At 39.7% G+C, this 288,358-nt stretch overlaps 8 protein-coding genes and 1 long non-coding RNA gene across 41 annotated transcripts; 3 read left to right on the top strand and 6 right to left on the bottom strand.

The window, feature by feature from the left end:
* Nucleotides 1–9,031: 9,031 nt before the first annotated feature.
* LOC115342209 lies at nucleotides 9,032–24,408 on the top strand. Of its 2 annotated transcripts, none has more exons than XR_003923677.1 (3): nucleotides 9,032–9,096; nucleotides 20,769–20,922; nucleotides 24,222–24,408. It is a non-coding gene; the product is annotated as an uncharacterized LOC115342209 (long non-coding RNA). The 2 variants fall into 2 exon arrangements; XR_003923678.1 differs by lacking the exon at nucleotides 9,032–9,096 and adding an exon at nucleotides 19,231–19,332.
* A 32,308-nt stretch (nucleotides 24,409–56,716) lies between these two features.
* RSL24D1 (ribosomal L24 domain containing 1) lies at nucleotides 56,717–65,245 on the bottom strand. The gene is made up of 6 exons (XM_030014376.1): nucleotides 65,087–65,245; nucleotides 62,613–62,726; nucleotides 60,141–60,213; nucleotides 59,338–59,401; nucleotides 58,733–58,818; nucleotides 56,717–57,123 (listed from the first exon to the last, which is right to left on the bottom strand). Exons 1-6 carry the CDS (start codon nucleotides 65,165–65,167, stop codon nucleotides 57,050–57,052), a joined length of 492 nt encoding a protein of 163 aa, XP_029870236.1. The 5' UTR covers nucleotides 65,168–65,245; the 3' UTR covers nucleotides 56,717–57,049.
* A 5,003-nt stretch (nucleotides 65,246–70,248) lies between these two features.
* Nucleotides 70,249–106,459, bottom strand: RAB27A (RAB27A, member RAS oncogene family). Of its 16 annotated transcripts, none has more exons than XM_041123733.1 (10): nucleotides 104,157–104,331; nucleotides 94,056–94,133; nucleotides 93,564–93,707; nucleotides 92,920–93,037; nucleotides 81,007–81,041; nucleotides 78,903–79,075; nucleotides 77,131–77,216; nucleotides 76,254–76,357; nucleotides 75,370–75,493; nucleotides 70,249–72,694 (listed from the first exon to the last, which is right to left on the bottom strand). In XM_041123733.1, the coding sequence occupies exons 6-10, from the start codon at nucleotides 79,053–79,055 to the stop codon at nucleotides 72,496–72,498; spliced, it is 666 nt and encodes a 221-aa protein (XP_040979667.1). In that variant the 5' UTR covers nucleotides 79,056–79,075; nucleotides 81,007–81,041; nucleotides 92,920–93,037; nucleotides 93,564–93,707; nucleotides 94,056–94,133; nucleotides 104,157–104,331; the 3' UTR covers nucleotides 70,249–72,495. The 16 variants fall into 16 exon arrangements, with proteins under 16 accessions (XP_040979667.1, XP_029870221.1, XP_029870228.1 ...); XM_030014361.2 differs by lacking the exon at nucleotides 104,157–104,331 and adding an exon at nucleotides 83,148–83,385 and having other exon boundaries at nucleotides 94,056–101,028; XM_030014368.2 differs by lacking the exons at nucleotides 93,564–93,707; nucleotides 94,056–94,133 and adding an exon at nucleotides 101,053–101,116.
* A 40-nt stretch (nucleotides 106,460–106,499) lies between these two features.
* Nucleotides 106,500–116,031, top strand: PIGB (phosphatidylinositol glycan anchor biosynthesis class B). Of its 4 annotated transcripts, none has more exons than XM_030014356.2 (12): nucleotides 106,507–106,697; nucleotides 106,851–106,912; nucleotides 107,208–107,321; nucleotides 107,939–108,043; nucleotides 108,210–108,340; nucleotides 108,954–109,094; nucleotides 109,518–109,569; nucleotides 109,988–110,199; nucleotides 111,430–111,494; nucleotides 113,811–114,021; nucleotides 114,778–114,958; nucleotides 115,536–116,031. In XM_030014356.2, exons 1-12 carry the CDS (start codon nucleotides 106,574–106,576, stop codon nucleotides 115,665–115,667), a joined length of 1,530 nt encoding a protein of 509 aa, XP_029870216.1. In that variant the 5' UTR covers nucleotides 106,507–106,573; the 3' UTR covers nucleotides 115,668–116,031. The 4 variants fall into 4 exon arrangements, with proteins under 4 accessions (XP_040979665.1, XP_029870216.1, XP_040979664.1 ...); XM_041123730.1 differs by having other exon boundaries at nucleotides 106,777–106,912; nucleotides 107,204–107,321; XM_030014358.1 differs by having other exon boundaries at nucleotides 106,645–106,697; nucleotides 107,204–107,321.
* CCPG1 (cell cycle progression 1) lies at nucleotides 110,181–142,858 on the bottom strand. Of its 12 annotated transcripts, none has more exons than XM_041123725.1 (12): nucleotides 139,347–139,365; nucleotides 137,842–137,913; nucleotides 131,185–131,299; nucleotides 130,138–130,217; nucleotides 129,739–129,946; nucleotides 128,675–128,770; nucleotides 125,337–125,591; nucleotides 124,474–124,485; nucleotides 121,692–121,813; nucleotides 118,728–120,133; nucleotides 116,669–116,757; nucleotides 110,181–110,265 (listed from the first exon to the last, which is right to left on the bottom strand). In XM_041123725.1, the coding sequence occupies exons 2-12, from the start codon at nucleotides 137,899–137,901 to the stop codon at nucleotides 110,255–110,257; spliced, it is 2,454 nt and encodes an 817-aa protein (XP_040979659.1). In that variant the 5' UTR covers nucleotides 137,902–137,913; nucleotides 139,347–139,365; the 3' UTR covers nucleotides 110,181–110,254. The 12 variants fall into 12 exon arrangements, with proteins under 12 accessions (XP_040979659.1, XP_040979660.1, XP_040979657.1 ...); XM_041123726.1 differs by lacking the exons at nucleotides 110,181–110,265; nucleotides 139,347–139,365 and adding exons at nucleotides 141,806–141,908; nucleotides 142,704–142,806 and having other exon boundaries at nucleotides 113,393–116,757; XM_041123723.1 differs by lacking the exons at nucleotides 110,181–110,265; nucleotides 139,347–139,365 and adding exons at nucleotides 139,983–140,064; nucleotides 142,704–142,801 and having other exon boundaries at nucleotides 113,393–116,757.
* A 56-nt stretch (nucleotides 142,859–142,914) lies between these two features.
* Nucleotides 142,915–144,872, top strand: C5H15orf65 (chromosome 5 C15orf65 homolog). Its single transcript, XM_030015078.1, has 3 exons — nucleotides 142,915–143,023; nucleotides 143,501–143,580; nucleotides 144,510–144,872. Exon 3 carries the CDS (start codon nucleotides 144,519–144,521, stop codon nucleotides 144,870–144,872), a length of 354 nt encoding a protein of 117 aa, XP_029870938.1. The 5' UTR covers nucleotides 142,915–143,023; nucleotides 143,501–143,580; nucleotides 144,510–144,518.
* A 2,045-nt stretch (nucleotides 144,873–146,917) lies between these two features.
* DNAAF4 (dynein axonemal assembly factor 4) lies at nucleotides 146,918–156,129 on the bottom strand. Of its 3 annotated transcripts, none has more exons than XM_030014985.2 (9): nucleotides 155,091–156,129; nucleotides 154,349–154,496; nucleotides 153,814–153,947; nucleotides 152,536–152,773; nucleotides 151,650–151,795; nucleotides 150,878–150,987; nucleotides 150,024–150,177; nucleotides 149,282–149,387; nucleotides 146,918–147,865 (listed from the first exon to the last, which is right to left on the bottom strand). In XM_030014985.2, the coding sequence occupies exons 1-9, from the start codon at nucleotides 155,211–155,213 to the stop codon at nucleotides 147,756–147,758; spliced, it is 1,269 nt and encodes a 422-aa protein (XP_029870845.1). In that variant the 5' UTR covers nucleotides 155,214–156,129; the 3' UTR covers nucleotides 146,918–147,755. The 3 variants fall into 3 exon arrangements, with proteins under 3 accessions (XP_029870845.1, XP_029870844.1, XP_029870846.1); XM_030014984.2 differs by having other exon boundaries at nucleotides 155,874–156,129; XM_030014986.2 differs by lacking the exon at nucleotides 155,091–156,129 and adding an exon at nucleotides 154,854–155,077.
* Nucleotides 156,130–159,166: 3,037 nt separating this feature from the next.
* PYGO1 (pygopus family PHD finger 1) lies at nucleotides 159,167–172,707 on the bottom strand. Its single transcript, XM_030014987.1, has 3 exons — nucleotides 172,553–172,707; nucleotides 167,941–168,026; nucleotides 159,167–166,182 (listed from the first exon to the last, which is right to left on the bottom strand). Exons 1-3 carry the CDS (start codon nucleotides 172,599–172,601, stop codon nucleotides 165,061–165,063), a joined length of 1,257 nt encoding a protein of 418 aa, XP_029870847.1. The 5' UTR covers nucleotides 172,602–172,707; the 3' UTR covers nucleotides 159,167–165,060.
* Nucleotides 172,708–190,583: 17,876 nt separating this feature from the next.
* PRTG (protogenin) lies at nucleotides 190,584–278,638 on the bottom strand. The gene is given in 20 exon segments (XM_030016074.1): nucleotides 190,584–191,539; nucleotides 192,652–192,756; nucleotides 193,709–193,874; nucleotides 194,796–194,916; nucleotides 196,104–196,286; nucleotides 200,496–200,666; nucleotides 201,465–201,592; nucleotides 203,772–203,958; nucleotides 204,507–204,602; nucleotides 229,302–229,490; nucleotides 230,694–230,999; nucleotides 232,021–232,185; nucleotides 236,673–236,920; nucleotides 237,565–237,724; nucleotides 238,337–238,495; nucleotides 239,656–239,793; nucleotides 240,125–240,258; nucleotides 241,234–241,378; nucleotides 277,339–277,641; nucleotides 278,551–278,638. Coding segments are annotated over 20 exon segments (3,582 nt in total). The 3' UTR covers nucleotides 190,584–191,149.
* Nucleotides 278,639–288,358: the final 9,720 nt, after the last annotated feature.

The raw sequence follows: 288,358 nt of genomic DNA, 5'->3' as shown, positions 1-288,358 counted from the left end.
AACGCTCCACATGCAGCTTCCAACTTATAGCTTATACATAAACCTACTGTACACAGCCTCATACAGTTCCTCCATCTTTGCTCTTTTTCCACCCTGCTACACTCTTAATATCCTATCTTTCTGAACCTGTTTTGTATGGCTAGAAAGAAACTCAAGACTCTCCGGTAATATTTTAAAATTTTCTATTCATTAATGGCTATTAGTGTATGCTGATTTGTTTAAAATGTCCCCTACTTTGTTTTCTAAGAAAAAAATATTTTAGAGTTAAACGTACAAGTGCGTAGAATGTGAAGTGCATAGAGAAATTAGTGAAAATCACTATCCCTCTAGCTCTTGCAAGAGGATCTTGAGTGAGAAAAAGACCTGGAAGCCATAGCTTGCAATTAGAATTGTACTACTTTAAAAAATTCAATACATATAAAGCCTTGAAATAAACCAACGTTTTCCACTGCAAGCACTGCCTGATCTGTTTTCTTCAGCACAATAAAAAGTAACAATGCAATATTCTTGAAAAAGAGCTTAAAAAGAGAGGAGTAAAGTTATTTGCAAATGTTTATACACAGAGCTATAAAGCGTAACTCTTGCAAACTTAACCATCAAAACACATCCCTACTATAAAACTATACTACACACAGTCATCTTTTTTAGTGGAAAGCTTATCTGACATTTGAAGCACGAAGGAGACATCAATTTCAAACCACTTAACATGTTTGGAACAGCGTATGGAAGCAGAAGTCAGAAATATGCACTGTAGATGACTCTGGGTGGAGAGAATTGATGTGAGGATGAAGCTTACAGGTTTAGCTTGAAAAAGTTGAGTGAGGATTTACTTACTGATTCCCTCCTTATTTTACAAATCTGCTAATGCTACACACACTCACACAAACAGCTGTTAAACATTCACTTCCATCCAACCAAGGATGGCATCTATCCAACAGAGGTTTGTGTAAACCTGAGGCTTTAATCTTGTAGTCTGTGGACCCCTTGCAGGGCCTTTGCAGTATTTATAAAAGGTCTGCAATATGTAACTAAGAGCAGAAAGCCCATTATCGGTAGGTTTAAACTTGCAATACAAGAAACCAAACTTTCACTTTAAAAACATAAGTGGTCCACAAGTGGAAAAAGGTTGGAAGTCACCAATACATCAGGCAAGACTCGTGATTTGGGTCACAATTCATCAAATATAACATTACACTTTTTCCATTAATATTATGACTGTAGTCTGCGAGGAGATGAAAGATCAGAATTTACCTATAAAATTGTCCTGGTTCTTTGTCAATATGTACTGAGCAGTTCAAATGACATCAACCACATTCTAACCTCTATTACTTTTATTTAAATGTATATGTGCTCTGCAGAGTGAATACATGAGGTAGTTACCATACTTGCCATGCTTGTTGGGGGGAAAAAAAAAGGTTACAGAAAGTAAGTAAGATCTGTAATATTTTCTTTTAAAGCTCTGGACAAAACTGTAGCTGACAGCTTAATCTTGACAGAAGTTACTGCAAATGTTTGAGATTTTCTATAGTTTAATTTTACATCTCCAAATCCCTGACCTAAATAAAAATCTATACACTCCAAAATTCTTTAAAGATTGCTTCTAGCATTCTTCAGAGAGCAAGTTTTTCCCCCTAGGACCATATAGGCTGATGGATGATGACCTTTTTTACAGTAAGACTGCCCTTCAACTCTATTGGTAGAAGATACAACAGGAAGTTCAGATTAGGCTTCTCTTCTCAGCTGATCAACAGATATAGCAGGATCACAGTTTGCAGACCCACATTCACTCTAGAGAACACCACAAGGATTTAAGCTTTATGCAAAACTGTTTTAAGGATACTTTATAATTAAGGTAACTCCTATATTCCTTCAATTTTGGAAGACTTTTAAATTCACATATGTTTCTTGTACAATTTTTTTAAATCTCTGATTTCAAGTCCTATAGTACTGAAATAATCTGAATGAGAGACCTGCCACAAAACCAGAGGTGTTACATGGGTTTATGCTAGTGATTCATAGAAAAGGTTCCTTTTATTAGGAGAGCAAACAGCCTCACAAGACCTCAGGGAATACATACAAGAGATGACATTCTGCCCAAAGAGTAAAGCCTGAGGCCTTGACATTTTCTCATCATTAAGATTTCATAGAGCCATTTGTAAAAGTCAGGGACACCAGTCCTTGCATGCTGGCCCAGCTCCAATTTTTGTAATTACTTCCCAACAGCTTAAATTCCCCTTTGACTTTGAAATATCTTCCTGTTCTTTGTACAAAATCCCTACCACTTTTTCTTTGCTTAGTATCTCTGCTTTTTGTGGAGGTTCAGACTTGAACACCTTGATTGCTTTGTACCCCTCTTACTACTGGAAAGGCCATAATGTCTGTTGATGCATAACCTGCTCTGGTTTCTCACTAAAGGATGGCCCATGCAGTCCTAGTGAAACTAAAAGATACTATCAGTCACACTCAAAGCAATGGGTTAAATTTACTCCTAATAGGTCAGTCCAGGGAATCAGGACTCTAAATTGCTGATGAAAGAAGTCATAAGGAAAACAAAGCCTCTGAAATCTTTGAAGCTTAATTCCCAGAGCAGGAAGGCATAGGAAGAAGGACTTGAGGAGCTGGGCTCCAAAGCAGAGGGAGAAAGGATTGAGCTTCAGTCCAGTCCCTGCCCATGATGCTTCCAATGGACTTGTAGGGAAGAAAATAATCTTTTAAGAAATGTTAATAGGTGAACTCAAATTACTAATAACAGTTTACTAATGTAACCTAAGCAAGCTCATTACAGGCTGTGAACTGCAAATACAGAGATATTTTTTCCTTGTTTTTTCTTCAAGCCTTATGCCTTCCTATCGCCATTTTGAGATTTGCATTTCCTCTGTCCATCTTTCCAGCCTCCTTCGTACAGTTGCTTTAAAAATCCATGAACAGAGACTGACCTCACTACTGGTACAGAGAGCTTTGGAATCAAAACTCCAAACTCTTCCAGACATAACTACAACAAAAATACACACAAGTTTGGACATAATTATATTTATCGCACTTGTGGTTTTGTTTGGTTTTAATACTAAATTTAATTACAATAATATTTGCCACACAAAATCCTGCAAGCAGGAAGAGAATTACCACGAAGTTCTCCTTTGCCCTTTGGCCGCACCACAGACAGGGCCTGGATAATCCCCATGTGCTGTTGGATTTCACTGTAAGATTTTAATTTGCAGGTAGTGAACTTGGAGTCGCTTAGATTTGATGCAAAACACGCTACTCCTGAAACACCTCAGCTGAGATCTGGAAGTCAGCTTCTTCACACAGCAGTTACCCACTTTGCTGTAACAACAGCCCTTACACTTATGAATATGAGATGTTTAGTTAATCTATAGTACCTCTGTGAAGGAAATAAATGTTTTGCAGAGAAAAATATGGTAAAAACATTAAAGATCACACTCTACTGCTTTGCACAGTATCTTGCAGTATGTAGAGTCTCCTCTGCAGTCATCAGAACTACCCCCAGCACAAGAAAGTCTAAGCTTGAGGAAGTCCTACATGGCTGGCCAAGGTCACACAGCACATCTGTGACCAAAACAGGCGGACAGTCCAAACCTCTTTCAACTCCTGCCTCCTATGCCTTAATTTTCAAACTATCCCTCCTCTCACTATGACATTCAAAGTCTTCAGAGCTCTTTAAAATATTGATACAGTACATTAATTTCTAAAATATTTGGGATAATGTATGTTCTACAACGGTATGCATACAAAATGAGTCATAAGAAGAAAGACAGAAAGGCCATTCATAGGAGGCACTGGAGTCAGAAGCAATAACACTGCTTAACAACAGGTAGCTCTGTGTCACAGTTATCTCAATCCCAGAGTGTTCTGGCAAGGCCCTTTGACCAAAGGAAGTGAACTCCAGAAGGACTGCACAGCATACAGCAGGGGTCCCTGCAGCCCTCCCAGAACCCTGGGAAACACACACACATTCACAGAGACAGTGTTTGCAATACACAATTCGGGAGTCTGTAGCCACGCACTGTTTTTAAGGTGTCCTCACTGATTTACGGTTTTCTCAGATGTATATAGTTACAAAGGGTTATAAAGAAAATCCTTAAATAATTATTTTTTATGCTCCTTCTTGAATACACGCTTTGGGACTATCTAATGCTAGAGATATACTAACTTGTTGCCCTTGAAAAGCCAGTCTGCATCCATTGCAGTCTGATGCTTTGGCTGGTGACCAGGACGCCTCTGCCAGCTGCATCCACTGTTTGCAGCTTAGCTTTTCACCTTTTAGCTTCAGTTCTTCCCCTGTACCAATAACCTCAAACAATGTTTTTCTATGATATCCGGTGCTGAAATAATCTTGGGATTTCTTGCAACTTCCTACCTGGGATAAATATGTCCCACAGCCCACCACCCTTGGTGCAACATCAAGTGAAGAACACTGCAGGCAGCATTGTAACAGCCCGGGTACCCACTTCTACCAACTGCAGGCAAGAGGAAAAGAGCTCACAAACGATGTGTGGCTGCTAAGCCAGAATTATTGTGCAAAATTTTTATTCCCATCGTTGAAAGATGAAGGATTCTGGACATTCTCTCTCAGAGAATATTAACAGCTAAAGAGCAACACTAAGAAACCTGTCAAAATAGCTGACTTAAACCATTTTTGCAGAGCAAGTCCCCCTTTTCACAGCTCCCTGTGTTGGTAGTGAGTGCAAAGAAGCTTTCACATTTCTGGCACCTGAAGTTGCTACACAGTAAAACACAAGGAACATTACTCAACATTTCTCTGTGGGCTGCCATACTGAAAGGGGCACAGCTGTTATCTTTCACTTGATTTCTAGTATCTACCTTCTTTAATAAGAGATTTGGGAGAGGTGAGGTCACCAAAAAGGAGCACCTGAGAGAATTAACCACCTGCTAGTAACCTCAGCTGTTCTGGGTGTGCTGCTCATGTGAGTTCATGTCCTGATCTCCCTGCCGACTCTACAAGCTGAACACAGTACCATCTGCCCCATTACCACACACCAGCACATAAGGCTTTTTTTGCATATTTTAAGGCAATCTCACTGAAGGACTATGTTGCCAGAAGCTATTTTCTTCTGCTGCTTTACACAGGTGACAAGTTTCTTTCAACTGAAATACTATTAAAAGGTACAGTCTGCCTCAGTCATCAGTTTGTTTCTGTTTCCAACATTGCATTCTGCCATGCAAACCAGAATAAAAGACAGTATTTCCATGGCACTGACCAGCAGTATTGACAGAGTGATGGGTAACTAAAAGAACATTGGTGTAGTCTTGTTAATTTGACTTATAAATAGAATTGCAACTAATCAATTACATAGTGAATTAGACACCTCCACAACCAGGCTCAGTGAAGGCCCCTTAATTATCTTTGGCATCTGCAGCAAACAGCTCCTGCACTACGTGTTCCTCATTCTCATCAGTGTAATTTTACATGCTTTTGGCTTTCATAAAACAAAAGTTATCATGTCAGCATCTCAGTGAAGCTGTGAACAACAAAGTGAGCTAGCCTGCAGCACCAGGAGTTAAAAGCAAATCTTCCTGGAGACAGTGTAAGCAGAGCTTACATCAGCCATGCAGCCAGCTCAACAGGGTGTCTCCCTTGATTAGAGCTGTTTTATTTCAGAAAATTGTCAATGGAGATAACTCTACCTCACTTGTCAAAAGAAAGGGTATCTAAAAAAAAAGCAAGCCATACACTTACCTAAGTATGAAACTAAAATAAACATACCTGTTTCAGCATTATTCAGAATACAAAAAGAATCAAAGGTTCATTAAATTAAAATTGAATCTGATTTCATTCTTTCATACAGAATAGCATGGGTTTTGGCTACGTTAAACACCATTATTCACTACATTAATTATTAATTTAATAAATTCAGAATAACAGTCTCAGAGCAGATAAAGGTCAGTAACTTAGCAACTAAATTTGAGTGAAAATTAAGCAAAGTAATAAAATGCCATAGTTCAGGCTAAAAGTATGACTCTCTTGCACTGAAGTAAACTGTACTCCCCAGGCTGCGCCAGATACTCTGCATTCTGAAAACTGCATTATATAACAATGCAGCTCACTCACCTGCCAGGCAAAAATTCACCAGAAGGAACCTTGGGGAAAATTCAGTCATGATGAATATACGCAATCACTAATTACATATTTTTTCTGTTGCATACTTCTAGACCTTTGGAACATGGCCACTGCTTTTGAACAGTCTGCAGTATGCCACAGCATATAAAAGCATTATAAGTTGAAGTAATTGTCCTCAGAAAATAGGGCTGTTTATATTACTTTCATTTTCTTTTTGAATATTTATAACTATACTACTAGTGCACTGTAGTGTGGATGAATGATCTGTATTTCATATTGATCTCAGGCAACTCGGCAAAGGCTTTCTTTAATTTATAATTAAAAATTAAAACCTATAGTGGAGCTATTCATCTGACAGTTTTCTTCCTGCTGCCCTCTGCCAATAATTAAGTTCTGCTAGCACTTTCAGTTTTTATAAGGATTTGGTTTATTATAATTTTCTTCAAACTTTTTGCCACAAAACACCAGAGATTCATGTGACAATGACAACTTCCATTTTAAAAAACCCTGCACAGTAATACTGATAATGTATTTAAAGCATTTGTTATTACCAAGCTGTAGTCTATGAAAATCTGTACTGCATATCCATCTGTCTTTACACTATACATATTATAGGTAAAAGCTACAGTTTGTAGAAAGAAGAATGTAGATTTCACCATTCTGAATTCCACTCTGTTAGTTTAAAACTGCCTGGTTTTACCTAGTAAATTCAATACACCTGACTGATAATAAGAAAGGATTGATACCACAAAACAACACCTAGTTATCACTTTGCAGTCAGAGACATGCGCTGATCAAGTCTCAATCTGTTTTGTGCAAGAGTATTGCTTGACTAATGCTGATCTTTGTATTAACCACAACACTTTCTACCCAAAGAGCTCAGAGCACTTCTCTAGGGCTAAGCATAATTATCACCATTTCCCAGGTGGGCCAGGCACTCCCATCAGACTAACCCAAGACCCAATTCTAAAGAAACAAATGTTTCTCTAGATTTTCACCAAACCTTTTCACATTAGACTAGTTAATATGCGGAAACACCATCAGCAAAACGCCTCAGTAATGTCAAACAAGCAGGGTATCAAACTCCCTTGCTGCCTAAAAAAAATTTGACTTTCATCTCTGCTTGCCAAATCAGAAACCATTAGTTTACAATAGAGAAATCTGGCACTTGGCACTTTCCTTATTAGAATGGGAGCTCAGGAGGAAAACATGGTAAGAACAGCTCTACAGCAGCACGCCCCTGTGATTAGGATAGTGGCATGCGGTGCTTGACACTGCAGGTCTTGCTAGAAGGAAAAACTACAAAGCAGCTACCAGCCTTCCCCAAACCTGTCATTAATTGTAGCCATAGGACTTTAAAAATTAATAGTAAAGATAGGATCTGAATAACCTCCTGCTGTGTTACACAGCTTCTCCAAAAGGTTCTCACTAGCAATCACTAGCCTGCAAAATGCTATAGGAGAGACAAAAAATATTTTAGATAAACAGCCAGGCAAACACAAAGGATCATAGCTAAAGCAAGCAAATCACTGTGCTGCTGCATTTCAGTGAGCATTTAGAATTTCAGCCCACACTAATTTTTTTTGTCAGTACAGATAAAGAAACATTAAATACTTTAGATTTTAGCCAGATTTAGAGTGTCAAACCCTGGAGCTAAAATGTTCCATGTCATCAACATTCTTCCCACTTTTATAACATTTATTCAAATACAAAGCAAAGCTAAAGGCTCTAACAAGCACTCAAGCAAATTAAAGTATTTTGAAGGTACTTGAAGGTATTTGAAGAAGTCATTGGCATGCCTTTTCATGCCATAACAAGAGGTTAAATATATGTCCATGGGTAACATAATTAGTCAAAACAATTCTGATATGAAGGAGACAAATTTATCTTTGGTCTTAACCAGAAGAACATGGAAGTTAATGTGTATTATCCAGGAGGGAAGGTTGTAAGTTTAAAATGTGGGTGCATGGAGGTAAAATTGAAGTATCTTGTGAATCTGATGCCAGCATTACTCCCAACAGTTACTTTGCTTATCAGTTCCAATTTAAAACCACACAGCTGTGAAGATAACTATTTTGAAAGACATTTTAATTTCTTATGAAATGAAATGGAATGAGAACACGAACACAAAACAGCCAAGTAATCTCAGCACAAACCCAAATCCTGTGACATTGACAATGCCCTGAGGGCCATAGCCTGAAAAAAATCATATATTCTCCACAAAGACAGTGCTTCTCTGTTTCAATTCCTACCCTTGCATATTTATGAAGCCCAAGAAGGGAGTGAGGAATATACTTTGTTGGAGGGTGTTATGGGTTTGTGTGGTGCGGTTGGTTTTTTTGGTAGCGGGGGAGTGAGACGCAGGGGCGACTCCTGTGAGAAGCTGCTAGAAGCTTCTGCGGCTCCAAGTCGGGCCCGCCGCCGACCAAGGCGGTCGCGCCTCTGGGAGAACGGATTTCCGAAGGGGAACCGGTAGTGAGCGGGGGGATTGGAACGTGAGAGGAACCCCTCTGCGGATCCCGAGGTCAGAGAAGAAGGAGGGGGAGGAGGGGCCCCTGAGGAGGTTGGTGCCCCCGCAGCCCGTGGTGAGAGGGCAGCTGTCCCCCCCAGCCCGTGGAGGGGAGCGGGGGAGCGGAGGCCCCCCACGATGGCCGGGACTCCATGGGAAAGCCCGCGCTGGAGCGGCGCGTGGCTGAAGATCGGCCCGCGGAAAGGACCCACGCCAGGGAAGTTTGTGAGGAACTGCAGCCCACAGAAAGGAGTCACGTTGGAGAAGTTCGTGGAGGACTGTCTCCCCTGGGAGGGACCCCACGGCGGAGCAGGGGACGAGTGAGGAGTGTCCCCCTGAGGAGGAAGGAGCGGCAGAGACAAGGTGTGGGGAGCTGACCCCAACCGCCATTCCCCGTCCCCCTGCGCCGCCGGGGGGAGGAGGTGGAGAGAACCGGGAGTGGAGTTGAGCCGGGAAGGAGGGAGGGCTGGGGGGAAGGTGTTCTAAGGTTTGGTTTTACTTCCCAATATCCTTGTTTTGATTTGATTTGTAGTAAATTAAATTGATTTTGTTTCTTCCCCAAGTTGAGCCTGTCTTTTGCCAGTGACCATAAGTGGGGAGTGATCCCTCCCAGTCCTCATCTCGACCCACGAGCCTGCCTTTATACTTTCTCCTCATCCCACTGTGGCCGGGGGAGGGGGGGAGTGAGTGAGCGGATGCGTGGTGCTTTGTTACCGGCTGGGCTTAAACCACGACAGAGCGGAACATGTAAACCAGATGCTGGGCCTGCTTATTTTACCTGGGATAGGAGGATTACAGGAAAACACTTCCATAATCTGACAGTCTGTGTTCACTGACTATCCCAATTATAGTGTTTAAACTTATTTAACTTTCAAAAAATAAAATTACATATGCCAAAGCTGTTTCTATGATTTTTCCCCTCTGAGATCTTTTGCATTTTGCTACTTATTATTTTTCTGAACTGAAGCAAGAAGACTGTCTTAGATTCTCCCACCAGCTTATGCCAGAAGAACAAAATTAGAAAGGTGTTAGATAATTTGGTTGTTTGAGTCTTTTTACCAGAGGCAGCTTTTCTTCTTTATGATTGCTTTTTTGAGTCAATTTCTAAATTACTGGATGTACTAGGATATATATTATTCTCCTCTGATTGCCATATATTGCAACACCTGAACTGGCCAGTAGCTCAGGGTAGAACTGCTTCACCACTTCAAAGCCAAAAGGGACCAAAGGCTTCCAATCTGCAAAGCCAGGTTTCATTAAAATGAAACATATGGAAAACTAGACCAAGGTAACCTTTTAAAGCAAGAAAACATAGACCTGCTGGGATGGACTGATTAAAATTAAATGACCTGAGAACAAACCTCTTTTTCCCTTCCTACCATGCCTTTGCACATTGCTTCTTTCCACTGCTCTTCACTTTCTAATACAGCAATTTTCAATTCTTCCTAATTTACAACAAACTCCTCAGGCCCATAAGTAGCCCATGTAAAGGTGTCCTCTCTCTCAGCCATAGGACTGGCTTTGGGCTGCTCTCCTGCTGCAGGTTTGCAGTGGGCTGTGCCTCTCACCGGGGCCACTTGCCCAACTGCCCTACGTAAACACAGCCTCCTCTCCCTCACAGCCCTGCTCACCCTTCAGCATCAGCACGGGGCGACGGTGGGGCTGACAGCTTGCCTTCCCCCCTCCACTTGGCTCAAGCTGCCTGAGCAGAACAAAGTACCACACTGTAAATGCAGCTCTGACATCCCTTGCACCTATAAAAAGATTATTTCTGGCTCTGTAGCCCTTTGTGAACCAGCATATTCCCAAGTCATCCAGTGAAGGAGCCCTCTCTCCCTCCTAACATGCTAGTAGAAATGCTAAACTTACTCTCTGCACCTCTCATAGCTGTAGCCCAGGGAAGAGACCAGCCCTGCATGGCCACATGAAAACATGCCACAGTCAAAAAGAAAGAGTGCAACACCCATTTCAGTACAGGCCACATGTTCACAGAGGAATTAACACAAGCTCTATAAAAGGCATTATTGCATGGAAAGCAATACAGGCCCCAGTCTCAATTACTACAAGCATTATTCTACTATACCAATTAACATTGCATTTACTCATGACATGCATGTTTCCATAACCAAAAATATTTTCATAGCACTGCAGCTAATGCTGCTTTATTTCACTATACCTGACCAAGCAGCTCTCATGGAGAAATTACACTGAAGCAGCAGAGGAGAGTGTGTGTGTTGACCTTGTGAATGGGAAGAACGTAAATCTCTGTGGTTTTAATTTTCTTCTACAGAACTTCTACATTCTGCTGCTTCAATGTCTCTGCATGACTCAATGATCCTTGATGCCAAAGGGACATAAAGTTTGGCAACTTTATTTTCTGTTGCTTCCTTGTTTTCTATTAGCTGTTAGTGTGAAGATATTGGATTTTTTCTTTGATCTGTCAGAAGAAAATCAATCTTTCTGAAGAAAAACAAGCAGAGAATTGTCTACTGACAATCACTGTTCATTTGGCTTTTTCCTACTATTTGGAAGGCAGCAAATGCCTCATTCTACTGTAACACTACTAGTATTAACACCAAGTATTCTCCAAGGTTTTCCCTTTTACTACTTAAGCTAGAAGATTTCCTTTTCTTTACTTCAGACTCTGCAGCAGTCACACCATATGTGAAAGCAAATATTGCAGATTTTCTGACCAGTGATTAAGACGTAACTAAGTTATAAATCAAACCTCAGATGGACTGGAGCAGAAAATCTTTATTAGAGAAAAGGTTTAAAAAACTATAAACTTCAGAGTTGCACCTCATGTCCAAACTCAGCCATTTGCATATCCCCCAGAATGGAATCTGACCCAGGAACCTGCTGTGAATATGTGGCACAGGTGATCTGTGCATGGGCAGTAAATCCAATGTTTCTGATACATACTGTGTTTGCTAGCTGGGCCCATATGGACAGGCAGGCCACTCTGGCATGGCAGTGGGTTGTAGAGCCTGTTGTGGTGTTTGGAGCACAAATGGTTGAGAAATGAGCAGAGGAGACTCTCCTAACATCCTAGCCTTCTCCTGCTTTGTCCAAGGCAAGTTTTCAAATCTTATTTTTCTGCCTGTTAGTTTGCTATCAGTTAGCAAGCATTACCAAATAAGTTAGAAAACATAGAAAAATATTTTCATCTGGTTAATAACCCAAATTTCAGTTAGGAAACTTGGAAAATTATCTGAGGGAAAGTAAACCATCACACATAAAATAATTTGCACTGGAAAATTTGCAGAAACCAATATATTGTCAGTAAGTTTCCTCACATGAATATACAAAGCTCTTATTATATTAAGGAGGTAGAGACAAACTCAACAACAAAGTATATGAAGATTAGTTATATTCAATCATCATGGTATATATTGTTCTTTTTTACCCGGGGGGGCAAACAGTAAAGTTCATTTAAAAATTCTGTTCATTTGCCTGTATTAAAAGTAATCATCAAAAAAACTTGATCTTCCTCAAATACAATCCCTTTTGGTAGTCTCTCTGAAGAGCAGAAGGGAAGGCATTCTAACTGACATGTCAACAATACTGTAAATGGCTTTTCCTACTTCAGAGGTGACAAGGATATAATCGAAATTCTGTGTTTAAAAGGCAAGGCAAAGGAAGCAAGACAGCTGCTATAACTAGATCTGCTAAAAATAAATAAATGAATTCATAAATAAATAGAAGCAACTTTTCTGAGAAATGGGATACAAGTCCCCCACAGGGCAAGAGGTGGCTTCATTAATGGTGGCAACAGTGTCACAGAGAGTAACAGTAGATACCATTCCTCTTGGGTTCTTGTAAAACAAAAACAAGGTGGGCATTTTTAGGGACCTTTCAATGTACACACTGCAGAAACCTCACAGGGTACTATTAGAGTGGAGTAATTTTTTTTTTTAATTCCTTAATATCTGCTCACTTAATTCAGGCATTTTCAGAGTGAAATCAGAAAATATGAGCTCAACAAAATGGACAAATAGACTAGTCTGTCTCTAGTCTAGTCTAGCTAAGAACTGAGTGAGAGTAGTTCTAGACTTTATAGTCAGGAAATGCTGTGACTACCCGTTTCCTGGAGTGGACTCCCAGGGTCTCAGTAGAGGGTACCAGGTGTCCTTTGGTGAGGAGTCCATGTCAGAGACCACCATGCTACCCCGTTGACGCAAACTGCCCTGTCCCTGCAACCCTACTCCAAGGAGCATGGAAAGCAAGGTGACAAATCCAGCCTGGCAGGGAAGGTGCTCTTTGTTCAAAAGCAGTACTGTTCTTCAACAGACATAGACAAAAATTTTCCATCAGAAAAATGCCAATTCAGCAAAATTCTGCAAGGACAAATCAGTTTAGTCAACTCTAATGACTGAAGCTTTCTGGCTTCCTGCCCACTCGCCTGCCTCCTTGCCATTCCATCTGTTCCAGCTCTTCATAGCATTTCCCCTGTTTCCTGCAATAAAACTGGCAGTCTGGAAGCACCACCCTGAGCTGAGATTCCCAGGGCATCATCCCTGCAAGGCTGCAAGGAGGGCAGGCATCAGGGGTCCCCATCTATTATTATTGTTGTTGTTATTATTTTAATAGAAAGATACATTTGGAAGAATCAATGAAGAGCATGCTGAGTATCTGGGTGTCTTCAGTAATGCTTCTATCTCCCATTATGTTAAAGCCCAGAGCTCTAATATAAGCAGCCAAAGGAAGGGGTCCTCTCAAGAATATAATGCGTTTCCTCACTACACACATGTTTACAATTAGAAGACATGTTTACAGCCTAATTAGCTACTGTCAGGGCTTCATTAACCACTGTCAAAAGCAACCAGAGAAAATCAGAAGTGCTGATGTTTTGTACAGCGATTTCTAAATATTTTCTTTCATGGAAAAGAGACACTTTTCCAGTAAGAAGAGAAGGAGAAACCCAACTGGGAGAAAAGAGGAAGGGGAAGGAGAGGGTTTAATTCAAAGAAAGAAATTAGAGCTTTTTCTCCCATAAGCAAGCATGTTTTATTATTTTCACAAGACTTGGGGCATGTTCTACTGCACATACAATGTGTATATTAACTTCAGTCTACTTTAAGTAAGATTTTCCCTAGCTATAGGAAATTAAGAATCTCACTGTGCCTCCTATAAGAGCAGGGAATCAGGATGCAATGCAACCAGAAGAGAGTGTTCAGGATGGCTGTGGCAACTTATAGAACTCCTAAATCATTTTCAAGGGTGATTGGCTGATTAAAAGAAGAGTATTTTAAATGTGTAACAGAAAAGATTTCCAAATGAATTTACTATTAGATAAGGTGCTGGCTTGACAGTGAGTCCCTGTTTCACCGGTTTCTGTTGTTACTTGGTTCATCACAGGCACAGATACTTGCTTTCACCCACTTCTTCAGGCTCAGTATATGCCTTTCCGCACTGATGAGATACACTGACAGCTGATATTCTGGCTTCCTGTACATCTTGCAAAAAAATCAAAACTGAAGAATATTTGAATACCTCCCTGCAAAATATAAGCCCTAATAATATTTAGTTCCTGTTAAATTCCACCAGGAAAAACTTCTGGGAATCTATGATTTTTTGTTATAGAAAAACATATTTTGGAAGGAAGCTCTATAGGTCTAGTTCACTTTCTTGCTTAAAGCAGGGCTAACATTAATGGTTTGGGTTTTTTTCCTGGTACACTAACTTATGTTAAATTACATAAGCACATGTAACAAGGATAAAGTCCCCAAAAATGCCAGAAATGGGGGAGGAGAGAATCAAACAAAACATACTTAAAGATCAGCTGTTCCAGCATGAACATCCATACTTTCATGCAAATTAAATGATCCTCGTTTGCATAACTTGCCCTTTGAATACTAAATTTGTTCCCCACCCACACAGCTATGAGTTGTTGCTTTCCCAAGAAGGATTTTTCCAGGAAAGGAGGGTCTTGCATTGGTATTCCTCCTGAAAAAAACTTGCACCATTTTATTAACTGTTCTTCCTCCAGTAGGTGGGTAATTAGGGAGATTAAAGGATGCTTTTATACCCAACCTAATTAGATAACTACATTAACTTAGCCACTTACTATCTCATTTATTTCTGAAGCTGCTAATGTTTATAGCACTTCAGTGATTGCACAAAATATATAAAGAGGACCTAAGGATATTCTAGTGCAACTATTTATTCGCCTTGCTACAGACTTTCCATGACTTTGGGATATTGATTTATGTTGAAAGGACTATTTTCATTGTAAGAACTGCAAACCTTTTGAGAGTAGCCAGGATGGTTGTTCTGTGAATGAAATGCTGACAGCCTCACCAACATCAGCACCAAGATTTTTCTAGGAGCGAGAGCAGAGCCTAAACGATTTAATCAAGAACAGTGCTATTATAATAGTGCAAGACAAACATTAATTTTAGTGATTTATAGAGCACCTATTCTGTCATCTTACCTCTCATGAAAGAGCCATCAATTACCCAATAGCAGTTTCATGAAAATAAGTCCTAGCTTAATTGCAAATACATGTTAAACATTCTCTGAATCCAGCCACTTGAAGCTTTACGGCATAAATTTTCACTTAGAGAGTTTTTCATCTGATGATGAGAAATCAGTTTACAAAGCTTAGTGTTTTCCCAATGCTTCTATAAGTTTGGTCTCATTATCATCTCAGAAACGCGCTACAAATTCATCAAAAACCTCAGAAGTAGCAACAGAAAGGACTGAGGTCTAACACAGATCACCTGATTAAACACCAGTTTATTTGCAAGCACTATTGCTTCAGCATAAAAGAAGGCTTTTCTATTTTATTATTAGGCTTCTTTCACTTGTAGTAATCAAATACAATTTAAATTCTGCTTTTTAATAGCTATTAAATTATTAAAAAATAACGAAAATAAGATTTACTGCATTTCTCTACTTTATATCTGAATCTGAATTTAAGCTCTTCATCTTCATGTTATCTAGATTGCAGAGTTTTATTTTTCATCTTCTCTCAGATAAGAAACAACCAAGAATTTATAGTAAAAATAAATGGCTAAATATAAAATATTCAGTGCAAATATTTAATTCAATCCTCAGCAGAAATGGAGGAAATCTCCATAAACATTCCAACACTTTTTAAACTTTGTTCAGTCACAGTTCTTTTCAGTTACATAATTTCAGAAGTACAACAAAAAAGCTTCAGTAGAAGATTAAAAGCTACTGTATGCTGCACAGACAGGGACAACTAAAATTTGTACAACATAGAGCTTAGCTCAGCAGATATGTATATACATATGTAAAACAAACCAAAAAAAAAAGACTCAAAAGAGGAAGTTCTGCAAGAGGTAGAGCCATGCAGTCCTCTGGATTTTTCCATCTGGATTTTATCTGTATCCTATTAAAAAGTAAAAGGTTTTTTCTCCCCATCTGGAATTGCACCAGACCACTCCATAACAGGCTTTTTGGACAAATGTGTCTCTCCTTGCCAAAATAAACTTAAAAAAAAGAAAAAAAAAAGTTAAGCAAGTTATTTGTTGTATTCCTGTGGTCTCAGTGAGAGGTATGGTCTCCTGGGCAGGAGCAGGGCCTGGTGGAGCACTCTGGAGGAAAGGGCAGACAGGACCCAGGGAGAAGCACAGTGATGTGTGGGGCAGGGGAAGGGGTCAGAGGCCCAAGCAGAAATACAGAAAGAAACAGGGAAGAAAAAGCCGCTCAGGGTAGAACTTCCCAGGGAGTAACGGGAAGTGAGCAGAGTTTGCTGGTGGCAAAATTTGTTTAGTTAGACAACACAAAGCTTTAGTACAGACTTGCCTATGAGGACAGTGGGCTTGAGAACCATGTATAAGCTCTAACTCCTGCTCCACCTTCTGTGGGCTTTCTGGATTTTTTTCGTCTGTTTGTTTTAAACCTTAAATCTTTGAGTTTAATTCAACAAAACATTTTAGAAGGGCATGGTTTAAAGCCTTTTGGGTGTTCTGGGCACCTCAGCAGACTGTCTAGGCAGGTCCATTTCAAAGCTCTGTCTGCCTTGGAGCCCCATCACATCAAAAATTAAATCAAGAAATTATCTTTGTTATCATTTGAATGTACATCTGTTAATCGATGTAAGCAAGGAATGTCAATTTTGTCAATATGTCAATTTTTAATTCTTATTTGTTCCTCACAAAGTCCTTTCTTCTTGACCCTCACTCTCCCAAAATATAGCCCTCTTAGAGTGGCCGTTAAAAAATGGTGAGAATAGTTTGCAGCCAGAAAACCAGTTAGATGGAAGATGACAGGCAGACCAATAGGGTACGCATAAAGGAATTGGCCTTGCTGCTGTAAGGTGATATTGATGGAAGTCAGAAAGCAAGGAAAATTCCTGAAGGAGAGCTCAGTGCTGCAGTAGGTCACAGAAAAGTATTGGATTTGTTTAAGTTAGCCTGGCCCAGAGCCACTCTGCTAATTGTTACTTGCTGTGAGCACCCACCCTTTCTCTTATTACTGCTGTTTGGGAGTAGACAACCAGGGCTGTGTGAACTGCAATCACAGCAGCTGCTCTGAGCATTCAGAAAATGACACTAAAATATTGACCGGGGATCTGTCACAAACACTGGCTTTTCCCTGAACAAGCTTTTATATTAGCTTACAACTGTCAGCACAGAATCTTTTTGTTTAGACAGGAATAATGTCAGATATTTAATATTTTAAAAAATTATTGCTTTCTGGAACCTTTCATTGAAAATCACCCCCCTGCCAAAGCTGAGTTTCGTCTTCCTTAAAGCACAAATCATACCACAATACACAGCATTAATACAGCCTGCATTATTTATAACTGTCACTAGCTACATTTTAGCCCTACTAGAGACAGTCATAAGCTTAAAAAATACTGTAGAATGTTGTTTCAGAATTTAAATTTGAAGTGTTTGGGGTAAGGAAAAAAGCTGTCTCTTGTCTGTCATTCAATTAATCCAAAACCAAAACATATATCATCTTCTTTGATTCTATTCACTTTCATCTTCTGCTTCACCAGAAAAATAATTTTAAATTCCTAACTGGTTTTATTTGTTTGGGTTATGAAGTCTCACAAGATTGCTTAAAGTCAGATTATTTGTAACTGAAGTAATTTGGCAAAATTGCAAACTAATAGGTGCAATTTGTATTGTGACTGAGCATTAGGAACTCCCTGGAGTGCAAACTAAGTAAAGAGTATTTGTGATACAATACCTTTTGTAGAGTAGAAAATTTATTTTCACTGGAGCTCAGAACAGCTACAGAATAAAGGACACCTCACCAAAATAATCTCTGTTTTTGAGGGAAATATAAAACTTCCTTGCCTTTGTAGCGTAAAGTTTCCTCTCTTTTGCAAAAGGGGGAAGGATGGAGAAGGAGAGGTCTAGAAAGAGCTCAAGGTTTAAGACTTCAGCATGTCACAACACACTGAAACTATGGAGAGACCAAAGGAAAAATTTTATAAACTGGTCTGAGTGTCTTTGTCTTCCCCCCCTTTAGTTATACTGCTGGACTGCCATAGCCATTTACATAGGAAGATACTATAATACACTGTTACTAACATAAAGTAAGTGCAAAATACTTCATCACTAAGGATCTTTATCTAACCAGACTGCTCTCACTTTCATGCATCCAATGCCCAGCTCGAGAAAAAGCACCTAAGAAAAATGAAGTATTAGTCAACACTTTGTTCCAGTGCTCCATCAGAAAATACTGATTCACTGATTGCCTGCCTTCCAGGCAGTATAAAACGTGTAGGTCTGCAGCTATTCAAAAGCTCGAGGAGATGTTATAACTACTGCACCTCTGGCCAAATCCCCATTTTTCACAGGCCAAATGAATTCCAGTGCCGGTTTGGGCTCTCTTCTGCCATGACTCATTACTTCAATCCATTACAGTACCAGTAGAATGAAGACATCTACTTGTAACCTTTGGTTACCTCTAAGTGGAGTATGGCATAAAATTGAGAGAAAACTTCAGCTGAGCTGAACATTGTTCCTAAAGATTGTTACACAGAGAGCAATTGTAGTTTACTGGGAAGTGAACAAAAAAGATTTATTTAGGTGTTTGGCATGCTGACTTTCTATGCTTATATTATATTTTAAGTGGAATTTTTCTCAAATGCACACTTTGAACAAGGTGAGAAAGAGCTTCCCAAGCACTGGGCTACAGAGAAATGCCAGACTGTAGAGAATTGCTGGTGTCTACTGAGAAATTATAGATTAGATGGTGTTAGCTTCCCTATTCTGATTATAAACTGAACTAAAAAGCAGATATTAGAAGAAGTATTGAAGTATTTTCTATGCATAGAATTGACAAAATAGAAGTACACCTGAGAAAATGTCAGGAACTTCTAAGCATATGTATCACAGCCTCTGAACTTGCTTTTAATATTATAACAGAAACACTGAAAAAAAAAATCTCAGAAGGTTACTTAGGCAGATCTCATTGTCAATAAAACTCTGGGGTTTAATATTTGCCCTAGTCACTCCCCATGATTTTTTATTTTTTAAATAAAATAGTGATACAAGCTTCATTCTCTTCAGATCAGAACTATATGGTTTCAGAAAGGCTTTCCTCCTGAATATGAAGCTCTGTTACGTTCTTTAATCTTTCCTGGAGGTAGAAAGATTACTGGAGATGCATTTGAATGTTGTCAGTTTTGAATCATTTCAGGCTTAGTGTGGAAACCCAAGTGATGAATACACAGACCTCAGAAACACCTTGAAACTTTTAAAATGCAGCCACAGAAAGGAAGGGGAGAAGGAAGGTAAGCAAACAGCCTAACATTTTGTGTCATTTGGAAAAGTTTTGAAATGAGTGAGTAGAAGTCTTTTCCTACACCTTACCAAGTCACAGGCTACAGTGAAAAGATTTCTTAACAGTATGAGCCAGCCTGGACCACATAGTAGCCAAAAAAGGTTTAGCTAATTTTCATTTGTTTAATGCACAACAGAAGTGCAAAAGCAAACTACAGCTCTGAATGCATTCCTTTATATTACAGTATAGAGCAAATTACTCATTAGCTAACTACTAATTAGCTAACTACTAATATAGCTGTAACGAATAAAGTGCCAGCTATTTTGTCTTCTCTAAAAAGCTGGCATCTCCCTAGCATAGGATTTGGGACAGCAGATATCAGTGAAGAAGCCCATTCTCGGTAGTTCATTTCTTACTGTTGTTTCCATCCTCAAATACCTCTTTATAAGGCTACTCTTGATACAGCTCCCACAATCACCACTGTAAATTCTTTTTTCAATGTGAATTTCAATGTAAGACAAAATTCTTTTCTGTCCAATGAAAAGACTTATAAACATCAGGAAATGTAATAATATTCATGATAAACTACACACAGGCTCTATTTATCCTGATAGAAAATGTTTTGCCCAAGGGATAGTAAAAGCTAAGTTACATATGCCACCATGGATTAAATGATGTTAGACAACTGAATATTTCAAAGACTCTGACACTGTCCAGCTGATTAGACTTACAATTCAGTCTCCTTCAGAATAAAAGACATTGAACACTAGAGAACACTGAAGGAAACTTTAGTATAATAGCATTAAGATTGGTATGAGAAAAAACTTGGAACTTGTATTGAGAGGAGATAGAAAACTATATGCAAAAGTATCTGCTGCTTTTCACCTCCTAAGGATTAAAAAAAGAAAAAAAATTAAACATAACACTGAAGCTTGAAGACTCTAAGACAGAGGTTTTTCTCTTCTACATTTTATGGATATAAAATCTTAAGGATGTCATACACTAGAAAATAGAATGTAGAGACTTCTCCACAGTAAAACATGTCAGATGCACCAGTAACCAGTGCTGCCCAGATTGTCACTGCTTTGTAAATGCAGCAATAACAATCCATGCTGGGCATTTGGAAATAGAAGTCTGAGAAGAGATCAAGTTGGCCAGACGTTTCTGCTGGATCTGGTTAGACCTTCAAAAAAGCAAAAAAGAAAAATAAAACCCTAGAAGACCCTTATACTAACAGGTGGAACTCAACTCGAAAGAGAAGACAGAGACAAGATTTGCAGACAAGACTGTTCCTGTCCCCTGTCCTGGCAAGTGGTCTTTGTTTCCAGGCTTGCCACTTCACTGGTTTCTGAGCTGCAGCAAACTGCCCAGTTCCCTTTAGTCCCCAGGCACATCTGTCCGTCCTTGTCCTAGACCTGACAGGTTGCTCCCTGCTCCTCCTTGCAGGTTCTTTGGACAAGATGCAGACACCCAGCTCCCTACCGTGCCTGCTTCACCTGCTCTGCAATCTCGAAAGCCACCTCTTCCCCTAGAGAAGGGCCAACAAGCCTCCACAGCCTCAAAGGTTATCTTATGTCAGCTTCGACAGAAATAAACAGAGGTGAGCAAAAACAAATCAAAGACACAGACTATTACAACAGAACTGTTTAAATAGTCATTTTCTGATATTCTTTGTCGACACATGCAAATGACTAAGCCACTTAAAACTAGAATATTTTCTTCCTTTAAGCCCCATTTACAACACATTGGTAATGTTTAAGTAGTATTCCTTGCGGGTTTCATTTATATATATAGTCCAAGATATTTATGCATCGTTGATCGGACTGTGTTGCAGTTTACAATGCAGCTGCAATGTAAATGGCTTAAAGTAGTTTTATTATTTCAGATGATTTGCAATCTTCAAACTGAGGCACTTTCCTCAAAAAATGAAAAGGAGTAATTGAAATTTCAATTATTGCAGTTATAAGGAAATTTATTCAAGTGTCTTGATTTCAAGACATGACTAGAACAAAAATCTTAATAAAATGCTTGGTTTAAAACAGTGACTAAAACTTCTGGAAAATTAAGTTCTTTTTGGTTCTATTTTTCTAGTTGAAAATGAAGTGCCACTTCCTCCTAGTTCTGTCTTGATGGTCATACCAGCATCAGCCTACACACAGTGTTTTATAAAGCATATCCCAAATCACAGAATCCATAGAAGGACTGAAAGGAAAGCTGTCATCATATCAACTTGAAACTATTCAGTAAAATAACTTGTGAATATTTTTGCTGAATCAGTCTTAACTGAACTATATGAAAATATTGGATAAATACAGTTTCTTTCTATACTCTCCAGATATGATTATCAGTCAAAGCATTTTGAGTAACAGAACAAGCAAACACACAAGGAGGGACGCAGAAGCGTGCATTTAAAGATAGAGATTTCTAATTTGTAATTATGGCCTCAAACAAGACTAAATAAGCCAAACCTCAGGGAGATAAAATATTTAAGGCAACATTGTAACAAGCTCAATATTTTTCCTATTCCTAGAAGAAAATGGGATCCCTGGTTACACACTCAGCTGGCTTAAGGGCAACCTGAGGAAGATGCAAACAGAACACAGAAAACTAGTCTTAAAGAATTTGGTTGCTCTGCATTTCTTTGTATGTCAGCTAGCCGAAAAGTAGTTGACAGACTACCACGTACACCTCTAATTTGGTACTATGCTATTGGTATTCCCAGCAGGTTTCTATACAGTTTGCTATTTCAAAGAGTCACATTATATTGTCACTAGGTGAAACTTACTATATTAAAAGCCTTTTCAGTGAAATAATAATGACTGTTTGCTGAGACAGTCTCCTACGTGAATCAGCACAGAAGAGACAAACATGTTCACCTTCCTCTAATCTGCTTTAAATTGCCATGTAGTCAGCCACATAAATCAATTCACCCAAACAGACAATAACTGTTTTTTACTTTAACATATACATAACCATGGATGCACAGTAGCCCTGTTCCTACTTCTTAGGAGCACTATTTGCAGTACTACAGTTATAAATGTCAGCTAGTTCAGTAGAGAAACCTATTTACAGAGGTTTATAGCTACACAACAGAAATTGTCTTCAGGCCACAACATAGCATAAAAAGTTTCAGATGTGGTATTTAGGGGCTTTAAAAAAAAGAGGAAGAGGAAACTAATCTTGCTTCATAATTCTCATATCAGATGCCAAACAGAAACAGCATGGGAACAGCTCAGAGTATTCTGACTTTATAGACTTTGGTGTCTCAGACAAGACCAGCAATCCAGAGTAGTCATGATCATTACAGATTCTGTGGCATGTTTTATTATGGTTAAGAGGTGTTCATGATAGTGACATGCCCTAGTTCTGATCAAAGAGATTATATCCTGATCATACAATCTTTCTGGACAGTTTCATTTGGACAGAGAGCTCATCCTTGCTGTAATCCAATCTATAGTATTGTGGACTTTATTAATAAGCCACTGTGGTGCACTCTAGAGACAGCTGCTCATTAGCAAGTTAAACTATTTTTATATGTGATCATTTTTAGAAAGACCTATGGCAAATGGCTCTGTCCTTTCCTGTTTCTACATTCAGATAAGAACACTGCACACAGAGACTGTCCATACCACATGGCAGCTGACTGCCATTCACCTGGAGCAAGACCTCAGGGAAGAGGTGGGCAGGCAGACTTGTGCTAAGGTTTACAGGAGTCCTCAAGTGCTGCTAGATCTGGGGCACTGGCATAGGCTACCTCTATCCCTGTTTATTTGGTGTAGGAAAGTTTAATTAGAAAGTTTGCAAAAGCAGTTTTAGAAGAAATGCAAGTACTTTCTTTTCAACTGAGTCTGATGATGCTGTTAAAACTTGACTGTGTCTCTCCTTTTTAACCACAGTGTGTATCCAGAATTCCCAGTTCAAGGGGAAGAATGTTCAAAAATAAATAGGAGCACACCTGAACCTTGACTTTAGAGGGCCAAGGGCAGTACAGAGTGTCCAGTTAATTTAATCTTTAATATCTGCGCTGTCTTTGTCTGCCAGGATAGCAAACCACAGCAACTGATAGATTTTTTTTTTTTCAACTCCCCACTCACCCTGGTATCAGGGTGACATGCTCTCCAGATTTTGCACAAGGCAAAACCAAATACACATTATTGCCATTCAGCTCTCAGAGAATAATTACTTTCAGGCAATAGTCAGTAGGGGCTTTCAAGCAAGACCTATTGAAAGCCCTGGGTCATCTTCTGAGTGATCTGAACAAATCTATCTTCTCCAAGTGCTGTAGTATTGCCTTGCCTTCTACGGGATGTGAATTAAATGTGCTCTTTTGTAGGGGAAATATAAAGCTGTGCAGAGTTCTTAGTCACCATTCTGCAAAGCTGCTAGTACCTTTCCCTCTCACAATACCTAGCAGGAACTTGGAGATGTAAGGCAAGCATCAAGGAGACAGGCTCCACAGGCAGGAACAAACAAATACAGGATATTTTGCATTTTCTCTGCTGTCATACCTGCTACTTGTACAATGCCAAAAGGACATTTGGGTACTGCCAGGACTTTTAGCCTTTTCCATGGCTTTACAGCTCACACTACTCTAACTTAATTCTACAGATCAAGACAAACAGATAGATAACATCATTTTGCATGACAGGCAAAAATTGATTTTTCAGTTTTTCAGCTCTGATTTTTGTGACAATTACCCCCTGTTCTGAGAGATCTAGCCATGCGGTATGAAGGAATCCACTAAAGTCCCAATACAGGTCCCAGTGGGCATGGAAGCAGACAACCAAACTACAGACTTGGTTTCCATTCTCCTTGTTGTTCAGTAAAAGCATTCAGACATAGGTGGCTCCCATATCTCTGCCATACAATGATTAACATGTTTTCTAATACAATTTTCAGGTGCCAACTTGCAGGTCCAAACTCCCCTTCACCAAGAAGTGCCAGCCCAATGAATCTTAGAAGACTTGAGCAGCAGCTATCCTCTGCCAAATAAATTTCCCTGACAGCTGAATAGTTCTACTTTATCAAGGAACAGGAAGCCATTCGCCTGTCTTGAGTCCCCTTGATGGAAATGCATAAGGACAGTAGTGTTCTTTAAATGCTGAGTTGCAGGAAGGTCTCATCACATGGTAAGTATTAGCTTTTCTCCTGCACACTAGGAGGGGTTGTCAGATTGGGGCTAAAAAGCAAAGGATGAAAGTTTGGCCACAAGCCTGAAAGGTGAAGATCATTTGTAACCCCTTCTAAAGCAAGATCTGAATCAAGATTACTTAGATCTTCTCAGTCTACGTGTTTGGTTTTTTTTTTCTGTGGGGCACTACCTTTGCCTGATTTTACAAGTAGAAAAACTGCTAAGCTGCAGTGGAAATACTAGGTGGCCAGATACAGAGCCTCTGGAATACCTATGTCACATTATCACACAATATCCCCCAATTACAGAACTAGAAGATAGGTCGTTCAAAATACAAAAAACTAGAAGACCCAAGATAAAAATCAAGGCAGATTATCATCTGTAGTTTTTTAGCTGAGCATGTCACAAGCTGTGGAAGTCTTTGTCATTGTTCACTGTTCTCTATAAAGCATCACTCTGTAATGAGGGCTGATCTTGAGGTCTGTTTTGTAGTTCAGCTCAAAACAAAAAAGAAATAAATTTAAAGCAACAAGCGCTTTTGTAAATGGTGTATGTGAAGGGACTAAAACCAGTTTGAGCATGAAATAATACCTAAAAGACATGACTGGATTTCAAACACAAATCTAAACACTAGTGAAAATGAAACTAGAAGACAAATTCTATTATAATTATCTGCAGAAGAAAAACAAGGCAGACTGTTGCAATGCTGGGGCACCAGCTGGCTCACAGAGAAACCCTTAATCTAAACAAAGCTGTCAAGAAGACTTGAAAAGATACGCAGTAACTTGTGGTCTGCATTTTAAAATCACTAAAACTTAACTTAAATCCACTTTGCAAGTACACAGTGGGACACAACATTTTGATCACTTTTCTATAACCATGAAAAATGTTTTGTCTGTATAAATGGAGTTGAGCAATTTTTAATCTCTGGAAGACCACAATCAACAGAAATTTCTATTCATGAATCACTTTCTACTGAAGAGCTGCATTGTACTATCCTCCTGATGGGGAGGGAGAGCTCATATCTGAAATCTGAGCCCTACTTTAGATGGATGGAAGTGAATTTTGCACACTTTGTGTTGGTGTTTTTCAGATCTCCTGTTCTGATGCATGGCACTTTCAGGATTTACTCTATGAAGTTACAACAGTAATTTCCCAAACACTTGCACATCTGTAATGTTCAGGCAATCATTGGTGAAGAAAGGAAGGTGAAGGCAAGAATTTTGTTGAAAACATGGCATGATATTTCTGGTGTATACCCTTTCGTCTCAAAGATATAAGAAACAGAGATTCTCATCCTTATGTCTACTCTGTAGCTCCATTTATCACTACATATATGAAAAAAAAAAAAAATCTGATTGTAATTTTACCAAAATGCAGAAACCTAGAAAATCCTACAGCCTCATTGAGTCTGAAGTCTTTCAAATTCATCTAAGACAATACAGTGCCCTCTGCAGGTTTTCCTCTTATATTACAACTCCAGGAAGTCGACGTCTCGGAGTATCTTCACAATGGAAAAATAAACTGAATTTTTATCATAAAATTCTGTCTGCTAATCTTTGAAATAACACTGTAAGTACTGTAAGCTAAAAGGAAGACATAAACTAAATACAAATAGTCTCTTTTAAAAGTAATAATAATGCTGTTAACTTATCTAAAAAACTTGGAATTATAATAGATGATAATATGCAGTTTTAAATGGTTCGCTACTTAGGTGATGGAATTGAAAGAAAGCATAGAAAATACGTAACTTCTACCTAAGTGTGTATTCTCAAGAAAAGTCTGCTAATAGTTTTTACAGGAATTCCACTTGGTTTAATTGTTATTACTTTTAGCAGGAACAACTACCATTACAAACTCAATTAACACTTACAAAGTCAGAAAGAAGATTAAATCCCATCATACCAATTTATACAAAGCTTTTTCTTCCCTAGCACCTGGATGGATACAAGCTAACCTCTTAAAGGCATAACCACTTTGGCCATAACATTTAAACACACAGCCATAAACTCAGAGGTGGTAACACATGAAGCAGTTCAGATACTGCATTACAAAACTTGTAGGCTCTGGGGAGACCTTATAGCGGCCTTCCAGTACTTAAAGGGGGCCTACAGGAAAGATGGGGAGGGACTCTTTAACAGGGAGTGTAGTGATAGGACGAGGGGTAACAGTTTTAAAACAAAAGAGGGTAGATTTAGATTAGGTATTAGGAAAAAATTCTTCACTGTGAGGGTGGTGAGGCACTGGAACAGGTTGCCCAGAGAAGCTGTGGATGCCCCATCCCTGGAAGTGTTCAAGGCCAGGTTGGATGGGGCTTTGAGCAACCTGGTCTAGTGGAAGGTGTCTCTGCCTGTGGCAGTGGGGCTTGGAACTAGATGATCTTTAAGGTCCCTTCCAACCCAAACCATTCTATGATCTGTTAGCTCATCAGATGTAACCACAAACAAAATAAGGACACTCTGACAAGCCACAGAGCAAAATGGAGTTATTAGCCCAAGTGGCAGTGCTCCAAAAGCAAACCTGGTAAAGCTGTTTATAACCTCCCAAGACTACCAGCAGACTCTGGCTTTACAGACAAGATTAAAGGAAATACTGTCCTTATTAATATGCAGCCTTTCAACAGTTTCAACACTAACAGGAGCAACATTCCATTAATATTTTAACCATCTAGATTTTTTTTTCCTAATATGCAATAGCATTTCCTCCTAAGACAAAACTACTGATTTTTCTACCTTTTCACAAAATGCTTAATGCCCCCAGCAATCCTGGGTCTTTAGCAATCAACAGTTTCTCTCCCTTGCCTTTGCTAACATGATGGGAAGAACAAGCAAGAAACCTTAAAGGCAAGAGACTGTTGTTATCCCAGCAGATGTCATCACCAGCTGGGTGCTGCGAACTGCTCTGAGCATAAAAGTCTAGAAGTTGTCAATGTCCCAAGACTCTGAGATACACCAGAAGGTTATCACTGATCACTAGTAGGGAAGCTGCAACCTGACTATTCGTTGTCTTTTGAGAGGACAGACAACCATGCAAGAGTGGGTTATGAGAACTGTAACAATTTTCTGACAGCTGTCCTCACATAGCCAGTGTCAGCATAAGAAGGGTAAGTCATGTCCATGACTGCCATCTCCCCTAAGACTAAATCAGAGGGGCAATAGCACTCTGCTGCACAAAGCCAGAAAAAAAAGATTTGTTGAGGAAAAGCAGAATCAGCCTCATTGTCCCACTGGATAAAATTATGTCAGGAAGCAAGGAATGAGAAGCAAATCGCTAGCTCATGTGAGAGGATACACTGCAGCACAGACTGGCTCCTTGACTGCAGCTCTAAGAAAATTCAGCTCCAGCAGCAAAATAAACACAGGTTACAGAGTGACAAATCTGCGATGTTGCTGATGAGGAGCAAGTTTACGCACTGCATTACGGTAGAAAAGTGAGTGATGTTTCACCCAAAACCTACTGTTATAAAATGGCATGTTTTGATTTCAAATATTCATTAAGCAGGAGGTTAGCCATTACATAAATGAAACACTGACACAGTTCAGCCTTCCGTCTGTGTTGCCATTGCTGCTTCCTGGCAATGGGAGCCTTCTCCAGGTTATTTCAGTGTAGTAGCTGTCTTCTGTGATTACAGTTTACTGCAGGGGTGATATCCTCCAGGGACTCTTGCCCTGTGACAAATAGTAAGATTCAAGAATTAAACAACTGCTCTGATGCTCAGGTTGATGTTTATAGGGAAGGCAGATTTTCCTGCTTTACTTCAAAGCAGGCTTTCATTATTTTGTTAGCACAGCATGTATTAAGCCATGTGGCCTCAGGTCCCTGGCTTTCACTTCATAATTTAATATTAAAGAAAACCCAATATCTTACCCTCTAGCTTTCAAAATCTGGACACAGCAATCCAGACATACCTCAGGGAACTGTACGATTATGTTCCCACAAGTGTGTGTCTATAATTAGGAGCAGAGCCTGTAATTTACCAAGTGAAGCGCTCAAAGTCAATTTCTCCACTGAAGCCAACTAATATTCCCAACAAAGTCCCTGGTCACAGGAGAAATTCCGAAATGGGTGATCAGGCAGCAGCCAAAAAATTACAATTAGGTGGGTTCCAAGCAGAGAAGTTCATCAGAAATTAGCCATGTGTTAGAAAACAGACCCAAATCCATTTGGAAATGAAATGCATACTTTCATTCCTGATCATCAGTGAAATATCCAGTATTCTGGTGGAACTGCAGGTTTAGATTTTTTTTTTAATATGCATCTTTGATGACATCTGCATTGTTACTTGAGCACAGAGATGCACAACCTCAGTGCAGCTGCTACAGATATGACAGAGATGTTACTGTTTCCTGTGGCCCACACTCTGTACACGGACCCTGGGTGAAGCCAGGTGAGCTGCAGAGCACCTTGGCCCATTTGTCACAGCACTGATTTTGAGGGCCTCTCCCAGTGTTGCCCTTCTCCCTTTTCCACTTCACAACAGAAAGAGCTGAACACTTTCTCAAAACAAGCAAGACCTGACAGAGGAACACAACAGCCAGCATTCACGCATAAATGTCACACATTTAACAGAAACTCTTATCACAGTAAGGCCAGTTTTCACTGAGGCATCCTGACGTACAAAAAAACCCACTTTTTTCTCCTTGAGAGCAAGATGAGTATTACCATTCCCATTTTACCAACAGGGAAAGAGAAGATGACTTTCCGCCAGCACTGAGCACCCAGAGCATGGCAGCATGCCAGGAAGAGATCCCAAGACTGCTCTACAGTTGCTGAAAACCTCATGGGCATGGTGACAAATGGTCCTGTCAATAATTCGGTCTGGGCATCACACACAACGCCACAATTCTGTTCAAAGCCTCCCTAGGGCTCTATTTGTTTCTTTGGATTGTTTTGGTTTTAACTTTTCTCTGTTCTACTTACCTTCCTCCACCCCCCCCGACTCTTAGCCAAATTGACACCAAATTTAAGCACACAGATTACATTGTTTTCCTTCAGAATTTAGGATGAAAAAAGTATTCATTAGAAAAGCTATATGGCCTGTTGACATCACTTCTGCAGTACCCATCAGCATTAAGTATACGATAAGTCATGCTGAGAATATGATCATACATTTAAGCCCAGCTTTCAAAGAGAATGAGCTGATCCATCATTGTGTGTAGATACACCTCATGAAACAAAATTTTTAAAAAATCAAAATAATGGAGACAGATTAAAAAAGGCTTCAGTTACAGCTGCTTGTATTCTCCTTACTGACTTTATAACTTAACCCAATTACATACCAGCCATTTGCTGGAAGTGTTTTGTTTAGGGCACCGTTCTTTGACTTTACAGGGATACAGACAGAATACAGCTGTGCATCATGAAAAACTTGTTGTTACCATGTACTAGACAGAGTTCAATTAATGTGTTATATAGGATTTGAGAAGCCAACCATTTAGTCTCCATACTAATGAGACCCACATATCTAACTCCCATATCCAAGGGTTTTTTTACTCCAGTGTTGCTGTAACTCAAGAAGCATCTGAAAGACTGAAAGGAAAAAATATTTCTCCTAGTTTTCACCTTGAAGCTTTGTGCAATAGCAAATATTTTCTATAAAGCCCATTTTATCTTTTACATGACATATTAGATCCTTTCCCCCAACACAACAACTTTTTAAGTAAAAAAAGAATATTATGAATATGAAAGTGTCACAAAACCAGAAAATATGCAAAGTACCTGGAAATAAAAGGCAATACTACACAGAATTTTGTAACTGATTTGAAACTATCTATTTCCTGATCCATTAGCTATCCTCTGAATACACATGAGGTCTCAGTGTAGAGCTCAGATGTTTGCCCAAATGGCCCTCACAAGAATAAGCCACCAGGCTTTAATCCTCACATAATCATAACAGCAAGGCTGCTTCAGTGGATAGTCTGCAGCCTTCACAGCTACAAGCATATTTTTACTTGGGCAAAAAGCCAATTTCAAACTTTTTTTTTAATATATACATGGTACAGAGATACAGAAAATGCAACTGACATAATTACAAATCAGAGTTTATCTAAGAGATGATTCTTGTCTAAGCAATATTCATGTTATGACAAACCCACCTACTTAAGGGCCCTGACTTTCCTCTGTCATCCCCAGCCCTCTCCAAATTATCCAACTAAATACACCAGCATAGTTTACAGTAAAAATAGAGGAAAGAAGAGGACTCTTGTAGTAAGCCAGCTAATCAGTGAAATTGGTATCAAGCTGGAAGGGAGCAAATATAGCAAGGTTGACTGGATAGAGTGAGGGCGATGCCTAGAATGGGAAGGGCAGAGGTAGCTATTACAAGGAGATAAAATCAAGAAGAGCAAAGGAAATTATGGTATCAGAGGAAAGGGGAGCATGGAGATTTTGATCTGGAGATTGTAGAAATGTAGGTAGGGAGAGCTAGAAGCTTCTTGCAATATGCTTGAGCACAGTGAGCTTTGGTGAGCAGCCTCTCCAAGGACTACAGTAGGGACACACAAAGTTCACTGCAGCTATTAAAATCCAGCAAACTAATGACCACAAAGCAATACAGCAGCAAAGGATGTCAGTTGCATCTTATTCACTAATGAATATGGACATTATTGAATATTAGTTAAGCTCAATATTTACAGGAATAATGATCCTAAAATCTACACTACTCTAAGGCAGAGCTGGATCTCAGTTCTACAATCTCCTGAGTGAAGGAAAATCCAGGCTGAAGTCTAGAACCTGTGAAATTTTTTTGTGTATATGGAGATATGCTGCCTCACATGTGCCTGCTAAATCTGGATGTGGATAGGGACAACCATAAAAAGCTGCTCTCTGACGTTACACTTTTGGTAAGTTGAATCACAGTTTCTTCTCTGTGTCAGAAAGCAACAGGCAGTCAGACAGCAGCTGACATGCAAATACAAAAAGCAAATCACAGTAACTCAGAAAAGCGAGATGAAATAAAAGAGAGCTTGCTTATGTCTACAGCTCTAAGGAGACAGAAAATAGATAACTCACTCCCAGAATCCTGTCCTGCCATTTTGGGCTCTCATGTACCACAATTATTTGTAACACTTCTGTGCCTTGAGGAGCCAAGAGCTGAATGTCTCCAGGCACTCAGTACTTGAAATACAGGAATCCCACAAATGCCAGCATAAAGCAATTGCTGCAGTTTCCAACCAAAACCAGTGGACTCTTCTTCAGAGTCTATGTTTATGCTTTCCTCTGGGTACACTAAATACTGGATTTTGAAGCCTGACTTGGCAGTTGGATGCTGACAGCATCTACTGACAGGAAAGCAAATACAAGTGCCCTCTTGAGACGCACCATTTTTGTAGTTACTGATGAAAATCTGTTTTGCCCTGGCACAAAGCAATATTTTGCATGTACTGTTCACCAGTAACCATCTCTGAGCCTAAATATGACTGATTATTCAGGCTAATGGCTTGTCCACAAAATGAGTCACACTATTCTGAAGTAAGTGTCATTATTTTTAAACTAAGTTAATTATTTCAGTATAGCAGGTTAAAAAGAGTTGAGTTTAATTCTGATGCAATTTGATTTCAGAAGTCAGTTAGGAATATGCTGATACTAAACTGAAAATGAGAGTATCGAACAAAGGAGTTTTAACCAAATGAAATAAATCAAAGCAAGTTTATATATAGGTAGGCCTATAACGGTGATACGTAGGGTGATAATTTACTCCTATTATTTTAGCAAATGCAGCAATTTCACACTAACTATAGTTTTAGAGATGCTTTAGAGGATCATGAATGGTTTATATTCAAGAGTTATTTATCCTATCCAAGGCCTGAAGGTCCGTAAAGTGACTTATGAGAAGCCTATTTAAGTATCTTTTTTTATATTTTCTCACATACAAAACTTCATTTAATCTAAAAAAATCAGATTTCCTTCCACAGCTTTAATTACAAATTAAACCCAAGTTGTAAGCAAAGGTAAATATATTTTTAAGGCTAAGATCACTAGCACACAGAAGAGCTACTAGCCTGTCTTCCCCAGGTGATTTAACACAATCTATACTCTGCTTGTGAAAAGTTGTTTCATAAACCCTCGATTTTCAGTGTAATGTGTAACAATTAACATAGTCTCCTGACTTAATGAGAACAGCAATTAGTTTAAATAAATCACTCTTTAGGGTGTTATCGTGGACAAAACTCTGCTGCAACACCAAAAAGAAAAAAGCAACAAAAACAGACCTCAGCCAGTATGCAGGCTCCTAGCTCTTTGAATGAGAAGACAGCCACAAAATCCAGATTTGAATACTTCTCAGATGAAAATACCTAGGTCTACATCAAGATTTACATCTAACTAAAAACATTTATTTTAATTTTTTTTCATTTAATTTTAAATGCCACAGCTAATCCTCAAGGTTTTTCAACAGATTAAAAAGTAGGTATCTCACCAGTCAGTGAAAAAGGGCTAATGAAAATTGCACATTCCCCTCCCACTGCCAAAAAAAAAAGATATTTTAATCAGGCAAATAATTCCCTCTGCAGATTTCTGGTGTACTAACTAGCAAGAAGGGATAGACATATATTAATTGCTAATGGCCTCCATACAACAGTAATGACTTCAAAATTTACATTTCACAAAATAGGAGAGCTTAAATCTTGAAGAGCTTAAGACTTGCATCATAATGTTGTCTCTTGTCGTGACAACAGTCAGCATCTGATGGGACTTTTGCATGCTTTATTCAGCTTGCAGTAGAAAATGGCTTTAGTTCCTGAGTTATTCCGGACACTTCAGTAGTTCCATTTGCAGTCATTTTCACAAGATATTAAAACTTATCAGAAATCAAAGGAAGCTTTAATTTCTGAATACCAGGTTAAAGCTTGATCTCTGGTATCCACTGAGCATTTAATAAACATCAGCAAGAAATTTGTAGGAGGAAAATAAACTGTTGATTTGACAAGGAAACAAGTGAGAAAATTAAATTTTTCAAGATAGAGACTTCATCAAATGACTAAAACCAGGAGTGACACAAGTGAGAAGAGTTAGGTGCTAGTACCATGGCAATGGTCTGCATGATTCTATTGTTTGGTCATGAGAAATAAAAGATTTTCCCATAGACAACTTACACAGTATCTATTTTTCTACCACTAATTCCAAGAATGCCACCAGCAGGCTGCTATAAAAGCAATCACAGCAAAATGTCTTCTCTCCTTGCCTGAGCAATTTTAGCTGCTGTGGCAACGGCATTTTAATGTTGCCTCTTTATTAAGAATGGTCATGACGGTGACACATTCCCAGGGGTCATAGGAGTACAGGCACCCCTTGGTTGGAGAAGGCTTTAGCCAGTCATGGTTTGCAGCATAACCAAACACCATCCAAAGATGAACTTTTTCTCAGCTGTCTGTGTTATGTTATTGCTCAGCTGTTCAGCCAGATCACCTGTATTTTCCAATACATTCTGCACAATCATCAGATAATTCAGATGATTTGAATAACTGACCTTCACACAGACTCACAAAGCATCACAAGTGCAGAACAGAAAATTGGAAGTGTTTCTATATGTTTTTAATTATATTCTAATTTTAAAGTTCATCTTTAAGAAGGTGTTTAATTATTCTCCCTGGATTTTTTTCTATATTCACTACATCACAAAGAAAAATCATTACACTAACGGTACAAATTGTTGTTTCATGGTTACTTGTTGCTACCTTCTCTCTCTACTATTACGTTTATCCAGTCTGAGCTCACAAAAATGACCCTGAATAGTTTGCGAATGAAATGCACAGGACTAAGGTGCTTCCTGATATGAACTCCAACACTTGCTACCATGCCCACTTCAGATAATCCTTTCTTAAACCAGAAGAGTTGCCCTTGAATTGCCCTTTTGCTTCTGCTATAGATACATTGTCCAAGAGTTTTATTCTTCTGAGAGTTAGGAACTTTACTTCCAATCCAAATTTATTCCCTGCCAGTTTATGCCCATTACTTGTGCCAACATTTATCTTGCAAAACTCTTTCCCTGGCATTTGTTCTTTAGGCATATTTATATAGTAACACATCCATTCTCAGGCTTTGCTTTCCTGAGCCAACCAAAGCTTCCTCACAATATATATTCTCTGTTCCCTGATGAGCCTTGCAATTCCTTCTGCACCTGCTCCAGCCTGCACCAAAAGGGCTGTACATACTTGCACTGTTAAGGGTTTACCAGGGCCTTGAGCTATGGCTCTCAGTGTCACTTGCCCTCACGCGGGGTGAGGGGAGAAGCAGCAACAGCAGTGTGATGCCAGCCTGTGGGATGCTTGGGCAGCACAAGAGAAGCAGGCAAATGTCCCACACCTGGGGCCCCACTAGCTCTGCAGACCTACCGTGGCACAGCCCCAGCATTCACATCAGCAGGGCCCTGCTGGCACTCCATGCTGTTAGAGCATCCCACCAATACTAATGCATCCATCCAGCACCGGCTGGGCGCTGAGCCATCCAGCAGGGCTGACACTGGGCATAAAACTAAATCACTCATATCTGACCAGTTCACATAGCTCACACCTGCCACAGGAGCTGTACAGCCAAATCCCGGCAATGCAGGGCCACAGCTGACAGATCTTGCCAGAGCCAAGCTGGATCCACGCAGTGCTAAGCCAGGTATCTCTGACAGTGTGACCCCATCCACCTGCAGCTGAGGTTACTCACCCATGAATAACAGAGGGTCAGCTGTATGCCCCTCCAGAAACATCTCTGTATACGTTTATGACTCCATCACACTGATGTCTCATACTCACCCTGGGCTGCTACAGTGCAGAAATCACAACCAGTTGTATTCTGTATTTCCTGTGGGACTTGGCCATTGGTTCAGTTCTTTGTCAGTTTATCAACCAAAAAAAATTGGTGTGGATTACGATCATAAATTCCTTTCTAATCAAGTATTGATTTTTCAAGATGGCTGTTTCTGGACAGTAGCCAGCCGCACAGGGCAGTAGCCAGACATGTTTGAGGTAGGTGCCAGCAGGCACATCTTCCATGTCCCCCCAACAATGGAAATGCAAGAGCAACACAGCCCATTGTCTGCCATTTACACTTCCACAAATACAGACGATACATTATACAAGCTGCAGTCTGCATGCCAGATTTTGAAATCCTTTAGCAGCTGTTTCAATTGACAATAATGCCATAATGCATCAGGGTGTTGAAACAGTGGTGTGTACCTATATGTCCCTCTGGCAACACCCATCTGGTATGACATTTGCCTGCTTTATCTTTCAGTCTAGGAGAAAAGCCATCCTCTCAGTCACACTGTGTTCAGTAAAAAGCTATGCTACAGGAACTAAACCATCAGAGGCAAAGGGAGAGACAGAAAGGAAGATGCTGAGACTAGCTACATGCCACATGTAGTTCCTGGACTTAACAAAAGCCACAAATAGTCTGCCACTCTGTAGGGACAGATCAGTAGAAGGTATCCTGGATAAAGGAAGAAGATAGCACTCTAGGGATGGAGGAGAGAAGAGAATAAATAGGGGAAGAATGCAGAAAGGAAACAGGAGAACTGGGACTCATACAAGTAACAATGGGGGAAAAAATGAGGGGAAGAAAGCAATAGAAGAGTAGCAAAGGAAAGAATATGGAAGACAAGGATGGGGACTTGAACAGAAAAGAAAGTGACTTTATAAACAAAGAGGATGAGTCAGAAAAGATTCCCGATTTCATTTGCAGACAGTTCATTTGCAGATTAATTGCTTACAAAGCTGGACTGGTTTTGGCAGCTGCATAGCTTGAGATCGCAGGCCTCACAGGTGGCAAAGGGAACAGGAAACTTTGCATGCTACTGAAACAAGCTGAGGGAGAATTGCAAAAAAGGAGCTGAGACTCCTTCATTCCACAGAGTTACACACACACTAATTTCCCTTGTTCCTGCGTGTAGTGGGGAAGAGATCCTTTGCAATGGCTGGACAACAAGGCAATTTTTTTGCAGGAAGAAAGTTGTATTTTAAGAGGTCTCAAAATTCAGAAAACAAAAAGGTTGTTCTGCAAAGACTAAGAGATTAGTTATCATTTTAAAAGGAACAAAAGGGAAGGTCCTATTATTGCGTAGGTGCTGTGCATGATTACATTTCTTTCAGTGGCAGCTCTAGCATAAGCAGCTCCTACCATCATTTCCATTCTGGCTGCTGCTCAACCCTATCCCAGGCTGCCTCTCCTAGTCTTTTGGGACAGCAGTCAGGGGGAGCCCTGTTGTGAAACAGGCCCAGAGAACAACCCTGGCCTCAAAATCATCACTGCTGTCAAAAGAAATGGACACATAGCTCTGAATTTTGTTCAAAACCCAAAATCATTCAAGAAATTTAAAACAAAATGTTACTATGAAAATTAAAAATTTGTTCCTTGATGCTGTGAGCAAATGGCTAAAACACAACTCAGTTCCGAGTTCTTCCAATGAATCCCCTGTGACCTTCTCATTCTCCTCTGTGCCTCAGTTCGTCATGTGCACATACAAGCTTTGCAAGAACCCATTCAAGATTGTTTGAGACATTCTTAATCTAATCACGACAGTCAGAGACAAGCACACCAAGTTTTCAAACAGAAAAAGGAAAAATTCTAGGAATGAAAAAATCCAACTGCCAAGCACACAGTCCACGGAGGCTTTTCATTTTGTTGGAGCAGGAAACCAAGAGTGTGATGAGGAAAGGGAGGAAAGAGAAGAAATAAGGCTGGATACATCAGAAGTGCTGAGTGTTCAACCATGGCAGGAGCCACCCTACAGAGGAGCAAGAGCTGCGCACTCTGCAAAAGCAGTGCACACATTTAGGAGCAAGTTTTTCCAGATCAGGACCCCCAGCTCTCTTACTGCAGTGTCAGCTGAGATAACAGACATGCAGGTGAAACAGCTAGTTGGATTAAGATACAATAATAAGGTGCAATAACAGAAAGGTTGCCAGTGTGGTAGATAATATAGGAAACACTAAAAGTCACTTTCAAAACAGAGGCTTCTATTTTCGCTCACAAGAAAAACAAGCAATTTTTTCTCCAAATCGCTGGCTACTAATAGCATATAATATGATCCAATTAACAGAAATAAAGTATTCTGTAAAATACAGTTTACATCTGCTGGGGAACTACAACAAAATCATTACAAGTCTAGAGATAATGGGACATATATATCCTTTCTGGTGTTGAGTAGTACAGTTTCCTATGCTTCAAATCCAGTTTACACCAGTTAACTCTTGCACGTGACACCACCAAACATGTTGTGCTAACAATAACACCAGATGTGATCCATCAAAGGCCCGATGACAGGCACACTAATCAATGAGAGCGACTTGTTCTAATAACTGCTGAGAACCTGAAAAACAGGGAAACACGGGGAACATTCATCTTGTAGAAGTCTACATGAGAAAGGTGGAATGGTATGAGTCTATAGGCATAGTTTAGAGACCGTGGAATTAAGTCTAGTGCATTTTTTCACTTCTGTTGAGGTGTCCGTGCAGGGCTAGAGTGCAAATCCTCGGGGGGATATCCAGGAACTGATCTATGAAGTACGATGTAGGTGCCTTACTGGAGATATCACCTGCCTGACTTTTTCTGTCACAAACGAGTTGGGTGCAGACAAGAGGCTGTCTCTTGGCATCAAGGCCAATCTTCCCATTTTTCCTTACTGCTGACATTTATCCTCTTGCTCTAATGAGATTTGCAAATCAGTAAAGGAATACTACTATAAATTATCTCAACTTTAACCCAGGGAAAAGCAAAACAAAAGCATGTGACAAAGTATGTATTTGCTTCAACAGAGCTACATCACTGCACAAAAGATGCAAACATCTTCCTAAATATATCACAATACTAAGTTCTGCTCTGCAACCAAACTCACTGTAAAACTGTGTTTCAGCTATACATGAAAGTAAGGCAGCTTGTACATGAAATTGCCCACAGAACTGCAGTTTCCATCACTTTCAAACCTTTCTCCATGAAAACGCTCATTCCTCTCTTTATATTCTTCTGGTTGTGCTTTTAATTTTACTCTTCCTTCAACAAAATTATTGGCACCTTTTTGTAAGGCAAGATAAATGAGAAGGACTGCTCTGTCCTAGAGAAGGTCCACCAGCAATTACACTATCTTTTTAATCAAAATCACCAGTCAACCAATGTGTGTTTCTAATGAAATTGCACATTTCTTTGATAAACATCTTTCTATTATTTTTATCAAGGTTTTCCCCGCAGCTGATTTTGACTGATATGCTTGTAATTGACAACTTGACACAAGTCAGTACCTTTTCTGAATATTAATCACACAGTCTACTCCCTAGTCCTTAGAAATGTAATGCTAAAAGCTAAACATATTATTTTTCACCTCTCAAAACTCAGAGACATGGTGACAAGATTTTTAGGCCTGATTTGCAGCCGCAGCAATATTAAAGCTAAAGGAGCTTTGTTAAGCCTCACCTTTAGGTAGGCAAATCACCCACTAATACAGTCATGAGGGGGTAACACTGGCTAGTTTTGGCCAGCAGGATCAAGCTCCCAAAGATTACTCACTCACGTTTTCCATATTTACCATCAATACTTTCTCTCAAGTTACATCAATATTTTCTCTCAAGACACAGGAAAATTTGCTTTTTTCTCTCTAGCTACTTGCCTCCTTGGTAGGTGAGATCACTCCTTATGTGACCAAAATTCCCAGGGTCAATGGAAGGTTTACAGAGTGTAGGAAACCAAGCATCACTAAAGACAAAATATCAGTATGAGTGGTATTTCTTTATTGCACATTCCCAGTTCCCATTTATCAGAGGACGGTTATCTCTTCTTATGCCCTAGCTGCAATACACTTTCAGCAGTGTATTGTAAACAACCAGCCAGGGCTTTTTTTGGCTGTGTAATTAGAAGCCATTGCTTCTCTGTCTATTTTCTCCTTCTGTAAGTTAGCTCCCAGTCATTACCAGATGGTTATTGTTACTCACATTACTGACCCTGCTGTCTAGATACCTACTTACACTTATTATCCATTCTTTTTTTTCCAAATAAGGACCTTAATGAGGACAAGCATAGTCATTATGTCTACAATAGTGTATTAAATATTTCAACTTTAAAATTCAGATTGTAAGCAGTGAGAGAGCATATGTTCAGAATTTTTTTTTTAAAAGACCTCCTTTATTACACTGTCAAATGATTCAATACTAATGATATTTTTGCAGTCACTAGAATGCTGATGGTTTATAACCTCTACCTTATTTATTGTACAAGGTTTATTTCCTTGAATTCGCTCCAAAATAGCTTTTGGCTGTTCAACAAATTAAAAAGATGTTGTTAAAAACAAACAAACAAAAAAAAAAAAAAAAAAAAAAAAAAAAAAAAAAAAAAAAAATCCTGGTTTAGCTCTAGAAATGTGTTCACATCTTAAGCTTTTTTTCTTAAAGGTTGTTATTCCCCTTGACTAATTATAATTAAAATTCTACACAAACTGTATTTTTCCTCTCCTACAAGCTCTTAATTATGAAGATTTCCTGATCTTCTTTCTGTCACTGTCATGGGGATGTAGAGGATCCCAAACAAAAAAATCACCTCATTACTTTCAGTGTCCATGACTTCCATCCAAGTCATCGCTGCTGTGTCAGCCAAAAGAAATGCATCATTTCTCCCCATCCACCAGCACCATCCATCAACGCCCTTTCTGCCACACTTGCTTTGTTTGCCTATCCCTTTGGTAAACTTTGCACTTCAGCATTTTAAGACCTGAAAGCAGCTCTGAAGAGCTTGGTACTGGGCAAACCTACCAGGCACCATGGCAGGAGGGCAGGTAAAAGCAACCCCTGCAGCACCCTGCTGGGGCTAGTCCCTGCACTGGGATGGCCCTGGGAGGCCAGCCCAGTAGCTACACACACACACACACACACACACACACACTGAACAGAGGCACCTGATCTTCCAGGAAAAAAACATTTTATGTAAGTGGATGATCTGCTTTTGTAGCACATTACTAGTAGTTGTGATTTAACAATGTGCCAACATGAGCTGTAATTCTGGGTGTATTCTTGAAGCTTGGGATACAAAGCTCAAGATTACATAGCAAGAATCAGTGAGGTTCACAAGGAGCATGCTCACAAAGATAGGCAAGTTTTAGTGATATATAAAAGCATATCATTAATATGTTCATAGCTTGGATGAGTATGCTGTGCCAGTAGTATTAACACTGGATACTAGAGAGGGGATTGAATATTTTTCTTCAATTTTTAAATCAGATAATCCTGGCAAAAAACATTCACCATATGCTGGCCTTTAAGATACAGGGACACATAACAGCAATCCATTAAAATAACCAAGTTGCATTTGTTACAGCTTTTAGTCAGCAAATACTAACGAGCACCATTTTCTGCTTTGCACACAGCCTTCCCTCAGTATTGGCCTGGGGAACTTAAGAGATAATTGAATTTATTGTCCAGCAGAGCCCACACTGAGAAGGTCATGAAGACGCAAATGTCTAAGCCCTAGTATCATCTTGTACAGGCCACTGTACAAAAGTGAAATCTCTTGAAGACAGCTCATTTGAAACATATTCACATTAGCAACACAGATGAAAGTACAGGCAAGACTGTCAGTGACACCTGGCATATTATCCCATTAAATTTATACTTCCCCACTTCTAGAAGTGCACCACTTATTTTGGCTACAAGTCACAATTCAACAGAACTACAAACAATTTGTACCATTCATTCTCATTCTTAACCTGGATGGCTTTTTGCTGACTCAGAAGCTTGCATTTGCAATCCCTTTCCAAGAGGTACCATGCTGAAAATATATGTCCTGCATCAAAACCCAAAAAGAGCCCCAAAACAATCAACCCCCCCAATTCTATTGAAATTTCTCCAACAAGCTACCCTTGGATCAGCCAAGAATGGTGCTTTCACCGACAATTAACAAGTAAATTCCTACCTCAGTAACATTGCAAAGATGTGATCAGCTACACACTAAACAATTCAGTAATGATCTGGGAATTTGAAGCATATGAAGCCTGGGGCTCTGACAACAGGGCTGTAATCAAGCAAGATTCGAGATCTGATGACTCAGCAAATTAATTTTTCATACAGTTTTTATTTCATTGACTGTATTTTCATCAACAGAAGAGAAAAATCTCAGAAGTCATAACATGGATTAGTGTAGTCTAATGAAGTGCACAGCAGAGGGGAAATCAAGTCAGTAATGTACCTTCTATTTCCCTTATTTTAACCAGTCATTTGATCAATCAGCAAGTCAATAGCATTCTTGGTAAAAAACTCCAGGATGAAGTATACCGCATTGGGTGCACATGCAGGAACTGCCATTGAGCAGGAAGCCCCACAACACAGAAGCCAATACGTGGGCAGCATACAAGCCCTTTACAGGTTTCACCGACAAATGCAGGGCATTGATCATGCTTTGGGACCGGCTCCTATCCCCACACCTCCAGCAGCTGTCTCAGTGTGTGAGAAACCAGGCTTCTCCCTCCTCTCTGGGGGAGGCCCAGGGCAGGCAGCACCCACCAGGCATACAGAGACCACCTGCAGCTATCCCACAGCCCCAGCAGCAAAGAAAGTTAATTTACAGCTTCATTCAGTACCAGAGGTGGCAGAAAGGCAGAACTGAGATGAAAGGGAAACACAAACTCAGACATTCTTGCCATTTTCTAAATTTCTTCCATGATGTTAGGGTACAAGTGCAAGTTCTTTAGAAGAAGACACCCCTGACTAAAAACACTCCAGTTAGGGGAGCCACGGCTGAAGTGAAAAACACTAGCCAGGACAGTTTAGGACTTGTGAAAGGCTCCAGCCCATAAATCTAATCTCTTGCTGTAATGTCAGCCCCAACTGAGTAATAGTCATGCTTCAAAAGCCAGAAGTAGAGCAATCCCTCTTCCCCAGCCGCAGTGTATGGTGGTGGGGTTGTATCACCTTCCTGCAATTTAAGGCCCCTGGTCCTGTCCCAGTCCTAGGGTCCTGAAAACACGCAGCATTAGCAGCACTCTCAGAGGACCCAGACCCAGCATGACTGCTTGCAAGCAGCCTTGTTGCCTAGAGATGGCATTCCCTCCTCCTTATATCCTAAATAAATTCATTCTATGCCCAGTTTGCCACAATCATTCTAAGGGAACAATAAGTCCCCCACAGTCCACCTCCAGACTAGCCTTTAATTATGCAGTCACAACCCCTGCAAACAGGCTGTGCTCTTTGATCTTCAGTTTAGTGCTGCCATAGGTGTTCTTAATCCCTTTTTCTTTCCAAGTACACTCGTAAAGGCACAGAAAGGAGAATAAAGCAGAACAAGTTCCTGTTAAAGCTCAGGGGATTTTTGTCCCAACAAAATAGCAGACCTGCTTTGAGCTGCTGGGGCCTCTTCCCTCCTGTCTCCTTTGATGAAATGGAGATCTGCATGTGGAGACTGGCTGAGTGAGCAGTCGGCAACTCGGTGGTGCAAAAATGGTCTGAAGATTGTATGCATCCAACAGGCAGGGGTTACATACACCTAATCTCTTCATTTTCAGTTCCAAAGTGGCCTATCCTGAATACTAATAAATGGAAAATAGAGGAAGCAATTATTTATATGGGCCTTCTCATTTATCAAAGCAAGAAGCTATAAGTTCAGCAAGCATTAGGTCAGAAGGCAGACTACAGAGAGTTTTCAGCTCCTTCCAGCTACCAAACTTGTAATTCAATTAATTCTGTGCCCACTTTTCCACACAGCTGGGCACCCATCAATCACAGCCCCCTGCCAGCAAGTCCACTTCCCTCAGCTTATCTCCAAGGAGCAGTTACGCATGTACAACATTAGCCACTTCTGGTAGACTGCATGCTGTTAGCAGGCTGTTTGAGAGACACAACCACTGTCCGAGCAATAATCACTCACTGTTCAGTACCCCACCACTCCCATCCTGTCTGCATAATTAAAAATCTGTTACCTTCTCTGACTTGGCTAGCAATTGGCAGCTCTCTCACAATAGTGCTCAGCAGACATAGGGCTTTAACAGATGGCAAGACAATGACACAGTTCAAAATCTAAATGTGATGCCACAAGAACAGACTGGTGTAGATTTGGTAAAAAAATGAAAAGCGTGACAACTCTGGGATCAATAAGACATAAATGAAAAAATTAAATTCATCTCATATAGTAGGAAGTGGGTGTAATTTGTTGAAGATAAAAATAACAAGCTTGCTTCTCTGGTATGTTGCAGTACCTGTAGAACCTCTGTATGTTTCCCATTTCCCTATTAATGATGCTGCAAAGCAATATTAACCAATAATACAGCTCTTCATACTAAACACCCAGGCACTGAGAATTAAAAGATGTAGTACATAGATTTCATTCAAGTAGTTAGGCTGTACATACCATAAGCTGTTTCTTATAGAAGTAATGTACCACAACTAAAACTGAGGACTGAAATTGTCTTAAACATGCTCTGATTTTGCACCTTGCTGCTTTGCTAAAAGTGAAAGCATGTATAAAAAGACTAAGTAATTGGATCTTCTGTTTTCATCTGTCACTATCAATGTTCAGAGAAGACAGGCTGAAACAGAGACTATGGAACATCTGAGAGAAAATCAGGATAACTCAAAAGAAATGCTCAAAAATGGATGTGAAAAACAATGTCAAGAATTTCTTCTCTTATTTATGAGTTTGTTAAATTTTAGTCAAAAGCATTTAAAATACCAGCATCTCACAAACACTGTGCTTCCTTCATAACAACCTACATGAAATTACGCCTTTGGTTCTTGAACTTTTTGATAAACAACCAGGATACCACATGATGGACAAGTACCTAAACACTATATGAAAGATTCCCATAAGAACACTAAAAATGCATTACATATTTCAGCACTTAAACCATGCATCAGGTCTCCCGTTTGTCTGGTATTAGAGACAAAGAGCACCATAGCAATTATTTCATATCTAGCTCTTGGGGCCTAATGTTTTCTGCTGCCGTCTGTCACCATCTGAGAGTGGCATTAAATCACCCAGATCATGCAACACAGTAAGAGAGTTATCATGTAGGATTTATTACCTATGCCCCCATAAAGACTTCTGGGCTGCTGACACGCGAGGTAACTGACTAAGACGGCAAACGCAGAGATACAGACAAGTAGAACACTGTGTCCTTGCCCCAAGGAAAAGCCACATCATGCCATTTTAGGTCATTTTAGTTCAATCAGGAAGTTAATATGCTTCCTTGGAACAAAAAATTCAGGTCAGGAATCACGGACTTGGGTTTCACTTGAACACTTTTTATATGGAGCTTTCAAAATGCAGCTGAAGTATTGATCATGTGTTACTATTTCCCAAGACTTGTTTATCATAACAGCACCTATGGACTAAGAAAGGATCAGACACTACCATGCAAGGAGACAGAGGAAAAGTACGGAGGCAGCTGTGGGGGAAGCTCTGAAGGACAATGGTGACTGGCTGGAGCAAACAGCTGCAGGGCAGCAAGATAGTAGAAGAGAAACTTCTTATTTATTGAAAGCTGTTGGTCTAGCTGTTACATAGCCTGCACAAAAGCTGCTGTAGAGTCAGCCTCCCTTGAATAAGGGATGACCTCAGATCCAGTTCCCTTCTTTCTAGCACAAGGCACAACACTTCCAAGACAGACTGGATGTTGTCCTTGCAGAATATTTAGCTTTAATTTTACATATAGAAAAGTAACAGCAGCAAGTAACCCCCATTGCACAGAAACCCTGCAGCTCTAGTGCTCAAGGTATCAAACAGTGCTTCCCCACTCTATGGCTCAGCCTCCACACAACCCCGCTGATTCCACCCAGATTACGACTGATCTTCATGATATTGAAATTAGTTTCTGAAAACTGATGGCGCCCCTGAGGTACTGGGATTAACCAGGCCACTCTGGCCACTCTGAAGGATTTGGGTAAATTACACTTTATCTTCCCTGATCTCCCTGCCCACACATGCACTGTGCTCCCAGGGCACTCAGACACCCAGATTCCCTCCATTCCCTTCCCAGGATAGCCAACCTTCTACAAAGGATCCTTCTAGAGTACTGTAAACTCAGTTAAACCGCAGCAAAACAAGTAATTGAAACAGATTCGGCACAGCATTCAAAAATCAATCCTTAATTACAAATTGGCAACCTCAAAAAGGTCAAAGACTGAGGTAGGTGAAACAGCCTCAGTGAAAAGCCATAAAAATGGATTTCAAAAGATTAGAGGAGGTTAAAAAAAAAAAAAAAAAAAAATGTTTAGGTCTGTTTTGACAGAACTTCTTCTACTTTCCCACTGCACAAAATCCAGGACAGTTGATGCTATAACTGTCTCAAGTTCATCAGATATTGATTTTTACTTTTTGGAGCTCTTCATCCCTACATCCACCCACACTATCTCCAGACTTAAAATTTGTTCTGTAAACTCTAAATCCATAGAACAAAAGCTTTTTCAGGCCATTATCCCCAATATATCATAAATGTGTTTTGTATCCTCTGCCCAGCAGAAGCTTTAGAATATTACAGAGGAAAAACTACAGCAAAAGATAAATGTGCATCTGACGAAAAAAGGAGTTCTTCGTTAACTCCCAAATTCAACAAAGGACCTAAATATGTGCCTAACTTCAGGGAGAATGAGGGACTGGAGTAGTGATTCCAAGTCTTTGCTGAACTGAGGTCATATACACAAAGATTTCTTCCTTTTCCCTTTCGGAACTTTAAGTAATTTTTCTGAAGTTACATGACCATCTTTAAATAAGTATTCAGAAGAAAAGATTTGGATCACAAGACAAGCTGAAATAGCATCAGTAAGTTCAAGCTTTTGATAATGTTTACCTCTATTTCATTTTCAAAGTAAACAGAATGCCAAATCCTGCTTGCTTTTCATGTGCAATTAATCCCACCAAAATCCTTTGGGACTATTTCTGAAAGTAAAACAAGCAGGATTTAGTTTATAATCCAACACCAACAGGAATGGAAAATATGATACAGTGTTTTACCCCAGCAAAGAACCCTGGCACTAAATCCTCACAAGTGAGTAAAGCGTCAGTGCATATTCTGCAGCTAATCTGGCAAAGGGGCAATTCCCTGTTTGTAATTTATATTTTTGCCCAAATGACTGTATAGAGACAGATGGTCACACCAAAGGAGAACAGTTCTGGAAAGAAATCTCCTTCCCTCAGGAATACTTCACAAGATCAGTCTGGGGACTGCCAAAGCACAATCTTTTGCCAGGCAGCTGAATCACAATACACTGAACGCCTCCTTCAGGTTCTGGCTTCTGTATCAAATTCTTACCATCTAATAAATATAACACTGAGGAAAGAAGAGCAAAAAGACATTTCTGTCACTGGATAGGGTTTTGAATGCTAATGACTGGATGTTGAGACTCATTTCAAGTTTTTATCGTCCAAGAAAGGAAAGCTTTTCTGACTGCATTTTCTGCATCCTTCGGAGTATGCCTTAGGTTACTGATTATCTGGGATCCCATCATCAAGTTTTCAAGAAAGATACTTGTTTCCTTCAGGCTGCAATGGCTCAAGTGGATCAAGTTTCTAAAAGACAGGCCATACAAATCTGATTTCAGCCAAGGGCTTTATTCTCTTTCATAATTTTCCACTGTTTTCTGACACCAATTAACGGGGCCGCCTTTGTTTTGTTTTAAAGAGAAAATGAGGAATTTTAAGAATTATCTATGAGAATACATTATATAGTTAATATAGCAACACATATATTCTTTATTTGAATGCTGAATTTGCCTTTCTCCAAATTTTCAATATGCCAGAAAGATTTTGATCAACAACAACTTCAGCTTAAAAACCTTCAGGGCTGTCAGGTAGTAAGAGTGATTTTTGGACAGTGAAATGAAATCAAATGCTGCTTTGGTCAACAAGCTGAAGAGTTGCCAGTTTTGATATTGACTAACCCAAGTTTCAGAATTAAAACTGCATTCAGAATAGTGAAAACCTCTCTCACCTTTTATCTATCCGTTTTGCTTGTCCGCAGATTGAATAAGACATCAATTCTTTACTGCATTCATACTTGGCGGAGATACTTTCTTCACAAGCTTGAGGGCTAAGGAAAAAAGTTTTAAATTACATTTTTAAATACTGGATTGTATTTCATGCTATAAATTATAAAATCTGCAACCCTGGAATCACAAAATACATCTGATTATATCCTCAGTGAATAGTTTAGAAATATTTCAGCTCTTTTGTACTGTCTCCCTAGTGATAATAAATATAGAGATTTCAGTGCTAAATTTGGTTGCTTACTAGACTTACACTGGTCTCAGGATTTCAAATTACAGAAGCAGAGAGTTTCTGAAACATGGCTTAAAGGAAAAATCATACAGAATGCAAAGTGTTCCTAGATAGAAGAACTACTAGAATTGCCAATTATTTCACTTCAGCAGAAGAAGCAGAAATAAGTAAGATGTCCCACACCCTAGGCATTCAGCTAGTAAAACAACAGTCAACTTCTTGTTTGCATGGGAGCTTCTTTATTCCCAGTCAGATGTTTGGAGTCCAACCAACAGAGTCATTAATGAATGGCACCGTGTCTGATTTGCATTATACTGATTTCTATCAGGCACACACATTAACAGTCCCATCTAATTTCCACAGCAACCAGTAAAACTGTCTCATGACTGAACCTCGCCTTAGAGGCCCCAGTCGGTGACACAAACCTATCAAAAAAAAGATGGAAAGGATGAATGAAAAGAACTCTGTTTCACAGCTGGGAAAGTAAGATTGAAATGACATTAAAAATGTCCTGTAGGCTTCTAAGATAAAATTAATTGCTAGGGTAAGTCCCACTTCAGTCCCTTACAATGCATGGAAAAGTTGGAAGAGGAGGAATGTACTCCTTGGGATCAGGTAGACCATTTTAGACAGGACTCAGAAAAGCTGAGCAACTTGAGTAAAATTACTGAGGAAAGCAGAGCCAGGAATAAAATTCAGGTCTGCTGACTTGTAGCTGTCTACTCACCACTCAGCTATGGCATGTAATGTGTGGGAAGGGAAATAGCATACCATCTTTAGGATGTCAGAATTTACTTCTAGAAAGGTAAATGATTCATAAAACTCTGTAACAGTGAACACTTCCCTGCATCTGGGATCAACTATGCTCACACATTTAAGACAACAGCACTACTCACTCCCAAGTCACAGTTCTCATGATCTAAGAGCATTCAAGGTGATATTCTTGGCTTGTTAAGAGCAGCAGATGCCCATCTGTTGAGATCTGTTTTGACAGAATTTAATCCCTTCGCAGTTCTTTTTGTGTGTCTGTTTATTTTTTTTATAATGTTGTCTATCTCACTTCTCTTAAAAGCAAAACCCTAACGATGATGTCTGATGCATTCAGGTAGCCATGGACTTGTTTGTTCACTGAAGATTTAGAGAGAGAAAACATAGCGAATGACCCAGCAAATTCTAAATCAAAAGATATGTGAACAGTGAAAGTTATTTTCTTTCTGCAAAACACACAGGAAAAAGCTCGGGATATCCGTTGAAAAGACAGTTAGTTACAAAAGAAACAAAGAACAAGGGGGAAACAGTGTAGACATCCAGGGCACATCCATATCTTGAATATTGCAAGAATTTCTCATCATTCCATCTCACAAACCAGACAAGAAGAGTAGATGTAGGAAAGAGCAACAGAGATGCTCAGAGGAGTACGCCTTCCTACAGAACAGGAGAAAAGATTAGGAGCCTTTGGTTTAGAAAATAGGTAACTGGAAGTCCACAACACTGCAAACTGCAGAGAGGGTGATGAGAATAATTATTCAACTTCTTGCAATACCAGAACTACAGAAAACCCAATGGTATCAAATCCAAATCAAGTTCTTCCTCCCAATAAGCAATTAAACAGGAATATTCATCACCACATTACATCTGAGAAATGAAAGTATAGAGGGCTTCAAAATTAGGTTAGATACAATCATAGAAGACTGGTTCACCAGCAATTTCCAAAGAAATCCCTAAATTACTGATTGTTTGAATTTGGGAAGATAAACCATGGAAAAGGTCACTCAGATGCATGCTTTGTTATACTTGTCTGAAAGGATCTGTCATACTGGCCACCATTGGTTAAATGGACTTTACATATGAACCAGCACAAAAGTTCCTCTATTTTCAGTCTAAAGGCTTTAAAGGGTTCCAAAACTGGACTCAACAAAATTGTCATGAAAAGTGAAAAACTGTTAACAAATTTTGGACAAACAGATGAAACTCATGTAATTAAGGCAGATTTTAATGACTGCCGAAAACACTACGCAGTTTGGGAAAAGTAGTTCAGCAAAAGTTGACATATCCTTTGAAAATAGGGAGAATACAGTTTAGATGTTCCTCATATGACCAGGTTCGTGTAGATCATTACACGATACAATAAGAAAATAAATTTAACTGAGTGAAGTGCAGACTATGGTGATCACTGGAAAAGCTTGCAATATTGCTGCCTGCAGACACTGTTTTCCTGTCAACAGAGGACGTGGATAAATTTGTATTAGAAGCCTACAGGTTTTACCCTGCTCAAGCACCTTTAGTTTGACCTAAGAATGCCTCCTGTGTTCACAGCCATGTTTTTAAGCAGAACCTAAATTCTATGTATCTACTGTAGAAAGCCTTCAACAGCGAGCAAAAGCAATTTTCAGACTGCCATCTCCTTCCCTTTTGAAACAAATGCATCTACATCAGCTGTGAAAAGTGAAGAATGCTTCCTGTCACCTTTGTATCACAGCTTTCTGACAGCACCAGTGACAAAATCTAGCACACAATCTCCTCCCAGGTCAACACCAGACATGGAGGTAGACATCTATGGAGAAAAAGGCTAAGTTCTTTAAAAAGCAGCATCACAGTATTCCCCAGATATCCTGGGGATCCTCTATATGAGGCATCCCAAGCAGTAGCAAGGCCATTCCCTAAAGAAATCTAGATTAGATCATGTTTTGTGCATAGATCACTCTAAATTTATTCCTAGCTCAAGGATAAATACTATTTTTTTTCTAAATATCACACGTGAATTAGGATCCCATTATGACATCTGTATTTTGCATTTCAAAAGAAAGATTTTCCCCAGAGAATACTCGCAAGCTGGGTAGAGCTAATCAAATTAACCTTGAATGACTTTCCATCTGTACCCAGGCACAACTAACCAGAGAAGGCAGGAGCAGCCCAGGGGGCCAGCCTGGCTGGTTCTTTCTGACTTCCAAACCCACCATCATTCTGTTAAACTTGTTAGAAGAAAAAGCTGTCTTCACGGCTGAGTCTGAAGACTGCTGGGTTCAGGTCTGCCACCTTTATGAATCAAGCTAAACCTGTATGGCCTGTACTACTCTGTCCCCGAGTTTTGTGTCAAGGAGTACGTAAAGCCTGAATACATGGGGATTTGAAGCGCAATCTGAACTTGCTCAGTGCTGGGACTGGCAGACAATGGTCATTGTGTGAGATAAAACCATTTGGTCTTTCCACCACTCACCTTACCCAGTACTGCTTTTTAGAGTCAATTTCTGCAGTGAAGTGAGAAGAATGAAAACATTACCTTTGGCAACATCTTGCATAAACTGATATACTGTAACCAATGCTAGCTTCAACACAAGAGAGAATTTCTGACAGCTTTTTATTTTGTCAAGTACTAAGAAATCTCTCAAATTCTCCTCTCGGGAATCACTTCAGTCAAAGTGGATTACCAAAGCAATTCTCTTAATCAGCAAGTTTAGTGCACAGTGGAGCCTTAAAGAAAACAGCTTATATAATTGAAAAGAAATTCTTGTTTACAGTTATGCAGAGAACCCACCTTGATTCCAGGTGATAAGTTGTGGATGCACAATATTATTGCTTTATAAATAACACACCTATTTCCATTCAGGAGTCAGTTCCCTGTACGGAAACAATGTCACTAATAAATCACGCTGCTTGTAGAGCTAGAGCCATACCGTCTTTTACTCAGTACATACCTTTACTACCATATATCTATCTCTATATATGTGTAAGATAAAATGTTCTCTGAGTACTTTTTAAAGGTGAAGAAACTGCAGTTTAAGAAATAAGAGTGACTTCACCAAGCCAAATATAATATGAAAAACCTAAGTGGGGAAAAACAACAAAACAAAACCAAAACCAGCAAAGAATATCTTCCAACTCAGCTACCTCCACAAATGCTTGTTTCTCCCTCTGTTCCTACCCAGTCTCAAGTAATACTGCTTGTTCAAAACACTATGGCTATAATCAGGTCAATTAGGTCACAATTAGGAAAAAAAAAAATCCTTGTATTTAGCAAACACCACCAAAGACTAATTATTAGTGGTACCAGTTTAAAAAAAAAAAAAAAATCTTAGGCATTTCTCTGCATAAGGCCTTTTTAAACTGAGATCTAAAAATAGATAGACAACAAGCAGACTTAAACAATATTATCAGTGGTTGATTTATTTCAGCTTTCTGCTCTCCCTGGTCGCAGTTCAGTGCAACCCATAAATAAGTTAGGCTGGTGAAGGAGATTGAATTTTTGAGGCCAGAACAGTAATTGAGGAATTGAACAGCCTGGAGGTTGAAATATCATCTCTTGGGACATAAGCCTTTGGACCTATTAGCAGCTGTCTATATTGCTTTTTCAGCCATTGACACATATGACCATGTCAACACATTGAACCAATTTATGTTTCTTTGTGTTGCAAAAGGACAGATCTTGTAGGTGTTCTGGGCTCCATCGTGCTGTTACTCTAAAAGAGTAAGAATGTCTCAAGAACATCTCTGACTAAAAAGTCAGATCTTTCAAAACTATGGGAAGGCCCAATTTCCTGTGAAGAAAATCTGCACCAGTTCAGCACAATTTGATTATACAGAAAGCAGTAATTTTCACTTTTTCTACACTGTATTAGTCAGCAATTGCAAAGGGAAGACTGAAAGGGAAGCTTGAGGGTTTTGCTTGCTTGCTTAAAAACAAAACAAATAAGCAAAGCAAAATACCCTACCATCACCCACCACTTCATTTTTTCCAGTCATTCTCTCAGGATCAAAATTTGACAAAAAACCCCCGAAGACTCCACAGACAACTGAAGCAACAAGCGATGGATTGCAAAACCAACCCTTGAGCAAAGGCAAAAAGAAGTATCTCCAGGTCTTACTCTGTATGAAAACACAGAAATTACCTCAGCAAAAATGCAGGCCCACGGAGGACACCCGAGCTCTCTGTGGGGCACAGCAGCCATTTCGGGCCGGCCTCGGGGGATTTTTACCTCAGGGACACGTCCCGCCCAGCGGCTCGCTCAGTGCCGCCGCCACATCGCTGCTCCTCCACCTTTGGCGACAGGCGCGCATTTGATTCACCGCTCAGTACGTGGAAATAAATACTTCTTTCCCTCCCTCGCTAACTTAGCATCCCTCAAAACCCAAAGCAAACGTTATTTCTAAGATGGCGCCACTCAGCATGGGCCACGGGCTTCCCAAGCGTGGCAGGAATGGTTCCCCACACACCTCCCCTGCGCAGTGGGGTTTTGGGAGGTTGTGATGACAATCACATACCGAAAAAGAGTGAAACTCAACAAAAGATCTAAAAGGCATCTCTGGGGACTCCGGGCGGTGCTGTAACCTCACAGGGCTGCAGGCCTGCTCAGGGCCCTGCAGCAGGAGGAAGTCAGGCAGCAGCCAAAACGCGTTAGCATGAGGTTAGCCTTCTCCTGAAAACAAAGCCAGCGCTTAACTTGAAATCATTGAAGTGATGGATTAAAAAGGAAAAAGGGAACTATGAGACAAAGTCACTTCATAAGTCACTGCTAAAATCCATGTTTCCACCTTTTGCAGTCTGTTAAAAAAAAAAAAGAAAAACATACACTTGTTTTCATTTTGTAAGAAGATGATGGCAACTGAAACTAATAACCATGTCTTAAAAATAGAGTATCACATTTGTTCAGATCGAGCCCATCATAATTTGTTTTGAAGAAAGGCTCCCCATGGCATCAAGTACCAAAACAAAACAGCAAGTTTGTTGGATCTAGTACATACCAAGCAAGACTGACTGTATACTGGAATTAAGCACTACCAGTTATTCATAAATAATTTTTCTGATTAAATATTGACTCAAAGGGAAACATCATTTGTCTTGTAACAGACTGTACTCGCAGCACCTTGTACTCTGCTGCTACTAGATCTCAACCCAGACAGAATCAGTGATTTGGACGTACGACACTAAAACAGAGGTCTCTTATGAATAATGATGTGCTGCTCATAAAATACCGTCTCTCCGATTTGCTATTGGGGGAACTGATGGCAGGTCCTGCCTGCCCAAAGGATTGGGCACTGCTCAGCCCCACAGGCAGGAGGCAGACAAGGGCTCCCCGTTCGCCCATCACCACACTCCTCCACAAGCCAGCATCTGAGCTAGAGCTGTTCCAAGTGGAAAGAGGAACGCATTTACTTCCTGATATTTGGCAGTATTTCTCCATGACCACCAGAATACTACTCAGTCGGACATTTTCTCTCTAAGTCTTGTAAACAAAACCCAAATCTAAAGGAATTTTCAGGCAGCTTTGTCTCAGTTGAAAATTTTCATCCTAAGCAAGCAAAGAAAATAACAGCTCTTCACCGAAATGTCTCTGAATAAGAACAATTCCTATCAGAAATGCGGTTTTACAGCCAGCCTCCTAAAAGAAAGAAAAAGAAAAACCACCATTCCTTCGCAGCTCAGCAGCTCCTTGGGAACATCTCTGCCTGCAGTGGGTTATGCAGAGATGTGCAGGACGGAGGATCACCAGCCCCATGTTGTTCTTCAGCTGCAGCTGTTCCCCCCTCACCATGTGCTGTCTCAGCAGCATCCTGCTCCAGCTGACAGAGACAACAGGACACCATAGCAATTAAATTTAAAAAAAAAAAATCATCACAAGGGCACCTTCAGAACAGCTGCTGTAAAAACATGTTACTCATGACAAATTTCTAAACTCAACTACCTCCTACATACTCACAAGGTATACACAGCAGGCTACAAATGTCTGCTGCTCAGGGAAATAGCATACCCACACAATGATGGACAACTTCAGTATTAACTTTCAAAGCCCGTGCTTGCAATTATACTATTACACAGGCTGTAATGAGATACACAGGTTAAGCAACTCATACATCTGGCAGGATGTTTAGGATTTATGGCTGTAGTGTACTCCCCAAACGGCTCTTCTCAGCCGCTGCACAATGACTACTTCACTTACAGACCTCCATAGGAAAGGGTTAACAATCCCAGAGACACTTTTATAGAGCACACAAACAAGTACTGCAGTTCATTTAAAGATATGTGGAGAGAAAAACTACAGATATTATGTAATATATTTAATGCTAAAAAACCTCATAGGAAGTAAAAGACTGTACATAAATACTATGTAACATCCAATGGGATTCATCACCTTTCTCTGCTTTGCACAGATTTACTTTACTATTTTTGGAGAAAATTAAAACTTGGCACTTACTGAACATCTTATCTTTAAAACTCAGTTTAAAAAAAAATCCGTAATAACATTTTTAGATAAAGTATCCCACTTCAAGGATTAAGGACATCAAATACTATGGTAAAACAGGCTATGCAAAAAATGCATTTCCTGAGCTGAAATATTGAGTTAACTTCTATAGTCACACATAAACCTACTAATTAACATTCTGTGAAGGTCTCCCTTCACTATGTCCAAGGATTATACTGTAGCATCTTGGTGATTTCACCCCACTGACATATGTTTTCTGGCGAACTTACCATATGCTTTTGAGATGTTATTTATATTACAGTTTACAGGGGAAATACTAATATTGTACATCTAAAATACTTACCAGCTATCACCTTATCAGCAAATTTTAAATTATAGCAAAGTTTTAATTTCATGAAAATATGAAGGAATTATGTATTTTTATTACTAGAATTCAGTCATTTTTATCTCACTAAAATACATCAAAGTTTTGTAAATATCTAAACATCATTCATAAATCAAGAGATGAAAAACTGAGTACAATGCCTGTTTATTTCACAAACTCCTCATCGCTCCTTTTCATATGTTCAAAATATGACTCTTTTCTGAACTACACAATACACATATAGGTGGGAGGCAGGAGGAAGTTTTCCACTGCTTGATAGAGCACATATTCAAGTTTGGAATAGAACTACAAATTACTATTTTTCAGGATAACTAGCACTGACAAGAAAGTAAATATTATTTTAAATGCCTTTGAAAGGCTTCTCTGATCACACTGTTGTAGATAAACCACTGACAGTTTATAAAAGCAGAGTATTTATCTCAGGACTGATGACACTGAATAAAGATAAATACCACCACCATATGCAAAATAGCTATACTTTAACACGATCTTCTTTTCCATCAAAATATCCCAAGTGTTAGGTAAAAACAGTCAAAAGCGTGATTTACTGAGCATCTCAATCAGCCTGATTACATGTCAGATTTGAATTTCGGCAGGTCAGGAGGATGGCAGGTCCAACTTCAGACTGGATGTTATCATCATTACTATTTTCCAAGCAGCAGTAAGTCCTGCATCAATGTTAGCTTTGCCAGGCTTAGGAGTCAACTGCAATGTAATCCTGGGGAAGCTGACTTAAAAAGGTGTCGTGGTTTAACCCCAGCCAGCAACTAAGCACCACGCAGCTGCTCACTCACTGCCCCCCAGCCCCCACCCAGTGGGATGGGGGAGAAAATCGGGAAAAGAAGTAAAACTTGTGGGTTGAGATAAGAATGGTTCAATAGAACAGAGAAAAAGAAACTAATAATGATAATGATAACGCTAATAAAATGACAACAGTAATAATAAAAGGATTGGAATGTACAAATGATGCGCAGTGCAATTGCTCACCACCCACTGATAGATGCCCAGTTAGTCCCCAAGCGGCCATCCCCCCCCCCCCACTCCCCCCAGTTCCTATACTAGATGTGATGTCACACGGTATGGAATACCCCGTTGGCCAGTTTGGCTCAGCTGTCCTGGTTGTGTCCCATCCCAACTTCTTGTGCCCCTCCAGCTTTCTCGCTGGCTGGGCACAAGAAGCTGAAAAATCCTTGACTTCAGTCTAAACACTACTTAGCAACAACTGAAAACATCAGTGTTATCACTACTCTTCTCATACTGAACTCAAAACATAGCACCGTACCAGCTACTAGGAAGACAGTTAACTCTATCCCAGCTGAAACCAGGACAAAAGGAGATAAACCAAACACTATATGCATTCATAACTGAAAAATTTTCCCATGAGAGTGAAAATAAGTCTGGACTGCACTGAACTGATGAAAATACATATTGCCTCACCTTATAACCATTAAGATAAGATTTTTATTTGCTTTTATCACTATGAAAGAACAACAGACAGAATAAGAGAAGCTCAGGGCCAACATCTTTTATTCCTTGAATTATCACGGAAAAGTTATCCAGAAAGAAAGTGTAACTTTCCAAGGAGCACATAGGATCTCAAACAATGTGTCTTATTCTCCATCCTGCTGACAAGGTTTTCTCAAATTACATAATTGTAAGTACTGCCCAAACCAGTATCCATCTTATTATTTTTTATAAAACCAAAAATCATTCAAATTGTAAATGACCGCTATTCATTAAAATGTATTTTTCTTCAACTGTAAGCACAGTTCTGAATGATGTCTGGTGAGGCAGTAAGGAACTGTTAACTGCTGAAGAGATATAAATAGAAAATAAAAGCATTTTAAGAGTCTTCTTCCATAGACACATCCTCTTGAAGCTTCTGCACCATTTTGTCCTCCAGCTGTTTTGGTGTGCCTTCAAAGCAAAGAAAAAATTAAATTCAAGATGTCTCTCTAAACCCAAATAACTCTTCTTCTTTGAACAATATATGTGTCTGTTCTAGGAGAAACAGCCTAAACATACTGCTTAAAGAGCTGTTTAGGAGTAAACCCATCATTACAAATACTTATTACTAACCTCCATCACCACCTAAAACTACTGAAGAATCATTGTAACAGAAAAGCTGATTTTTTTTTTTTTTTACGCAAAATCTAAAATGCAGTGAAACATATGTTTTCATCTAGTATGATGAACTTTGATATACCTAGCAGAACCTTGCAAAGGACTATAAAAATGCATTACTTTTAACTGATCAATAGCCTTCACACATTAGGTTTTATATAAACATTTAAGCCCTCCTGAATGCTGTGTTGGATGGCAATAGTGTTAACTCTCAATAATACTACCAAAAAGAAAAAAAATTAGAAATCCAGGATTGACATTTGATTCTGCTCTCTCTAAGGCCCAGCAGGAACAGCAAAACACTGAAAAGGTAGCTGTTGTTTGACAGAAATACTACATGCTATTGTGCATCATTCATTTAACATAAGCAAAGCCAAACAACGGAAATAAACACTCAGGTTTATTCTTTCGAATTCAGCTGTTTTTTGTTTTTCTTCCCTTAAAAAACAAGGGACAGATTAAACCGATGTTTAAATATATCCTGACAAAACCTTGTTTCACATATATACAATCTTAGACTACCGTTAATGCAAACTGGAAGAAGAAACATAGAACAGACTTCTAGTTAACATCTAATAACATGTCACACCTACATCCACAGAGACAAAATCACTGGGAATTTTTATAAAACAATAACTAATGGAAACGGTTTTAACTTCTCTCCATTACTCCATTAACTGTATTTTAAAAAATAAATCATCTTTACAATCCATTTTTATCAACATCCTCTAACACAAGCTAGTACTTGTAATAGTTTAGAAACCAGAAAGTTATTTAGGAGAAACAGGTTTCTCCAACTGAAAAACTCAGTTCACTAACAAATATACTTTATTATATCTGAACTAGGCACAGATTTTAGTGAAAATTTGTAAAATTACCGTATTTTAAAAAAATGTTAGGCTTACACTGAAGAAACAGTATTTTCATGTAAGTTTCATTATACGCAGTGAACTACAAAAAACCCTACTCTCACAATTAGCTAACAAATTCAAAAAGCAGAGTTTAACTACTGTGTTCTATATCAATCAGTAGTACAGTCTGTTGAGTTCAAATAATTCAAAGGGAAGACTTAGATAAATGTATCGGTTAACAAACACACAGTTCATAGAGTACCAGGTATTGAGTGCAGTTTAAAATACTCAAATAAGGAAAAGAAAGGATGAATGCAGGACTAGATAAATAAAAAGGTATGTTTGATTCAGAACAAAGATACTGCTCACATTTAGTGGCAAGAGCTATTCTCCATATTCAACAGACAAATTAATTGTAAGAAAAATGCACGAGATTATTGATCTGTAGAATTAGTCATACCAAAAAAAAAAAAAAAAAAAGAAAATCAATATTCATCATAAAACTGTACACGCAAGTTAACCTAAGCAAACCAAGTAAAACAAGTTCTTACCTGCATGCGGAGCACGAAGAAGGTGGATATTCTGTTTGACTTCTTTGATGTCTTCTGCCTTCTGCAACTCTTTGCTCTTTTTTAATCTGGGGAGGGAGAAAATTAAATTTAATTACCTTCAAAGAGGAGATACAAGTTTTCCTTTTAATGCATAACATATCTTTAGCTAAAGGTATGTAAACTGTAAATAATTATGATTATGAGGAAATAAAGGTAAAAAGTATTTGAAAACCAATTCAAGCATATACTGGATACAAAACAAAAAAAAAAACAAAAAACAAACAAAAAAAAAAAACCCCAAGAGTCAGCACTGTATCAACTCTTACCAGACATTTGTTTAAACCTAAGACTCCATATTACAAACAAGGAAATATAACTATTATCATTTGAGTGTCCAAAAGCTGCATTTCGTTGGACAGCCAATGAAGTGTAGTAGATTGGTAGCATAGTTGAGCCCACTCAAACTGTTTCACCCCATTGCTTGAATGACTGTGTATGTGCAAAGCAAATCACCATTTAGAACTTTTGATCACCATTTCTCTGGTAAGACTGACTGTCCAATACACACTTTCAAGAACACCCATTACACAAATACTTCTCCTCACCTGTTCATAATAAATCTAGCTTGGCGTTTTTGCTTTATTTCCTCCACTCTCTTCATTGCATCAACTGAAATAAAACAGAAGTTGTTTTAAACGTGCTTACATACCTACAGTTGAAAATACATGCTATTTTGCAGAGCAACACTACCAGTATTCCACAATACCTCTATATCAGAAGTAACTCTTATGCTATGTAGAACAAGTTATTCCTTCTTCAAAGAGCACAGTAGGTGAATATTCTGCATACCAACTATGATGAATTGTATTTTAAAACTTATTTATGCGTCCACTTTTGTGCCTACACATACTTTCTACAATGAACCATCACTACAAAAGGTTCTTACTCTACTTGAAATCAGATGCAAGTTATCACCTTCTCCTTTGTGGCATGCATTCACTCATGACATTAGTAACTTTCATTTTATAGCAATTGATTTATTAAGCAAACTGAAATGGAACGAGCGGGAACAAAGAAACAATTGCATCACTATAAAAAGCTTACACCGGGAGCCTCTTAAAAAGCTTGAGAAACACTGAGGTTTTCTGAAGATAACAACTCAAAATAGAGGAATGCTGCACCTCATTTTCTAACCAGTTTCCGAAAAAAAATAAGATCAGGTGAAACTCCACACCTGTTCACAACTCAAAGCTCCTCCACACATAAGAATTTAGTTATGATCCCAGTAATTTCAGAACACAATCACTACAAAGCATCAATACTCTAAGAAGCCTTCTGAAAACATGTTCACGTAGAGTAATAGTTCATTCCCCGTAGTTCATCTTTTGTTTTTTCTAAAATGACTCACCCGTCTTGTTCCACAACTCTCTCTGGTATTTCACTGGTTCATTTCTACGTTTTTCAAACTCAAATGAATTATCCTTTATTAAGAAAAAGTAAATATAGATTATACACAGAAGTATATTTAGATCAATACATACTACAGCACTCACTCATATAACTTAGTATTTTACATTTTTTTTTTCCCCCTTTCAGAATCTCAGTTCCTATACTTTAACAATCTTTAGAGATTACTAAGCCAGAAAGAAATAGAGTGGAGCGTTTGACCTCAAAGTGTCAAAAGCTACAATGATTTGTCTGAAGAGAACTATTTACCAAAACATCTCCTTCAGCTATTTTCTTTTTAGCAAGACAAAAGGAACAGAGAAGACAAACGTGGAGTAGGAAATACAGAGTAGACTAGACAGGTGGAAGGCAAAACTGGAAACGCGTAGAGTCAAAAAAAAGCACTTAATGCAGGTCAAATAAGTTCTACTCAACTGCCTGTAACCCCCACACTATTTCATTTTAAAAATATTGAAACAATATAAAATCATTTTAAATTGTGGAATATTTCAATTGATGACATTGTGGTGTTTGGGGCAGCTAGGGGTTTTTCTTTTTGTTGTGGGGTTGTTTTTTTTTTCCCCGGGAGTTTAAGAGGGAAAAACAGTTTCCCGATTTTTTTTTCCTAGGCATACTTAGCTTTATACCAACTTTATCTGAGGACTTTTCCCTGCCCAAAGGTTCTTTTTTGAAGTGCTAAAGCAGAGGTATTAGACCAGCTGCTAATCTTCACTTGAGCTAAAGACAGCTCCAATGAGAGAAACTACACAGAACAGCAAGAAATGACATGTACACACTTACAAGCTGTGCTCCATTGAGAGAAGAATGTTAATTTTCACCATGGGATAGTATCAAGCAAAATATCCAAAACACAAGCTGTAGAGCACATCATATGCTAACATCTACATAGCACTCTTATTCTTAAAAAAAAATTTTTAAAAATTACCTTAAATTCATTTTTAGCCAAGCGCAACACAGCACCAAATTGATTCACTGCAGTTTTTCCTGTGTCAGCTTTTACGTATTTGTAACATACAGCATTATTTTGTAACATGAGAACATACCACAAACAGTGAAAAGAAGTCTCGTAAGAGTACAGATGTTCAAAAATGCCATGGTCTTCTAACCTACATGCAGAGATAAACTACAGCTGCCTCATACCGGCCAATGGATCTTTCCAATTCCAAACATGAAGGGACAGAATGACCAACTCCTCAGTCATTCTGAGTGAGAGAATAAGACAGTCCTTCACCTGTTCACAGAAATACCTTGTGAACAACCACGTGGCAAGATTATGTCCTTCTTAATTTTTTTGTTGTTTCATAAAAACTTGAAACCCAGGAAAAAAAGTAAATATATTTAACCCCTATCCAATGTACCTGTTTAAAGCAGCAGGAACTGTCACCTTCTTGCAAACTACAGTATTTCCCATTGTCACAAGCCTACTTAGACACTCTCCCCACAGTTGGCTTATGAAAGAAAGGATACCTACCAAACTACAACAAAGCATTATGTTTATATATTGTTTTAATTCTTAGCATATATAGAAATATCTCAAAATTGGAGCATATTGTCACCTATTTAGACATGTATAAAGGAATTTTAAATTAAGTTCTTTTCAAAAAGGTAATTCAACGTCACCAGAAAGAACTTGAAAGCAAGAAATGCAATTACAGAAGATGCTAATTAATTATGGCTTCTCAGAGTCACATTAAAAAATAAAATAAAATCACATTCTTCCCCTTGGAAGATCCACAGAAGGCAGCAAATCACTGTGTCAAAATACTCACCAAATTGTTAGTATTCTGGAAAAAAACAGGTAACTAAGTCACAGTAATTGTTAAATTATTTAAGGACTGTTCCCCCAAATATGAGTGTTTACTGTTTTTATCACTGAAGTAACTTTGTCTTGAAATTGTTTTTAAGATCTCATATGCTGTTTTTGAAATATTCCTATCTAGGCAAGGACTTTTTCTATACATTGTATGCTTTAGGGAGACTTCAAAAGGTAACTATCCTATGTGTCTACACAGAGAGACTCCTGGGATACCTGGTACCCCAGATTATCTGATTGTGCAGAAATACAACTACCAAATGTATATGTACAGAGAGTAGGAGATTTACAGATGGAAAAAAAAATGCCTTAGGAACCACCGTATATTACCGACATAAACAGCTGATACACTGGCTTCCACACTGAAGCTGAAACAGGAAGTTCCAACTTATAGTCAAGCTAAATGAAAGCTCACTCTCAAGAAAACTCTCACATCCTCTTCCACTATCCCTCTTTTCTACACTTACTGCATCCCTTATGCTCATCTAATTAAACGATAACGCATTAAGCTAGCTAACCTAACCTGTTTGCAACTGAAGAGGCTAGATTCCTGCCACTTTAGTGAGCCCATGTAAAGTGTGAACCAGTTCAACTTCTTACCACTGTCAATTCTTTGCCAGCTGCTTTCCGGAATGCTTTGGTCCATCTCATCTTTCTGGGATTTCGCTTCTTTTTGAAGTTTCTGTGGCATTTTGATTTGCAGAATCTGAATATCTTAAAGAAGAAAGGGGGGGAAGCTTACAGTCAAATCATGTTATTCCTGCCCCATCGCAAGCGTGATACCAAACATTAAAGTTTCTCTAACAATACTGCTCATAGAAAACGACATTCATCTTTCAAATTTCATTATTTTTAGTTCAAATGTAGCTAATAACAAAAAGAATTTCAAGCACTATTCTTGTTTTTCCATTATAAAGTCATTTTCACAGCTGTTAGGGACATGCACAAATACTTACAATTAAGCTGATTATAAATAAAATATACCGGAGTTGTGAGAATTTTCATCTGCAAAAACAACTATAAAACCAAACCTATACTATGAATAAACAATTTTCTATACCTGTCAGCACTTTTTAGATACAGTGCCATCCTGACAACAACAAAAAAATCCTCACACCTCTCATATAGCATTTTTGAATGCAATACACATGCGCACACACACACACACACAAAAAGTCTATCTTCTGGAATGTAGCTTTAAGCCTTAAAGATTACCCTGCAGCAGGAGTCCTAAGCACCTTAGTTAAGTCCTGGACTGAATTTACTGAAAGCTATTAAAGCATATGCCAAAACATTCTAACTGACCTTTTTTTTTTTTTTTTTTCTGAACCCTTCCATTTTCCTACATATTCTACAGAACGCTAGACTCATTTTAGGCACCTGCCACTGCTAGCCATGGAAGCACCTTACGCATAAAAGAAACTTCACTATCCAGACTTGAAATTTCCTTTTTATTAGTATTGAAATTATATAACTAAGAGCCAAGCTAAGGAACAACCCTCTATGCCAAACTGTCCCAAATCCAACAGACATCTTCCAGTCAAAAAGAGCATGCAGCAAGATGGGGGGGGGGGGGGGGCAGACGGATGGGGACGGGACAGGACATAATCATATCCCTATTTAGAGTTTTTAATCTTCCCTAAATTTATGCATCACTTTGAACTACCCTGGGCTGTCTAGTATCCAGAGCAGAGCTGAACCTTTAATTAAGAACACTCAAAATTGCATTTGTTATTCATGACTTTTTGAAAACCCTATTTTTTTGTCAGCCTTGCCCTCCTTCCCATCTAATAGTCACTTCTAAAGAAAACGAATAGAAAATATGAAACCTCTAGTAAAGATAATAATCTTCAAATAATAATTTTTTCACCTTAACTCCGATAAATATGCCATTATATTTTGCTCTTTTCATAGATTATCTGTTCACAACTAACCTGCCATTGTGCGACTTTAAAAAAAAAAAAAAAAACCAACAAACCAACAACATACACCTTGTGGCCATTTTCTAGTAAATGGAACTGTGTCAATCTACATCTACCTCTAAATTCCCAAAAGCTACGACTCAGATGAGCAATACAGTTGAGCCAGTATTTGTTTTGACGCCCGAGCATGGTTAGGAAGCTATTTGCGTAAGCTTCATTTCACACTGGGGTCTCCAATGCCCCGTAGGAGTGATAAGGAGTACAGAGGAGGCTGGGAAACTATGCACAACATCTTATGTACAAAATTGTCACCGCAGTGTAAGGCCCGAAGTGCTATGCACATCCTGTTATGACAGCCTCAATCGGGTAAGTCACATCAGATATCCGAGCTGCAACTTTCAGTAGAATACCACGAGAGAGACAAAACCTATTAGCTTTAGTAGACACTGTCTATAATCCAGACTGTTCAAGGCTTTAGAATCGCCTGCCATTAATCTGAAGCCTCCACTTCTCCAAGATCTCAAAAACCAACGGATGAAGATGTTGCATTGCTCCGTGAAGCAGATGATTTCTCAGCAAAAACCGAAAACAAATAATTCAAGAGCCCACGACAGCCGCAACGGTTGCCGAAGCGCTGCATCGCTCCACGCAACGGCTCCCACGCCGCGAGTAACCCACCCGCGCGGTGGATGGCGCCACCAGCACCACCTCGGCTGGTGCGCGGGCTCCGGACCGCCGCGGCCCCGGCGCGGCTGAGGGGAACGCTGCCTGCCGCCCCCCACGTGCCGAACGGGGCTCGGCGGGCGCTTAAGCCGCCGCACCCCGGCACCGGACGGGACTCGGCGGGACCGGGGCACAAGCCCCGGCGTGGGAAGGAACCTTGGCCACGTCTGTAACCCAACCGCGTGAGAAGAGCACACCGCGGGGGGGGGGAGAGCTTCCCGCCCCCGCAGGGCGGGCACCTTTGGGGCCCCCACGCGCACAGGGGGAAGCCGCCCCCGTCCCCCCCCCCCCGGCACAGGAGAGGCCGAGAGCGCCCGGCCGCCGGGCCAGGCCCAGCCGGGCAGGCGGCGTGTGCCCGAGCCCCGGAGCGCCGCCGCTGACAGGCGCCAGCCGCACCCCCAACCCCCCCGACCCCGCGGCGGGCGGTACCTTGCAGTCGTTACGCACGAACATGACGCCGTGGCCCGGGTAGATGGGCCCCGAGCAGAAGTAGCACTTCTCGATCCGCATCGCCGGGCCCTCCGCGCCGCAGGCCCCGCCGGAAGGGTGCGCTCAGCTGACCGGAGGCGGCAGGGCGCCGCCTGGGAAAGCGGCCGCGGCGCCCCCTGCCGACCCTGGGGCGCCAAAGCGCCGCGGGAGCGGGAGCAGGCGCAGGCGCAGGCGCGGGAGCAGCCGCGCCCGTCGCAGGCCCGGTGAGGGCGGCGCGCCGCTTCGTTTGCGGTGTTTTACTGCGGTCGTTAAGCGCAGCCGCTGCTGATCAGGAGCTCCAGGAGCCCCGAGACAGGCACCTGGCTGGAAACAAGCGAGCGCTCGCTCTGGGTTTGCGGCCGAGCCAGCCCGGCCGGAGCGACAGGCAGCCGTGGGGCAGGCGGTGACGGCCGTGAACCGCTTCCCCGGCTGGCACCGCGCAACCCGCCACAGAGCCGCCAGGTCGTTTCACCTCGTATCGCTATTGAGCCGGCACCGTACTGGGCGTTAGAAAACTCACTCTGGGTATTTGGTGGTGCGGCCTGCCCAGCCGCAGGGCCCCAAACCGCTCACCTTGCACCAAGAGGTACCACGCACCAGTGCCGTACCTCTTCACGAGCTGCTCACTGGAAAACGGCACCTTCGGTCCTGTCGGGGGCCGCGGAGGCCTCTCCTCGCACCCGCAGTGAACAGCTTTGCAAGACGAGAGCTGCAATGCTCCTCTGTCATCTGAGTGACCTACCCTGTGAAGGGGCCAGCAACCCAAAATAAAGTGATACCCCCCAGGAGTCCTGTAAACTGGATCCCATAAAGCCCACCTCAAAAACAAAGAGCTCCTTTTGCTGAGCACGGGTGAGGAGACCAGACATAGCTCCTGTTTCTGATGCGGTCTCTGCCAGACTGAATGGGAAACAGGAAGGACCGCTCTGTTGGGACATAAACCCCTTTACAGCGCAACATAGGACTGACCCTTCACCTCACCAAAACAAGTTCCAGAACACGTTCCCTCCCAAGGATTCTGGAAGAATGTGTCATTTTTTAATTCAGGGATTTTGGTTTGGTTTTAACTCTAGTAGATTAGCGTAAGCTGCTCAAATTAGTCTTCTTCAGCAGGCTTCAACTGTCGTGAAATACAAGGAGGACCATGAGACTTATTATATATCTTAGCAAGATCTCTTAATAAAAATAAAACAGATCAGTCATATATAAAATGTGGAAGAGATTATTGTTCCAAAAATGAGAAACTGGGCCACAAGGCCACCACATGAACAATGCTGAGACTATAGTTTGTATGGAAGTTCTCAATGCTGTGCTTTCTTTGACGCTATAAGAAAGCTCCATGTATTGGCTGATTGGAGCCATAATTTCTAAATCATTACCCAAACAGGCTACTGGGGGGAAAAGGGTGAGAAGACTATCTACAAAAGCAGTAATAAGCTAATAACCACAAACACGCTACATTCACTCACTGGATATACACATCAGCCACATGCATGCTAACTGTAATCCATTATATGAAGAGCACGGTCCATCCTTTGATTTCACCAGAGAGAATCCTGTTGATAGCTGAGATACTTGTGCTCACGAAGTATTAAAAAAAACCCAACCAAACAAAAACCCAACCTATACACAGCAATGAAGTTGGGATGAACTATTAGACAATACTGCATCTTCAAAAGTAAGCTGACTTTCCGCTTTCCCAAATGACTCTCTACTTCCCTGAAACATACATTCACATCTTAGTATGGAAATTAAATACAAATTAAAAGATTTTGCTATCAGCTTGTGTTTGATCCCCTCTCATTATAGATGCAAAATTTTGTTCCAAGTGTGAAAAATGAATGAAGCTGAAGTTGCTCAGCATTAACATAAGGATAGAGAGAGTAACCCAAGGAAAGGAAAGGGAGTCGGACAGAGATTTTCAAATCTACAGCTGATTTACTCTAGAATTCAGGCAGATCACCTTCTGCTCCATTTCTGTATTTGTAAGATCCAAGTCTTCTACAGGGGAATTAATTTTTAAAGCAAAATTTGAAGTACTGTCTAAAACCGATGGCTCTGCATGCATTATTCTAAGGAACCCATTACTCCTTCTGTTCCCCCTCCTACAGAGTTACCTGTTTATTGGGAAAGGACCTAAATGCTAGGTCCTGTACCTTCCTAAATTGTTTGGAATTGGAGAGGGTCTACTCTGTGTTCTTCAATCTTAGGACGCCATCCCAGCTCAAGAGTCTGAAATCTTCCTCACCATGTAAGGCTTTACCACCACAATTCCTGCTTCTCCATTTAAAAGAAAGTAACTATCTATTTGGTGAAAAATCCATGTGTTGAATTGCATGTGCCTTTAGGGCAGTTTTTGCTTTCTGTTTTCTAGAACAACAAAAAAGGCAGTCAGCTTGGGGCTATATTAAGAAAGATGGAAGGAAGAAAAAAACATTGCTTTAGCACAGTAGAGTCACCAACCTTTTATCAGCACAGAACTTGTCTCCAATCTTTTTAAAAACCAGACCTCAGCCACATCCTACTGCAGGAGACACAGGCTAGAGCATATGACTGGTGACTAGTACTCACCCCCAGCCCTAAGGAACAACAGCTCTGAACTGACTCAGAGACAGAGAACAAGATAGGACTGTACAGGATATTAGTTAGTCTCATGCTGCATGCCGGAGGGAAGGCTCTGTGGCTCTGACATAAGATGGCAACCCAGACGATAAGAGGAAATAGTAGAGACACATACACAAAGCAATTTTATGAGGGAAGCTATGAAGACACCAAGTTTACAGCTAGAGGCAAAACCAAATAGTAAACAAGGTTGCTTAGGTCTAGGGCTACTGTGCTTTGGCATATGCAGTTGCAATCCTTCTTTTTCAGTTTGATTACTTGGAGTTTCCTGCCCGTGTGACTTATTCCCCATGGGCTGTATTTCACTTAAGACAGCTTTTTCCTGGCAGAGTACTGTATTGTGAAGTCTTTGGTGGCTTCTACAATTTAAACACTGTGGATTACAGACTGTCACCAATGCCTCCAGCAGACAGATGGGATGTGAGAGCACAGTGATACTACAAGCACTTACAATAGGATTTCCCTCTGTCCCTCTTTTTTTCATATCAAGGCGCTAATCTCCTCTTCAGCTACAAGCCATTATGTTGTGGATTTGAAGTGCTTATTCCTGATCAAAAAGGCAATATAGATTGAAGGTTGCTGGAGCCAGAATCCAGACTAATTATAAAAAAAGAATATGGACTTCTACTCCATTAACAGTTATTCACAGACAGAATTAGGTATCCAGCTGAAAAACAGCCTCGCTGGAAGAAGAGGTTTTACAGCAAACTGAGTGGCTCATTTGACTGAGTTTTGACACAGATTACCACAGCAAGAATTGTTTCACCAAACATCTCAACTCAATACCTTAAACTCATAGCAAAGCTTTGGTCCTCAAATATTTACATACTTCTACAACTTTCCTAATAGAAGTAAAAGAACTGTCATATACAGTCATATAAAAGAACTGACAACTGTCAGGCATGTGCACTTGGAGGATCAGGTTCACTGAGCATATAATCATGTCAGGTGGAAGACACTTCTGGAGGTCATCTAGACCCAAGTCCTGCTCAAAGCAGGACAAATTAACACCAGATGGCTCAGGGCCATATAGAGTTGAGTTCTGTGTCTTCAAGGATGGAGGTTCCATAACCTTCCTCAGCTCCTGTTCCAATCTCTGACCACTTGTATGATGACATTTTTTTCCTAATGTCTAATCAGAATTTCCTAAACACCAACTTTTCCTTGTTGCCTCTTTCCTATTGCTGTGCTCTCTGAGATGGGTCTGGTTCCATCTTCTGTATAACCTCCCATTAGATAGTTCAAGACACGAGAAAGGTCTCCCTTAGCTTTCTCTTCTTAAAGCTAAGCAAACCCAGTTCTCTCTCCTCCTACCCCTTGTGCTCCAGCCCTCTGATCTTGGTGGCATCTGCTAGACTCACTCCAGTGTGTCAATGTCTTTCTTCTACTGGGGTATCCAAAACAGAACTCCAGATGCGGTCTTATAATTACTGAATATAAAGGAAGACTTCCTTTCTCAACCTGTTAGCTTCATTTTACTAATGCAGCCCCAGATGCAGTTGGCCGCCTTTCCCGCAAGGGCACACTTCTGGCTCCTGGTCAACCTGCTTTTGAAGAGGATGCCTATCCCCTTTTCTGCAAAATGTTTTTTCAGCCAGTACTACTGCATGGGGTTACTCCAACCCAGATGGAATACCCAGTTACACTTACCCTTGGTGAACTTAATAAGGTTTAGTTCAGCTCATTTCTCTTGCCTGTCAAGGAACATCTGAATAGCAGCTGTGTCCTCCAGCATATCATAACCTACCTGATAATCTACACTGCTCTTGATGGAAGCAGCTATTCTGAAAAAACAAGCTCCTTACCTTTGTAGAAGCAATAGATTTTACAAAATGTATTGCCTGATTCCCTTTGCTCTGAACATGCTACATGCTCACATTAGCAGCTTTCTGAATGTCTTATGAATACAGAAGTGTTGCCTCTATTTTCTTCTATGGGTTTGAGCTCCTTCTGGCATCACCCAGGATGCATCAAGCCCCATTCCGACTGGTTCGGTCAGTGCAAGACAGGAACATCAAGAGGTACCTAGGCCACAGAAGAGAACTTAAGATGCATTTGAACTAAAAAAACCACAATGCATAGGGGCAGTGCAGAAAGGCACAGACTGATATTGAAATGAGACAACAGGAAATGTTACAATTCAGTTCAACAAATGCTGACAAGGTTCAGATCAGGAATGTTTAACTATTTTATATTAATAAGAAATCCTGGGATGAAGCATCGTAATGGAAATCCTTTCCAAAACTTTGTTCCGTTACAGATCAACATTTTCGTCTGACACTGAATGGAAACAACTTTTCTTGAAATAACAGTTTCTCATCACATGAGAATTCTTCTTTGGTTGGTTGGTTGGTTTTTTAAACCAGTGCTAGACTAATAAGAATAGTGTAATTCATTGTCAAGAAACATTTACCATGATTTCTCATGAGAGTTAAAAAGGGATCAAAAGTTCTGTCACAGAATAATTCAAACAGATAAATCTTACGGCAGATTTCAAAGGCTGACATCAAAGCAATTTTATGTAGACTCTCTTTATACAGTAAATAGTTACATATAATATGCATGACAAAAATATGACAGTTTCAGTATTTAATATCCAATCTAAACATAAGTATTCAAAAGGAAACATTTTTACAGCATTTCAGTAGTCACTTAGCTCAGTAGTTAGTTGCAATAATCCTTAACGTTTTCAGGAACTGGATGGAGCTATAAGCACAAAAACTCCCATTAAAGTTAATGCATAACAAAGTTCCACTGCAACCCTCTGAAAAGCAAAGAGTTACATTAAAAGAAATTCAGACACTGAAGTACATTGAAATGTATTGTGTCCTACAGTACAGTTGGATACTCTACTGGTCAGAAACACGATGGTAACTTCAAAAGGCACTCTGAGTTAAACTACAGTAACTCCGGTCCACAAGCATTTTAGAATCTTGGTATTGTATAGTAGGAAAAAAACCCTATATTTATTCAATGTAAATTGCTTTAATCTCCGTCCTAGCCCCAGAGCAGTGAAATTATATTGCACTTTAAAAATATTCTGTGTAGGCTGTGATAAAAATCTAATATTTACATGTTGTGTTTGTTAAAGAACAATGCATTACTTTGTAAAATATTTTAAGAATCAAGTTTTAACACTTATTCTTGTATTATTAATATAACCAGAGGCTACATCAAATATATATGTTTGGGGTTTTTTTATTAGCTCCTATTCTAGAAACATTTTTGGTCCTTCAAAAAATTTGTTATGCTGCAATTCACATTCACAACTGGTATCAATGCTTGCCTGAAATTGCAGTAGTTAGACTATTTACATAAATAAATACATAATTTCTAAAGAAGTAATAGCTTTGGAGTTTTGTAAACACACTGCTGTGGGAAGTCTGTAACAAGACTCAATTTGGCATGTTATGACTTTAATTGGCAATACTTTACAGTTATACAACCTCTGCCAGGGTAGAAAACAGTTTGGTAGGCACATCTTATAAATCAGTCTGGAAAAAAGACCCAAAAAATACTGATTGTTCCTTAGGTTGTATGAATAAATAAAAATGATCAAAGAGTAACATGATCCACTGAAACAAAAATTGACATTTATGTGATCCGTAGAGGGGGAAAAAGAAAAGCAACTCTATTCTTTTTTAAATACAACCTAAAGGAAGTGAACAAGCCATAAATGAATATATAATAACCAAGATGTACAGGACACAAAGGTTGGCAGACTAAAATGAGCATTATAAATTTATAGAAATACTGATCTAGACAGAACTGGTGTCTTAGCTGTAGCTCACCAGAAGACAATCATCATTCATTTTTCAATCCAAATTTAAAGAAACATTCCAAATCTGTGTTTGATAAAACAAATTCAGTGCAAAGCACTAGCTCCGATGAAATTTTGCTGACATCTAGGTTGCCCTATGTTCCTGTTAAAACAAGTGGTAACGTAAAAGAAACATAACAACAGATGTGCAGGTATGCCATTTAAATATAAATACATGTAAATTCATGTTCTAGAAATTCAAATTATGTCAGGAGGTCTCATAGCCTGTGTTGAATATATTTTATATAGTACAGTTGTAGTTTACATGTTCAATTTCATGACATACCCAAAGTGCTCTACATATGCACCCCTGTGCTTCTCTGTAGTTTTTATTCTATATACAATAGCTTTCTTTTGGTTTTCATCACTAAAAACCAATGCTTTGAGAGAGCAAGGAAAAGCTACTTGCAGGCTTTTGTGGAAAACACAGGATTTGCTCTTTAAGAGTGTTATTGATTGATGAAATGATTAAATATTTCTGTTGAAAACCAAGAACCACGTTGGTAAGCTTGCTGTTAGTAGAGACTAAAAGCTGTCACAATATCTAATCTAAATGCCTAGTCTGTGTAGTTAATGGAGCCTTCAAAGGGCAATTGAAAATCCTTCCGTTCAGAAGCCTACCCTTTCTCATTGCCCACACAGAGAGATGTTTCTAAATTTGGTAATGAAAATTCCTCTCCTTCCCTCCAAAGTAGAGAATTAGAGGAATAGCCAATGCTACACCAAATTAATCTTCTGTCCCACCACTAATAAACTGCATACCTTGCAAGAAAAGGTCAATGTTGTCTGAGAGGAAAAAACCAAAAATTAGTATAAAGAATTAATATAGCTCATTAAATAACTACAGTGTGATTTGTCCATAAGTTAAACAGTTAAGCTGCAACTTTATCATACTTTATCATATATATTAAACATAATTGTAACTGAGTTAGCAGCCGCATTTGCCTTTTTCTTGCTCCTCGTTCAGTTGTTCTGTAGAGCTGTGCCCATTGGAGCGCACTACCCCTTCTGGGATCCAGGATTTATCCACACACCGTTCCATGCGCTTCATAATGAGATCAAGCAGAGTTTCAATGGCTTTGCTTACATTACTCCCATTAGCTGCACTAGTTTCAAAATACGGTATTCTGCAGGAGACAAAAGAACACAAACTCACATCACGGTTTGTATTCATAGGACAAAAAACAATACATGATTAATGCCATATACTTGGAAATCACACAAATGCTGTTAATGCGACTCCATAGCAAAAAGACACTAAGTCGTCAGTGAACTGAAATGTAAAAGAAATTAATGAAATGGCTGACTCTGTAGGTAGGGCAGAAGGATAAGCTTTAATTTACATAATGGAGTCCACAATTTACAGAGGCACTGGTCAGTACGAGTTCCCAAAGTTATGCTCCTGAGGTCTGTTTTTTTCAGCTCCATTCCCCACAAGAGATGCAATTACTTTATATGGCCTTGCGTGCTTAAGTGTTCTCCTTACTGATTTCTATCTACATCAGCTAGGGGGTCGTTGCAAGAGAGGGAGCGCAAGTATGGACTGCAGACACGGCAGTAAAGACTCCTAATGTGGTACTTTTATCACTACAAAAGGTGACTGTTTCTTCTGTTGACACTTCAACTATAAACTCTTTTACATTAAAAAATAAAAAATCTCAGTGCTCAGACCACCTATGTCTTTGTTAACAAAAGTTTCTGGGCACCTTGGTATTGAAAATACATGACTAGTTTTCATTATTGCTGTGGATCACGGTGTTTCCATGGCAGGTCTGTAGGCTTTGACCTTCTGCGCTCAGCACTCCCCACAGGGTGGTGCCAGAGCGGCTACATTAGTGTTACTCCCCAAGTGACTGATATAATCACTTCATAATTTTAAGTATTTCTTACTTAATTTGCAAGATTCAATGAGTAGTCAAAAATACTATCTTACTGTCTCAGTGTGTAGGTCTCCTGCAATCATCTTCAAAATACATCACTTACCAGTACAAGGCCTTTCCACAGAAAGAGGATATTCACTATCTCACACTTTTGTTAGCAGAAGACTGTTCACTGCAGCAGGATTTATCTTGCTTCCCCTCAGGAGTAAGTGACTCTTAGCAGCTATCCTGTCTCACCTCTACAGGGCAGAGAACTTTGTAACTGCCCACAGACTGGACGTGATCTGTAACTTTGACTTTTAGCTCCCTATTCCTAAATTAAGTGGCATTTTCAGCCACAAAGATAAGCATTTCATAAATTATTTCCGGAAGTCACATGCAAAGAGATCTCTTTCAAATCTTTAAGAAATGGCCACATGCCATACACTGTTGTTTGAAAGTTTTTGCTCCTCCACAAGCAGCTTGTTAAAGTACCATATGCACTTGCTGTTGTGTGTGTGACATGGACTTCAAACAAGCATTTTCAAAGGAGAAGGAAAAAGTAGGAAGGTAATATTGCACTAAATCCATTTCTCTCTAATAGACAGATTGCTTCTGATTTGCCTCCAATGATTCTTCAAGGTCAAGGAAAGCTAATTTGTGACTACATGATAGGAAACAGCATGGCACAAGACCAGACCTGCAGAACAAGGCAGTTAGCACTGAGGACCAAGTGTTCACACTATGCATGTTTTGCAGGCTTTACTTTGGACCAGCTCTAATCTATTCCTCTGGACTGAACACAGATTACTGGTTGGAGCACATCATCTAGTTTAGTTTTCAATTGAGAAGGAATCCAGTTCACACACTAGAAAGCTGCTCCACTCACAATAAATGGATCAGAAGGTTTGCTTCAAAAGTGCACTTCTGATCCACACTGAAATGCAAATGTAATCCAGAGAGGAGACCCATGGAAGAGTTAATGGGATATAAGAGTACTATGGGATTAATTAGTATCCGATAGGAACAAAGATTTCACATAGCTCCTTTAGGGACACATGATCTGTGCCTGCAGAGAAGGGGAAGGGCAAGGCTACCCTGTCTTCCTGCTGGTCTGACTCGGTTTTCAGACTCGCTGGATGTCTGTGAGAGTGCAGATGCCTGCAAGAAAACATGACTGATGCCTCTGAGGCAAAGTCACTAAGAATTCACCTAAGGTACAGTCCTAACAAAATTGCTTGAACAGTTGAGGGAAGACTGAATGGGGAGGGAGCAGAGACTGCGGAACTGTGGTCTGGACCAGAACTGCTCTTCTGTGGAAAGCCAGCACTCTGTAAGCAGACTCTCTGAACACTTGTGAATGGGTCCTGAGGCTTTCAAAGAAACTGAGGCCGCATGTTTCTATGGCAACGCCAGAGACAACAGCTACCCTACATCAAACTTTTGTAAAACAACTCAGCTTGTAAATTAGAATATCATTGCATGGTATTATTTCTGTTTTCCCTGAAATCTGATGTGACACTCATCACCTCACCAAATGCTCTTTTGGATTTCACTTTGTAAGAGACCTGGGTTTTCTGTGCCCCGTAGACAGCTTCAGCACAGGCAAGAGCAAAGAATTAGACCCCCGTCATTCACCTGCCTCTCCAGCTATATTATGTGTCTTTTCCAGAATGTTTGTGAAAATTTACTTAGTTTACTGGCAAGGAAAGAAGAAGATTAACCAACTTCCAGTGCAAGATTAGTGCAATACTAATTATGAATTTTTAGGCAGTGCAGAAAACATTATAATCTCTGACAGAAAAAAAGATTATCATACACCGGCCAGTTAAGCATTCTAAAATGCTTATTCTCACAATAACCTTTCAGTATACAGAAAAGGCATTACAGAAAATATTTCACTCTGCTTTAAACACAGCAATAACTGGAAGGAAGTTACTTACCCGTATTTTTCTGCAAGTTCCTTAGCCTCTTCTTCTTTCACCATTCTTTGGTCTTCCAGATCACTCTTGTTTCCACATAATACAATGTCAGGGTTTTCACAATATGCATGCATTTGTAGCTGACCTAACAGCAGCAACAACATGAATAGAGGCCACAACTTACTGTCACACATAAAGCTCACTAAGAACACTACCACATTTCAGGGGACGCAAACTCCTTCAGGAAAATGACTCTTTGAAAGAAAGAAAACAAGTATGTTCTCTGTTATCTCACAGGACTTCTGCTATTGCACTGAGTAGCCAGATAACAGGTGAACATCCACTATCATGTACACAGTGAGAAACCCAGGGAACAAGCCAGGGGAGCAGAAGCCTGATAAAGTTTGCACAGAAGCTGTGTATTTGTAGCTTAAGGAGTTATGCTCACTAAGCATCTTCAGTGAGCTGCCAGGAAAGGATATACTTCCCTCTCCTCATGGATGATGCAGTTTGGGAACTCCTTCGGCTAGATACACCAGCCTAGTAACATTTGCCTTCCATTAAGTTTTGCTGACAAAGCTTCAGGTGAGTCAAACTAGAGTTTTGCATAGGCTTTCTGCACACTTAAATTACTGAGTATCACCAGAGCCAGGGATATGATGTTCTCTCAGCTTGCTTTTATATAGGTTAAGATTCAAGTTCCACAGGCAAAGCTGAATTTCAGGTAAGCACTAGAAGCCACCACTAGCAGCTATTACAATTTTGAATGCAACATTTACTTTCTTTTACTGAGAAAACTATAAAAACCAGTATTTTCAGTTCTATTTCTCAGTGAGACTCCATCTTTACAAACATAGCCCATACAAAGAAAGAAAGGAAAAAAAAAAAAGAAAGAAATGCCGTACTTATCCAGTTCCTGACATTCAGAAAGCTTTGCTCATTTGTCAGATCAAAGAGTAAAAGAAACCCCATGGCATCTCTGAAGAAAGCCGTTGTCAAGCTACGAAACCTAGACCAGCAAAATGAAATTAGCTGGCTCATCTGAGAAGTTACTTTGAAAATATAATTGCATACAGTCATAAAACTGAGGTAACTTAAGACTGAATTAACTAGAATGAAATATTCATCATAATTGTTTTGCTGATGTAGGGACTGCATAACAAGAATTGCTAACATTACTATAGTCTAATCAAGGCCTAAGGAAGTCTAGGAGACATTTCACTAGAGCGTGAGAGCTTTACACAAAGTCTTCTACTATAAAGCATGACTCGATCAAGATTCAGAAATTAAAATAAGAAATGAAATTCAAACTTTGAACAGAAATTTGTCCCCTATACACATCAGTTCTTGATTTTAAGACTATCAATCACTAGGATGCTAGTCTTTTGACCGACAAATAGAAAGGAATCCTTGAGGTGATTTCACCTGTCTGACTTTGCCAAGACCTCAACATATTTACAAAAATTTACGGAAAACTGAAAAAAGAAAAGCTTTACAAGTATCTATATGCATTGGCCACGAAAAAATAAACTGGAAGTTTCCAAAACACAAAAAACAACAATTACAGTTTTAATGTTCTACAGTTGTAAATTACAGTTGTAATTTAATGCGTATTCATAGGAAACTTTCCATTGCTGTTAAAATTAAAGTAAGTGCACTTTCCCATCTTGAGTCATACAATTAAAATGCATCAATCAATAAAGAGACTTCATGTACTCGGTTCCATTTGCATCTAGCTTGATGACAACTGCCTTACTTGCTAGGTGGGGGGGTGGAACATACCTTTCCTGCCCTGCAGTATCCCAGAGCTGAAGATGTATCCTCTGTCCTCTGCCACCAACGCCATCTGGCCCATTGGGTCTATACACCTGTAAAAGGTAAATTTGCAAGACTGAGTGTTAGCAGTCCAGCTTCTATAGAACACAAAATAACTGACATTTAAGATTATTAAATGCACCAAAAGTAGCATTGCCAATGCAAAGATCCCAACTACAACTCAATCCCTCTGCTTTACAAGACAAAAGTAATTTAAGTTTGCATCCAACTGAATATTTAAAAATAAGGGTAAAAGTGAAACTGGAAAAACAGTATCCAATAGACTATGGACTCCAAACAGATATTTAGAGCAGCCATTAAGTTTCAATAGACAAGCTTAATTTTTAGTATTTTGGTTTTCTATTTTTCTGCTATTATCTTGTATTGTGTTCAAATTGAAATATAATTATAAGAAAGCAAAGATCAGATCATGCCATCTGGCAATATATTTGTACTACTAACAGAACCTCATTAGCAAACAGAATATACTCATAAAGATACGGACATCTCTTCTTAGCTGCCAAAACATTGCTGAAAAAGAGCTTAGGGTAGATCTTACATCACAGCTTAAAAAGCAGAAATTGGATGATAAGAATAAAAGCTGAAGCGTTTACTCAGCTTGAAAATATAAATAAGGGCATCTGTTAACTTTGGAAGGATCAGGTAAAAATAGATTAATTTCTTGTTTAGAACACTTCATGTTAGGTCATCTTCTTTACCTTCAACTATTGTTGTACCTAAGATTAACAGAATTACAAATGTATCTTTAGAGACACATAAACTTGCTGAATTTGTGGATTATATGATTCAAGTTGTGAAACCTAAATCTTATCCTGAGTTATCAAATATGCTGATCGAGTAAACCCATTATGTTTACTCTCCCACAAAAGGAATACTAACTTATTCGAGAGACCAGTTTCACACTTCACTGAGATATTTACTCCTTGCACTACTGAGGTGCATGACATCCATCAAAAGCCAGTCTGCACAATGCCCATTACACCATCCAGATTTCTGGACACTTGGGAAATCATCAGACTACACTGAAAGGCATTTAATACTTCTACATAAGAATGAGAAAAACTTGTGCCAACTCAATTTCTCAGCGCAGTAAGGACCAGCATCCAATTGGTTATCATAATGCAGTGTTCAGCTTCATATCAAAAGTACGTTTGCCTAGTTTAATAACAATTCAGGGGTTAAAAAAAAAACCTCTACCTTACTTTTCACAATTCTTCTCTGGTAGTGGTAACTGCTTAGGAAGCCAGATCAGCTCCATGTATCATGCTACCCCATTTCATTCACATGTTTTAAAACAGTTTTAAAATCAACATTGCAGTCTCTGTTCACTAGCACTTCAGTTCACAAACAGCAAAAACATTTTTACTACAGCCCAATCCTTCCTTGTGAAGAGAGTTCAGCAATAAAAGTGCTACTCCAGGTACTATGTGCAGAACTCAGGGAGTAGATAACACTCATCACTTGCTGAGCAGTAAGAAGTGGTTGCTTAGAATCAGCTCTTCTTACTTTAACTTTGCGGTAAATGGAGGGGACAACACACAACAATGACAAAAATAACCAGGTAAAATGAGATCATTTCCTTGTCACAAGATTAAGTACACAGTAACTACTGATTGCATGCCTACACATAAGGATCGGCAGGTCTGATTTTTAAAAAATAGATTCTAGCCATCACCAAGACAGATACCATTTTAAAGTAGCACACTGTGAAAACTCACCACTCTCTTTTCCCGAAAGTCAATGCCCACTGTTGTGATAAATTTGGAATTAAATTTGCCATCCGTATATTGGTAAAGAAGGCTGGTCTTTCCTACGCCAGAATCACCAAGTGCTAGAAATTTTATGAGGTAATCATAGTCCCCATCAGACATAGTGAGAATTCAGGAGACACCTTAAAAAGCAAAGCAAAAAGGATTAGTTAGTCAACAACTCTGCCAAGGCTTCTTCTGACAAATATTTAAATCACTACTTGAACTACAAAGCATCCAGCAGTGGGACCAGTTCTGTACTCTTTTATACTGCTTCCACTTCAAACTCTCCGTTATGCCAATTACCAGTATCAAATTCATCTGTGACTGAAAAAGTGCATAGTTAATTTTATTACATTCCTCTTATTAGAAAGAGAAGGCAACACAATTTTAACTTCTTCAGGAATGACTGAAAATCAAGGTCAAAGTATTCAAGACATCTGGAACATGAACTGCAGAACCTGCATGGAAACTACCTAAGCATAGCAGCAATGCAATTCTGACCTTATATTCACTGTGACGTTATGAACATATGCAAAAAAAAAAAAAAAAAAAAAAAAAAAAAAATCTTTTTCCAGACCGCCCACTATATTTAAATACAAATTACAATCATGTTCTATTAATAGCTATTTTTCAGTCTTGAAAAAGCTTTTTCATACAAGGAGGAAAAATAAACAAGCAACATTTTGTTGTTGTTAGCTTTGCTGGGGTTTTTTTATTGTTGTTTAGAGGGCCAACTTTCAAAGTTTTTAAAGTTTTTATTATGCTAGTTAATAATTTAAACTAAATCTTGATCCTGAATTGCCATTAAACAACGCACACATTTTCCCATGGCCCATACACATTTAAGAAATTTCTCTCTATCCTTTTTGTGCCTTTGAAAAAATAACCATATTAGATAGAGTCTGATCAAAGTGCAGTAACAGCTAGAATGTATAACAAAAATCACTGGCAAATTTCATGTATACTAGAAAGAGTGATGCAAGTGCACTAGTACTTTCCTGCTGAGTAGCTACTGAGCCTCTCTTCCCCCAAAACAAACAGTAGAGAGCTGCCTTATGTTGTGTTCAAAGACATGAACATGAAAAGATAAGCCTAAAATAACCATTCTAAAAGAAACATAAAAGTGGCATTAAATTGCATCTTATGAAGGAGGGAATAGATACCAAAATACGAAAAATAAGATAGATGATGAAATAAAATTAAAAAAAAAAAAAAAAAAAGAGAGTAAAATCTGCTCTTTCAACTGTAAGTATTTTTGGAACTATTTGTAGCTTGAACGAGATAAAATTATTCATTTCAAGTCAAATGCTGCAGTAGTTTGCATCAATGGCAAAACACCAATTCATTTCTTGAATATCAACTCACAGCTTAAGGTTTGGAACAAACTCCCTATCTCAAGTATGTGGGCATCAATCACCATCATTAAGCTAAAAACCATAACTGTCTTTAAAGCTTCAACTTTATATTAGTACTGCTCTTCGTTACAAGACAGACGTGTAGTTAGTCAACTTAGCCATGACTGGACTTACCATGATCAAACGCAGACAATGGTCAGATTTACACCCAGATACTCTCCAGCTGAAGAGTCAGTGGAAAGCATCTGACACTTTTGCCGTTTCCACTTTTGAAGTCAGCCAAGGCGTATTTTACATTACGCCATCAATGACAGTAAAACCTTGCAGTTTTAGGTGACAGAGTTGACACTCACTGCCACGCCACAGCCAGCTAATTCACCTTCCACTGTTGTGTTTTAATACAGAGTTTTGCAACAGAGTAAAAGATTGAAACAAAAAAACCCCACAGTAATAGTTATCAGTGAGCTTTTTACATAAATACATCACAACTGCAGGGCTGCATCTACGACGCAAGTCTGAAGGAGCAGCATATTCAAGTAAGCAAGTTGAACAAGTAGCCACACACTGACATAAGGACATTTTTAGAAGAAATTAAAAGCCCTGATCCATTAGACACACTCACACATACCAGCAAAAGGGGTTTTGTTTTGTTTTGTTTTTAAATCCTCCCTGCTGTTGGGGAAGGTAAAAAAAAAAAGTAAAATCAGATTGCCTACCTTGTAGCTCTACAAAGTCTTTTCATTGAAATGCACTGGAAGAAAGGGAAAAATACTTTAAAAAGCAAGCAAGGAGGTTTTTGCTAAAGACTGGATTGGATTTAGACGTCATCTCTTATATAGTGTTTCTTTTGCCTTCATATGTTCTCCAAGGACAAAAGGCTGTATAAGCTCCCCCTCTACTCAAGTACATGTTCTTTCAGCTTCAATACCCCTAAATTAATTGTTGCTTAAAAAGGCTTAAATGCAAATCTTAGGGCCAGTATATTATACAAAGACAAGCTAGCTTCATGTCTTTTACTATGCTATCCCACCTGTGCAGAAGTATTTGCCTTGTCTTGTTGGTATTTTGTTAGCTAGTTATATAGAACATCCTTTCAGTAACAGATACAAATGATAGTGCCTCCTAATCACTGCTAATTTATGTTGTAAGAAAGCTAATTTATCTTGCACCCTGTGCAAGACCTTATGGAGGAAGAAAGGGCGCTACAGCTCTTACTTGGAGCTGTAAGAAACTGTTACGGTTCAGCTGCACCCTTCCATTGGACAGAGCTGGATGAAAGCCCTGGTTAAAACAGAACAGTCAAGGTTAGACCTTGGGGAAGTAAACCTAAAGGTATTCCTAGTGTCATATATGATTTGTAGAGTACCTGTTTGGACAAACTTGCCACATCATTTGGACCACTTAAACCTCAATTCTCCATATGGCTGGTAACAAATATAATTTGCAAATGATTGATGGAGGACTAGGAGCCCTTCACAGGAAGGGCACAAAAATGCCTTCTAAAGGATTTGCTTGGGAAGGAAATTTTCTCCTTAGGCTTTTGAAATGCACACACCTTTCACTGCACCCCATAATGTCAATCTATTATTCAGATATCTCTAGGGAGTGGTTCTCGTGAAACCCTGCACAGTTAACCTATCCTTGCAGACATGCAAAGAGCTATTTTCATAGCAGTTTCAAGCCTTGTCCTCCTCCCTGTACAAATATTTAAAAAGTGATCTCCACCCTCTACTTCAAGACCTGCAGTCCTAGTGCCCAGACACATCCAGCTCCACATAACAGAAATAAGAATAAAAATAAATTCACAGCACAGTATATTCATAGCAAAAACTACTGTGGAGTTTCTAAAAGTCATGGCCCTGCTACTAAAAACCCATCACATTTTTTCCTTCCAATTTTGCTTTTTTTAAAATTAGGCTTTATAGCTTCCCACCTTCCAGTCTTTCCTTCCACATTTCTGTACCTTGTATATCAGGAGAGTAGGAGGTAGAAAAGGAAGAGAGAAAAACTGATGATACAATTAGAATTCATCAGGTTACCAGAAGAAAAAAAACCTGAATTCATTTTAGAATGATCATTCCCAAATGTTGCTTTTTAGAGTAAGAACTTCTTGGCTGAAAAAATTCACTGATGAACACAGTTTTAGGCTCCACATCAAGCCCACCAGGGTTTGCCTTTTGTAAACCCCTCCTTAAATCCCATTCAACTCTGGCTTTGCCCTTCACCTAGCATGCAGATGGACAGGGGCTATGAGCAAGTGCTGGGAAAACTCCACTGGCCTTTTCCATAGCTGACAGGACCCCCACAGCCATCACTTAAGCTGTGCCTGTACAGCTGCCGCTCTGGAGCCTCCACATACACACACATCCAGACTGTGGCTTGTCAAGAAGGGATGCTCTGCAAAGCAAGTGCTGCTCTTGTTCAGTGTATTTCCTAGTCCAAGGTACTTTCACATTAACAGGCATCAACATTAACAGGCTCGTGTTTTTGCCTCCAATGTTAAAACATTCAAGACTATGGCAGTGTTGCTCCTGCATAAATTAAGGAAATTGGCTTGGCATGCAGGATTTCCCCTGTGCAGTATGGGGACAGGGAACTTGCTTTCTGAACTGGCCTTGCACAAAACATGCAACTCCTGTGCTGCTACAGAGCTGATGGAGGGGAGAAGGAAAAAAGAAGGCGGCACAAAGAGATGAATAAATTAAAACACAAGCCAAAAAAAAAAAAAAAAAAAGCATTGAGCTGCAAATAAAAATGTGTACACACACACACACAGTGTAAAAGTCAGGAAATCTGAACATGCTCTTAATCAGACAGTCCTCAAGCACATCAGTTTAAAGTAAAGTATACCACTTACCCCAAACTCTGCTAAAGGAATAGTTAGGGCACACTGGAGATAGTACTTCCAGTAGGAGTATTTTTCTAGCACCACCTCTTTAGCATACAGCCAAGAGGCTTACATGTCACCTGTTTGCATTCATGTTGATAGGTGGTCAGAGATAAAGAGGTGTGCCTCATGTCTCCATGTCTAAGGAGGGTGCTGCCTGACAGCATGGCTGGGAAGCAATTACACAGTTCATATGGCCCATTTATTCCTAGAGGCAAACACCATTTCAGAAAAGATTTGTGCATCACCTACCTAGGAACAGATCTAAAGCATCTGCTAAATCACCCATGCGCCTTAATACAATTACATTGTTCCTAACGTGTTTTCATACAAAAATGTAATACTGATGGAGTATATGGATCACAGCTCTTTGGTTCCATTCATAGCTTTACATCCTTTTCTCTCAGGTGCAAGGAGGATACAGAAATCTCTAATGCAAACTGCTGTTTTCTTTCTATCTCTCTACAGACTCGAGGACACTGTGCTGCCCCATGGGTACCATGGTGAAAGCCACCTTCACCATAGATTTCTAAAGAAGAGAAAAATCATTCTTTGGCAAAGACTGAAATATAAGGTATTACATCTGACATGACTTCAGACCACACCTGCAACACCAACCCATTTCACAGAGAAGCAATACATATTTAACAGAGGAAGCTGGGGGGGGGGGGGGGGGGGGGGGGGGTGTTCCTCCCCCCACTACACCACCTAACCAGCCCTCCCAAGAGCAAAAAAGCCACTATTCTGAACGAAACTACTCAAATAAAACCATTTATTTGACTCAACCCACTCTCCCTCCTCATACCAGGTGAAATGACTCTCTGTACAACTCGGACATCACCCCAGCATTCTGGATCTGCAGCGTAGCCAGCCATAAAGCCAGTGACTAACATGGTAGGATATACCACACAACTATAAAGAGACGTACTAATTCGAATTTGTCAAAACACAGATATCAGACCAACAATTAATTCATATTTTAAGATACCACAGAATTTCATCACATTGTCCTTTTGGGGATGGACAGTAGACACCCAAGGGTTACAGTTAACTTTTAACAATGTCCAACTTCTACAAGCATGACTGAGCTTTCAGGCAGATCTTACAAAAAGGAGTTGTGTCTTGGCCCTGCCTTCTCTGCTCGGGAAAACCAGATCCCACTGGAATATTGGGACATTTACTAGGCTGTGTCCTAGGGGTAGAAGCCAAACTGCAGTGAAGTCTGCATACTCACCCTGCAATGGAGATCCAACCCTCAATGGATGAAGTGGTCGCAGTGAAGGGGTTACATCCCTTGGCATCTATCACAGCAAGAGCAGTGTGCAATAGGCAAAAAAGTTGGAGTCTGCTTAAGAAGGTTCCACTGTATTCACATCTAATCGAGCCATATTTGTAAATATACCATGAAAAAGTCAATGCTATTTAGAGTTCAAAAATGCTTTGCAAATGAAGGTTTCCCCAAATATGGCTTTATTCTTAAAAAGCAGTTGAGGCTGCATGCTTATGATTAAAGAGTTGACATGGGCATTGGGGGAAGAGGAGTCCAAATCCCACACAGACAGAAAAGGAAGGTACTGCAGGTTTCTTGATGGACAATGTGTAAATACAAGTACATGGTAATAAGGCATTTTTACAGGTTTGATCACTCTGCAAGTGCGAGTAAATTTATACTAAAAAAGCTTCTCACCCAGGCACTACACAGACTTAAACAACTTCAAAAGCTGTTTTATAGGTCACCTGATCTGTTACAGAAGAAGCACTGAGAAAGTGATCTGGACCTCAAGGGAGTCGGTTCACTAATCCTGTCATACAGCACTCCCATCACACTACAGCAAAGCAATAACAACATTCTTGCCTAGTGTGGGTGAAGCGTACCGAACGGCCTCACCCTGCTCTAAGGCTTCAGCAGCACCTTAATGTTTGCAGAGCTGGTCACCGTCAGACACTTGCCAGCTCTGTCGAAACAAGGCACAGAAAGTTAAACAATGTTCCTGCTTAGTCAACACTTTATTAGAAGTGCCTTTGGCTAAAAGCTGCCAGATACGTACAAATGTAATATGAACAAATTATGACAACAATTTTTTATAAATTCAAGTAACTGCTATGCTGGGGGGAAAGAGTTAATAAATAAGCACTTTACTGAAATATTCTGAGCTGTGCTATTTTTTTCTTAGGAAAATATTTGAATTGGCTTGCTTTAATTTTGGCCAAAATGACACCTCCTGCAATTTCTGGGACCTTCTGTAGCATAAATAACAAGAAAGAAAATACCTCTTCCTCTCACAAATGAGAGGAAGAGATTCAGTTGCTCTGAGCATTTATCTTTTAGTTACTCTCAGTTGCTTTACTTGACATTTTACTATTATGATCTTTTTAGTTTCAACTATAGAGGAATTCTAAGGAACTGTAGGATCAATGTCTAAGGATTGCCTCTTTCCTGGAAGGATCTAAGTCATTTTAAGGGTGCTCAGGATACATATAGGAGTCTGAAAAAATACATGCAAAAAAACAGGCTGTGAGGCTTTAGCTTCCAAATGCTGATGTCACTTCTATCTCAGCCGAAGGTGCTCTAGGACGCTTTGTCAGCTGTCAGCACTGCTAGAACTGCAGAATTTTGCAGAGCAAGAAGAACTGACAGGCACACAAAGCACTCTGAGAATGAGTTATAATGGGAGATGCCAGGCATAAAATCATGATCCTACCCAAAAAGGGGGCACAAAAGGGGTAAGTGAAGCAACAGGTCTGCAGATGTGGTGAGAACCTTACACAACAGGCCGGGCAAGGAAACAGCAGATTCTGGATTTCGTTTCCAGAAAACCAAGGGAAACTGGGAATGGAGAAGCCAAGAAAGGAAACAACAGTTAGTTTTGCAACTACATCTCCATTTCAGCATAACCAAACCAACGAAAAGGAGGCTAAATTTCAAAGAATGGCTCAGTTACATAAAAGAATGAAAGGCAGCATGAACTGCAAAAAAATGGAAAATAAAACCAGGTATGTTGCAGGTGATGCTCCAACATCATCCACCCAGAAGTATCTCTGTGCAGTTTCAACTTCTCTGCAAAAAGCACAGCACTATCTCTATTCCCTCAGCAGTTTCTAGCATTTTCATGCTTCATGGTAAGAAAATACTGTAGATAAATAAAGATTTGCAATGGTATCTGAGCAAAACAGTTGAACTCTCTCAGAGGACCTGTCCCCCTCCTGGGAACGAGACCTTTTGCCTCCCAAGTTACCTCTTTGAACTCTCATCAGAAGTTGCTTTCAAGTTTTAGCAGTGAAACAAACATCTGTACCATGTGAATAAACTCCAGACTAGGCTGGGAAAAACAAAGCTTTTTTTTTTTTTCTTTTCTTTTTTTTTTTTAAAAAAAAAAACCAGCTCCATACTACTTACTCCTTCCTTGACCATTCAACTGTTCCTCTAATAAATACATAAGCCACAATGCCTTACCAGTTAATGTGCCATGCTTTTTCACTAACTTATAAACAGGAAATTCAGAGCAATGCCCACCATCCTTCTTTGATGTGACAATTCTGACCACTTGGGGACCCAGCTCATAGCTTACCCATAGCCTAACCTTACCATTTGTAACACATCACTACACTGTACCTGCTCCTGACAGTATCAAGGAATTATGATTTACAGTCTTACATAGATTTACACAGTTTCCAACTCCTTCAGTCAACACAGGAGCCACCAGGATTTCACCCACAAAGCTTGTCATATTCACAGAAGGAGGGAAATAAACAGAAGTTTGCCCACCCACTCATTCAGCAACACTTCCAACTCCAGAAGGGTAAGGAAAAAGAGCACACTTCTATTTCTGCCCTCAGAAACAGCCACTGAAAGATAAAGGAGGAGATAATAAGAATCACACAGGATCATAAGAATTGAGTATTTCTTTAAGGTATGGTTTGGTTTTCCTGGAGATAACAAAAATCTCCAGCAGACAGCTAGAATAAGCAGACACATGAAAAAACAGAATAAAAGGAATAAGAAAAGGTAAGAAATCTAAAAACTGAAAAAGGAAGCAATTTCGTGCAGTTAGAATATGAATGAACAGACATCTCTGGGAAAACATGTGCATGTACTCATGCTAAAGACAGTATTACATTTTATGCCTTGCCCACGTGGGTGATTCAGCAGGCTGCAATACATGTTAGTCAGCCCAGGTTCTTTGTTTAAGCCCATTAAAGCACACACGTAAACAGCCAGAGGAAAATATTTGCAACTTCTTTAAAAATATATATTTTTTTTTCTCCTCCAGGGCAGGAAGGTTCTCAGCTGCCTTCCACCTTGTTCTATAGGACAGATACCTAGAATACAGATAATGATTCTCCAAAAGGTCACACTGCCAAGCTTATGAAGGATACAAGATACGTGCTGCATTAGAAGGAAATAACCTGGCAAAAATAAATTATGATTAGGTCAATTAAAAGTCTATAGAGAAGGTCAGGCAACAGACAACCTGAAGATACCTCCTAGTCACTGTTAGGTAACAGTGAAACCCACACAAATATGATACAAATGGGACTATAAAACTGCATCATTCATCTAACATGACATGGGCAGGCGTACAGAGGGGTGAGGCAGGAAAGAATTTCAGTGCAGAATTTAATTTACCTTTTCATCCTTTGGATTGGGAAATATCTGCTTCGCTTGTTTTTCACAGGAGGGAGGTAAACTCTGTTCCTTGCTAACTCTGGTTTTTGATTGGAAGATGCAACAAAAGTTACTTTTTTTTGCAGCTGCTACCATTCTTTAGCATTATTGCTTTTCTCTAACATTGTGATCTGTCCTTATTTTTGGTGCAAGTTACTTGATTTAGTTCAACAATAACAGGAGGGACACAGTATATAGCATTTCCTACATTTTGTTCTGGCTGTTTATTCCTCAGGACGTTAAAAGTTTTCTCATTGCTTAGATGACACTGAAGTATCCAAAGATTTTTAAGTCCATCAGAAGTCAGTCTGTCTACACTTGCCAAATGAAAACAGCTAACCACAAGGCATCGTGGCCTTTTGGAGCAGGACTGATGTGTCAGATCACACTTCCAGCCACAGTGAAAACATCCTGTTCCTCAGAAAACCTACTGGTTATCAAAGTTATTGACTGAAGACCTAATCAATATCCATTTCTAATGAGCTGGAAAATCTCTATTATCTATGAATACTGGGCATGACATTAAATATTTCCACAAATAACTTATTATTCCTAATCAGAAGGGTTTCTTAAATCGATCTAGCAAAAAGGGGAAAATAAATTTGTAGTTATCTGTGGGAAAGCACAGGAAACTGTCAGTTGAGAAAAACCCTGTCGAGTAACTAGAAAAGGTTATTCTTTCTACTCCTTAATCTCAAATCCAATGTGATTGGACTTGAAATGCAAGGGACAGTCAGAGATGCTAAGCAGGGAAGTGGTACACATGGATGGAGACAGAAGGATGTATCTAGATTGATAAAACTGGCTCACAGCTAGCATTGACTTCTCCCAAGCTTTTAAAAATCATAACATCTTGACAGAAGCATCCTTGCAGGCGCCGAGCTCATTGGGCCTACTCCAGATCATGCTGGCAACCACTGCCATGTGGAGACAGTCAGAGCACTGCAGGCTGGCAGCATGACACTTCAAAGAAATTGAGAGATGGGTCAGTCATGAATAATCTGCTCTTAAGAGGTCTCAAAAAGGAACTGAGCCTTTGATTTCATAGTCTGTAATGGCTACAGTCTGAGAGAGAGATTTTCAGCCAGTACTCGGCAGGATTTTTTAGTAAACATGTCTGGAAATAGTAAGCATCATATGTGATGCTTCCATGTTTCATAAATGCAATGAAAAGGTTAGAAATAACTTGCTGAGAATACTCTGGGCATAATTTAACTTGTCCATTACATAATAAAACACCACTTCTGCTTGAAATAGAGCACAGTGGTATTCAATAGGCCACAACCTGTTCTCTTCAGGAAGTTACTAACATGCGACAGCAAAGCAGAAATCTTGATCTGTGACAGCAAGACACAGTCATTTTGGAGCACGCTTGTGGCTCAAAAGTATCATTCTTAAACTCTTCTAACAAAGCAAAGCTGAAACAACAGGTTTGGGGGTTTTTTTCCCTGCAAGAATAGAAAAATAAGACCATACTTTCAACAAGTCACTGAATCTTCCACTTGAACAGCTCCAGAACTGTAGCATGTATTAACACTGTCCAAGCTTTCTATTGAGGCTCTGCAGTCTGCCAAAATATTCAGACAGTGCTTTGGCAAAATGTTTGCTTCAATTCGTATTCTAGCACAGCTTGTTTTCTAGAGCCTCAGGGAAGGGGTAATTCAAAAGAAGCACCGATTAAGTGGTCTGAACTGCACAACACAAAGCTTCCATTCAAAAAGCCTGCTGTTTTTCAACCTGAGTTACCAACACTATTTATCGTGCTACTCTGATCAGAATCCCGTATTATAGCATGAATTATAGTTAAATCTTGATGTACAGCAAAGACTGCTCAGATAAAGAGCACAGCAAACTAGAACTTCTTACACTAATTCCTGTCATGGAGGTATGCATAAGCCCTGCAAGGAAAGAAAAAAGAATCACAAGTCTAATGTCACAGTTTGCCCTTACTATTCATTTTAGCTATTCCTGGACTGAGGGAGGGCCCCAAGATAGCTGTAGAGTAACACCCCTGGCTGAAACCTGGCAGCTGTTGCCAGCTTTTCATGTTGTAGATGCCTTCCTGCAGAATTCTTTCATAACATTTCATGTAGACACACAGTGTCCTTAAGTTTTGCTTTAACTGACCTACAATAACAGGCAATTTCCTACCTCTCCCCCCAGAAGTCTTAATTATTCAGATTGTTTCTGCTATAGCTAAGAAATGGCTTAGCAGCAGTGAGCTTTTAGAACAACCACCTCTATAACCCAAGTTCCAGAAAAAATATACAAAGATAAGCTAAGAAAATAAATTGCCAGTCAGACTGCTCTAATTGATCCAAGCAGTGCAAGTTCCCCATAGAAAACTGTGTCAAGGAATGCATGTAGTTTTCATACCACAGTGGATTCAGACTGCGTTCTTGACTTGACACCAAGTATAAAACTTTGCATACTTATGAAGACTCTGAAAATGTCACGCAAACTGACGAACTAACTTCATGTAATGATTTGCAATTTTTTACGTTCTACATTATGAGTGAGAAAGGCATCAAACCTCTGAAATGAAAAATGGAATATAAAGGGTGAGTAGATATGAAAATCTATTCAGCTACACACTTCTGTGCACAAGTCACAAGAAACCGGTAGTATGCAGTGGTACTGTCCAACAAGAGTTTCTATTTGAAAAGACTCATTCAAGTAGGCACTGCTGTTTCATCTTCTATTAAAATACTGACTTTGGCTTGCAGTGTTTGGTTTGATTTTAAACCAGTGCATATGAATTCCTATAGAAGGAAATAAAAATCCAGTAATGACATTTCAGTAAAAACAAATTCAGTATATGAAAAAAGAAAATCTCAGTTAGCACTAATCAGTACAGCTGCAGTGCCTATAGCGGAGCTATGCTAACATACACCAACCCACCCCTTCCCAGAGAATTCCTACCTTACCAAGATGCCTGTTCTGCTTCTGTTTATACCAACAGTTGCACCATAATGCATCAATACTGAATTTTTGTAAAGAAACTTTATCTCTATGACACACTGTTCAAACAAAATTCAGAAGTAGGAGCTATATTATTTCCTAGTTATGAAGCCAAACATTTTAGAACAAAGAAAAGTTACTCTAACTTCTCCTCCTTAAAAAGTTATTTCTAATTCTGTTTAACTAGAGCTTATTTCCCTCATTCCACTAGGATATGTTCCAGGTCTTTTTCCATTAACAGTTTTTAAGATTTTTTGAGTTCATTCTTTAAATTTTGTATAGTTTCAGAATTTTTGTTGGTTGTCATTTTTTCAATATTTTTTTTTTTGGCAAAAAAAAAAAATATAATTTCTCTTTGATGCCACTCTTAGCGGCATGTTTAAAGAATTTCAGCTGAATTACATTTGTAGTTTGCCTTTACCAGGCTTAATTACTAACGGTGTTTTGTTTAAGATAGTGTTGTAAACGAAAGACATGCTGAAAAAGAGCAAATCTACTGAAACCCACTAGGAGTATGGTGAGGGAAAGGGGGGCAGCACCACATGCTACAATATTGTTTTGCTCTGTACAACAGAATCCCAACATTATAAAAATTTAATCCTCAAATAACTTAGGCTCTTAGAAATCACTACCCTAAAATGTGCTAGAAATTGTTTCTGTAACACACATTCAAAATGCATATGTAATGCAATAATTGAGAAGTGTTATGTAACAGTAAATTACAATGAGGCAACTAGAGCAACAAATCCATCCAGCACAGCACAGAAAAAAACACTAAGTCAAATACAAAAATCCTTCTTCCCAGTTTTTTTTTATAAGCTTTTTCCTATACTGAGGATGTCTATAAGGAAACAGCAAGAAAACATATTTATTTAACTACATTTATGAATTTGTCACTTCTTTCTCATAAACACAAGTCAACGGGTGATGATCAGGACTAGAAAAATCATCTTAAGGTACTTGCTGCAAAACACCAGTTAAAACCCGGCGAAAGCTTTGTGACCTTCCCACGGAAGCTGAGAACACTGTTTTCTGTTCTCTGAACAACTTCTCCTTGGCTATTTACAGTCTACAAAAACTGGAGTTTTGGTCCATGATTAGAAAAATGCTGGCAAACACATGGGCTACAAAGGATGCCCGATTACAAATCCATGCTTGGGGAGGCAAGGAATGACCTAGTCAGATGGGCATATACATTTTGAGTTTCTTCCAGAGGAGGTACAAAACACATCCCACCCCCATACTGCCTTTACTATAATTAATTTTAGGATTGAGACCATTACTATATGATTGAACAAGGAATGTGAACTAGATGAGCTCTCATGGTTCCTGCAGTCCAATTTCTTTTGCTAATTAAAAATAACAGGCTGTGCAACACACCATTTTTATTCCCTTTATCATCAGTACATTTAGTATACCTGAGAACAAACACGTTGGTGCACAACCCAGTTAAAAAAAACACCATTCTAACAGACTGTTTTATTAAGTATAATTTATCTTTATATGTTAGTAAGAACACAGGAATAAATAGAGGGGGAAAAAGTTCAAGCAGTACAACATTTAGAAATACTGAGTTACTTTGTTCTGCATTATGAAATGTTATTTGCGCAGTACACTTTACTATCAAAGGTCTAATTCCACCTCCTAACCGTAGAATGAGTTTGACTTAACACAAAAGGAAATGTAGGCTGATGACTTGGGACCAGAAAGGGCATGTTATGGTTACTGAATCCAGTCACTGGTCACTGCAGTCATTTATTTTAATCTTGTTGATAAACTTACCCAGGTTTGTATTTAAATCTGACTGATTTCTTTGTGAAAAGCAACGACCAAAGACGTACCAAAGAGCTGCAGTTTCGCAATTTAAACCCAAAGTCTATGTTTTACATAAGCCAGTATACTTCCCAGTTTTAAGTTTACTTCCGCCCCTAGAACATGAGGATGCAGCAATGCTGAACTCTCAATATCAAAATATTTCAGGCAGTTTGTCAAAAATACAGCAACATTGTTTCAAAGCTCTTAACAGAGGAACAGCTGGCATACAACTATCAGCTCAAGGAAAACAATGTAATCAATCTTATGAAAATAAATAAAAAAGAGAAAGTGTTTACATACCTCTGCTTAACAGCTGCAAAACGATCTGTAGTTTTCCAAGAGTACTTCAGTGACAAGTTTCCTGACACAGTTCAGATCTCTTGAATACCATAGTCATGCAAAAAGAGCCGTTTCTCACCTACAGGTAGTATCAGCAGAGAAAGAAAATATAAGCAAAATAGTGTAGTTCAGAATAATAGCTCTAAAATTTGCACGGACATGCAAATCTGACAGCCCCACACAAGCACCCTAATTACATTCAGCTGCTTGTCATGTGGTCTTGCTGACCGATCAAGTGATCTCTTTTCCTCCTCTTAAAACTAAGCAATGTAGTTAACTAGATCTCCCTAAACCGTGTAACAAACATTGAGCCTTTGCTTAAACTACTGACCCTCCCTCTTCTTGTCATAGGGAGAGGAAGTTGCAGTATGTTTCATTACAAAAAAATAGAATAAAATACAGCAAACACAGTAGTCTACTATAATGAAACATGGTGAGCACCAAATGCTCACAAAACCTAATGCATTTCAGTTTTGAGCCTGGTTTTATTTTATGCCTTTACAGATGGCAGAAAAAAGTTACCAGTAACAAAATTGATGAAGACACCTGAGTGAGACCACGTGAGAAGGAGCTGGAAGGATTCGGGTGGGCAGTGGCAGCAGTACCTGGGTCTTTGTGGGCATCCCGCATCCAGCCCTTCTGCTGAACCACTTCCGATGGCAACAAGCTCCAACAAAAGACCAGAGTTAAGATGTTGCCAGAAACTTTCTGAACCACTGCAGCTAAATCTTCAAGCCTCCCCCTCAATCCTAAGAGACATACACGGACATTTTACACATCTAAATAATTTCAACGAAATAAAGTTACTGATTTAACATGTAAACCAACTCGTCCTCAATGAGTCCATTCATCAGGGCTTGTTAATACAGGCACCCAACAGGCAAGATTCACGTGTCTGGCCACGTTAGGGCACTGGTGTCTGCACCAAGGCACTCGCTGAACAGAGGTCCCCACGCTGGGTCCAAGGGATGAGAAAGGAACTACACAGCCGCCTGCAGTCACCACAAGGCCCCGTTCCCTCTCACAGAGGCCCTTGACATGACAGATGCTAACAGTAGAGAACTGAAAGGTGTGGACAAAGCAAGTTTTGCACTTACCATGTAAGATTTAGCAGATGTGAGCTTTTACAGAAAACACGTTGCCTTGCACAACCCTTTCTTGCCTCAGTTTCTTTCCTCAACAGTGTTTCAAGAGCAGAGAAGTAAAAAAGGAAATTATAAAGGTTTCTAAGGCTACTCTCCAGTCTTATCATTTAAGAAGTGCTGCAGACAGCCTGCTACAAAATTTAATGTATCCATAATGCATTCATCTACCAGTAACAAAAACAACTTCACAAGCCCCTTAATTCACTTGGCTCAATTACCTTGCCTCCTTTCCCACAAATCAAGGCAATTTTTATTGCCCCTCCCCCAGTAAACATCTAAGTTCTGTTATACAGTTGGCAAACAACTATCTGTGATGGAACACTTTTTCATGCCCTGCCTTAGCATTTTTCCAGATTTAACTAAAATCCATTTCTTTGACATTGTGTTACAGGTTATAATTTTTAAAACTCTACCCATTCTTTGCTCATTCCAATCTCCTATAAATTTCACCACAGGTTCAGAAGAATATAGAATTCCCTTTTTTGCTCCCACATGCAATAAAAAAGTTTGTGTTCAATTTTCAGCAACGTGAACACTTTTAATCTTTAACTGCTTCCCTGATCGATACCAGCACATTTGCTTACTGTGAAGAAATATTCAGACCACAAGCACCCAAGAATTTCTGGTAACTGCTCCAGAGCACAGAAGGAGGAACAGGGTAAGGAGTGTTGACAGACAAAGCAACAACTCTTTTGCCATGGTGCTGTTTGCAAACAGCGCTGGGCGGTGGCTACACACACTGAACACAAACTGCCTGTCTGGAAGTCTCAACCAGCAATGTAAACGGAGTTCAAGCCCTTCCACACAGTACGATTTTTGCCATCTTTAAGGGGAAAGCAATTCATAATTTCCAGACTTCAGCTTTTGATTTCAGGACAAAACAAAGCTTCTCAGCTTTCCTCTTACCAACCCGGTGTGAGGAATACCGACCAATTTCCACTTCCCGCTTCCAGGAAAGGGTTTTATCCAAAACAGTAAGACTTTGCTAGGAAGGTACAGCTGAAATAAAGCTTGTTTTCTGAGGGTGAAGTTACATTGATTTCACACTGCAGAGCTAGTACCAAAACAGAGGGCTCCAGTTTACAAACTGGGAGGACACCAATGTTTGGTTATTTACAGTATCTGTTTTTAAATAAACACATTTGCAGCGTCTCAGCAAATGCTGCACAAACAGCTGAGACAACCTTACTGCAGTGGCAGGAAACACAAGCAAATGGTACAGCAGCAGCTGGAACAGGAACCACTGCAGCCAGCCCAAGGTAAGCCTTCCTCTCGCTGCTACCCAAATCTTAGGGGTTTTAAGAGCTTGGACGTTTTCTAAGTTTATGTGGGGGATCAAAATTACACCAGTAAAGTCCTGAAACTATGAAATCTACTTTTGAAGCTACAGCTCTACAAAGGAATGGCCACCTATTTAGTTATTAAATCTTCCCACAGTTTTCATGAACAAATTTTCCAAACAGGTTGTATAAACAAGATGACCTGAATGCATGGAATTTATGGCCACCTTGTAAAAATTATCTATGCTATACAGGCCAAGGAATTTAGGAGGAAATTTGAGGAGAGTCAAACACAGTGGACAGCGTGGAACATTCTTCATCGCAACTATCGTTTGCCTTCATACGTTCCATGCTCTTGAGAAAAGCTGCAAGTGTCGAAACTGTCCTGTAGCAGGTGTTTCCTCTAGAAGAAAATGCTGGATTGTTACCTGTCTGACCACGGTTCTTGCAGGAATTAAGACAACTGCCACTGGAGACAGAAATAGGGGAAGAAGAAGATGTAGCAACAGTCCATTTCAGATGCTACAGCACAACTCATCACTGTTTTCAAAGCCAAAAGCTGTGCTTAACATCAGTGTCAACTGCCTCCACTCTCCCCACTCCTCAATTACCCAATTTTGTTGGCGGTCTCCTCTTCCGCACTCTGAAGTGAATGGCTTTTTTGAACACGCACTAAAAATTCACCATGACCTTACCAACAGCCATAGTTTTCACACATGCATTCAACAGATGACCTGCAAGTCTATGGAATGAAAACCAACCAGCAGACAGCCAAGGGTAATGTTACTTGTTAGCATCCACCAAGTCCTATCTGTGCCACGAAACCCCTACTGGCAATCAAAGACGAAACTTGAAAAATGCAAGAGGGGAAAAAGCAGCCACTGGGACACACTGCCTATGAACTGATTCACATATGTGGTGGCAAACTTCAAGAAAAGCCAGAGAACACGCTATACTGTTTCACAGTGAGAGAAATACCCTACAATAAACAAAAAGAAGAGATGAGAAAAAAGTAAATAGGAAAAATATGAATGTATTAATTGGTACAGGCAGATTCCTACAACTGTAAAACAGAATTGCAGTTATTTCCTTGGAAGAAAGTCAGCTTCTCACGAAACGACACTCTGGAAAAAATTAGAGGGGCTGATGGGATGCGCTGCAAAGGAAAATTGACCAGCTGTCATGTGAATGAGCTTGCTACTTACTGCCGCAGCAGTCCATAAATGCAGTAACATCCCAATACCTCAAGATAGAGCTAAAAAGACCTGAAAGGAGGAGACAAAATCCTTTATATTGATTTTTTCTGCTTTCCTCTCACCAATATCCTTCCAAGAAAAAAAGAAAGAAGACAACCCACACTCAGAAGATCAGCTTTCACACCAGAAATTAATCATGAAATAACCCTTCAGTGATTAAAATGAAAGTAGGTCAGGCAGTCCTTCCCTGCTACCCAAAAGGCACATCTGTTAAATATTTAGTAATACTACAGATTAAAGTAAAACTTTCATGTTTTGTTCTTTCAACTATAAGCCAATCTAGGCAGTTTCTTGTAATGGTGACAGAGCTTTCTTTTAGCATTGTAAGAGATAAGTATTGGTATGTTTAAGGTCAGTAGCATTTTACACAGAAAAGAGTTTCTTAAAAATAATCCCCTCCAAGAGAAGCTCTAAGAGTTACCAGGATCTCCTCAAGAATAAGAAAAAGTTAGCACTAAAATAATCAACAAATCAAAAGCATCAATTTTCTTTTCATGAAACATCACACTGCCTACAGACAGGAATCCTTCCTAGCAATTAGGCACTCAACATCAGCACTTCGGAAAACTTTATAGACCAAACTCTTGTCATCTTTTTCACAAGAAAAACATCAGAAGTTTGCTTCCTGAAATAAAATTTGCTTACATTTGAAGAACCTGTTAGTATTTCAGAAAAGACTAGTAAAATTACAAACAAGCAGATCTAATTGATTTGTCAATTCTGTTGAACTGCAAGTTTACTGCCTCCACATCACTTTCTATTAATGTCAGTGTAGGCACAGTTTATCCTGAGGCAAAGCCAAGAGTGTAGGTGCTTGCTCCAGATCTGAATGAAAAGGGAAAGAAAAAACATTTTAAATTCCTGAATCAGGTGCTCTCTCTCTTGTTACAGTTCTGAAATATTAGAAAGGAAATAATAGAAAAAAATATAGTGTCCAGGTATAGGGTGTTAAGACACCAAGAAATGGTGAATAAAAAGTTCTGTATTTAAAATGGCAATAAAATGTATTAGTGTAAGAACAAACATGATTATTCATTTTGACTGAAATGAACAAATTTGATCCTTTTGCATGTAGGAAAGTATTTTGGCAACGTTCACACTATTCATATTACATCATCTGTACTTAGAAGAGGAATATTTAACCTAAAGATGGATGAATTACTCAACATGCTACACCTCTTCTGTGAGATGCGGATTCCATGTTTTAGAAAATTTACCAAGTGGGTGCCTGACTGCATGAAGAGAGCACCTAGAACAGTAATGCATGCAGATAGAAGCGACCCTGCATTTTGGTAAGAAGCTGTAAAACCACACTAATAATCCAATGTCTCTATCTTCAGTTTGAAGAACTACAAATCTCATTTTAGATCAATGACCTTTATCTACATATTAAAAGTGTTGATGACTAAGTGTATTTTTTTAATTAAAAACCGTAGTAGCTTTACAGGAAGCTGTTGTACCAATGTAAAGGAACATGTGCACTACAGCTTCCTTAGAAAGGATTTTCAGTGGTTTACAATCCTGTAACATTAATATAGTTTTGAAAGTTGCTTTGATATTTTTATTCATGCTTAAGCTTAACCAATATGCATTTGTTCTTTGCACTACCCAATCCAATGTCATTGCCAAGTAAAAGACACTGCTTTTTAAAATGGATCTCAGCAGAGTTCCAATTTCGACACAGCTGGGCTTTCTTTCCAGCACAAGAAGATCCCATTCACATCTTTTGTAAATCTACTTAATAGGACAAATGGTCCTTCATTTTCCCCATAAGCTGACAATAGTGTCTTTTCCACTTTACATTTGCTCTCAGGAGGAAAAATTGAAAGGGTAGTTATTTGCACTATTTGACAGATATAGAAGCATACCTCTTCTGAGCTACAGAAAAGTATTCCTTTTGTCCTGTATTATTGTTTGATCTTCCATGCAATGAAGCATATGAAACCTTACTAAACACCTGTGATGCCTCTTTTTCTCCTCTACCATTTCTTAAACCATGAACATCATTAACACTAGAGCTCCTTCATTTTCACATTTATTCAGTGACTCCCTACATTAAGTATGACTAACTTGACTGGTTGATCTTACTTCCTTCAGAGCGTGCAAGAGGAATGGGTGGGCTTGTAAAGGTGGTGGTTCTGGAGTACCTTACCAAAGTAGGTCTTTCGGTTCCCTTGGCCCTATGCCACTCCCTGCGCAACTCCCAGTTAAGAAAAATGTTACTGCTCCCATTCCTTGTGATCCCTCAGGATGCTACGCTGAAGATAAACTCCCTAAGGCTCAACACACCACACTGTGAATGCAATAAGGACCTCTTGGAGCAAAGCTCCAAATTTGCAATGCAAAAAACAAAGCTGAAACGAGGACATTTTCCTAAGGAAACAAAGCTTATTACAGAAAGGGGCAGAGACATTGAATTTCTCCAATTTCTACCTTCTCCCCAAACATTTAAATCTGTTGATCAGTTTTAACACCCCTTCACAGAGCAGAAGCAGCCACAAAGCTATGAAGCTCCTATACACTTTGTGAAAAACTGGCAGCTGGATAAAGGAAGGAGTGAGATGCATGCCTCCACTGAAAGCTGGCAGTTACAGTTTTTCAGTTCTGTAAGGGGTAGCCACTAGCTGGTCAAGTTGCATATGCATTGCTCCAGACTAGCCGCAGCACATACTGCCACAATCACTCCATTTACATTTACTTTCAATTTAAATTTAAAGACATTTTCTCTTTAAAAGCAAATAAAATTTAAGCACATCTGTTATTAAAAATAAAAAGTTAATAGAATAAAAACTACTTGAGTTTCACTGTGTCAGCAGTTCAAATTTTGGGGTTTTTTTGTGGTTCGTTTTGTTTTTAAACCTAGTAGAAAGCATGATTCTGCTTTTGCAGTGCACTCTTTTCATAGGTCTTCCAAAGCTTGCTTCTGCTGACACAGTGCAGGATCTCAGGCCCTGTCCTGTGCATTGGGTGCTATATCCAAACCAACAATTCTAGAAAACTATTAAAAGATTTATAGTCACCTCTTCTACTTCATAGCTAAAGAACATTAAAAAAACTACTACTTCAACAACTCCAACTTAGGGCTACATTTATCCAAACTAAAATTATGAGAGTTCTGCTACCAAATTCAGAAGAAATACAATCAAATTCAGACAGTACTATCTTTAAACTTCTGTGACACCATCTCTGTACAGAGATGTCTATCCTGACACTATTCTGATGCAAGAAAGAATATGGAAAAATTAAGTATAGCCAGACAGTTCATGCCCCAGCAGAAAAGACCTGTCAAGTTGAATCATTGTTGGAGGAGAAAGTCAGCAGAATATGTGCTGTTAAGTGCACAGGACCTTAAAGTTTTGAATGAGAAACACTCTGTTGCAAACGGATGATACCAGCAGGACTAGAATCTAACGTGATACCTGTATTTTGGGTCACATGCAGTCATGCATAAAGTTTGTTTTGGAACCAAAGGGCGGGGGGGGATTATGATTAACATTTGCAATTGGAAAAAAAAAAAAAAAACGACCAACTATCCTACTTTTTGCTATAATCCACATTCTGAATGTTAGCTAGGCTTCCAAGTAGACTTGGAAAGCACCACCCACTGGCAATAACTGTAACAGCAATTCATCTCTCATGCAAACCTTGCATAAAACAGCTTCACAGCACAAGTAACTTCCACAACTGCTAGCTTCGAGTTGTATCCTAAAGTTTTCAAAATAAATCACACTCCGTGTTAGTCATGCAATTATCAGCAATGACTTGCAGGAGGAATATGATTTCCCTCAGCAACTACTAATATGAAACATTATACTTGCAAGACTGGCAGAGACTCGCAAGAAAACCAGAAAATTTGCTTTTTTTATCATAAAAATGAATCAACTTGTCTTTTCCTCCTACCCAACATACATGCTTTATTAGTCCTTATCACTGATAGCAGCCTTCAGCCTAGTCCAAATATACCCATTCCCCAAGGATATTATTGCAAAAAAATTGTTTTCCTCCTTTTCAGTTCATAGAGCAACCTTTTTTACTTATAGCTGTTTGACTGAGCAGCTAAGAGAACCAAATGAAATATCCAACAGTTATGAAAATAATGCGATAGACCCTCAGAGTGAAACTCAGTTGACTTCCGAGAGCACATGCTGTTCACTTTCATGGTTGTATAGCAGCTACCGTGACAGCACTGCCATTTTGAAGTGTTTAATTAGAAATGGGAGGATGCCTTTAAAACAATAGTACTTCTGCAAGAGAACCTTCATCACCTTTTAATGACATATGCTGCCCCGTGGGTTAATATGCTTAACAGAAGGACTATAAAAATCACGTATCATTTGTTTTCAATTTTGTTTTGTATTCTGCTGTTTCTAATTCAAACCTGAAAGGGGCTTACATAACTGAAAGCTCACCTACCCTTTCCAACAATGTAAGTTGGTTTAATAAAAGGCATTACTTCCACCCATGGAGCTCACCTTACCTGAAAGGAAAAAAAAAAAAAGCATCTTGAGTAATACTTAACTATTTTGCTATTTATTCCTTTATCTTTTCATCACTTTTTCAACTGATAGCTGTACACACAAGCAGTAAGATGGCCAGCTGCAAAACTGCAATCACAAACTCCAAAGTTAATCTGGAATCAGCTGCTTGATTTGTTTAGCAGTTGTCCTTATACCCATCCAGTGTTTTACTTGCATATAAAATATTTCAGCTAGGTATAATCCTTACAGTCCTTTCATTCACATAACCTTTTTACACAAAGAATCATCGCAGAAGTGTAGAGTGATTTTGAAAAGTCTATTTGCAAGTGCCCTCAAATTTAACTTTTAATTTAAAACCACTGCTCACACATCTACCAACTCTTTTTCCACTGCAAACCACAGATTTCTAGAAAAGCTGTACCCCTCCTACTAAGCTGGTATCTTCATTGCTGCTTCCTGCCCCTTTCCTACCTTACTACCAGTCTTCACATTGTCTTCCAGAAGTGCCTTTATCCAGTGTGGTTTAGTCTTACCCATATCTCACCAGTAAAAGTATCAGACATAGAGAAAGGGAACAGCTATGGGAAACGGGATTACAAACTCAGGAAAATAGCACCGCACTGGTTTACAGTTTGATATTATCTTCAGAGCCGTAAAAGCAAGGACATCTGCTTTTTTTTTTTTTTTTCCCCTGCAGTAGTTTAAAATACTGACGAACCTGTCAGGTTAGCTCCAAAGTGCTGGCCAGTACATGAAAAGGATTCCAAAGCCTGGTACTATGCAAAACTGTTACACATATATCAGAGCATTTTCAACCCCCTGAAGCCACAGCAACATCAGAGGAAAAAGTTATGCTGTTTATATGTCATTATTTTAATCTATATGCCATAACTTCATCTTCAAAGCTTATTACATTGGAATATAAATCACAGACGTTGAGACCACTTATTACAATAATCAGAAGTAAATTCTGTTGTATTATGTATGAAAACAAAACAATATAAGGATGTTCCAGAAAAGAAATCAGGGGCTAGGACTTCTCATTCACTCTGGTTTTACCTCCAGTGGAGATAAAAGGGTATGATCTCAGATGACTTAATGTGGTTCAAGTTAGTCCTGCCTCCTGATAGGGATGCAGTTTTCAGACTAAGACGACCAAAAAACAAATGAGGAAAAGAAATCTTATAATCAGATGCTATTCCCAGAGGAAGACTGGTTGGGAACATATTTGTATAAATAGAAAAAAAATGTGTTTCTGCCAGCACAGCAGATACCTGGCAGTAACAGAACAACCAAGAATCCAAAGAAGACACATGAGGATTACTGCTCATAATACTTCTTTCTGTAAATGCCGAAAGCTACTTATAAATTCTTTTATCTCACCAATCTTCTCTTTGACAGAAAAGGAAATGTGTAGTCAAGCGATAAAATAATGTGTTCCCATGTTTAACAATAGTGATGAAAACAAACTTACAGTCTGGTTTTAGATATCTGGTTGCAGATGAGAAATTTTATTAACTGTAAAAATAAAACAGTGTAAGTTGTAGCACATTCCTCCCACCCAAACTCCTTTGTGCAACAAATTAAGTAAACGTAAAATTAGAACCCTGAACTAGAAACACAGGAACATGCTGTTCTTTTTTCCATCTTTTTAACCATGCTTTTGAGACATCCATTTAGCATCACAAATACTATTCCTACAATTACGTATCAACATTTGAAATGCATATTGTATTATATGCTTTTCCCTGGCTGGAAAATAGTTGGAACGCTCATAAAACTAGTATAAGTCTACAAAAAGAAACAAGGGCTGAGAAGACAAGTCTACGTAGAATAAATTTCCAAGAAAAGGCAGGCAGAATAGATTTTAGAAACTGACTAGTGCTGCTAATACATTTTATGCATGGAAATCAATAAATATTTTGTAGACTTTCAATAAAAACCCTAAGTATAGAGAAACATCACCTTGCCAGTAACACCTAGCAGAACTCCTAACTCCAAACATGCACATGTGTTATCCCAATGAAAACCTCATAAGTAGTAATCATTACGGAAAGTGTTTGAGGTGTCATAGAATCAGAAAGCTCAAAATACACCTGATGCATCTCTAGAGAGAGATAAAAATTAAAATTGGATGGTTTTGACAGTTCTAGACATGTCCTTTATACTTCACTAGCACCATAAAAAAATACTACTTATGTATTAAATAAAATAGTTACTTATAGAGCTAGAAAAACCAAGATGTTTTTCTGATGGATTTAGCTTTCTTTAGATCCAAGATCATGAAAGTGTTAGTTTAGCCCAAGCATTGCACATCAGGCTGAAGAGACCTCCTGAACCCTCTCAGCAAGGGGACTCTGTCAAACATGCCATCTTCAGAAAGAAGCAACAGATCTGTTGACATTCAAATAACAAGATTTAAGTTCTGGCTAAACAGATAAAACACACTTATATTGCTCCCTCAACAATTTACCATTTTTAAAAGCTTTTTTTCTTTTTGAAGCAGACATGCAATCCACTCTGCTTTTTTACAAAAGAAACGCATGTCCTGAGCTGTGGGAAACTTCCAGGTCCTACATCTGCTGCGTGTGAAGGCCCGAGAGGGATTATTTGTGTAGTCGTCTTCACGGCAGCAGTTGTACAAGTTACACACATGCGTGGACAGCCGAAAGGCCGAGGCTTCAGACTTTTTCCTTTAATCTCACGAACAGAGGCCCCCTCCTTAAAAACCCCACGGCATTAGGCCAGAGGAGCAGCCAGCCCCGCCGGCGGGCGCAGGGGGCGGCGGAGGGCTGCAGAGCGCCGGAGTTCGCTGAACGCCCGCTGCGTTAGGTGGTGGTCCCGGCAGCCTGGGGCACTGGCCGGCTCCCCAGGCTCTGCAGCACTGGGAAATCCCCTTTTTTCCCCCGTATTTCGAGTTCCCTGCCCAAACCACTCGTCCCGAGATTATTCATTAACTCCTTTGGCAGCGGAGGCGTTTCTCTGAGGTCCTCCCGTCCCTCCCGCCCCGGCGCCCCTCAGCCCGGCTCGCTGCCCTACCTGCTCGCCGCCCCCGGCCACCGGGGCTCCCGCAGCGCCGCGTTCCTCCGCACCTGCCCTTTTTTTGGGCTGCAAGCGTGCCTTTTCCGTCAAGGCAACATCACTTCCCGTAAGGCCCGAGGTAGGGGCGGGACGGCCGCGGGCAGGGCAGGGCAAGTTGGGCAGCACCGCTCCGGGGTGGCTCGGCTCGGCCCCCCGACCCCCCCCCCCCCCCCCCCCGCCCGACCCCCGGAACGGGCTGGCGAGCACGGCCCGAGGGCAGCACCGTAGCGCAGCGGGTGCGATGCTCAGGCGCTGCCTCCTGCTACTCGCTTTGCTCAAATTCAGAGGGCCATTTTTAATTAAACAGGCTGGTTCTTCGGTCGTACTGCTCCTGACTTTGCTGAAAGATCACACGCCGTTTAATAAAAATTCATGAGAGGCAAAACAGGTTTTGAAGGGAAAATACGTGGTACCAGATTAATCTTCACCACTGCGGATTTGGTGAGTTTTTTCTGCCGCCTGCTGGCTACCTTCCCTCACAAGACGGAAGTACTTTCTCTTTGCTCTCTCGACGGCTGCTCAATAATCGCCCTTCAAATCCAGCAGTCTCAGGAACTCAGCAAGCACGGTCTTAAGACCAGTTGCATCAATAACCCTTTCTGTCTGCATCACTTTAGACGTCCTCTTTCTTGAGACTTTTCAAAATTAACGGTCATCTTTATGGACAAACTTCCAGCAATTATGCTTACAAAGAAAAGTGCCTACTAGACCTGTTATACCTTTTTAAAATGGCCTTTTCAATACAGAATGGTCGTCTTAACAAAGGAAGGTGCTGGAGTCACCACAGTAGTTCTGTGTTTGCACTCGTCACAGACTTGTGTTGACACAGACATGTCCAAACTAGATTCGTCATGCACCCAACTGAAGCTCCCAGTCCATGTTCTACTGCTATCCTCTCACCTTAGCTTCTGTAAAGTCTACCCACTGCCTTCAGCAGTCACATCATTCCTGGCTTTAAATAAAAGCTCATCCGGGGTAAGGATTTCTTCCCTCATGCTACCCAAACAAGATTCTGTGTTAAAACCAAAATCTGACCGAAGTTCCTCCAAAGATCTGCAGGTTTTGGTTTCTTTTTAGATTTACTAAAGTCTTGAAATATCTACTGATCTAGTTTTCCTCAGACTCAGATTCTGTTCTCTTTGTCAGACTGATCCACACCTATCGCAAGATTAACGCTGTCCTCCTGAGCTACACGCTGAAGCGCTTCTCCAAGTACAACCTGACTTTCAGGCAACCTTATCTACTGAATAGCCACTCTGCCTCACTCTGTCAGGAATCAAAGATGCGTATGTGCACGTGCGGTACATGTGTGTATGTATCTATATACAGGTATGAGTATAAACCAAGGACACCAAAGTTGGGTGCAGTTCCCTTCTCAGCCATCAGCACAACTGCATTCCCAACAGAAGCGAAGTATTAAGAACTGAAAGCGTGATAAGTAGATAAAAATGATATTTATCGCTCGGCGGATCGGACCAGAGGCAGTCCAAAAAAACCCATGAAGTGTAACCGTATGACAGCGACTTTCTTTTTCCAGTTCCCCGGTGGTCATCCAAACTTAGACGTGAAAACATACCTTTAGACATTCAGAATTTTATACATATTTCAACATTCAGGTCCCTACAGGCTGGTACCAAACACGCTCGTACGCAGTTACATCTTCAGCTGGCCGATGGCTTCACAGCAGGGCCGGGCTGCTGAGGAGGCCGCTCGGGACGGCCGCGGCTGGCACACGCCGCAGGAGGGACGTTCCCCGGCGGGCGACGAACGCTCCGACTTCGTGACAGGCTTGGGCGCCATTTCCTCTGACGGGAGGCGCGGAGGGCCGGGCTGCGAGGCGGTACCGGGGAACGGCGCCAGGGCAGCGACGCGGCTCACACGACTCCCTCAGGCCCTCTTCTCCGGCGCGGCGTCCGCCGGCGGCCCCGCCGTGCCCTCGGGGGGCTGCGGGGGGCCGGGCGGCTGGAAGACGGGCCGGTAGATGTAGAGCCCGCTGACCACGCCGAGCGCCACGGCCAGCGCCACCTGCGGCAGCGGCAGCCGCCCCCACATGCCGCCAAGCGGCGCTGCCGCGCCCGCAGGCACAGGCACGCGCGCGAGGCTCCGCGGCCTCTCCGCGCTGCTCGGCGGCACCTTCCCCCGTCCGGCGGGGAGCGGGGGTAGAGGGCCCGGTGCTCCCCGCCCCGGGAGCGCGTCGCCCCGCGGCCACGAGCAGCGCCCTGCCAGGCCCGGCGCTCCTCACCTGAAAGGACGAGAGACCACAGAGCGGAGGCCTCCCCCCCCCCGTTCACTAGAGCGACCGGAAGGAAGTGCCGGCGGTGCCTCCGCCGCCGTCAGGTCGCGCGTGCGCGGCCGCCGGAGGCGCGCCCCGGCGGATGGAGGCGGCGGGCGGGCTGCTGGCGCGGGCCCGGGCGCGGAGGCCGGAGGCGGTGCGGCTCCGCAAGCGCCGGTCGGTGCTGTACGGCACCCCCGGCGGAGCCGCCGGGCAGCGAGGCGCCGGTAAGCGGGGCGGGGCGGGGCGGGGCGGGCGGCGGCGGCCCCGGGAGGGACCCTTGACAGCCAGCCTTCCCCTCCGCAGGCGCTGCCGGCGGGCCAGCGCCGCTTCTGGCGCTCACGGTGGCGCTGCGGGCGCTCAACTGCTTCCTCGTCCAGACCAGCTTCGTCCCGGACGAGTACTGGCAGTCGCTGGAGGTGGCGCATCGCATGGTCTTCAAATATCCTTCGCGGCCCCCCCCCTCGCTACCGCCATCGCCTCCTGCGGGCCGGGGCGGGGGGGCCGTCACCGCCCCTGCGTGACCGGAGGGTCGCGGCCGCGGCGCCCCGAGCGGGAGGAGCGCTCGGGTAGAGAGTTCCAGGGCAGTAAGGCGTTAGCTTGACCAGTGACAAAAACCCCACTGCTTTCGGCCAGGAGGGGACATGTCTCGACCCGGGCAAGTGTGAGAATAACACAGCCCGAAGGAAACCTTTTGTTTCAGCTGTTTATGATCCATCCTTAATACTAATAATTATGGCTACCTGACTTGGGAATGGGCAAATGGCTTAAGGGGCTATTCGTACCCACTGATCTTTGCGAGCATCTACAAGGCTTTACAGCTGCTGGCTAAGGATGACGTTCACCTGCTGGTGAGTATAATAAAAAAAGCACATCCGCTATTAAAATCCAATTTAAAAGCACTGCATTTAAATTCAGGGTATTTTTATCGTTGTCCAGGTAAAATACAAAGCCTTGAATCTGGCAATTAGAGATGTATTAGCACAGAGACCTCACCGAAGTGTTTCGCATGGGTGCAGAACTCAGTCGTAGACCTCCAGTCACAGTACCGATGCCTGTGACTGCAGAGGATTATTCTTGGCCTCCATCAATCTTCTTGAGTTTCATACTGACATTGTTTGCCACTACATCATAATTGCTCACTGGTTCAGCTTTCCAAAGTGTTTAATAATGTATATTTGTACTAAACTCAGCAACAACAGCCCCTTTTGACTTCTGTTGGAGATGAGTGGCAAAGCATTCTATTTTCAGTTTCCAAACGCAGTCAGTTGAACTTTAGACTTTCTTTGTTTTGGCAAAAATACTAGTCATAATAAAACACTGTTTTTAAAAATCATAAACAGCTATAGAGAATATTCACTAATTCACTATTTTCAGGTCTGAACAATTGTTCACTAATTCAGTAGTCCTCTCTTCAAACTTGGAATTTACAGGTTTGTTGCAAGTAAAATTTTCTCTGCTTATATAGATATGGGTCCCTAGACTTGCACAAGCAGTGCTGGCAGCTTTTGCTGATGTGAAGCTTTACTCATTAGTGCAACACCTTGAAAATGCAGAAACAGCAAAGTGCGTGGTGAGTCTCAGCCTTTAAAAAAATCTTATGCATGTTAATAAACACTGTTTGTTGTAGTGTGTTTACAGCAAAATGATGTCACACCTTGAAGAATTATCACCTTTATTTAAAACTACAGAATTTAACATTTCTCCCTGTGCATCCTGTTGTTCATAATTATTTTCAGTACTTCTGCCAGCTGTGTTCCTGGTTTACATGGTATTCCTGTACCAGAACTCTAACAAACACCATGGAGACTCTTCTTACCATTTTTGCTCTTTCCTACTATCCGATAAAAGGTTCCAAGATGGGGAGCAGGTGAGAAACTTCCTACTAACGGTACTGATAATTTTTGGCTTGGGATAACACCAGTCTACTGATACTGTTTAAAATGCTAACTTTTATCTTAAAATGTAAGGCAACCAAACCCACCTCATTCATGTACCAAGAGCTCTAGATCATGGAAGGAACAGCAGTTGTGGTATTTCCTCTAAAAAATTTTTTGAAGCCATGACATAGCTGGTATGTAAAATTACTATTCTCCAGCTCCCTTATGCAAAGTATCGCTTTATGGGAAACTTTAGCTTAAACTTTAAAGGACTGGAATTTGTGGTAACTTGGGAAAAGATAACAAAAGCTTGTTTGGATTCAGATATAGGTGAATTTGTGGTCATGACTTTCTTTACCAGCTATCTATTTTAAAGCAAGCATGTGCTTCTAGTTAGCAACTCCATTGCTAAAAAAGCAATTATATAGTTGGCAGCCTTCCAAGCAAAACAGAGTATCTGCACTGAGAGAATCAAAGTTACCTGCAGTATGAAAAACTGTCAGAGACATGACAGTATTTATATTGTTGAAATGTCACTGTCTGCAAAAGAATTGACCAAACCTTTTGATAAACTTCTGTTTTTCTTATGTTCCCTCACTCTAGTTGCAAATATTTAGCTTTGATAGCACTTGCAATTGTTATTCGTCCCACTGCTGTCATCCCATGGATACCTTTGGTCTTCAGTCATTTTTTGCAAGAACAGAGGAAAGCAGACCTTATCCTACACAACTGCATTCCAGTTGGGTAAGTTCTTTCTGAATTTAAAATGTGACTGCGCACAGCTGTATCTTAAGATTGATTTTAGCACCACAAAGGCAGACAACCCAAAAAAGCTGATTTCATGTAAAAAACAAGGAAAAAAAAATAGAGTTCTTTTTCAAAAGTTTGAAGAGGGGCATGGTTCCTTCAAATTAATGCATATGATAGAAAAAAAGCACTAGGAGAGATTTCATGAGGGTGAGACATGAACAGCATTCCAGCTTAATCTAGGATTGTGCCAAGGATATCAAGTGATGGCAACTGGCTGCTGTAAAATGGCCACGAGTATGGATAATCTCAAAAAAGATTAGGAATCAGGGAGTTTTGATAGCTATTTGGAGAAGAGTAGAATCTGATACAAAAGCAACTCAGGCAATATCAAGTGCAACCCACTTTCCATTTTTGCAGATTGGTCACAGTAGGAACCTCTTTAATAATTGACCGTGTGTTTTTTGGTGAGGTAAGTTGTTTTAAACTTGACTTATAAGAAAAAGGTTGGGTTTAAGCATTTTAACATGGACAGATGTTTCAGACTTCTCTGTTATTTCTGTGACTGTGTCTGGCCTATGATCTCTAAATACATCCTAAGCCATAAACCCTTAAACACTGACTTCTCAGTTATTTTAAATGACAGACTGTTACTTAAAAGTCAGCATGCTCAGCTCTCAGTAAATCAACAGTTATCAACAAACGGCAAAACTTACATACTGCTGTGTTAACTGCTAAACATCGGAAGTCTGTGATGGGTCTTAGTAGAAAAAAACAGAAGTATGAATGAAAATTAAGGCCAGTGATGACTGTGTAATTCAATTTAGCTGTTGGTTTTCACTTTTGATTTGTATTTAACACCGCCCACCCCCCCCCCCCTAATCTCCCAGTGGGTACTGGTTCAGCTGAACTTCTTGAAATTCAACGTGCTGCAGAATTTGGGAACGTTTTACGGATCTCATCCTTGGCATTGGTACTTCACTCAGGGACTACCAGTCATCTTGGGTACCCATCTGCCTTTCTTTATTCATGGCTGTGTGCTGGCACCAAAAAGGTATCGCATCTTTCTAACGGCAGTGATTTGGACAGTGTTGGTATACAGGTAACTTCTCCTAAGTGTAACTACTATCTTTCACTGGTTGTGTTCTTTTCAAAGCTCATGTCTTCTCTAGAACAAAAAAGCATAGTATTCAGGTTAAGTGATAGAAAACTTTAAACTATTCAAACGCTCCAAGAAATGCAGTCAATTATACAACAGTTTCTAGAATTTTATGTAATGCTACTACTTCTATCTTTACCAAACACATTTTTAGAATTGATCAGACCCTTAAAGTAATTCAGCATGAAATTCAATGGAAAATGAAAAACAAGAACACTCAAATCACCTAACAGGTGTTTAAGCAACAATAGAACTAGTTAGAAAACTGTACATACTAGATGCCTGCTAATGAAAATACCATTTCATTTAGTTCTTTAATACATCCCCAGTAAGATCAGAAGTTCTTAGGCCTCTAACACTTACTCCATTCACAAGTCTATGCACAGTTCTTAACATTTATCATAGGACTGTATGTCTCATTTTAAGTTGAGAAATAGAAGAAAAGGTAAGCTGTTTCTAAAGCATCAGAATTAACTGTAGATTAAATGAGACACCTTCAGACAAGAAAAGATACAGCAAATTAAAAAATATTAAGTAATAAATGGTGTTGGACTACAATAGCAACAGAGCACAGCAAAACAGAACTGAGGCCACAAATGCCACCTCTTCCTTCAGTCCAACTCAAAACTGGATGTAGCTCTACTGGTTTTAGGCCCTTTTTTTATCTCCCTTAGTCTTCTAAGAACCTGTTGGATTCCCATGACACAAGTCTTGTGGTAATCCCCAAAAAAGCCTCAAAAGTTGGCATGGGAAATTGTGTAAAGTTGTATTAGCAGAGGTGAATTGTTACTTTATTAGATACAAATGTGTACTTGAATCTTAGCTTCTCATCCATACTTTTTATTGTGTTTTGTTACAGAAAGCAACTTGGTGAAGTAATAGCTAAGTTATATCTAGTAGTCATAGAATCAGACCACTTAATTGCTAGAGTAGTAGCCAGGTACTTTTATTAGTGCTTGGTTTAAACTGACCAAATAGTCTTAATTTGAGTGTACTCATTATGTTCTTAAGAAGTGACAGTTTGGATTTTTACTCTAAACTGCTTCAATGCCAAAAGCTTTTTAGTACATGCAAGTGCTTTTCTTCCAGTCCTCCATGCTCTAAAACACATTTTATCAACAGAACTGATGCATTTAACTTTCTTGCTGTAGTATTACATCTGTTTTATTACAGCATGCTGAGCCATAAAGAATTCAGGTTCATCTATCCAGTACTGCCATTTTGCATGGTTTTTTGTGGTAAGCATTGGTTTCAAATGTCTTGCAACCTTCCCTGTATATAATTTTTACCTAAATAGAGACTGTTAATAGTCAGTGTAGGTATTTGACAAAGGAGTCTTAGAACTAGCCTAACCCTCTCTTACAGCCAGGAAAAAAAGAAGAAAGGGGGGGGGGGGGGGGAGGAACAGCAAGAGACTGAAACACTGATGGAGAATCCTTAGCATGGATAAAAGTACCTCCTGCAAAAAATATGAGAATTGCCTCAGTAACTCATAACTTCTTAGCAATGCCACCCTTACAGTGAATTTTGTTCCTTGGCTCCTTTGTAGTATTTTTCCACCTCGTTCTCTCAAATATGCCTGACAAATGCCTTTGAGTATGCAACAAAAAAATTAGTATGCAAAACCTAAAATTATCCTTTCCTAGATTCAGGTGAGTTAGCAGATGATGATATATCTGCTCTTGACCAACCACCAGCTGGAGGCTACTTCCCATAGAAGTTCTAGAGCAGTTAATGTGATAGCTTTTTCCTTCAGCCACAGTAAGGGGAGTTTGTTAAAACAGGAATAAGGTCCCTGAACTAACGTGGTTAACTTAAAAATTAATTAAAGAGAACGTGTCCACAGTTTAAACTGGAAAGCATATTGCTTTTACTAACAAAGATTTTTCTGATACTATAACTGGCACTTGTAGAGTAGTAATTTCTCTTTTTTTTTCCTGTTTTGTGGTTTGTTTTTTTTTTCTTTTAAACACAGAATAGAGCCTAATAAGGAAGTGGTTTATATTTTACAAAACTAGGAATTAACTACAGTAGTCTCTAGGAAAAGTAAAATCATGATGTCAAGTCTAGTATGCTGAAAAGTTGCAAAGGAAAGATTAAAACTTCTGGAACATGAAGCTGTATAGTTTTAGTTTAAATACAAGTCCAAAACAGATGAATAAATGAAAATTGTAATTTTCTTTAACCTGTTTTGCTAGTCTAAACAAAAGTAAATCTTATTTCAGTAATTTTGCTCTCAGATCAGATATGTAATATGCCTTGGCTTAGTTCAATAGCAGACTTAAGATGAACCAGTTCTACCTCACATGCAGAAAAATTCCAATCAGACCACTATTTTTTGTTAATATCCCTCCCTCCTAACTCCCATGTCTATAAGGGAATAAGGTTAACTACACAATTTATCAAGAACTAATTATCATCTGTTTGGATACTTTAGTAAAGAAAAAAATGATAAAAGTTATTTCTGATAACTCAGTGGTTACAAAGAGGTCTTTCTAAATTGCTCAAAACATTATTAAATAAAAGCAGGAAAAAAACCCCACATGAATTTCAAAGTCATTTCCAAGCATACTTAAAGATAAGCTAAGAGTGTTTCACAAAAGCAGTAAAAAAATGTCTATAATAGAATGTTTCCACTGTGTTTAAACCACAGCCTAATTAGTGGACTTTGTTTTCATCTGAGATAAAGATCTGCAATTTGTCAGAACAGACCAACTGAGGACTAATTTAACTTGTTACTGAGTTCTGAAACAGGCCTATTCTAACTTGTTTCTTGTGATTCAGTAAAGGTGGTCATAGAGCTATGCTGCATAAAATATTTTTATATCCTAGTACTGAGAAGCAGTTGACTTAATAAGGGTTTCCAGACTAGTTACAACATGAAGCTGTCTTCTGTGCCAGGTTCATCTAAGTTGTGGTTGTGAGAAACAGGTTTATATAGCTATCTCCCACCAGGAGAAATGTCTCTTCCTATTAGGTCCTTCAAGAAAAGTAGGGGGAAAGGGGCAGGGATGGGAGATGGAAAAAGATGGGAGAGTAAGCTTTTTCCAAGGATAGTAGCTCAAAAATGAATAACAAGGGAATGCTGTAGCTTTCAGCATGTTGGGAGAAAAAGAACACCACAGCCATACCAAAGCACATGTAGTTACCATTTATTCTGGCTCTACTTGGACATGCATGAATCAGAACACATCAGTAAGTCACCACGTATCATTCATCCAGACTACTGAAGGGACTATTTTTCCCCACAAGAAATTAAAATTAAGCTCTAAAGAGACAAAGCACTGGCTTTGCAATTGTACTTCTGTACTTCAAGACAGGTATGGGCTTAACATTTACACTGTTAAATCCAGAAGTTAGTAAGTGCAAAGTCTAACCTTTGAATTTCCATTCAAAGAGTAAAGACTGAAAGAACACTGTATTAAAATACCTCAAAGCAAGGTACTGTTATCAAATGAGTAATGGTTTTCCAGGAAGTTGTGGTACTTTCAAAAGCACTGTGTGGAATTGTTAGTATTTGCTCATCTCTAAAACTTACTCAAATGTTTCTATAGGATATTCTTTGAAACACCTGAAAGCATGGAAGAAGTCTGCAGCAAGTTTCCTGCTTTTATCCAACTTACTCCCAGCTCTGTATACAGGCTTGATTCACCAGCGAGGCTCTCTTGATGTTATGAGTCACATACAGCAACTCTGCAATAGCTCTTACCAGTCACAAGCTTTTGTCTTCATCATGATGCCATGCCACTCTACTCCATTTTACAGGTATTAAAATAGTTAACAGTGTACTATATTAAAATGCATACACTTAAGCAGAAATTAAGATTACACACACACACACCCCAGCTTAATAAATTTAGATGGATAAACATATACAGGAAAAGTTTTGATTTTTCATACAGTTTGTACAGAATGAATAGGGGAAATAAGCCAAATGCTTATACCACAGAATAGAATTCAGCATCTAAGCTTTATTCAGTTTTTGTAAAATAACTTTGTATGAGGATATGCAGTAAGGCTTATGACTTCTGGAAGTAAGTCCTACTGCTTCATTATGGTAACTTTTGTAGCAAAACTAAAGACTAATTGTTACAGTCAAACTGTATTCATTTTACCTTCTGCTACTAGAGAGTAAAGAAATGTAATTACAATGTACAATGACTGAGGTCAGTATTCCAAAAAGTTAGCAATAGATCCTGGCAAGTAAGCAAAACATTAAAGCAGATACAAACAGTGAAGCTGATATGGAAAAGTACCTTTTTAAAAAAATGATGTTATAGAGATGGTATTTTTATTAAGATAAATCTGCTTTCTGTGAACTGCTAACGACATAGTCACAGCAGTTTGGAGCTGAATCCACTTGTTCTACTTTTGCTTTCATATGAAGTACAGAAGGGAAGAAAATATGACTCTGGGGGAAAAAACCTAATCAATTTCGGTTTTGACTGAGGTATCTTTAAGTGATGAGTCATTTCAGTCATCAGTTTATCCTGAAGTGTTTGTTTTGGTTTTTTTCCCTAGTCATGTTCACTGTCCTCTAAAAATGAGATTCCTTCAATGTCCCCCAGACCTAACTGGAAATGAGAGCTACATTGATGAAGCAGATGTATTTTACTCTAATCCACTTGGCTGGCTTAATAAGGAGTTTTACAATGATACGTTATTACCCAGTCACTTGATCTTCTTCAGTGTGCTAGAACAGGTATGGTAACAACAAGATGAAACAAACTAGTTTTGAGGACAAGTTACAAAATAAATTAGGGGAGAGTTATAGTTTTTGAAAATTGTTTTCCACAACTTTTTAAAACACAGCTTAAATTAAAATTGACCCCCCTAGTCCATGATATACTATAGATACCATTCTAGTGATATGTACTTAACATTCATGTATGCCCGCTCCTCTGTGCAAATTCTACATGCCATAAAGTAGTGTTTTATGGAATTCTCCTCAAGCCATATTAAAATAGATGTGCGGCCTGTTCCCAGAACCATACACTTAAAAGTAAGCAACAGTGACAAGCAAAAATCCCTGCAGTCAGAGTACCTTTTCCCCTGAATTCTCTTATGAAGTTCATGTACTCAATGGTGTCTGGTGAATATCCACTCTGGACAGGATCAAACAGGGTAGACACCTCTTTTTCTAGCAGTCTTTCCTAAAATAAAGGATAAAACTTCCAGGGAACAATTGAATTGATAGTTTTCAGAAGACTTTGGAACACTGTTCTGATGCTCCCAACTGCACTTTCTGACTGTGGAAACTAATGTATGTTCATTTACAGGAAATATCATCATTTCTAGCTTTAAGGGGCTATGAGAGAACAGCTACTGTCTTTCACACTCATGTACCTCAAGGACGAGTTGGAAGCCATATCTACGTCTACAGGAAAAAAACTGAAATTAATCGTACCTGAAGATCAGTTTCTAGACTTAAGAGCTAAATGAGATCAGTTTTGCATAGCAGTACTACGCTTAGAAGATCTCGTACTGCAGAAAGGAGAGAGTAGTGAGTCTGAAAGCCGGTAAGTCAAATGGGGAAGTCTGATTAGGCAGCCATTGTTTCTCTGGAAACACATAAACCTCTTCCTGAAGGCAACTTCAGTAGCAGTATGGCAGGGTGGGGGTGTTGACCTACCTTACAACACTAGAAAACATCAGGCAGACCAAAGGTACCGTATGACTACTTAAACAATAAGAAATTAGACAAGACTGGACCATTTTTATAGAACTGTACAGCTATACCAAGTTTGTTTTATAAATAAAGACTTTTACCCACAATGTCTCTTTATTTTTCTTCTACAATATGCAGATATGCAAGACATTTCGAGTGCTTAAATCAGCAAGCTGATTAGAGTGCAGCACAGCAAATTCTTCACAATTCAACAGGCTCTTAAACCCCCCCCCAAAGACAAGAAGCAAGTGTAAGATTACAAAACACTAACAAATACATTACTATAATGTAGACCTATTTTTTGAAGGATGAGATGAAGTTAGTATATCAAACATTGGAGTTAATTATTGGTACATTGTGCATGACTCAAGCTTGAACTACACTAATGGAATGCAGTTAAGCATATTTTTCATATACATTGCATGCCTAGTTTCTGCAACAATACTGCTGGCACCCAAACTATCATCACTTCCAAAGAACAGTTAAAGCAACAGTACAGAATATGCAAATTAGAAAGCTTGACTTCTGCCTTTTAACAAAAAAGTATGTAAAAATCAAGTTATCTAGAGAAAAAACTTGCATCTTGCTGCTTTGTTGAAAAAAATTAGTTTCCGGAGGTGTGAATTCTAATCTTATTTTTACGATACATTACTCAATATTTTGGATCAAAGGGTAATTGCCCCAATTCTATTTCAAGATTTGCCATGTGTCTTCCATTAGTGCGACCATGTTTATGCCATTTACCTTCTCTTTTATTACGGTGGTGGTACTTCTGAGCTTGTTTTTCATGTCTGGCATTTTCAGTTTGTGTAAAAGAAGGCCTTTTAGGTCGACTGCAAGGAGTAAACAAAAGCTTATTACTACTCTTATGAAAGCATCTCTCTAAAAGCATTTTGAAACACAATTACATTGTCAAGAACAGCTTTTAACATGCTGAGGTTGACGGAAAACAAAATTAGCGTTAAGTAGTCCTTTCTCTTGTAAGCAAAAGGGGAGGGGGAGGGGGGTGTTTGTTTCAATCATGGTATATTTAAAAGAAAGCTCTGCAGCTGGTTGCCCGAAGTTCTTTTTAGAATAAAGCCAGGTAAACAGCTGTTTGATTATCCCTACTGTGATGCCTGAGTGAGGTCTCCATCTATTTTACAGTTATTCTATTACATTCTGCTCTATAAAAAGAAGGAAAACTTTACAGACCCTTAGGAAAGCATGCTTTGTGTAAACATGGGCACTTCAGAGGTTTTAATGCACAGTAAGTACATTTATACAGAGAGAGAGGGCACTGACAAAACACTTACAGTTTTTGATGCAAACAGTCCCATTATACTACATGCTGTTATCATATGACTAGCATCTCTAGCCACCTGCTAAGCTAAGGCTATTTTCATCCTCAGATAATACTATCAGTAAATGAATTTGAAATCCTGTTTTTCTGCAGACTGAATTAAAGTGCTCAAAAATTAAGTATTTAAATTAATTAAAAATTAAAGTTCATTTTAATAAATTAGTAAGAAGTACTTGAACTATAAATAAAAACATAAAACTTATGTCGTGGTTGCCAAAACTACACATTAAAAAAGTTACTTGGTAGCTGATAATAGAAGTATCATCCTCATGGTTCAACTTATTTAATAAGAGAAAGTACTACCTCACATGTTATTTAGTAACCCCAAAGTGTTAAGTATTCAGACTTCCTGCTGCAATAAAACACATGAAATAATAAACAATACAAGTCCAAAAGAGAAACCTGACTGAAGAACTGCACCTTGATCTAAATACTAAATATGCTTTGCACTGAATACCAGCACAGGGAAAAGTTGTTATGACAGGGAAAAGTTGTTATGGCTACAAGGACCACTTCTTGTGTATTATAAATCAGTTAATACATCACATTTTTTTCTTACCTGATCAGGATAAACATTAGCATAAGAGACTATATAGCCAATTTTGTAATAGCAATGATACTAAAAGCCACACAAAATATATACGTAAGTGTTCCAGAAAGAGCAAGTTCCACACAATATATTAAGGCTGCTTGCTTAATTTTCTTTCACCAAATTCTATGCAGTAGAAACAGTCCACCATATCTAGCTCCATTGGGCCAGCCAGGCAGCATACCACAACTGCTCTATAGAAGCCCTGGAATACCATTAGATACAGGAAAGTAACATGGGACACAATTCATGCCAAGGACCTTTGTAAGCAAGTCTGAACAAAATTTAGTCAACATCAGGATCTGACCTAAAGCCTGCCATTTGAGTAGCTCTGCTCTGGGCATACAGACTCACTCAGTATTACACTAAACTACAAGAGAGTAGTGAAATTCCTGAAAAGCCAGCAGGGAATATACTTGCCAGAACAGGACTTTGAGACTGCTCAAATATATCCAAAACCCTCATTCAGGGAAGGATAACAAGGAAGTCCTAGTTAATGCTTCTTCTGAGATACTTATTCATTCCATCAGATAGGCAATCATAGCTGTTCAGTCTAAAGTAATCCTACTTGCAGTTACACGGTATTCTGAAGAACTCAGTAGAAATACTGGATTGTGCTATGTACAGTGGATCTGTAGTGCCTCCCAAAATAACATCACACACACACAAAATTTATATATAAGGTACTACAGATCCACTTCATATAACACAATCTAGTGTTTCCATTGAGTCCTTCAGAAAGTCTTCTAGTGTGTGTATATATATGGACATATGCATACACACTAGAAGACCACCTATTAGAACAAGGACACTAGTTGTCTTACAAAGACTACTTCATTGTGTTAACAAGTTCAGGAAACACAGAAACAAACCTGGGTCCATACTGGGGTGAATTATCATAATGAAAGTAGTATCTGTAGATATATTTGTCCAAATCGTCAAAAACCTTTTCATTATTATTTTGGTATTCCTTCATATCTTCCAGGTAATCCTTGACATCATTAACAAAATCAGTGAACAGCATCTGGTCGTGTATAAATACGCCATTATGAAAAAACTTATTGATGAAATTTTCTAGTTCTCTCCAGTGATGAAAGTTATGTGCAACTTGTTGCAAATACTTTTTCATTAGCCGATTAAATTCATCCACCCTGATAGGATCCGATACTCTGTTAAAGAGACTAATGAATTCTTGATGAGCACATTCAAAAATACCAGAGCAGCCCTTTAGGACAAACTGATGCCTTCTGTTACACAAAGGATCATTGAGAAATTTCTGTGAATCTGTATCTTTTTCAAATGTTGTAAACTGATGTTTTCTTCCATCTTTGAATTCTTTTGGCATGTTAGGTCCCTTGTAATGCCTGTACTTCAGATTCTCGTAAGAGTTATGTTCTCGGTAAAAAGTTCGAGCTTTCTTGTGTGCCTCATGTCTTTTATCACTTGATTTCCTCTCCTTTTCATCAAAGATGTTTTTTGTGGTATCTTTGAAGTGTCTGAATGTAGACTTTACAGAATCAGAGAATTTTTTCAGGTTTTCTTTCACTGCTTCTTTAGCCTGCTTAATCTTTTCTTTATGGTGTCTTACAAACTCTTTCGTGGAATTTTTCATTGCATCAAAAGTTTCTTTAACTGAACCAAAAAATGATTCCTTTGATTTCTTTTTAGTCTTACTTTGCCCTTTAGCACCTTTCTTTTGTCCCTTTTCATTCATTTCTTGGTTTTCAGTTTGGTCTTTTGCTTCAACATACAGCTTCTCCCATAAGTCAGAGCGTTGTTGCTCAAAGTTTAGCTTTTTTTCTAGTTCTACTAGTCTTCCTCGAAGAGTTTCTATTTCTTGATTTTCTCGTAATGTATCATCGTCATTAGCATTGTCAGGTGTTTGACGAGAACTTAACTGTTCCAGTTCTTTTTTTAGAGCTTCTGTAACATGACGTTCTTTGTCCAGTTCTCTCCTTAACATCTGTGCCTCTGCAAAGAGTGTTTCCTTTTGCCTAAGAAAGTTGTGGTTTCTTTGCTTTTCCTCTTCCAAATGTTCCCTTAGTTTCTGATTTTCCATTACAATAGACTCAGTGCTAGTACCTTTATCTTCTAAGTTTCTAATTTGTTGTCTTAGCTTCCTTAATTCTTCCTGAAGTGAAGCCAAAGCTTTTTCTTCCTTCTCCAGAGATTCTCTTAAGTGCTGATTTTCTGCAGCAAGACTTTTTTTTTGAGATTCAAAGGATTTCTTCTCCATCTCAGTAGAGGTCAAACATGTGGCAAGATCTCCCTTGAGTGACTAATACAAACAAAAAGAAAACAAGCAAAAATACAACAATTAGAATTGTTACAATTTCAGCTAGAAAGATGAAAGACCAAGGTAGCCCAGGCACAGTTTACTTGTCATTTTGGATGCAGTGACACATGTTGCAGCAAGATGCAAAAATAGAGCCAGTTTGTTTATCTCGGATACACACACAAACACTTTCTTGGCAAAGACCATGTGAGAGGCTCCCGGTTCCAACCAGAGGTCATCACCCCTTGCTTGTATTGGTTTAACTAGCTGAAGGATAGTAAACTGGGTACATGAATTCTAACATGTTAAAAGGAAATGAAAATGTCTGGGTTTGCTGTTGATTTATGTTCAGCAAACTGGGTTTACAGATTACAAAACCAAATACATTAGCAGAAGCAGGGGCATTCAACAGTTGGGACAGAAATTCAGGAACTGATTTTGAACCAAATTTGTTGCTGAAACCATGTGTTCATGTAACTATATCCTAACACAAAAGGATCTCCCCAGTCTCTTGGCATCCTTGACAAACTCTAGAACTAAAGGTATTGAATTATGTATAAACGCTGTTATCAGTAACATAAAAAAAAAAAAGATACACACACACAAAGCACTCCCTAATCTTCTCTCTGAATGATCTAACAGTAAAAAACTAGAAGTACAGGTTAAGTATTTAAAAAATTAATAGCCACTTACAATTTAGAAAGCAAATGTACAAAACCTGTAGGTTCAACCTATAATAGGTTTTTACCAGCATGTTCTACTTCAGCTGTCTTCATTACTTGTGTTCAACTCTGGGGCCCCCATAAGAAAGATATGGACCTGTTGGAGCAAGTCCAGAGGAGGGCCATGAAGATGATCAGAGGGCTGGAGCACCTCTCCTATGAGGATAGGCTGAGAGAGTTGGGGTTGGTCAATCTGGAAAAGAAAAGGCTCTGGGGAGACCTTATAGCAGCCTTCCAGTACTTAAAGGAGGCCTACAGGAAAGATGGGGAGGGACTCTTTAACAGAGAGTGTAGTGATAGGACAAGGGGTAACGGTTTTACATTGGAAAAGGGTAGATTTAGATTAGATATTAGGAAAAAAATTATTTACTGTGAGGGCAGTGAGACACTGGAACAGGTTGCCCAGAGAAGCTGTGGATGCCCCATCCCTGGAAGTGTTCAAGGCCACTTGAACACTGAGCAACCTGGTCTAGTGCAAGGTGTCCCTCCCCATGGCAGGGGGGTTGGAACTAGATGATCTTTAAGGTCCCTTCTAACCCAAACCATTCTACAATTAATGACAACCTGGCATTATGTCATAGGGAAAGAGACAGTCTGTGTCCAGATAACTCCTAGACAACATACCTAAAAAACAGTATGTTTAAATACATTCCAATAACAAATTTCATCAAAATACAAAATCTTTGTCAAGAATTCAGGGGAAAGAAAAATTATGTTCTCAAAGAACTTACTAAAGAAAAAAAGGTAATGGATTTGTGTGATAAATTAATTTCACTTTGTGTAAACTACACATATAATGACAGAATAACCCAATGACTTCCAGCTAAACTCATACCTACCCCCACTTTATGATGCAATTTATCTCCTTGCTCTTGTTGGCACTGGTAAAGGTCATCTTTCATATCTTTTAATTCACGTGTCTTTGTCACCAGCTGCTGACGTTTCTGGATCTGTATTGTACCTACAAAGATTAAAAAAAACAAACCTTTGTTTTGATAGTCTGACTTACATTAAATAGTTAGAAGAACAGACAAACCTAAGCATCATCTTCATTTTCTCTGCAAATTCAACAGCATTCTTACCTTGCAATTTCTGCCCAGTACTTACTAGTAACTGTTTAGCTGTAACAAAATAAAGATTGTAACACCAGATTGGTACATACTGATTCTGTTTGTTCCAACAATAAACAGTTTCTCAAGTGGACCCAAAAATGCGCTATTACACTGTCTTTTATTTGATAACAAATGAAGGAATTTTGGAACACTACGTAGAAATAAGTTAGATACAAAACAACAAAAGTTATGCAGGAAAGGATATATGTGACTTCTTTGTCGTTTTTTTAGTAACATGCAAACCAATCAGGATAAAAGGGAGACCATTAGTCCATGCATTATCCATTTCAGAACTACAACTTTTACTGCTAAATAAAGTTACATCAATAAGAGGATATTAGCACAGTATTTAAACTGTCATGCAGAAACACAGCTACTACACACTGCTCACAAGCAGCAAGTAGTTGCAGGCCCTATCTTGTCATTCTTATCCATGAGTGAAGGCTAAAGAGTAAGCAAATATCCTATCTTTCAATTGTCAGATAAAGGCTGAGACATGATTTTTCTGAAAAAAATATCTTCATTGTACTAGCCACCAATTTTTTCCATCAAATAAAACCTCTTTACTGGTACCTCCCTACGTATACACATGTTCTGTAAATCCTAACACTGATGTAGGTTTTATTTCTTTGCTTTTAAGAGTCTCTTTAATTGACTCTACAGCAGATGGCAATAGCATGTTTTAGGCATTTCTTTCAAAACCAATGCAGCATATGCAGAGTTCTATTTCTGTATTTAAAAGCAGGAGGATGTATTATTAAACAGAAGAAATTCTATAAATGCTATTACACTAAGGAATTTTTTGCGCTCTCTTAATTTCTATTTAATGTATTGTCAAGTATGAACTTAAAAACAGTGCTCTATTAAACCAAGTTGAACCTCAATAGTTCAATTCAGCTAAGGGAAAGCAATGTTTTTACAGCAATGATTTCAAATTTGCAGCGTCCTAGTAAACATTTATTGGAAGCACAGATCCTTGCATAAGTGAATTTAAATATACTGACAGTAAATTTGTTTTTCATATTTATGTTTTATAGATACTTTTGAAGAAGTCCATTGATCCTAAGAATCTAAAGACTGCATCTGAAATCATCATTTAATGTAAATGTTTCGTGTTAAGAGGAACATGAATTACAAAAAATACTTAAAATGCTGTTTCTGTGCTTATCGAATTGTAATTTAGATACAGTAAGCAAAAATGACATTTAGCAACACCGAAAGGGTATCAAAGACACTGAAAATGCACGTAACGAGGTACCACTCCTCAGTAATTGGTTTGCGTTTCCAGCTGGTACTCTAAGTCACCTTATGCTTCAGATTCTTTAAGTAATCTATCCAAATCCCTAGCATTACAGTAATATTCCCTTCTGCAGATTCTGGTTAAAGAAAAAAATTAAGTATCTGAATGTCCATAAGGAGACATGCTTCTGGCAAGGGCTTCCTAACTTTAGCTTTTCCAGTTACCCCTTTTCCTGGAAAGCTTGCCCTCCTTCACATCTCCTTCCTAGAGCATCATAAAGCCAGTAACTCAGTTTAATGCTGATTAGGATACAGTTATTGATTAAAACTTAATCATAGTTGCTTTCTACATCTTTAGAAGTCTTGAAGGGGTCCTGGAGCTCTAGCTAAAGAGAAAACACCTCCCTGATACTAATACAAAAAAAAAAAAAAAAAAAAAAAAGAAGAGTAATTTCAGAAAAAGTAACCCTTTCCAATCCTCTTACACAACAATTAGCCTAGCATTAAAAAACTGCTGTGGAAAACATTCATTCCAAGCTGAATTACAAAAATGCAAAGTAGTCCTCTAGGGACATGGATTTCTCTTTGCAAGTTGGTGTTTAAAATAACCAAACAAACAAAAAACAGGAAGATGGAAATCAGTTTGATTTCCTTTCTAGTTATCACATAACCATGAAGAACTTTCACTTGAAGAAACAAAAACTAAAGCCACATGGACTTGCCTTCTTTCTGCTGAGAGTGCTGTCATCACTGCCATCAGTGACGAGCATTTTTATTTAGAAGTACAGACTCAATGAATGAACAAGTCAAAGTGAATCTCTTAATAAAGATATGACCCTGAGTACATTTCCAAAATGTATTTCTCATCCATAGATCACAAAGTTCTTTAAAAGAATAGTATTTATCATTAACCCAAATTTAAACACTGTAAAATGATTAACAGAACTGAAACCTCAAGTTACCACCACAAAGTACTATCAAAGTTTAGTCTAGTCATTGTGCTCCTCTGCTTCTAGTATGCCAATATACATCAATCAGTTTTTACACCAGCTACTACTACCTGCAGCTGCTAAATAAAAAGTATTTTACATAACTGCATTAGTCATTTCTATAATACTGCATACACTAGTAATTCTTAAGGCTTAATTTTTTTTTTAAATGTAAGTATGCATACATATATGGATGTGTGTGTACACATATACACACACAATTTTAAAAGTCAATCTGAATGCAAGCATAGCATCCACAATACATCACTCATGACTCTTACCTTCAGGTTTACCTAAGAACAAAAAAAAGGTAATCAGGGTCAAGTGAAAATTAGTATAAATCTCAAAATAAATGTCAAATTTAAACCCCTAACAATTAGTCAAAATCAAATTCAATTAGAATCTTATTCCCAGTGTCAAATTGAAGGCATATTTTCATAAAAAACTAAAACCACTCAGGAAAAATTACTATTAAAAACAAATGCCCTCTATCATTTTTATCATAACACATGTATCTTAGAAGGTCAGGATTGCACTAGGTAGATTTAGATCTGGAATCAGTTCTTCTGTTTTGTTAAATGTAGTAACAAACTGTGTAATGCTTAACTTTAGGCAACGCGCTGAACACAGGAAAATCGCTGCTATCCTGGATTCCCTAAGCCACTCTGGAATTGCAAGGACAACTACAGCGTATTTTTCTCTACCAAAGAGAGAAAAACATTGATACTTTGAACTCCTGTATGCCTTGCTCCTACATTTACCAGATGAGCACATATGGAACAAAAGCTTGAAATAACTCTCTGAATGCTGTTAGAAATGGTAAGCACTACCACAAATATATTTCAAAAGAAAAGATGTGAAAAAAGAAGGGTACACACTGCATTACGAGAACAACAAGAAATTCTATCGGGAAGGGCAACCAAAAATTAATTTCTTTTTATTTACTTCAATTTTAAAGTAGTGTATATTAAATTGCACCACTGAAGGGCCTCCCTATATTATCCATACATTAGCAGTGGTTTTTTTCTCATTTTTGGGTTTAGATTGCTAGCAGAGAACAAGAAAAAAAAAAATCAGTCTCACATAAAATGGTATTTGTTATGTAAGATGTTGATTCTATGTATTTTGTTTTCTATAAACTCACCATAGAAGTGTCCAAAGCCCATGCTGATTGCAATCACCAAAGCTAGTACAATGCATCTGTTAAGGCCACTACTGAACTGGCGTTTGTGCTGCTCTTCTCTGGGAGGTTCAGATTCCGGTTCAGCAGGTGACCCACCCTCAGCCTCAGAGCTGGAGATCAGCCTCTTCTTAGCCCGACGTTTTCGTATTGTGGGACTGGACGGATTGCTAGTTTCATCACTACTTGATTCATCATTGCTAGCCTGAGATGAAAAAACTGAAACCCAACACAGAACAGTCTTTAAAATGCATTAATTGTTGTTTTGAAAATCAGTTTGAGTACCAAAATCCATCATATAAATGCCAAATGTATTTTGTATAAATCTTGGAGAACGTTAATAAAACAAAATAAAAATTTTCAGTGTGATAGTTTATGCTGGATATTATGCAAGGAATGCTTGATCTCTGAAGTTAAAAAAATCATTTTTTAAAAGGAAAAAGATAGAGATCAAGAAATCACCAGCAAAAAAACTGTACAGCACTTCCCCACACCTTATCATTCACTCATTAGAAAGTATTTCGTTTAAGAGACAATCCTGCCTCTTAAAGCATCTACATGTACTGCTTCTGTAAATTCTTGTGAAGTAGAAAGGTTAATTCAGTTTTCCTTCTCTTAACAGACATTGAGACTGAACTAATTAATAATAAAAGAGCAACATAAAGGCTTGCTAAAAGAAAGCTTCCTAAGACAGACATGGTTTTACTATATTCTCTCAAAAAACTTAATTCTGTGATCTACAAGCAGCTGCAGAAAAACTCCATTAAAGGTCCATTAATGTATTTGTTATAAATATTCAAAGCTTTGCATTGCAAATTTATTTAAATATGTAATTTTGTTTACTTTTAATATCTACCATATACTATCTATTAACATCTTTACCCATCTTTCAAAAAAGCCATTTTCAACCACTACTGCACAGGAAAAGAACCACTTGGGTGCTTCTGTGTTTGTCCCTCCCTAACACTCTGAGTCCAAAACTCTTCTATACCTGACTGATGTTTTGGAAGATTGAATCGGCCGAGATTTGAGATAAGAACAAATTCTAACCATAAAAAATATCTTTAATACCATTTTTGTAAAATAGTATTTATGATACCATTTGTATGTTCATGTTCCTATGGCCCAGAAGCCATATATTCTAACTGGGAAAATAACAACAAAGCTGTAATTGCTTGTTGCTATTAGTGGCACAAATGCGTGCTGCGTGTACTGTAAATAAATTTATATAACCCAGTATATAAGTAATGATTATTTAATCTCCCTCCTTTGAAAGCATCATTTTCAAGTGTAAGGCAAATATCAAGGGGAAGCAGCAGCAGGGTGAAAAAGAAGCTTTCAAATACTTATGTTCATGTACCTAATTCACATGCCTCAAATAGATTCAATGTGATCAGTGAAGCCTCCATCACATGACAAAGTGCTCCTGCTCAGACACTAAATTTGATGCCTGCAATTACACAATGCTAATGCCCCTTCTAGAAATATAGTTGTTTATTCTTATATCAGAGATCACCACTCAAATGCAAAAATATAAATACAGAGTTACTGTCCTTGAACATTTCACAACTGAAAATCATTTGTTTGGGCAAAGCCACACACACATCACTGAACAGACAAGAATACCAAGCAGTGCTAGCCGTTAGCTATAAAAAGCATTACCAGTTAAGATTCTTCACTTAAAATAAATTCCAACTTAATAGAAGTGATTGCATCAACCCCAGAAAAGATTACCAATTAGTATCTGGAATACATGTCTAATTTCTGACTCCGTGGACAAGCAACATGTCAGATAATGAAAGATAACTTCCCCTCTTACTAAAAAAATCCATTTTAGTCCATTAGTCAAACCAGACTGACCAAGCAGACATTGCAATAAAGACAAATCACTTAAACAGCTACTTGACATGCAGGTTCTTAATGAATTTATATAGCTTGGCAGAAAAGGACACTATTTTAGAATCAGTCATTTAAGCAGACCCATACTTCCCCAATCCTGGACAATAAAGACAAGCATTCAGAAATTAGTCAGGAGAGAGGTATTTTTAGTAGAATGCAGACGTCAGACATTATAAAGGATGATACAGGACATACTTCATAGGACGGGTGTTGTTATTGCTTATTTGGTTTTTTTACGTTTTTTTCAACAACCGAAGAAGCTTACACATGGAATACAAAAGTGGTTAAGGAACAAGCTGCTTCTAGCCAAATGGGAAATTCTTTGATATACACTGGACGGCAAAGAATAGGAAAGGAAAAAAAAAAAAAAAATAGACAATTGGAAAGCAAAGAGAGAAAGCTGTAAGACACTTAGAGCCATTCATAAGCACTTACTGGCAAGCTGTCAACAGCATTCATTACATTTTCAGGCAAGAATGACACTGCCTTACAGCTGCTGTAAGAATTCAGTACAAAGCTCTACTCTAATATTCACAGGATGAAAAGGAGTATAAATGAAACAAAGTGTGACCACAATAGCAGTCCAAAATTCTAGCTTCTGCTATGATTTTGAAGTGTCAGATCTACACTAGAAACCAGATGAAGTAACAATATCAGTTAAGAACGTGATTTTCTTTGACGTTTCTGCACAGACACAACTCAAGCCTAGATGCAGTTTGTTTCAGTACGAGTGCTTCTGCTAGTTAACTTAATTCATGAAGCAATATTAAAACATTTCTGTTTGCATGGTGAAGACAGCCTAAACAGGAATTGGTTTGCAAGTAAAAGTGGCAGAAAATCCTTGTAGAATGTTTTAGTGCCTACATTAGGAAAATCTGAAGCTCATCCTTTTCCAACACAACAGAAAACTCAACAAGAAGCAGGCGGATGGCAAAGATTTCCATTGCCAAAAAGTGGCACGAAAATTTTGACTGCTAAAACTTTCGCATTTAAAATAAATGCAAAAGTACTCCAGACATTTTCTATGATACTTGGTCAATCAGATGCACAGCACTAAAGACCACGCTGAAATCAGCTTAAGTTAGAAGGAAGAAATTCTTTTTGCCAGTCATACATAGATTTGGAACCCATTCATTTAAACTGTCAAAGCATACATATTAAAATGTATTACAAAGCTTACTGATGCCCATTCCAAATTTACATGTAAGTTTAACATTTTTCAAAAAAGCAAATAAAACACTGACAGCTTAGCCAAATTCTTCAGTGAGGACTGGCTTTCATCATCTGTTTGGAATATCACTACTACAAGATCAAGTCAGATTGCTACTGATAATTTTAAGAACACTCCATGCAAGCCATAAGCAATCAGCTTTACACAAGCTGATCAAATTTAATCACACCACCTTGGAAAGGAAGACTGCGAGACACATGCTCTTTCACCTCATTTCCCCATCCCCTTACACAATCAGGAATCTTCCTCAGCTTCTCCAGCCAACTGACTTTTGTGTACAAAAACATGGGGAGGAAAAAAAAAAAGCATTTTTAGAACTCAGCCCTAAAAGAAAAAAGAAAGTCAACTAAATTTAAATTAAAAATTAAGTCAAGTCATCCAGAAGACTTAAAGAAGGCAACAGCTTTGTTACGAATCATCACTGGTCATTAGATGCTAAGCTGTCATTTTCTGATTCCAATAGATACTATGCAGATACATGAACGTTTAACGATGTTTTATTCTACTTCTAAGATAAAACAGTACTTTAAGAAAAATCCTGCTCTTGTAATAAACTTACTTTGAAAGGTAAAAATCAGTAATACAAGAGTGTTATAAAGAATAAAGAGAACAGAAAAGATTACAAATAAGCAGCCAAACAGAATTAAAAAGGAAGACTAGAGAACTAGAGAAAAGTAACACAACAGTAAGTTTTTTTGATTGAGTTTGTTGGGTTGTGGTTGGTTGTTTTTAATTGGCCAAATATTCATATCCTTCCTCCTGAATATCATGCATTGCGTATTTCTGCCAAGTACTGGGAGTATCTTAAAAAAAATATGTATATTCTATGTAGCTATGAAGGTAAGCTGCTATTAGTCATCATGACCCCAAAATCAATTCTCTCCCAGTTGCTAGTCGTTTATGCCAACTCTATAAAAGTCAAAAAAATTGCCAAGAGAAATTCTACAATTATTCTGTGAACTAAAAGAAATTTTAATTCTCCAAAATATTCTAGAAATATACTTTCTATTTAGAATAGTGAACACTTAATGGGAGAGAACGCTTTTAAACAAGAAGATTGCAGATTTGGACAAAGTTTTAGAGTTAGGGCAACTAGAGTTGTCCTAGAAACTGCAAATACTTGAACAAGACCTTTTTTTTTTTCCCTCTCCACACAAAGAAGGTTCCCTAAGCAAATTTTTTTTTTTTCCTGGTGACATTTTTGCACACAGTTGCTTAGTAATTTATTTCTCTTACCAGTCTCTAGATGGGAAAATGCATATTGACTGCTAGAGGAGGAACCCATGTTAAAATCCTCTGAACTTTGAGCTTCTTCACCATCAGCTGGAGCTTCCTCCTGACTTTGAGTTTCTTCTGGTTTTGGAGCTTCAATTGTAACAATGTCAGAATCATCGCTAATAGTTCCAATACAGGACCCATCATCAGGGATTTTTTCTTTCTCTCCCTAGGGAAATGGACAATGTAAAAAAATATTCAGATACATAAAATATAAAGTAATTTAAAAAAATAGCAAGAATTCTTAATGCTTTTAAAAAAAAAGAAAAATCAGTATCTTTATTTTAATGCCTTCAAAACGTTGCTTGGCATTGTCAGATGGGGCTTACAGAAGCTTCTGAATAGCATAATATAATTTACCTCTGGAACTGCATGAGTTTCCTCAAATGCAGAGAGAGTATTATCTACCACTGGTATCTCTCCGTCATTGTTGCACTGAGCTATATAAATAAAAAGAGGAAAAAACCAAACATGGGATTAAAACCAGTAACCACAAATTATGCCCACTCCCATATAATATTAAAATATGTATAATTGTGACATTTCTATTATGTACTCATATCAGGGAAGGTTTTCTAAAAATACACTAAATCTCATTTTTAATATTCCTCTAACAAACATCAGAATCCCATTTGTCGTTATGTAATACAATGTTTTGGAGGATACTTAAATTCAAATCCTCATATTGATCATAATGCAAGTAACCTATAAATGAAAAGCACAATCAGATAAAACCCAACACTATATTGTAAGTTGATACAGAACGTTTGTATGCTAGGATAATTAAAATATTTTCCAGATAGTCATTGGAGTTTGAGTGTCTTGTCCTGTTTCAACAAGGAGATGTTATGAATTTGGAAACACGGCCAAGCTCAAATTTAGTCAACTGCACACTGAACCTGTCACGTCTGTGTTCTCATACCAATATTAATAAATTGAGCATTAAATTTAGTAATTAAAATGAGTGGATTTTCATTATATTGATATGCACCAGACTTCACTTCCAACTCAAGAAATGCTAAGACAGTGCCACGATATTATTTTTTAGGTGTAATAGCATTGATGGTTCCTTCCAAATTACTCTTATTTGATCAATGACATTATTAAGGAATATTTGTTTTATCAATAGTACTTCTACAAACTATCTTCTAGCAACACCAGTGCATACTATTCTGTAATGCATCTAAAGTATTGACAAAATGAAAGACATTCTACTCATTTCATCTATTTCAAGAAAAAATGCTTTTTTAAAGTTGATGACTGATTATTTTCCATAACACTGATGAAGCAAGTACTTTGACAGAGGCCTACAAAGTATACAAACTCTATTAAAAATACTAATTTTGTGCCAATGCTACAACAGATACTTACCAATTTTATTGAACTGCTCCTCTTTTAATATCTTACCTTGCAAATCAATTGGTTGCTCCTCTTCTTGCAAAGAAACATATTCTTCTGAAACAAATTCATGGTTATCATTTGTGCTTCCATTTTCTGAAGTCACTGTCTCTATGTCAGAACCCTGGAGTTGAAGAGTTTTAAGAAAACATTACTGTTACTGGGATTTCCATCAGTAAAGCAGAAGGAAAGAGTTACAAAGAAAACAGAACATTTATAATGAAAACGGAAGAGAAGAATAACCTTTAAAACTGAAGATGATTTTAAGCAAAGAAAAGCAAGAGAAATACCAAGTAATTAACTAGAGGGAAACAACTGTTAGTAATACTTATGACCATGACTGAAAAGGGCAGAGGACAAGTCTAGGGGTGGGGGAAGAAAAAGAAAAAAAAAAAAAAGGCAATTTAGGCATCAATTAACGGCTATGCTAAGTATTTTAAATAACTATGTTCTATTAGCTTTATTAGACCTATTTATTAAATAGACTTTAAAGAAACAGAGGAGGTTGTCAAATGAGTTTTGAATATGGAATCTAATTATTGCACATATGTCCATGTATTGTATGTAAATACACACACCCTCCCCAAAACAAAATTTCAAGTGTACCACCATGAACTCTAGTAAGTACTACTACCAGGAAAAAATAAGTATAACACTACTCCATCTCAAATTTGAATGGCTGTCTTAATAGTACATCTCTGACACCAGGAAAACAAGTATTTATGCAATCTCTAAATTGGATTTCTGTCTTTAATCCACAAAGGAGTCTTAGTTATTAGTTAGCTGCTAGTCAGCAACAACCTCAGAACAAAACAGGAACTAAAGATAAACGACGCTCCGAGACTGCAGGGCACTAAGGGCAAGCAATACAGTTGACAACTCTAAATATTTAATCTTCATATTGTAATTTTTGTTTAAAAGAACTGATGGAACACAAGTAAGGTTATTAGAAAACTATAAACATGAAAAACATAACTGAAAAATACTAAGTCACTCTGAAAAATACTAAGTCACTCTGATCCATAAATAACTTGAGCTGTTTTTGTAAACAGAGATAGTTATTTTTGCAATAGCAGGTGTGAAATTACAGTAGTAGTAATACTTCCAGATCAGTTTTCCCAGATGCCTCATTTCAGGACTCAAGCAAACATGTATGCTTTTGTTTTTAAGAGGAGACTGTACCTCAGGAAGATTACATACCTCAAAAAGAACTGCATAAGATACATTCTACAATCACATTACAAAGTTCTGTTCCTTTTTCAAAGGCTTCACAAATTAACTGCTTTAGTAATTTGACAAATACTTTGTATTTTTTCTTTTGACCACTTAAAGTATCACAATTTTAATCTCAAATGTTTTGTAGAAATTCACCACTGAATTATAATTAATTTATTAAAATCGGAGTGAAATCTCAGGAAAGAAAATACAAAATTATTTGGGGGTTTTGGCTTGGTTGGGTTTTATAGATAGGTATATAGATTTATTATGTGACAATTTTTCTCTGGTGTAATAGAACCACTACTTTCATTTCTTAAGTTGTGAAGAAGAAAGAGAGTAACAAAAACTTAGTTTGCCCAGGCTCCACAACAAGGCAAACATCAGGAATATAGCTTAAAACAGATTAAAATTTTAGCTAAAATACCAAGAAACTGGGCTAGCTGAGTACAAGGTAAGCCATCCTTTTTTAAACATGTGCAGTCTGGTCTGATTGTCTGAACTCTCCAATTCACTTCCTCTGTTGCTAGACCTCCACGACCCTTCCATTTCATCAACAGCAAAGAGGTTGAGAAAGGATATTGTCTCCTCACTACACTCCTTTTCCTATACTCCTACACAAAATTAGCAAATCCTTTCTGAAGAGTAGTCCAATGATACACAGCATCACTTCTCTGTTCAGATATTAAATTCAGCATACACAGCTGTCAGTTGTCTGCAATCACAATCTAGCCAATTGCTATTTCTTGCCCCTCTTAACTCAGTGCCATTGTAAATGGCAAAGCAAATCCAGAAACTGATTCTCTTATGTCATCATCAATACAGGTCACAATAATATGTGAGAAAGTAATACTATAGTATTCCAAATTTGCCTAATCCTTAGCTCTACCCTCTTCCTAATATCCACATCATTTCCCCGAAGTATACAGTAGTTCACATGTCACCCCCTCCCTGGATAACAAGTGTGTGAAGGGTATCTAGCCATCCCATTCACTCTACTTTGTTAATCAGGGAAGAATAACTGGGAACAGAAAATCGCTACACCACAGAAATCTGTTCTGCTTTGGCTAGACAAATCCCTGCCTTCCTATAATCTTGTATTATGTTAATTTATTTAGACTGCATAATTCATTTTCAGTTACAGTGGAAAATAATCATCTCAAGTATTAAAATACAGCCTGCAAGTCACAGCTGAGTAACCCAACCGTTGTAGCCACCTCCTAAATCCTTTAACTTTTATTCGAAGTCTGTAAAGTCCGGCAGCCTGTGCACTCCTGTATCCCACTTGGTCTTGAGGACTGGAGTGAGTGAGTTTTCTGTTTCTCTTTTGGTGATGGGATTCCCAACTTGTCATCCAACCCAAAACAAGAGAAGGAAAAGAAGTTTTAACCATCTCTTAAATACCACCTTGCTGCCAACAGAAATGAAACCATAGCCCAACATTTATAAGTCACAAACCACATCTCTTGCCCTTCTGAAACTGAACCGAACTTTCAAAACTTGAGTATAATGACAAGCTTGTAATGGCTTGCCTTTCGAATTACCCAGATTTTCATTATAATCTGCAGAGAGGGGAATGTGCAGTGAAGGAGAAACAGCTGATCACTACCCATTATCTCTTCCTATTATTTCCTATTTTCCTCCTATGAATTTTCCTCCTCAAGTACTGTTCCCTGAAAACGTTTTGGAGCAGGCAACAAGAAGATAAAGCCAGCCAATAGGTAACACTCATTCCAGGAAAACAGTTAACCCATTTGCTCTGAGGATTCTGGCTCAATAACCTGCTCAGTTTACAAGTCAATGCTAGATACTTAAAAAAACAAAACAAAACAACCCCACCACCCCCACTACTACACCCACACATCAGCTAAGATCTGAAGAGATAAAAAAATCCTCAGGACTAAAAGAGAAAAGTGTATTGGAGGTCCACACCAAGAGGTGGGGCCTCTCGAGTTTCTGAGCAACTTAGGCCTGCCTTGTTCACTGCTAGGGGAAAGTAAGACAAAACAGTAGTCTTATCTAACTTTAAATTGTCTACACCTGAGCAAATTGTTGAAGGCACCTTTACAATCCATACAGTCAGTGGAGTCGACAGCAAGTCATTTGATCAAATATAAGTGCTGACCTTAGCGTAAGAATTACCGCTCTCTAGACTCCATTGATTGTATTGATTTAATTTCTACAATGCAAACTTAGAAACCATCATATTCAGATGCCTACCCTGTAGACACCTAGGCAACAATGAACCCACACCAACAGACCTTTAATTGCTTCACTTTTTTTCTTTTGTCTCAAGCTTTATTCTACTAGGAATTAAAAATTACTTTTGCTTTAATAAAGCCATTGTCAGTTTATACAACTGGCCAAACATCAGAAAATAGGAAACACAGACACACAAATTAAACCAGGGCTACACAGACATAATAGTGACTTTACAAATAGCTGTATCTGAAGACTCAATCAAAGAATGAGGGAATTCTAGCATTTCATCCCAAATAAAAGTAATAAATGAAGCTACAGCAGAGATCAAAAGATGGACAGAAACATAAGTGAAGCTATACAAATTTGATAGAGCTGCACACATCAACTGAGTAGGTCTTAAAAGACAACAAGTATTTTAAACCAAGAACAGTTTTTTGCCTTGCACACAGTCTGTCAGCTCTTTCCACCTGCTGCCACACAATCTACCATCACAACTTCCTTACACAACAATTAGATTGCTTTTGTATATTTCCTTATGGAAGATACCTCTTCAGTGACAGTTTGCCCCATGAAAAAAAAAAAAAAAAACCACCAACATTCTCTTAGTTGCTGCCACTAGCTCAGCCCTGCACTGCCATATGAATTCCTCCTCCAGAGGATGCCAATATCCAGGTTATTTCTAAGTATTTTATGCCTTGCACTCTCCTGCCTGAACAATAGGGCCAAGGAAACCCAGAACTCCAATGTGAATTGCAAAGAACTTGTGCTAAAACCTGCAGTGAGTCCCTGGAAAACACAAAAGACAGTCACTTCACAAGTCAATCCTTCTCACAGAAGAATCTCTTACTATCTCCAAGCCTTTCACGCTGTCACAGTTTTCAAGATCCTCCAAGTGTAAGTATAGCAAGCCCTCACCAACCATCATTTTAAGCTCCAAGAAGCCTATACTTCTCATTCCTGACCTTACAGTACAGATGTCAGGAAAGCTGCCCTGCCCTCTCATCACCTTCATTTCCCAATGAAGGTAGTAAAATGTTGGCATTCCTTTACTCACTGTAGCTTCCCCCAGATTCCACTTGAGGCAAGAAAGCCTGGGAAAACTTCAGCATCTTGGCTATGGAATACATAATTACATACTCTCTGTCACTTAGCCCTCTCCAAGGGATTTCCAACCAGTCTTTGCAACACTGTTGATTTCTGGAGACCCCAGACCCTCTAAACTCCCTGTATCTTTCCTTCTCAATGCAGAACAGCATTCCACTGTGGTGGCTTGACCCCGGCTGGACACCAGGTGCCCACCAAAGCCACTCTATCACTCCCCCCTCCTCAGCTGGACAGGGGAGAGAATAACAAAGGTCTTGTGAGTTGAGATAAGGACAGGAGAGATCACTCACCAATTACCATCACAGGCAAAACAGACTGAACTCGGGGAAATTAATTTATTACAAATCAACCAGAGTAGGGTAATGAGAAATAAAACCAAATCTCAAAACACCTTCCCTCCACACCTCCCTTCTTCCCAGGCACAACTGCACTCCCGGATTCTCCACCTACCCCCCACAGCGACGCAGGGGGACGGGGAATGTGGGTTATGGTCAGTTCATCACATGTTATTTCTGCCGCTTCATCCTCCTCAGGGGCAGGACTCATCACACTCTTCCCCTGCTCCAGCGTGGGGTCCTTCCCACGGGAGACAGTCCTCCACGAACTTCTCCAACGTGGGTCCTTCCCACGGGCTGCAGTTCTCCATGAACTGCTCCAGCGTGGGTCCCTTCCATGGGGTGCAGGCCTTCAGGAGCACACTGCTCCAGCGTGGGTCTCCCACGGGGTCACAAGTCCTGCCAGAAAACCTGCTCCGTGGGCTCCTCTCTCCATGGATCTGCAGGTCCTGCCAGGAGCCTGCTCCAGCGCGGGCTTCCCACGGGGTCACAGCCTGCTTCGGGAAACCCACCTGCTCTGGCGTGGGGTCCTCCCCGGGCTGCAGGTGGAGATCTGCTCCACCGTGGACCTCCCTGGGCTGCAGGGGGACAGCCTGCCTCACCGTGGTCTTCCTCACAGGCTGCAGGGGAATCTCTGCTCCGGCGCCGGGAGCATCTCCTCCCCCTCCTTCTCCACTGACCTTGGGGTCTGCAGGGCTGTTTCTCTTACATATTCTCACTCCTCTCTCCAGCTGCCATTTCTGTGTGCCCCACAACTTTTTTTCCTTCTTAAATCTGTTATCCCAGAGGTGCTACTACTATCGCTGATTGGCTCGGCCTTGGCCAGCGGCAGATCCATCTTAGAGCCGGCTGGTATTGGCTCTGTCGGACACAGGGGAAGCTTCCAGCAGCTTCTCACAGAAGCCACCCCTGTAACCCCCCCCCCCCCCCCCACTACCAAAACCTTGCCACACAAACCCAATACATCCACACAAATGGAAGTGCTTAAAATGGTGCAAATAAGACCCAATAGCTCTATGCGCATCTTTCTCCAAACTGCCTATGCATTCTGTAAGCAGAGTGAGGCAATACAAAATATTAGAGAGAAGCAGCACATCTTACAGATGTTTCTATGCCAGTCCTCAACCTCCTGAGCTCAGAGGCTCAACTCAAAGACAGAGACTGTTCTGGTCAAGAACAAAAGCAATTGGTTATGCACTAACTATAGCATTCGCATGAGCCTTGAAAATGCCACCTTCTAATATTCTAGTCATTGAGAATAAACTTGTCCATCCTATTTTTTCATAATGAGAAAGACAGAATGTAAGGACAGAGGGCTGTTCCTAAACAGCAACTGTTGAAGCTAGGATCAGATTATCTTAGTGGTAGAAAAGACTTGGAGAAATCATGAAACCATTCCCTTCTCCATCAGATATTTACTTTTTTTTTTTTTTTTTTGGCAGGGTTGGGGGGATTTGGAAGGAAAAGACCACCTATATTAGCAACAACAGACAAGTTACATAGAATGTCAATGCTTTCAGGGAAGATGGAACAGAGGAGAGCATCTCACTAAAATTTTAGCAATTCTTCAAAGTAAAACCTTTGTAGAAAAAAAATGTTTATTTTAAATAACAAAATTTGTATCAGCTATAGTAAAGGATACACATTTTGAAACAGTAGGTTTATGTGTTCTTATTTATAAAACTCTCTTCTATATTCTCTGTTAATATGCAAGATCCACACAAAACAAAAACTACAAAGTTGAAATAATATTTTACTGCATATGGCTAGTCTTAAACCGACAGAACTTTATTAATTTGAGATTGGGTACCTCATGATTGATGACAGTCCAGCCACAAGATGAATCACTGTCACTGGAATTTTCAGACATTTTCACAGCACACTGCAAGTAAAAGTAGATTCTTTTAACATGCAAGATATGTAATTTCACTGCTCTCTTGAAAAAAAAATAAAGAAAACAGAAGAATCCAAATCATGATGTTACAGAACACTATACTAACTCACAAATTGTTATTCTGGAATTAAAAAAAAAAAAATAGACGTTTAGAAAGAAAATATATTCTTTTGTATGTTTCCTATTATCTTTTTTATACTTGGAGAAAATATGGCTTTGCTAGGTACACACCTATTTTAGCCAGACAGAAAGCTCTTAGACTAGCTAAAACACACACACTGCTAGCCAATAAATCAATAACCAAGTTTAAAATTCATATTAGCATAATTGTTTAAGACATGTTTCAGTAAGTTAAGTCATTTCTGAATCGTGACATGCACAGGAACTACAGTTTATTCAAGAAAAACACCATGGTTTTTTTGAGAAGACACGGATTAGGATCTTTTGGAACTAATTCTCTTCAGCTACTGAGCAAAACAATGTTTCATGTTTCTTTCACTCCTTTAAAGTATTCTCAAATATACTAATTCTGAAGAAAATTAAGAAAGTACCTGAAGAATACAAAAACAAAACGAAAAAAAAAGAAATTTTACTTGTTACAACACTACTGCATGACTTCGGTAGTTATTTTCAGAAGAGAGCTGTCTGGCTGCAGCTGCCAGTTTATTTTTTCTCCCGTACCAGGCATACAGAGTATTCATTATTGTTACGCATTCAGATTATTTTTTAAAGTTCTTAACTAACAGAAAGACTTTAAAAAGAAATTTAATGCATTTCTTGTTCCTTAAAATAAAAATATATCAAGTTGCTAAATAAAACTTACTATAGATTTATCTTGGGAGAAAAAGACCTTCCCAAAAATATAACAATTTCCAATAAATTGTGTGTTACATTACACATCCAATGCAACAAAACAGCAAAAGAAGTCATGGTTCAGTAAAGCCTCTATAAAATGATGATTATATTGACAAAGCAGAAAGTTCAGAGAACTTCAGACATCTGCTTTATTTCCCACACCGAGTTACTTCCGGTAAGAACACAAAGAAAAGCACCTATATGTTTATACTTATTTACTCTCTACTTTATTATCAATCCTGTCTCTACTCCCAGTTTGTTAACACAGAAAATATACACAAACCTTGAATAAGAACACCTAAATATGCCAGTGTGGCTAGAAATTTGCACAAATAAATACGAAACTTACAATTCCATTTAGGTTTCTTACAAAATATGGTAAACATTTGTCTCATATCTCTGCATTATGGTAGTTATCATATATTTTTCTAGTATAACACTTTTTCCTCATCAACTTCAACTAATGTATTTGGAGTTCCTCTGTAAAAAAGGCAATGGTGACAATCACAACCACTGTTTATAGAGCAAAAATATTCACTAACAATTAACTTAGGTATCAAACTTACAGAGAAGCTGCATTTCCATTTATTATAAAGCCCTGCTTTGAATATGGTTGTCATTTTCTTTGGATCTTTTTCTTCTTTCATTAGAGATTTACCTGGAATCTCAGCTAGGGAACATCAGGGTTGGGGAGGGGAGGTGGGGGGGTGGGCTGTTTGTGTTTTGTTTTTGGTTTTTTTAATCATACTGTATCCAATCATCAAATTTTTCATTAAATCATGATTTTTTTTTTAATCATACTTCTTCAATCATCAAAATAACAAATGCCCAAATGGTGAAAACTGAGTTTGAGACTTCTCACAAGACAGTAACATCTGCTTGCTGTCATTAAATTAATTCTAATTTGACCAGGCATTCAGCAGCAGCATTCCTTCCAGAAGAAGGTAACTACCAGCACCAGAACTTGCCACCTGTCAGAAACATCGCTGGCTATGTTGCAAAAACTGTACTGGTGATCTGAAACTATCTTTTAAGAATTCTCTTCAGTATAAAAACATTCCCATTTAATTATTCTACAGTTCAGTGAATAGAGTGATCGTAAGAGTACCAAGTTTACTGTCATTCAAAGCCCAGTCTTTTGCGTAACCACAAAAAAATACAGTTTGGGGCAAATGTAGTACAAGCAGCTACCCAGTCCTTACTAGGAAGTCTGATCTCCACTGTGGAAGAAATTCAGGCTCTGGTTTCATAACATGGCAATTCCAGTTTTAGTACATCTCGGTGCTAGATAAAAAACAATGAAGTCACATAATGCAAATCCTTTAACGGACCAAAAAAGAAAATAAAAATCTGTTGATACAAGCGCATTTACAAATTTTGCAGGGGCAAGCTGTAACAGCAGACTCTGTGCTGGACATTGTAACCTCTGTCTGCCTCTGGCTAACTCAGCATTTCATCATGGACCCTGGGTAACTCAACATATATGCTACCATGTTCTCCTCCTCCATCCAGATCACAGACTGACAGGTAACTAAGCACTGCCTAAAACCAATTCTACTGAATACACAACCATGGCCTCAGGCTCCACAGAGCATTAAACATCTGTCTTCCCTTCCCAAACTAAAGCTTCAGGACCTAACTATATGGCTACCGGCATAATAAAAAAAAAATATTAAAAAAACAAACAGAGAAACAAGCAGACAATCATCATTTTCTATTACTTGCTGGCCTTGATAAATGGGCTTGAGTTAAAAGTTACTTATCTTGCATTCAACCAGAATATTATACTAATACTGCATATTTAATACTGCATTAATACTACACACCTGCATAGAGGTGATCAATCTCCAAAATAGGAAGTTTTTAGTATCAAGAAAAAGAATAGAATAAAAAAAGAATAATTACAAAATCACTGAGGTTTACAGGTAGAACTGCTAAATTACCAAAGACAACAGATAGATAACATGACATCAGACTAAAGGGCATCTCTAGGGTTGCTATATTCTTACAAGCACATTCAGCAAAAACACGAGTAAAACAGCTATCAGAAATAAAGCATTTTATTAATTAGTTAGCTCTAAAAGAGCAAAACAGCCTCAAAAGCTTTAATAAAAAAATACCTAGGTACAGTGTTCCTGAACTTCAACCAACAGCTAGAACAAAAAGATTATTTCTGTAAAAGATTAATAAAACACATAGTCATAACTAAATCTGAGGTCAAATCCAGTCCCTTAAGGAAACTGAAATACAGAAGACTAATCTGAGCCCAATAGCTAAACTGACCTACTCACAAAATCTTCACCAGTTTGTATTCTCCACCACCAAATGACAAAGACCCACTAAGAACCAGTACACTTTTCCTACCCGCCCAAATGTGCTGGATACAGTTGGCACTGCCTTCCTAAATACAAACTATTAAAAATAAAAAGTAGCTTTGGGCAGGAAATAAACAGACATGAAGCCTGCAAACTTCCTAATGAATCAAGATGATGCTATTGCGTTCTGGTCCAGTAACAGCAAGGATAACTAGAGAACACAGCACAGTATTCCACATCTCCTGTATGTCAGGCCAAGCCAGAAAGAATGATTGAAAAAAAAAAAAAAACAAATAAAACCTCACCCCCCACACACAGTTTCACTGGTTTGGGTTCTCACTAAATACCTTTATTGCCATTATTTTGCAAAAGAAAGTTACAGTCCAAGTTCTTCTATACTCCAGTTTAAACTGCAAAGCTGATTCTAGGCACACAAATGTGCTACACTCTCAGTGACATAGCCTTTTAAGTCTCTACCTAGACAAATAAACATCCATTATATTCAATCTCACTAATTTTTTTTTTTTGGGGGGGGAGGGGGGCGAAGAGAGGGCATGGAATCAGAAATGTGAACTACTTTCCTAACCTTAGTGAAATGCAATCCAGAAGCATAAGGTTTAAAAATTTACAGCCATATGTATTGTTGATAATGTATTACCAAGTTATCCCATACATCTATATAAAAATAAATATGAGATACCACATCTTACTTATCCCCCTGTGAAGCAGAATAAATACCAGTCTCAGAGAGAACCACCATTCCAGTCTAAACAAGCCCCTAAGTTCTTCCATCTTCAAGGAGGATTTTCTAGACTAAAAAAAACTCAGTAAGCGTTGACAAGGAAAAAGATGAATAACAAGGCACCAACAGGAATCGGTGTTCTTTAGAGTCTGCTGTGCTGTCATTCCAAGTAAAAACTCAGGGTTCTCTTCTACAGTAGCTTCTTTGTTGCACAGCAAAAATAAAAACATGTTACAGTGGTATTATACCGCAGGGGTTTCGTGCTAGTCTATTATTTCTACTAAGCGGTATAATTTCTCGCCCAAAGTAACGCTATTCTTCATTAATATATTTAGCGACCCATACACTGTTTCCTTGCTACGATCTCCAGCAAGGCAAACGTGGCTTCCAAAAGCCAGCCCATCCCAAAGCCGGGCACTCCCTGCTCAGCACCCGCTGCTTCCCTCTCGCAGGTGTTAGTGTAACACACCTGAAGCAGAAAGCAGCACGGTGCCAGAACAGTTACAGCAACAATAACACAATTTATGAAACAGAACACCTTGCGTCAGCCGGACAGACAGAGGCAGATGATGAAAGAGAAGGAAGTTGGCAAACGCCAGCGCCCAGGGCCGGGGCCGGCACGGCGGGCAACGCCGCCCGCGGAGCCCGCTCGGCCCCCACAGAGAGCCTCGGCCGCCCCGCAGCGCCCCGGTTACTCGCTCCCCGCGACCAACCGCGGCTGCCCCGGCGCCGGCGCCCCCGGGCTTTGCCCCGCTCCGGGCAGCCCCTCCGCGCCCCCGGCCGCCGCGCTCCCCGGCAGGCTGCGCACCGAGGCCAGGTCGGAAGGCGGCAGCCCACCCCCGCCGCGGGCCGCTCCCGCCGCCTACCTGAGCGCGGCCCCCGAGCGGGGCCCGGCACACACCAGGGGCCGCGGCCGCGGCCGCCCGTGACGCCGTCAAAAACAACACCGACCCGCCCGGGCCGCGCCTGCGCGCGGCGGCGGCGCCCCGCAGCACCCTGGCGAGCGTAGTCCGCGCCCCGCCGCTCGCCCGTCGGGCCGCCCGCCTCGCGAACTACAGCGCCCAGGGTGCACCGCGGCGGGCGGCCCGCCCCGCCCCGCCCCCCGCGGCGCTCCCGCTGCTATGGCAACGCCGCGCCGCTGAGCTCGGGGCCGAGCGGCCGCCGCGCCCCCCGACAGCGGCAGCCGGTAGGGCCGGGCCGGGCCTGCCTGAGCCGGGGCCGGCGCGGCGGGGGCGCGGAGGGAGGGAGGGAGCTTCGTGCGGAGGAGGCGCGGGGGCGACGCGAGAGGGGCGAGGGCAGCGGGGCGGGGGGGGGCCCGCGGGGCGCCCGGTGGCGGTGTTCGTCCCCGGGGGAGGTTGCTCAGAGGCACCCCCAGCGCGGGGAGCGTGGTTCAGATGTCATCACAGGGTAACCAGGCAAAGTGACAGCCAGCCCTGAAGGGACACGCTCCGTTACGTGCGAATAACGCTCGTACTAAGGGAAAGAAAACAACAAAACAAAACAAAAACAAAAAAGCACCACCAAAGAACGCCCCCCCCCCCCCCCCCCCAAAAAAAAAAAAGGATGCAGTATATGGACTAGAAGTGTTTGATCCCTCTAGTCTCGGACAGGCGGAAAAACTCTGATGACTGTGAATTAACTAATTTGGAAAGTTTCCCAACAGCACAGGATTGGAACCGGACGCCTGCAGCCACCCCGCTCCAGGAGAAGCTGTCCTTTCCCGAGAGCCTCTCGTGACTGGGGGTAAGGCAGCTCCGACCCCAGCCACGCACCTAAACCACATCTCATTAACGGGCACAATACAAACCGAGTAGATCCTAAAGCCCAGAGATTTAGGCCCCAGCGGTGCTCTAATGCTGGTGCAAAAAATAAACAGGAGGCGACAACAGGCCTCATTAATAAACAAAGTAATGGAAAGTCAGAATTTCTTACTGATCTAAGCTATTCTGTTATTCAGCTATTACTGAATAATAATAATATTCAGCTATTACTGTTCTATCTAAGCTAGCAACTTAAATGTTTTCTTAATCTCTTACATGATTGAGAAACAAAGAAAAAAGATTTCATTGCACCTCTGAAGAACAACAGGTTTTGAATGGCTTGCTCAGCAAAACTAAGGGACGTTACCTTGTTCAGTGCAGTTTTACTGCATGCTCATCAATACCGCGTTAGGGCACTTTCCATGAACACACTAAGAAGTAGCTGTCATATGCTACTTCAGTCCTACAGAGGAAAATAAATAAAAATGCATGCATGTGAACACGAGAAAGGAAGTACAGTCATTTGGACGTTTCTTTAGGGCTCTACTTTAGCATACATATCGCTGTGTATTAGAAAAAGAGAAGTCACTCATTCATATTTTTATTATCCATACTAATTTTTTCTGCCACACAAACTAAGATATTTTCTATGCTCAAGATTATCACTAATGCAGAAATTGATGCAAATTCCAATTTTTACTATACTTCATAGTCAACACAAGTCCATTTATCACCATCCACAGTTTACTAAATAAGGTCAAAAGTCAGCAGTGTTAAGTTCCTCACTCTCCACTGTGCATATATTTCAATACGCGTCTTGAGCAACATTGCTCTGACCACAAACTTTTAACAAATTTGAAATGCTTTGCCCTGTTATTTGAAAGGCTGAATTAAAATCCATGTCCTTACTAGGGAAAGAAGATGACTTCTCCTGAGAAACTGCCATCAAGTCTGAACACAGAGCAAAACCAATCTCCTCATCTGCCTCTCTGTGCAAATCCTGGCAACCCGGTGTTTTCCTGTATGCTGGACCCCAAAACACTCATCACCAATGGTTCTTCGACAAAGCCTCAGGTTTTACTGTTTAAAACAACTTCAAGTGAATATGGTGCTATACCACCTGTCTCACAGTTGGTACCCTGTATTTATCATCCAGTGGATCAAACCTTTTCAAAACACTTACTCACTTGTGGGTCATTTGAAGATAGTTATTTAAACACTGCTATTGACAGAAGTAGGGTATATGACTACCCCAATTTCCAGCATACTCTGTAAAAATGCATCTCCATCTTTTTGTCATAGACTTAGACTAGACACTTAGCTTTAAGAAAAGAAACCTGTTATTTCAGTCATTCTGGGAATAACTGTCTGTATCTGATTTATTTTGGTTTTCATGGCTCAACCCCAGCCAGCAACTAAGCAGCACACAGCTGCTTGCTCACTTCCCCTCCAGTGGGATGGGGAAGAGAATCAGAAGAGTAAAAGTGAGAAAACTTATGGGCTGAGATAAAGACAGTTTAATAGGTAAAGCAAAAGCCACGCACACAAGCAAAGCAAAGCAAGGAATTCATTCACCACTTCCCATCATCAGGCAGGTGTTCAGCCATCTCCAGGAAAGCAGGACTCTATCATGCGTAATGGTTACTTGGGAAGATGAACGCCATCACTCTGAGCATCCCTCCTTCCTTCTTCTTCCCCCAGCTTTACATGCTGAGCATGATGTCATATGGTCTGGAATATCCCTTGGGTCAGTTGGGGTCAGCTGTCCCAGCTGTGTCACCACCCAACTTCTTGTGCACCCCCAGCCTACTCATTGGTGGGGTGGTGAGAGAAGCAGAAAAGGCCTTGACTCTGTGTACCCTGCTCAGCAGTAAGGAAAACATTCCTTAATTATCAGCACTGTTTTCAGCACAAATCCAAAACATAGCCCCACACTAGTTACTATGAAGAAAATTAACTATCCCAGCCAAAACCAGCACATGGGCTGAATAAGATGTATCAAAAAGAATGCAGCCCATTTGATGATACAGTTCTCAGTCAGACCTAAACCCATGAAAATAAAACTTTTTAAACTGGTATCATAAATGTGGAACTCTAATTTTTAGAAAGAGTTAAGTGCAAGAGACATCGACCTGAAGGTTTACTTGTTTTAATTAAAGTATTCTCTAGTTTTAAAACTTAAAGTCAGTCTCCACATTCCTACATCTCAGGACACTAATACAAACATAATGCATATGACTTTGATACGGTGTATACACCGTCAGCTCGGGCATGGAAGTCAGAAGTTAAACATCCATTTGCTCCCAATATAATCAGATGAAACAGGCAGATATTGTTCATGCCACCAAGCACATTTGATTCCCTAACCTCTAAAGGGGGCACTTTTTCTATTTCATAGCAATAGAAAAAGGTGCCTGTCTACATCAAAAATAGCCTTGACTAGCTATAACAAATAGCTACGATACAAATAGCCTATACAGGTGTATACAGATTGTTCTAATAGGCTCTGGAACCAAAACAGAAAATCAGGAACTTAAAACCAGTGCCTGCTTCTTTGCATTGTCTTCTTCCCTTTGCCAGTGTCTCTCCTCCTTAGCCCTCTCAGTAATTATATGAAAGAAAATAGCCATATATTGGCAAGTATACCATTACACTCAACAGAGGCACTAAAGCTCCCGCACTGCCCTCCTTTCAACTGCTATAAAAAAGTATTTTCAGCCCCTTCCATTGCAATGCAGTAGGTACCTGTAGGAAAGAAGGAACAGCAGCTATCCCAGGCACTTCTGACTCACCTCAGCACTCCTCTCAAGGCTCCAAGTAAAGCAACTGGAAGCAATGCCTGCCACCTTCTCCCTGTTCCAAGAGTATAAAATTTCACAGAATAACATATATCTGCATAAAAAATATTTTCTTCTAAAGACAGAAATCAGTCATAAATGGTATTCCTGATGTGGAATTCCTGAAACAGACTGATGTGGAAAATTCAGAAGTCTGCTAAAACTGCTACTGAAAGGAGTGTAGGGGAAATAGTCACAATTTGGATAGAATGCCTAACAAAACAGAACCACTTCAATTCCAGTGTTTCAGGTTGTCATGGCAATACAAATGCTAACACATATATAAACAATACTATCCAGAACAACAGGTGCAGGACTTCAAAGCACACTGTCATGCTTCATGTCACTTTACAACACTTGTAGCCTTACCAGGATGGTCCCTTTTTTGAGAATCTTTAATCACACCAGTATTCCTGAGATACTGGCCAACGTCAACAGAGTACAAATTAAAATACTAGCTCAAGAAAAATATATATTCTCATATAAATAACAAAGTTTTTTATTTAGAATATGCTTTACAGCTACACTGTAAGATTACTAATTGTAGCAGGATGGAAGAAGTCAGTCATATTCATTGATAGGACAATTTATCACAGGATCAATTTACCACTACACTACAATACAACACTCCAGGTTTATTTTTCCAATTACCTTGTTTGGTCAGCCCAAACAAATGTTTCAAAATAGTCTGAAAATATTCAATGTACATTACTTAATGTTAAAAAGAGTGTTCTGCACTACATAAAATCTACCTCTATGCTTCCAGGTGGAGGTTTTCCAAATTAGACGCCTGAATTAAGAGTATCTAAACTCACTGTCTTAGTTTCAGATGTGCCAAACACTATGAACAGTAAGAGGAAAGCATATAACTATAATCATGTAACACATAACTGTTTCAGCTTTGGTGGAGAACGGAAAGAAGGTGACAGGTGTTGACTATATGGAGCTACTGAAGTTGTTTGAAAACCCATTGTCTAGATTCAGGAGGTATTTCCAGACAAATATTTCATTTAGTTATGAGTAACTTTAAATCAAGTACCAAAAGCATATTTTAATATTCAGCCCACCAATATTTCATAGAAAGCAAAAATATGACAACTTTGTATCAAAATGATATAAAATATATGTTTGTTATAATACCATACTTTCCAAAAATAGGAATTCATATATCCAATCGTTTACCAATTCTGCAGGTGTTCTGAGTGAAACAGAAAAATGTCTAGTTAACAACATATTGAAGAGAACTAAGATTCCTTCTGATGCCCTCAAAAGGCATCCCTGCCAAAAAATTCCTTTTTTTTTTTTTTTTTTTTAATTTTTATTAAGAATCTTCTGTTGTTCCTTGAATTAGGTGTCGAATCTTCTCAGCATCTTTTTCTATAGTTTTATTTTTGGGATCAATCTTGAGAGCTGCTTCATAATCCTGGAGACCTAATATAGATACATTAATAAGAATGTCAGTAAATAATGCAAGAGCATCCTCTTTAGCAACTAACTGGAAATAACTGCTCCCTAGTCATATATATAAAGTATTGATCTTGAGTTTTGCTATTGAGCTGGATGGACTCAGAATGACATTAGGTTTAACTTTTGTCAGTAAACAAATTCATATTTTGTTTATATTATTTTACAAAACATTTCAGTGGAAACACTACTACATAAACATTTTCAGGTATTGAAATATGAAAACAGAGCCTCTTCATTTATATATTTTTATATATATATATATGTATACACACACATATATATATGCATGCATGCATGAGGGGAGTGTCCAAAAGTGTTCTTCAGAAGAGAGAAAAACTGAATGACAGAATAAAAGTGCATGAAGACAAGAAAAAAAAGACATGAACTGTGAATACTAGAGCTTGAGGGGAAAAAAAAGGAAACCATGAGTACAGGAAGTAAAATAAAATCTTGTTTATGTTTTTTTTTTTAAAAGCTTTCCAAGTGCAAATGAACCTGTAAGGGAATGATGAAGTGATTCAGAGGTAGAAAAAGGTAACTGATGGGAAAAGCTTAGTGTTTCAACACTGACATTTTGAATATTCTTCACTTTCTATTATTGACTTTCGCTTGTAAATTTGCCTTATAAAACTAAATTGATACTCTTGGAGAACTGGGTAGGGAGACTTAATTCAGGTATTTTCACACAAATCACATGTACTGAAACATTTTGCTCATTAATACGGGTTTCAAACATCGTTTTACAAAGATATGTTACTAAGCTCTTCACAAGCAAATATTTTAGAAATATTTCAGGTTATTTTAAGTTAATTTGTTCTATAGTTGGAAATACTGTAAATATAATCTCAAAACCAATGAAACATTGCTTTATGAACAGCAAAACTAGTGCAACCTAGTTTCATATCAGTTTGCATCCTACATTTGAATGCTTCCCAATGCAAATACCTCATTTCTGACCTCTCATTTATTCCTCACTAATACCTTCCATGGCCACCAAGCTGCCATGGTCAATAGCTGGCCATGATGCACAGAAAGCCTGATTACCCAATAGACCAAACAGAGGATACACAACTCACTAAAGCCTTTTCCTCAATGGAAAAACTAATTTGTACTCCTTAAATTAGGAGTACAATCAATTTTCTTAAAACTTGTAAAGATTTTTCAAGTGGAATTGCAATTAGCCAGTAAATTAAAAAAAAATAAAAAAATAAAAGGAATGTGGTAAACAGGTTCATAACAAAGAGAGACATAGATTGTATAGGCCTCCTTTACTGTCCCTCCTGAAAAAATAAAGGCATGAGCAGTCTTGTTGAGCTAAACAGAATTACTTGCATGTCACTATAAATCCATGTGCATGTTTTCAAAAAATCAAAGTCTCACCTTCAGTATATAATTCCAGCTGACAAAATGCTGTTCCACGTCTCACATATGCTTTTACTCGAGCATTCTCATTATCAGGAACAGGTGGTGTCAGCAGTTCTAGTGCCTTTACAAATGAAAACACCCAAAATATTTAGAGGTAGATTTTCCATAATTTCGTTTTTTTCTCATTTACACACACTTCTCTCACCTAATTACTATTATTATACAGTAACATAATAGCTGTTCAAATAGAAATAGAAAATAACTATTCAGATTTAACTATATGGCTTGTGAATCTAGTCATTAAGATTTGTATCTGTCACCCCACAGTTTGCTAAATAGTTTCATTGCCATGGCTAAAAACTGACAAAATACTGTGTTAAATGTTTATTACAGTCAAATAATGTATTCTATTTTCATACATGATATTACATACCATGCTACAAAAAAAAAAAACAGCCCTAAAAAAGCATAGGTGTTGTAATAGTAGTTACTAGAAAAAACAAGTTTCAAGCCTCAAGTACTTATTAGTTCCAAAAATAGTAACTCTGGGAAAACTTTATCTGAATTAATCAGGTGCCTTTGAGGTCACTCCTCTTATTGCTTCATTCATGGACCATGGCTTCATTATATCAATTTTTAATCTAAAAATTTTGAATCGCAATAATAAGTATTTACAGATCTGCTTGAAAGAGAAGCATCACTGTAATAAATCACAACCATGTATAAGATGACAGTCTGAGAACCTATATACTTATACCTTAGAGGAATCTTCAATAGCTTTATGTAAATTTCTCAGTTTAAGGTGGCAAGCAGCACGATTCAGATACAGTAGGGGAAGCTTATTGTTTAGCCGCACTGCGAGGTTATATGCATTTACAGCTGCAAGATAGTTTCCTGTTGCAAACATTTTGCTAAGTATAAAACAAAAAGTGAAACGTGCACTTAAAACAAGGTGATAAATCACAAAATAAATATCTAATTATTGTTAACAATTCCTTTTCAAAAATCTGAAGTTTTAGCAGCTTTTCCCTGGAAATGGCCATTTATAGCCTTTTCTGAGACCAACATAGCTGAAGTTCAGTCGAACTTGATGCTGACAATATAGCATATAGACACACAACAAAAATAGTCACTGCTTAAAAGCAATGAAGAACAGTAAGAGGTTGACACATCTATGCAGACACAGGACTAATTTTGAAAGCTGTGTGTCTGATTATGATTGCCTAATCAAACCTTTCTGTATAACACAGCTGTATAAACATACCAATATTTTTATCAAATTCCTGAAGTTTTAGACAGATGTTTAACCTGTCAATAAAAAGTACAAATGAAAGGAAATCCACTGAGGTATAATACTGAACTGACTTAACTGCCCTCATAGAAGAATATGCATTATGTGTTGACAATGATTTTGTCCATCACGAGCTTCAGCAATTGCATCTCATGACTTTATCAGATTCAAACCCCATAAGCTGTCAATAAATTCTCTACTATGTAATCATTCACCATCTGTGTCTAGCATAAATAGAAAATATCAAAACTAAACAATAGACACACACCATATAATTAATATTTCATTTTAAATACATCTTCAAATGGAATCTAACTTACTTTCCTTTGTTCTTTAACCAATCTGGATTCTTCTCCTCTTCTTTTAAATCTTCCAGCTCAGACAAATCAACACTTATTGTTCTTCGAGCTTCTGCTTGTTTACGTAGCCACTGTAAACATACAATGTGCAAGTATTATTACTGGAGGAAAATTCAAATCCAAAAAAGGATTTTGCTTTCATCTCTTCGCTCACACCTATAAAAAAAATTCTATGTGCCACATATTTTGGACAAAGAGAAATATTTTAAAATGTCAGATATTAAAAACTTCCAAGTTTCCCCAAATATTTTATTACTATGTGAGAAGTAAGGTTACTGCATCACTAATATGTTTTTGTTTGCTTGTTTGTCTTGGCACTTCCAAAATGAGTCTTTGTGTTCATTCAAGAGAGCAAAAAAGAGCTAAATGTGAGCTTCTTTTTAAGAAGACAAAACTTAAAGAATCTTAAATATAAGAGTAAAGACATTTCAAATTTTGTACTTCAAGGTATTCAATTAATATCACTGCCTTTTTTTTTTCCCCTCCTGAGAAACAGAACATGCTATTTATTAATTTGCACAATGACATGCTTGGTGAAAATAATTCTTATATAAACGTGTTTCTCTAAATCTTAATTGAAATAAAACTGCCTTCCTTGGAAGGTAAGACTATTGTGCAGGTAACATTCCTTGGCACAGGTAACATTTTTGTCAACTTACTGAATACACGGTAAATAATTCACCACCTTGGAAGACAGTAGAAGCATCATACTAAAACACAGAGCAATCCTAACCTCCTCCTCTTCTGCAATGCAAGATTCTCGCAGAGCTGTAGGAAAAACTCGTGATGTAAAGTTGATTCTAATTGTAGCAGCAGATCGAGGAGCTGGTAACTGTTCCTCCTTTAAATTTTCTGAAAACATGCTATAGGAACCATAACCTATGAAAAGAATGGAATACTGAAAATGAAAAATGAAGCAAAAAAGATTTTTCTGGTTTTCTACCAAAGTCCAAAATACACCTAATTTAGAAGTTCTGCACATTATAAGTAAACCTTTAATAGCTTGAGAAAGGTTTAGACTTGTTCTTTTGAAGGGAAGGTTCAGAAAATGTTTGTTCTTGCTGTATCTTCCCATCTATTTACTGGTTACATTATCTGTCACAAATGAACTTAAACTCCTCTTACACCACTATCTCTGTCACTTATGTGATTCTTTGACAGAGCAATTGCAAGAGCTAAAACTAACCTTACCAAAACAAACAAACATTAAGTATTTTCTGTTGTTTTAGTTGTCTGAATTGGCTGTCTGTGGGGCCAAGACATGGGATAAAGAGAGGAAGGAGATTGCGTGTTTCTATGAAAACCAGCAGTTAGGTAACTTAGGGTAATATGAACTCCAACCTCAAAAAGTCTGCATTACACTGTCAGGCTTTCTGGTTTTCTTTTCTAAAGCTTTGAACAAAACCTGCCCTTGTATTTCCAGAGACTTAAACAAGAGCTAAGAACTCACATGCTTTAGCTCGATAAATTGCCTGAAAATAAAGACACTGAAGTAACTGCAGACTAAAAGAATTAGTTCAGTATGGTGGAGACAAAGATAAATGGTGAATTAGAAATGTCTAGGAATAAAGTTATACCCACACTTTGAAGAATGATAAAATACACTTCAATAATACAACCTTTAGTAGGTTTGAGTCGGGTCTTAGAAGTTCCTTCGTTAGGAATCCTAGTTTTGTTTATTTTTTCCTTTTTCTTCTCCTTTAATTGCTCTACTTGATATAGCTCCCCTTCTTTTTGTACCGTCTTTTGTTTCTCAGCATCTTTTTGCTGTTTTTTCCACAACTCCAACTCCTTAGTGACCTTCTGCCGCTCCTTTTCTTTCAGATCTTCAATTCTTTTTCTTTCTGCTTCTTCTAGCTGTTTGAATGATGAACTTATGAGATATGTAACATCTGATAATAGTAAGATGGCTAAGTAAAAGTTACCATTATTTTCCCAGTTTCCTATCCCAAGTGTAGCGTCATCATTAATGTGATCATACAAGCAGAGCTATGAAAGATGCTTAAAAATGATTGGGAGAGTAAAGATTTCTGAATTAGCTTTTAGAAGTTGTATCTTTTAACTATTTACTACCATTACTAAGGTATGATCCAGAAACATTCAGAAGTAAGTTTTACTTGTAAACCGTGAAAATCCTAGCCATATTCCAACACAGATCTCTGGAATATACAGAAATGTAAAATACACGGCTTCATTTTAATACACTATTTCTTACTTCTCCTCTCCTCTTTGAGATTATTACATAGGCAGAATAGGTACAACGTTGCTACTAAGTCACTAACTGCAGAAAGTTTTGGTCCAAATTGCATATGCAATCTTAAAATTTCATTGTATACTTTAAAAAATCCTTTTAAACACAAATGAAGTGACCAGATGTTTTATATACATAAAAATTTGAAGAAAAGACCAGATCTTAAAATACACATAAAGCGCAGATAGACACATACACACACATAGAGATACACACACAAAAATGACAATGAACAGCAAGTCTGATATAAAAATATAACAATGAATAAATAAGATTAAAAAAAAAAAAAAAATCAGTATTTTTGACCGTAATTAATGACCAAACACTTTTGTGGCCTCGGCATCAGCACAAGATTACACTTTTGCCACATTACTGTAGACTCCTCTCAACTGACAAAAATCTGTGCTCCTCACCAAAAATTTTCAGTAGTATTACTCATGGAAAATAGTAACTTCCAAGTATTATTTTCTGTATAATTTTCATATTTGGTAATAGGTATGGTTTAAGTATAATAACAAGGTTCTCTACCACTGTAATAAAAATGAGTACGTTCCATATTTTTTAAGGTATATTTAACCCAGCAGCTGCCAGAGTAGTTCCTAATTGTTTACATGTACATGTCTGGTAGAGTTCCTTCCAAGCCTACCTTCATTGTGGCCTCCAAAGCATGTTTTTTGTGTTCCTGTTTTGTAACTTTTTTTGCTTCTGTCTCCTCTTTTGCCTTTTCATGGGCTTTTAGAACAGCATTCTCTCTTAGATACTGCAGTTTCTCCTTGTTAGCTTAAAAAACAAATAAAAACTATTTTGGTAATTTAGGCCTGAAGTTCTACTCTCATGTACTATATTCATAAAAACAGGATTCCTTTTGCTACTTTGTCTGGGAAAACGCAACATAGTTCAAATTCCACAAAGCAGTCTCTAACAAGCCCATCTCTAAAAAAGAAAAACTAAGATTTGCTTACACACAAAATGTAGGTTTTACAAGAAACATTGTTTTGTTTTGTGTGCACTAGAACCAGCAGATGTTCTTTGTTTCCATATACTTTCTAACAATAAACAACGAGGTTTAACTTAGCAGTTATCTAGCAGCAGAAGTTTCACATTGCTTATTATAGTTTGTCAAGTTTTGGCACAGTCTGGGTTTCTTACATGCAATCTACTTTTCACAGTAGGGAACTTACCATTCGGTAGAGTTAGGGAATCCCACATGGCTACTTCTTTTTTATACAAAGTGAAGAAAATGATTCCATTTCCAATCTTTGCTGTGCTACTTGTGTCATCAATAGGAGCATATAAAATGGCTTCAAATAAAAAGGGAGGGGTGCTTACCTATAAAAATATAATTAATTTACAATATTATTTACAATTTTTAATTAAACCTCATATATTCAAAATAGTCAGTACAAGCATACACTAAACCTCAAGAAAGATCTGCTATTGACAAAACTGATCCGCTTAGTATCCAGTACAGAGGTTATATATTTTACTAGACCAGATAAAAGAGACTGAAAAAGTTGGTTCTTCAGCACGGCAACAGAAGCCACGGACCTCAAATTTAGAATTATTATTCATAATATAAGCAGATGCATGTAATTCAGGCCATTTATGAAAGAAAAAGGCAGCCGCCACCTCTTGAGTAGCAAGAGCATTAGTACGGAGAAGAACGAACAGCGGTGAAGCCATTACCTCTGGTGGGATAGGCATTTAAGAGCCTGCAGCATACAAGGGGAGACTACAGATTAAATACCACAAAAGATTATAAACTTGACAGCGCGGCCGTGGTGTGTCAAGCGCGTGCTTTTTAACGGAGCTCTAAAGCCACGCCAAGGCACAGGCCCAGCGGCTCAACGCATCTCAAGGCGGCGACACCGCACGACAGAAGGCCCGTGAGACGAGCGAGGCCGCGCTGCGCGGCCGCCCCACCTTCAGGTACCGGTCAGTGCAGAAGATGTTGGCGGGGGTGACCCGAACGCCGCGCAACGGCAGCGAGAGGTACACGGCGGAGCCGGTCTGCCGCCAGCTGTACTCCCGCAGCCACACCGGCATGGCCGCGCCTGTCGCTACGGGCGCTCCGCCGCCGTTGCTAGGGGCGGGAGCGCTTCCGGTGCTCTCCGGGAACACCTCCGGGTCCCCTCCGCGCTGCCCCCGGAAGGTGCTGGCCGACCCAGCGCCCGGCCTTCGCCAGTGCCGCCCCGCACGCTGGCGGCGGCGGGGCCCGCGGGGGTACCCCAGGCCGGGGGCGGGGGGACGGACCCTTCGCCCCCTCCCCGGCACCGCGCTCCTGGAGCGGAGTCCCCGGGACCCCACGGCTCTCCTTGCCCGCCGCCGAGGAACGCGGCGACAGTAGCGCGATCCGCCGGGCGGGGCGGGGCGGGGCGGGACGGGAGAGCGGCGGCCCGGCGGTGCCGCGGGAGCAGCAGCCAGCCCCGCCGCAGCCGGCCCACCTGCTGACAACGGCGGCCAGGGGCAGCCGCGGCTCCCGCCGTGCCCGGTGCGGAGCCAAGCGCCCAGCCGGGGCTCCCCGGGCCGCCGCGGTGGGCAAGGAAGGCGGGGTGCCGGCCCCCCGCGAACGGCGGAGCGGCGCGGGCCGCCCAAGCCAGTGAGCGGCGTGCTGCTCCCCGCGAGTCTGTACGCCGTTCCGGACAACGACGGCTCCCCTGGGGCTCCAAGGAACAGCGCGGGGGGTTAAGCACACGCGTAGTACACCTTGGACTTTCTAAAACTTGGCGAGATTAGTTGATAGCCATCCTGCCGTAGGTACTGGCCCACTGACTCAGTAAGACACAGCGAATGGAAGGCACGGGTCTGGTTTTCATCGCTTGTGCCTAAGCAGGGTAGGAAGGAATGCAAGCTCTTTCTGTCAGAATGCATTTCCATAAAGAGACAAGCGGCTGATAGTTTGAGGACTTCTGGTAAAAACTATTAAAAGCTGAGGACTGATTTAGCAATACACTGAAACTTCCAGATGTCCTCTAAAAATAATTAATTAGGTCATACTGGCAGCTCCCTGCTAAAATAGCCTCGCTGCCTATTTTGCTGTCTTTGCCAAAAACTGAGGAGGCAATTTGCACATTGTTGCTCAGCCTTCCTCAAACAAACAGTAACGCTGTATCTGCCAAAATAAAGTCTAGTAGACAGAAAGCAACTGCTTCTGGGGAACATGGGTTGAAAGGAAAGCTAAACAAACACATTTGGATAAACATTCAGGTATGTTTAAAGTTCCTCAAGAGTAGACAATTACTTAGAACTATTTGGAAAAAATCCAGAACCAAGAAGTCCAGTTTTCTCCCTTTTCTTTCTTGTAAAATATGACCAAGAAAAAATTAGTTTAACATTGCACACTTTAGCTAAGATTTCTGATGTGTATCACTGAAGATTTAATTTTTATGTTCCATTATCTATATTCCAAAGCAATGTTCAAACAGTAGTGGTTATTATTAAGTAGTATATATAGAGAGAAAGGTAGATATCACAGAGGTTTAAAACTTTTTCAGATCAAGAAATCCATCGTAATTGATATGATTGCTGGGTTATTCCCCACCCTCACTCACCCACATCAATATCATCTGGATGAATGCTTGCATGGACTGGAATCTGAGAACTGAATTAAATTCCTTATTCCAAGGGCATTCAGAAGTACAAGAGGGAAGACATTTAACTGAAAGTCAAAATCCTTTGTGTATTTTTGGCACGTGACTTTTTTTTTTTTTTTTAAAACCTTCCACAATACATATTTTCAGACTTACAGTAGGATCTGCACCATGGCATAAGGAGCCTTGCTGTCAGCTGCAGCGGCAAATGATGAGACTTCTGTGGTTTATAGTTCTGAACCTAGACTTAAACCGTGACATGTCCATAAACAGACTGTAAGAAACTGTAAAAGAAAATAAATAAGTAAATAAAAGCTGAGGAAAGATTCTCCGAGACCAAAACTACTCCTGTTTGTTTTAAACCTGTCTCGTGTTACCTTTATTTAATATCTCTTAGTTGTCTGTATTGCAAGACAAACTTCAGGCAAGTATAGACAGGGAGAAAACAAGGAAGTTCTAAACATTCCTTCTGTGCCACTCAGTTTTTTATAGACCTTTCTCCACTCTAACATGTTCTTTTTTTTCCATAGAAAGACACTTAGCTTACTTACATTTCTTTTACGTAGCTTCATCTTCCTTGCTGACCTCTGAAGCCTTCCCAGTTCTACTATACTGAAAATGGAGAGGCCAAAACTGCACACAGTAGTCAAAATCCTATTTGCCTGCTTCCTACATGAAGTAATGGAAGAGTTGGGGTTTGGAGGGGATAATGTTTTGGTTTGTTTTAAAGCAGGGTGTTCCAATAGCAGCACTGGCTAGAATGATAATGTCATAGTAACTCAAAATCTCCTACCACTCCAGAATGCAGCTGTAGTCATCCACAATGCATCCTTCAGTTGTGAGGAGTTCATTTCACAGACAATAGGTCTTAGATTTGTTGAGTGCTGGTCTTCTGCCTTGGTCATCCAGGTGTCATTTTTAGTTTAATCACAGAATATACTGAAATGAAGCAGCTTATTATTTCTTCCTGCCAGAAAGAACATACTATGTATACACACTTTACAAGACAGGACATGGTTATGGTTACCTCTATTTGGTGTTCTCAAGTTACACACAATAGCTCCATAACATTAACAAAGAAGTCGCTTTACTTAAAAACTACACCTCCAATGCAAAGCTATGTCTTTCACTTGTAGAAGACACAGTAAATGTTACTAACACATTCCTACGTCGGAGTAGCAGATTTAGCTGCTAAAGGACACAAAAGGGACTGAGCAAGGACTTGGATCAACCTTAAAAGTCTTGTATTGATGTGTGTCTGCAGAAATGCCACCAGAAACGTCATACAAGTAAATCAATTTAATTTTCCTCAAGTCGAGTCTGTTTTGCCCATGACTGTAATTGGTGAATGATCTCTCCCTGTCCTTACCTCGACCCACAAGCCTTTCATTATTTCCTCTCCCCTGTCCAGCTGAGGGGGGGAGTGATAGAACAGCTTTGGTGGGCACCTGGCGTCCAGCCAGGGTCAACCTACCACACTAGCTTACTTGGACAAATGACTGAGCTCTCGCTATGACACTTTGCAAAATAAACCAAAAGAGAGGTCCATTCAGGATCTTTCTTCTGTTGGCACTAACTTACCAGTCAAAAGTGCAAGAAACTTTGTAGTGAAAGGAGATAAAATTTTCCCTGGTATTCTTAAATTCCCATCTCCTGTGCTATGAAGGATGGAGATTTATATTCCAGTCAAATCTTAATTATATTACCAATAATCTGGACCTTCCAGTTGCCAATACATACATCTCTTCCAGGGGTTGTTTCACTTCTAAATGGCTTCAGAGGCTTTAATATGGGGCGGGGGGGGGGAATCCTTTAAATAGTTTACATTTTCTTATCTTCAATTTAATAAATAACCTTTTTTCCTCCCATCCTTTCTAAATTCTCTCTCATTTCTCTCATACTTCCACATTTTTTAAGAAGAGCTGCTATTTATTCCAATGAACTGTTTTGCATGCGTGGCTTGGGACCACCCATAGCAGTTGCTTTTAAAGATTATTGGTAAGGTACTGATTTGGTATGTGTTAGTTCTGGCATTTCAACAAACAGGAAAAGCTTAGTAATAAATTTATAAATTAGAATAAATAATTCTTTGCATCATCTCTTCCCAAGTGCAGAAAACTCTAAAAAATCTGTTCAGCCAAATGGTGCCTGAGCCTTCCCTCCCATCCTGTAAGAAAGAAATGGGGCTTAAGGTGCAAGACATCTTCTAATCTGCTCTGAAGTTACTTCAGATTAATACCTTTACAGAACAGCGGACCTCTCCGAGAGAGGCAGGAGCCATCTTTTCTGATCAATACCACCTCATGCTGTTTCTTGCAGGATTATGCCTAATCCAAATGCATTCTCACAGGCAAAACATTAAAAGGGTTAATCTAGGCATTACATCAGCTTCATACAATCAACAGGCAATTTCCCGCAAAAATTATCTTTATTTTAAAAGAAACTGAAACCAGACAACAGAAAGCAACAAAATTACATACAGTGCTGGACAAAATCTACCATATACATTTTCCAAGAACGCTTGAATTAGATTCTGATATATGTTCTTCTAAAAGGTAAAATATCACATCATTATTAACAAAAAAAATAAATGTCAACAATCTTAATCAGCTTATATTTGCACTGTTTGGATGGCAGTAGATTGGTAACTTGCCTTTTTCAACTCATCTTTAACACTGAAAGGAGAATGTGGACAAAAAAATTCCAAGGCACAAGGCCCTAGAGAACACTGTCTGCTCGAAAGGCCATATACAAAAGCTTGGAGGACAGACTGTCTTTTAAGTAAAAATCCCTCAATAACTGCATATTATTTCACATTTCAGAAAAAACTATCAAGGAAGGCCAAAAAAAAAAAGAAGAAGAAGAAATATATTAAAAGCTTGCCCTCCGTAAGTTATATGGAAGTTCAGATTTAGACCATCCTTTAGAAGATGAGTGTCTAGGAATAGATAAAACATCTCTCATGACTCCAATCCCAAACTGTCTCCAATACAGCAATTCCTGAATTACAGTGCACAAACCTCCGCGTAAAAAGGTGGGGTTGGATCAAAAATTATTTTGAGACAGACAGTGTGAACATGAAGAGGAAAATGAATCATGTACGGCAAACAATACAAAAATAGGTATTCCCTGTGATGCTGGGATAAGCCATTTCTAAACCAGGAAACTGAGGGAGACATTCAATACTTTAAGCTATAGGCAGCACCTCTAAGGGGCTGAACACCATTCAGAATTAACTAACTCAGAACTGATGACACACAACACTAGGGCACTAAAGGGACCCTTTATTTCCATATAAAGCATAAGCCAACAAGAAATCAGAGGAGTTCCATACAAACAAGTGAATGTGCATAACTCAAGATGTAGTGTAGGATAGTTATATTGCCTTAAGAGTTCTGCTAAGTACACTTTATTTTCCAATTTTAAGGAAGAATCTATTCTAATATAGAAAGCTTCAGACAAAACTTAGTAATTGCAGAATAACTTTAAAATACATCCAGTTCTACATCCTCCTGCATATATCTAATCACATCCAATAGATACAAAAATTACATGTTTTGTAAACCAAGTAGAGTGTTAGAATAGAATTTTCACACCCATGAGCTTATTACCAAATGTTCACCCATTTGTCAGTGGATAATATTAAGAAATTCATACTAACAGTTATGGCAACAAGATGACAATGCACGTAAGTGCTGCGTGTTCTGAAAAGTAGTCAGTTTTAATTACCATGAATTGCTACCATCTCTCATACCTCGTTCTATGCAAGATACCACGCCAGCTACCAATCCATAAACAATAATGTTTCACATACTTCATAGAGTAGCTTAAAACACATCGTGATATGAAATAATCTGTATTACATAGTAATTTAATCCCTGGCCACAGGGTTAATGTTGGACAAAGTCTGGAAACTTTTTTCCAATTTGAATTACATACATTAACTTTGCCACACACCACAGCACTAATGCATGTATTACTTCAGACATGCTCTAATTTAAAATCAAAACAAAAAAGTTGTTGCAAAAATACATGTCACCAATGTGGAACACATTCAAGATTGTATAAAAAGTACTGAACTGATATCCCAAAACAGGTATATTTAAGCAGTACATAAGGAAAGATTAGTTTTAATATGAAACAGTCATTTAAGTCACATACAACATGATAAGAAGCATGACTTCCTTTTTTAAAAATGTTACACCAATACTTCTACTGCCAGGCAATGTTTATTTATAAAATGAAAGGGATATATTTAATGCAGCTGTGTTACTGTATTAAGTTGGAATAAAGACAAATATTAAAAAGGTGCTACATTTTAACACCATTGATTTTGTAAAAATCTCAAACCATAAAAAGCATTTCACTTGCAAACAGCATAGGCCCCAAACTGCAAACACTTTGAAATGTTCTTGACTGTGTGCATGCAGTTCCACTGACTTCGTTAATTCTCACATGCTTGAAGTTAAGCCTGAAAAATGTGATTACAAAACTGGTTCTCAGATGAAAAACTTCAGAGCTCACAAAGTATGTTCTTCTTTGAACAGCCCCCCACATTATATTTTTGTTTTAAATACAGCAAATTTTATTACTTTTCTCTAGTCTCTTTCATCTGAAGATCTCAAATAACAACTAGGCCTCTGAACACCCTCAGGAAGTAAGCATTAGTCCCATCTTCTGAAAGAAGAGATTGAGGCACAAACAGTTAACCTTGCTTGTCTCACGTTGTAGAAGGGATCAGTAAAACAGCCAGAAACAGGATTTTTGATATCTACCCTCTAGCCTATAAGCAGCACTGTCACTTACCGTGACACCAATAAAACAAGTATTTTAAAGAGCAAATTACGTATTTTCTCATTTAAAACTGGTCTCTGGCAAAAAAAACCCCTCTAAGTATTAAGAACAGTTCAATCCAGTTTATATCTGTTTCTTTCAGCCGGGGGCTGGCGGGGGGAGAACATTTTGGGCAATATAGGCTGCATTTCTGACCATGACGAGGAGCTATTTAAAAAGGACACAGGCATTTCCCACAAAAATGTTAAGGTTTGTAAGATTTACAAAAACTTTGCAATATTTTTGGTGTGCAGCACCAGTACAGTCTAAATCACTAGTAATGAAAGAAGCACATGATAGTTGAATACAAATTGTTTCTTGTAGAGTACTACAAAAAAACTCCCCTATTCTAATCAACCCTCCCTCCCACCCACCCTTCTATAACTAATTTCTAATTCTAACCAGCTGATGTTTTCCTAGTACCTTACTAACAAAACATGATTGTTGTTTTTCCTGTGCATACTTGAACTACTACTAGTCAATACATGCAGAGAAAAACAAAGTAAAACCCTCTCTATAGATAAGAGAGTCCAGGTATGCCAAGAGTGTATCAGTAGGGCAAGCATATTGGCTGGATGACTTCTGGAGATCCTAATAAGTCATATCTCTATGATCAGTGTGATAACAAGTTTGGTTTTGTTGTTAATTTGTTTTTATTTGATATAACTGGCATTTGCTAATGCCTTGAATTTGTAGGTTAACAGACACAGAAAGTTTACTGGGTTACAAACCTAACATAGTACCAGTTTAGAAAAACTGAAATAAATTGTTAGTTTCACAAATACACAATTTAAGGTCTTATAAAATGATATTCCAGTTGATTTTAAGTTTGTAAGAACACTATATTTAAATTCTTATGTCTTGCTAGCTAATATAGAAAACACTTGCCTAACTTCAGGTAGGGTTGAGGAAGAGATTAAGAAATACATGGCTATTTTAAATACAATGTCGGCTCCAAAATGTTAAAACATTGATTGGACTTCTGAGAACAAATGCCCCGAACGTCTTCTCACAACAGGAATGGGGTGTGGGAGTGGGAAAGGTATAGCAAACAGCACGCTTGGGTAACAATATCACCATTGGAGCTTTTGCTGAATTTTCACTGAGCAAAATTTTTTATTTCATTTACATTGCTGTAGGTCTAAATCAGCTCCACTACCTTCACAATGCAAATTGTTGCAGAGATAAAACTAATTCCCAGAGGAACAGATCTATCTAAACAAGGTTTGGTTTAATTTCTACTTTAGATACCAAAAGCAAATTCTAACAGTCAGTCAGTCAGTCAGTCAGAAAACTACCGAAGAATAAATCTCTCTAACAGAGGTTGTTGCTTCATTTTTTTTTTGTTGTTTGTTTTTAAATATCACACCTCTAACAAAACAGGATTAAGTTGTACTAAATAAAGCAAATAGTGATGAAAACAGAAGCTCTGGATCTGCATTACACTTTCTTTACATCTCCATATAGGAAATCCTCAAGATATGAATTGTGTCATTTACGCTTTAGACTAATTATTTCCTTCTTCCTGATGAGAGGCAAGACAAAAAAGGAGGGCAATACTGCACTTCTCCAGTAAAACAGTACGTAAAACTTTTCACTTTTAAAATAAAAGAAGGACAGTTATGGTGATCTGCACAGTATCTTCCAGGAAAGTACCACAGTAGAGCCCATTTAAAATCAAACACAATGATGAACTAGCAAACAGACCTTACTTTTCACTTATTAGCATAGCTTACCATAAAAACTACCTCTTCATACAGACAACTGTATTCTGTATAGGCTCCTACATCATTCATCGCCACAGACCTGAACAATTTATCACATTAAGGAACGTGACTAGTAGCTGTAATGCTTGACATACGATTTAATTGCTGACTGTTTAAAAACTAGAAGTTTCCAGCACAGTGGTATTACAAGCAGAGTCTGTTATTACAGCGCCACCTTTTATTAAGTTAAAACAACACTTCTCTCTACAGAAACACTCATTTTCAGTTGCATATGCAACTTTATCACACTGCTAAGGCTGAAGTCTTCAAGGCTAGATGTTTCCCCACAATAGAGCAAACAAAAAAAAAAAAGAAGGAAAAAAAAAAAGAGGGGTTATTTTTGAGATCAAGAATAAGATCAAATTGCCCATATTAAAATAGAATTCTTAGCATCGCATTTGAAGCTCTGGTGCCATTCATACTTGTCAGTAGGATACCAAGTTTAGCAAAGAAGCTAAACTTCCTATTACTTGCTCCTGATGTAAGCTAAACTCAACTGATGTGAAAGCTGTATTTTTCTTCACCCTAGATTTCCCACCCCCTCACTGCAGGACTGGCTGAGGCAGTGGTGGGAATTCAGTTTTAAGACTTTGCTGGCCAAATTATCTTCCAATTTGGAGCCTGTGCTGAGCACACTCTATTGCTTTGCACCCTCCTTCATGCCAAGTGGACTGTGTAAGCTCAGGATGACCAAGCAGGCTCTAGCTGAAAGCCCAAGAAGATGGGCAGGACTTTCCCTGCACTAGTTCATTCACAATTCTCAGGCAGCACGGAGGTGGGAGGCTAGAACCATCAATGAGAAAGGATGAGAGAGAGGTGCATGATTGCACAACTGTGACGGATGCAGAGACTGTATCCTAATGCATGTGCTTCAGATAAATAGTTACTTATGCAACCCTAGTTTTGGTATTCTCTGGATTTAAAGCACTGGACTTCATAAACTTGATGTGTTCTTTTTCCAAAGTAATCATATTTTGTAACTATTTCCAAATACTGCAAGACCTAGCAAGAGTCTTCAGCAAGTAAGTATTTGCTGAGAAGTCAAAAGATATCATTGTCTTTTCAAGGAAATATAAATGCGTAAGAGTTAGCAGGTTTCATTGTGTTACTAAGCATGAAGTCATCAATTTTTGAATAGTGTGTTAATGCTTTACTTCAAAAATAGGAAAAAGCACATATGAAATTCTCTGTATTTTCCCTAAAATAAAAACTATCAGTACTGCACATTCCTCCGTGTCATCTCCACTATATTCAAAGAAAGGATAGCAAGAACATTAGTAATGGACATTCACACACACCCCCCACCCAAAAAAATGTAATGAGTACTTGCAAATATAGTACCATTAAAACCAAGCACTAAATGCTAGTGTTAGTTAACACATTAACACCAGCAAATTAGGGGGTATTTATACAGGCACATTTTTGCCTTCAGTAAAATTGTCAATGCACATCCTACTTCTGATCAATTGTCAGTTATGTTTTACAGTTTAATCAGAAACAAAAAAACATTCCATCCTGTAAAACATTTGCACACATAAACTAAGAGTACAAAAGCTGAGATGGAAGTTTATGAATGAAAACAGACTAGGGGAAAAAAAGATGACAGCAATCAAACACAACCGATTGTCTGCAGAAAGCGAAGTACCCAATTTGTAACCAAATCTTCATAGCAAGTATTTCAACCACTACCACCAATTCACATTGTTAGCCATCTGTATTCAATGTAGGTGGTCCTGCAGTCTCTCTCGTACGCATTAACTGGACATCTTTGTCAGCCATGCAAGTATCACAACCCCATACTGCTGATGCTTCTGCTGTAAGAAGGCCATAAGCTGACTCGGTCATGCCTGTACAGATCCGATGAAACCATTTTTGACAAGAGGCTTCACACAGGATGGCATCCTGGTCATCATTAACTTCATGTGTACAAATCCCACATGGATAGACGGGTTCAGAGGACGAGTGACCATGACGACTGGGATGAAGGGGTGTTTTGCTGCTCTTTTCAGAGTTGCATCCTTCAGCAGTACCTCGAGGCTGGCGGGACTTACTCTGAGTCCCATTTGAATGGCCAGCATTAGTGTTATCAGCATTATTAGAATGGCTATTATCCTGATTTACCACATTGTTTCGAGTAACATTTTTTAGGTCACTGTTACCTTGACTTACAATGTCCTCTGTCCTGTGATGATGCTGATGAGCAGCAGTGTTCTGGCTGGATGCCTTGCTTGCACCTTGACTAAAGTCTTGCTTTTGAGCTGACGATTTTGTCTGGCTGTACGTGTTTGGTGGAGGAACAAAAGAATGGTTTGACTCTAGCTGAGAATTTGGAAAATTTGGATTGTTTCCAGGACCAAAGTTAGATGGCATGTCAGGGTGAGGTATCTGACCAGAATGACCAAAGTTCTCACCAGGATTTGGTCTGAAATGCTGACCAGGCATATTGACATTTTGATTTATCTGACCACTACTATAAGGTGGTTGATTCCCAAAACCTGGGTTATCATGTGGACCAAAGCTGAAAGAGTGGGGTCGGCTAAAACCCATTCCCACAGGGTTTTGAGGAAGGGGATGTGGTTGGTTTCTGAGGGAGTAAGAACCACCATATGGCGAGGACACTCTGGGCAGCATGTGAGGTGGCATTCTGAAAGTGTTATAGCCTCCAAAGCCAGGATAACCAGGATTACTAAAATATGGATTTCCTGAAGGAAGTGGTTTATAAGACACAGTATTATAGTTGTCATCAAATGGATTTGCAGCTACAAGGTGGTCAGAGCTTGGATTCAGCGGTGGAGCATATTCAGATGGAGGAGGAAATGATGATCCCTAAAAATATTTTAAATACAACATTTAAATTAGTTTTAGTATTTCCCTGCAAAACAGACCAACCATAAAGGTCCTGGATTAGCAGCACTACTGCTAGAAGAACTGTTCAGCTGTTGTGTAAAGCTCACCCACTGTACCCTGCCAGGCTGTCTGAAGTTTCAGTACAGAGGCAAGAGAGAAGTTTGAGCTCCACATAACATGGTGATTTATAGTAATCTCAGCGTTTTAAAAATTGTGCAATTGCACAACTATGCTTCTGAAAATATTACTTGATATGTGACTTCTATTTCCTAATCTTTTACATAAGAAAAGCAACAATACAGAAAGCCATACATCACTTAAACACAGGCACAAAGTATTTCTGAATGTTGAAGAGCAGATTTAAAGCATTTCCTTAGTTTCGTTTTAGGTTCATTTTACTGAATATACATCTCTTAAGACACCTGACTTCTGTGAGGGTATACAAACCTAATATTACTATAACGCTAAAAACGGTATATAGAGTACAGGAGTTGCATACGGGAATTTTCTATACTCTGTGTACCAAATAGAGGTGTCCCTTATGAGCATTCAGTGATGTGGAAGGTCTGCAAAGCATAGTCTGTAGGTATAAAATACAAGGATTTCTGGTTACAGAGCATAATCAACTGTTTAATGGAGCCCAGAGGCTGTTTAAATGTCATCAGAGTAGCCATACAATTGAATTTCTTTCTAGACTAGCCTGTGGGGAACATCTAGCTGCTTCACCCTCATGGTAACTGTGCTCACAGAAAGCTTTTCCTCCTAAATACTAATAAACTAAGACCGAACATTTTTTTTTCCCCAAAAAAAATTTCTGCTGTGCTGCAAATTTTGAACCTGTAAGAAAAAGAGAGGAAACTAATCTGCATGTCCTCTAGAGTTATCACCATTCCAGAACACAAGGAAAGCTCCACCAAGAAAGAGGTCTGAAACCCCTAAATTCACTGAATATTTCTCAGAGCATGTTTCACCATGACTACTTTAAAACAAAACAAAAATTAAGGAAACAGATCCACATCTCAATGGAATCTGGACAGGCCTAACAAAGTGATTGTTCGACCTACATAAACAAAATTACTCTCACTGGGCAGTACCAGATTAACAGATACTCTCACTCAAAGCTGAATGAACACACAAAGGAAAATTCTGCACTACAGATACCTAATTGCTTTAGATGTTTTGTATTCAGGCTTCTTTTCTGAAAACAGAAACTGTATAGAAATGCCCAATTGCAGGGATTCACTGGAAAGGAGCCGAACCTGCCTCACAGCTTTTGCTTGAAAATTACTTGGGGAATATACCAAGAGTTTGGTCAAAGCATTAACAAACTGTACTGATCCATTAGCCCACAAACCTACACATATAGGAATAAAAGTAAGAGGAAAAGTAGTCTCACAGCAACTACTCATGCTGTACAGATTTCTACCAATGGCTACAAAGTCATTAAAAGAAAGTCTGTGTCTGAATCAAATCCATATGGTAAAATACAAGTTGTTGCAGTCTTACTGTGCTCCTCTCTTTATAGGTCTTTGGCAACCTACAGAGATTAAAATAACTTCAGTGAGAATAACTAGTATTATGAAGATTTCAACTTCACAGTACAACTGAAATATTTTGTATGTAACTGCTACTTGTGAGAAGAGACTGGTATTCCGAACAATGCAAGACAGTCATAGCAGCAAACAACATCTGAGTGCACTATTTATTAAGAAATCAAAAGAACCAAAGGGAATTTACCTGTGTATTTGCTTTGCGCTTTTTCTTATCTGGGCTTCCAAGTTGTACTCCTGGTCCTCCTAACCCATCCAATCCACTGTCACCACCTACAAAATTTCAATCAGTGCAATACTGCATTAGTTTTCTTACAGACTGTATTTTAAGTTTGCCTCTGTCTGTCATAGCAACAGATATCTGTTACAAACACTGAACCTGCATTAATTCTGGTGCCTTACACTGCAAATCCTCAAGGAGCGAACATCTGGAGGTAAAAGTTAGCATACGTCGTATACAGCTATCTTACTCTATTACCACTTTAATGCCCAATTCGTGCTCATTACAGTTGGCATAAACATTTCCATTTATTTTATGTTTATCTGTCCCTTGGTTCTTAACATCTCCACTTCACCAGTTAGAAGTATTTCTTGTTTGCATAATGCATAAAACTTTCAAAAGAACTGCTGAAAACTACCCCTAAGATTCACCTCCTATTTAACTTACACAGACATAGCATTTATCAAACTCACTACACCAATATACAACAGTACATTACAATACGCCATGAAGGGAAAAGCAAACAGTAGTAGATCCATGAATGCAAGCCACTGAAAACCTGCTATGCTGTTTAGACAGATCTCTAGTTTATCAAATCAAAACTTCACTAAATGCAAGACTTGATCAAACAAAAAAGACACCTGCCAAAAATGAGAGGGGCTCTAAGTGAATCTGCCCTACTCTGCAGAAACTTCGTAGAATAATTGAGCACTGATGCTCTGGCACAAAAAGAAGTAGAGAATGTTCATTTTATCGATCACTCAGACTTGACTTTGAGCAATACAAAGAGATATCTGTACTTCATCTGGGATTCTTCTTCACCTTTCGTAACAGTGGGACAAGCTCTCCAGGTTGTATAAATTATGGCTTTCATTTTTAAAACCCTAGCTAGACCATAAACAAAAAAAAGAAAAAAAAAAAATTCTAGCGCATTCCTTATTATCCCAGTCAGCCTTCCTTCATGGGGCTCAAGTGGATTTGCCATCATATGGGAACACAAAGAAAACCCTGAGCTGAAGTATGAAAATCACTTTGGGGTGATATGAGAGCAACACATGTTAAGATACTAACATCATTACATTAAGAAACGGTATGTTAATTCTTTTTTCTCTTTTTCCCAGGGCCGTTAAGATAATAACTTATTTGCTCTTTAAAAAAAAAAAAAAAAAAACACACAACAGTATAGGACAGTAAGAAGTGGGCAATCCAACCTTAAAAATTTACTGTTATTTGTTTAAAACTCATATTCAGAATACATGTCAAACTTTATCAAGATGCAAGCATAGAGCTGAACACATGGGTTTGTCTTTATTACCAAAGGCGACCTGAAGATAACTGTGAATTATCGATAGTATTACGCAAAGAAGCATAACGTATGATATTACGCCACTCTACGTTAACACAAGTATTCTCAGCAGACAACTAAACCAGCTTTAGGACTATTCAATAAAGTAACACAAAATCTCTTCTCACAGGGAAGAAGCAGACCTACTGTATACAGACTGAAATATCCAACAGTTATGTCAAATACTCCTGATCAAAGGAAGCCTGACAAATTTTCACTTCCAGCACTTCCTTCCTCCTCCCCTCCTTTTCTGAGGTTTCAGGGAATTTACCAGTTCTACCTCAAGTAAGAATCCAGTTCTGCTTCTGCTTTAATAAGTTCCTTTCAGCTTTGGCTGCCACTGTTGAAATTTAATTTCATTTTTCATTATACGTAAGGAAGATACATGGACATCCCAAATCAACACCTGTCAAATTTTAAGTCTGAATTTCAAAGACTAAGGCATGAAGTCATGATCATGTTCTCAGAATAAACTCATGCTTGAGCATAGCATATCGCAGTACAACCTACCATTAGAGTAACCAGGGATTATTCTCAAAAAAAAAAAAAAAAAGTCCTTTTTGCCTTGATATAGAATATAAAATCCTGCATATACTTGGCGTGCCACAAAGCACTAGCACTGCATTAACTGTAAATACTAAATAATCACAGCATAAAGTTTTACATAAAGAATGATGACAAATCTCCCTTAAATTCCAACTCTATCGATCATCTTCTTGATAAATTATTTGCCCAGAACTGTCCCTGCGCTTTCCTTTAGCTTCTTCTCCAGCATTCCTATACATTTATCATAAATTCAGTGGGAGATTGTACTGTGAACACTATTCCTCACAACTGCGTAAAATACACTCCTGTTCATGGTCCTGTACTCTTAATGCATAAACACGTTAACCACTGATAGCAAAACATGACAAATATCCAGATTTCTTTTAATAAATTCAACAACTAGCAGCACAGATATTAGTAAATCTGTGATCAAGTAGAATACTGAGGATCATATGCAAGTGCTGTTGTACAGTAGCATAAGTTAAAACTTTATAAAATTATGTATAAATTCCCTCTCTGGGATATCATTCTTCAAAAACATAAGCATATGAATCTTAGCATTCCAGCGACAATTTCCACCGATTTCTACATGAACTACTTACATGGGTGAAGCCATTCATATGCCTAGGTTTGCAGAACTAAGTCCTATGCCTGGAAAGGTACAAAGCTTTTGTATTTGCAGTTCTCACTGTGTGAGGCCAATGATTTAATTTAGCCCTATGAACTTATATTTTCCCTGTGGATTTTATAATGATTTAATTTATACATGAAAGGAAACAGAATGTTAGTCCTAGCATACCTCCAGAAAAGAGTGAATAAGGGTCATTTTCATGCAGCCAAAATAAACTTTCCAGAAAGTCACTTTTGGTACCTACCACACAGACTTATATTAAAAGGTGTACTGAGCATTTTGGAATGTTGCGCTAAGGGTGCAAAAAATTATTTCATTGTATGAGACTAATTTTCCAGGAAAAAGTACAATCCTTTTGACCGGGACATCATATACATAATGGATCTAGAGATATAAATACATATCGGGTAACTATTCCCTTATTAAATAACAGATAAAATGTATTTCAGCCATTTACATTTGGGAAAAGGAAAAGAGGTAAGTCCCGTATCCTTGTCTACTTCATACATACACAAGACAAGACATTTTCAGTGTTAGTCAGGAGAACTGCAACTTGTAGTTTTATTTACATATAAAGAGATTATGACTTTGCATGTAATTTACACCATACTTAACATACTGCAAATACACTACGGAGTATTTTCATACTCACTGACAAATCTCTGTCTGGGTTTTTACAGGATGGATGCCAGAGTCTTTTTAAGCAGTGCTTTATCTCAGTAAGAACATTTTCCCAAAAAACATAAATGGTCGAATAAACTTTTCATTATAGGGAGGAAACTAAAAAGAGTCTAATTTCAACCAGATTTGGTGAGCCTATTCTGTGGCCCTGATATTGTAAACAGTTTTGATATTAAGCTGTAATTGCATGGAACTCGGTGGGTAACTCTGGCATGTGAAACTGTATGTGCTTAAATGTTTGCAGAATCAGGGCTCAAGAGTGAAGGAGTCTAATGAATCCCAGTCTCCTTTGTAACACTGCTGCATATTTTCATTCTCTCATTCTCAAGGTTGCAATCCAGCTGTTACTAGAACAGTTTTAGAAAAGCAAACTGTAAGTCAATGACAATATACATAGCAGAATCCACACCTATCCCCACTTACCCAACCCTAAAAAAAGCTTAAAACATCACGAACAATAGAATTCCAGGGGCAAAACAGGAGGCAAGGAAAAGAGAAACAATAAATTGCAGAGATTACCATTTTGCCATGATTTTCACCCAACTCAGTCACCCTAGCACCTCTCATTATGTCATTCAGAAATGCATTTCTGTTTTTAAGGACTACAAGGACACAACTACTGCTACGTAGACTGAGGTGCTACTGCCATTAAAGTCAGTTGCACAGCCGAAGTCGGAAGAGATGCCGTATTTCTACCCTTCTCCTCACACATTGCAAAGAAACGCACACTTCAGACCTCACTAGAGCCATACAACAGCGCTATTAATAAAGAACGCTATTTCGATAAATTTTTCATTTCCCGAAAAAAACAGAACCCCTACTAGAATCGAGCACAAGAGCAAGACCAGGGGTAGAAGAGCGAACACTCAAGCGGTAATTTACGGGCTCTGCATCAACACCAACTCGGACATGTGGCACAGCCGACGTATTCCCTTGCACCAACAGTATGCACGCTGCATACTAATGGGCAGCACATCCAGAAAAACACAAGAGACACAGCCACGCACCCCCACGCCCCCGCTCGCGGGGCACACCCGCGCGCGCAGCGCGCCCCAAGTTTTGCATTTAAAGGCCCCGGAGGCTGCGGGAGCCCGCGGGGCCCGGCCGGGCCCCACCGTGCAAACTTAGCGCGGCTCCCGCGCCGCCCGGCCCCGCCGCCAGCCGCAGGGAGGGACGGCGGCGGGGGCGCGGGCGGCCCGGCCCGGCCCGGCCCAGGCTGCGCGGCGGCCGGCCGGCCGGCCGGCTGGGAGCCCGGCGGGCAGCGGCCGTCGGTCCGGCCGGTGCGCGCATCCCGCGGCACCGCCAGCTCTCCCTCCTCAGGGGAGTTAGGCCCCAGCAGCGGCCACCCCCCCCGCCCGGCCCGGCGCTCCCCGTACCTCGGGATCTCTTCAGCGCGATGGGGTCCTTCTCCTGTTCCGCTGACATTACAGACAGCAGCGCATGGCTCCCAGGGCGGCAGGAATCGGGGCTCTTTGATGCTGCTGCCGCCGCCGCCGCCGCCGCCGGCCCGCACCCCGCCCCCTCCGCCCCCGCCTCCTCCGCTGCCGCCCCCGCCCGCTGCTGCCGTAGCCGCCGCCGCCCCAGTAGCGGAGCTGCCAGACTTTGCAAAGTTTGGGCGCGGGAGGGCTCTACGGCGGCCCGCGGCGGGGGCCGGGCGAGGAGGGCCCCGGCGAGCGGAGGGCCGCCGCCCGGGAGCTGCTCGGGGGTCGGCGGAGCGCCGAGCCGCGCCGGGCAGGGCCCCCGCGGGCTGCGGGCGCCCGCCTCGCTCGGCGCCCGCCGCCGGGGCTGCCAGGCCCCGCGGCCCCGCACAGCGCCCCCGCCGGCCACCAGCGCCGCTCACCGCGCCGTGCCCCGGTCGCCGATACCAGCCGGCGCCCGGGCCCCCAGGGGCAGCGGCGGCAGCTCCCGCGGCGGCGGCGGGGCGCTCCGCGGGGCACCCGCCATGAGCGCGGCGGGGCGCGCCCCCGGCCCGCGCCGCCGCTCGGGGGGGGGAGGACGGGGCGGGGGGGGAGGACGGTGTGGGGGTGGCTGCCGCTCGGAACAAAGACGCCGCGTTGGGGCGGGCTCCGCCGGCGCCGCCGACCCTCCTCAGCTCGGCCGCCGCGGGCCTGCGGCCGCCGGGTCAGCGCCGGGCGAGGCGCCGGCCGCGGGGCTAGCCCGGGGGCGGGCTCGGGCCGGCGGCGCGCGGCGGCCGAGGGGCGGCGAGGCCGGCGCGCGACCGCTAGGACCGTTGGCGCGTGTGAGGGCGGGGGCCGGGGCACGAGCAGCCGCAGCCCTGACTGGAAGCGACCGCGACGGGCGGGAGCGAGGGCTGGGGCCGACGCGCGCGGCTCCTTCTGGTCCTTCTTGGCCGCAGTCAGCCAGGTCCGCCGCCGCACCGGCAGGTGCTTCTCGGATCTCGGTCGAGGCTGTGCTCCCCGGGTTGTTAATGGCTTCACCGCCTGCCTCTCGTGCGACGCGTGCTTAACGCATTCTTCTCGCCTCCAGCCTGCAGCTCCAGTTCCTCCCAGTCCACCGGACGTTTATGTGAAGAGCTGAAGCACCATGCACCAGCGGCTCACCGGCAGGTAGGTCCATGCCGGCTGGAGGACCCTCTTCACGGAGGGGCTCCCTCCATACAGGTATCGCCCACCAGTCTGTCCTTTGGCCTGAGGAGAGACACACCCCGTGGGGCCCAACTGGCGGCCCTCACAGTGTTGGTAAGCGCTTCTGAACCCTTGAAAAACACAAGATGATAGGTAAATCGCTGCCGGTGTCACTGTAGTTTTGTGGCAACGGACGTTCCGCCACAGTTTGCCATCTTCTGAAGTGGCTGCGTTTCAGAGACATACAGAGCCCTCATCCTTGATCAAGACTGTTAATCAACTGTATTAATAATTACTCTTTTGAATAAGGATTTATCCTCCCTTAAGTGGGATAAAAGTGTCCAGCTGTAAAGTATGGGGTTTGTTCACATACCTTATTTCACAATACCTAGCGGTGCTCTTTCTTTACATACCTTCTTGTTAGATGGATAGTTGGTACTTCTCCAGTATTTGGAACACTTTTACTGAGGGGAAAAAAAGTGGTATTTCTGTAAAGGTTAAGGTATCGGTATTACTATGTTTTTGCTTTTACATTTTGCATGTTTAACTAACTAAAATGGAGAAAGTAATTCAATTTTTTTTATGTCGATTTCTGCCCTTCCCTAGACATCGTTTTTATTTGTCCACAGTCTCTTACTTTGCAGCAATCCCAGAATGCGTGTACCTCAAAGTATAGCATATTGCCAATATTCTTGTGGGATCTGCTGGTTAATTTTGTGTAATCTTGCTGAAGAGAAGTATAGCCTGTTATTAGCAAGGTGGGTGTGAGCTAGTCTATATTTGGAGGAATATGTGTCTTATCTGTGAAGAGATTTGCATTTTCTGAGATGGAACTCGCTGTAGGCCTAGATGATTCTCCCAGGACTGCATGAGCTTTTGTGCAAGGCTGCCTTGTAATAGCATGTAGACTGTAATTATGGATGCGCAGATTGATGTCGCTGAGTCTATAAAGGTTCCTAGGGGGAGATTGTCTGCATCAGAAATGTGAGCAGGGAATTCAGATTTAACCCAGTGCTCTAGTTGCAAAAAATTATGTCTGTTTTGCTGTTCATCCAAATTCAGCTTTACCTTCTACTCAGGTCTTTAGTGAGTGGTCTCTGAGAGTCCTGTTGGACCAACTTTACACTTCTAAACCTACATTGGAAATGGTTGATGCAGCGTCTGAAAGGAATTTATTTACTTGCTCAGGTGCCTACATTAGCATCTCAAATATTCCCAAAAAGTCTATGAAAGTTCTCATTATCACACACCATTCACCACCTGACAGCCTCGCTGCTCATTGGTTGTCCTTAAAATTACTGCAACATTTCTTCCTCTCAAAAGTTGGCATTAATTAAGAAAGCTTAGGAGTACCTAGTAGCAACCTCCCCAACACCTAAGTGGAGGTTACCAAGAAGAGAGAGACAGGCTCTGTACTGAAGTGCACAACAGGAAAATGAGACTCAGTGGTCATAATTTGAAATGAGGTTCCAACTGGGAAGGGGGGAAATTGGTTTGAGGCTAAGCAAGCATTAGGACAAGAACCCAAAGAAACTGTAGAACCTCCATCCTGGGAGGTTTTCAAGACCCAGCTGGGCAAAGTCCAGAATAGCCTGGCCCAAGTTCAGCATTAACCTTGCTTTGTGTAGGAGGTTGTTCTCAAAGTCAAGACCTCTCAAGGTCCCTTCGAACTATGATGATTCTGTCATTCTGAAATAATTTTCGTTTTAACAATAACGAACCACACAGAAAGCTCTTGCTCCCTGCCAGAGGACTCAGTTGTGAACAAATACTATTTAATATCTTATAACTCACCCTGACTGTTGAAAAGGGTAGCTTTGGTGAGATAACAGTAACTTCATTCAGGTGTGACACATCAGGCCTAAAAATGTTACTAAGTATAGAAGAGCTGGTTTTGGTAACTTCTAGGTTCCTTTCTTTCCGCATTCAGGTTAAAAAGGCGGCTGCTAAAAGAGCCTTTCTGTACAAATGACCAGTAGGGAAAGGAAGTTCTTTTACTGATTATTGTCATAGCATCTGAACATTCAACACTGCATTACATTATCAGGAGAGAAATATCAATGAGACATGGATCCACAACAGATCATTAACATTTAAAGGATTTTTACTGCATCTTTTCACATGTATCTACTGCACAGCTCGGGAGCAGAGAGTAGCATAGAAGCCCATTTTAACAACATGTGAATGTATGCAAACGTGCTAATGAAAAGAATATAAACACCTTGGAGAAATTTATTGACGTTTAAGGAATTCAAAAAAGGAAAAAGTGAAAGATTTGTTCTGTTTGATTTTATGGGGGCCAAGATTTCATCCCAGAGGAATAAAATTAGGAAAGAAAAAAGAAAGCATGACATCAGAAGGAAACAAGCTGGAAGCTGGCTGAACTGTGTAACTCTGCCACTTCCAGTACCAGGGGAAAATACAAAAGTTTTCCTCTCATGTAAGCCATATGTGTTATAAAATAAAGCACACACAGCTTTAACCTGTCAAGGTACTGTAATTTGTCAAGTCACCACAGAAGATTTCCTACACAGCGAGACAGAAATGCACCCTTATGCAATGGGCATGGACCTGGGAGTCCAGCAGGCTCATGCAGAAGGGCAGTATGTCCAGCCTGCGTGGGCAGTGTGTCCAGCCTGCGTGGGCAGTGTCAACTTATGGCACGTGGCATGACAAGATCCGGTAGCAGCTGTGCAGGTTTTCTGGCATGTGGACACAGAAGCCAAGCAGCCAGTAGTCTCTCTCCCACCTGGACAGAAAGTGTTGAGCTGGAGAAAAGGCACACATTTAAGGAAATTTGGACTGTGGTAGCCTTAGTTCATAACAGTCTTGCAGCATCAGTAGATTTGATTCCCCCATCTGCTATGAGGGGAAAAAAATAACTCATTTTTTTAAAAGGCTCTTTTTCATGTTATACAAATTAAAGTCCTAGTTCTGCAAACTTGTACATGTTTCACAATACTACTGTGATAAACAGGACTATTTATCAAGGCGGGAGGGAGTTTCTGTCAGGCCTGAGTCAACGTTAAAAATCTGGTTTTGTTGTTACGCTGGAGTTACACCTCTTTCTCCAGACTCATTTGTTCTCCTCCTCTGCATCTCCCTTTTTCAGGGTAGTAAGACTAAACACGCGCATATTTATAAGTTACACAGAGATGTGCTTTTTATGCCTTTTTAGTCTAGCTGGTTATGCAGCTGGTATTGCTCTGGAAAAATGTGTTAAGCAGGTCCCTTCTGGGTCTATCAGATGTAGACCATCTCTGCCAGTCTCAGGGATTGTAACTAACTTAAACAGTTTGAGCACAAGTCATTGAAGCTATTTCAGTGCAAATTGCTCGCCTACTGGTGAATGCTACATCTGTTATGGTGATGTAAACCAGGTCTCATGAGCCCACGTCTGTTTCATTTCTGCTTTTAATCAACAAAAATTAAGACTGTCTAAACTTCTGCATTAACCATTCATCCACGTAATATAAAGTACAAACCAAAATCTAATTCATTATCTGTTCATGTTTCAACTTTAATCTGAAATGAATACAAAACTGTTTGTAGGGAAGAAGTATAGAACAGATTGCTTTATGAGTTTGTCCATGAAAGAATATAAGACTTTTTTCTGTAGTCTGTTGCATTAGGTTGCTTCCATATGATGCATGATATATCTTGAAATCAACTAAAAAGCCTGAGAATGATCATGCCTTTGTCTAATCACATAGCAAATCATTGGCTGATGAAACACATTTTTCTAAGCTTTGCGAGACAAGTTATTAGTGGACTGATCAAAAAATGTCTTGGAAACATTGTGTACAAAGGGCACTATAGTGTCATATCTATACTGGAACAAAATCTTTGAAGTTCAAAGCAGGCTCTTAGACAGTTCTGAAACTAAGTAAGACTAACATTTCTTTTTTTTAGTGCACACTTACCTTTTCAACTCACAGTTAAAATACAGCCATGCTCAAGTATTTCAGGAAAAAAAAAACTTCAATGCACTCAGATACTTTTGCCAACAACACGTATGACTTCTTATAAAGGTAAAACCTACAATTTACTAACAGTTTTAAACTATAAAATTTTATAGCTGATAGGTAAAAATTAGTAAGTATAGTACCTAAACATTTAAAATATAAAGGAAGACATTGATTATCGTATTTATATACCAAAGCACAAAAGTTTTGACAAGAAATCCTGTGTGTGTGTGCATATATATGCATTAGAAAACCCTCATTTGATCTTCAAGTCACCAAGGAACATAAGATTTCTTTCCCCTTTACCTCTAGGATAAGTGAAAGGGAACTTCAGTTTGCCATGTTAACATTATCAATATAATAAATTTTTAAAAGGGACAAATACATGTTTAAGAAACCTTTGAGGGCTCCTCTGCAAAACAGACTACTACCCACTCAAAGTGGTTGCTTGTTGAGCAATGAATAGCGAAATGGGGACACTCTGTGGGGAAATGAAAGAAACGCAATTTCTGCACTTTCTGGATTGTCATCTTTAATCCTTTACGTTTTCCTGTTTATGGAAACAGGATTTGATTAAAAGGGAGGCAAGCATTTAATGCCTGCACTTACTCGGTTCTCTCAAGAGCCCTTTCTAGTTTTCTGCAAAGGCCATGCTGATCTTTGCCAATAATTGGTTAGGAATCTGCTCTTGTATCCAGGCTCTGTCAATGACTTTGCTGACAGTCGAAGTTATAAAGTTTGTTGCTGTAAAAACCCAAGGAAGCCTTGTCCTTTGCATCAGTGCATTTTTAAGTAAGTAATTAAATTTAGGCAAAGACTCTTCTGGGATTTGCATTGCAGAATTGCCACAGTGAAATCTTTGCCATAAAACTAAAGGAGTGGTAATGCTAACTCTAGAGGTAGCAAAGCCTCATGCAGAACAAGCTCTCCAGGCTTAGCACAGTTGTGTGGGTATTCTCTCATCTCAGCCCTGTGCCTCAGTAAGAGCCTTGGACAGGCACAGAGCTTCCTGACCCATGCGTATCTGCTTACACTAGAGGGAATCTTCCTGGATACGCTGCCTCTTTTCTCTTATCCACCACCAGCAACAACTTTTTTACAGTTTTGCAAGTCATATTTATTTGATAAGATCTATATATTACGGAAAGTTACACACAAACAAATGCATTTGTTTTGTTTTATAGTCTGCTTTTTATGGTTTTGGAGAGTGCAGTTCACAGGGTGCTGCCTCTGGGATGGATCAGACCCACTGAACATCGCTGACTGAAGTCCTTGAATTTCAAGCAGTAGGACTGCTTGTCCAGTCCAAGTTAAGTACATATGGACACTGCAGCTCAGAGTATCAGGCAGAGTCACTGAGAGAATAGCAAAATCTCCCCTCAGTACCTCTGTAGACTCTTCTGGATTATGCGATACCACTATATGCAACTTCTAGCCACACCACAGTTGCTCTAACCCTAGTTACTCATGGGTAAATAACAGCTTTCTGCACTAAGAGAATCTGTACCTCATTGCTGTAGTCAAAGAGCACACGAAGGAATAGATTTTATCCATGTGTTTGTGATTCACTGTCTTCAATAAAAACTGACACATAGTAGTAGTGAGACAAAATAGTGACGCTCAACTCATGATTACAAAACTCAAAGTCAGATTTAAAGGCCAGCTGGTTTTGATTTTACTCTACTAGTTTCTCTTTGGAGGACTCTGTATTGGGGTTTATGGAGTACATCTGATCTCTCTAGGAGGGACATGGATAGTCAAGAATGGGGACAGATTTTAGCAAGAACATGTCTGTCAAGAGATAAATTAATTTTACAGCCATCTCAGTCAAATTATATCACTTGCCCTTCCCTTCATCCAGATCAGTAGTTGAGGTTTTCAACTACAATTATGTCTCTGAATTTCAGAGCAGGATGCTCAGAAGCCGGCTCTATGTTAAACAGCAAACGGGACCAAAATCTTAGTACAAAAATATTATTAATGTTTGTATTGGGTGTAAGTGGCATGGTTTTGGTAGCAGGGGGGCTGCTGGGGTGGCCTCTGTGAGTACAGACCAGGAGCAATAAATTAATCTTCCCCAAGTCAAGTCTGTTTTGCCTGTGATGGTAATTGGTAAGCTATATCTCCCTCTCTTTATCTTGACCCATGAGCTTTTTCATTTTATTTTCACCGCATTCTGTTGAGGAGGGGGAGTGACAGAGCGGCTTTGGTGGGCATCTGGCAGCCAGCCAAGGTTAACCCACCATAATGTTAGAGACCTTCTTACAGTAAGACCTCATGTATTTGCAGTAATTACCAAGCATTTCCACAATTACGAAGTAAGGAGGAAATGTAGTTAGTAGACTATCAAGGGGACTGCTACATGACTTTTTTTTTTTTTTTTTTTGGCAACTATAGCTTAGTCTTAATTTTTAAGGAAAATATTTACTGGAATGCAGTAATAAAACCTCTGTTTTGAACAAGTAACTATGAGTAATAGGAGATCTGCTGGGAAGCAGGAACCAACTAGTGTCTGAATTTGGGGGTTTGTAGACTACAAAAGGAAAATGCAGCTAAAGCAGAAAAAAAAAAAAAAGATATCACAAACATACCATTGTTAGAAAATGCAGTAAAAAAAGCCACTATGAAATCTCAGAATTCTGCCATCCTTTAAGAGGAGATAACAAATCAAACTTAGTTACTTCTTTTGTTTATTGTGCAACAAAAGTAGGAAACAACACAAGAACAGATAGATAACTAAATATGCCTAAGTACACTGTGACCTAGTTACATAGATGCTGCACTCTCCCATTACATCTGAGAGCAGCTTCCCTAATCCCCAGGCTAAAATTCATATGGAATCCAGGATTTCAAGAAAAGAATGTGGAACTAATTATTTAAAATATATGCACTATCTGTCCGCAAACACCAAACTGGATTAAATTGCTTGACATGTATTATGCCTGGTGGGTACAATTCAAAATCTGAAATTTACAGACAGACATTTTAGGGTGCTATACATCTGTTCCTATGGGAATCCTGTCATCTAGTTATCTGCAACTGCAGGGCTGGGCTATAAGTTTTGGCCCAGCTGAGCTACAGGAGAGAAACCTCATCACAAACTCTTACAACCTTGTTGAATGCTAAACCAAGTTGTGGAGTGCTTCTGTTAAAAGGCTGTTTCCAGTCAACCCAACTGCAAATGGCAACCTCGTTACTCAAGCTGAGACTTCTGTGTCATAGGAGATGATGCAAGCCAGCACACTGCTGGGTGCCAGGGTACTTACTTACCCCATCTCTAGCCAGTGCTCAAAAGCTAATCACGGTGGTAGTCAGGCTCACGTAAACCTCTGAGCCTTTACAATGGCTGAAGTGGACTCTTGGGTATTGACTGTGATTCTAGGCTGTGCTACAATGGCTTCTAATATGCAGACCTTCACTGATTTTATCTTACCATATGTAGGTCACAAAGCTAGTGATGCAGTATATAAAAAATAAGAGGGCGCTTTCTTCTTTAATATAGTTACTTTTCTGTAAAGTGTTGTAAAAGTCAGTATCAAAATTCTTTCCTGTTATGAACTAGAGGTTGTCTTGCTTTTGGTTTTGCAGAAGTTTAATTGAAATACTTAGAACTCAAGCTTGGAGTTAACTTATCCTTTGAAGTTGGAAATCTTGATCTCAAGGGATTCATTCTGCCTTGACTGTGGGTTTTGTGTAAAGCAAAGCCAGATTGTTTTATTTGGTAGAGACTGAGCAAGCTGTTACTGACTTCTAAATATTCAGGATCTATTCCAAAGCATGATGGTTGCTAACATGAATGATATAATTTTTAATGGAAATTAATTTTTTTTTAATTTTACAGTCTGTGCTGTAAACTGCCTTACTTCCAACTTCAGTTGCATGACCTAATATAGGGAAGGCTATGAGCAAGTAGTTCAGTGGGATTGTTTTAAGCTAATACGACTGTAAACTGCAGAAACTGAGGAGGCAGCTTATATTAAGCTCTGTCACTCATCCCCTGGTGATAGCTTTCAGCAATCCAGAGGGGATAATTTCCTAGATCAGCACACCAAAATGCAAATTGTTAAAGGCTGTAGTGAGCTGTAGTGTGAGCAACACTTTTCCTGCTTTCATGTGTTGCAACCCCCTGGCAGCCTAGCCAGAAATCTGCTGCTTTACTCATGAAAATCTTTTTTTCCCCCAATGTATTGCCATGCAGATAAAAGGAAATTCAAAACCATTCTATTAACATGACCCCTGGGGAGTCCCCAGTCTATTTCCAGCTGAAGCAGAATCCAGTGTTTTGGGCACTGATTTAAAACTTCCCATAGAGCAGTATAATAGGACACATATCTTTAGTCACCCTCAGAAATTCACTTTCATCCTTCAAAACTGAGGATGATTACAGTAGCTAGCATCCCCTGGACCCACCTGGAATTTTGGTCAACTTCCAGTGATGCTTGAGCCATCTCTCCAGAGAAACCCTGAAGAACTTGGACCATTTTGCAGCACTGCCAGAAAACCATCATCTCAGCTGGTTCTTGCAGGCCAAACAGGGATTCACACCTGACAGTAAGGGCAGAAGTCCCTCGAAGAGCAACTGTCACCCAAATGTTTGCCAGCCCCCAGACCTCTATTGCCAGCCAAAGAAGATCCTATGGACTAGAGATAGCCATGCATAGTATACTTTCACCGAGGCACAGCTAGATTCTGAATTATTTGCATTTTCTGTATGTCTTAATGGTGTATTCCTGTGTAAATAGGATTTAAATAAAGCTTACACTACACTTTCAGGTAGAAACAATATGGTATCTCTTTGTCAAATTTGAGCTTGTTTACCTGGGGCTCTAGCATGCAGTTTTGTGCGGAGAGGAGGGTTCAAATCCCATCCTCTTCACTGTGTGGGGAAGAAAAGGTGAAGCGAAGTCTTAATATATTAATTATAGAAAGAGTAGGACACTGCAACACGGACAGCAACAGCATTAGCACCTACAGCTTCTCTCTTACTGGCAGAGGATACGCTCTACTGTCCAGCACTAATCCTGAGACCATGATTGCAGATGAAGGAAAAAAGGGGAGACAGACTGGGCTGCACAGTGCCAATATGTATTGGAAATAAGATAAAGCATAGGTTAGTCCTACTGATAACAAATGCTTATGCATCCCCAAACAGAATACTCAACTGGATTTACTTGTAAATATTAAGATAAATAACTTAAGAAATAAATGAAAGGAAAACAGATGTCTTTTTTCATATATAACAAAATGGAAAGTCTGGCCTTAGGTGCAAAGGAGATTCCAAATCTGCAGTCACCAGAGCTCCAGATCTGGTGGAGAACTAGGCTGGTTCTCAAGACATACATACCCAGTTTAGACCTTGCGGCAGCCAGTTTCTTTAATGTGTGGTGCTCTGCACAGTATTAGCAGCCAAATACAGGCACAGACTCTGCTTCTTAACAGAGATGCCAGTGTCACCTGCTGAGTGAAAGGATGAGGACAGGAAGAGGAATTAACTCATAAAGAACTGCTGCTCACCTGTTGTAGTACAAGGGATGTTTCACATACCGCACTCCTGATGTGTTGCCACAACTGGAGGTAGAGTCCTTTCCCTCCCTACTCCCTGCTTTCCTCCTTGCTGGGGGCCAAACAACCTGCAAAGCATGGCAGAAAGCTGGCCTTTGTATTCCAACGTATTGGTCCTTTTATCCAAAAAACAGGTAAGAAAAGATGGCAGAGTGATGTCACTGAGAAACTAAAGAAAGAAACAGCAATGCTGTCATTTCAATTAATGTGGCCATTCAATGTAAGTGGCCCACAGAGCTCACCTCTTTGAAGCTCAGACATTCAGGTTGGTGGCAGACTGCAAGCACGTAGCACAGCATCAGGTCAAAAACCAGGGCTGTTTTAAAGCTTTCCTTTGCAGTAATAACTCCTTGACAGATGGGGCTTTACTATTTATTTATTGCTATTGAGAATGAGGACTCTGGACTGTAAAATGTACCTGTACTAACCAGCAGTAACATAATCGGGAACTGCAGTTGGTTCCTGTTCTCACCTAGTGAAAGAACAGCATCTCTGGTGGACTACACTGGTGGAGCTTTTGTATCACTGGACAGTCCAAGACTGAGTGCTCCCTACCTATTCAAAATTCTCTGTTACCTTTTACAATTTAATTTATTTACTATATTTAAGATTTATTCATTTTTTACAAATACTCTGCTAAAATACTTTATTACTTTTTCAGTATTGGTCTAATTTTCTCCATTACATCTGAATAACAATATTTCAGTGTTCCTGTATTTGAACATACATAATAAAGAATTTTGGATTAGAGTTTGTTTTATAAATAGTCACCACAGCTGGTGCTCTAATACTCCCAGGGATAAATGTCGTATAAGCTACCCAGCTAGGCAGAACTGTTCTATAAGCAGACTCTGCAGGTGAGAACAGCTGTGATTCATAGAGAAGCATGATGAGGCTTTTCAGATTTCCTTTGTCTTCTGAGAATTCAAAAGGAAAGAAAGACATCATGGTTCTGCTGTAGAATCCAGGCAGCCCAACTCATCAGCACGAGATGCTGCCAGAGCAGAAAGGCTCTATCTCCTACAGGCGCACACAGCACCCTCTCTCTTAGGGGCGCCCGTAAGTGACAGGGCACGTGCCTCTTAGAGAAGGTCAAAATAAGTAAAAATAAATGTATTCAGAAGCAGTCATTTTCTGGACATGCAAGAAAGTTAGTGAACACTTATTTCAATTCTTCAATTCCTAATACTGTGATTTCAAAACTTTGAAATACCTGTGAAATATCTTTTCTTTCCCATTAAGTATATTCAGTGCCAGTGAAGAGTTCCAGTCTTTTAGGGAACAATAGAGATGAAAAACCAAAGTCAAACCTACCTAAGGATTGCAAGAGTTCAGATTCCATTGCTGTTTTGTTTTTGTTCTCCCTAGAGACCTTATAAATAACAGCAGTAATTACTGTGGTTTTATTTCCAGTAGTGTAAGATTTGGGTGGGCACTACTACTCTAAATCCAACTCTGTACCTAACTCTCTAAACCGCCTGGCCAATTTTTCAGTTGCTTTCAAGTGGCAATCAGTAATCAACCTGCTGGCAATAGAAACCTTTTAATCCCTACAGAACTTAATTTCCTCACTAACTTGACTTTCATCCAGAATGTAGTCCTTTGTAAAAATAGCAGTTTGCCTTTTGACCTACAGCAACTGCATTTTCATAGTCTTGTCATATGTTGAAATACCAGGTTCAACAGTTAGCAGGTGTAAAAACATTGGGAAAAACTCTGTAGTGCAGCTTTGCAAGCAGCTTCCCAGACTTTTGAGAACAACTGTGCTGAGAACCACATCTTCCACACCCAATGAAAATAAACCAAAACAGAGATCTTGCACGGGTGTTTGACAGTAGTGGGACACAAATGGAGTTTTCAGGTGGGAAATAATTCCAGGTACAAAAATGATACATGAATACATGTTTGGGAAAGTTCTATGAATTTCAGTGATAAGGCATGTGCAGTTTACTCTCTACCTCTTTTTATGATTTTTAAGTGCCATCATCTCCCTAGCTGCTCAGCCTAAAATGAGACACGGTATTTATATCTTCCTTGTTTTGAGCCACCCAGCAGAGACACTGAAAATAAAATATTTACCAAGTACCACTTTTACTAAGGAAAACTTTTATTTCAACTGTGCAATCAATCAGTATTTAGACAGCAGTTTCATAAACATTTGGCATTTAAACTTCTATTACTTTTTGGCATGACCTTGGGGTAGTATATAAACAACCCTGGAGGGGAAAAATGAACCAACACACTAGGTAACATTTACTAGAATGCTAGAAAAAGAAAAACAAATCCACATTATTAAACAAAATAGTTTTTAAAAGACATTAAAAAGTTACATTCAAATCAGGGCAAACATTAGCTTCCCTCATGCAATGGAATTCACAGAGCTGATCCCCTGAGACAAATATAAAATTAATACAATTCAGCTCCATCCTCCATTAGCGAGTCAGCCATTGCTGCCCTTAGAAGAAAATGGCACACGGAGTGAAAGGATCCAGAACACCACAATATGAGATACATACCTGGCTCCTACACTGGCGATTCATTCACAACTTTATAAAAACCCAAAAGCCAAACAATCAAAAAGCAACATTTGTGTATGTCAGTTTTTCATATACAGTCAGTCTTTACTGAAAACATACCAGGCAGATGCAATGTGGGTATATGCAACCATGAAAAGCTGAAAACTTCCAGAAGGAGCACAGCCCACAATGGAACCAGAGGGCCCAACGCAGCAAAACCATAAGCATGTGTTTAAATCCCTTTTGAGTTATTTAGGACCAGTCTCAGTGTAAATCTAGAGGAGTTCCAAAGAAATAAACTTACTTGCACTTAAGCCAAATTGAATTTGTGTTCTTTTCATAAGGGCCTCTATTAACAGAATGCGATTTGGTTTTGGACTTGTATTGAAGAATAGTATTTTTGAAACACATTTCAAAATATACAGTTACATAAATAATATATTTTTAAGTTAATGTTATTATAGAAAGGCACTCAATATTTCCAGCAGACAGTCAAATTCCTCCACTTTAGAAATTGCTTGCTATTAGCAGAGCTGCAGTTGCAGCAACTAGTAAGTGTGTAACAATCGTTCAAGCTAAGAACTACCTCTTTAGCAATTACTAGGTGTAATTCTGCTTTCAATTTTACCAGAATAACTTCAGTAAATTGATTTCTGTGAAATACCACCAGAGTTACACCTGTGCAGCTCTCTTCTCAGTTGGTGTGAATGAGATTTTTGGCTAAACACGGAGTGCCCTACAAAACCTACCAACATTCCCCATGTTAGGAGATGGACTTTTCCCTGCATGAACTTCATTCTGTAACAAATAAAATGAGCAAGAGCTCTTGGTTTTAAGGCTTACAAGTTTGCTCAGGGTAACATGTTACTGAGACCCAGCAGTCCATGGTAACTATGCTTGCATACGTCAGGTTGCAGCAAATGGTAAGTCATTCAAATTGACTTAGTTTGCAATGAAAAAGAAAGAGGTAAACTCACTTGAAGTACGCAGTTTACTACAGGCTAAGACTGGATGCATGGAGAGTTACAGTGGACTTCTGATGCATGGTAACTTGTTATCTTACAAAAATGCAGTTGCCAGTGGGAGTTTTAACCACGTAAGAATTCTGGCCTTTAAAAATAATAATAATACTGTGAAGATTTCAAAAACAAAAAAAACAACAAAAAAGTTGATTTTCTTCTGTTCAGACCATGCAAACTGAAATAAAAATTAATTCTCCCATTGACTTAAAAAGAAACAGGGTGAGGACCCTGATTTGAATAAGGCAAACAAGATTTAGCTCACAGTCTAAAGCAAGGGAATAAAACCAAAGAGGGAATGAACTACAAAGAGTAATTAAAAACAGGTAAAGAAATCTCTCAATACTCTTTTCAGTTAAAATCTCATAAGTTATACAGAAAATGCACAGCTAACATAGGAAATTATTAAAAGCAATATGTAGCTTTTTCAAGTTTCTCTTACAAAAGAAGAGCTATTAAAAAAAAATAAAATAATCAACTGATAGGCCCTGTTCTACACAGCATACACATTCCCAGTTCTCCTAGATAACTCCTGAAAGATGAGAATACTTTTTATTTGTTAAATATGAAGAATGTACACAAGTGTAACTCGTTTTGGATCCAGGTGCTGCAGAACAGGCATTGCTGTTGCAACTGAAGGGCAGAGTCCTCACGTGGAAACACAATTAGCATGGTAAACCAGTTTCAAGATTTCCTTTGTAAGTTTTGATGCTTTTCTAGTCACATCAACTGTAACATTTTTGCATTCTTTTTAAAGTACAAGGGTTGCATATACACTCATTACATCATCCATGGCTCCTTAGTTCTTAATACACTTAATCAATTCACATAGTGTAACACTAAATTCCACATTTATGTTCATCTTCCAGAACATATTCAGTAAAGTTCATAATTAAAAAATGACATTTTTTTCTCCAGGACCCAGTTTCTACAGACATAACCACAAAAAAAATCCTGGAAAACCTGAAACTATTCTGCCAGCTCTTTCTAGGCAAATGGAATGAACAAAGTTTACATATGAAAAACTGATTTCCTTAGACAGTAAACTTTTAAGAAAATTAATATCTTTAATATCATATCTATAATTACATGTGTTGGCTTCAAGGATAGGAAGCATTTAAACTTAGAGCCCAATTTTGCACTGTTAGAATCATGAAGGATTGATTCTGCTATTGAGTTCAATAGAGAAAGTATCAGTTTCTATGTAATTTTTCTGGAGATTCCTTTGCTTACATTGGTGGAGTTTTCAACCATAAGACAAATTTTCTCTCACAAAATCTTGTGATATATTAGTAATAGGCCATGAATTTTGAGGAGAACATGTTTTTTTGTTCTGTAGTAATCACGACTATATGACAAAGTAAAGGGAAGCACATGAATGTAGACTGGGTTCTGGAGAAACATATTATATTTGGTTAACATAAAAATAAAGAAAAAGACAGAATAATTAATGTCTAACTAAGCTTGCCTATATGCTGAGGTAACCTTAAATATCTTTGGTTTTCTTTATTTGCTGATAAAAAGTACCTTAATAAAACATTAAGTAATGAATAGAGTTCTGGATGCACTGCTCTCTAATACACTGAATATTTTCAACTCTTTGGCTATTGAAGTTAGAGCATCTGTATTAGATTGACAAAATTTATACAAAGTCTGTTTCTCCCAAATTATCCATGGGTTAAACTACAGAGTGGGTCTCTGGAAGAAAAAGTTTAGGATCTACAGTATTTACCTGTAATGAAGGTCATAAAATTACCTCCGATTATCAGTACTTACAGCAAACAAGTCTTTGGAGAAGCAGTTACCATCTGCATATTGGCTCTTTCTGAATGAAACTAACAAAAGAGGCTACTCTGAAAGATGAAGTGTGAAACTTCATGCTACAGTTACACATTCTTAATCTAGTTTTGATTAATTCACACTTTACCTAACTAGAAACAGTACTCTGCTGTACACTAAACATTCTGCCTGACAAAACCAAAAATAAATCTTTGGTGAAAGGGTTTTCTTTTTCTTCAGCAAGTAGATAAAAAACTGTTCAAAAATATTTTTTTTAATACTGTATTGTTGATGAACTACATGCTGGAGAAAAAAAAATTACACTTGGAAGTCTTTGGAGATATCTGCTGGTATTATTATACCTTTCTTTAAAGGCTCTTGTAACAACAAGGTAGTTAAAATCATAGAAGCATACAACTCATCTATGCAATCAACTACTACAATCAAGAAGCCCTGTTGTTTTTTGTTAGTAACTACTTATACAATAAAATGTATTCAGCTCTTCAAACCTATAGCTTTTAACTAGTTCAATTATTTTTGGACAATATGTGGCTTCCTTCTCTTCCACAGAAAAGTCTTTGGTACAAGATTCTTTTTAAAGCATTTGCAGCAACACTGTTACAAAAAGGTGAATGTGTACTGTCTGGTTCAGAACTAGCAAACAGTTACAAGGTAAAGAACTACAGTAACTAGAGGCCGATTCATCAACACAAAACAGAACAGTAGGGCTTTTTGATGACTTCTGACCACCTTTTGATACATGAGGAACAATACAAAAGTCAGCCTGGCCTGCCTTAAGGGTGACATCTTGGCCCCAGTAAAGTCAATGGGAGTTCTGACAGACTTAAATAGAGCCAGGAGTTCCTATGGTTGCTTTCTCACAACACTACATTTTAAACATATTTTCTTTTAAAAGTAAAAACATATGCCTATTTTTTTTTTCTTTAAGTAAAAGGGGGAAAGAGGAGGAGTGGAGAAGAGGACTGGATATAGATACAGGCAAATTTATAACATTGGATGATTCCAACCTCCTCTCTCTCTCTCCCTCTCTCCTATTAAAAACCAAACCATGATACCCTGTCAGTTTGCTCCACGTTTCCGTGAGGCAGCTCAAAAGTAACAAACTGTTCCCTGAGTACAGGAAAAAACAACAAAAAAAACCCCAACAAAACACTAGAATAACTTTTAAAGGAGGTAGTATAAAACAGGAATTGCATGGGTTCAAGGCAGTAGCAGTACTCACCTCTTCCAACAGACTCTTCAACTAAAGCTCTGGCTTTTTTATTTCTCATAGTAGCCTAATCAGAGTTTTAGATTGGCATGTGGGTAAAGTCACTCCCTGAGCTAAAATTCCTGGCTAACAGCACACTAGGCGAAGGCAAGGAGCAGGGTCACATCCTAACAAGAGCTCTGAGACATACTACGATGCTAGCAGTGCTTATCAGCACTCAAAGCTGGGTAAAAATGAACTATAAACTCATGATGCAGTTTACTTAAAACATCTAAGAAGCATTTAAGGCATCTTTCTGTACTCCAAAGCAATTTATGAATACTAAAAAGGCATAAGGCAAATCAGTAATTTCATAATATATATATTGCAAGGCACCATTGCTAAGAAGTACTGTGATACTAGAATACTCAGCATTATTATCTATTCCATGACTCTCAGGCAGAGCTAAACTGTTTGGAAATGCTGAATACTTCTTCATTTTGCCATGCTTTTTAGCATTAAGTGTCAATAAAGGGGCAACATTTGTCACTGTGGGGAACCCGACATGTCCCAGAGCCCTAAGGATATAGCATACATCCTGTCAGCAGTTGCTGGCACAAGTTTCTGGGGGAAAGGCACTACCCTAGGCTTACTGGGGTTATGAGAAATCAAGAAGCACAAAAGATTTCATGTGGCTGTATACGTGGAAGCACCAACTCCGGTTTTCCCAGTTTTTAACATCCTCTATGTCAAACACATTATATCATTACATTTTATACTCTGAGGTTTCCTTCTTTTTAAAGACAGAGCTTCAGCTAAACAATCTTGTTCACCTACCTATACAACTCCCTGATCACTGAGCATACACACGTGCACACACACATTCTACACACAACTGAAAACAAAACAAAAAAAGAACCCAAAATAAAACAACGCTACTAGGAAGTATCATCAGTTCCATAGCTGAGACCAACTAGAACACAAATGAGGTAAAGCAGTCATCATTCAGAGTTCACCTCTCGGCAAACTGAGGTAGATAGTCAGCAAAAGGGCCAACAGCCTTCCCTTTGCTCCAGTGACATATTTTTAACTTTAGTCAGAAATCTTCACTGTCCTTTCACATTTGTTGACCACTGAACATTCAAAATGAGTGAGTTTAAAAACAAACAAAAAAACCAAAATAAAAAGAAAAAAAAAAAAAGAAAAAAAACATTCAACAGAGATACGGGATCACCTGCTAGGTTAGTCAGGCTTTCCGCAATAAAACTTTGGCTCCCTGTTCATTGTCCTTCGAACAGACATACACTGTAAGAATGTCTGGCGTGGCCTTAAGGATGTCAGTTTTGCACTGCAGAGTGTATCTGAAGAGGTGAGGCAGGGGTCTGGTCAGTAGCGAACGGCAGAGGAGGCTCTGTGCAGTTACTTATGGCAGGGCTCATCATGTTCGTACCCAAGTCACTGCTTACAAAAGGACTGGTAGTGAGAGGGGTGGCACTTGTCATAGAGGAGAGGTGTATCTCATCGTTGGACTCATGAGAAAATCTTCCAGAGTCACCGGTCTCGTGGCTTCCTTCGCTGTTGGCTGAATGCTCCGTATCAGCAGCAATACTGAATGGCACCTGGAAATTAGACTGCTGGCCAGGAGAGCTGGGGGAGTCATCCTCACTGATCAGCACAGTGGTACCTGGCTGGTACAAACACACCGCCTGGACAAATCTTCTCTGAGGCTACATAAAAAGCAGAGAGAAAAAGGTTGTTCAGCCTCTGAAAAGCTGAGCTATAATTTGAATGTTTACTGCATTTCCTATCTCCTATTCTGCCAGAGTGCCTCTAACAGCATTGGCTTGGAACAATCTGGGCTTTCCTACAGGAGGTTAAAAAGAACCAATCTCAAGTCTTGCTCATACTTTTCCATAATAGATGAAATAATCCCTTCTAGCTAAGCATGGCTAATCAAGAATGATTTCACTGGAGAGACCTGAAAGGTATTTTAAAAACATACTTGGTAGAGCTCTCTCCCATCCCTTCATCCATATTCTTTAAGCGTTACTCCTTGGGTGGTAGCAAATATTTTTCTTACAGAGGCATCAGAAACATGCAGCTGCTTCTGGAAATATTTTGGAATATGAACTTACAACATGGATATCAAGACTTCCTATTCCTTAAATATACAAGAGCACAATACAAGTTACAATTCAATAAACATTAGTTAGATGCTTCATAGGTGTGAATTTGCATGATAATGTTCAGGATTTGGTTTAACACTTCAGTTTTAAACTGTTATTCTTCTCATCCAAACAGCAAATGTGTCCAGACCAACAATTTCAGAAGCCAGACAGTTCTACTCAGATTCTCAGTTTCTTCAGTACTTTGGGTAAATCATTTAATTTCCCTCTTTCGATTTCTCTTCAGCAAACAAAGTTTTAGCTGTCAGGGTAGGAGGGGATTCTTTGTATTTTTTGTATTATTTTTATTTATAAATACATATTTAATTTGTATTTATATTTATACAAAGTCTCTGCAGATGTAGTACTGTAGATGCTGTGCATAGACCCAGTACACAGAAATCCTTTTGCTCGCAGATAAAAGGGCACAGGCATGAAAGTAATCAGTGAACTGTAAAGAGTTACAATATCTGACAACTTGGGACAGAAAATGAAACTTCTGTAAGACTTTACTACAAGGTAGAACACCATCAACCTTAACACAACTGAAACTATCCAATTAAAACTCAGACCACTACTTATGCTTTTCCATAAATAGAAAACTACCTATCTTCCTTTGCAAACACAGGGTATTACAGTAAAGATTGCTCATCTCTGCCCAATAGACCAATTACCTCCTCAGTCTTCACCTTCTTAGTATCTTGGAAAAACAGCCACCTTTTCTTGCAGTTAGTCTTTGTGACAGGCCCATAGCTGTTAATAATCAGATCAGATCCCCCCTACAATAGAGGAAGACACACAGACATTTATTTTAACAAACTAAATTTCAAAGATATTTGAAAATATTTTTCTATTCCTACCTATTGGCTCCATACTGAAAAGGAATACAAATGTCGTCTTAGTCACGTTTTTGTGGTCTGGTATTCATCTACTGCTCGAGATAAGTCAAGACCAGATCCACTAAGTCTGGCAAGCCCACAGGCCAGACCCAACAGCTATAATACTGCAAACACACAGCAAAATATTCCAGCCACTGCTCTTGCTCTACTACTGGGGTCCATTTCCATTTCCCAGCTCTTGCATATATTCTCAGGGAGCAGCTCCACTCAAGTCTGCAGTGTGTACAGAACAAGCCTTAAATCAGTATGTCTGCATGTGAAAGCAAGGCCAATGTGATTTTGTCACACTGGACTCCTGGACTGTAAGGTTCTGCACATCCACCCATCCGCTGATACATCCTGCCATCTAGATTAATTTATAATATGACCAAATATGAGTTTATAAAATGTAACATTGTCTTACCAGTAAATATACAGAAAAACACTATTTTCTTTAACACCTGCTTAGTGTCATACTTGACTAGATCGTGCACAGGCACTTACTGAACTAGGTGCTGACAAGGACTCTCTCACCTATCTCCTTTTGGACTAGCAGAGGCCACCTAGCAGCCCTAAGTCTATGGAGCTTTTATCCTTTGATGTTGTGCCAGAGCCAAACTCTGCAATCTGCAGAGTACAGTGTAAGACAAGTGTATTGAATCAGATCTCTAGCTCAACTTTAAGTTAAGTCTTGAAAATTTGACCCTGTATTGCCAAACTTGTGCTTGCCCCATTAAAAAACCTCCTGTGGATTTGTAGCGTACACATTTTACTTTTGATAAGGACTCGGATGTTATAGCAATGAATTCTAAAGAAAGATTTCTGTTTTGGGAGTGAGTAAAGCTCACAGTACCTTAGCATCGATGAAGCTGTTTCCCACTATCATTGGCAATAAGGATTCCTCATTCTCTGCAATTCCTTCAATACTCTTCTCTACCTCATTAGCACTGGCTAATGAGATGCTGTTATGTGACAGCTGGTCAGTGCTTTGCTGCACAGGTTTAGGAGCAGATGTTTTCCTACACAATGTTAAGCAGGAATAAAATTGACCCACAGGAAGAAAATACAAAAAAATCAGGGATAAACTTCAAAGCTATTATTAATCAAGTAATATTGGTATATTCTTGGTATTTACATTTGTTATATGATACTCCTAACTCTCATGGAATTTAAATGTTATTGCTTGTGATAAAAATAACACGTGCTTCCAGTTAATCATACACAGTAGGCTACAAGCTTATGTGCAGACAGGAATTGTCATGATTAGTAATATTACTTGGAGGAAGTAACCACTAATGATACTAAGACCTTTCTACCATGCTACACAGAGACTGTCTCCCAATCCATATTTTTTCCTGCATGTATGCTAAAAAGCCCTTGTTACTAAAATATACTTTCAGACAGTTTTTTAATTTATTATTTCAAGCAACTTACATTTGTTCTGATCCCAAAGTTATGGGCAGACTCACTGGGCCAGTTTATGCCTCATAGCAGCTTGTGACAAGACAGACAGATGGTGGCTTGCACCACTGCAAAGAAACTGCATCATGGAACTGCTTTATGTCAGAGTTCCTCTTGTCCAGCAACACCAGAGGGCTAAAGCCTTGCAAACCAGGTCTGGGCAGGCTGGAGGGTTAAACAGCAGGAGCAGATGGTGTAAAGCATCATGCTTATCTGACTCAAAAGGGGTTTTTTATTTGGAAACGTGCCTCATACTTAGTTGTCAAAGCACCACTGATTCTGTGGGTTCTTCATTCTTTTCATTGGAGAAGGAGCTCAGGTAGAGTAGGAAGAGCCAACAAAGTGCTTTGTTTCCACTGCTGGTCGGAATAGGTGAAGAGACAGAGTACTTCATAGAATTTAGCACTCTTGGAGAAGGCAGCATGTCCCAAGAATCAGTGCATTGAGAAAGAGCTCAATCTTCAAGAATAAAAACATACCTGGCTTTACTGCGATAAATTAAGATCAGGATGCAGATAAGAATGCAGGTCAAGGCTATGCAAACCCCAACAACAATGCCAGTCATTGATTTCTGGTCCAGATGGTAATAGTCAGAGTAAGCTATAGCAAAAAAGAACACAGAAAGTCTCAGTAAATAAGAAGAGTTACCCCCTGCTCCCTGTCAGGAAATTAATAGGGTTACAGTCACAACCACAGAGACAAATGCTTCCTTTTAATGAGATTTCCAGACCTTCTCTGTCATACATTTTGACACTTTTGAAAATAAAATTTGTAGACCAAACAGAGGAGTGTATGCAGTCCTTGTGTGGGAGGGGAAGAAGGGACTGCCGCACACCACAGCCTCTTTTCAGTGACCTACAACATGGAGCAGAGGAGCTCACTCCAACCCCTTCCTTACAGGGTGCTACTAGACAACAAAAGGAAAAGGCTTGGAGAATTCCAGCCACTGTCACCTAGGAGGGTTGACTTTGGTTTATGCTTTGACATCATATGTCTATTAACCTAATCCTGAGGGCATGACGCTATTTGCTTATTCAGGCCTAAAATATAACTGAGTTCCAGGAAGGGAGAAAGCCTGAGCAAGAAAAATCCCTGTGTTTTAATCACAATTCAGTGTGGAGCAACAAGGAAAGGTTAAAAGGTTCATGTACCTGAATAATTGCTAGCTCTTGTCTCCCCAAATAGCTTTAAAATCTGTAACAAGTCACCAAGATAAATCCCATTCTATGTCAGACAAAGACAATGTGTTCTTCCATCCTTATATGGAGAAAGCACTGACATTATCTTAATTTCCACAATGTAACACAAAGTTTTCCCCAAAGAGCTCCAGGTGGGGCTGACTTCTTTGATGAAAATATACGCTGGTGTATCACTGACTGACTGGTTGATTTGGGTTGCTGGAATACCAGGAACCAGCAAATTTCAACAGATTTATTTGAAATGCTGTCTGGTTCTAACTGACCCAGTGCTACTTGTACCTCAAACCAAATAAAGGAACTGCCTTAGAAGAGTGGCTGCAAAGTTGGTATTGATGTAAAATTCAAAACAGTTACGTATTCTCATTTGAAAGACAAACTTCCAAATTATGAGCAAAAGAATTAAACCAGTTCTGAGTTGAACCGAGATAAAAATTCCAAAATGGTTTCATTTAGAAGAAAATGCTACACTGTTAGGACTGCCTCACATAAAACAGAATGGTTTACCCAGAAAGCAGTTCCAAGCTAAAGCAAACAGGGATCTTTTTTCCTGGTACTTGTGACAGCAACAATCAAAACATTGCTACTGACTTGTAGAATCTCCTGAATCCAGGCGTTTAGGTCTCTGATTAGACTCGGATGTCGCCTTTGGCAGGACAGCGAGTTCTACCGCATTTGAGAAGGGTCCTTCTCCCACTTCATTGGAGGCTGCTATTTTGACCAAGTAGACATTTCCTGCTACAAGGTTTTCCAGCAAAGCCATGGTCATTGCTCCTATGAAAAGATTTGATAAACAGTTCCAGTTAGACAAAATCTGTGGGAACAGACTGAGATTTAGACATTGGGACCTACACTTTCTTTCCAATACGACCTCCAAATCTTGGTTGAGGACTGCGATCATTTTCATACGTTCTAACCTGCGTATACAGGGTACAGAATGAATGCTGGAGTTGCCTGCTTGACCCTTCTGTCCTTTCTCTCCATACTGTTTGAACACAGCATACTGTGAAGTGCCAGTATAGTTCAAAACCAAGAGTCAAGTATTGGCTACAATACATAGCATACTAATCCTAAATCTAGCGCTAGCTGCATTTCAGTGTGATAGTGTTTATGTTGTGATCGTATCTGTGAAAAGAAGCTCCAAACATTAACCAGACTTTCAGGCAGAGAAACCAGAATGTTAGACCTCTCTCATATACTAACCTATGTGCCTCTCCTAGATCCACTGTACCATAAATGTGAATGAAAGTTTCAGGTTCAGTTTATCAAATTTCAGGTCTAGTTGGTAAAATGAACAGGACAAATTTGAAAGAGTACATTATAGCATGCTTTTAAAATAAAATTAAACCCTATTTAGACTTGCGTAGGCTTCCTTGATTACTGTGCATCTAAGCTGTGCTACTAAAAATATTACAGAAAATGTCTTTCTCGCATGCTAAGGATTCATTTCCTAAAGTCCCTGAAGGCAGGAAAAACAGATTAAGAACATAAATAGGATTCACTTGCATTGTCCTTAGACAGGCAAAACTCCTATTAAAGTCAGTGAGAGCTTTGCCTGTCCAGGGACTGCAGACTGCTGCTTAAAATTTCAATTCCTTTCTAAAATTGCCTGTGTTTCTTCCTACCATAGAAATATATTGCTTTTCTTTCCCTAAATAGTGGCAGTTACAGGACCAAATCTATCCCTTGTTCTCTTTCACATACTCCACTTACTTTCTCAGACTTAAGTCTAAATTTCAACCTTTCAAATCAGTTTCAGAAGCCAGAATTTATAGAATCATGGGAGTGTATAAAATGTAAGGTTGTTTTGTTGACAGAAAAGATTATACATTTGGCAAAAGGGAAGCTACTTCAAAAGCTATTTCAGCTCTTCCATCAAAAACACCCATTAGCTGAAAGCATTTGAAGTAAAATGTGAGGTATCTGTAACCAAAGGAGCTGTAATATCTAGCACCAGCAAGGGCGAAAGGTCACGTTTCAATATTACAGGCTCTTTTCCACCAGCTCCTTTCAAATCTGCTGCATTGCTAAAGCAAGTAAGCACTTTGTGCTGATTTACTGCACACCAAGTGTGTAAAGGCTATAACTTCTGATCCACTTGAAGAGAACTACAGAAAAGGGGGGGAGGTGGCTGGAAGATAACTCACATCACGAATCAGCAACAAACTGCATTTATATTTTCTAATTCTGCCATGCCTAGCACAAGCTCAGTCAAATTAATGGGTTTTGGTTTTTAAGTAGGTAGATTGGTAGAAATTTTCATGCATAAACTAAAGCCCATGCTAGGACTTTTATAGGTGGTAGGGTTGATCTGTGGGTTTTTGTTTTGGTTTGCTGGGGGGGGGAGTAATTTTTTTATTTGGGAGGCAGGGTTTGAAGGTATGGGAAAGGAATGGGGGGTTAAGATTTCACAAATCTTCTGCAGAACAAGTTTAGTCTCTAAACACAACAATGCTATTTATTGCATAGGGTTAGCTGATCTTATCAGAATAAATGCATTAAAAACTGCAAACCCTGCTTTTACGTCAAATTACCTATGAAGGACTGTCACAGGACTATCACAGTATTTGCCCAATTTTACTTCTACATACTAATTTTCTTTCACAGACTTCTTCATCTGTACTTTACCTAAGAGCATTACAGATTGTCCCAATGTGTCAAGATGCCCAAATTCCATGCCATGCCTCAAACCCTAATATATCTGTCAAAATACAAAATTAGTGACTCTAACATTGATGGACATAGTAATATACTGAGATTTATAGGTCTCCATTTGCTCATTCCCTCCAACGCTTTCAGTGTGGGAACACATGAAAATGTTTACTGTTATTGCCATCCCCTCATCCGAAATATCTATGGTAAAATACTATTTGAGATGCTATTCAGTTTCACAGCCATGGTTGAGCTGAAGTATATACCTGAAAGCAATTCAGCCACTTTGCTGCATACAACAAATACAGTGTATCATCACCAGAATGACAAGATTTATTCTTCAAATATAAGCTCTCTATGAATTTAAATCTGTGGGGTTTTTAGTGAGTAAAAATTATTATTAAATTAGTCCTTTAATATAAGAACTTTACATCACTTTCTTTCAACAATTTAATGGGACAACTTTATGTCACTGTTTCTTTGAACAATTTTAACAGTGAAAAAACATGGGCTCTAATCTTCCTCCTATAGTTAGACCTCATTGATATTTCAGAGACTAGTTATTTTTCACAAATTTTGCTTAAGATTAATAACCATTTTGCTGTTATTCTTCACAGCTGACCATTCTATTTGAGGCCAGCCTGACAAATACCATTCTGCTCCAGCAAAGACAAAGCAGCACTGCCACCTTTCAAAATGGCTTAGTCCTTCATCCTCTCTTCAGAAGCAGCACAAAAGACAACCACCATCTTTGAACTAAACAGTTCACTCTCTCTCATGGTGAAATTGTCTTCTGTGAGTGAACACTTACTAAGTTTTATGCATTTTCTCCACAGAAAATTTAAAGCCTCACTCTCTGCTGACAACTAAGCTTTCAGCCATGAAACAACACAGAACAACAAAATAATAACTCTTCCTGGACAATCCTCTTAAATAAGCTACTCAAGCACATGACTTCACTCTGTAGCACTGAGCTTCCCTCTCTGGTTTAATACATTATTAGAACATTATTCTGAACTGCCTCTATTTTGAATACCAACCAAACAGTAAAGGCCTTTTTCTTTTTTTATGGCTGTCATGGTTTAACCCCAGCCAGCAACTAAGCACCACACGGCCGCTCACTCACTCTCCCCCCACCCAGTGGGATGGGGGAGAAAATCAGGAAAAGAAGTAAAACTCATGGGTTAAGAACGGTTTAATAGAATATAAAAAGAAGACACTAATAAAGATAATGATAACACTAATAAAGTGACAGCAGTAATGATAAAAGGACTGGAATATACAAATGATGCACAATGCAATTGCTCACCACCCGCCGATCAACACCCAGTTAGTCCCCAAGCGGCGATCCCCCCGCCCCCACTCCCCCCAGTTCCTATACTAGATGTGACGTCCCATGGTATGGAATACCCCGTTGGCCAGTTTGGGTCAGCTGCCCTGGCTGTGTCCTGTGCCAACTTCTTGTGCCCCTCCAGCTTTCTCGCTGGCTGGGCATGAGAAGCTGAAAAATCCTTGACTTCAGTCTAAACACTACTTAGCAACAACTGAAAACATCAGTGTTATCAACATTCTTCTCATACTGAACTCAAAACATAGCACTGTACCACCTGCTAGGAAGACAATTAACTCTATCCCAGCTGAAACCAGGACACTGGCTATAGTAGAAATCTGTTCTTGATGCAGCTTTTCAAATCATAGTATTATTCTGGAAAGTGTCTATAAAAATTTAGACTATATCTACATCTAATCACAAAGATGTGACTGCAGTTCGTATCACCATACTTGAGTTACTGTTAGATTAGCTAGCTGGGGCTCAGCGGTAGAACAGAGCCAGAGAGTTAAATTGAATTTGCAGAGCAATTTACTGGGAGTAGGGGAAAGTTCATTAAGCAAACTGAGCTAACTGGATTGGCAGTGATCAAAAGAAATATATAAACCCATATAGGCACATTTATAAATTTCTTTCTGGAGAGCAGGGCATCTCGGAGACTTCAGATTTGAAAAAGCGCATTTACAAAATGAAACCATCACAATCATGGTTACAACAGAACTAAGATGGATGTAATTGGATTTATGAAAACATTTTGGTTCACATGCACACACTGAGCTCCAAAGCAACACAGCCCCTCTCCCCTCACCTTCTGAGTATTAAATGGTTTTTAATACATTTTCATCACAACCATGGGAATAATTCTAAATTAATTGTAACTTTTATGTGAACACTTGTATGAATTTCTTTCTTATTGTAGTCCAAGGGAGCTGAAAGTAACAAAGCATCTTATAAGTAGCATCATTGTTAGTCCAGTTCATAGGTTTATGATTTTAGTTTACCTTCTCTGTGCAACACTTGCCATTCCCCAGCAATCCAAGACTTCCTGGATGCATAGAGGATAGTATATCGTGTAACAACTGTTTCAGGACCATCAGGTGGCTTCCAGGAAACCAAAGCAGTATCATCCTCTATCAAAGTCACCTTCACTCCTACTGGAGGGCCAGATGGTGCTGTGAGAACAGTAACACAATGCTATTAGGCTAACCTAATTTACATGCAATTAAATTGCTCAGAAAGAAACTGATGTGCAGACCTAATGGGTACTGCTACACCACAGATAAACAACATATAAACAAACACATACTGCTTCTCAAGAGAAACTCTTCTGTTAACTCTGATCTGGTCAATAGCTTAGATTTTGTGAAAGCAAATTTCATATTTTTCCTTCAACTCCAGAAGGAAACAGTTTCTGACAAAAAACCACATCATCACCCTGCGAACTATTACCCATCCCAAACATTGCAATGCTGAGAACATGAAACTGAAGTTTTTTAATTTTCTAATTTTAATTTTCTAATTTTAATTTTTTAACTGACCAAGCTGACAGAAAAGCAAACTAGAAGCTAGGGCAGTAGATATGTAATTTTCTTACAGTTTCTAAAATGTCTGGGTTTTAAAATACACTTTCAAAATGCCTATGAATCAGCCATGCCTGTTCAATACATATTTTAAATTTTTTATTCAAGTTATTTCCATTCAGTGGGTGCTAATGGTGTAAGTATATCACATTTTACATAAAAATCATTGCTGATTTTAGGTAGATTTTGCAAAAGAATTTCACATTCCCAAAACAAGGATTTCCCTGACAGCATTTTTCTGTCTCTCACTGAGAAGAGCAATATCTGTATCTCAGAGGTAAGTATTTCTCTCTCCTACAGACAGCTTAAAAATTAATAAGCGATTTTTTAGGCCATTTGGGTTACAGAGCTTTCTTTTTAGAACCACGTGGTCCTCTCCTAGTGCCTTACCTTCTGGAAGGGTAGTATGGTAGACTACTGGACTCCAGGGACTGGAGAGCTGGTCCACATGCAGCCGAACTGCAAATTCATACATGGTTTTTGGCTCAAGACCTTGAACTAACATGTGAGTCTCTGACCTGTACAGATGAAGGAATAAAATAAATTTAACACCAGCAATTGACTTAAGATCCCAAACTCAAATGTTATCTCTTAGTCACTGTGAGTAGATTCTCACTGTCAGTTCAACACAAGACAAACCAGTTCAAGTCCAGACACATGCTCCATCTGCGCTGTCCACCTGAAAATGTAATTGTACTAACCCTGGAGCTCTCTGGAGCATATTATGTCTGCTATCGGTTGACTTGAGCTCCAGTTTTTATACAGGTTGTTTGTAGAGCTGATACACAAGCAAGTCCAAGAATATTCTTGCCCAGATCACCAGCAAGTATCCCAAACTTAACTTCTTCCACATTTGTCTGTAGGACACTATGCTTCAAGATGGAGTAACACTTAAACTACAACCAGCACCACGGCTGAAAAGGCACATGCTGTTGGCTCCATCGGCTATTCCTGATCTGCTTCTCAGTTCACAGAACAGACATACGCTATGTGTGCAACTTCCCCTTCCACTTCTGGCTTCTATCACCTCATGTGTAGGGGATGTCTGTAGAATACGTCGCACTTTCTCCGCTGCGACAATCTAGGGAAAACGACACAGCGCCAGGGACTCACCCTGGGGAGAAAACGGACCAACACAGATACTGTGGATCAAACGATTTCTCCGTTTATTAACTGCTCAACACTCGGTTATATATGTTTCTAGTATCTACTCACGCATAAGCCATTTGTTGATTGGTTAACATGTGCCGTTCACGCACTTAAACAATAGTCTAATTGGATAAAGTCCTCTAATCACGGGAATAGTTTCCTCCGCCTGCATGCTGTCTTGCACTCTGTCTTCAGTCACATCGCCCTCCTGTTATCAGTCACGTACACCCGACCTTGTTCTACTTTTTGTGCATTCTTCAGCAAGCTCATAATAATTGTGCCTTTGTGCAGTTAGCAAACTTACAACGACAGTTGTGCCTTGTGCAGTTTCCTTCGTCCTCCCACAATTTCTCCCACAAATATGAATGTTCCCTACTCATCTTCTAGTCATATTTGGTAATTTAATAATTGTAAAATTGATTATATTAATTGTAATATTGTAGTTTACTATTTGATCGCAAAGTCAATTGTAGACGTTCTGCTTTACTTTGATTCTGGGGGCAGGGGGAAATCTTTCATATACACCAGGGTTAATTCCAGGTGATAATACCCAAGTTGAGATTAAATCTCAATTTAAAATGGTGTTACTCTACAGATATTGCTTTATTAAATCTCATTTAGTATTTTCATCTTCCATACTGCAAAGGCAGTCACCAATATTTGCAACAGTCTCATCCTATCACAAAGAGCGGCATTTATTGCTATGCTCCATATTGCACACTAAGAATTTTACATGGTGATTATACTGTGTCTAATCGTGAAGTCAGGAGTTATACAGCAGGGGATGTGTTCTTTGAAGAGAAGACCATCAGTATTAGGATGGAAACTATCTTTTAAGACAGCATTTTTCTTATTTAGAAGGCTTGAGTAAACCCAAGTATTGAGGGAGCTACACACATGTGGATTCTCTCAACAGCGTCATGGCTCCCAGCATAGGCAGTCACAATGGAGCAGTGTCTTCTGCTCCCATACCACCTGGGCAGAGCGTTGAACACCAAGCCTAGGCAGAATTTCTTCCCTGTTCTGCCACTCTGGCTCACGCATTGCTTCTCTGAAAAGCAAGCTGTAGTTCCTACTCAGCTTTCTCCTGGCAGGGTGCCACACACTCAGGAATGTGGCATTCCCATAATAACACGCTCAAGCCCTCAAAACTCAAAAATTCTTGTTTCCAGTCTTAAAATCAGACACTGGGCTAAATCCCATCTTTGCCCAGACAAGCTACCTATAAAATAGGTATTCAATTTTGTTTGGCTGAAGAAGAGCTTATAATTAAATTCAACTTAGACAGCTAAAAAGCCATTAAAAATTCAAGAGCTTCTCCAGGGATCCAACGCAAGGATCACGGGTAGAGAATTAAGCTGTTCTACGAACATGTCTTAAATAAACCAAGAAACAGAACTAGCAGCCACTGGGCAAAACACACAGTCCTCTAAGGGAGATAAAAGTTGCTATAGTAAAAGGCTATTAAGAGAGGGCAGGAAGAGTAGAAACTGAGTGGGAAGGATCTGGAAATGGGAAACCAAGACTTATTAGTAGTGCTGCACTTACGTTTGAAGGTAGAGAACCAGAGAAGCATTCTGCAGCCCCACCGGGTTGCAGCGGATTGTGTAGTTAATGACTTGCGCAGATGTAAAGGCAGGCTTTCCCCAGTGAAGGTAGATAGAAGATGAAGTGTTAGCTTTGGCATAGAGGTGGTGAGGAGGTGGTGGTGGTGGCACCATGCGATCACGGACAGCTGTTTAAAACGAACAAGGAGCACAAATTATTTAATGAACTGTATACAGATACTGGTAAGATTAAGAGACAGGTCTGAGCCCACAGGTTAGATTCAAATCTGCCCCTACCCAGCACCACCTGCTATTCAGACCCAGGAATCTGATTCTAGCTATTAAAGATCCCTCCTAACCCAATACATGTCGCATATTACTTCTGTAGTCCCACTTCTTTAGCCAAAAACAAAGTCAAAACTATAAACAGAGACAAGGGAGAGAAATAAATCTCTCATAAGATACATGATACATCACTGGTTAGCTGATGCAGACAATCCAATAGGGGAGGAAAATATGCTTGGTAGCTATCTTGTTTCCTCAGCTGCAGTTCATGAACACAGGAGACTGTCTCAGTTGCAGAATGACTAGGAGAGTATTTGTCACAGATATAATCTTTCTCATTCTCTGTTTTACACTGAATTAATTGATTATTTATAGGTCAAAAACACAGAGCTGCTGAGACCTTGAAACAGCTCAGTTCTTAGTAAATTCTTCATGTATCTACAACACTTACAGACACATCCTGGAGTGCTGACTGTTTGGTCTGCCTGATAACCTTCTTCCATACTGTTATATGCGAGCAGCCTTACATGATACTTTCTTCTAGGATCTGCACAAAGAGAAAAGGAATAATTAGACTCAAATAAAAAAATAAGGACTTTCAGACTTCTACAGATAGTGAGATAACTTGATTCTCCTGCAAGTTTGGTTCAAAACTTGTCTGCTACAATCAGTAGACTGATTAACAGGCTGGATGCCTGGAAGCCTGTCTTTTCTCCAGCCCTGCGAATTCCCCTGAATCTTTGCCCAGAGTCAGTCACATATCTCCTAGTCTTGCTTTCGATAGCCTGAAACAGAAGTTTGTAACAGAAATCAGTGGGAGTAAGATAAATATCACATTTCTGTCTGTAACAAAATCACACCTTCACAGCTACAGAGCTAGATTTAATAGTATGATTCAGCATATTGAAAGTGCTTTCAGTCTCCAATAAAGATTTGTTAAAACAAATAGCATGAGGTCCACAGAAACCAACATTTATTTCTGGATAAGCAGGCTGTAATGAAGCAGGGCAATCAAAACTAAGGCAGGAAGACAGGACCCAGCAAAGAAATGGGAAATATTTTGGTTCCCAGTTCCGAGAGGAGGTATACTGTGAAACAACAGCGATTGTTAATAATGCCTTTGGCTAACAACTTCCGCTTCCACATGTTTTCTTGAAAGCTGATTCTGGCATTCTTAGAAGGTCGCTGTTCCTAGGTTAAAGGGTCTCCCTATTTCCCTTTCTCTGCCCACGTCTTTGGGTACCCATATTGCAGTTTGCTGCTTCTCTCAGTTCTGTTAATGATACACTGGCCTTGATCCAAGTGAAAAATTACTACAGAGAAATGATTTAGAAGCCTTGAGCTTTCTGTAAGTGGAGATGGCGTGGGGTACCCGCAGGTGATTAGAGTGCAAGCCACCAGGATGGCTGCACTGCTTCTCCGCAGCCTACTCCCTTGCGATGGTATTTGCAACAAATCCCTTCCATACAATGATGATTTGCAAGGTGGTAGCGTTTGCTACTAGTACATACAAGCTCTTCTGGGTTCGGCTAAACTTCACCCCAGTACTGATGTAGGTACTGGGACATTCTCTTCTATTGTCATGAACCTCTTTCTTTCTATTAAGATTTTCAGAAGGTTCAGATGTTATATAACTGTGCTGATCTTGTTTATTTCTTTTTTCCTTGCCCTAAAATACCATAATATTATCCCTTCTCAAAATAAGCTCTCCTCTTTCTCATTTTAGCTGAGATTCGATATGGCCTCTCATAAAATAAGCAGGAACACAAATCCTTGACATTTCTTCACCACAAATACGACTTTTGTTTACATCAGATCGTTAGCTCCCTCTGCAGTCTCTGCACCAGCAATACAATCTCAACAACTCGATTTATGTTTCCATAAAGACAGCGTAGTGATTTCATAATGCATTTTGTAAAATCTTTTCATTTTTATTTTGAAATAAGACAATCTTTTTATGATGTAGTTACCAACATCAGCTTTAAATGAGATACCGCTAGGTAGAGTATACATCTCTATGTATGTTTATTTTTAAAAGATATTTTACCAAAATCTAAACACAGGTGTAAAAGAAAAGGTGTTCTTAAATTTGGATCAAAGTATTTCTTTGATGTGTTTAACACTAATGGTAGAATGGGCAAGAGAAGCCCATTCCCTTTTCAAATAGACTTTAGCATCACAAGTAGACAATACAAATAACAAAATGTCAAAAAAAGAGATTTTTTTTTTAAACTAGAGTAAAATTCTCATTTGCTTTGAAGTTTTTTTTCACTTTACATATCACTTTAACAACAGACATCAGTCGTTCCGAGCCAACAAATTAAAATCAGAGAAAAGGAGATGGACACAAACACACAGAATAACCTTAAGCATGTGATAAAAGAAAATATGGAATTTTAATACTGAAAATTCAGAAAGATAGTAAGATATTATATGTAAATCATTGCAATCTCTTAAAAATTTGTAAAAAACAAAAGATGTGTGAAGGGAAGGTGCATTTAAAAACACTGAGCCCAACCAAAAAACTGCACTTCAAAAGTACCAAGTGATTTAGATACATCAAAATCAAATTATAGTGGCTTATTGAGGCAAATTACAGCACGCATCTCAGAAAAGCAGAAATATATACCTTCCCAGGCTTCTTAACCTATGGTAGGAATATGTATATTTAGCACGTAACTGAAATACTCAAAAACAAAGCCAAAATTTTAAAAAGAGGCCCTCAAGACATCTTTAAGATCTCAGTAGGATTATGCTTTGGAGGTTGTTATAATAATCGATTCTCCCATCCATTCTTAGAAGAAACTTGAATTCCGGTACTATTTAGCAGACCCTTGAACAGATTCCACATAAGCAGGTAGCATCCAGCCAGCCAAGTGTCGCAGTCTATCTTTTTCTTTACAAGTTCCTGCAGAAGAGACCCCTGCTGCATTTCCGCAAGACACAGGATGACAGACACGACAATTTATCATCCTGCTGAGCACCTTCAAAAACTCTGTGCCCTTTGAAAGTGGTCACCCAGAACTGATCATCTTCACTGTGAAATGAAGAATAGCTAAGGTCTAGTGCCCTGCTGAGCTGAATGAGGAGCCTGTGAGGTCTGTTTATCCTCATTGCCCTTTTTTTTTTTTTTTTTAAAAACCTGAATTCCTCATTAACACTTGATTGGGGGGGAGAGGAAGAATAATGGGATGTGGGAGAAAAGCAAAAAATGTAACTCCCACAAAAAAAATTCAAATGTCTTTGAGAAAAACACTTTTTTTAAACTCTTATTTTTAAGTGTCTTTAACACTCTATATTTAGAAAAAGCACAATGTTGAATACCATTCATCTTACTCCTGTATAATGCAAGAAGTTTCAAAAAGAATTATCTTTATATAGAAGAACCTGTTTAAAAATAAAGCCTCCCAACTAGTCTCTACCATCTAAAAAACAAGGTTATTTCCACTTCAGGACATCATGGTTCAATTGGTAGCAAGACTAGTTCAATCCAAAAGTGATATCAGAATTTTTAAGATGTCACACATTACTGCTCCTATCGTTGAAAAACCATCTGCTGGTATCTGTAGTTGAGCAACTGAGGAGGGCTGCATTATGTACTGCCCCAGAAATGCCTGAATGTTATAGTAATCTAAAAAGGAGAATATAAGAGCATTTTAAAGACAGTGTACTGAGCAGCAAAAGAAATTGATGTGAAACTTGTTTCACAGATTACATGTATAACATGAGCGAAGACCAATTCAAAATACTTGCTGAGACGCTGTTCCATGTTGAGCATAGCTTCATCAAATGCAAAACAAAATAGCCAATAGCCAAAGGTCTCCCTCCAGTTCCAACAGATACCTGCACACTATTTGTTTTATGAAGTGGTTGAAAATATTTTTTTGTCTGAAGTAGCCTCTGTTTAGAATATTTTTAACAATTGTTGGCTTAATTTACAGGCTTATGATATGATTTACTCCTCAATGGCAATCCCAGTACAAACTTGGCATAAAAGCCAGACACATCCTTAGAGAGAAAACAAACTTCAGGAGCTTTCTTGCCTTTAACCAGCATAGGTATCCTGAATCATTTACACATAAATCATTGATAAAAGATTGGGGATAGCTTGGCCACCTGGGGGCCTGACAGTCTCAAATTTAGTGTGTGCCATCCATGCACATTATACAGCAACAGGAGGCTTGAGAGGCTCAGAAAACAGGGAAGCGAGTATTGAGGCCATCAGTCATGCTCCTAACAGACCCAGAAGTAACACATCTTTCCACAGAAGATCACTGCTATTCAGAAAAAAAATCAGGTGCAGTGATTTACTCAACCCATTCAACACATAAATTCAGTTAAAGTGAAAAAAACCTCACATCAAGATTTCACCTCCGCATTTCCAAACTTTCTCTGAACAGTTGGTAATACTGAGTCATTTCAATTAATTCTCTTGCAATTGCCAGCATTTGTGTAGTGGTTGAAGGCTTGTTCCCAGACCTAAGGTGACCAATTATGTAGCCTATTTACCCACTGGCTGAATTTTTTAACGTTAATTTGTTTCTGTTGAATATGGTTTGGTTTAGTTTGGTTTTTTTTAGTGCTGCTGGTATTAGGCAGTTGTAAAATTAAGTGTCACAGCACCTACCTATAGCTTTTTAATAGGCATTTTTATTGTTATTACTTAAATCAGCTGGTTAGAAAGGACGCAAAAACTACACTGTTTGTACAAACCAAGAGGCCAGCACTGATGTTGATACAAACATGCTAGAGCTAATTCATGAATTTTATTACAAGACTGCCTCTGGAGTACACAGAGACTGTCTTAAAAGACATTATAGGCTGGAGGTGATAAGCTGGCATCGTTTCACATGGTACAATGGATCTGCCTCACACACCCTTTTTGTATAACCAAAACCTGTCAGTATTAAAAACACATGAATAATAGTTCAACAAGAGGCACAAATTTTGCCTCTGGTAATACTACTGCTATAAAGTAAGAGTAGGAAAAAGCTAAATATGCCTTATATTGAAATTTCAAATTATCGAAACAGATACTGTCCCAAAAATCACTGTTTCACAATTTATGTAGGATCAGCCTCATTTTCCTATGGCAGTTTTTGTAGGTAGGTCACCGCTCTCTGATGATACTCCTGTGGAATCTCATATCCTGTCATTCACTCTCCCATAAAAATCTGCAGTGAGCCCTGCAGACTCAACCCTGGTAGGTCTTTCAGCAGCAAGACACGTGGGGGAGCCTTCTCTTTGTTTTGTGAGTCTATGAATAGGTTCCATACCTTATAGCAAAACTATGGCAAAGCTAAATACTGCAAATATAAGCAAAAAAATTAAGTTGAACTATCATTTAAAACATGGATTGTAACTTGGAAAAAACATTAAACATTACAGCAGCTGAAGCTTGGTAAGAGTTTGGATGACAATGATTTACTTGCATATCTTACTGTCTTACTACATTCTGGAGATACAATCTTAAGAGACTATGTTCAGCTTCTCAGAAAGCAGATAGGAAGCTCATAGCAGTTACTGGTGTTAATGTTGTAAAAACAGATTCTTCAAGAAAAATACCACAGTGCACTCAGATGTTCCAACCCTGGTTGTGTGACAAGTCATTTCATTTCCCAGCATGGGGGGAGAACCACAGCTGCTTGTCTGTCTGGACGCAAGAAACTGAGAGAAACTGCAAAAATATCATGAAGAATTGAGAGTTGATTCATTAGCAGTCCTATTGCTCTACAGTCCATCGGAACATCCACATTTTGTTGCACCAGCTCAAAGTTATTTAGTATTCTTTACTACTACCATCAGCCTTGCTTCTACGTAAATCTTCATTTCTCTTTCAGTAAAGGGAGAAGTTGCTACTACAAAGCAGCTGTCTGTCAGAAATACTCATATTCAGATTTTCCCATTTTCTTTTCCAAAACTTAAGAAGTTAATATGTTCAAATTATATGTATTTATTAGTTAAACATGGATTAAACACACAGAGCCCAGTTTTCAAAGCTTAGAAAAATATAAATGGTCCAGTAAATACATACACAATGGTAGGCAAAAGCAACTACGGAGTTGTTATCTTCTCATGCCAGAAAACTAGTTTTAGCGTATGTTAGTGTATTCCATGGAATTCCACTGAGTTACTGTCTCAAACTTAGTTCTTCAGTTCTTCTAAAACATTGAGACAAATACACAAAAAAAACATATAAAACAATCTGGCATTGTTCCACAATAGAATAAATGGTGCTTCTGTTGACAGTTACTGGCCCCTGAAAAATACCCACTGAAAACCCAGGTTTTGCTGCAATGACTGCTGTAGCAGCTACCATTATCTGGGGGGTGGGGTGGAAAAAAGGTCTTCTGCTTTGAAGACATTTCCCTAGTGATAAAGGTGACATGGGGAGAGGAAGAAACATCTCTCCAACCAACATGGGTTAGTTCCATCTGGTAGAGTTATACCTCATTACTGCCAGATGGTGTCCTCATGCACTTCCAATGAACACAGCTGGAAAAACTAGAGGCATCAAAGATTAAATGCCTGTATTAGCAGTTAAACAACTAAAAACAAAAATGTGCTTCGAATCACTTTGCAGCTGGTGAAGTACTTTTTAATGCAACTACCTCATTCTTAAATTACTAAGATTGCACAGACTGAACTTTTAGGAAAAGTTACTAAGAACAATAAAGTCACTTCCATATTCACAATGGAACAAAAAGTTCCATCCTCAATACATTCTATTACATAATTAAAACCCTCTAAGCTTAAAGCAGCACGACACTAACAACACAGCCAATGAAAAATCCCAATCCATATGTAATTCCATCCTCCCTTCTCAAAAGAATACATAGAAATGCAAATGTCCTGATTACATTTTAACATTATCTTCAAATCAGTTTTCTGCAAAAGACCAAACTGAATTTATCGCAGTCAGATTTTTATAATCTGTCTTCATATGATTCTTATATTCCAGGTACATTTATAGCATTAAAGATAAGTATAAAACTTGTAACAGCAGGTTCCACTACCACATTGTACATGACACATGCTCTGGGTAACTGTTCATTCAGCTGGAGCTTATCTTGAATACAAAATGAAGAGTTCTAAATCAAGAGCGTTACAGAGCCATGTTTGCTGATATCAACAGCCAAAATTTTGGCTTTCTGGCAAATGCTTCATAGAAAGCATCTGTTTACAGGCTACTTAGCCAAGGTTACAAGAGAGTGTAATATTGCAACCCCTAAAAGCCCTGTCATCGTTTCCTTCAGCTGCTGCATGTTTGTGAAGCTCCGAAGGCCTTGAAAGGAGCCAGAGCAGAGCCAACAGGTCAGGGCTAGATAAAATTAAGAAAGAATCTGAGGTCAGACCATGAAAGAACTTTTTTTTTTTCCTACCCCTCCAGAACAGTGAGTCCACCTCCAACAGCCTTTCATTCAGTCCTGATAAGAAGAGACAGCACTCCACAATCTGGATTTCAGACTTTTTAAGTCCTCTTTGGGGAGGGGAAAAGATAAGGAAGCCCAAAGAAAATGGACGTTTTACTATCATTTACTGTTGACTCATTAAGTCTGGATACTGAGCGTACTTTCATACCTGTTTTGAACATCCTTGCTCTCAGCACTTTAAAAGGAAAGTATTGATAGAAATAAAAGCATCGGGGGCTTTGTTCTTGTTTCTATAAGAATTAGGATTGCACAGAATTTCTAGAGGCAAAAAACCAAAAAAGTTCAGTGGCTTGATGTTCTCAGTCAAGTTCAGTGACTAGAAACAACTTCTTAAGCTACATCCAATGCGGCGATTCTAACAGCTGGGGAAGGGGATAAGAAAAATATTTCAGTTTTATTCTAGCTCACATACAAAATTTTAAATAATACTTTTTTCCTTTCAATTAAAGGTATCAAAACCACACTACACTCAAAAGGCTGAAAAAATGGTTGTTCTAAGGACAAAACTTCTGTGGCCAAATGTCCATTTTTAATTTAATCTTTTGTGCTGCTGGATTTTTTGTGTAACCTACAGGTCCATTGTTGGGTAGTGGTCCGGCTGGATAGCTCATTGGTCTGGTTTGCCAGGGTGACTGTGCTGCCCCCAAGCCCGTCCCTTCAACACAATAAACTCCAGATAATTATTCAAAGAAGAGGCCAGCAGCATGGGCTGCTCTGACATCGGGTCACGGCCTTTGACATCGAATCTGGGGCTAGCCAAAGTCTGCTCCAAGCAACTGAGGTCCAGGGGAATTATTAAGGGGGAAGGGTGGGAAAGGAAGAGCACTGAGAAATACTATCCTTAAAAATGTACTTTTGAAGCAAAGTAATGTAAATACAGCAGAAACTTATTAGGAAAATAAGCAAATACATTTCAAATACACTAGACAAAAGGGACAGAGAGAAGCGCATCAAGCCAAACAGTAACATAAAGCCGGGAAGTAGAAGGATGATACAGATTCAGGTCTGTTCCTCTCAGAAGCAGGTAGTTCCTCTCAGATTTTTAGTACTGGATTTTATTTCTCTTTTCTAAAAAATGCCCTTTTACCTTGCTCAAATACATACGATTAAGCAAATAAACACAGTTTAGCTATCCTGTTCTATTACTATTTTTTAAATCTTGTCAAGGCTCTCTGGGTATGTAATTTCTAAGTATTATTACTAGCTTCAGATAATTATATTTAATTACTTCTATTTTTAAAGGAGTTGGAATTTCAATTCAATTTCAACAACTTTTTAACATCAGATTAAAATAGTTTGAGAGGTTACAAATCGCCAATATTTTACATTTCATGGTTTCTTTTTCAATTTAAAGGTAACTTTAAACAGTTAGATGGAACAAAGACTGTCTGTAATACTCATGTTTTCCTTTGCAAACCAAATAACTGAAGTAGAAACTAAGCAGTTTGTTCTTTGTACAACATTGTAAAAGTTTATTTGGGTAGAAAATAGAACATATGACATATGTGAATTGATCCAGCTAAATGGTCTGGCTTTCCACGGCTTTGGATGGCTCGCGCTTATTTGTCTAAATCTGAAAAGGGTCTGTATCCCTTTTGTAGCTTTGCGCTATCCCCTTAGAGGGCCCCAGGACAAACAACACCTCACACCCCCTTGCTGTAAAAACATCACCTCTCCTACTGCCCACCATCAGCAATAGCAGCTTTATACAAAAAAAAGCGTGGGGGGAGGGCTAGCGGGCAGGACGAATTCCCGGCATACAGCATTTTAGCCTTTTGGAGGTACGGAAACAAGAACCATCTAAATGGCTCTAATCTTTTAAAAAGTGAAGCAAATCTCAACGATTTTAAGTTTGCCCGATTTCCTTACGGGCATAGAGCATTCCCACTATGCCTGCAACGTTTTCAATCAGTCCCTGCGTTTCTCTTGCACTTCAGAGAACCGGTAAATTGCACAAGCAAAAAGCTCTCTTCCAATATTATTCTAACAACGCACTCTAAAACTAGCAGACACCCTTATGTTAACTAGCCTGGCTCACCGTTTTCAAAGTGAGCCCTCGAAAGCTAACTTGAAAGCAATACCAGAGGCCTGGACAAACACCTAATTTTGATCTTTTGTGCTCGTCTTTTCTTCTGAGAGACCTTTTCTTTTGTTGCTGCCCAGTGGAAAGCACATAGCTCATTGGTCCTGCTTTGAAAGATGAGAGCACTGCCCCTCAGTCCACCCCTCAGAGCACAATCACTTTAATGGAATTATGTAGAGAGGCCATCTCTGGAAGAAGAAGGGAGGGCGAGGGGGGGAGGGAAAGAGTGTCCGAAGGAGCCAGCAGAGCCTTAATTACCCCCAGTTACTAACACAGATACGTCCACTGAGAATTCACACAGCGGTCCAAACAGGATGTGTCACCCCATACAACAGGTTCCCTTACATACAGCAACTGACCCACGCACGAGTGACAGAAAACAGTGAATCAAACATTACAGTAGAGGATCAGGAAAAAAAAAAGAAAGGAAAAAACCCCCACCCAAATGCTGCTACAAGCACACCTCAAAACAGGAGCGTGCTATAAAATGTTCTTTTCCATAAGATGGAAGACACTGAAAAGATGATCTCAGTGAAGACCAACATTTCTGGGTTGCAGATAGGAAGGAAGTTTAAACAATTTGCCTGATCTTCATGCTAAGAGGAATGCTTCCAGAAAATGCATCTAAACACAATGCAATAAGCACTCTACCAAGTTTGGTTTAACATCTGTTTAGGTACCAAGCTCTATCATACATACGCTGACTGCCTGACATCTAGCATCACCTTACAACCAACACATTTTTACACAATGACAAAGGCAATCTGTTCGCAGCACCCAAACTTTCCCCTGAAGCTATGAAATAAATTTTCTTTCAGAACCAACATTTTCTGCTGGTCTGTCATGGACTCCCCATGCCATTTTGACCCTTTTGTGCAGCAAAATGAAAACACTATCTATCATTACTTGCACCACAGTGACTTTCTAGGAGGTGCACAGTTTCATTGCAAAAACATCTGTGGTCTGGTGACTCTTCTCAGATCTCAAGCTTTAGGAGTTGTGCTGTTGCAAGCATGACTGCAAGATGCAAAAGCTTTGGGTCAGGCAACTAACAATTAGTCTGCCTCTCTCCTCCTCCTTGAGAGGGCAACGAGGAACTGCACTAAAACACATTCAAATTGCTAAATGTAAAACAAGTCAGTCATGACAGAAAAACAAACAAAATACATGCAAGTAGAAACCACCGCTATCTTTTTCTTAAGGCAAATATTGGCTGCATGGCCTATATCCAGCTGCATCTATAATTAGGGCCCAAACTTCAGTGGGACATTCTGTTATTGCAGGTGTCAAGGGCCATGTGTGCTCTGCTCACACAGCGCTCCCTTTTATTTGTCAGACACCACCAGGTTGTGGTGGTGCACCTCCTAGACGGATACCTAATCTACACTCTGTGTCCAGGGGCTTGCTGGCACGCACAGTTGTGTGAGCACTGAACTATTATTATACAGACACTTTGCAGATGTAAATAAAGCAACTGCTTAATGAAGCTCAAAATTTGGCACCCATTTGTTGAATACAGGGTGGAGGGGCAAGTTAACCTAGAAGGCTGACAAGATTTATAGTGAATTCGCTGAACTGACACATTTGTCATAGACTGCCAGTTAGTCTGATACACATTTACTGCTTCTGATATGACAGCTCTCATACTTCATTTGCTGAAGTTAAATCCAGATGCATTAAAAAAAGCTTAAAATGAAGGCTGGCATCAAGCTTCCTTTGTACACTACTTTTAATGCAAAGTATTCATTGAAAACTCAGCATATAATGCTAAACACTTTCCAATCACACAGGCTAATAAAATGGGAAGCAGGGAAGTCAGCTAATAGCACTTGTAAAGAGTTCAGCTCAAATGCCTTAGCTCAGCAGGTCATTTCACCTGAAGTGTGGTGGCATGAGGACACAGGTCTCCATTTCCTCAGCCATGAAATGCATTGCAGTATCTCTCTCCATACACGAACACGTCTGTTACTTTTCCTTCACTATTTTCTTAGATGCCTCATTCTCTACAGCCTCTCTGACTGGTTGCGTATCTTTGACATTTAGCAAGGGTATTCATTTTAATTACATTTAGATTATGCTGAACTACCTCCCTAGTGGTTTGGCACAGCAGTGTTATTTTTAGCCTTTACATTTTCATACAGCACATCCTGGACTTCTAAAACATGCCCTGAAGAAAATTTCCATTTGTAACGATAATAAAAGTATCCAGGACCCTACAACGTCCTTGGCTCTAATATGCGCTGCTGTTATATTCAATGGCACACTGGCATGAACATAATGAGTTTTGTGGTAGGAATTTGCACAGAAAAGTTTATTAAAAGAGGACAGTAAGTGACAGCTTGTCACCAGGCAATGAAGCCGGATATACTACATACTTATATTCCTTCTTGAATGCTTTCAATGAGCTTAAGTTTGGTACAAATACCCATCTAGAAGGCCAGGAGAATTTGCTTCTCTCTAAAAATGCTACTAACTTTTCATCTCCACACAGATTCCACCTAAAACCATATTTCAATGGCATCTTGTGTTCACATCTTTCCAGGCCAGGACTCTGCTCTTCTAAGATAATTCACCAGAAGGATTACTCAGTCTGTGGCAGCAGCTGTGCAAGTTAATGTTGTTGTTGCTTTTTGTTAAATACATGTTAATGGTTTATTTGAAGACTATTTAGTTAAGGCCAAATTTCTGGAACAGTATTCTTGAAAGCACCATAGACAGATCTTGCAGGTGGTACAAAAGGGGTCAACATGTGCAATCTGAATTTGGACCTAACATTGTCAGGAGCTCAACTCCTTTACTCAGAGTAATTCTCTGAACTGTATTCTGAGTACTAATACCCTTCTACAAAAAAGTTGTTTAATGTCCATATAAAGAAGCATCTAAACAAGAAGAGTAACCTGAAAGATTTCAGGCTTCCTGAAACTTCTGAAAATCTTTTGCACTTCTGGCTGACAACACAGCACCTACTATTTCTTTTACACTTTGTGGTATTTTGTAAAGACAAAAGTATATTTTTTCCCACCCTTGGAAATGGATTACAACAGGTTTTTTTACAGTAAATACTACTTACTACAGGTAAATACTACTGTACTTTAAAGGATGCTCAGAATAACACAGAATAGCAATAACAACATGGAAAAGTAAATTACAACTTTGCAGAATCTGGAATAGAATTTCACAGATTGTGTGCTTTTTTCCAAGAATGGTTTTTATGTGTGTAAAGTATTTTCCATAATTATATACATGGCAATTTGGTCTGGCTTAAATTTTTCCTTCAAATTGGTTTTCTTTAACTTTTTTTTTTTTTAATAAACAAAATCACATCTCATAGGAAGCAATGCTGTTGTCATCAAAATGTTTGACCACAGACCAGTTGTAATTTAAATCTTTCACCATACCTGCTGTATTTTTTAATTAGTTTTGTGAAGAACAAGCATTGAATTCACGTCAAACATTGTATTAACAAACTGAAAAGTACAGATTAAAAGACTAGGAGACTACTTATAATCAAGGTTATTTTTGTTACCTTTCCTAATGCATTCAAGATTTAAATCCAAGCTATATTACTATCTTGATTGAAAAAGGGAGAACAAAATTATCTTGATGTAATTCCTCTGCATATGAAGTTTATACAATACTTAGAAAATGGAAAGCAGTCTGACTGATTGATTACTTAAGTAAAATAAACACACAGCTACTTAACTCTTAGCTAGCTATCTTCCTTTGTACAATTAAAAGGGTTTCCCATCATTAATTCGGTTTTACAAATGCTGAGTTGAGCCTGCAGTTTGATGAGCACTTTAAACCAGCACTAGCCAACGCTGCTGCTGAAAGAAGCCAGCCTGCTTCCCCTCACCCTTCAGCCACTCCTGCCACCACCTTCATTTCCAGAGTTATTTTTCATTCAGGCCAATTTCCCACCCTGTCCCTGTGCAACCACACAAGTGTTAATGCAAGCACAGAGAGGAGCAGCACAAATTAGCACAGACAGGTACACAAGGAATGTGGGGTGTTTTCTTCCAAAAGTGCCAGCTTTTGCTACTTTATTGAGCTCCAAGTTGCACTTTGATGAACTCTGAGAATTAAGCAACATCCCGAAGCAACAGAGCAAGCCACTGGCAGAACCACCTCGCTATTCCCAGCTGTAGCCAGCTGGTTAGGACACAACACAGCCACCGTGAGTCTGTTTCATCTTATGCAGCCTGGTGAAATCGTGAATCTCAAACCTATCCACACAAGAACTCCAATGACAGAATAGCCGTGTAATGAATTTATTAATAAAAGAAGTTTCCCTCAAGGGGGAGCTGTTATCTAATAGACTGAATGCAAACCTGGAAATCTGGCAATTTACAGCTCAGTTCTGTCACTGGTTTCGGCGATATCACACTCAGTTTAAACCATCAGTGCCCGAGAAACTCCATGAAAATGGCCCTTCTCTTCCTTGTGTTTCAGGTACCCAGTTTTTAAGATGGGACAGCGAACACTCATCCACCTGTGAAACTCATTGGAATGGTTACAAAATGCAGAAATAACATAGAAAGGTGGAAATGCGAATAACTGCCTAAAGTGGTTTTTTGTCACACCACTACAGGCAGCGTGGACAGCACAGGTTCTGGGGTCCCACAGGGCAGACTCCTCCCGGCTTCAACAAGGTGGAAGATGACCTTTCAGAGGTAGATCTTCCAACAGGGAGGCTCAAGCAAAAGAGGGAGGTGTAGGCACTGCTGAGCCAGCCAGAGTACCCTGGACTTGTGCCTGCATTCTGAATCATGCTAAGCAATTCACTTTTCTGTCCTACAACTTGACTGTGCTTTGGTGGTTTTCTTCAGGTATTTTACTGGGTGGATTGGGACCATGATCTGGATGTCATTTCTGAAGGAGAGGGATGGTTATCACTGCATATATGACACGGCTCTTCCGATCACAGCCCATGCATACCTGTCTACTCTGCTTGGATAACATACAAAGATTTAATACATCCAAGCCACCCCTGAGCAAAGTTTTCCAGCACAAAAAGCTGGTAGGGAGTGCTACAGCTATGGGTTTTCCAAGGCAAGTGGTTGTCACCAAGGCAACGAGGACTGATGAGAAGCTAAGAGAAATTAGATAAAGGCAGGTAAGAAGCAGTAAGAAGGCAGCCAAAAGACATGAATAAACAGGCTAAGTTAGGCCAACATTAACAATTATCATGGAAAGAAAAATTAATACAAAGGACTAATATAGTAAGAGGTATGCTTCTGATGGAGAAGTGCTGGACTACACTAAGACAAAGAGGATCGGGAAGCCAGAAGATACCCTATTTTTCTCCCAACAGTTTCTATATACACATGCATATTTAGACACACAGATACGGAGCTAGGTAACAGGCTGTGAGCATATCGCTCCCTGCGTCTTAAATATACAAAGGAGAAAGTGGGGAATTGATGGGTAAATGGACACAACGCACAGTAGTGCAACACCTACCCATCTGCCTCTCTGCCCCCCATATAAACCATCCTACCGTACTGCTTCTGAACATCTCCAACTGCCTTAAAAAAAGCCCTGGGATCTGATATACAGACCACATTTTCAAGATATATTTGCATGCAATATTTTAAGTCTCCTCCTTTGCCTGAATATACAAATATGTCAGTTGTACAAAGAGCCACAGCATGCACAACTGGATGCACACAGGAGGCAGAAAACTCAAGTCTTTAACTGATCTACCAAACAGGATCAAGAATGTATTTCCCTGTCCCAGCTTCTGCAAACACGTGCAGAAACAAGTATTTTTGTTTTGTAATGATAACCAGCTTGAGTTGGGATACAATATTCAGCTATGATAATGGTAAAAACACTGTGAAAGGGAGTATAAATGCTGAAATACACTTTTTATGCAAAAGTTATTTCTACTAAACTTTTTTCCAAGGCACAAAAAATTCACAGGAGAAGTTTCACAGCAAGAGCTGCTTCTTCCAACACAAGACTGTTTTTTTCCCCACTTCCCACATACCCTCCCTTCATCTGCCACAAAAGTGTGACTCCAGGCAACCTGAAAAAAAAAAAAACAACACTGATTTTTCCACAATTGCATCTTCTCCCAAAATAGAAAAATGCTTCTGTTAGCAATAATGCCTTCATGGCAAATATATAACCAAGGTGTTACTCAAGGCAGGAAAGCGACCAGAAAATGTATTAGCTTAGCTTTAGAAATGCATTTACTTATCACGAACACAGAATTTGTAAAGAGCCCCTACTATTACCTTTCCCATACAACTATCGCAAGTGGTAAGGTGACCCAAAAGAAGTTAATGAAAAAAAACTCAGGAGAAATTAAGTTAACATTCGATCACAACATCTGGATTGTTGTTTAACAAAGGAAGAATACAATAAAAAAAAAAAAGAGGTGGGGGGGTGGGGGGGTTAAGAAATGTAACTAGCCCTGTACAGCAAATGTTTTCTTCTGTCCACTCTGAAGTCTCTTTCATGTGCTAATGGTGGCATTTTTTTAAACTCTTCGCCTTTGACTTACTCAGACCTTTAAGGACCTCACACATCTAATGGTTCCTCACATTCACCAAGAACAATCAAGAGAGGTCTGGGGGTTGACATGCAGTATGATTAATGGACAATGTTGATTTAATTTCCTATAACAGGAGTTTTCTCTAAGCTTTCTCCAAGGAGCAGTTTCTTTGCAATCCAGGACTTAAGTATTTTACTAATGAAGTCCAATAAATAGCAAATTAAATAATGCTGTCTCCCAGAGACAAATCCTCTCATTTCAGGAAAAAAAGAAGGGAAAAAAAACCCCACCATATTTAAAGTTCTGTTTAAATCTTAAAAAGGTTGCATAGCAGGAATGTACATAGTTGTTGGGGGCTTTTTTGTTTGGTTTGGTTTATTTTATTGTTTTGTTTAAGAAATTTGAGCAATTATCTGGTCATTCCTGCCATTGTTAACTGCTTGCTCTTTTTTTCTCTTTAAACAGGGGTACTAACTTCATTTCCACTTCCAAGAAATTAGTCTTTATTGGTCACTTTTACATTATAGCTATTAAAATGTATACCATTACATATTCATTGTAATACTTAGAAACATTTCAAAAAGCAACTTTGAGGGTTTTTTTTTAAAATAATTTACAACTTCCTTGATGTAAGGAGTGATCAATATGTCCTTTTCATGAAGCAAATTTTAACCTTCAGCTCCAGCAAACGAACAATGAAACACTATTTGCATACATCCTAACTGTTACTCAATCAACATGACACAATTTCCCAACTGAATTCCCACACAGGTTTAGATTGAAATGGTGGAATTTCTACCCTGAGAACGCAGAGCAGCAGAGAGCATTTCCTGCAGGATTCTAATTGCTTTCCCACCACTGAAAATTTTACCTTTAAATACTTCGAAGACAACACATTTTGCTTTACTATAGGCTGGCAAGTTATCTTGCCAGAGTGCAAAAAATCTCCCCCTCCTATTTCCAAGGCTTTGCAGTACCCTTGATTCCAGTTCTTCGAGTTGTGACACAATTAGTCTGATGTCCTGAGAGAAACAACAGCATCCGACTCAGTTATGGGGACAGCTGATAAAGAGACAGAAAGTCTCTGAAAAACGGGCAACAACCCTCCATGCTACTGGAGTGGGCCCATGGAACATAATCTCTCCTGTTGCCTTAGTAAAGTCTGCATCTTTACATTTTTACCTTTAAAATTGCTACAAGGCATTGTCCCAGGAAATAATGAAAGTTTCCTCATCCTGACAGCTCCCACTATCTCTTTAGAGAGTCAGGCTTAACTGGTCTTAGCACTCTATTTTGTTTTTTCAAGTACAGTACACTCAATCTTTATTCTGCACTTGGGTATCTCCTCCCTCACCATGTCCTTCCCCTTTAAAGAGCCACTAGCTTGGGAAGTTAAAATGAATTACTGCAAAAGTCAAGGCATGTTTAAATTAGGATGTCAGGACTATTTTCCCAGATAAATGGGTTCAAACTGGAACAGTTCAGAGAGCATGTTCAAGAGGGTTACATAAAAATATATTAGGCAATTCTTCCAACACACAATCTACCTGTTTCTGAAAGATCTTAACTGTCAAAGAGAGCAAGAATGCATCTTTCTGACCCAAGACTAAGTGCTTAGTATGTAGACAAATTAGTAATTGTCCATGAGTTGTAGAGCCATTTTATAACTCTGCAGTTAATTCAAAGAAAGCCTAGAGATTCCTCTTAGTGTCTGTCAAATGTAACATTTTAATCACCACCAAAACCAGTTACACTGCTAATGCAGATGTTACAGATTTCACTATTCCAGCGCCTACTGAAGTTGTTTACTGGCTAAAGCAGTAACCTATTGAGAGGCTTGATGGTGTAATTTAAAACTGACAAATACATTAAACATTAATTAAAGCTTTCCATTACAAATGAACTGTATGAAAATAACATTTACTTTCAAAAAACAAAAACATAGGCAGAAGTAACTGTGACGTGATTTAAAAAAAAAAGATAAATCCAATTTCTTCAATAGAGGCAAACTTAAATGCTGTCAGAAAGAATATATGACAAAGTAATCTTTCTTTTTTTAAAGAACAAAAATTAAAGTGAAGGTATGTAATTACAATACAAATCTGTAATATTGCACAGTGCAAGAGAAATAATGGCAGAACTACACAGGAAGGAAGGCACTACATTTTTAAAGATGTGGCACTTGAACTGCATAATAAGTATGCAGCATTAGCAGCTGATAGTTAACTGGCCTCTCCTCAGCAAATCTGCTCAGAACAAGCTGATATTTATCTAGGATTCCCACTCAGTCCTGTGTAAGAGTCCTTAAATAAAGCCAAGGCAAAGACACAGTTGTTGTAATGGATGCCATGCCAATAAGCTCCAACAAAGGGCCACATAGTTAAACACGAGCTTCAGTTTTGCTCAGTAAGAATTCAATTTACAACCTGAGAGAATCAATTTTTCATCTGAACAGAGCAGCATCTGCTTTGATATTTTGCAGGTAAAAAAAGTTACAGGGTAATAAAGCCCCCTCCCTTCTCTCTTTTAATCTATGAGGGTTTCTCCCCATCCCCTTTTAAATCCTGAAAGAAAAACACAAGGAAAAATATGATATGCAGATATGCCACGTCTGCATTTGGAAGACAGGCTCATTTAGAGTGGTGACAGGTCTGCTTTTCATGATTATGAAGTAAGGAATGTGTGTGTCTTGTTTATTGACGTGTAGTAGAAGCACACTATCATACCAGGACTAGGCAAGAGCTCAGGTTTGTTAAGTACAAATATACATGAACTGCCACGTTTGCAAAAGAGAAAGAGGTCACAGTTAGCTGAGGAAGAGGTTGCTTTTAAACATGCCCAGTCTACTTCTAGGGCTTTTGATTTTATTTCTGTGCAATGTGACCAATTCCTCCTCCCCTCTCTCAGCAAATTCCTTATGTTTTAGCTGATAAGTAGTAGCAAGCCTGTTACACACAATCAGGAGAATTGATAGATAAGAGGTTTAGTTTAAGGATGTAATCAGCATGAGTAAACACTAGACTGACCCAGCTGTAAACAGTGGAAATAAATGATAATATTTGTCCTGGTCACCTACTGAGCTATTAGACACTTTTCACTGTGTAACAATGTAAATATAATGGCTACAGTATATACAGCATACAGTGCTATCATCTCGTTTCCCAAGCAAGAAAACTGAGCTTTTAGTTGATCTTTATTAAGAACTAAAGCGATTTCTGACCTTTTTTTTTTTTAACAGAGCTGTAGTTTGTTCAAGTCAACATTTCATTAACTGTGAATGTCTGATCTGATATAAAATACCTCAAGCAGAAATAAAGTATATCTGTAATACTACATTATATTTTACTGAATGCCATTTGAGAACAGTTAACTATGAAATAAAAAAAAAATAAAAAAATTGAGTGTTGTAGGAGATGACCTGTGTTTCTTTCACATCATTTCATGAAACCATAGAAATGCCTGACTCCTTGAATTTGTATGGGAGTCCCAAACTAAATTTCCATAGTAACTTATAACCAAAAAGCAGTATGAATTCCCACATACACAATTTTGGATATCCCAGAATTTTCAGATACAAGTATGTGAGACTACATTTTGACACCAACAAAACCTGGGATAAAACTGAAATTATAGCCCTAGCTGTCAGAAATAGCTACATTAACACATGTAATGGTCTTACAGTATTCCTTCTCAATATTACAGCATGTGCAGTTCTTAATGAAAAAGATGTCATCAAAGCTGTCAAAGATGTCATTAAGTTTTTAGAATTCACATTTTTCTAGCACATCCACTTGCAATATGGTGCAAACAAAACCACTGTGTCATATCTGAACATCATATCAACTGCTTTACGAAACTTCATAAGCACTTTTACAGAATTATTACAAGAGACACTTGGGTGACATGCATTAGACAGTTGGAGAAATTCTTTGCATTGACTCTTCTTACACAGAATCACCTTGTCATCTTTGCTGCCCTGGACTAAAGCTTAGCTATAATCATGGTTCTAACGTGATAGAAATAGATCCGGGGGAAATTAAACAACTGAAGGCCAAGTCTCCAGGGGAATGCTAAGTGTAGTAAGTAGTTGGCTAATTCTTCAGCACAAGCCCCCTTTTCAGAGGAGAGTGCCATGCAGGGTCACAAAATGTGTCTGCGTCATTTAGACTTTGACAAATTCTTCACCTGGAAACTTTGTTCAACTTGAGGAGGGCAGGGAAATGTACTTTCCCTTATTTCTACTCTCTGCAAGTGGAAAGAGGTAGGACATAAAAGACCTTTCGGGCAGGAAAGTTTTTCTGATTAAGAGCAAACTTTCTGGAGTAAATCGCACAAATGAGTCTGACAGAATCTAATTATTTTTGCAAAAGAACTAGATTGGGGCAGGGGAAAATGCCACTGGGTAATGTAAAACTGGAGTACCAAGAGAAACAGCAAGGACTCATGATGCCCCTCATGTTAAACAGCTTAGATGACCCCAGTCAGCATATAAGCAGCTTTCCCAGAGAGCGAGCTTGCAGTCTCTTCAAGCCTCAGAGGAATCACCAACCAATTTTTTTTTTTTTTTTTTTTTTAAAGCGGATACACTCCCTTTCATGGCCATCAGTTTCTGCCCAGTCCCCTGCAGCCTGCAAGCACCCCAAGCCCTGGGGAGCCAGCAGTGCTCCTGGGGGCTGCAGCTCCCAGCGCAAGACACTGCACTCTGCAGGCTGTCCTGGGGAGGGGCCTTCGCCAAGGAAAGGTCAAGGTATGTGGGCTCCCATGCTCAAGGCGTTTTCACCAAAGCTAACAGACCAGTTTTTCCATCCCCTAAGGTGTCTGCCTGAAAACGGTTATTTAGTGCGATATCATCTTGTATGCAACAGAAACAACAGAGCACCTAAGTGCGCGCATCTCTGCCACAACCTGCTCACCTCAGGGTTTAGTGTTCCTTTAGTGAGATCCTACCTCAGCCTTGTCACCAAAGTGCAACTTTCTGAAATACTGTAACTACCATCAGTCAAGGTGGTACAGCTCCCAGACAGCAACTACAGAAGAATGAATCAGCAGAGTGAATTCTTGCTTTCCTCCCTCCCTCCAAGCGTAGAAGGCATTAATGGCACAAGAACATGTTGCATTCCTCCATCACCAGTGGCATTCATTTAATTAATTACTAGCATGATAAGAACTGAAAAATAAAAAAAAGTTCAGAGAGGGAGACTTCCAGGCAGCTTGAAGAATATTGTTCTTGTGTTGAAGCATCAGAATTGATCATGCTTTCTTGAATTTGTTAACCAAGAACTAGAATTTTATTTTATTCTCCCTAGATGTAGGTTCCAGGATGAGATTCCTATCAGCATTACAACGTAGTTATGAAGAGTTCCTGGCTCCAATAAACCAGGTAAGCTTAAAATGGGTTCTTCTGAGTCACTGACCTTCTTGTATAGGCTCTACCTTCCTACTGGTCATATAGCTGCAGACACAGTGAGTTGTGACAGGCCAACAGTCCACGTAGCACAGAAGTGAGTACCAGCAACACTGAGGCAGAGATGCATATGCATGTGCTTAAAATACTCTTTGAAAAAAAACAATTTGAAGACATTTAAAGGGGGAGATGAGCTTCTTTGGACACTCCCTTTGTTTTAACTTTCAAGCTTTGCCAATCCATCTCCTGTTGCACAGCAAGGTTCCCAAACAAACTCTTCCACCAACAAAACTCACTTCAACTTCTGAACACACATATTCTGAAACATTACAGAAACAGAACCTGTACCAGCAGACTCATCAAGTCTCACAATGAAAGACTTTCTGTTAGAGAAAACTTTCTAGAGCAGGAAGAAGCAAAGGATGAATTAAAAATAGAGGCAAAAATGCATGGTATGCACCCAAGGGTCTGCTCCTGTGGCAAATTCAAGTAATAATGGAATTTTACACTGGACTAGGAAATGGCCTGCTATTGAAAAATAAATGCCAAGACCTTTAACACAAACAAACGTCTATGTGAAACTGTGGATATTTATTTTGAGAATGGCAGCCCTGACTCTGATCAGATCATTTAATTCTATTTACATGGTGACTATCATGGTAAATAATCCAGTTTAAAAATACACAGAAGTAACTGAGTAGACCTCCACTGGAGTAAGAGGTCAGTTCTCAAAAAACAAGGTAGGAACCAACAAGAGATTAAAACATACAGCATAATATTCATATTGCTATATTTCATGTTCAATCACTGTAACCTATTTTACACTAGCATTACTGATTCTGCTTTACCTATCACATTTGTCCCTCCATCAACTATCCTGTAGATATTTGTAAATCATTTACAGTAGTTATATCAATGCTATCAACCATCCATGCAATCAACAGTGCTTATAATATTAATGGTAATGTTCTCTTTGATTAGAGAATATTATGAATTCTGATTTTGTGATGCACTTCAATTGTCACAGAGTAAGTGAACCATCTTCTTTAAATAGAGAGATTTTGCACAATTGGCAGTTGTACCAACATCTGCAGGAAGTTCCATGGAGAGATGAATTGATGTGCTCCAAATGTCGCTAGAAGTCTGTCTGCAGTTTATTAACTAAGCAAGAGAACAGGGAATGGTAGAGCAGCCTTACGTCATGACAAACTAAGACATGAACAGGGAGTGTTTGGAAGCCACATAACTTCAGTGGCAACAGATAATGCATGAGAAACTACTCCATCTTTGCCACTGGGAAGCACCTAGTACTATTAGTGTATTCTTCCAAATTAGGAATAACATTTTCTCTTGACCATGTTATCCAACATATATGAAACCGAAAATCTTAAAACACACCTTTCCCCTTCAGGTTTCACACTCACAGTATTCTACTAATTCCTGTAGCTCATAATGAAGACATTTATTTTAAAGAGGCTGTCAATAAATCAGTAGTTTAGTGTCCTCAGGAGAGGCAAATGGATGACAGAACATCAGTCTTCAAAGCCTCTGTTCAGTTCATGAAGATTCAGTTTACCATAGTCACAAAACCTAGAGCAGTGGCTTGCCTTGTTTCATCTCTAAATTCAATCAGGTAGGATCACTTACTAATAAGTAACATTTTAAATTTGAAATGCATACATAAAATAACCTTGTCCAAATGATGTAGATTATTCACAAGAAATAAAAAGGAAAGCAAATCAGTCCCTCCTTAAACCGTGGATGTTGCTACAGTCTTTGTGGGTTTATATATTGCACATAATTTTACCTCCTTTATTCTCCACGTGTGCAGCTGCCACAGGCAGAAAAAGGTTGGTTGTGTACTGTTTTCTAAGAAATAATTTAGCATGCACAAGTATTTCAAACAGGCAGCTTCTCAACGGGCAAATACAGTAGTCAGACAGGCAATGTCACTATGAGAAGTCTGTGTGAACTTTCCAAGCTTCAACATATGTAATCATCTTAGCAGTGGAAAATCATGACCTAATCAAATTTACTGTGCCAAGTGAGTCTTTTGTAGCTGTAGCAATTAATGCCTTTTTCTGGAAATGCTACAAAGCAAACAAAAATAAAAAACCAGCAAAGAAACTTACACAGGAAAACTTCCCATGTTTATTATATACTTCAAATAACTCAATACATCCCATTAAAAATAAAAAAAGATTACTTCTACTGAAGTTATTTGAAAAAATACTCTTCAGGGGATATAACCTATGCAGCATAAATTACACATATGTGAAAAATATAAATTATGGCAATCAGATTATATGGGATGTGTCATGGTTTGGTCACGATATTTAGATACTTAGAATTATGATAAAGAATAAACACTCAACACATCCCGCGCACCATGACTGAATGGTTAACTCAAGCACATGAACTCTTCCATGCCCACACTTGTAATTCAGTTAACAATGTGACCATGTGGAAGTTGTAATTTCCCAAACTCACTTAGGTTTTGTTTTTTCCTCTGTCCACATGCTTACTAGAAAGGAAAACACAGATAATATACATTCTAACATAATTTTGTAAAATAATATTTTAATCTGAGGAGGATTAGTGTACTGAAAAAATCCATATGATGTGGATCACACAGTTAATAAGTTTGCATGTGTCCGAAATTACTGCTTTGTAACTGCATAAAGAGAAAACAAAAAAAAAAAAAAAAAAAAAAAAAAGGGCATTTATGTCCTAGGACACACAGACACCACATCCTTTCAACCCACTGCTCTTTTGTCTCACAGCTCTGTTAAACAGTCAGCTGCTGCCAGATGCTCTGGCTAGAAATGGTCACAGATGGTCAGTTGTCCACTTAACAGACCAGAATGCTCTCCTCAAATCTACCCTAAAATAGTATCTCAACTGTATGCAGCAGATGAGAATATCTGAGCATGGTCAAGAGGCCATTTGACCTAGTTCAGACTGCAGGTCAATTTTGATAATTTAGTCATGATTAATTCTCCACACTACCCCTAAATAAACACACTTCAAACACTAAGTGTCAAGTCCTATATTACTTTTGCTGATTACATTATAGATCACATCTTTTTATGAAAGAAATTCTCAGTTATATATGTAAACGGAAGCACCTTCTACCTAGGGATGATACCAATGCATCTGAACTAATACACACTGCAAGAGCTGCAGGAGGAAACAGAGTCAGGTAATCAATGGCAAGACTCCAATGGGACTCAGCAAGCTCTGTGCCCTAATCTTTGTGCTCAGTCCTGCAAATATTTACCAGTACTCCTTAAAAATATTAACAGGCTAATAACATGCACAAGGGCTACTTTCTATTACAGTGAGCAAGCAGTGCTTGTTGTGCAGTACAGCTGTGACAAAGGCTACAAATAACAGATAAATAGGGTAAAAATACCAGAGAAAAATCTTTGGTATTTTGTATTAATCTTTCACTGTTACTAGGTCAGGCATAAGTACACAAAAGCTGAAAAAACTGCATATTAAACTGAATATTAAAAAGACATGTCATTTACTAGCAGTATTTACTAACTGTAAGTTCTGTATCTTGTGATAAGTAGCTGGGTGTCCTTCTTCCAACTTACACAAGATTTACAAGATCTGGTTATCTAAGTGCTGCGCAACACATATTTTGGGAGAGGATTATTCCATCAGCAGCATAACTCAAGCTTGCAAAACTTATTGCTGGGAAAATAGATGGCCAAACCTAACGCTGCTGCCTTACAGGTCTAATGATTTAAGCTCTCTAAGATGTCCTTTGACTTTGCTGTCTTCCAGAACAGTTAAGAAATATTTTATATACTCACCTAAACCACTGACAGTATACTCAAGATCACTGGCATCCAACAGAATTGGTCCATTCTCCTGTTGGCCTTCCTCCTTGTAATACAGCTTGTACCCTTGAATAGTTGCAGTGTCCTCAGAGTCCTGCTGCCACTGTACTGTAATGGTTGTACAGTTCATCGGCTCCAAACGCAGTTCAGGAGACTTTGGTGCTGGTTTTAGAGAAATATATATAATATTCTTATGTTCTAGAAACAACTAGTTTTCATGCAAAAATCTGGGTGCCCATCAGTCCAAAGTTCACTCAAGACTGATTCTAGCTCATCTGTGTACTCACATAATTATTTCTTTATTATGTCATCTGACTCCCTATAAGCTAATCTAACAACTTAATTTAGGATAAATCAGAAAAGAAACATTTTTTAATTCTGGATCTTAATAAAGAATAAAATTTATAAGGTAGTTATTTTCAAAGAAAAATGAAAATACTCCAAAGATAGTTTTAAAATTACCTCCTGTTTTAAAGTGAGCCAGAGCAAATGTGATTAACAATAACATCACACTTCAAGAGCTAATAATTCGTTGTAGTAGTCAAAACTCAATGAAATCCAAAGTGGATGGATGTGGACTACAGCTAAGAAATAAAGTTACAAATTCAAATCTACGTCATTTTCAAGCTATTCATGCAGAGCTGAATGCTCTTCTCCATGACATTACTAAATAATAATGTAATCCAAAGCTTAATTATAACAACTTTAATTAGACTTCAAATATCAAGTCAATTTGCATATTCAAAACACGTGCATTTTGTTTGTAATAGACACATGCATGCATCAACTCAGATTCTTTAAATACCTGTACACACTGCTCATGTGTAATGTTCAAATTTCTACAAAGGTATTTTACACTGAACAACAATGGGGTTTGGGGTTGTTGGATTTTTTTTTTTAATTCAAATTATATAGAACAGAAGAAAACTGTGTTATCACTGGAAACGAGTCTACAAGCTAAATCATTTGAGCAGCTCACAAACATGAATTCAAGTTTCCTGCCACTGTGTCAAATATGTGAACATCAACATGTGGAAACAATCAAAGATTGACACCAAAATAATTTATCAGCTTTTCCTTCTTGTGTCACGTATAAGGCCTTTCATAAGACAGATTAGTTCCTCTTCAACTTTTGATCCTGAAACTATATATTAGCTGCATTTAATTTATTAAAGGAATCAGAATTTTTTGAAGATTATGCACAGAATCATGGTTAGAACACTATTTTCTAGACCACCAGAACAAGAACATGTAATGAGAAAACCTATTTCACAACATTGCCCTACCTGTCAGAAAAAATTGTAGCCTTCAGATGAAGCCTGCAATTGACCCCATCTCTAGGCTGCTGGTAATGTTAAGAATTACCTTTCACACTTGTAGCTTTGGGGGTCCGGTGGGAAGTCCACAAAGATGCCTCTCCCCAGCCAATCCTTGTTGCAGCAGTGATACGAACCAAGTACACACTGTCAGACCTCAGGCCTTCAAGGAGATACTCATCTGAAGTCCCTGGAAGCTCCAGGACTTGGACTTTGGTCTCTGTGCTGAGGCGGAAAGACAGACGGTACAGGACCACCTGACCTCTCCTGTATTTTGCAGGAATTGGCAGCCAAGAGATGAGAATATCTGTAGGACTCCTGCTTGTCAAACTAATTTCAGGAGCTCTCAAGGGAACTAAAAAGGAAAAAACAAAGCTTTTGAGCTCAGGGAAAAGAGAGATGGAAAATTCTTATCTGACACCTTAGCCTATGATGATGTGCCAGTAACGTAACAGTAAATAATCCACAAAGTTTTGTAGATTCTTGTTTATTTTAAGGCTAACTTGACACTGCTTGTACTTCTTACCTTCTGCATGCAGTATAGCCTTAGCAAGCTCCTTTCTGTAAGGACCTCAACATTTCTCCTCTTACTGCTGCCAGCAGTAATCAAAGGCAATCAGCACCTTACTGTTCTGACAAACTGACTGTCAAGGTTAGATGCAACAGCTTAAACCGAGAGTCTAGCCAACAACCTGTACCACTGAAGACTCAGTGCATGTTTTCTTCTGCCAACCATGTAATGAGGGTAGTAACTCCTGGCGAAGAGAGAGGCAGACAACTGGAACTGGCAATGTTCCACACTGCCACAGCTTAACCCTGTCAGAATTTATTAATCAATTCTAATGAACTATACTAAACAGTTTGTTGTTGCAATGATGTTCAGATTAGTTAAATCTCTGCACAGAAATAAGTCAGCAGGGTTTTTTTGAAATTCTGATTCTAATAACAAGCACATAGACAAAAAGAAACCAAACAAAAAATGTTATTCCAAATTGTCTCCAAAATTTGCAAAAGATGCAGCGGGTGTGGAGTTTGAGTCACGTTTCAGATGCTCAAGAGACTAAATCATAGGCTATCATCAAATTCTCAACACTGAGGGAGTTCTTAAAGATCTAGAATAGTTATTTACATGATTTAATGAAATGTCTTTCAACATAGAAAAAGACACTGTGTAATATATATACAATGTTGCCCTGTCAGAATGTTATTTTATTATGTTCCGTTCATTAGCTGGCTCAGTCTTACATTGTGCACATCCAGATATCTCATTGATGTCAATGGAAATCTGGGATCCTCAAGAGCTGTTAGCACTGGATTGCACATTTCTATTCAGTGCAAATAAAAACGTTCACCTAAATCAGTGGTATTTGTCTTACCATCTTCAAGGGTGTGCTGTGTCACATGATCTGACATCTGACTGGCTCCCAGAGGCATATAAGCTACAATATAGAAGGTGTAGTTACTGGCTGGTTCCAAGTCATCAATAATGTAATGGGTTGTATCATTTCCAATGACCACTTGGTACTCTTCATTATTCAAACCTGGCATAAAACAAGGGTTAGACAAATAAAAATTCCTGACAATCCCTAAACTTCACAGTATCTTGGCTTTAAGACCTTACAAAGTTATTTCATGTTTTTCCCCAGCCTACCTCTATTTTTTCAACCCTACTACGTAAAAGCTCTTTTATGCACAGGAGTAACTGTGTCTTGCTGTGGTGTAGATTATGGTGTTTCAGGATTTTCCTGAATAAGGGATGCTGAATGCAATTCTAAACCCTATTTAGAATTAGTCACAACAAACTGTGCTCAATGTACAGTAACACAACAGACAAGCTCTAATAGCCTTATCATTCATACCGAACTTCTAAATCTATTTGTTTAGAGTCAGGGAGGTTTTTTTCAAAACCTATTTACAGAGCCTTTCTATAGCAGACTGCGAGGAATGCGAGGGCTCCAATCCATCAAAAACTAAACAACCCCCCCATTCCCCCCCACCCCACCCCAAAAAGAAACAAACAGAAAGAATTTATTCAGCAGAAGGATCTCATTTTAGCCCTGTAAATTCTATTACATTTGATCAACACCTTTTTTTCTTTAATTTGGAGACAGGCCAATAAGAACAGACCAGAATGAGCTTCAAAAATGTTTGGCTCTTTAGTGAGCTGTTAAAGGAAAAAAAAGAAAAAAATTCTCAGCAATTCACGTTAAAATATGCATAGCAACGCATGCAGCAGTCCTTGTCTTTGTTGGGCTTTATTCCTATAGAGGAAGGCTATAAAGTGGAATAGGTGTGGTGAAAGCTGCTGTGTTAATGAACAATTCACACCAAGTGCATGTCAACTTAATCAAAACTCTCCAAGAGCCAGCTTCTCCTCTTCACAACTGAATTTATAAACAAAACGAAAGGCAAATTCCACCATTAAGTTTTCCCACATTTATGAATTAACTTGATAGCATTTTAATTAGACAAGATTACGAGCATCTCACAACAGACTAGTTAATGGCTTGTTAATTAGGAATTGCAAGGCACGATTTCTGACCTGCTAAACAAGATCCTTGAGCTCAAATTAAAAGGACTTGTTCTCTCATTGAATGGATTGCTAGGCCTCATGCAGAGGCCCTAATGAAACAGCCATAATAGAGAACAAGGCTTGCCTTCCACCACAATCAGTGTTCCCTTTGTGCCTTTTCTAAATCACTAACAAGGAATTAACACACTCCAACATGCACGCTCATCAGACCCTTATTCCTCTTGCTACTATGACCCCGATTTGAATGTAAAATATTCTGCCTAAAGAAACAAAAAACAAAACCACAAAAAACCCACCTGTTAGTTTCTTCAACTAACTTGATTAAAACACTAACTTTTTTTTTCTCCAAATAGGGAAGAGGACCTGAACCTGTTTGTACAGTGAAACATCAGAATACTCGAGTTGTGAAATTACACAATGAGTGATGGTATCTTTGTATTAAAACACCTACCACATTGTGAAGTCTACAGAAAAAACTCTACAAAACTGCATGATTAGTGTATTATCCTTAGACTTAACAAGCACTGGTTTTCTTCTGCAATAAAACATTCTTTACTTACACTGACAAATGTGGTTCCTAACTAAAACAAGAGAGCAATATATGAACATAAATGTATGAAGTAAAAAGTTACACATGAGAAGCTTTAATCAAGTAAGATATACTCTAGTTAAGATACATCGGAGATCATTTTTAATCTTCATTAGGGTCTGAAACGGGGTGTGAGTGTAGACTGAGGAAAGACAGGCTGAAAGGAATAACGAAAGCAATACATTCATACAAACTAGTTACATTAATACATAATTATCCAGAATTCTTACAGAGTAAATAAGGTATTGACAATGTCAATAGTCTATGTTTCCATCTCTATGGCCTGGTATGGTGTGAATGTCATCAAAAGATTTTCCTTAATATTTAATTTGCATTTCTTTATATATAGTTGCTTCTAAATTTACATTAGAGAGATGGCTGATATGATACTTTCTCACAAAGGCATTTCCTACGTTTTTAATAATGCCTCTGATATGTGGACAACATCCTCAGAAAGGTTTACAGACTATCACTTAGAAAGCAATTATTTTTACGTAAGTGCATTCCAGTAGTGTTTGAAGCTCAACATTTTTTCTACAAAACGAGACAAAAGTGTTTTTACATCCTGATGCAGATCTTCTGGTACTACCCAATCACGTTACCAAAGAAAAAATGCATGCAGATCACCTACATTTTGATTCCCACTGCTTTAACTACTCCTCTTAACACAGCCCTCCCCACTCTCCCTCTGTGGATTTCTTTACTAATGCAAAAGGACACAAAACAGCATTATATTAAAGTAAATATCACAAGATAGTCTAGAAAGATGAAAAAACAGGTATTTGAGAAAGCAAGTTCAAATAAATCAGAGGTTTTTTTTGTTTGGTTGCTCTTGTTTGGAGTTTGTTTTGTTTTTTAAACCAAGACAAGCTACAATCTCATTTCACAAGATATAACCTTTGGATAAGCAAGTAAATAAAGCAGGGACTGCAAAACAATTTTGCAGAAAACACGTTTCAGAAGATACCTCCTTTCACTAGCCTGCAAGAGTATTTCCTGCACAAATACACACTTCCTTAAGGACAGTTTTCTAGTTGTGCTGGTTTTGGCTGGGATAGAGTTAATTTTTTTCACAGCAGCTACTATGGGGCTATGTTTTGGATTTGTGCTGGAAACAGTGTTGATAATTCAGGGATGTTTTCCTTACTGCTGAGCAGTGCATACAGAGAGTCAAGACCTTTTCTGCTTCTCTCACCACCCCACCAGCGAGGAGGCTGGGGGTGCACAAGAAGTTGGGAGGAGACACAGCCGGGACAGCTGACCCCAACTGACCAAAGGGATATTCCACACCATATGACATCATGCTCAGTACATAAAGCTGAGGGAAGAAGGAGGAGGGGGGGGATGTTCAGAGTTATGGCTTTCGTCTTCCCAAGTAACCATTACGCATGATAGAGTCCTGCTTTCCTGGAGATGGCTGAACACCTGCCTGATGATGGGAATTGGTGAATGAATTCCTTGCTTTGCTTTGCTTTCGTGCGCGGCTTTTGCTTTACCTATTAAAATGTCTTTATCTCAACCCACGAGTTTTCTCACTTTTACCCTTCTGATTCTCTCCCCCATCCCACTGTGAGGGAGGTGAGTGAGTGGCTGTGTGGTGCTTAGTAGCTGGCTGGGGTTAAACCATTACACCAGTTTTCTTTGAAGCTGCCCAGTCTCTGCTCTCTACACTAGCACCAGACATAACAATTGCCCAGATAACTTATCTAGTGTGACTTTATTCATATTAGCTTTAAGAAGTGGTTGTGAGCACAATACCTCAGTGAGTGAAAGTGTAGGAGGTAATTTCCCACACCTCTTGTCCTCATTACCATTTAAAACTCTTTCCTTCCCTCCTTCAGACAAAATTCTCTTGTGTCCTGAACTATCCCACTTGCAAAAGCAAAGGCAGCTATTCCTGCATCAGTATTAGCATAATTAAGTTGTCCTTCCTGTCCTCTGCTTAGCAGATGGCAGACTGGTATTCCACACAGAGCTGAGCATCTGCAGTCCTGTCCTTGAATAAACCACTTACTGAATAGAAATGGAAAAAAAAAAAAATCACTCCTAGAAAATAGAGTTGCATCATAGCTTAGTTTAAGCCATGCACCTAACAAATTTTCGCAATCACTTCTCCTGCTTATGAAAAATGCCTCCTTTCTACCACCTTAAAGATTACCTTAACTTAAAGCAATTACATAATACTAAGGGATTTTAAAATGTCTAGTTACTCATTTTTATTCCAACTATCCATTCCCTTTTACATAGGAATTTATATATCATTTCAGACACTAGGTGAAACCATTCATGGCTATTTCAGCATAGTTTAGAGTTTTAGTATAGTTTTCTCATTATAGGAGACCAAGGGGTGAAAGGAGAGTGGGTTTCACCATTCAGCCAATATTCATTCTAAGAGAAGATAGTTAAGCCAATAAAGTATCAATTATTCTACTCCAAAAATATATGAAAGCCAGTAAAGTCACAAGAATTTGGGGATCTAGACAAAAGAGCTATCTCCGGTGAAAAGTTCAACTCTGTAAGCCTCCAGGATTCTGTTGTATGCTCTGTCCTTACCTGCAAAGCACACATATGGAAGAGGGTAGGCAGAAGCTCCTGCTGAGGACAGAGGGAAACCCAGAGAGCAGTATGGAGGCCCCGGGTTTTAAAGTCCATTCCTAACTTCAAAATCTGCTCACTGGAGCGATCAGACAAGGGTGAGTTGGAAGAACACTCAGTCCCACAAATAAGATGATGTGGCAAAAGCATTTTCCCCCAAGCATACCTATTGATTACAATATGTGTTTATATGCTGGTATGCTCTGATACAGCCCTGGTTATGAACCATTCAAATTTGACAGTCTTTGCAAGGACATTCAAGTTCTTACCACATACAAGTACTTAAATAGTATTTAAACCAAATTGCTTACCTTCTGCTTTCATGTAATGCACGGAGTATGCAATCACTTTGTCTGAATTATACAGTGGCCTCTCCCATGCTAGCAGGATCGCTGAGCTTGACATCGTTTCAGCGTGGACATTGTAAGGTGCACTGGGTCTGTCTTCTGACATAACTACAGTAAGCCTGGCCCTGGAGAGAATAGATCCCTGGCTATTCTCAGCCATGCACTGATAAATGGCATCGTCTTCAGGAATGATCTGGTTAATCACCAATTTACTGAATCCAAAAGGAAGAAAAAGGGGGAAAAAAGCTCACATCTTGGATAAACTTAGCTCTACATAATGCAACAACGTTATGTTTGTCTCTGCTTCATAAGTTTAGTATAATTGACTTACATGCCACAAACTCTTCTATTAGAAATGGATGTCCAGCTGTGAAATTTAGCAACTTGAAGCGTTCCTCAAAACCTGCCACGTTTATGTTTATGCCTGCAAAGCCAGGCACAGTGAAAACAAACCTGTAAATCTATTCCCTGCCCACAAAAAGCAGAACCTTAGGGCTGTCATTTCTTCACCAGCTCTTTAATATGAGCTGCTCACTCTTCAGAAGTAGTGAAATGGAGCCTCAAACAACTAGCAAGATTCTGGTCTCTGTTACACTACTGTAGATCTAGAGCAACTCTGTGATAAAACTCTTCAGTTTGCCCCCCAGGTAAGGCAGTGATCACAAAAGCTTTGCTGAGGATTTTAGGTGTTGACTAATCTGCAGTCTTTCTGCCAAGGAATTGTCCATAACTACATTTAATGTCCAATTTCATGTTTACTTGAGTTACATCTTCCTTAGCTATGTTTAGTTACTGGAATATCATCCTTTGGTAGCATATCACTAGCACAGCTCTCACACATCAATTGTAATCTTACCTGTTGTACATTTTTATTCTACCATTGGAGTGTATTCTCCTTCCATTTTTTAACCATGAAATTTTGGGAGCAGGATTTCCTTCTGCCTGACAAGCAAAACGAGCAGTACCAGCTCTAGGCCTTGTTAAACTTTCCGGCCATTCCACAAATGAAGGTGGAGCTACAGATAAGTAACAGGGGGAGGGGGGGGAAAAAAAAAAAAAAAAAATCAAGCCCCCACAAATGCAAGGACAGTCAGAATGATAATGAATTTTCCACACACAAACCTCTCTCCTCAGGCCACTCAAATACATATACACCCACGCAGAAAGCACGTTCCATGTCAACAAAACACATTTGTTTAAAGATACATACTATCTGCAGAGATAGCAAAATTTCTACACATTTTTGTTCATGGATTTATGCATACAAACAAATCAAACTCCAGCCTATGACATACTACTCACGAAGCATACATACATATTATATTTCTACTTTCTTACGGGATTCTTTTTTGTGTTGAAAGCCTGTCTTCCCAGAGCAAATATTGCACCTGGGTATCTGCAAGTGCAAATGAACTGCTAGTTTATAACTCAAACATTGAGTATCTGACACTTCTCATCTAAGTCAACACACAGAAGGCAGCAGCCACAGTTCTGTGATCTGTTTCATCTCTGCAGTCTCCCTACAGCCCTTGGTGCGCTGTTTGAGATAAAAATTCAGCCCAGTACATAGCACAGCTCAAAACAGACACAAGATGTTAAAAAACACTGTGAAGTCAAAGCAGGCTCACCCAGCACAGTGAGAGTTGCCATTGCTACGGTGAAATTTCGTGTGCCTGGAATAGTGGCTCGACAGACATACACGCCTGCATGCTGCACCTTTACGTCAGAGATCATGAGGTTCCCATTTCCAAGGACACGGGTATTGAAGACATCAATGGACTTATGGTCTATTTGAGAGAGTGGGAGAAGTGTGGTTACAAGGCTGTTCAATGTATCTAAATAACTTATCTAAATAGGGTTGCCTAGGCAGTTATGGCATAGATTAGAGTTTAAAAGTCAAAAGATGCAAAGGGAAATCACAGATGAGCTTTCAGCGGTTTCCATTTTGCATTTCCTTTGCTCTTCACTCTAGTCATCTGACCATTCAGATGGTTGGGCCTCACCACTTGGTTAGTGGTTTAAATCTGAAATTCACCATCACAGCTAAAAAACTAATGCCATTTTCCCAGTTAGCCTCCCCAATTGCCTTGCACTATGATTCAGTGCATCATCCACATCATCTCTACAAGCAGGGATCATCTATCACCTTCTGAATTATGCTATGGATAAAATGAGTATATTTGATTACTATATATTTTCTTCTATTTTCACAGCTCTGTGACTGTTAGGTAACTTTTTTCTTACTTGTTTGTCTATAAGAGCCACTGAATTAACCAGGAAAGATATGTTTATTTCTCCCACTTTTAGAAATAAAAATGTAGGAAAACTTTTCATGATTTGCTTCTACAGGTACCGTCCTGAATTTCACATTTAGGTACATGTCAGAATAAAAACAGAGGTCATTTTCATGGAAAAACGCAATGCACTGATGAGTGCTATTATTGTTATTGCATTCCCTCTCTTCTCCCCTTCCAGGCAGACTACTCAGAGTTTGACTGTACCTATCCATGGTCCAAATGGCCCATTAACACAAGGTCCAAATCACGTTCACATAGTGCTTCGAAGAAGAAGAGGGGGAGAAACGTTTACAGGATCGTTTCATAGCATGCAACCGCTCCAACCCGCCCTAACTCACCCCTGATGCTATTCCAAGTCACAGAACCCTGGAGGTCACTACCCTACCCGGCACTTTGCCCACACTGCACTGGGAGCAGTGCAGGATTGACAGCAGAAGCAGGGAGTCAAAAGCCTCAGAAAACCTCAGGGCTTCTTAACAGCAGTATGGAAGTATACAACTGAAAGCATTTCACTTATCCTGCCCTAACCTAGTAATAGCTACCCACTACATGAAGCCTTGAAACCGTAACCTAATTGCTGAAATCCTTTCTTTCCAGTTTCACTTCCTCTCCACAGGCTGAAGGTCATATGCTGTAATTTTAAGACCTACCTAACCGGCTCCATGAGATGATTGGCTTTGGATTCCCTGTGGCTACACACTCCAGTATGACAGTTTGATGAAGAGATGCCGTAATGTTTTGAGGACCAGCTATTATAGATGGCTTGTGTAAGGGCTTCAAGTCTGAGGCTTTGGAGAGAAAAAAAAAATTTAGAAAAAAATAATCAAAGAAAGTGGGAACAGTTAAACAAAACTCAATTAAATATGAAACAAAACATGACTTTTTTTAAGGATGCTCAAAATTAAATTTACACCAAAGCCTTATTTCAGTAATTGTGGAAACTTACACTGAAGGGTATTTTAGCCACAAGGTACAAGCAAGCAAAATTCTTATTCGGGCACGTGGTTCAGAAGACAGTTACAGCTCTTCAACGCATGTAAGTGTTTTTGCTGTAAGTGTTTTTGCTATAATGTAAAAAAGAATATAATGCCATTGAAAAAAATCTCACATGGTGAGTACCTGGAATAACACTCAGCACTGCCTCAGTGCTTTTACGTCTATTGGCTATTGTTGTGGCAACACATCGATAATTCCCAGCATCCTTCTGTTCAACACCATAGATTTGAAGAACTCCTGTAGGTAAAGCGGTTATCCTGTGAGAGAAACAAACAAAGAAATGTAAATAAACATTCAGCCAGTGAACACCATCATGGAATTAAGTACTACATTTACAGCCATTGCTACACTGACCTGGGAACAGCAGGCTGGAGACTCAAAAACATTCTCTATACATGACTCACCTCCCCACATTTCTGAACTACAGGCAAGATTCCCCCCAGCACCACGATGAGAGCAGAGGAATTAATTTTCAACAGGCAGATCCTTCTCAACCTCAGCATACTATTCAGGTTGGCTGATTTTTGGCAGCAATTTCTGATATACTGACATAACTGGTATATGATTCCCAGAAACCTACCTACGCTTTCAATTTTTACGTTTCTTTTTTTACCTTCCTTTGCATGCTAGGTACCCTTAAACATGTTCAACGAAAGTTACATGTCACGAAGGATGGGAGTAGGTTCAACAAATACAATCGGGACAGGGAAAGAATCTAGCAGGTAGCAGGCTGTATGCTTCGAGTTAATCAATTGAAGAGAAGTACCCCTGTGCAGAATTTCCCTAGCATTAAGTGTTTTAACTCAATTTTCTGTACATATAATTCTTTATTGGCCTTCTAAAGAAAAACAGGTTCAGCATCAATTCTTCTGTGAAAGCAATCCTGCTAGTTCAAACCACCCCCACAGCCAAAGTCCACCTATTCTCTATCCCACAGCAATTCCCATTCCTGAGGATGACTTGCATACAAAATTCACCAACAACAATTCATAAGTCAATGAATACTGTGTAGACAATAACGGGTCATTCTGGTCTGCACCCGTAACAGCTATTTAAAATTAATTCACAACATAACACAACATAACTACTAGCTATTTTAATAGTTGACATACTACACACATGGAACCTTTTTTTATGTAATGGCATTGCAAATAATCAGATTTTCTTCTTGTAGCAGGCTCAAAATTATCACAGAAAATAAATGACATTCTAAAACATGCAACTCTACATACCTGTCCATGACTAAAGGTAAAGTTGTTCGATTCACTTCCCATGTCACAGTGGCAGGAGGGTTTGCTGTTATTTTACAGGCAAATCGAGCTACTCCACCTTCCTGTACCTCAGCTGAAAGTGGCTGCACTTCAAATGCAGAAATGGCTAAAAATAAGAGAACATTGAATTTAAAGGACTAAAGCAAGGAAAAATTCTTAGCTAAACCAAACTCCAGATCATAGATCAACTTGCAAAAATACCCAGAAATACTTCAAATAGTCCTCTTTTCTACATGCAAAGATAGGTCTAATTCCCTTGCCAACTTTGCTCGATAGCATGGTTTCCTTGTTTGAAGGTTTACTTAAAATAACTTTGCTTTAACCAAATTAAATAAAAAAATTTTTCATTGAAAATGAAAATTACACTTTCAAATAGAATTAAGCATACAAATTGACTGGCATGCAGCTGGAAAGCATATCAATTATTAAAGTAGCAAAGCTCATGTCAATTCAGCTAGTTTGGGACTGGCTCCACTACACTTTAAAAAAAAAAAAATTTGACTGCAATAAAAAATTTCCAAAAGAACCTTTGGTTCCTGACGGTCATATTTTAGTCCTTTAATAATACTCATTTTAGTAAAAGCATTTGCAGAGTTGTACAAGTTCACGTTTGATAAGAAAAAGAAATAAAAACCAAAAAAGATCTCAAAATAAGTTTAATCATGTAAGAACACTTTCATCCCAACAGTCCAAGCAGTCACCAAGCAGATGCCTGATGCACAGAGCATCGATATAATTTTGAGCATTTACAACCTAAGGAGTTCACAAAATTGAGCCAACTGAAGTGGTAGATCAATAAATACCTTCCAGCTAACAGACGCCTAAGAAATTGATCAGTAGTTGGATTTCTTTGCTCAGAAAATAAAAGCCAAAGGGAAAGGAATACAAAACCATCTAATTAATTGCTTATTTACTGCTACTTACAACATAATTAACAGAAAGAACAACTCTTCAGAGGCAACTCCTTTTAGATAACTCACAACACAAATAATTCCATACACATTTTCACCCCTTGTAACTACAGAGGGAACAATCTCTGCATAAACTCAATGGCACTAATCTGCTTTTTTTAAAAAATCAGATTTCAAATAAATTTCTACTCTTGTATAAATTATACAGAAACATGTTTTCAATAAATAAACCAGTATTGGTAAGTTACCCATCTCTTAACATTCAAGTTTTGTGTTGAAAGAATTCCTCTATTTTACTTGTTCATTAATTGAAATGGTTTTTCATCCTATTTACTCTAACATGTTCTCAATAATTTCCTTCTGCATAGAGGACACATACAGTACTGATGCACAGCTCTAATGAACACTTCTTGCCTCCGTCATTTTAATACTACTGCATAACATCAATAGATTAATATTGGAGTGTGAAGGAAATGTGACATCACCCGGTTGCTTTCCCCTCCATGCACAAATTAACTCCTAACATAGGCCTAACTACATAACTTAAAGATTCCTATTACTAGCATACCTATTTCACTTCCCAGGTCAGAATAAATCATTTTTTTGCACTACATTCCTGTAGTCGCATTAGCACTGCAGGAATGAGCGTTCCTAATCATACCAGCTGAGTGAAAGCGTTGCAGCTTTGCGAACAGACCTACCAAAGATTGTGATTAACAAGACAACCAAACCGCCTTGTACAGCAATATCACCTAAAAGTAGTTGCAGCCACATGATGCAAACACTGTGGCAGTTGGAAACTAGGTCTGGGACCTCAAATGTGAGTCAGACTCCCAGGACACAAGCAGAGATGCTCCTGGTATCCATTTTTACAACCAGTCTCTGCTTTTGGCAGCAGGTCCCCACAGCCCCAAGCACACTCTGCAGTCTGGTCCGTACTCATCTTCACCACAGGCAGAACCAGTCTCTCTCAGCAGCAGAAGTTAACCCAGTTCCCTATGTTCCACTTTTTGTTCTTTCTTTCCCTTTTGAGCAGTACCAGGTTCGAGAACAAACAAACAAACAAACAAAAAAACCCCACAACTTGCACAAAGATGTTACAACAGAAGTCTTACATTTAAAGCCTGTTGGGGGGAGACACAAAAACAGTTCTCTCCTTAAACAGATTTTCTTTTGATTGCTAAGGAATCATCAGAAGAAAAAAAGAGACTTAATAGTTCTTTCCCTACCTACAGAAGTTCAGCTTCACAGAACAGAAAGACTCAGTGCAAGTCAAATAACCTGCACATACACCAGGTTGTTCCCATAACTTTCTGGATTTGCTTCCTGCTGAATTTGATGTAGTCCGACTCTCCTGTAGTTTTCTACCACAGAAGTGGGAGGGGGGAAGAATCCCCTCTTGTCTTACTTCCTCCCTTCCCTCCTCCATTCTAATTCCTCTCTACACAGACAACACGTGTTCACCTGGAGTCAGAGTATTTCCCTAGTGCTGTTCTTAACAGATTTTCTAACAGAAAACATTGTGCTTCGCAGTATGATGTAGCAAACTAGGCAAGTCTGCTTAGCTTTCAAAATAAAATCTCTAGGAATGCAATAAAGGCATAGATAATAAGAACACCACAAACCAACATAACATGAGTTTCAGAGCCATCATGTAGCACAGCTGCACCACACTGCCAGTGGCATAAGGACAGACCATTTTAACAAGGCAGAAAGGTAATTATAGAGTCTTATCGAACCAAAGCTTTTACACAACTTTAAAAGTTTCATCTCCATCGGAACTACAAAATCATACCCAGAAATTTCTTATATTGGTACGATTATTTAAAGGGACAGAGTGAGACACCAGAAAGACAATATTTGGTTTTCATTTATGTATATAAAAAGAATGATTTCTTTCCATGCATCTGGTACATTACAGCTGAAGATTAAAGACAGAAGTGAGACTCTCAAGAACTACAAAAGAAACTGAGGAAAATTAGTATTTCACAGAACACAAAATGTCATTGTGATATGAAGCAAGAAGAGATTCAGCTATACTATTCAGAAAATCCAACGCAAGTTGTTAATTGAAGCTGATATTTAAATAACGTATTTCCACCAACTACAGAGAACTGCACAAAATCTTCAGAAAAACTCATTAATGTCACTAAATGTGTTTTTAGAAACAAAAAATCCCCACTTATCTCTCATTGAAATTTATATTGTTTATCAGTTTAGCTCAATACTTGCTCCTGCTGTATCTTGTTTCTTTACGCAAATCTCTGGTTTCTTCTTAATTCTGACTTTATTTGTTCCAGTAAAATCTGTTTTTACAAGTCTATTGCTGTCTTGTGAAACCTGACCTCTTTGTAACAGGCTTGTTTTCATGGCAAGCACTGATACCAACTCAGAACCCCAAGAACAAGTCATTAAAGCAGTGCTGTTAAGAGGCCAGAGCTCTATAAAATGGATAAGAAACAAAGTCTCAAGAGACATACGTTGTTCCCGAACACAACCCTGCAAAATGCAATAAACGTAAGTGCCTTTTTATTTGAGTTTTCCCCCTCTTCTCCAGTCTATTTAATCATTTTGTTCCCAGATTTATAGCCAAAAGAAAACAATTAATGTTACTCCAAGAAGCTGATGATCCCATCCTTTTTAACTTGCCAGATACCAAACACTGCTTACAGAAGAAGAAAACAATAGCTAGAAACTGTATTCACTTTTATAAATTCATGCAATTTTTGTGATGGGAACATGTGTTTGTATAGTTACTTTTGAGTATGAATATCTTTGATGGCATAGAAGACACAGTTCTGTCCAATGAAGTTATCTATGCAGAGAGAAATCAGAGTTCAGTTCTGGTATGAGTTCCCTCATTTACCATTGAGGCAAATATCCACAGGCTCAAAAACCAAATGATTACTTGCTGTCACACGCTGATTAAATATTAGAGAAACACTGCTGATGTCTCCTGCACCATACATGGATTGAATACTATCCTGCATGCCTGCAAAAAAATTTTGTGCACCTAAACAGGTTTACATAGATTTAACTATTAAGCTACAAAAAAGTAAAACTTAAGAAGCTCATCCCTCAAACCTTTTTTTGTTTAAATACAGCAGCAGTCCTTTGCTCAATTTAATTTAAAAAAAAAAAAAAAAAAAAAAAACAAACCAAAAAAAAACCCACACAACACACACCCACTTCATTCACTCCTGAAATGAAGTCCTGAAGCTCATTCAAACACAAGTCCAGGTGACTTGTTCCCTTACATGCTGCACTTTCTACTCACGCATTTTGTGTCATTAAGTGATTTTCTGAATGAGCTTTCTTAAGAGGCAAAAGAAATTCCAACAACCTATATGTTTATTAGTGTTAAAGCTTGCTGGTTTCATCAGAGCTGACACTAGCCCAAGGCTGGACTGCAACTGTGTAATAAACTGAAAGAATGGAAGATAAAACCCCTGAACTGAAATTATTCCCTGAACTGAAACAGTAGCACAGAATTGGATTTCATCTAGCCAGAATGCAGCAAATATTGAGAAATTCTTCAGCACATGATACCGACTGCTTAAGTGTTTCTCAAGAGATAATGGCCACTCAGATAGATGAACTGCTCAGGTGGAAAGAACAAAAATGCATAATGCCATTTGTAGAACTTATGTGTTAATGCTATTGAGAATTACACAATAGCCCTAACCCTTCAAATGAAACCAAGAATCTTTTCATTTTTTTTTTAATTCTCAGGTGAAGAGGTTTCACTTAGAGAAAATGAACTTGTATGTTAAAGAAAATCTACGGCTTTTTCCGAAGAAAGGGATTTCAGGACAGCACATGACAAATTTAATATTGAATTTTCTCTTCGTGATGTAGTTTTCATGATGCTTGCTCTCTCTGAGCCAGTGTTTAAAAATGCAATAAATGCACATGTGTATTACATTCTAGTACCGAAGCCAACTTGCACATATTTTCCTGGAGTTTAGTGCAATTTCTCAGTCTTTGCAGGAGCAAGGCTTAAAACAGGCTATGAAAGGAATTCTGCCATGCTTTTCAGCTATATGGACACATATTTCCAAATGACTTGCTACTCAGATGGCACACTCTGGTCTGGATCTGGATTGGGAATAACCTTTACGTGACCACTGACAGATTCAGACACACAGCAAGACTACAGACACATAGCTATTGTCCCCATTTCTCATGAAGCAGTTGGAGTACACAGAGCTGGAGCTGTCGTCAAGTGATCTGATGGGTGAATCTTTGCTGAGTTTCCCAGGAGATGCTAGTAAAAATTAAATAACATATTTTGGAGCTCAAGTTCTCCTTAGTACATACAGTTCAGAGGTGAATGTCACACAAATGGAGCAATATGGGTAAAGGTTTTCATAACTGTAAGTGAAAAGGGATTACTATGAAAGGGCATTTACAAGCACAGTGATTTCTTACATTCACCCTTAAAATTTTAATCAAGTGTTGTTTGACCTAGAATTATTATTTTTAAAATGAGGCATAAAAATGAGAGATTTCAGGAGAAAACAGAACCTGACCTGTAAGGAAAGATTAAAGAGCTGGGACCTGATTAGCCCTGGGAAAGGCCACTGAAAAGTGACATTCTTACAAATATACAAAGGAGATATTAGAGAGCACAGGGAGCGATGACTCTCATTAATCAGTAAGAACAGAACAGAAAAAGCAGGAAGAGGCTTTAGCTCTAGCAGGGGAAGTTCAGGTGAGGTTGCTAAAGGGAAATGTATTAGCAAGGAGCAGGCAAGCAAGGGAGGCGATACAACTGCTAGCAAAAGGGGTGCCTGGGCTGTTGCCTGTCCGTCTGAGGGTAGTCACACTGCTCCTGCCACTTTCCTCACACCACATGCTGCAGTAAAAATCCTTTCACAAAGAAAATAATTTTGTCCTTCAGAAACATCCAGTATCTATTAGTGTTTTGTTTTGTTTTGTTTTTTCCCCAGGCAAACACACAATTCAGAGAAGATTTGCATGAAGAGGTTCTTCAGTATTCCAGCCCTCCACCTCCTCTCCTCCCCACCTCCCCCTTCCCTTTCATTCTTCTTTGCTCTTCAGAGCTTTATCAGTGTAGTACATTTTACATCAACAGGCCCTAAAATCTGTGGATATAAGATAATGAAGCTAGTAAATAAACAAAAGGATATCTAAGAAAGAGTCAGTGCCAGAAGCACCTCTTGGCAGAACATGAGTGTCAGTCAGCAAACGATCCCCTAAAGGATGATAGACAGCTGAAGCATGCCTCAGCTCAAACTCACCTGGAACCACTATTGCTGGACAACGGTTTGTACACTTACTATTCAACAGCTGACGCATTTGAGTAGCTTCACCAATATTCTTACACATCTCCATTCTTTTCAAGCCAAGTAAGTCAATAAACTTATTTCTGAGAAAAAAGTGGCAAGATGATCAACAGGTACGAAAGGTAGCCTCTGATGCCTCAACAGCTGTTCAACTACATTGGAAAGAGGAAGATAGCCCTACTGATTTTTAAAAACAAAACATCAACCTACTTACTTAAAATTACATATTCAGGATTTGAAAACAAGTTGAATTGGAGATAAGTTTTACAGCAACATAAACCTAAACCTTTCAATCCAAAAAAACCCCTGACTTTCTTTAATCAGTATAGGCTGCAGTCTACAAATGAGTGCTGCTTTTTTCAGAAAGACATCTGTGCAAAAAGAACAAACAAAATGTGCATGCAGAAATCCAAACCTTTAAAAGTAAAATATTATTGCCTTTTAAAAAATTTTATTATGAAGCAGGTTATAACCTGTTGTGTTTCAATTTAAAATTAATAGTTTTAATTAAAAAAAAAATCCTAAAGCCAACTTTGTCATACAACATACAATGATCATAGTTTCATACTTAAGTATGGAACCCTAAACACACAAGGAAAATCTCTTCAGATAGCTGTAAAGTCTCATAAAATAGGATTTCTAGGATGCAGATAGATGACAGCTCGAGGTATTTAAAATGCCATATTTTTAGTAAGCTGCTAAGGAAGCAGCTTATACATCAATTCATGCAGAAGCACATAGTCTCTAAATGTCATCTAAGAGGATGTGTATTTTGCTCAAGGAGTTGGAAACATGCTGCTCCTAGTTCACTAAGAAATGTGGCTACAAGTCTGATTTAAATTATAACTTACAGTCTAGATACAATACAAACATCTCCTTTGCATTATTATTTAAAGCCAATATAACATCCTCCCAATCAAGTCACCAAAGTACCAAGAATCTCCCAACTGATTCTGAACATCTTCAATTACCACTAAATATGAATATAAAATAGCGGATATGCTCATATAAAGCATGAACATCAGAGAACTCTAAATTCTAGCAGAGACTGCCTTAAGGTTCTTGATCTAACATGTCCTTACAATTCACTGTGTCATGATGCACTCAAACAAATTTCAGTAACCGTTAGGCTGCTAGACCAAGACCAAACACATGGACCAGTATAATTTTCTTGTAGTCTCCTGTCAGAATCTGTTCATTGTCTCTTTTTTCCGACTTAAATTGTGAATTTCTTGGCACAGGGACTGCTTTTTTTTCTGCATTTGCTCAATTACAAGCAAATGCTGCCTTCTGCACGTCTGAGACCATATCTCAGTTTACAACAATCTTAAATCCATTAACAACGAACCTGGATTTTTGCTTCCCTCAGGTTCTCTTCCCTTTTTTTTCAAAGTATCCTTTTCAAGTTTCTCTTCATTAATGCATGTATCATTCATCAGGACTACCATACTGAACATAGGTGCTACAGTTGATGAAAGGGATTATAATGCTCAGCGTTTTCTTATAAATTCCTGTTGACTTTTTTTGGTACAAATTATATCTGTTTTCAGCAAAACACCATAGACAATTCAGGTAACTCCACATCACTGGCCCTGTCTGCTCTGCAAAAAACCAGGACCTGCAGTGTTGTGGGTCAGCGGGGAAGCGAGTAGGACCAAGATTGTAAAAGAAAATTTGCAAAGTGCCAGCCTGACTTCACCCAATGAATCTCCTGTGTTTAAAGAAAATAAAATTTAAAAAAATAGAAAAGGAGAAAGAGGAAAACAAATTGAAAGAACTATTATAACTATGTTGAAGTCCCTGTTTGGATTACTGTAGTTAATTGCACCTCTTACACAGAATAAGTACGCACTTTGCAAGTAAGCACAAGTAGATTCAAAATTGTAAGTGTGATGGGTTGACCCTGGCTGGTTGCCAGGTGCCCACCAAAGCCGTTCTATCACTCCCCCTCCTCAGCTGGACAGGGGAGAGAAAATGTAACAAAGAGCTTGTGGGTCGAGATAAGGACAGGAGAGAGATCACTCACCAATTACCATCACGGGCAAAACAGACTCAACTTGGGGAAAATTAACTCACTTTATTACAAATCAACCAGAGCAGAGTAATGAGAAATAAAACCAAATCTCAGAACACCTTCCCTCCACGCCTCCCTTCTTCCCAGGCACAACTTCACTCCCGGCTTCTCTACCAACCCCCGCAGCAGCACAGGGGGACGGGGATGGGGTTTACGGTCAGTTCATCACACGTTATTTTCTGCCGCTCCATCCTCCTCGGGGGGAGGACTCATCACACTCTTCCCCTGCTCCAGCGTGGGGTCCCTCCCACGGGAGACAGTCCTCCACGAACTTCTCCAACGTGGGTCCTTCCCACGGGCTGCAGTTCTCCATGAACTGCTCCAGCGTGGGTCCCTTCCACGGGGTGCAGGCCTTCAGGAGCACACTGCTCCAGCGTGGGTCCCCACGGGGTCACAAGTCCTGCCAGAAAACCTGCTCCGTGGGCTCCTCTCTCCACGGATCCGCAGGTCCTGCCAGGAACCTGCTCCAGCGCAGGGTTCCCACGGGGTCACAGCCTCCTTCGGGAACCCACCTGCTCCGGCATGGGGTCCTCCCCGGGCTGCAGGTGGAGATCTGCTCCACCGTGGACCTCCCTGGGCTGCAGGGGGACAGCCTGCCTCACCGTGGTCTTCACCACGGGCTGCAGGGGAATCTCTGCTCCGGCACCTGGAGCATCTCCTCCCCCTCCTTCTTCACTGACCTTGGTGTCCGCAGGATTGTTTCTCTTACATGTTCTCACTCCTCTCTCCGGCTGCCGAAATACCGCCTGTCCCAACTTTTTCCTTCTTAAAAATATTATCACAGAGGCGTTACCACTATCACTGATTGGCTCGGCCTTGGCCAGCAGCGGGTCCATCTTAGAGCCGGCTGGTATTGGCTCTCTCTCGAACACAGGGGAAGCTTCCAGCAACTTCTTACAGAAGCCACCCCTGTAACACCCCCCCTGCTACCAAAACCTTGCCACACAAACCCAATACAGTAAGTCATTCTGGAAAGCAACCAGACAACAATCTGCTGTTGTCACAGTGGAGGCATTGCTACAGCTGCAGCAGCAGCAAACTAAATTTTACTGATACGCAATGATCAGGTGAAGACAGCAGTACCATACTAAAGAACGTGTCTTCATAGAATTATGAGCTAAACATTTGAGGAACAAATCATCTGACATCCTCTTTATTGAGCTGGATAAAATCCAGCACAATTGGACGAAAACTTAAGACAAAGTATTAAAAAAAACAAACCCCACACACAACAGAGGAGGAGACTACTTGTTGGATTTTGCTTCTTGCAAAGTATTTTCCTTTAACTGGTCCTTCTCTAACTCCAATGATCAGGCTCGATTTTATCTTATTTTGCTTTTCTTTGAAATACAACCATATGTGTTAGCTTGGGACCAAAACATTAGTCCTCCAGTCTTCTTGACCACTCCAGGCATAAGAACAATATGCTTCTGAACTACGGACCTCCTGAGGCTTAGATCATAAATGCAAGCATCTGCAAAGACTTTATCTTCCTTCAGTCTCACTCATTGTCTGCACAGATATTTTCCTCCTTTTAATGGCTATTATTTAAGGCAAACAACTGACTTTGAGACAGAACTGAGTTCCGTCTGTAAGAAGTGATATCATACAGAACACATTCGGGCCTTTTAGGCATAAAGGAAAAGGGTCAGTTCATTCTGACTGTTATAAAAGAGTAAAGAGAAAAAGACTATAATTCAAACAACATACTGATAATATCATTCTTGTAAATTACCAGAGATTTAACTCTTCTGATAAATTGGAAGTATGGCTTTTTCCCTAAGGCCAGCTGTTATTTTTAATTTCTGCCAGTGGTTGGAAAAATAAGCTTAGCTAAAATACATTTTTTTCTATATCCTTTTATTTTAAAGAAATAATCTGAAGTTGCATAGTTTTGTACTACTGTCGCATAAAACTTTAGTTTAATATACTTATTTTTAATTAATAACCAAAGATGTATACAGTGCCAAAAGCCTGATAATTAAACTCAGTTGGAACAAAATGAGTCTTCCCCCTGCCCCCCTCCCCCCAAAATCTGAAGCATCACTAAATAAATAAATACATAAAATCATCAAATAAATCATACAGGATGCTGACATCACTGCCAAGATGTTCAGAACTCAATGAAAATTCTGGACAACACTATATCAGGTGCTTAACATTTTACACTAGAATTTTAAAACTGTATTTTTTTTTCCTCTGTATTAATCCCTGGCAGTAAATGTTATCACACATTGACATATTAATGAGCTGAGAAAGCCTAACAAAAAGCAACTGATAGCAATAAAAGAACCAACCAAGCCTCCTCTCCTTCTCCCTAAAATCTGAAAAACAGGGAGGGGACTGTAGTGTACATAAGCTCATCCTATGCCTCTCCTCAAATTCATGAATTCATAAATTAGGGCTCTCAAGATGGTTGTTCTTCTCACTTGCATGCTTAGAAACACCTGTAGTACAAAAGGGAGGAGAATAATGACCAATCCTGTTCCAACTACTCATACACACTGCCCGTGCTGCACACCCCTGCATAACTGCAGGAGAGAAGAGCAGAATATTGCATATTACTCTTATCTAATACGCAAGGAAGTCTTGATTACAGGTTGAATCTCTAACACCAGTATCCACAGATTTTAGTGTCCTTGAACTAACCTGAGCCCAACCACACCTTCAGTCCCAGAAAGGCAGTACGGACCTATAACTCCAACTGCCTTTCTTAACATTTCAAACAAGCTTTTCCAGACAATTTCCCTTCCAAAGGTAACATACATTATAAAGGATTATTGAAAGAGTTCATCACAATTTTAAAATCCATACAGGTGTGTGTGTATATATATATATATATATACACACACACACACACACGCACATATTCACACACAGTATAACTGGGACAGTTACAGAAACCACAGTCTTGAAGCCATCCTACTTCACCTCACTGATACCTTGGAAATAGCTTTGCTAGAATGGCACCTTGTACCCTCTAATCCAAAATTAAACTAAACCCTTTTAATGTGCAACAAGGAGATTGCTGCTATTAATCCCTGGATTTTAATAAGGTACTGACACTAAACTGTTAGACATGACTTCAAAAATCAGTATTTGCTTGAAATGTCTGGAAATGTGGTCATCCTTGTTAAAGGGCATTCATTTTACCTTTCTGTTTTGTTTTCCAGCTTCATATTTTAGCTTTAATTTCTGCGTCTCCTTTGTTCTATCAAGCTGGTTACTAAGAACTCACTCTTAAAAAGACGACAGGATACAGACCTAAGATTACATGACAGCAACACGCTAGTTTGCCATTAGTGAGTATGGCATTTAATTTCCCAATATGAAAAATAAAATCATTTTCCTGGAAAACCTAGAGGTTGCACCATAAAAAAGAAAAAAAAAAGAAAAAAAGGACCTAATTCAGATATTACATAACAGAAAATAAATATTTTAAGGAAGAAAATAAAAAAAAAAGGCAGGAGAGAGATGGAATCAAACAAACTGTAGTGTTACATAAATAAAAGGACTCCTCAAACCACAGTATCCTGTCAGTTTAAAAGCCCTTATAGCCAGGTGTACAGTTTTTACTACAAACATTGCTACAAAGCAAGGCTTGGTTGGCACCAAGTTGGTGTTTCTACATGCAAAAATATTTCAGTACTTTTCAGATTCTTTGTTAATACCCTTTCTCCAGAAACATCTGAACATTCAGGTCAACAGCTAGCAGAGAGCCTTTTCACAAGACAAAAAGCTACAGAAGAACAACTGTGCTGGCAGGATGAAAATTCTACAGAAAAATCCAATTGCACATTTAGCCCTAAATCTATATTGCCAATACCTCAGAAAAATCAGGAGGTTTTCCTCAAGAATAGTTTTGAAAAACGCCTCTATAATCACCCCAAGTGGCAGTGAAACTGTCTTAAAAGAAATGTTTATACCTTGACTTACTGAAATTAAACCTGAGGAAGAAAAACCTTCCCTTTAGCAAATAAGCAAATGGTTTAAGTTTAAATACATGAAAACTTTTACCATGAAAAATTCTCGTTCAAGACAAAAATGTGAATTTGGTTAAGGTAACAAGTCATGTTTCCTTTAGTCTACACTGAAATGAAAAGTAGTCACAGAAATGCAAATAATGCTCCCTTTTTTAATAAACTCTCCCTAAATTGTTCAGGAACACACAGAACAAAAAACCCACAGCCTGCTGTGTATACTGGAAATATCAGCAAGCAGGATAGCATTTAGCCTGTGACCGTGCTATTTGTGAAACAGATTACACTGTGTATTTTCACAGATATTTCTTGAGTTAAACATATTTCCAGGATAAACGTAATACACCAATTTTCTCTTCCTAAAATTAAAACAAAAAGATACAGAAATGTTTCTCTATGACTTTACCAATATGAAGAAAATTCTTAGACTGTGATAGTATGAACACCATAGCAGCAGTTTTGAAGACAATAGTTCAGAATTGTATTGAAAAAGGAGTCCAGTCTCAGGCTATTACCTTAGAGCATTACAATTAAATCATAGGGAGGTTAAATGAGACTGAAACAGCTGCACTGATTTGACACTATCAATAATTGATATGGGACACCTATTAATATGTCTATCCCAAAGATTTTTCTTAACTATTTGCCATTTAGAATCTCCTAGCAGGCATTTTAACATTTTAAAGAAGGTAGATTGGAATTACAGCTTGTACAGAATGCAATCATATTCTACAGTGATCGTTATTATTCTGATGCTTTGGAAAACACTGCGGAGTGGGAAATTACACAGCTGCATTTTTAGGAGCCACTAGCTTAGCACTACAACTTGGGTTCCTCTTCCCTTCCTACCATTTTTTTTTCCTAAGCCAAAGGATAGATTTTGTCAAAATGGGATGATATTTTGGGAGCTACTGGCATAGCTTATTGGCATCCATGCACTTTATGTTGACAAATCCAGAGAGTTTGAGAGCCAGACGTTTAAGACTGTTGACACATATGTCTTCATTTTTTCCAACCTGTTGACCAGTAGGAGTCTTATCCTTGATTTCAATAGGCTTTGAGTCAGGGCCCTACCTTAGAGAGATAAGAGACCCTTTATTGAGAAAATACCGTGCCTTCTCAATTCTTTAGATGATGTGTGTATTACTCCAGAACTCCAGCATATATTGCTTTGTTGGTATCAGAAGGAGGGAAGAAGGAAGACTGGAAGGGGAGTTGTTCTGGTTTGTTTTACTAATCTCTACAATTACTTTTTTTTTTTTTTATATGAGTGCAAAATATGTCAATACTTCAATAGAAAACACAAACTTAAACAATAAAAAAAAAAATTTTTAAAAAGTTCCAAATATTGCAAAAAACTAATAAGAAACCCCATTTCTACAGTGTGAAAGACATATAAGCACACACTATGCACCAGGTTTGGCCATGAAATTTGACATTCCCTATAGACAAAACTGATCCTTCACACCATGTGCTCCTCACGTTTCAGTTCACAGAATAGTATTGGCAGGTTGTAGGCAAGGAGCAGATCTTTGAGGCATTAGTCTGCGAGACCCTCTCAAAATCACATTTTGAGTTTTGAGGGACCAGAAACTTCTCTGCACATAGGGGTAATTACAGAAAGCTTTCACTGATAAATACCAAGCAGACCCCAGATGAGGTAATGAGTGAGGATTTGGGCCATCTGCCCTTTCTGTTATTCTCAATTCATTACCTCTGCTCTGGACAAATCTTCTTCAGGGCCCTGACTGCTAAGCTAAAGGATGAGCTCTTTTACAGAGCTTACTGCAGTTTCGCCTCCAACAAACTGCCAGTCAATTACATCTGGGAAACAGTCTGCTCTGCTAAAATTTATGGTCACCTTATTGCAAAAACATTTACTTCTAGCCTACCATATACTTAGTTCCACCACTAAAACTAAACAGAGAGAGGGAAGTGTGGTGGAGAAAGGAATAGGAAAAGGAAGAAACAATGGTATGGTTTTTTTTTCCTTTCCCCTCTCATATTTTTGCCAACCTGCTGACAGATATCTAAGAAGTATAATTTTTAGACACTTTCCAAACTAAGATGCAGATCATTAGGAATTACTCTCCAATCTCTGATAAGAAGGGAGAAAAGGAAATAAATCATTAGCTTCATATATAAAAACCACACTTTTAAAATACAATGCAAAACTGTTTCTTTGTGCGTTAAAATCTTTACACACCAATGTCCATGATTGCCTCCCCAACCAAAAAAAAAAAAAAGGTAGCTTTTGCCCAGTCACAAACTAGCCACTACTTTTCTGGTCCTGAAGTATGCTATAATATAAAGGCAATGAAATGGAGAAGCAAAGAGGTCAACAGCCTGAGCACCCTTGAACAAAAGTTCCCTTGGAGACGTCAGCTGCAATCTCATTTGTTTCCTCTAACACTTTCAGGTCCCCCCTGCTCCTTTCTTTAAAGCTCCTAATTCAGTGGCGGAGAAGTGATCACTTTAAAAATCTCTGTACAGGAATAACCAAGTCTGAATATGTCCACTGAAGATCACTAAGCTCTCCACTGTTTGGGTTGGGACTAGATTCTGTGAAAGTGTTTCTGGCCACACACAGATACACACACACACAGACACAGTTTTCACCACCAGCTTCTCAAAGTTAAGACCAGTCTGAAGTTTTGTATGTAGTATTTTCTCTTCCTGAAAACTTTAAAGTAGACTATTCTGCACTGGGTTTTTAGGGAAATGTACTGATTTATTCTTTCTTTCCTACAGTATCCTCTTATTCCTTCTTTCTTACAATATCCTCAGAAAGTAGGAACGTATTGTCATCTCCACATACAGTATGGAAACTATTGTGAGCAAGTTTCTGATCTATCCCAGTGCAGAAAGCCAAGAGAAGAGGAGGACTCAAATGGAGGCATGCTGAAGACAGTTGATGGAAAAGAAGAAACTTGACAAGATAAGGAAAAATTTCCCTCCCCCCAGTAAGAACTGAGAATAGCCTTTTCCTTGTACATCCTGACTTTCCCAAGTTTGTTTTTGTTTTCATTAAAAACAAAGCAAAACTTTCTTCCCCTCTTGCAAGAGCTCTTTAGAAGTGCAAGGTCTGGAGACAGGGTCTCACAGACCAAGTTATCATCTTTGGCTGCTCCAGAGAAAAACAGCAGAAAAAAAGAACAAATGAGGCATGTGGTTCTGGAACAGCCTCTTTCGTGAGGCAGTTTTGGAAATGCAACCGCTTCCTACACAGATGGACATCACCGGAGGCAGAAGCAAGCCTGGCCACTGCCATTTAACTACTGTCTCAGAAGCTTTCAGTCCTGTAAATGTTTGTTTTCTGGGCACAGGACACATCAAATGGCACACCAGACTCTCAACATTTAAACATGTGGCTGTCTGTCTAAGCATTCCTTCTTGGGTAAAACTGTGAATTCAAAATTATTATATTAAGCATCACCATACACCAGGAGTCTCTATGATACTGATCCATTTTTTCAAGGATAAAAGCAATCATTTCATCTTAGGATATACTGTACTTTACAAAAGATGCTCTTTCCTTTTGCTAAACAGGCAGCATATGTTCACCGTAAATTTTGGAAAGCGTTAACCTTAGCAGCAGAAAGAGTTCATAATTAGCATGTCTGCTGTATGTTAAGAAAAAACATGAGAAGAGTTAAAGAAAATTGGCTCCTCAGAAGTGGATAATCACCCTTCAAAAAGTTCTTTTAAATGCAGAAACATGCATGCAGGAACAGAAAAGTACAATTTGACAAGGTGACTATTAGACTGTACTGTTCCCTCCTCGCTTCTTCAGGCCACTGGAACAGACACGCAGCTTGTTATTCATGACATATTAACATAACTGTGACAATAAATGGGATCCTAGGCAGCACCAATGTGCTAGAGAAAATAACAGGAGGATCCTAACTGACATACTACCAAGCTATGAGCGCCTTATTTTACTGTTTGTTCTCCAGTCCATCAGATGCTCTTAGAGCCACACTGAGATGATGACCCAGGAGAACTGCAATGCGGGTGCATGCATCAAAATTCCCAATCTGTGAAGGAAGAACATAGAGGATAATACACCCAAGTCTTTCCATTTTACCTTGGTCAAAGCAGCTAATTATATTGCAACAACAGCACTTTCCACCTCTTGCAGCTATGTGTAAGCTATTCACATAACCACATATATTGCCTTACTACACCTCAATCATTTAGTAAGTGGCAAAAAATAGATCACTGCCACCCTGCCCAACAAAACCAGGCATACATATCACCTCAGGAGTTATCACTAGCACTATTTTAAAGGAAATAGAAGATTGAGGCTTAGAAATATGTGATTCTATATATTCAACAGTTTATTGATGGTGTAACTGACATACCCTACTGAATCATGTAAACAAGCATAAGAGATTTGATCTTTTCACTTTTGAAGGCATCCTGGCTGGGGTTTTCCCTTCTCAGTCTGTCTATCATCCAGGCAACAGTGTGTGGCCACAGAAGTGCACAATAAATGCTAACGCACTTACCAACAAATTCCCCTCTGCTCTTCTGCAGACAAGAAATGTAGGAAATAGTACAGAAAAGGCACACAGTAAGCCACATTAACCAGCTTCAAAGCTGTTCTACTTGTGTGGCTGCATGCATTCAGGAAAAAGAACACACCACTTTCTCCCTTGCAAGGGCTGCTTTCCTTCAGCAGTTTGCCAAGTGATTGCCTTCTAGTATGTATGCTTAATCCTACAGATGCCTTTCTTTGGAGTTGTTGCCATTCTGTGAAGAATTAGTTCTGCTTAATAGCCCAACGTTGCAAGGGGAACATCCAGCACAGTTTTGCACTTTATGACATGAAGAGAAGGATCAGAACAGAAGCAGGATTGTGCAACAAAAGATGTATCCCTTCACAACTATCCTAATTTGGCATCCAAAAAAAAAAACCAACCAAAAAACAAAACCACAAAGAAAAACAGAAATAGAAAATTAAAGATTTACTGCTATGATTCCAAGGTTCCTCAAAGAACAAAGAGCAACAAAAATGTAATAATCACTAAAGCTGCCCCATTCTGATCAATGAATTTCACTGCAGATGCCAGCAGAAGGGTAAGACCTCTATTTATCAGTCATGTATCTCTAAAAATAAATAAATGCTATTCCTGGCTAAAATAAAACAAGACCCTAAGTAGAATGCAATACCCATTCTTCACCTCACCCTGCCCAGCTCATCAATCAGAGGAAGCACCACAGAGCGCATCCCAGTACAGGAGCGGGGCCCCACACATTCCTCTGCTGCGCCGCCCACCACTGCGCCTTCCCTCACATCTGGGGGGAGGCAGAGGAAGAGGTTTCATTTCATACAGTGGCAAACTGACACCATCCACATATGAATGAGCGTAAGCTGATATGGAGTTGCTGTAAGTCTTCAGACTGTCAGAAAAGCTATCCCTGAGAGATACGAGCACTCTCCATTTTTTGCTTACAGTGTTTCAGAATCAGCATCTTAGGATGAAAGACCCAATTTCACTGCAAAACACTGAGGAGAGGCACTGGGAATTCAAGCCCTTCAGCCCCCTGTCCAAATGTCAATATTGCAGCATTCCCATGGGGAAAAGAAAGAGATGCCTCCACTCTCAAGGGCCAAACGCCTGCAGCAAATTTCCCTACCACCAAATGCCCCCCTACTGCATTACACAGCCCAGAGAACTCTCTCCAATAACAGTCTTTCTACAGAGGGTTGTAAATAACAGCAAAATTCTGAATGTCTTAAAGTTTGAGAGCAGCAGGGAAAAAGACAGAAACAAACTTCACCAAAAAAAAAAAAAAAGTAACAAAAGGCATTGTCAGTACTGCTTATTTATTGAAGTTACTTAAATCCTCTAATTAGATGTTTACCTGAAAATTTCCGGAGGTAGGGGAGGAGGAAGAGTTTACAACTCTTGCCATTTTCACATAAAACAAATCACAAGTGTGGCTTCCAGATAAAAATCATATTGCCTTCAATGTCACAGAAATCCCTATATTTTTCCCCAAGTATATTTCTCTCACTCCCTTATGCATCTGGAAAATATCCTGCAAATTTGTTCTGAATGCACCATAAAAGCCCTCATATCAAAGGCAAACAGAAGAAATCAAAAAATTTTGTCTTTAGAGGAAGTTACCTTGCTATGGGTGTTGACTGCTTGTGTGGGAGGCAATAGTCAGATTTGCAGTTTGCCCAGTCATAGTGCAAGCAAATAGCCATGTTCTACTAAGTAGGTAATACCTCTAGTTATTAGAGTACTTATATTCGCTAATACACAATGACAACTCATTTTTCTTTTCCATGATTTTCAAAAGCTCATTACTTATCTCCAACTCAAGGCCATGAATCAAAGCCACTAGGAAGGCACCAAGGGAAGTGTTATCTGGGGCACAGAGAAGCGAGTACCTCAGACATCATGCTCCAGCCTGAAACAAGCCTGCTCTGAGAAAGGGGACTGATCCCTGGGAAATGCAACCGCAGACATGAAAAGAATACCACCAGGCCTCCATGAAAGAAGGAGGCCTATTCAACAGGTGTTGTACTTATCCCAGATTTCTGACACACACGTAGAGGTGTGTAACAGAGGAGAGTTAAACAAGGTTAGATTATCTCAGACTTCCTCTCTTACGCTCTTAAGATAGTTAAGCCACTCATTTATCGCAACAAATACAAAATTCTCCCTTTTCCCTCAAAAAGGGGGAGAGAAAAGAATACAACAGACCAAGCCTCACCGTATTTTCTTATAAATTATGCACTTGTACTTCCATCAGCAGAAGTATAACACCTTGGCCTGAAGCCAATCAGAAATCCCTCATAATGCGTTCAATAAGCCAAATCAAAACAATACATAGCTTATGAGAGTGGGGTAAAGAAACTTGAAGGTCATATTTCATCTGCTGCAGCTCATCATGTTCATTCAAACGGAGGCAGAAGGTTAACTGGCGGGATCCGCTCTTTAATGCCAGTTATTTCCAGTGGAAGAAGCTAAGCAACAATGTTCTTTTCTCAGTACTTCATGAAGAGGATCAGCAAAAAAATCCTAACGCTAAGGGAACACAGCCCAGCTGAAGGCAAGATGGACAGAAGAGCCTAGCAACGCAATGAAGAGGAAACACACCTCCCTAGTGCAACTCAAAGTTGGTTTTTGGACACGTTAATTATAAAATTGAAAACCTGATTCAAGTTTCATAAAGCATGGAAACACTTTCCTCTTGTTTTAAAAAAAAGGGATTCTAAACCAGCAGAAAAATGGACAGATAGCACTCTTGCACATTTGGAAAATGCTGGGTTTGTACAATAGCTTTTGTTCATCAGGTGAAAACGGGGACTTGATAGAAAATACTAAGTTCTACCCTCAGCTTTACAGCTGCCTGTGTTGTCTGTAGGAAAGTAATTTATTAATTTGATCCTGTAGAATTTATTCTCTTCTCAGTTTTCTCCACATCTAAAACAGAGGTAACACACTAGTCTTTTACTTACTCTAGGCTTTTCTGGATTGCTTAACACCATGCATGAGAGGTAGTAGGAGCATTAGTATTCATATATCATACACATTAAAACTAAGAGTGAGATTAATAGAAAGCAATATTATTAACCCTCTGTCATATCAACTAATCACAAAAATCGATGGATTTGTTGGCAAAAAAATGGTGGGGTGGACGAATCATAGAAAGGAGGGGGGGAAACAACAAAAAAAACCACAAAACAAAACAGCCCTATTGCACTGATGGAATGGAAACGATCTGTCCCTCTTCATGAGCACCACACTGCGCTGATAAACTAAATCTCTCTTTGATTGAAGGCCAAATTAAAACAGAGCAATGCAGGAACTCTTCTGACCCAAAAGTAATCCACTCAATCATATAATGCATCCCCTTCCTTTTAGTAAAATGAATAGCCCTCCATAGAACCTTTTTCTTCCTTGACAAGTCCTTGACAGAAGAATGTGAATCTGGACAGTTAAATGAATCAATCACCAGCTGCTAGTCTAGGGCCAAGATGGTGAGCCGAGGGGCCTGCCAGAGTTCACTGACCACTGGTCAAAGCAGGACAAAGGCTTTGCCTCTATGAATAGCCCGCTTCTGGGATCCAAAGGTCACTTAGCTGCCTTGGAAACAGTCCCCTTTGGTTATTTAAAGTTCTCAGGCTATTCTGCCGCAGATATTATTGTTTCAGGTGGTCACCATCTTCCCTCTTCACAAGTTCGTGAAAGGCTAGGCAACCATTATTTAGGTAAATGCAAGACAATGGTGAACAAGGCAGCAACTAAATAGTGAGGAAAGGAACAATTAAAATAAGTACAAATAATGCTTTACATTTCCTCATAATTCCAGCTTCTTAACATGCCTGTGAAAAACATCCTCAGAGAAAGAAGGTCCCGGCACCCAAAGGGCCAGATCCCCAACAGGATTCAGGTGCGTACCTTACACTGAAGGCACAAGGTGTTGAATACTTCATTCCCTTTGAGATTCTTTACATACATGTGTCAGGAAAAGGAACAAAAAAAAGAGTATCAGGGCTTTTCTCTAGTCATGACTGCTGGGCTGTATTTCCAGAAAGCTGCCCTATAGCTCAAGGTAAGACCTGTAGCCTAACAAGTAGGTCATACTCCAGGCTATGTGCTGGAGTAAATACTTGAGTAGAGAGACAGACCCAGATGAAGGAGGAGGTGAAACCCACAGATCCTAACTCCTCCGCATCACTGGAGCCCACAGTCCTTCCTGGCACCTACCTAATACCATGCACCACAAAAAAAGCTCTTCTCCCATGCACTTGCAATAAACCCAATTTCCTCTCAAGTCAGGTCACAAAGAGAGTAAAGGTTGCACTAACAAACACCAGAGAGCGTACAGGTGAGCACTCACCTAAGCCTGGTCCACACACAAGCTTAAACTGTAGTCAAAAGTATAAATTAAATGTGGGTTTTGTTAGTACTGTGCTAAAATGGTTTCCCAAGTCAGATTACGCTCTGATAAACAATACCACCAACAGGCTTATAAATGTTGCTGCAGACCTCTACAGTATCTTCACTAGTCAGTAAACCTTTATATAAAAGAAAAAATTATCTGAGGATGACTATTATGAAGTTAAAGCTATTGCTAAATACACACTTAGACACCAGCCCATGTTTTGGTTGAATCAAAAAGTTCTGATAAACTTATTTAACTTGTCTCAGAAGTTGTCATAGTGCCCTCTGTTACAAGTCTTTTTTTCCCTGACACCCTGCCTATATTAAACACTAATACTTTCAAGCATATTTATTTCTTTTTTTTTGCTGCATTACATACATCACTAGATAAATGAAGCTAACCCATAAAAACCTTCCCACTAATACAGCATTCAGTATATCTGCCTCTTACATGTGCGTGTATACACAAACACGAGATGAAATTTCCAAACCCAAATGCTCAGAAGTTAGGAAGCTGAAGAAATGAAGCTGCTTATGTAACTGATTTGTTCTGTTTATATACATGCTTTAGGAAACAATCCAACTGCACAACCACACTTCCCCCACTATTCACAGCACCAAATGAATGGTGCTCACATAATGAGCATCTATTCAATATTTTGTTTTCTCTTCTCTGTTCAGTGTGTGGCCTCATTCCTTATTTATTACACTCTATTAAGCACTGCCCTGAAGACAGAGTTATTAACTTCCCTATGGCCTTTTCTGCAGGGCTCTGCACTACAGTTCTTCACAAATGTTAATGCATCTACTCTCACAACACCCGAGATGACATTCTATTATTATTTAAATTTTACTGTTGGGTACAGACAAACAGTTGGCTGGTGGCCCAAAATATTCACTAAATTTAGGTGTCCAAGATAAGACACTGATCCTTCACAGCACTCCGTGTGTTGCAACCACAGCTCCCCCAACTTGTTGCAGCTCCAATTGATCAAACCTCAGAACCTCACATCGAACACCAAGACCGTTAGAAACACGTAATCACAGACTTCCCATGAAAAGTAGGGACAAGCTGACTTGTGTCACATATTGTAGAAACTTCTGGCTGAAGCAGTGATACAATTTAAATCCTCCAAAGCTCCCCTCACTGGGAGGGTATTCTTTGTCTTTCTGAAGTTCCCAATGGAAGTCCAGGACTCCTGGATCCACATTCCACGTCCTGAAAGATCAGCTGCTCCGATGGGCATGGTCTCTCAAGTCAGTCTTTGCGAGCCCCTCAGTCCTGTCCCACTCCCAACTTGTACCAAGAGCAATCTCCAAACGGAGCCAACCTGAGGCCTCACTCCACAAGCTTTTCCTTAGTACTAGCCGCTTCCCACCAATGCGTTTCTCTTACCCTCGCTGACCTCTAGACACATGAGACCACTCACACCTCCACCTCTCCCACTTCCCCTCCCAAACTTCCTCTCCAGGTAATTAGACTGTTGTTTTCACTTAGTTCAGCTTTCGATGCCAGCTGTTTTCTCCAGGCAGTGTTAGATCACACTGTAGCTCCTCATTAATTCAGAACAGGAAAAAAAGGCAAGTCCACAGCTGCCTAGGACTGCTTAAAGGGAAAGTCCAGCTCAGTGTTCACAAGCAACATGCTCAGCACAAACAGTATCTTCTGTGTCTCTATCTAGTCAAGCTGAGTAAGTCTGTGCTGAACATGTGCCAAAAAAAAAAAAAAAATAGTTTGAGAGTTTTCCTCAGAACTTACATGACAACCAAATTTGCAAATATATTCATAGCAAGAGCAAAAGCTATTTCCAGACACGAAGACCACTTCCCCCAAAAAATCCCATGTCTCTGTTCCCTAAGTAGCCATTCCCATGCTATTCTAGTGAAAAACAAAAATACAGAAAAAGCAGCTTCATCTTAGATTTGTTCTAGGGAACAGAATAAACAGTCCTGCAGAAGCATACTGTATAAAAAAAAATAAAAGCAAAGAGATGGATACTGACATGACAAATTTCTATCCAAAAGGTTAGCATGTCAGAAACTTAGCAACTACAGTCCTGCAATACAAATATTTGGTAAATGTAACAGCCAAGTGCCACCAGCCCCCTTAGAATAAGATCATCATTTGCACAAAACAATAGAGCAGAAGAAAAGTCTACCACTGGTATTTTTTGCAAGAGTCGTGATTAAAAGCACCAACATTTTTCATCTCTACTATGCAACAATACTTTGGCAGCTAATTCTCTTTCTTGGAGTAGGTGACGGAAAGACTTTTTACATCTTCTCAGAAAATCATGGGGTTTTTTTCCTGTTGATAACAACTGTAGGCTCTGCTATTCCTTTAGAAACAGTCCTGCTAGGACTATAGCCAGGCCCCACTAACAATTCAAACCTTTTTCACCTTACCTAGCACAAACCTTTTGATGATTTTAAATCAAAATAACACCTGAGAGAAGTTACCTTCACACTGTTGTTTCCAGAGATGGTCAGAGCTAACCTACCAGTTAGTAGCTGCTAAAAAGTAAAGACAAACTCTTCCCAGATAGTCCCAAATCCCCACTACTCTTGTCTACTTACCTCCAGCCAGCTTAACACAGAAAGCCAGTTCAAATCATCACAGTTAACCGCATTAGTTAGATAACTATCTAGCTTAAAAAAAAAAAAAAAAAAAAGTATTTTTTTCTGCCAAGTTATCAATCACATGAGCACCACAGACTGCACAACAGATATGGCATTAACTGCGTCCTATTCTACATTTCCAAGACTTCAGAACTAGTGTCAGCCACTTGATGTTTAAAGCATGATTTATTGTTCTCTTTTTGCAAACTTGTGGACTGATTAAACTTCTTTATATTCCATTGCAGTTTCCTTTTTAATAGCTTCATCTTTAAGTCATCAGTGGACTTTCATATCTAGTACACACCAAAAATCCCACAGGCTACTTCTAATGAAAGGCATTAAAGAAAATGTCAACATTATAAACGTTCATCCAAACACAAAGCACAGATTTTGAATGTGCTTCATTCTCTCAGTAGGATCTACTTCCAGTATCGCCTCTGGTGCATGAAGTGTGATATGCCTTTGACATGGCTCTTAAAGTAAAAAAAATACTGTTTCTAAACTGAAATGTAATAAAATTCTTCATGAGAAATGTTTATTATATTGTTAAAATTTACCATTTTCAATAAAATCTCTGACTATAAAAGAGCCTAATATATACCACGTATGTCATAACGATACCTATTAGCAGGTTAGATATGTCACCTTTTCTGCAGAGAAATAGTTGCCTGTGGTTATTTTATGATAGATAGTATAGGGTGGGTTTTTTTAGTGTGCACAATTTTTTATTATTATTGTTTATTTATCTTAAATAAAGTCATGCAAAACCAGTAATTATATTGGGGGGAAGGGGAGGAATAAAGCACTGTGTGGATTTCAGGGATTCACCATCTGAAAGCTTTTATTCTTCCACAGTGAAGGAAAGTTATGACCTTTGACATGTGGCCATGGTGCCAAAGAAACTGCTCATAAATGTGTGTCAGTAAAGAAGCAGAAATCAATAAATTCATTTAATCCAGTGAACTATTATGTAGTGAGACACAATATATTTTAAAGAGCCAACTGCTCTACTCTTTCTCTCAAAAGACACAAATTTTATGTAATGGACTTTTGGATATTCAATTTTTGGAAGGTTCTACAATCTGAACATTATCTTTGACCCATTAATAAATATTTCAGTCAGTTATGCCACAATTTATTAGTACATTTATTCCTGTTTGAAAGATTGCTGATACAGTTGGATTCAGGTAGCACAATAGGAACACTAGCAGGTGGGCAGATATCCTATTAACAGCCTCTACCATTATTAGAGATAGCTATCCACAGGAATCAAACACAGGCAGGTGTTAGAAGTGCGTATTTTTTTCCACACCGGGTGCTCAAGAGCAGAACAAACGAGATATTGTTCATCATTCCAAACATAGTAATTTTAAAGGACCAAACAAAGCACTGCTTTACAACATATATTATGAATGCTTTCAACAAAGCATTTGGTCATCTACCATATATTTTATGAGAATCAGCAATAAGCAACATCAGGTAAAGATGATGACCATTACAAACAAGTACTAAATGCCACGTGCTGGGAATGTCACAAAACTCCCATCAATGCTACCAAGAATTCCATAGTTAATTTCTTGTACACTGTAGCAATGCTTACCTCTTCTAATGTTTAGTATATCCAAGAATTCCAAACACTAGAAAAAATAATTATTGCTAGAAATAAAGTACACACCCTTAAAAGGAAAAAAAAAAAAAAAAAAAGAAAAAGAAAATAATATTTACTAACTGCTAACTGGAATAAACAAAAAAATTCTACTAATGAGAAACAAAAACAAAACAAAAAAATCCCCATACCCAATTTTGTCTCCAATTCTTAAATAAATGAAACACTAATTTTAAGAGCATAGGCCAATGCATCAGAATACAAACTCACATGGACCTGTTCCATGAGCCACTGTGCACAGAGCACTGTGGATTCGTATTATGATCATTTTTACAATAGATTGATCGTGTGATAAAATTGAGCTGCCTTCCTGGCACAGACTGGCTGAACTAATAAAAGCAGTATCCACTTTCAGCCTCTATTGAAGATCAATGATAAATCTGCTTGCAAACTGTGGGCCACAGGGCTGTTTGCATAAATAAGCATTAAAAGCAAGATGAAAAAAGAGCTGGTCATATGCTCACTTATGCTTTTGGGGAGGGGGTGGGGGAAGGAAGTTTTACCCTTGTAATTGGGGACATGCTACGTACAAAGTTTCTCTCTCCTCAGGCAAAATGACAGAGTCATGCCAGAACTCCCAGAGAATATTTCCAGTTAACATCAATTTGCCGGATGTCAGAGACAAGTTTAATGAACAAAATGATAAATATCTGTCAATGGCTTCATAAAGTCAATGAATTCTCTTTACAAAGAATATACATAACGCACAACTCTGCCTGAGGCACATGTTACAGTTATTAGAGGTTTACTAGACATCTTGATGTGGACAGTGAAATAGTAATTTAACAATTTACACTAGTTAATTTGCTGATAAGTTACCTAAACAATTATTAATAAATGTTGAAGATTGTACAAGCAGGAGTAAGCAGAAAAATTATTTAAAACTCTTCTGTGTGTTCAAAGACCTTAAGATTAATTTTAAAGTTTCTTCGAAAAGGTAATGTCTTATTTGATAACTTCCTATTGTAACAAGTTGTAAACCAAAAAAACAATGCTGTGTAACATAGAGAGCTGGTTTTATTGTACATTGTAATGGCCATCAAAACAGCTTTTTCTTAATCACAATTATTATCTGATTTAGAAGTGATAGCCAGACCACTTAAGATATTACACTTCTGTCAAATCATTTTTACCTCATCTAAATTTGGGGTCAAAACAGACCTCAAAGTATCTTATGACACTTCCCTTCTCCTCCACAGCTGTGAAAATAAGCTCCACTGGAAAACAGTACCTCCTTCCAGTCATTGGACAGGAATAAGAAAGGGGAGGTCACCAGAAGCAGTTTTGCACATCCAGAACAATGATGTAGCATACATGTGACAATTTATAAAGAGAAAAAGGAAAAAAAAAAACAACTACGTGCAGCAAAACTAGCCTGCACCTGACATGAGAAAGAGAAAAGAGTGGAAACATGAGAGAGGATACAAATGATGAGAAAATTTATAATATTAGAACAGATCAGCAAATAAATGAGAAGTTTTTCTATTTGATAATTTTTCCTCTCCATTTTAAGGTGTACAGGAAGTGAGTGTCTCTCAATACAGCTTAAAAGAACTGACAATCCCACAGTGTAAACAGGCTGATGACTTTTATGGTTTTAGTGGGAGAAGAGAAGGCTGACCATTGCTACTTCACATGAGAAGCTCATGCTGCAAAAGTTGAGGACATATAGAAGAGTAAGTTATTTTTTCTAACCCTATTTTACCTTGTTTTGTCTTTAATCTGAAATGGCTCAAAGGAGAGAAAAGAAAATAATCAAAACTCAAAACCTTCTTGACTAGAAGATTCAGAAAGATCTTTTGTGTAATGCAAGATTTTTAAAGTCATGTGTATCTATCAGTGTCCAAAGATGAGCTAGTACACATGTGGTAAAAATTACACTGATCAAATAAAAATCCAACATTTTTTCTACTTTTATAATTCTATCAGTTTGCCAGTGGTCCCATTAAGACATGAAGGTTTTGCACAAGAAATTCCAATCTACTGAAATGAGAACAATGTAAGCAATCAATGTGAACAGGATTATAGATGCTAAAAATCAAATCTGAAGATACAGAGTCGCTTCTGTTCACAGAATCCCCCCCAGTTTCCAACATTCATGCATCACTATACACAAGATATACATCACAAGCTGTAAAGACTTAGTTTAACTGCCCCCTAGCTATGTATTAAAAGAACACCAGATGACATGTTTAATGCTTGTAGTAACTTTTACGTATCCCTTACCCCAGTCAATCAGGTGACTATTTCCTTCAAAACTGTCTCTCATACACAAATCATTTCGAAATGGAACTACCTCACCTCAGAGCTGAATAGCAAATTTCCATTACACATACTTCTAAGACAAGGTAAATCATTGCTATTATTAAATTCAAAATCATAATTTTAGCGTGTTCTCAGGCTAGAGGACTAGGACGAGGTAAGTTTTGCTGCTTTGTCATAAATGTACCACTCAGTGTAGCTTGTAGCTAGAGACAAACTCTTTTCTCCTTTCTAAAATACTGTATTTGCCCCACCTAAAGCTGTGATTCAGAAAACTCTGCCAATTTTGGACAGAACTGCAAACTTGCACAGAATGGACAGGTTTGTAGAAGGAGCTGGGACGGAGTGCATCACATGTTCTGTGAGCATTGCAAGCCTGCACTCCCATGACTGCAGAAAACTACTTAGTGAGGTTTCTACCTGTTTTCTGGTTTTATAACAAAAAGTTCTTGCCTGTTCCCAATTTTGCTAGAACATTGCAATCAGTGCATTTCCATTTATTTCATATTCCAGAAGCCATTCCTCTCCTCAAAACTTTGCCTACATGCAGAAACAACTTCATAAGATCAGTTTCAAATAACTTACAGGAATAAGTGCGTATTCTTACTACTTTAGTCAGAGGAGGAAATCAGTTTATACCGATATAAACCCAAGAACCTCAATTACAGAAGATTAAATAACTGCACTGCCTGCTGACTTTCTCCCTCCCCAGTAGCTAAGTCCCCAGTAACCCTTCCGGAGATGGTGAAGTAGCATCTCAGTACGTTGTAACTTTTGCCTCAAATTAACAATTAAATTCTGATAAGAGCTTTGGATATAAAGCTTGTTGTCAGCATTCCTACATCTTTTATAACATGTTCATTTTCAGTATTTCATTTCTCATGCTGCATTCTACTGGTCTGACATCTGGTAAATGAGAAGGTACTCACTGAATACTATCACAATTGCTACAATGAAGTGTTGAGGCTAGAAGCAAATGTAACCGCCTCAAGCTTAACTACCGAAAAATTTACAGAGTTTTCCCATCAGCCAAACTCAGGCAATACCCGGACCACAGTGGGAGTTTTAAAAGCTGTTTAGTCTAACAGTGGCACAGAAAGACTGGGTAACCCTTAAATCTTTACCCCATAAAACACAAAGATTGCACATTCTGACATTTTTGGTTTGTGCTAATAAGAACCTAAGTGAACTGCATGAGCATACAGCACACCTATGTGCATCTGGGGGGAATGATACCTAGATCCTATTCCCGTAAGCTGCAGATGCACTGATGTGTCAGAAACCTCCTACCAGAAGCCCAACAGGGACAGGCAATTGAGAAACAAGCACTTTGGAACAGGGCCTTGAGATAACTGTGTTATCCAGATGCTACTTAGTTTATCTTGCCTTTGCAAGCGTTCATGTTGTTAAAAACAAAAAAACTTCCACTCATCTGAGCAGATCAAATTTTATTTCATTGAAAAAAAAAAAAACAAACCCCAAACCCTAACCAGAATTACTGTTGAGAGTTATGAAGCAAAGTAAAAGCACTAAAGAAAAATCTGTCTAGTACTGCTTATTTACATTTTCCTCTAATATATTAGGAAGGCCATCTCCCCCCAAAACTTTTACATACAGAAAAAACAACACACAAGAGGAGGTTACAATAATAAAGTAAGTTACAGACAAACCCTCCACACTCTGCTGGTTTCACAACCATCTCCTTCTTATGTCTGCTGTTTATCTCCATTTATTAAAAAAGTAACAATTTCATCCATACAAACAAAAAATGTTTCCACTATAGATGTAGGTCTTGTAAGGCTGCCAGATGGATTTCTAAATCCCAACACAGATCATCTAGAACGATTTTTTTTTTCTACCTCTAACTCAATTGTTGAGACAATCAACTTTTAAAGGTAGACACTGCTTAAAATGCTGCTACTTAAAAGCTACATAGTGGTTGATCCTAGTAACTAATGTTGACCATACAACCCACACTTACTCAACAAAATGTGGAGACTTGACATTGTTGATTACTTTTTCACTTAGGTGGTGATTACCAGTTATAAAGACTGGAAGTAACCAATCCCAATTTAACAGCTGGGCCTATTGATGAAACAGAAAAAACAATGCAAAACTAAACAAAAGATTATGTCCACAATTTTGGAGATAAGATGTGGAAAAATACAAAATCCTGAGGAAAAACACACCAAAACGAAGCACAAATTTGTCCAACAATGGAAATGACCATATTTCTGTAGGAAAATGCTTCCTAACTTTTAAATTCTTCCCCCAAGATTCTCTTTTGTCATTGTCTTAAATTGTTCTGCACACCATCAATAGCCACAGCTGTTAAATTGTGAAGACGTGACAACAAGTCTCCAGGCAAACAACTGCTCAGAGTGAGATCCTTTTCTTTAGGATAATCAGAGCTGGCTGACAAAAGGGGGCCTTACTGAATGCCCTTTCAACAATTTCTACACCAAGAAATGCAGAGAGAGAGGGAGGGGGAAGAAAGAGAGCAGTGGGGGGGAGCACCACACTGCAAGAACAGAACAGCATCCTTTGCTGCCATGCATTGCTTTGCAAGTAGACAAGAAATCTCAATAATTTAGTGCACATATCACACATATAACTTGCACCAGGCAAGAACCGAGTGCCTCTAGTCACAGCTCTGAACAACTTCTAGCACGGTACCACATTTTCCTTCAACATTTCTCACGTAGGTGAAGGTTTTATTAGCTACAGAGTACACTGCCAATAAGACTGAGCATTCCTTTAAAAAAGAAGCTGGTAAAAACTTTATACATTATAAAGTTATGGTGATAAAAACTAGTAAAAAACATAACAGCTATAGGCTTACTAGCTAGGAAGAAAAGCAAGGGCATGAAACGCCTCAGTTTGGCACTACGCTTGACACAAATTTGAAACTGAAGTGTTGAGGAAACCCATAAAAAGCTCACTTCTCTAGTAACATGGTAGTGGAAACAAACACTGCTCATGTGCACTAAGTAAAGTTTTATACATATTTTGTCCTGGCAACAATGTAAAAGCCCATCCCTTAGTCTGTGGAAGAGCTCTTCCAAGTGCAGACCAGTCATCGCTGAAAGAATAGGGAATGCCCTAATGCCAAAAAACCCCACCAAAAACTAGCAGTTATGTCTTAAATGAATGTTGACAATTTCTTCTGTAAAAGTGTTGTAGAAGTTCAGGTCAAAAGATGTCTGGAGGAGTTCTGGAAGAGTTCTACAGGAAAATCCTACAAGAAAAAGAGTTAAGAAGGAAAATATTTCCCAGTTTTCTTATTTCTTCAGTGTATCTCAGTTAAAGAACAAAAATCTTACTGCTCTTCTTCACTGTTATCAACTGACCTTGCCGACTGAGACATTAAACATCCTCCTCCTGCCTTAAATACTGGAATTTAAATGCACTAAGGATCAGCCATGTGAACTCTCAGCTTAGAAACTGATTCTCCTCTCAGGACATCCAAATCAACTAATCAAAGCAATAGCAACAAAGCAGCACTTGTAAAAACCTAAAGCAAGAGCTTCCTCAAACTGTCTGTAACCACACCAGTTCTACAGCATTAAGACTTAGCTATCTCTTTTAATACAAGACCATTGTCTACAACTGCCATTTGCCATTTCGCTTCCACTTCAGTCAAAAACCACTTCTGCCCCCTAACCCCACGATTCCATCTCAAATTTTTCCCTCTCTCCATTACTATTTCAAATAATTAAAACTACCTTTGAGCTCTATATGCATTTGGACCTGAAATGACAGATTCCATACAAAATGAAAATTATATTGTTAGACCACAGCTATTAATCCCTTCATTTAAGGCAAGATATTAAAATTAATTTTTAAAAAATTGGTAGCAGAAAGGCAAAATTTTTGCCTACGCACATGTTCCACAAAGGCCACGGCTTGATGAATGTTTACTTTTGCAACAGTCTAAGTTTCAGTAGCCTTCCACTGTCCCCACTAAGCATTCCCACCTCCACATCATTCCTCTCAGTTACGCCAGTGCAATCACTGTGAGTGGCTCTGTGACAAACCGCATCAGGGAACTCATCTGGGTTAAACACCATCTTTTGTTTTAATTCTATTATTTTAACCCAGATCAGTTCCCTGTTCAGTTAGCCACATATGCAGCTGTGGAATGCAAGGAAAGGCACAATGCAAAAGTGGGAACAAACAGCTGGAACAGTTAAGAAAACATGATTGTCACGGTACAGAGTAAGGCTCAAGTGGATGCACTATTAAGTGCAAATATTTAAAAGCAGAGCAAAAGATGTTAAGATATCAAAACATAAATATTGCCAATTATTGGCACAACAGTGGGACCAGAAGTCACATCACTGCCACAGCAGGTAAGCAAAATTACAAACTCTCCACAAAGTATAGCCTGCTACATGTAAAAGGCCCAGAGCTTCACAAACTGCAGTGCAGCATGCACACGCAGTTTCCCTCCAGGAGCGTGTTCCCAGAAACCTTCTGCTTGCATAACCTTTCCCTCTTGTGAAATGTAGAAACCTGTACACGAAGAACTGGGGCTACATTTCCTGTAACTCACAAACATTAAAATCAATTCAGCCAAGTTACAAGAGGAGAAAGGGTTATCTAGGAATGCTCCTACTCAGCTGTATATATCCCATCCAACCATCTTAGGACTTCAATTTCCACTTTTTGTGAAAAGGAAATAAACAATGAACATCCTGTCCAATCACTGCCCAAAGCCCGTGTTACTAGGTTCAGAACATGATCCACCTTCTCCATTTTTTCCTAATGCTACCTTATTGGAAGTCTAGCTTCATTTTTAGACAGAATCTTAGCTAACTGTGGTTAAATAGTCATAATTTAAAAATGCAGGAATACAAAAATCTCAGCTTGTTTATTTTTGGCTGATTCAAAGTTGTTCCAAAAGTGCATAGACTTTCTCCACAGTCTACATTTCTTTTATATTCCATTAAAAAATACCTCTCTTAGTAGCAGTGGCAGCAATAAGTTGAATTTTGAGTAAGTCATACTCTTCACTATCAGCATTTTACCCCCACATGTTGCCTCACAAAGAACCACACAGGAACCTCCTCCTCCTCCTCTCTCCCCACGTCAATTAGCCTGCTTTCGAAGCAACTACAAGCATGTACCGAAATTAGTATTTTTACCTAAGCAATACCTCAGCCCCACAGTTTCCTTTAAAAAAGTAGGGGGATCTCACCGAAAAAAAGCCCTAAATTAGTAAAATTCTTTTGTGCATGGATGAGCAACAGGAAAGCAAAGCCTTGGGGCCTCTGGGGAGGAACCCTGTCCCCGCAGACCTACTCTGATGTGCTCGGGAGATAAGGCTCCATAGTGACACTTAAGGAAAGGCCTGCTCACATTTGAATTTCTGCATTCCTCAAGAACAATTCATGGCAATCACTAACTTTGCAGAGGAGCTACATGAAAGCTTTGGCCAATGAATGAGGGTCATCTGCTCTTTATCACAAGGGTAAACCTCATCCTGGCCAGTTTCTAACCTTTTAACCCTGTGAATTCTTAATTTGCACATGAATAATGGAATTCTTGCCACGAGTGCAACCTTCAGCTTCCAGTTCCTAACTTTAGAAACCAAGATCTGATCTCCTTGTGTGTTCAAATCTTAAACTCTTGGACAGATTAAAGTTTTTGATTTCCAAATGCAACACTAAACATTACAATTCTGAAGCAAAAGACAAGCTTACTGGCAAAAGCTCTGAACAGGCAAAGTAAAAGAACATCCTTGCACCCTGCTGCTACCACTGACTGAAGAGAGCATTTGCTTTTTTCCTCCAAAGAAAGAATGCCCATTTAATGCCTATTCTCTACCTGTTTAATATGTATAGTTCCTCCTGTACCCTGACCACAAGGTAATTTGCCTTCACAGCAACGGACAACCGCTTCTAAAAAAAGTTATAAGCCTACAAAATCCCCCACAAGACTTTTAATATCTTTCACTTAAAATATCTGCAAAGTTCAATCAACTCACGATAGCAGGCAGAAACACTGTAAAAATGAGATATAAGACTAACTTTGCACGTGTTTTATGGGCTTCAAAATATAACGATACAAATTACCGCCTTCTCTCACAGCGTTACAGTAAAGATGACATTCTGAAACCAGTCAGATTGGAATATGACTAAAAAGGAGAGACTGCTACACAGGAAAACTTCATGTTTGGCCATTAGTTAACCACTTAATCGCTAAGTCAACACCTACTGTGATCATTATGGATCCACTATCTCTTCCAGTTTTCTCCCAAAGCCATAGGAAACCTTTCAAGTATTCAAAGAAGAAGAAACCTTTTGTCACAGCCTTACAGGGGAGGGGGAAGAAAAAAAAGAAAAAAAAGAAAAAAAAAAGGGGGGCTGCAAAACAAGAGTCTCACTCCACAGCATGCAATCTATTGGTTCACAACACTTCCTTGGTGAAAATCTTTCATTATCAAAAAAAGAAAACAAAATTAAATCATCTTTCTGGTGAAATAATGTGCATGTGAGACACAAACATATATAAAAGTTCAGTACTGTCTGAATAAAACCAAATACTACAAGTGTATTACTATGCTGTACTACTATAGTGCTCTGTACTATTCCAGAAGTTCTCTGATACTGAGCACAGACCTCATCCTGCAACGTCTCAGGTTTAAAATGGCCCTCAGTTTTCCACAGTCCTACACACAGAATCCATCAGCTTTGCTTTACATTTATTAACAACAACAAAATCTCTATCCTCTTAAGAAAGGTTTTCTTCAGTCTGTCTATTAATGGTGCTGACACTCTGAAACATAATGATATGAATTTAAAGGTTAATACTTCATTTTTCACCATTTTATCAAAAGTATCCAAGAACTGCTTAGTCTACTAACCCTGTATGTGAGTAAGATGCCATGACACAAAGTAATAAGTAGCCAGGTTTTTGAAATGGAGAGTTCACAGATCACCCCCTTACAGCACGTGAAAAACTCGTCACTTACGTGGAGCCACCTGCTTCCAGGCTGGTTTTCAACTGCCCAATGCTCTAGCTCACTGAACAAGGTATTTCACACCTTCCTGGGCTATTTTATGGACAGTTTTTATGATCAGTTCAGAAGCGCATAGGAAAAACTAACAAATGTTAACATTCAGATATTTTTTTAATGTAAGCTAACATACCAACTGTATTAACTAGTTTCAGACTGAATTTGGTAAAACTTGCAATTTACAACTGATATCAAGTTTCCATAGAGGTATCAGCACCACAGTTTTGTGCAACTTGCTACTAAGAACAGGGTTGAAGAGGTCAAGGGAAGCCTTTTCCTAATAGATTAAGTTCATCAGTTAAGTCCTATTACAGAGGGAACATGAGAAGACTATGTAAACTGCGTACTCTCTGTGTTGCACTCTCCGTGTTGCACTCTCCGTGTTGCACTTTCTTTGAAATGACTCCATGTAGTTTCGGAAAGCAAAAAAAGATAATGTTGTAGAAGCGGCCTACTGGCAAAGCTCTGCACTGGCATGGAAAAAGGCATGGCATTCAGTTCCTAACCCACATCTCTTGCTCAACATGTTTAAAGATGCTAGGAAAACAGAGGGCAACGCACACTCAGGGTCAGACTGTTAAAGCCATAAAGGCACTTAAACAGAACTATATCCTTCACCATTCATCCAGTAGTAGGGAGTCACCCTAGAAACGTGACTCTCGCTTCCTAGTAGAACCCCCTAACAGGCCCTTGCAGTCAGTTCCAGAGGACCCTGAAGCGGTTCCAAAAGGGACAGCACCTGCATCTGCTTGGCTGAACACACATCTCAGAAAAGCGAGGGCGTGGTAATATAACCCTCACAGTTGCCCAGAATACCTTTCCCCTCTTTCCTCTCCCAAAGACAAACGCCTCTATTATCATTCTGCCCTGCTCCAAGACGGCACAACATAACATCAAGCTACTGAACAAGGAATAATAACTTTTTTATCAGATTTGTAGCTAACCCTTGTAAGGTTGCCTGAACAGCACTTGAGAAACAAGACCCAGGACTTCTGTAGCAGGTTGCCAGCATGGCTCTGCATCACCACTTGCTCTGGAGACCAGTGACCCGCATGAGCCACCCACACAAGGCACCACTGCCCAAGAGGTTTCACGGGTGGCTGCGCCACTCTTGCCACATCAGGGACTCAAGGAGTTTTGCTCATGATCTTTTAACGTTTCAAAGGAAACTAAGGTTCCGTAGAATTGACTTGCTCTTTGCTTTTGTAATTTGTCTTTTCGGGTACATAATCAAAACAGTACGTTGTTGTGTGCTGTGCAAAGAATTGCTGTCACAGACTCAGGAGCAGATTAATAAACAAGAGCTGGAACTTACTTGCTAGTGTGAGGTGGCTTTTTTGACTGAGAATGGCCCCATGTTTGTTCAGAGCTAAGCACTGGTAAAATCCTTCATCGGAAAGCTCTCCTTTCTTTCCTTCCACCTCACTGATATATAACGAGCCATTGGATAAAGTGTAGATCCGTTCATTTTCAGATACTTTGCCTCCGTTTTTCAGCCACGTAATAGTTATAGGAGCTTCACCACGGGCCTGGCAGTCTAAAACTACCGGATCCTTCCTTGACACAGTAACGTCCTGAGGCTCTTTCACAAAAAACAGTTCGCTAAAGCACCACACTCCTAAGAGAGAGAAAAAAAGATTTCACCTGTGAGTATAGACGTGCAAGTTACCAGGCACACTTGGGAGCTGGAAGTCATCTTGCCGAACCCGCAGCACGAGGTAAAACTGCGGTTATTACAGGCTCCGGGGTCTCCGAGCCCTCCAAACTCAGAAAACCGTGGGAAAACCGTGGTACTGACTCCAAGCGGAGTACAGAAAGCCAGGCGTTTGCGCCCTAGTTCGCAAACGGCTTGTGTCAAGGAGCCGGAGAACCAGAGCCTCAAACACCCGCCCAGCCGTAACCAGGGCTCAGCGGGGGAGGCGCTGTCTGTCGCGGGGAGCCCCGCGGGGCCGGCCGGCGGGCACGGGGAGCCGCTCCGCCGCCGCCAACGCCGTCACCGGCGGGGGCTGCCACACAGGTGCGACCGTTACCGCTGCCGGGGCAGCGCCGCCCAGGGAGCCGAGGCGCCCGAGCCGCTCGCTAATTTTACAAGCCTGCCAAAGGAGCCGGAGCAGGGCGAGTCGTAAAAGGCTAATTTTACAAGAAATCGTTAGCGAAACCCCCTCCCCGCCACCCGGCCCCTCGGAGCACCCACACCACACCACACCACACCACACCACCCCCCGCCACCGGCTCGCGAGGGGGCGAGCGCGCGGCTCACCAACGGCCGCTCACCGCCCAGCGGGGTGGCGGGCAAGTCGCCCGCCGCGCGCGCCCCGGAGCGAGGCCCCGCGGCCCGCTCGCGCCCCCTGCCGGCGGGGCGGGGCGGGCCGGGCCGGGCGCCCCCACCCGCCCCGTCTCGCGGCGCGAACAAAGCGCGGGGCCGGTTCCCGCTCCCGCCGGTGCCGGGTAAATAGAACCACGTGCGGCGGAGCGGGGCCGGGGCGCGGGCGGACAATGGGCCCGCGGGGCGGACGGGAGGACTCACCTGGCAGCGGGAGGAGCAGCGGGAGCAGCAGCGCCCGCAGCAGCGCCCGGCGGCGGAGCGGCGCCATTTAGCGGGAGGCGGCTGGCATGCCCCGCCGGCCGCCGCGAGAGAGACCGGTCAGCGGGCGAGGGGAGGAGACAGGGGACGGACGGAGCGGCCCCGGAGCGCCCGTCCCGGCCCTACTCTCCGCATCTCGTCTCCATTGGCCTTTGGGGAGGAGAGGGGCGAGGGGCAGGGCCGGGCGGGAGGGGGGGCGGAGGAGGAGGAGGAGGAGGGAGGGACGCCGCTGGACGGGGCGGGCCGCGGCGGACAATACCGCCGGGCGGGGGGGCGGCGGGACCCGCCGGCCCCGCGCACGAGGGGCTACGGGGTCCGGCGCCATCTGGGCCGAGCGCGGCCGGGCCCGACCAGACCCCCCCCGCCCGGGTGAGCGCCGGCGCTGCCCCGTAGACGCGTCCTCTCCCGGACGGCGGCCTCTCGGACAGCGCCGGGACCCAGGGGCAGCTCCACGGCGGCCCACGGGGACAGCCCCGAACCGGCCGGGCTCTGCCGGCTCCGGTACTTCGCGGGCAGGGGCGGCTGAGCCCCTCCGGCCAGGGGAGGAGCTGCCGGCTCCGGCGTCCCCCAAGGGCGCAGGGTTTCCCCCCGGGACGCCGCGAACCGCAGCGCTCTCCTCACCGGCCTGGCGAGCATCTGCAAAACGTGCGCTTAGCCGCGCCCGGCTTCACCCAGGGTCTGTGCCAAAACTAGAGCTGCCCGCCCGGGGCACCCGACGGGGGAAGGTGCTCGGCCCGAGCCCCATGCAGCGGACCCTGCTGTGCCCGGGGCAGGTGCGGTGATGGCCAAGTTGGGCAGAGCACCCCCGTGCCCAGGTGAAACTGCCTTTCCCACACACGCAGACTAGTTTTTGAATGGGAACTGATCGGAAATGGAGTGCCAGTTTGTCAGTTGTTCTCCCTTCGTAAAGCACCGATAAAACCGCTTCCAGATGGCCGTGCGGGGCAGTGAGCTGCTGCGGAGGATGAGCTGCCCTTTACTTGTCTCCACCAGAAAGCGGCCATAAGCGTAGCTTGCTGAAATGCAACCTGAACTGCAAACATAAGGTTTGAGATTCATGCTGTCACCACCCTACGGACAACATCATCAAATCAAATGCTGCCGCTATCAATTTAAGCTCTCAGGTTCAGCCGTGATTTTACTCCATGCTTGCAGCCAGTGATTTCTGAGCTCTTTTTTGTCTATTCAGAGTTCTAGTTTCTAAAGTTACCATGTAGGAAGGCATCTTCTTACTCAGCAGATTTGCCTCCTGTTTGCATTCATTGTGAGAGCTGCTGACTTCAGTGACAGGCAAGTTTTTACTGCTTTTTGTTCCTGCCAGCACCGCAAAGCTCACAGAGCTGGAAGCTGGCAGCCAAACTTAGTCCCTTCTGCTGCATCATCACTGGGACTGGCTACAGCCTCAGTCAATGACTCCTCTGAAAGCCTTTGGGAGGAAATCAGAGCTATCTAAACACAGCATAAGCCATAGTTTGACCTATATCACCTTCCTTACTTGTCAAAAATACATGAGCAGAAGAATAGAGCTTGTTCCGATCTTAGCGTGAATTCTCAGGAAAGGTAGTCAGGAAAGATTTGCTTTACATGCAAATCAGTTACCCAAAAGGCATCCAGTTTCACAATCCCTTTGCAGAGCAGAACTGCACATGCACCGCTTTGGTGTCCAAATAGGAGCAAATACGGCAACAGGATCCACTTGACCCGGTATTTTTTACTCTTCCTCAGTGTTTTACTTTATCCAGTCACAAAAGTGTGAACTATGAAAAAAGAAAGTACCATTAGCCATTTTGTTTATATTATTTTTGAGTATTCATGATTAAACGTTCATTCTTTCTTGTGGCAAACTCACAACTTCCATCTGCAGCTCACGCTGGTAGTGTACTCTCTCCTGCTAAACTCTGGTTGATCAGAATGACCCGAATTTGAGATTTCCTAAATGACCTCAGCACATCTAGAAGACAAACACACCAACAGGGAAGGCATTACCCGGTAACATTTCTACACCATGTGCTTTGGTCAGTTGGTGGAGAGGCTGAAACCGTCCCTGGTTAGATGTAATGTTCTTTCCCTGAAGCCCTTTGCTCCGCACAGCAGGGTGCTCCTTCCTGTGCAGCACTGGACACTATCCCACCCAGCCCAGGAGAGACACCTCCTTGCTGAATTCACCAGCCCTTTTTGAAGCAGGAGTTGGTCCTAGTGAACCAGGGGACAAAAAAAGCCAACGGAGAGAGAGCAAGTTGTAGTTCTACTTGCGGGCTGGTTTCCATTAGCTGTGTCATCTGTGCTCACTGCTGTATTCTGCTATGGTGGGGAAACCGCTTTACCGACTCCCTGGACTACGCTGTGGCAGCAGGAGGTGTCGCCTCGTGAGATCAAATGCAATATTTGTCTTAAATGGCTTAACAAAGAAAAGTGCTTCCCACTGGAGCGCTCCTTGTGCCTGGGTCTGGGCAGCTGCAAACACCAATATTTCCATTTTCACATTCCTGTTGAGCAAAACAAATAAATTCCTTAATAGAATTAAGCAGCCCTTTAACTAGATGAGCATAAAACTCTCTCTCCTTAATTTGTCAGAAGTCATTATTTTAACACATTTTCCAGTAATTAATTGGATTAGAGATAGTGCGGACTTGCAATAACATGTCTAAATTCATACTTCACTGCAAGCTGATAAACCCATTGAACCACAGTTTAAAGGCACTGCCAGCCATAACTTTGTCAAATACACCATGTTAGTAAATATGGAGTCAATAAACACAATTATCTACTTGGCTGACCATCTCACAGAAGCATTATCTTGAGAAAGCCAGAATGGCCATCCAGGATGAGTACAAGACACTGCCAGCCAACATAAACAAAGCTATGCCTACTTTGTTGCAGGGCAGCAGTTTTTCTTCTGTCACCAACACAGACTTTTTTGCTTGACTCGATCTGCATTTTTGGCATATGTGGGAAACTATGCAAACTTCCCCAGTTTTTGTGGTTCTTTTCAGACCCATATAAACCCTTTTCTATGCTTTCTCTTAGATTTTGGGGTCTGCAAACAAGCTGCACACTTCCTTCAAAGAAATAATAACTTGTAATACTTCAGCAGTCAGCTCCTCAATGCCTTAAAACCCAAATCAGTAGCAAGAGCTCTCTTTGAAGTGCTACCAACAGCTGGAATAACAGCATGCTGTCCAGGTTGCTATCTGTAAATAACCTGATTTACCTTATGCTGCATTTCAGCCTCAGCCCTGCCAAGCCCAGTTTATATGTTTCCTGAAAAGAAAGATTTTAAAAATCAGATTGACATGAAGAGATCTAGCTCAGGGCTTTGCTCCTCTGCTCTTCTGCGTGTGTGCAAGGGCAGCTGTGAGTCTATCCAGGACTGCTAAACTTGGCTGGGGCCATAAAATCCAGAATTTTTGTCCCATTATGAACCAGCAAGGAGAGAGAGGAGCTTTCCAAAGGTGAACGAAGTCTCATGACCATGGTGTTTATACACTTTGTCTGAAATGTTACCAACACCTCTAGAAAGAGAACTAATGGGCAAGACTCTTCCCTGGATCTTCCCTGGGATCATAGAATCATAGAATGGTTTGGGTTGGAAGGGACCTTAAAGATCATCTAGTTCCAACCCCCCTGCCATGGGCAGGGACACCTTCCACTAGACCAGGTTGCTCAAAGCCCCATCCAACCCGGCCTTGAACGCTTCCAGGGATGGGTGGAACGTAGCAGCCTCAGGAAAAGGAAAGAAGCTGAAAATTCACGTCTTCCCAAGGTGAACTCTGTATTTATGAGATCTCTGCAGCCACAAGCCCAAAGTGGAGAATGCAGTTTCTTTCCAGGTTAGAATAAGATTTTTCTGGTGTTGGACCACCTACGTTTCTTTCAGCTTAAACCAGAAATAGTTCGGTTTGGTCTGTGGTTAGTTTTGCACTAAGCATTTCAGCTCTACCCGAGACAAAGAATAGCATCACATTAGCGCTCTCATCCCCGTGGTCTGGGAAAAGCCATTACAGCAGCACGGGTGCTGTTTGGCATGGCCACAAACCGCCTGAGCTGGGTGCCCACACGCTGCCGCGTCCCACCTGACCTGACAAGCTCAGAGATGGGAAAGTGGCTTTGCCCACATGATCCATTCCCCCGGTTTGGCTTTGCGCATCTCTGCTCTAACACCGTAATGTCGTGGGACAGAAAAGGATAGGGATGAGCACCCACGGGTGCGAAACAGGAGAGGGGGGGAGAGAGCAGTTTAAGTGTCCCCATTGCCACACGTGCAAACACAACACTATCCTCAATTAGCTGCAGCCTGTAAGAGGCGGTAGTAGGGTCCTGGAGCCCAAGTCTATTTTCAACCAACATATAATCATCATCCCGGCTCCCAGCCCCACAGGCTCAACCCTTCCCTGCTACCAGTGCCAGGTCCCATCCTCTGGCTCTGCCGGCAGGTCACGGCAGGAGCTGCCAGGTGCCACTGCTGGTGTGAAGAAAGCTGTAGCTACAGGCACCCAGGGCAGAGGAGAGGGTACAATCACCATGGGCTGCTTAGCACGGCTGCAGCAGTATTGGAGCTGCCGTCATTTTTCCGGGCAGGCTGAGAGCAGTGGTAATTGCTGGAGCCCTATTAACTGCAGGGGAATTACGGCAATTTGCACCGGCTCAGCTCTGCCTTCAGTCGGTGGAGTCCTCAAAACCCAGCTAACAGGCTGCCACAACCCTGCACTCCTGGCAGGGTGTCATTAACCCTTCTTCTCAGGGAAGCCCCTTTTTTCTTTACAGTTCTTGCTCTGAGTGTTTTTGACCTGGTGTCACTGTAGGCACGTTTAGACACTTTCTTGTTTCTCATGCCCAACTCCCGACCCAATTACAGCTGTATTCGCAGATTTACAATATGTTAAGCTAACTCTATTAAGACCCACCATACAAATGTTTACTTTCGGCACATTTGGTCACTTAGTGGATTCTTGCTTCATTTTGAACCTGTGTACAGTTACCATCTCTGTTGCCTTCTCAAAGGAGATTCACTCCTTCCACGAGCAGATGGGCAAACACACCTTGGGCTGAGCCCTTGGGATGCTAATGAACTTTCTCTCCAGGGAGCCTTCCTGTCCAGGAAAAGCACACCTCCCTGACAAAGGGATTTTAACACAGATCTCATCTGGTTATAAATCAACAAACACCGAAGTAAAAGGAGTACAATTATTTGCCACACTAGCTTCCCCTCTGCTGCCCGCCCCGCTCTTCCACAACAGTGCTCCACTAGCCCAAATTGGTGGGTACCCCTCAGCCAGGTTGTTTCATGGTGCCCCAGAGGCAGCCTCCAGACATTTACTCCCACCCCTGAAGGCTCATCACACCAGAACGAAGAGGGACCCTGCCATGACTTTCAGCAGGAGAAAGGACACGCCAACATCCTCCCCTGCTGCTCAAGGTAACTGCAGACAGTTCGGAGGAGTAACCTCGCAGGGATCTGGCAAAGTGCATTTCTTCACTCTCCCATACCTGTTCGCTGCTGTTGGAAGGTGTGAAAAATACCTAAGTATTTTTGGTCAGTCACCCTGCTCTTTCCTAGATGCAAACCAGCAGGTCTTCTTGGTACTTTTAACAAACCACACAGCTACAGCTACAGAAATAAAGAGTACACACCTGAGGGCATACCTCATCCCAGATGCACTCTTCCCCTCACACACAGCATAGAGCTCTTACGGGGTGGAGTTTGGGTTTACCGCAGCTCCATGCTCTCTCTTCCAGCCCTCATGTCACAGCTGATGCTCCACTGCCTGCAGTGAACTCCAGACACATAACCTGCCAGAAAACTCTTCTTTTTTTTTGGTTTTTTTTGGTTGTTTTTTTTTTTCAGTAGATCTTGTTTTCTCCTGGTTTTATCTCCCTAACTTGGCTCTTTGTAGTGTAAAATGAATGCTGAAACACCAAGGGTTGCAACATGCAGCTGAAGATATGGCAATAGCATGGGACAGCAGCTGCCCTGACTCAGATCAGCCAAACCGCCATGAATGTTTCCCAGGCCAGGGCAGCCTGCATACTTCTGCCATGCCACCTTGGGTTCTCACACAAGGTGCTGAGCACTGCTTAATTCCTCTGACCTCAAGGATGCTCAGCACTCCTGGGACGTAAGCCCTCGGTGCTCGGCTGTCTCGGGGCCAAAGTGACAGCAGATGGGCAGCCGCAGCTGGAATCTGCGCACTGAAACACATGGAATAACTTCATTAAGGGTTTATGTATATGTGGAAATCGCAGCAAGGAGCAGGAACGGCCAGCAGGTGGAGAAGAGCTGCCCCATAACCTGCATTTGCAATGTATATATTTTTTAATTGGCTCAGTACAGTCCCTTCTCTCAACCCTTTCCCCAATAAGAAAACAAAACAAAATCTGGAAATGCTGCAGTACTGTACTCTTGATGTTATATTCCATAAATCAAAGTGTTAATACACTGGGTCGATACAATAAGTATCAGACCAAGAATAACTGAACAGAAAGAAAATATCTCCTAGGTTACCACTTTCTATGTTTGAGTCTACAAAGGAATCTCTTGAATCTTCCAGAGAGGCAGCTTTTTGTTAGTGTCTTTCTTGCTTATCGTGACGACCCACTGTTTTGCAGCTATTTGTTTAGCAACAGGCATGAAATACGGTCTCCTTTCATCCCTGTATAAGTTACCTTCATTCTGCTGTTACAACAGGAAATCGGCAAATAATTTCTGCCTCTTTTCCTCTATATGTTTGCAATCAGGAAACAATTACTAGAAATAAAACAAATGAAAAGCAAGGCAAGCCAGAGGCTGACTAGCAGTTGGACATACTACTGAACGTCCCATGCTACAGATAGCTATTTTTGCTGTGAAAGATCGCAGCCCCTTCCTTTGTCTTTGCTTTCTCAGCTTGTTAACAATGCGCTCTCTCCTCTTATCTACAATTTATCCCAAGGAACTATGAGAAGGAAGGATTGGAGGAAGCTTCCTGCTGCTCTTGTCCCAGTTCATCTCACAGAGACGTAAGGAATTGCTGGTCAGGGAGAGGCCACTTCGGCCAAAGCAGCCTGTGCCGCGTAGGTTTATCTCCTTGCTGCCAGCACAGCTCCCTCCAGTGCGCTGCCCTGTCATGGGCGAGCGATTGCCTCTCAGGAGTGTGAAGATAAACAGATTTGAAGCCTTCAAGGCATGTTCCCAGCACCTCCTCCCCCTCACATGCACACAGGCTCGTCCTGCAAACGTCCCCACTCAACAACACGGCTTTGGGGACGGGTACTGAGATGTTTGAAGGGCCACGCAAAACTGTGACTTACACCAGAACAGCTTTACCACGAATTCGGGCTGAACCGCTAAAGGCAACACCCCGGTGAAAGGAGCGAGCCAAGGAGGGGGTGAACCGAGGGGAGTCAAAAGCTGGGCAGCACGGGGGTGATGTCTTTTGATGCTGAAATTATTGCCTCCATCAGCTGCAGTTGCTGGGATTTTCTCTCAGCTGGGCTGCAGGAGTCACTTGGGAGCCCACGGGGATTTCTCATATTTTAGAGGCTCTGGAAGAGCTGTCTGCCTGGTGCTAGACAGGACCTGAAGGCAGGAGGCATGGCTGATTTCAGCTGTGCTGCTATCCAGTATCTAATCATTACCCCAGGATTACATTTGCTAAATGCTAAATAACATTTTGCTATTATTTATGTTCAGATGCCTCTAGAAGGTCACAGTGGGCAAATGCTGGCACATGACGGAACTTGTATTGGGCAAATAATACACATATAGAATATACACCATGTGCACACCAAAATGTTCATGCTAAGTAATTAGGAAAAAAGCGTGTGTGGCAGGGGAGGAAGTTTTATGACAAGTTAGTGAGTTAAATTCGCCTAATGTGCTCAGCCGAGGAGCAGGCCAGTGCAAGTCACTGAGTAGAAATCCCATCTGGAGAAGCTGGGGCCACAGGGGCATCCCATTCAGCATCAGCAAGCTGTTGCAGCATTCAAAGCGTGATGCCTTAGCCTAAGTAGAGAAAAGAAAACCTTCAACATGCAGAGAGCAGTCCAAATCCTTCCCCGAGTATTAAAACTCCTGCTGGCTTCAGGAGGGGCAGAGATGGACAAATGCCCTTTCCAAGGCATCCTGAGCAAGCTGCAGCCCCCTCCCTGTTAACACCTCCAGCGCGAGATACCGAGTCACATCCTGCAGCTCAGATCCCCATCACATCCCATCCCTGCTGCAGCCCTGCCTGCAGCCCCAGATAAACTGATTTAGCTGCTCAGTCTTCAAGTTAGATACAGCATGATTAAGATTAATTTCTTTCTACAGTGAGAGATCAACTGATCCAGCCTGTTTGCTGGACCTTAAGAATCAATCAGATAGCTAGACTTTTTCCAGTACAGAAAAGTTTTTGCATAACTGAAATGTTGTTCGCTTTCCTAATTCAGGTTTCCATAAGCGTGCAAAAAATTACAACTTCACCTCTTTTTTATGTTTAAAAAATTGCAGACATTTATATAAGTGAAAATTTGATCTTAGAATGGTTTACAGTCAGACTTTGAATTCTCAGTGTGGAGAACAGTAAAAATGAATTATTTTGAAAAAAGGCATAATTTTTAGCCTTATTATTATGTTAATAGAGCTCAAGTATATTATTTTTGCCTTGGATGAGGCAGCACCTCTTACGTTTTGATAGCTAACTTTTAATTACACTAAGAGAAGAGCAGTTGTAATGTTCTGATAAAGCACAGAGAATTATTTTTTACTAACCTGTGAAGTAATTATTCTGTGAGTCTTCAGCACAGGATATACATGATTGCTTAATACTTTTTGCACAGGATGCCTATAAATATTGGACTGAGAGCCAACATATGAATGAACAGCTTCTCAATCCCCTGTTTTTTGGTCCATTTCTGTAAGTCTACATAGAAAGGAAGGCATTTATTTAAAACTCTACATTACAGCAAGCAACAGTGCATGAACAACTCATTAGGAATAAATCTATTAAGGATGGACAACTAATTGCTGGGCAGCAATTCACAGAACAGGGGAATTCATAACTCCATGAAACACTTTCCGCAACTGATTTTATTGTATAATATATCATCATGAGAAAATAATGTATTATAGCTATTCAAAGTAAAGAAAATATATTCACAGAAACCACAGCTTCAGCTAGAGCAATTCCTAAGCTCTTCTATATAGCAACCACCCAGAAACTCTATTACCTGGGCGAAGGAAGAAAGCAGGTTTTCAGGGCAAAGGGATGGCATGGCATGGCGAGGGTAACCTCTATTAAAGTGGCATAGTTTGTCATATCTGACAACCCACTGAAGAAAGTTATCAGTAGTTAAGGGCCTGACCCTGCATTCCTTAAGTAGACAAAAATCCCTTTGAAGTCAATGAAGCATCCTGCTCAGATAACTGTATCAGGATTTGGCAATTAATGAAAACTTTTAATTTCCTAAGTGATTATAAAAGGTTTTCCCTGAAAAACAACCATTACATGTTACTCACAGCAACTCTTTGGCTTTGTGTGGGTTTGTTTCCAGCAGCTCTTGCAGCACAGTAACTGTTTCTCACTAACGAGGAATTACCAAAAGTCAGAACCACATTGTTTTCTATTTGCATTGATCTGCCTTAAGTGTTCTTCTCTAGCTGATGTTTAGTTGAAGGTTTTGACAGCTTTGCCTTCAAAAGGTCAGTAAGCAGTCCTCAGGGCAATTTGATTTAAACCTTTAGCATTTTGCATACTCCCAAGCAGCAATGCGTAGTAGGACATGTATATTCACA

The sequence above is a fragment of the Aquila chrysaetos genome, chromosome 5 (assembly GCF_900496995.4).
Source record: "Aquila chrysaetos chrysaetos chromosome 5, bAquChr1.4, whole genome shotgun sequence".
NCBI classification, from domain to species: Eukaryota; Metazoa; Chordata; class Aves; order Accipitriformes; family Accipitridae; genus Aquila; species Aquila chrysaetos.
The sequence above is the reverse complement of the archived record's forward strand: the minus strand, read 5'-3'. Positions and strand labels throughout refer to the sequence as shown.

Excerpts from the sequence above, each read along its gene's own strand:
- RSL24D1 (XM_030014376.1), bottom strand. The coding sequence starts at position 65,167 with ATGCGGATCGAGAAGTGCTACTTCTGCTCGGGGCCCATCTACCCGGGC. Across the intron at positions 59,402-60,140 it reads AGAGTTGTGGAACAAGACGG|TTGATGCAATGAAGAGAGTG; the intron begins GTGAGTCATTTT and ends GTTTTATTTCAG. Across the intron at positions 57,124-58,732 it reads TCTTCGTGCTCCGCATGCAG|GCACACCAAAACAGCTGGAG; the intron begins GTAAGAACTTGT and ends TTTGCTTTGAAG.
- RAB27A (XM_041123734.1), bottom strand. The coding sequence starts at position 79,055 with ATGTCTGATGGGGACTATGATTACCTCATAAAATTTCTAGCACTTGGT. Across the intron at positions 77,217-78,902 it reads ACTTTCGGGAAAAGAGAGTG|GTGTATAGACCCAATGGGCC; the intron begins GTGAGTTTTCAC and ends TACCTTTTACAG. Across the intron at positions 75,494-76,253 it reads GAATGTCAGGAACTGGATAA|GTCAGCTACAAATGCATGCA; the intron begins GTACGGCATTTC and ends TGCTGCTGTTAG.
- PIGB (XM_041123730.1), top strand. The coding sequence starts at position 106,574 with ATGGAGGCGGCGGGCGGGCTGCTGGCGCGGGCCCGGGCGCGGAGGCCG. Across the intron at positions 108,341-108,953 it reads GGTTCCAAGATGGGGAGCAG|TTGCAAATATTTAGCTTTGA; the intron begins GTGAGAAACTTC and ends CCCTCACTCTAG. Across the intron at positions 114,959-115,535 it reads TCTTCAGTGTGCTAGAACAG|GAAATATCATCATTTCTAGC; the intron begins GTATGGTAACAA and ends GTTCATTTACAG.
- CCPG1 (XM_041123723.1), bottom strand. The coding sequence starts at position 140,030 with ATGAAACCAGAGCCTGAATTTCTTCCACAGTGGAGATCAGACTTCCTA. Across the intron at positions 130,218-131,184 it reads GCAACCAATTGATTTGCAAG|CTCAGTGCAACAATGACGGA; the intron begins GTAAGATATTAA and ends TTATTTATATAG. Across the intron at positions 125,592-128,674 it reads TCGCAGTCTTCCTTTCCAAG|TTTTTTCATCTCAGGCTAGC; the intron begins GTGGTGTGATTA and ends GTTGGGTTTCAG.
- C5H15orf65 (XM_030015078.1), top strand. The coding sequence starts at position 144,519 with ATGACTTCTCCTGAGAAACTGCCATCAAGTCTGAACACAGAGCAAAAC.
- DNAAF4 (XM_030014984.2), bottom strand. The coding sequence starts at position 156,044 with ATGGAAATGCATTCTGACAGAAAGAGCTTGCATTCCTTCCTACCCTGC. Across the intron at positions 152,774-153,813 it reads CTTTGGAGGCCACAATGAAG|CTAGAAGAAGCAGAAAGAAA; the intron begins GTAGGCTTGGAA and ends TCATTCAAACAG. Across the intron at positions 149,388-150,023 it reads CTATTGAAGATTCCTCTAAG|GCACTAGAACTGCTGACACC; the intron begins GTATAAGTATAT and ends TCATTTGTAAAG.
- PYGO1 (XM_030014987.1), bottom strand. The coding sequence starts at position 172,601 with ATGTCAGCGGAACAGGAGAAGGACCCCATCGCGCTGAAGAGATCCCGA. Across the intron at positions 168,027-172,552 it reads CGCGCTGAAGAGATCCCGAG|GTGGTGACAGTGGATTGGAT; the intron begins GTACGGGGAGCG and ends GAAATTTTGTAG. Across the intron at positions 166,183-167,940 it reads AGCGCAAAGCAAATACACAG|GGATCATCATTTCCTCCTCC; the intron begins GTAAATTCCCTT and ends AAATATTTTTAG.